Source organism: Podarcis melisellensis (genome assembly GCF_964234715.1).
Source record: "Podarcis melisellensis genome assembly, chromosome: 3".
In the NCBI taxonomy this organism is placed as follows: domain Eukaryota; kingdom Metazoa; phylum Chordata; class Lepidosauria; order Squamata; family Lacertidae; genus Podarcis; species Podarcis melisellensis.
Window position 1 is genome coordinate 76,224,952 of NC_138530.1, and position 245,944 is coordinate 76,470,895.

At 42.1% G+C, this 245,944-nt stretch overlaps 5 protein-coding genes and 1 long non-coding RNA gene across 12 annotated transcripts in view; 2 read left to right on the plus strand and 4 right to left on the minus strand.

The window, feature by feature from the left end:
- Positions 1-36,631, minus strand: part of KLHL32 (kelch like family member 32) — a 66,144-nt gene extending 29,513 nt beyond the window's left edge. For both annotated transcript variants that reach the window (XM_081905085.1, XM_081905084.1), the window contains exons 1-5: positions 36,292-36,631; positions 26,957-27,047; positions 22,147-22,327; positions 16,366-16,473; positions 10,781-10,879 (exon numbers count right to left, since the gene is read on the minus strand). In XM_081905085.1, coding sequence (XP_081761211.1) covers positions 10,781-10,879; positions 16,366-16,473; positions 22,147-22,327; positions 26,957-26,979 — 411 coding nt within the window. In that variant the 5' untranslated portion in view covers positions 26,980-27,047; positions 36,292-36,631. The remainder of the gene's footprint in view (positions 1-10,780; positions 10,880-16,365; positions 16,474-22,146; positions 22,328-26,956; positions 27,048-36,291) is intronic.
- Positions 36,632-49,828: 13,197 nt separating this feature from the next.
- NDUFAF4 (NADH:ubiquinone oxidoreductase complex assembly factor 4) lies at positions 49,829-54,645 on the plus strand. Of its 2 annotated transcripts, none has more exons than XM_081905267.1 (3): positions 49,829-49,990; positions 51,579-51,685; positions 53,595-54,645. In XM_081905267.1, exons 1-3 carry the CDS (start codon positions 49,873-49,875, stop codon positions 53,886-53,888), a joined length of 519 nt encoding a protein of 172 aa, XP_081761393.1. In that variant the 5' UTR covers positions 49,829-49,872; the 3' UTR covers positions 53,889-54,645. The 2 variants fall into 2 exon arrangements, with proteins under 2 accessions (XP_081761393.1, XP_081761394.1); XM_081905268.1 differs by having other exon boundaries at positions 51,588-51,685.
- A 15,928-nt stretch (positions 54,646-70,573) lies between these two features.
- GPR63 (G protein-coupled receptor 63) lies at positions 70,574-119,228 on the plus strand. 3 transcript variants are annotated; one of them, XM_081907008.1, is made up of 5 exons: positions 70,574-71,023; positions 87,147-87,546; positions 105,873-105,935; positions 106,855-106,940; positions 119,053-119,228. In XM_081907008.1, exons 2-4 carry the CDS (start codon positions 87,304-87,306, stop codon positions 106,933-106,935), a joined length of 387 nt encoding a protein of 128 aa, XP_081763134.1. In that variant the 5' UTR covers positions 70,574-71,023; positions 87,147-87,303; the 3' UTR covers positions 106,936-106,940; positions 119,053-119,228. The 3 variants fall into 3 exon arrangements, with proteins under 3 accessions (XP_081763134.1, XP_081763132.1, XP_081763133.1); XM_081907006.1 differs by lacking the exons at positions 105,873-105,935; positions 106,855-106,940; positions 119,053-119,228 and having other exon boundaries at positions 87,147-93,764; XM_081907007.1 differs by lacking the exons at positions 70,574-71,023; positions 105,873-105,935; positions 106,855-106,940; positions 119,053-119,228 and adding an exon at positions 82,231-82,282 and having other exon boundaries at positions 87,147-93,764.
- A 3,139-nt stretch (positions 119,229-122,367) lies between these two features.
- On the minus strand, positions 122,368-149,412 carry FHL5 (four and a half LIM domains 5). Of its 2 annotated transcripts, none has more exons than XM_081907012.1 (6): positions 149,154-149,412; positions 136,324-136,503; positions 131,849-132,023; positions 127,922-128,091; positions 126,529-126,715; positions 122,368-122,752 (listed from the first exon to the last, which is right to left on the minus strand). In XM_081907012.1, the coding sequence occupies exons 2-6, from the start codon at positions 136,480-136,482 to the stop codon at positions 122,601-122,603; spliced, it is 843 nt and encodes a 280-aa protein (XP_081763138.1). In that variant the 5' UTR covers positions 136,483-136,503; positions 149,154-149,412; the 3' UTR covers positions 122,368-122,600. The 2 variants fall into 2 exon arrangements, with proteins under 2 accessions (XP_081763138.1, XP_081763137.1); XM_081907011.1 differs by lacking the exon at positions 149,154-149,412 and adding an exon at positions 139,611-139,651.
- Positions 149,413-160,355: 10,943 nt separating this feature from the next.
- Positions 160,356-185,054, minus strand: UFL1 (UFM1 specific ligase 1). Its single transcript, XM_081907002.1, has 19 exons — positions 184,861-185,054; positions 181,756-181,901; positions 179,970-179,998; positions 178,916-179,013; positions 177,844-177,958; positions 175,664-175,794; positions 174,835-174,893; positions 173,763-173,909; positions 172,657-172,832; positions 170,561-170,740; positions 169,542-169,662; positions 167,714-167,836; positions 166,681-166,801; positions 165,768-165,934; positions 164,728-164,858; positions 163,607-163,687; positions 163,154-163,239; positions 161,362-161,542; positions 160,356-160,604 (listed from the first exon to the last, which is right to left on the minus strand). The coding sequence occupies exons 1-19, from the start codon at positions 184,935-184,937 to the stop codon at positions 160,389-160,391; spliced, it is 2,385 nt and encodes a 794-aa protein (XP_081763128.1). The 5' UTR covers positions 184,938-185,054; the 3' UTR covers positions 160,356-160,388.
- Positions 185,055-197,826: 12,772 nt separating this feature from the next.
- On the minus strand, positions 197,827-212,554 carry LOC309366585. 2 transcript variants are annotated; one of them, XR_014166803.1, is made up of 4 exons: positions 212,453-212,554; positions 201,236-201,338; positions 198,144-198,180; positions 197,827-197,985 (listed from the first exon to the last, which is right to left on the minus strand). It is a non-coding gene; the product is annotated as an uncharacterized lncRNA (long non-coding RNA). The 2 variants fall into 2 exon arrangements; XR_014166804.1 differs by lacking the exons at positions 197,827-197,985; positions 198,144-198,180 and adding an exon at positions 198,299-198,496.
- Positions 212,555-245,944: the final 33,390 nt, after the last annotated feature.

Here is a 245,944-nt window from a genome sequence, read left to right on the forward strand (position 1 = left end):
CAAATCCTGGCCAGTGTGAAAAGAAAAATTATTGATATTAGCTATCACAAGCACTCCCCATATTTTCTATACTGGCATTATATACTGTTATCACATTTTATTCTTGCAGTAACCCTGTAAGAAAATCAGGCCACAGTACAGTGACAGGCTGTGTAGACATCTGAACCCATGCCTCCCAAGTTCACTGTTCCACACTCACTTCTCTATAACCTATGCTTTCACTCAGTGTTTCTCAAACTTGGGCCCCCGGGTGTTGTTGGACTACAACTCCCACCATCCCTAGCTAGCAAGGGATGATGGGAGTTGTAGTCCTGCCTTTTAACCACTGTTTTAACCACTGGGCTGCAGCTATCAGCTACCTCTCTTATACATATGGTCAGTCTGATAAACAACTTGAATATGGAGCTTTTAAGGATCTCAAACTTTGTCCCACATTATTATTTTAAACAGCACTGAGTCCTTGCCCACTCAGGATACAAGAACTTTAGTTCTGAATTCCACAGCCAAGGAAGCTAAGTATATCAGCCTCCTCCAACAAAATTCACTCCATTGTAATACCAATCACTTCTTCAGCTTAAAATTATACACTGTGATACACTGCTACCCAGCTGATGAAGCTCCCTGCCAAAAAATGTCATGCTGAGATTGTGAGATGTATATTACTGATCAGATAACCTACCTTCCAATCAGCGATAGGGCTTTGGAAGCATAATGACATGACAAAAGTACAGGAATTGTCTACAGGAGTTGAACTTTTTATCTTCTTTTGGTACCCACCCCCCTAAAAATATATTAAGGCAGTTATCTGAAACATAGCAATCTAAAATGCTGCCTTGGAATGCATTTCAAAACAAAAATGTTATAGGAACAGTAGTATTTTTTAAGACATCTACTAAAAAGTAATTCAGTTCAGAAATGCAGTTATAGTTGTTAGGAGCAATCCAGAACTGACCACAGCTTGTGATAGCAATTTCACTTTCAAATGCTTTACCATTTTATGATTATATATGTTGCATTAAAGTCCAATGAATGTCAACATACACATGTGAAAGTCTGGACCATCAAACTATTTATTTATTGTTCTATATAATGTATACCATCAGCATAGCTCTATTCAACTTTTGTGCTTGCCTGAAAATTCAGAGGTACACACTAATGAATAATGTTGACAATCACTGGTTGGCTTCCCCATCCCTGTTTCCTGTTTTGTTACTCCCATAATCTCATATAGGTTTGTGATACTACAGAGAACTCAGGTGAGAGCAGTTTCCTTCAACTTGTCCTCAAGTGTTGCACTAGCCTACCAGACACCCAGATCTCTCTCGTGGGTCAGGCAGATAATTTATAGGCCCACTGCCAATCATCAATTCTAAGTCACCAATGGTAGCCAGGTTTCCTGCAGGCTGCTATTGGGTACCTTTGCTATTGGGTACCTTTGTAAGAAAATGGGGCACATTAAACTAAGGAGGAGAATGCCAATACTAAATGTTGCTCTACTGATGCACGTTCAAATGGCACAACCCAGCCAAAGCATGCTTAACCCTACTCATTTCAAACTGGAAAGTGTATGCCTATACCATATAAAAATAAGTGAAGGTTACAATATTTATCAATTGGATTATGCCCTGTTTCTTAATTTAGTGACTGGATCCAGACTTTGGTCCTGCCAGGAAGAGCATCCTCTGAGTGCAATTCTGCTCAGAATATAGAGCAATATGGAAGGTGATACTTGAGGTTGCAGGGGAAGGGAGGAAATCAAAGTTCCCCACTACCAGCACTGGTTCAAAATACTTACATGATCAGAAGGAGCTTTTCCCACATGCTTTTTATTACTATTTATTCATGCAGTGATTAGCCTGCTTGGTTAAAATGTGACCGAGCGTACATAATTTAATAACATTTTAAACTGGCTGCCATTTTTAACTACTCCTCTTTATTTTATTGTGATATTGGTTGCTTGTTTATGAATTAATTCGGAGAGGAGTTGTTCTGAATTTCACTGATAATTGCCTTAGGCATTTTTTTTAATGGAAAGGTGGAGTATAAATGTAAAGAAGCGAAGCAAAATACTTTGGTGTTTTGCTTCATGAAAATGCTCTCATAGCTTGTGAATGCGTGTCAATTCTTTTCAAACTTTGTTTTAAAATTAATTCAATCATCTGTATTCTAGAAGCCTTACTGAAAATATCATAGGAACTTCTGCACACGGCTCTGAACCCTCTGAACACTTACACTGGGAACATATCTTAAAGTTGGAAGATACTTCATCTAGTCCAACCTACAAGCCAATAAAAAAATGCAACTAAATTCAGGGGGGTTTACTTTAAAAAGTAAATGTAAAAAGGACTGGGTTGCAGAAAGGTTTAAACCGTGAGTGTGCACTTAAAAAATCTTATTGCATCAGATTAGCAGAACTTCTACAAGAGAGCTTGCAGGATATTTTTCAAAGTGCCCACACCCCTAATAAATGATATATATGAGTCCCGTGAATTTGTATGGCTCACAGCGCTGCAAATTATACTGTACCTATGGCTCTCAACATATACACATTACGTATGCCGAAAGAGACACCAACTACAGTGTATAGGAAAATACTCGTCAACATTCTATTTTAATATTATTTCATATCACTTGTTTTTCTTTATACGTTTAAGAAAAGCACTGCATGTGCCACCAAAAGGATGTGTGTAAGTAAGAGGCTGATAAATGAGAGTTAATCACAACCAAGTACACAGCAGAGTACAATATACCTCTGTTCCTGTGTGCTGTGCTATAAAAAGAAAAGAAAAACACAAGGAGAACTAAGGGGAGAGACTGCATTTCTTTATGACCTTATTTGAAAGATAAACTCCTTAGGGAAATACAATTTATTCAGATTATCAAGACCCTGCTGTGCAAATCTACAATCTGGGAGCACACTACAGAGATCAAAAAATATTTACTTTATTCTGTTGGGTATAAAAGCTTCTAATGAATGCATAATTAAGACAGGAAAAAGTGTATACAGCTTTAGAAATTCCATCGCTCAGCCAAGCCATTAATATCCAAGGCATCATACCCAGTTGTTACTCCACCTGCTTTGTTTTTGGATTACTGAATAATTATAAATCAAGGTATTACGTGATTTTCCATCCATATACCAGCAGCCCTTCCTATACGCAAACATGATGTACTGAAGGTGATTTTGCCCCTCCCTTCATCAGTTCCAAGATGAAACGATAATTCAATTTAAAATATCAAAAAGTGTATATACTGCAAACTACCAGCTAGAGGTACAGAGTTTGTATACGTATCTGAACAGCAATAAAGAGATAGTTTTATCTTTAACTGGTTGCATTTTATGACAATAGATACTGACTAATAATAGGTAATATACTAAAATTATGTGGAAACCATATATAAAATCCTATCTACAGAGATTAACCTCCTCCCCCAAATATACACAAACACATGCTGAGAGAAAGACCGAGCGCACTTGGCAAACCAACGTTCATCCTATATTAAATGCCAGATTTTTATTTGACTATATAATCAAACACTATCTACACCTTAGATTTGGCAGATCAACATATATATAAGAAAACCAGTCCCTTTCAAAATCACTACAATTTCCAGCATTTTATATCATTTGCCACACCATAGCTGTATTAACCCTGCAGAGGCTTAATTGCAAACTCACATCTATTGCAGCATAATATCCACACAGGTAGGCATACTTTCTGCGGCAAAAAGAGACCATGAAGCTCCTCTACAAACTTCATTGACATAATTAGGATTTGTGCAAATATCTCAAGTGTTCTTGGGTATCTTCCATTCATTTCAACTGGTATTTAGGCAGATAAATTCCTAGGAGATCTATCATGTCATTGATAAATAATACAACAATAATGTATGCATCACCTATTAACCAAATCTTCTAGGAAGCACACAGCTTGGATCAAATTATAAAACGAAACATCCAATGAGATAAAGAAACATTAGCCCAATTCAACATAGGATTAAAAATATTAAAATACGTTAAAAGGCCTGGGTAGACAGAAAGACCATGGCCCAATGCTGACAAGATGTCATTATAGACATCGAGTGGGCCACTCTAGGGAAAGGGGGGCACCACTGAAAAGCTGCCCACCCCTAGGGTTGCCATAGGTCCAGACATATCCAAAATACTGCAGTCGGCAGCAGTGTCTGGGCAAAAATGGAGAAAAAATTCTGGGGAAATCTGCCCGTGTTGCAGTGCTGTTTTTGCCACCCCCCACAAAAAAAAAATAGTTCAAACACAGGGTTGTGTTGTTGTTGTTGTTTGCAATTTTGCCCAAAAAGCTAAGCAAACAACTTTTCTGTCCAGATTTTCACTGTTTTAAATAGGGCAACCTCCCCACCCCAGATTAGAAGCACCATTTGGGTTCCCAAACTGCCTTTCCCTATTTCTTTCCTACTAAAAATGCCCCCCTCTCTTCTAATCCTAGTCAAGTCATGTGCTTTAATACTAACCCATGGTTATCTTTAACTTGGCTTTGCACAATCCCATCATTATCATTAACATTGTTTCAGATGTTATGCTAATCACAGTTAACTGAAAAAGAGATGAGGAAGGTGGGGTACAGGAGATAGAAAAGAGGAAGTCTGCATGTCCACAGGAGACCTTTGCTCTCTTAGCTGTGGTTCAGAGATTGAGAGAACCAGTCCTGTCAAAACCATTACTGTTCCCAATATTTCACACCCTGTGCCACATCTTCCCTGCTAAGTTTCCTTTCCAGATTTGGCACTCTTTGTATGCTCAGGGCTGCAACCAGCAAGGGCTCTTCACATGTGGCAATCTGTTTCCACCCACAGATCCTGCTTTTTTCTTTGAGGCAGGGGTTTTCAGGATATTTCAAAACCTTCTTGACTGCAATGGCACAATAGAGCTTTGATGGCCTGCAGATACATTTTAGAACCTACTTCTTCAGCCTGATTACCCAACTTTAAGATACACTTTCTCTGCTCCCTACCGAGATTCCTGCATTGCAGGGGGTTGGACTAGATGACTAGATGACCCTTGGGTCCCTTCCAACTATATGATTCTATCAACCCAGACCTTGCCAACAAGAGCAGATTATTCGAATTTCATATGTACTTTTCATTAATTCATTCCAAGCAGTGGCGTAACGTGGGGGGTGCAGGGGGGGCCGGCCGCACCGGGCGCAACATCTGGGGGGTTGGGTTAGGGGGCGCAAATCCACGGGTTAGGGGGCGCAAATTACTTGCCTTGCCCCGGGTGCTGACAACTCACGCTATGCCACTGATTCCAAGTACTGAACATGTGTTCTTATTTTTGTGGTGCAGGTTTCATATTTGATTGGGGCTTTACTTTATGTAAGCATGAGAGAGAGAGAGAGAGAGAGAGAGAGAGAGAGAGAGAGAGAGAGAGAGAGAGAGAGAGAGAGAACAGAAGTCCTAGGGCCCACCTAATAAGTTTCCCACTTTGCTAAAAGCAAAGCAGATTATCACTTCTATTTTAGGCTGCCGAAAAGAATAATCACTCAAAACCCGGCAAGCATCTGACAGACATCTGAAGATGAACTTATTCTTTTCCCATCTTAACCTTTCTCAGTAGCTTTTGGATGAGAAACAAGATTTAAAATATGAAGGCTACTCATTCTTCAGAGATGTCTATTAACATGGATAAAAACCAATTTAAAAATTTTGTGCATGTGGGTGGATAGGACTGGGGAAGCTGAAATAAAATATTCCTCCATTTCTTTCCAAGAGCTAAAAGGGCTACATGCATCTGGTACTCATATTTCCTATTCTCTCACATTAGAGAAGCAAGTCTCCTCTTTCAGGTCACGTATCCCACATAAAAGTGCTAAACTAATGCCGTTTAATGACAAATTAATGTCCATGAATAAAAAATACACCTCTAATAGCATAGAGTAATTTGCCATTACAATATCATCATTGGACATGCCCCTGGTTTAATACGATGTATTTAATTCATAACTTAATGAGTGATATATAAAAAGAGAGAGATGAACCCTGCAATTACATTTATGTGAGTCTGTCACCTTATTTGTAAAACCTTAGAGTCATTTACATTCAAATTAGAACAAATGAGTGATTTCACAAAGTGCAATGATAAATGACCACTGCTGCACAAGACAGGGCTGTATTTCCTGTGAAACCGTTAACAGTTCCCCATTATTTGTTAAAAATTACAATGCATATTGCCCAGTGTTGTGTGAATAATGACTTTTTTACTGATTAGGTCACAAGACTAATATGGAGCAAAATAAATAATTTCTTTTCATTTTTGTTCTTTCTGACGCTTTAATTTATTCAAACAAGTGGGCTTACACTGCCACCTACTGCTTAGTGGTGAGTATTGTGGGGATTCCAGAGTCTTTCAAGACAAAACAAAATACACCCCAATCATCTATAATACCAGTTTTGTTGTTTTAAAACCTGAAACCTTCCCACCCATCCCAAGTCCAGTGAGACTCCCCTCTGCTCAAATGCTGGCTGGTAAATTACAGGACATGTAATATTTGCACGTACCAACCAGTTCCACTTGACAAATGAAACACAAATTAAGTGATAAGATGGATCAAAATATATATATAGTACACGTCATTATCATTCAGCAAATATCTGAATGAATGAAATCAAGATGCAGTTCCTAGATGGATGTCCAAATGCATGCTTATTGCTTCATGCGTCACACCACCAGCACAGATCAAACATCACAGGCAGTGTGTCTTGTGATTCCCTTCTCCCCTGCCTTTTCAAAATGACAGACAAGCAGGAAAATTGTGTGCTCCATGAAATCTGCCACTTTAAGCAACTGCCACAGGGCAAGACCTACATCACAGTTGCTACCCCTGAACCTAGCACCTTTCAGTCAGCAGATGTTCACAGGTTCAAAAACCAAGTTATGGGGGGAAACAACCTGCCTTTAAAACATTATTTGCCGTGTTGTAAGGACTGCATGAATGCAGACGCTTAACAAAAGCTCCTGCCAGCCCATGTGGATTGTAGCACAGCACCTTTTGTAAGATTAATTCCCTGCACATGTTAAACTATGAATTAGCCTAACTATATAGACTTTAGTTGTATCATAAACTAAGCCCCAGTGTCTAATCAAGTCTTTCTATCAAGGTAATAAAAGCTCCCGGGAAGAAAAACCACAACACTTTCCAGCACTTCTCCTTGCCTGCCAGTAATAATTCAGATAACAGAATGTAAAAATAGAACATATTGCTGTGATTGTTACTGCTTCTTAATAAAGACAACAGCACTGTATCGAAGAGTCACTCTACTGGACTTCTCTACAGCTGTTGCCACCATAAATTCCTGTCCACATTCTAAGAGGGGCATGGGGCGAAAAGAAATCCTGCAAATCTTTCTAGTCCTTCAATTCAGAAATTCAAGATTAAAACCAAACCCTCGGGTATCCAGCAAACTTCAACACAGTTCAGTGTTGCTTAATTAAAACACTCAGCAACTAATGAGTCGGCAAAAGTTCTAAGGAATTCATGACATTATATACCTTCCAGTTCCTAATTCTCTGGCCAGCTAGTTGTCTACATTAGCTGTATCCTTGAGACCAACCTTCATACCACATAGAAGACAATGCAGTAATCTAATACATGAACACCTATGGTTAAATTATACCAATCCAAGAATGGTGGTAGTTGTCTTATTAGCTGCAGCTGGTTAAAGGCACCAAGGAACACCTGGGGTTCCAATAACTGGGTCTACAACAACCTGCTCCTTTAGAAAGAGTGCAGCCCCATCCAGGCCAGTTCCCTGGACCTGTGAATAGTTCACCCAGTTCAGATGTCACAGAGAAATAGAGTTGGACATCATAAGCATATTGATCTTAAAGGGAAAGGGACCCCTGACCATTAGGTCCAGTCGTGACCGACTCTGGGGTTGCGGCGCTCTTCTCGCTTTACTGGCCAAGGGAGCCGGCGTACAGCTTCTGGGTCATGTGGCCAGCATGACTAACCCGCTTCTGGCAAAACCAGAGCAGCGCACAGAAACACTGTTTACCTTCCCGCCGGAGCGGTACCTATTTATCTACTTGCACTTTGATGTGCTTTCAAACTCCTAGGTTGGCAGGAGCTGGGACCGAGCAATGGGAGCTCACCCCATCGCGGGGATTCGTACCACCAACCTTCTGATCGGCATTCCTAGGCTCTGTGGTTTAACCCACAGCACCACCCGCACCCCTATATTGATCATACCTCACTCCAAATCTCCTAATGACTAATTCCAAATATGATTTGATGTTAAACAGCACTGGAGATAATATGGTGTCCTTCAGCACCTGTAGCTCCAGAGCCAGGGGGGCTGAGAAACACTTGTACAACATTATCTTCAGGATTGGCCACACTAGTGTCTCCTTCAAGGTGGAAGGCACCACTCCACAACCACTTAAAAACACCTAGCTCCCCACCCCCAATCTAGCTTCAATCAGCCATGAAGGACAAGGATCAAGAGGACACATGGTTGGGTGCATACTTGCAAGCACTTGGCACATGTTGTTGGGCTGCAAGAACTGAAATTGATCTCACATTGAAAGGCTTGATGGAGCATTGGAAACCTTACTAGAAGTTGTGTCAACCACGGCATCAAGCTCACTACCAAGGCAGGTGACTGCCCTCAAAGCACACAGCAAGGAAATCACAAAGGGTCTCTGAGGTGTCCTGGGTGGGTTCCATCTACCAATATAAGTCTCAAGAGCCCACAGACCACCCTGAAGATCTCCACTGGGCAATTACTCAATGATCCAATGGAGTAGGCCTGCTTCATTGTTTTCATCACCACTAAGTAGGCACCATTATGTGCTCTAACTCATGCTTGGTCAACTTTGCCATGGTACTTTCACCATCTGCTCTAGCAGTCATGCAGCCTATTTAATAGCACATAGCTCCGCAGTATACCAGTATACAGGATTTACCCCACAGTGTCAGAGAGGACACTATCTCTGATTTCCATACCACCAATGGTATGCATGCTGCAGTCTCTCATGACAACAGTTCCCAACACCACACTACAGTGAGCCAACTCAGCTGGGAAAGCTGCTGGGCAGTAGGCTAGGTGGTAACCCATCAAGGCCAGTTGCCAGAAGGAGAAGTCAACTCCTATCCCAGATCCTCTAGTCTATGTTGATGCTGCACAAAGTACCAGACAAGCAAAGCTGGGCAAAATCCACTCCCCCCAGCTCACCCACCCAGGTCTTGAGAGATAAACGCCAGATTGGCTCCTTCATCCACTATCAAAACTAGCAGCCACAGAATGGAAAGGCATCTGAATCTTATCTCTATACATAAAATGCAATACAGAAGCATCAACGTTTAGAATGAGAAAACTGGAGTGACTTGATGAAGGTTTAAAAGATCCCAAATGGACAATGTTTTTATTGAGACCAAGCACAAAATGGTGGCAAGCTTCCAAGCTTTTCAATAGTTTTCATCAGGCAATATGTCCATAAGAGTAATGCAACAACAACAATAAAAAGCGTTAGGGTTGGTTAATGTTCTTCTAGATTCGCTGTACACTATACAAACCCTATAGCAAATACAGTGGCTGGGGGGAATCGCCACAAGGGGGAACAGTTATCTCGCCACTTCAAACTGCGGCAATAGATCAGACAAGATGAGTGCTATTGTTTCTACTTCTCTTGCCATCAACCCAGTAATCTGCAGGCAAAAAATAGAGGGGAAAGAGCACCCTAAAGCCATAAAAATGATGGGCTGAGACAGCCATTTGCTCACTTTTTGGCAGCCCTGTAAGTAACTTCTATTTTGAAAGAGGGGAGACCATTATATTGCAGAGGGGGTAGCTAATCATTTGTGAAGTTGCAGACACCCACCAGCGAGTGCTCCAGATGCTCTGTGAACCACCTTTCTCAAAGCATTCACTTTTGTGACAAATGCACTGAGAAAAGAACTATTACAATTCAGTGATTCTTTTTTAAAATTTTATGTTTTGCAGAAAAGGAACAGTTTCCCGGTCCCAAAAATGCTGTTTTAAAATGACATTGCATTCTAAGCACCAAAATGTCTGTATCTGAAAAGGTTTGGGTAGATCCCTGTTGTTGAAACAATGCTCTGTGGGAACCCTGCAATATAGCTGTTTACTTGTACAGAAAGTACATAGGCAATATTGACCCTCTTTAGCCTAAAGAATGGACAGGAAGGTGCACAGATGGAGATAGGAGCAGGGTACTTAAAGCACCACCTAAGCCATGACGGTCTAAACATAGCACTATCAATTGGACCTCAAAACAGGCAGGAAACATGAGCATTTGGCATAGCACAGGTGAATCATTCTCACAATGTGTATAGATGTACTTGTGTTTATTGTAATTGTTTGAGTGTTTTGATTGTGTTTGTAAGTCACTTTGAGAAATTTATATGAGAAAACTGACAAAATAATAATAATAATGTCCAGTTCCAGTTAGTAATCTAAACAGCAATATCCTGCACTAATAGAAGTGTTTGAACAATCTTCAAAGGCAGCCACATGTCCCACACATTACAGTTGTCTTTTCTGGAGAACACAGGGGCATATACCTGATTTCCTGCCTCCCCATTCTCAAAAGAAATCCACCCTGTACAGATCAAAGGCTAAACAGAAGTCCAGTTCAAAGTCATAATCAAGGTATTGTGTAGTTCTCGCCTCCTGTCATACAGCTGAAGGTGCTCATCCCAACCTCACACATGTAACACAGACTTAAGAATTAAGCTAGGTGCAACCAAATAAAGGGGTGAATCAAGCCCCTTAGCCTTACCTGGATAAGATAGTGAGAACATAAACTAAGCATTTCCAGCAGCTGCAGATGGCTGCCTGCAGCAAGCACATCTTGAATCACACCTGGTTCCAAGAGTACCTGTATTGGGGAATAAAGAGAAAGAGAACTTGTAAGGAACTTGTCCTTGAAAGTGCTCTGCAAAATATTCAATGTGATGTTTGAAGCTGTCAATTCTTACAACACTCCAGGTGCACAATCTATAAAGTTTTGCATTTTGTTTGAAAACCCTTTCAAACAAACGGTTTAACTACAGTTAAAAAGCAGGCACTGTTGTTTCTCTTCACAACAGACAGGAAGGAGAGAGAAGCACTGCTACTTATTTCTGTAGCCAGCAAATATTATTAAATTACACCTATTAACAACATTTTCCTTACAGCAGATTCATACAACCAATATGCTGCATGATGCCCACTTATTGCTTTAGCCCATGTTTTCTCAGCAGCTCATAGTGAGGGCAGTCATTGGGCTAATTTGCCTTGCGCAGAAGCTGCCAGATTTGCATACTACTACAAACATATCAACACTGATCACACGATTACCAAACGAAGGCAAATATTGTCAACATGTCCACCTTGTGTGCATAGTCACTAGAATGTTCAACAGATAACTTATTTGTTTTGTTTCTAACTTTGCACAAATGTAGCTACTTTACACTACCACAGAGATATCCCCCAGGTTTTTGTCATCTACATGAAACTTTCCACATTAGCAGCTTTGAGATCTGCAATTGAGCTAGTAAGGACCATAAACAAACAAACAGAGGGGGGACGTGAACGTAACACATTCCAAGTAATTGTTGTGGGAAATTACAGTCAAACGTAACTGTGCATGAGTGCTAGTTAGTGCATGAAGGGGTTATGACCATAGAGCTCTATTCCTAGATTCAACTAGGTAATCCCCCTCTTTCCATGTGGAAAGGAAGCTGCTTCCCTTCCTGTTCCTCACTCCTCTCTTCCAGCCAAGTAATCCACCAGGACGGATGTATCTGAACTTCATCCAAGTTCAGACTGCATACTTGAAGTTGTATTGTGTATTTTGCACCCACGAGTAATCTACTTGTGTTCTCCTTGCTGCTGCATGGAACAATGTTTGAAACAGACCTTTGGATTTAGTAAGTAAAGCTGGGAAAACAAAACCTTCTTCACCTGACACTGTAATATCAGCATAGGTACCAGGTGAGCCTTTCTGGGGATAAATGCCACAGTTAATGAAATTTTAACACTGACCACAAATGGCCTACTGTAACTTAAGAGGGTAGATCCCAAGCCATTTAAAACCAGCTCTTGTGCTTAGAAAAAAACTAACAAGTGAAGCTGTTGCATTCCGCTGCCCATTCTGCCTTGGTACCAGCTAGCGGGGCAAATCTGTGGCCTATTAAGGCTGAAGGAGACAGCCTGTCTGACTCTCTTGTGTCAGTCACATGCTTGAGAGTGGGGTAGAGACAGGCTGTCATTTAAGTGCTGTGCTGCCACCTCTCTCCCTCTTCTTTTCCTGGCAGCAGCACCCACCACCCTCCCTCCCTGTCTCTCCGTGTGAATTTATGGCTGATCCACCTGTTTGTGGGGGTTTTGTTTTGTTTTTGTTTTGCCTATTCCATACTGAATAGCTGGGTGCTAGGCATCAGATGGTCTGCTGTACTGTTTATTTGGCTAATCTGATCTTCAGTTTGGTTGGTTTTGGCAGTTCAGGAAGGAAAGTAGTTGCATTTTAGGCTTTGGGCACCTTTCTGGGTGATGGGCTGCCCCCGAGGCTTACACTCTGGGCTCTGCATCTCTATGGTAGGATAGGGGCCTTGAGGCTAAACTGCTTCAGCTGACCAAAGCTATGGGGCCTTGAGTGGGTGAGGATGGAGCAGCACAGGCATTCCTACTCACCATCATGGGGTGACCTGGGAATGAGAGGCAGGCTTGACAGCCTTGCCTCCCCTTCCTGCAGGCAGGAGTTTTGGTCTCCCCAGTGACTGCTGTTGTTCAGGTTCAGGTTTGCTCCTGCAATAATGTTTTCCCTCGACAGGGTTTTTTATGGGTTTTACTCTTAACTGAAGTGCCCCTAGTTCAACCCAGCTTCTGTGTCTGTCTCTCTATTCGGCAATCAGGTCACAAAGTGCCAGGGAGGAACCAGACAGCTGTGTTCTGAACTAAAAGAAGTTTATGAGATGTCAAAGGAATCCCTGCATTGTGGTAACCTACCTGGAATTAACAGCCTATGGATCATTCTGATAAGCTATCTCTGTCCTGGAGAAGTTGTAGCTCAGGGGTAGTCAACATGGTACCTTTTCAGATGTTACTGGACTCTCATCAGCCCTGGCCATTGGCCATACCAGCTGGTGCTGATAGAAGTGGGAGACCAAAACCCTCTGGAAGGAACCATGTTGGCTACTTCTGTTGTAGCTGGTGCACTAGGCTTAGCTGGCAAAAGGCATGACATTCAACAGGGGCTTTCAGTATCAAGGTTGGCTCAGTCACTCCCGAACTGCAAGCCTGATCTTTTAAGGCTGATCTTTGGTCAAATGCAGCAGCCATTAACAGTACCTCATGAAAAGTACTAGATAAACAAACTTAGATCAAGTTAAGAAAACAACCAGTTAAATATAAAAGGACTGCATTAAATCTTATGCAGTGACTACTAAAAAGTTAAAGACAGGTTCAAAACATAACCTGACATCATAACTTAATACAGTGGTAGCTCTACTTATGAACTTAATTCGTTCTGGAGGTCCGTTCTTAACCTGAAACTGTTCTTAACTAGAAGCGCGCTTTCGCTAATGGGGCTTCTTGCTGCCGCTGCATTGCCAGCACACGATTTCCGTTCTCATCCTGGGGCAAAGTTCTCAACTCGAGGTAACTCTTCCAGGTTAGCAGAGTTTGTAACCTGAAGTGTTTGTGACCTGAGGCGTTTGTAACTCGAGGCACCACTGTATACACTTTAAAACATGATCTAATAGCTCTAGACAGTATCCTAAATATAATTGCTAAAAATTATTATATAATTCATAGGGAGATGTCTATTTTTGTATTGAGAGTTTCCCATAACCTAACAAGTATGTCTAACAATCATTTCTAATGAACACTGCTTCTGTTGAACAGGAATAATGAAGTATTTCCACACAGATTTCCTTTTCCTATTTTAATATCCAATCCTGCAACACCAGCTGTTTTCACTAGAGGTCTCAAGAAACCCACTTTATACAGAAAAGGAACATTCCACTTTCCTGCTGTTTAAAGAAATAAATGAAACTGAGAAATAACAGAACACATATTTTAAGGAGATTGAATGCATTACCTATATAATCAAAGTACTGCCTATCTGATAAATTGTTTCACATACAACACAATCCAACATGGTTTACTAACTCCTTGTAAGATGATGAACCAGAGGGCTGACTAAAAACAAATGAGCAAGTCTCCTATAGCATACCAAGTACTGCACTTGTGGGGCATTAACAGGGGTCATTTACATTATCCTATAGAGGTCTACTCAGCAGTATGTCCTGTAGATTTTTTTGGGACTTGCTATCCTTTGGCACTCCAAATGTTGCTGAACTGCAACTCCTATCATCTCTGGCCACTGGGCCATGCTTGCTGTGGCTGATGGGAGTTGTAGTTCAGCAACACTGGAAGGCCAAAGGTTCTCCACATCTGTTGTATAGGATTGTAGTCTTCTCTCTCTCATTCTTCCTGCATACCTCCCATGTCACCACTATTCCATCCTGGTAAGAAACCTGTCAGAGAAGTTAGGCTGAAAGAAAGTGACTGGCCCAAGGTCATCCAGTGAACTTTATAGCTGAGTATGGATTTGAATGTGTTTCCCAATGCTGAAACTGTCTTCATTTAGCTATCTGCAGAGGACCTGTAATATATAGCTCAGTTGGTTAGAGCATGGTGCTGATGATTCTGAAGTTGCAGGTTTGATTCCCATAAGGGACAGCTACATAGTCCTCTATTACAGAGCGATGAACTAGATGATCCTCAGGGTCCCTTCCAACTTGATGATTCTAAGTACCTATAAAGTTCACGTACATCGGGCCAGCCCTAGACTAAAGTGCACCCCAATTGAGTATTTATTAAGCTCTGGCTACACAGACCTTTAAAGCCCTAACCTGTGCCTAGAAATGTGGCACAAATGGAAGTCTGGATGAGCCCTAACTCTCAAAAAGCCAGCTGGCCAGACCACTGTCCATTTGCAAGTTACAATATGACAGCATTTTCAGGTGGCTTCCTCAGCATGTTTGGTATTTCAATCAATATGCATAAACTCACTCCTCTGCGTGTCCTGTTAAATTTAGAATGGCTTTACTTCCAGGTAAAGTTAATGAAGGCGGGGCTACAGAATGGCTTCATCATCATCAAAACAAAAACAAAAGATATATTGGAAAAGAAAAAGGATAATAAATGAGGCATCCCCTTTTCCCTTCCCCTGGTTGAGACAGAAGAGTAGGATATTGGACCGTACAAGGCTCAGGTTTGCTTTGAGCAAAGCATTATAATTTTTTCATCTCAGTGAGGGTTGTTGTGAAAAGAGCTTTCTATTTACTGGTGGGAGTGGTAGGCACTGGAAATTCTGTTTCAGAAAGAAAATATCCTATTCCCTTGGTAATACTGTACCGATGGACCAAAACCTATTGTGACTAAGACTTTTCAGAGCAGTGTGTAGGAGGCACATGCACAAATCCAATTATTTGCTAACAGCATTTCTGCCTTACACCCACGCAATACTTTGAAATCTTCACCATTAACACTTCAATGGTTTTGAGTCACCTCATGGGCACACAGGCTTCTCACTGCTCTGACAGCAGCTACTAGCATTTGAAAGAGCTGTCTCTCAGGGAAGGCATTCCAGCAAATGTAGAAAAACCTCCTGGGCTCTTGGCACACATGGTTACAATAATACAATACATATCCCTAACAAACAGTGTCTTTTAAAAGGCACAACTCCAGTTGATTACATGGGACTGCACATTTCACTTATGTTAAAATGTGCTCAAGGTGAGTATGATTATAACTGAATTTTTCAAAGGCCAGCCTATTTCACTTAGCCCTTAATCCCCAAATTTCTGAAAGACTGTATTTCACTACAGACCCTCCTGAATATTAAGATCAACAGCCAATGCCCTTTTAAGTGTGATGTGGGAGAGGGGATTATTGGGTTTTCTTTGGTCTTATTTTTATTGGGCACCCCACCATCCAGATACTGCTATCTCAGTTGCATCTGAAAATTACATCAGTTTCTAAAGTGCTTTGCAATGTGGCATGAAGGTCTGCTCTTTCAGAGTCCCCTGTAGACAGAAGTAGAAAGCTGTGCAGTTCTTTCAATCCTGGCCAATGTGTTTTTACATCCTCCCTGAAAGTGTGATGCTGATCTGGAATTGAAATGCAAACCTGTTGGAGAAACTGGACATGGAGGAAGGGTTTAATCTCCTTCATGAGCATAAATCACCCCATGCATGAGATAAGCCAACAGGTGCAAGGCCAGCCAAGCCAGTTGCCATGGTAACATCCCGGTGCCATCTATTCTAAGGTGACCCGGTCTGTTTTATATGCTTGTTAAGAATTTTAGTACTATACCTGTCCAGTGTATGCAAAGTCCAGAGCTTGCTTTAAACCTATGCTTGTGATGCCATGTAAATTCACCTCATCTGCGCCACTTTCAACCATACAAAGGCTGAACATCGCCTAAGAAAAGAAAAGAAAAAATTGTCTACATTACATTGATCAAACTTGGATTTCCTATTAAAGATAAGGGACTTTTGTTGCTGCTTTGCTGTTCCCTAATTAAGATAGCTAGTAATACTGCAGTCATTAATCAGTATGCAATTTATTCCAAAAGCAATTTATACTGGTTTCATTTCATAACCAGATATACATGACAAGCCTGTGATTTTTCAGAAAAACTACTGTGTTTGGACCCTTCCAACTGAAAAGCAGTATCCTGCCTCCCCCAACACCCTCCAAATCACTCAGTGGTCTTAGGCAAGTCTCCCTCCATCTCTCAACCTTAAACACCCTACCCCAACCATCAGTAAGAGGATAACAAAATCAGGATAACAAAACAATTTGCAGCGAGCATTTTTACTCCCATCCTTCAGTTAAACAGACTAAGACTTGTAAAAGGGCCATTGTGAGCATACAACCCACAGCTGCTGCACATACAGTCCCCATGTGAGATCCTTAGGATCCCTGCTGGATTGCAAACCTTCTAGCAGCTCCCTGCACTCCCACAGATAATCACATGGGACTAGGGAGGGCCCTGCACCTTTTAATAGTTCTGCAGAAGAGAACATTTCTGCAGATGTAGGTGAAATGCAAGCTACATCTACTGAAACCCCCTCTTCTGTTCAGCTATAAAAAGGTGCAGGAGCCCAGCCCTCACTTTTTTATTCAGCCACCCTAAATGGGCACTCCTGGCAACATGAATTAGTGACAGAAGCGTTTAAAAGTCTTAACAATTACAACTACACTATGTAACCAATTTACAACTGTACTGCAAATGGTAGTCACTAATTAAATTCCATGCCATTTAAGCCTGAATGGAAACACAGTGATTTTTATTTGCAGCATAAAATAGAAGATACGGGCTGTGCTTTTAATACATCAGAAAGTCAACTATTTATGATACATCCACTTTTTTAAACAAAGAAATGCGATAAAAACCATTATCTGCAAACACAATTTAATGACTTCTTAACCTCCAGTGATATCTATTCAGTGACCTCTTTTACTGATGTTATACCATCGTTAATTATAGCCTAACAGTTTTCTGAATTATATGAACACACAGAAATGTCCCTGATTAAATCTGTTTTCTAACTTGAAGATCAGTGAACTTTTCAACACTAGTATATTCTGTAGACAAAACAGACCACTTTTGCCAGGGGCGGGGGCAAGAGTGTGCATTTTTTTTAATATGTATTTTTCCATGTATAAGACGCCCCCATATGTATAAGATGACCTCTCTCTTTTTGATCCCCAAATTAAGAAATCAGTATTTTAAACATCAGACAGAACAACTTTTCATTAAGCATTTTATCCACTGGATTTTCTCATTCCCCATCCCAGTTGAATTTATTGAGCTTTGAGACAGAGATAAGGAATCTGTGTGTCTCTAGGTACTGGATAATAGCTCCCAACTGCTGGTTGGGGCTGATGGAAGTTGTGGTCCAAAACATATAGAAAAGGACCAGGAAGTTATTTAAAAGCAGGATATAATTTTTTAAAATTTAAAACCTAAAAATTCTCATGTTTGGGGAAAGGTAAGTTTTACTGCCCTTTCTGCTGACAGTGATGTGAGTTTTTATTTATTTGCTTAATTTTTTAGGTTTTCAATAACACAATATGACCCCCCATGCACTCAAAACCTTGACCCCTTTGAGAAGAAGTAAGAAAGAGGTTGGGCAAAAGTCATGTCCTATTCATTCTCGCCACAAGCCTGAGCAGTAAAGCTCAAGGTACACACTCATTGATAAGCAATTCCTCATGATTTTTTTCTCTGTGCAACGTGTGTGAACAAACCATGGAGGCAGGTCACTGACAGGGTTCCTTCCTATATACTAAGATTCTCCTTTGTACTTGCCAGGCAATATTTGCAAGAGGATGCCTTTATCCTCACCCACAAAGTTTGCTTATGCACACAGTTATCGAACAGATTGTGAAGAAGCCTCAGTGGAACTACTCCCACACCACTTCTTGTAAGTGAAAGATCAGCACGGAGGCATAAGCAGAGTTCAGGCAAACATTTAAAATGCCAACTGGCATGATGAAGGCAACATATGGTGATTCTGCCTGCCAGCCCCATGACTAGTCATTTGAGTGCTCCGAATTCTTGCCAAGATCACAGATCGCTGCCTCAACCCAAGATTCCTTATATTTTCCAGGACATTGTTGTTGTTGTTTAGTCATGTCCGACTCTTCATGACCCCATGGATCAGAGCACACCAGGCACTCCTGTCTTCCACTGCCTCCCGCAGTTTGGTCAAACTCATGTCAGTAGCTTCAAGAACACTGTCCAACCATCTTGTCCTCTGGTTTCCCCTTCTCCTTGTGCCCTCAATCTTTCCCAACATCAGGGTTTTCCCCAGGGAGTCTTCTGTTCTCATGAGGTGGCCAGAGTACTGGAGCCTCAGCTTCAGGATCTGTCCTTCCAGTGAGGACTCACGGCTGATTTCCTTAAGAATGGATAGGTTTGATCTTCTTGCAGTCCATGGGACTCTCAAGAGTCTCCTCCAGCTACTATTATTATTTTACTCTGCCTTTCTGTAAAAGTATTCAGCTGTTAAATCAACAACAACCACATCTTTAAAAGCAGCACTACACTAACCAGACTAGAACAACAAACTAAAACAACAGCAGCAGTTCTGAGAGCATCCACTTAAATAAAAATCTTCACCACCCACCTAAGAACAAGGAGTGGTAGAAACAGGTGTACCAATCTCGGGAACATCATTGCTGAAAAGGCCACATGACAAGTACCCACCTACTGATCACAGTAAGATCTGAAGAAGAGTCTTGTGGGTGGAGGCGAGTTCCTGGGCAGCCTCATATGAAGGAAGGAGTGAGGTTCTGTAAATATTCTGATCCCTGACTAAAGGTAAAGGTAAAGGTACCCCTGCCCGTACGGGCCAGTCTTGACAGACTCTGGGGTTGTGCGCCCATCTCACTTAAGAGGCCAGGGGCCAGCGCTGTCCAGAGACACTTCCGGGTCACATGGCCAGCGTGACATCGCTGCTCTGGCGAGCCAGAGCCGCACACGGAAACGCCGTTTACCTTCCCGCTGGTAAGCGGTCCCTATTTATCTACTTGCACCCGGAGGTGCTTTCGAACTGCTAGGTTGGCAGGCGCTGGGACCGAGCAGCGGGAGCGCACCCCGCTGCAGGGATTCGAACCGCCGACCTTTCGATCGGCAAGTCCTAGGCGCTGAGGCTTTAACCCACAGCGCCACCTGCGTCCCACATACTTAGTGCTTTAAAAGCACAAAAACAGCACCTTGAATTGAGCTCAGAAACACAGTGAAAAAGGTTCTCAAAAAGTTGTAATCAGATACCTTCCACCTATATTTTGAACCATATGAAACCAATTGTTCTTCAAGAACAGCCCAAAGCAGACCACATTACATTAGTCTAGTCTGAGGTGACAAAGTGCCTGAATGATTGAGACCAAGTCTAGTTTCTCCAGGAAAGGATTGGCATCTAAAGTGAAGTCAGCGGAACACATTCCTGCCCACCACAGCTACCTGGCAATCCCAGGAGAATATTTGTGATCTGGCACTACTTCTGGAGGAGTGCAAATCTACCTTGTCTCCAATATTATAGTAAAAAAACTGTAACCTTGTCAACAGCCTCTAACCACCTTTCCAAAAAAAAAAAAAAAGGTTATATTTTCGAATAAAACCTTCAAGCTGCTTTTACCTAGTGTACCACCTACAATTAATCTCAGCTTTGCTAATAGAGGACTACCATGTGTGTGATCTGTTTAGTGCTGGAGAAAGATCCATTACGTTTGCTTTTTATAAGCCAGGAATCACCCACAATTTGTTTATTTGTCCAAGCAGCTAACAGCACAACCTGAAATCTGTCAACCATCTAGCTGTGGCCAATTAAATTAAGTCTACAGAATGAATCCTAGAATCATATAATTGTGGAGTTGGAAGGAACCCTGAGGGGGTCATCTAGTTCAACCCCCCACAATGCAGCAATCTCAACTAAAGCATCCATGGCAGATGGCCAGCCAACCTCTGCTTAAAAACCTCCAAGGAAGGAGAATCCACCACCATCTGAGGAGGTCTGTTTCAGCTCTTACCATCATAAAGTTCTTCCTGATGTTTAGTCAGAATCCCTTGTGACTTGAAGCCATTGGTTCTGGTCCTACCCTCCAGAGCAGGAAAAAAAAAGCTTGTTCCATCTTCCAGGTGACAGCCCTTTAGATATTTGAAGATGGCTATCATATATCCTCTCAGTTTCCTCTTATCCAGGCTAAACATACCCAACTTCCTCAACCGTTCCTTATAATGCTTGGTTTCCAGACGCTTGCTTGTCTTGGTTGACCTCCTCTGAACACATTCTTCTTAAATTGTGGCACCCAAAACTGAACACAGGTGTGGTCTGACCAAAGCAGAATAAAGCGGTATTATTACATCTTGTGTCCCTTTCCTAACACTGTTATAACTGGGGAGTGTGTTGCTTTTTTGGGGAAATCTTTGTCTCTCCAGATGGTACTGAACTACAACCCCCACCGGCCTCAGCAAGCATGGCCAATGGTCTGGGACAATGGGAACTGTAGTTCAGCAACATCTGGAGGGCCAAAGGTTCCCCATATCTGCTTTAACATCACGCCAGCATTTCACATTGCCCAGTTCATCCAGCCTGATGACTAGCTCTGCAGCACTTGAAATTTGCTTGTGACATTTTGGTTAGTTCTAACAAACATGGCATCCCACTTTACATTTTGGGGTGTGTGTGTGTTTCCTAATGAGTCCAAAACTATGCTTTTTATGTGTTCAACTTAGAAATTTTACCGAAGGGAATAAGTGTCCTAAATAAAACTAGGGAAGACAACGGCATGTCTTCTTCCAGTCTTCCAGATCACTTGCCTTTTCAGGCCTTAAGGGAAGTTAAAAAAACAAAACAAAACTTAATGCTTTAAATTGGAAAACTACTATTGAACCAGAACTTCACAAAGCATATATTGTAAGTTAACTCAAAATGTGATCTCAAAGAGATACAAAGTAGTTAAAATAAAATAGACTGTGTTAAGTGTGGAACAGGGTGCCCTAGGCTCACACCCACTGCCAACAACTGTGTACACACCCTATTTAGTAAATACAGTGGTATCTCTACTCACGTGTCCCTCTTGTTATGTATTCTTCGGGATATGCATGCAGCAAACCCAGAAGTATATTTCTGGGTTTCACTGCATGCGCATACACAGTAGCACTCTATCGCGCCACGCACATGCGCAGAACAAGCACCTCCGGTTGCGGAAACCTCAGAATCTGACTGGAGCTCCGGAACGGATCCCATCCACAACCAGAGGTACCACTGTACAGGAGCACATACCTACAAACATGTAAATGTCTACCTTTAAATACCACATATATGTCAAATAAATTCCCCAGTTATGTTTCACAATCCTATATTCACATATCTAGTTTTAAGTCCCATTGAACCTAATGTGGCTTACTTTTCAGTAGACATAAAAAAAAAACTTGTCCTGTGAAGTATCTGGTCAGATCATGATCATTGTTTATACGGGCAAAAAAAATTGGAAAGATTTCAATACTACTAATTATCCAAATATCTATATTGTTCTAAAAACAGAGCTGATGGACATAAACATACTACTATATTAACTTACTCTGAAGTAGTCACTGCAAGCTGCTAGGACTGCCTTGTGGGCATGGAATTTCTGCTCTTCCGCTATAAGAGTTATATCACAGAGGATCCCATCACTTCTTTGCTGGTTCAGAGCAGCCAAGACAGCATCATTATGAGAACTAGACTGGCAAAGCCTCTGGCCAGTCAGCATATCTTGAAAACTGCAAAAGACGAAGAAATGATCACACTCGCAAGCATGAAAATACCAAGAGTGAAAGGCATGCATATGTTTTCTACTTTTTCATTTCTAATTACGTCAGTCAAGCATACAATCCTGCATATTTACTCAAGACAAAAAAAAAAAGTGCCACTGAATTGAATCAAACTCTGAAGTGAGAGTATGATTATAAATAGGATGATTTGGTAATACTGACACAGGTTGGAAATGGGTTTATTATTATTTCCCCACTCTCGTGCTGTAACCAAAGGTCTATAGCATCACAGTGTGGCAAGGCTATCATTATGGCCCTCAATATAAAGATGGACTTAAATCTTTATATACAACAGCATCACTCTGCAAGACATTCACAATGTGGCTGTTATCTCACAGCTTCAACTATCCTAGCTATAAAAATAGGCATATTATTGTTGTAAATTGAGGATTAATCCAATTTACTAGGATCCCTCCCAGCCCTCTCAGCCTAATGACTTTAACTGTAGAAGATCCACAATTGCTGGGTCCAAAAGTGTAAGAAGCCAGTTAGGCAAATTTAGCGTGACAGATTCACTTTCTTAAATGAGGATTGGCACTGAATGACTGCCTTTTGCAGAAATAATTAAATGGCCAGAGACTTTTGGAAGGCTCATATCTTCAGCAGTCCTCTGCTGGTTCAGACCAAAGGCCCAACTCATCCAGCATCCTGTTTTTCCCAGTGTCCAACCAGATCCCTACGAGAAGTTCTGCAAGCAGGGCATTAGTGCAACAGCAGCCTTTCAACACGTGCTTCCCAACAATTGGGAAGACATATTTAGAGCATGTTGCCTCTGACAGTAGAGGTAGAATATAGAATAGTGACTAGCAGCCACTGACACTGTTACCCTCCATGAATTTGTTGTATCTTCTTTTAAAGCCATCCAAGTTGGTGGCCGTCGCTGCCTCTTACGATACCAAATTCCATCGTTTTCACTGTGTGCTGAATGAAGATATCTGGCCCAAGTCTTCAAATATTTAGGTACAATGGATGACTAGTGTTATGAAAGAGGCAAGAAAAACTTCACCCTATGCACTTGCTCTTCACCATGCATAATTTTATACACCTCTATCATATCATCACTTACTTGCCTATGTTCTAAAGTGAAAGTGCCAAATGTTGTAACCTTTTCTCATAGGATTGTTGCTGTATCTCTCTGATTATTTTAGTTGTTCTTTTCTGAACCTTTCCCAGCTCTACAACATCCTTTTTGAGGTGAGATGACCAGGACTGTGCACAGTATTCTAAGTGTGGCTACACCATTTTGGCTGCCCCTTTTTTGTACCTATGTGCAACCTGTCTATTTGTAAATAAACACAAATAATATGAGATGTCCAAATTCTTGAAGAACTGAGGCGCAAGTTCACATCATAGTTCATGTAGCATCATATATAAGGAGCAGGTGTGGCAGGGACAGGTAAGCAACAGAGGCTAAGGAAAATGGGAAGGTGTGATTGGGAGCAATGGGAGGGGAATAGGTGAGGCATGTTTCCAACTACCCCACCCTTTGCCCTTCGAAGCCTTATAACAGGCATGGCCAAACTTGCCCCTCCAGCTGTTTTGGGACTACAACTCCCATCATCCCTAGCTAACAGGACCAGTGGTCAGGGATGATGGGAATTGTAGTCCCAAAACAGCTGGAGGGCCAGGTTTGGCCACGCCTGCCTTATAAGAAGCTGCTGCAGGAGAGGGACTGTGAGCAACTAAAGAGAAACTGTGTTGCTCCCTTGTTATTTTTGCTACTGGTTGCTGCACGTTGTTTAACTCATAGTGTTCTATTTATAGTACAATTGTACCTTGGTTCTCAAACACCTTGGTACTCATATGTTTTGGCTCCCGAATGCCAAAAACCCGGAAGTAAGTGTTCCGGTTTTTAACGGTTTTGGGAAGCCAAACATCCAACGCAGCTTCCGCTTGAGTGCAGGAAGCTCCTGCAGTCAATCAGAAGCTGTGTCTTGGTTTTCAAACACTTTTGGGAGTTGAGCAGACTCCCGGAATGGATTAAGTTCGAGAACCAAGGTTCCACTGTATTGAAATGTAGCTTTTTGTATGTTGTTTTATTTTTGTTGTGCTATGTTTATGAAATTGTTACTGCTTTGCAATATTATTACAAAATTGTTTCTATTTTACTGTTTTTGCCTTGTTATTATGAACTTGTTACTACGTTATTGCTTTCCTATGTTACTATGGAATTGTTACTCTGTTATTGTTCTGTATGCTGTTATGAAATTTGGTAGTGTTTGTTTGAAATTCATCCCTGTTTCTTTGTCGCAAACCACTCTGAGCATGATTTTTCTGTAGGAAGTAAGGGTAAAGGGACCCCTGACCATTAGGTCCAGTCGTGACCGACTTTGGGGTTGCGGCGCTCATCTCGCTTTACTGGCCGAGGGAGCCGGTGCACAGCTTCCGGGTCATGTGGCCAGCATGGCTAAGCCACTTCTGGCAAACCAGAGCAGCGCACGGAAACGCTGTTTACCTTCCCGCTGGAGCGGTACCTATTTATCTACTTGCACTTTGACGTGCTTTTGAACTGCAAGCAGCATACAAATAAAATGAAGGAATGAATGACTTCAATTACAGATACTTTAGTGGTTTAGTTACACTAAAGGGAGGGAATCCAAATGCTTCTTGGGAATGGCGAGTTTTGAGTAGAAACGACAAGGAAATAGGGGAGTAGATCACATAGAGGCGTTCTTGGAGGCAGTTCCAGGCAAGAGGGTCAAGAAAGAGAAATGGGTGGAGCCACTTCAGACAGCAGGGAATCTTGCTGAGGGTGGTGGCGCTTGAATAGCAAAGGTCAAAGGAAGGGACCTGTCAGGGGATATAAGAGCAGAAAGACAAGGAGGGCCAAGGCCACAGAAGGTTTTGAAGACATAGGTAAGAAGTTAGCAGTAGTTTAATCCACACCAAGCACTTGTGCAAAGTTGAATAAATAAGCTAATGTTCCATCCTGAACTTTAAGTTAGGGAGACCTACACATGAACAAAACAAATATTCCCACTAGACAGGCAGAGGCACTATTGTCTAATCAGAAAATCAAACAATCCAAATGGCTGTAAAAACAGATATGAGAGTCACCAGTCCCCATTATGTAGCTAATCAATTATAGCGGGGGGGGGGGGGGAGTCTGAAAAGCTTAGTATGTCCTTTTCACAAAATTGTTACATGTATGTGGACTTATTGGGACACAAACACATGAGGTGTGCAAGGATTTAGTTCCTTTTCCTCCATTCACTTTATAGTTCTAATCATTTTCAACCACCCATGTCAAGATTCTCAAATAAAAGGGCCACTTGGAAGTGTTGAAATATTTGACTCCTTACCATAAAAAAAATTAATGTTCATGCATGATTTGGGAAAAAGATTTTACATAGTTTGGTAATCCTAAATCAGATATAACCTCCCAACACACAAAACTGTTAAAGTGTCCATACGCTAGAATATCTTTCTAAATATATTACTGTCTTCTTTTGATATAACTGACAATTTGTGGCAGCACTTTAAAAAAAGGAAGAAGAAGAAAGATGCAGAGCCTCCTATACAGTATTATGACAGCAAAAATACTATTTTGAAATTCTCTGCTCTGTCATTCAGATGAAAAGCCTACGTTGGAACATTATATTCAAATAAAATGGCTCTTCTGCTTTCTACTACATGCACACAAATGTTATTATACATATCCTACAGACAGATAAGTGTGCTAAGGTATCAAGTGAAAATGTGTTAGTTTGAATCTGAGCCTAATTTTGTGAACTGAATAGTTTGAGAGGTGTGACTTTATTTGATAAAGAACTTGAAAGGGCAGGGCGTGTTTCAGAGTTCATATTTCTTTCTCTTTTGGTTTTTAAGAAGCATGCATAGAATTACATGTGAAATATGTAAAGATATAGTTATCAGAGCAATTACTCTATAAAAATGACCTCCTGCTGTTTGATGCATAATCCCATCACAGTAACCATCACAACCAATTTAATTGCCTTAATCAAATCAATTTGGGGAGGGACACATGGAGAGAATCTCACTGTTCTTTCTCCTTGATTGTTCATCATCAATGACAATAAAAACAACCTGTCCCCAAAGTTTAAATGGCAATCTACTGGCTGAGCCCATGAGGATCAACACAATGCTACTCAGTTTTCTGCCTTTACCTGCTTCAGCACTGACAGGAAGGCAAATCCTTTTTGTGTTAGGATGCTCAACATGCAAATGAGCTGAGAAATCACAGAAGGAGCAAATATTTTACACCAGGCTTCCTCAACCTCGGCCCTCCAGATGTTTGGAGACTGCAATTCCCATCATCCCTGACCACTGGTCCTGCTAGCTAGGGATCATGGGAGTTGTAAGCCAAAAACATCTGGAGGGCAGAGGTTGAGGAAGCCTGTTTTACACCATGCATAAATATTTCTATGGGGGTAAGTTGCAGAGAAAAAACCACACAGAAGCCTAACACAAGAGCAAAAAGTAAATCCTTCTGGACATGTCTTGGCACAGTCATTTTGATGTAATATTTATGTATGGAATTTGCCATCCTCTAGGCTAGCATACAGTGAATGAACACACACTCGATGGAAACTGGCAGGACAGCTCCATGAACTATACCTGAGGCACACCTCAGACGGCATCCTTCAGCTTTGCCCTTCTGAACCTCTTGCTTCTTAAAAAAGTATAGGGAAAACAGTGCACATTCCAGCTGCAGAGAAAAGGAAGAAAACAAATAATAGTTAGAATTAAAAGCCCAAACTTTTGTTCACTGTACAGAAAACCCACCACTTCAAAAATAATCAATATATGTGGCAAAGGATATCGACATCTCTTATTAATGGAACAGACTGGCTGCAACAATTTGATGACATAATGGAGCCATACTAATAATAAAACCCTAGATACTTTTTTGTGGGTGCAAATTAAGATACAGGAAGTAGCTTTAGTAGAATACTCATTGCCTGATTGGTGCATAGCTTCCAATTTGTCAGTGTTAATTTTATGTGTATACTACTTTCCATGTGTGCTCAGATGCTTTACATGAAGCTGATATTGTGTTACAACATTAAAAAAGCCAACCCAGAAAAAATAGTCTGCAATAACTCAATAGTTACAGCACAACAGATACTTAATATGATGCATAACTAATACAAGTGTTAGATAAGATTCCACTAAACAATTCATCAAAAAATATTAGAGCACCATTCAAAAATGGTTTGCAAATACAAAAGAAAAACAAAAATATTCCAACAGGAAGAGAAATACCTAATTAATACAGGTTATAGCAAAATCAATAATCATTAAACAAATCCACAGGACAAAGTGCATAATTAGGAACCAACAAGACTACATTAAAATCCAATATTGACTTGTCCCTTTCACAAACTCGATTCATATGCTCCACCTGATTAAATATACCATCATATTATCATATTTTTCTTGCTTTCACCAGGGAAAAATACAACTAACTTTCCTTGGCCGCTCACAGGAGGTTTATTTCAGTACACTTCCAATCAGTCTTAACCTTCTGAAGTCTTAGTTGAGCAAAAGCATGAGCATTATAGCTTCAAACTTTTAAAATCTGATTTAAGGGCTGTTTATTTAAATCTCCCCCCAAAAAACAACAACAACCCTGCAGGAAATTTTGCAGAGGCATTTTAATCCAAGAACTGAAGGGTTATTGCAGAGATTCCATAGTCCCTATTGGGTTGCCATTAAACTCATATTCTGAGTGCTCTTCATTTTTTTACCAGTTCACCTCACAGCCCATATCTGTCTAGTAACCAAAAAGTCTAAGCCGCAGTTAGAGGAGGACTGGATACAACAAGGAGTGGCAACAAAAAGATAGAGCCAGAGAGTCAGATGATGCAAGTCCATCAGTAATTGTTCCCACATGAGCCTTACTAGGTGTGTCTGCAGATGTTTATTTTGAAGCTTCCCTTCAAGCAAAGGTGAAACAGTGTTTCCAGCCACCCTTGTTTTCCACGTTCCAGAACAGAAGTCTTTCAGCACCAGTATGTTTTGAAATGGGTTCACGCCTCAAGTGCAGAAAAATCAAGCAGTGAATATGCATATGTACGCATGCCGACCATAAGGCTTAACCTAACCATATGGCCAGAGGTTATAGATATCCAGTGATCTGCACAACTGATAAGTTTTACATTAAAAAATAATATTTATTCTCAGAAATACAACAGGAAGCTCTTCAATGTCATTCTCGTCCTCACATCTGAGAATGCTCCACATATGAAACACAGTGAAACGGCAGAATGCACTAAACCAGAGGTAGCCAATTTGGTATTTTCATATGTTGCTAGACTACAACTCCCATCATCCACTGTGCAAGCTGATGGGAGTTGTAGTCCATAACTATTGGAAGGTCTCCCGCATTGGCTACCGCTTGAATAAACCATTTCAGAGTATAGTAAAGGTGTCCCTGCAAACAGAAAGAAAGTACCGCAACAAAAGGACTGAGCTAGAATCTATATACTTAGTTTCCTTCATACAGAATTTTGTTTGTGTTTCATGTGGGGAAACATTCAAAAACTGTGCCCCTCACTGGGAGGTTTATACTTCAACCTATGTCCTCCAAAAATCTATCGCTTCATTTTATTTTATATGTAGACCAAGACTAACAAGAGCTAGCAAAGAGAAAAGCAGAGCTGACAACTTCAAGCATTGTGAATCCAAGTTATTTTTCACCTTTCAGAAGGGATTGTTGTCTGAGAGATGAGGTGGTCTCACTCTACGTATTTATCCCATAATTGTGCAGCCCCCACCATCCATCACACCATCACTTTCATCATTCTATTAGACATAATAATATGTTTATGCTGCGTAGCAGATGCAAATGGGTTCTGCCCCAAAATCAGCATTTTGCACTATGTGCCAGCAATTTTAAAACCGAGAAAGTTCACAGAGGCACTACCTTCAGGGTTGCACTCTATTGATAATGTCAGCACGACCAGCAATTACTGTTTTAATAAGCCCAAGCATTCCCATGTAGAATATTTGATTCCAGCTGCTTTGATCTACTACACAGCAGTAGCAAACACTGCCCTGGAAAGGGTGGGCTGACTTGAAAAGCACATTCTGCTCCAGGAAGGACGTTATGACCAGATTAAAGCTACAAACCCACAGGCACAGCACATCCCATGAAACAAAAACACTGAGCAATTTCAATCTTTCAAAACCACTAGGAGCTGTAGTGTAACTGATTTGTTAGAAAGCACAAATATTCCTTCCTTATTTGCTTTAGAGAGAGACAACAAACAAAATGCCCTTCTATTTTTTTAAAGCTTTGTTTTAATTATTTTATTGCTGGAAGTCATACAGGTGACAGGCATTGAATATTCTCAGCAACAGCACAGGAAAGATTTAAAAGCACAGTGGGGAGAAACAGAAAGCTAAAACTGTTTTTGTGCTATTTTTAAGCGCATAGTCAGTGCTGGAGGGTGTTAAGTATGTTAAGATCTATACTGTACACAACTGAAATAGAATTTAAACCTCGTGAATTTAAACATTTGCAACAGTTCCAGTTGGATTCACTTGCTCATTTTATTGCCAAGAGTTAGAAAAAGCCAGGAATCTGTCTACATTTATTCAGGATAAAGCACACAGTGATGGGAAATGTTTTAGACGTAATAAGGACACCAACCTGCCCACTAATGTTATGAATTCTTTTTATATAATGTCCATCAAGTTAACTGTTGTTTGACTATAAGTTTCAAAATTGTATTACTGCACGCAAGAACTAGGAATCACCAAACTGTCTTCAAAAATGGAAATAAGAGTGGCTAAAGCAAACATCATTTTTGTGCTTTTGTGAATTTGCTGCCAAACAGGATCTCAGGTGTAGGAAGACAGCTGAAGGTCAATTCCATCTTCCCAACTTCAAAGCCAATGAAATTTATGGTCAAACATAGTACTGACAATTGCTTTTTTTGGTAGGTGGGGGTGGTATTTAGATAGAATGTCCTGTTCATCGCCTATGAAAAGTGAAGGGAAATCTCATACATAGTATCCTTTATTATTAAGTGCCAAGACAGTTTACAAAATATATTTAAACAGCATATATTCAAAGCAACAGTAACTCAAAACATCAATGCAACAAAGTAAAACTAATCAAATAATCTTTAGAATTTCCTTAAATTACAAAGATGCATTCTCCACTCACATACAGAGGACTGCTACTTTCTCCCCGCTTTTTAAAACAACAACAAATCTTGCTCCTGTGCATTTAATGGTCCCTGAACACATATGCTTAGCAGGCGATGCCTTTTTCCTAGCCCCTTATCTTCATGGTAAGAAAAGCATTGTGTGCTACATTTCTGCATGTCTAGGTACTGTTAAAAGGATCCAGAGGAAGACCATTTAAAAATATGGCAGGCCAAGTAATGTTAGCAATCCTGTATGGAAGACAGTGCACTACTATGGGAGCTGCCTGTCTGCAGATGGAAGCAGGGCACAGAGAAGGAAAAAAAGGAGGCAAAGGACACAGAACAGAGTAAGGGGGGCGGGATGTCAACAGCACTTACATGGCTGCTCTAATTCATCTTATTGTCAAAAATAGAGAGGTTGCTTAATATCTCCACCTCAAAATGTAGCAGGTAATAGGAAAGACCTCTGTCTGAGATCCTGAAGAGCCAGTGTCAGTCAAAGTAAATAAATACTAGGGTACATGAAAAATTAGGAAGTGATCTTCCTGTCTTGGAACAGGAGTATGACTTCCCCCTATTCATGTGCTACTTATTCAGAGTTATCAAATCACAGCAAGAACCACCACAACCACAACTCCAAGGTGCCACTGCTCAACAAAGAGAACACAGCAGTTGCCTGGAAAGTGGTTGGGAAATGTACTTCTGTGTACAGTGTTTTGAACTATACAGAACTAAGGAAATAACACCTGAGAAGAAGCAAGTATCGCCTGACTTCATTTACAGGAATCTGCCTTATTCCATGTCAGAAAATTTGGCTACCTCGGCCACTATTTATTGTCCGTTCTGTCTGGCAGTAGCTCCCCTGGATCTCTGGCAGAGGGAAATCTTCTCTGTCACTAGCTACCTGATTCTTTTAACTCTGGAGTCATCAACGTGTTGCCAATGGATGCCTCACGGCAATGTTAGGGTGATTGCCAGGCTCCCCTGGATTGGTGTGAGAGAACAGAAGAGGTGAGGGGTTCAGAGCAAGCTGAGCATTGGAGAGCTAGCAATTGTGACCCCTCTCCAAGTTCTCTTTCGGCCAGTCAAGTTAATGTCTGGTATTGGGAATTCTGCCAAAAGGGGGGCACTGGAAAGGTCTATAGGGGAGTGGGCTGTGGGTGGGAAAGGGTTTGGCACTGTGTTCCTCTTTCCCTATTAAAAATCAGACATGCATCCTACTTTCTCCCTTTATGTGATTTGAAGCATATCCATGTTTATGTAACAGAACATGTACTTTATTTTGAACTGGGTGGGGTGGGGGGAGATATTATTGATGGCTAGAGGAGCCTTCAGTGACAGGTCAGAGACAGGTTATAATGAGAGCATGTAGCAGTGTCTCAACTCAAGGTATATCTGGATGCAACCAATTTGGCCTGGTTTGGAGACCGAAACTCTGGTGGTGACCCATGCTGGAACATGAACAAGGGGAGTATTGCAGGTGGAGCCTCATCAGCTTTAGATACCAAACACCTTCTGGGTTGCCTAGCCATGGTTGGACTGGAATGCAGGTTGGCAGCAACTACAGTTCTTCCTGGTGCAGTGCGGTTGCTTTTTTTTTGAAAAAAATAGTGCCGGTACTCACCATGAAGTTGTTACCGTAAGTGCCACACTTTAAACATTTGGAGAGGGAAAGGTGTCAGTATTGCGTACCCTTGAGCAGCCCTAGAAAAAGGCACTGTCCTGATGAGTCATTCCCTGAAGGCGCTGAACTAGAAACTTCTGTTCCACCTTGTGCCTTTTGATTTACTGAGTGCTAAACAGATTCAAATTGGATCCTGTTCCCTACACAGAGCAAAGGCATCCTGCTTATGGCAGGGATCCTCCTCCAATGAGAAATCTTTGTAATTGATAAATTTAAAATATTCCTAGAAAAGGGTAAAACATGTCCTAAACAGGCAACTTTCAGGAGAGAACTACAGAGGCACGTTGTTGATTTTCTCTCCACACCCCAGAGAGAAACTTAGGGCCCATTTAGATGGCCTATTTATTGAGAATTCATTCTAATTTGCTTACATAAAGCTTACGCGGAGGTTAGTTTATATCCAGTATATACTGGGCAATAATTGTTATACGGGACCATGGGAAAGCAAAGCATCCGCTAAAAGAATGACATTCTTAACACCTTAATTCTTAATTAAAGGTAAAGGTAAAGGTACCCCTGCCCGTACGGGCCAGTCTTGACAGACTCTGGGGTTGTGCGCCCATCTCACTTAAGAGGCCAGGGGCCAGCGCTGTCCAGAGACACTTCCGGGTCACATGGCCAGCGTGACATCGCTGCTCTGGCGAGCCAGAGCTGCACACGGAAACGCCGTTTACCTTCCCGCTGGTAAGCGGTCCCTATTTATCTACTTGCACCCGGAGGTGCTTTCGAACTGCTAGGTTGGCAGGCGCTGGGACCGAGCAGCGGGAGCGCACCCCGCAGCAGGGATTCGAACCGCCGACCTTTCGATCGGCAAGTCCTAGGCGCTGAGGCTTTAACCCACAGCGCCACCTGTGTCCCCAATTCTTAATTAGGGTTGCCATATTGTGAAGATCAAAAAAGAGGACGCATTTGTCAACTTCTACTTATAACTATGGATTGCTATGATGACTCTAGCCATGAAAAAAAGGATGTGTCCTGGAAAAAGAGGACATATGGCAACCATATTCTTAATGTCTTCCCCAGGAATTGTCACAGGCGGAACAAAGCAAGTTGACAGTTGGCGGGGGGGGGGGGAACAGGGTACTTACTTATCAATACTTAATTCTAATTCAATAATTACCTTGGGCATCTGTAAAATTAAAGTGTCAAGTTTTAGTAGCCATGCAACTAACCACGGCCGATATGAGGCTCAGCTTTCAATTCAGTCATACCTCAGGTTGAAGTAGCTTCGGGGTGAATATTTTCTGGTTGTGCTCCACGGCAACCCGGAAGTAATGGAGCATGTTACTTCCAGGTTTTGCCGCTCACACATGGGGGGGGCGCTCGCACTCGCAGCTCTCTCACTCACGGGTTAGGGGGCGCAAATTACTTGCCTTGTCCCGGGTGCTGACAACCCATGCTATGCCACTGCAGACGCTCAATGCGTTCGCATCCAGAGGTACCACTGTATAGTACTCCTTCACACAGCACAGTTAACCTATGGAATTTACTCCTACAAGAAGCAGTGATAGCCAACAACATGGTTGGCTTAAAAAGAGAATTAGACAAATTTGTGGAGAATAAGGCTATCAGCAACTACTAGCCCGGGTGGCCATGATCTGCCTTCACTGTCAGAGGCAATACGCCTCTGAACACCAGTCGCTGGCAACCGCGGGAGGTGAGAGGGCTGTTGTGCTCAGGTCCTCCTTGTGTGCTACCCACAGGCATCTGGTTGGCCACTGTGTGAGGAGGATGCTGGACTAGATGGCCCACTGGTCTGATTCAGCAGGGTGTTCTTATGTTCCCAAACTGGCTAATTTAATACTTGTTTCTCTCTCTCTCTCTCTCTCTCTCTCTCTCTCTCTCTCTCTGTGTGTGTGTGTGTGTGTGTGTTTACTATCTTAACTACCTAGCCCAAGCCTGGGTGTTGATTTACACCACCATTTTGACCTGACAGAAGAATCAGAATTGAAACGGAACATTTTAGGCAGGAGTCTATTCTGAAAGATTTACCTTTTGTCCAGACAGTTAGGCAGCTCATACTGAGTTGACCCATATTTCAAACACCCCTCAATTCAAAAAGTGGGTCAGCCGATTAAGGGCTGGCTGGTGATCTGTGCATGCAGTGAACTGCTCATGCATATATTTTTGCATGTGGGGGGAAAAAGTCACCTTAGGCTAACTTCATTGCAGGTTTCTCCCTCGTCAAAATGTATGCACTATGTTTTCCACACTTAATTCCCTTGAACAATAATAAAATTAATTTACATTTTTTTAATCGGTGTTATCTTCAAATATATATAATATTTGTCAGAATTCCCATAATTAACTGCTGGTACTTTGGGTCATTAGGGACCCCTATGACAACAAGGAGATGTAAGTCGTCACTGCTACCTGATTTCACTGAAAGACAACAAAATCAGCTTTATGGAGATTGGGTAGCAGCAGAAGGCTAAACAATTAGCACAGCACACTCTCATAGCAACTTTTTCCCTTGGGATCTTAAATGCTACCTACTTAAAAACCTAAGGCTGCTATTCTAAACACCCTTACTAACATATAACTTCTAGTGAACACAATGGGACTTATTACCAAATAAATAGGCATATAATTGTACTGCAAGGATTAAGATTATATATTTCAATGCCAGTAACATTGGGTATTATTTGCACTGAAATATATAATCTTAAAAAGATTAAATGAGATCTTTTACACCCCAAGTAATCTTTTTAAAAACCTCCTCGGTAACAATTTAAACTTTGCTCAGACGGTAAAATAATAGCAAGGTAACAGCCTAGTTTCAAATGACGTATAACTATAGAAAACATTACATTCAGTCCTGTACAGTTTTTAAGTAATCACAAAAAGAAACTCAAGTCAAAGATCAGTTCATATAGGGTTGGCACATTTGCCAGCAGGTCTGCCGTGTCCTTTAATGGCTCTATGAAAGACAAATTCATTTTTAAAAATAAATAAATATTTTTTATTTAATAGAAATTCATAAAAGTAAGCTTTGTCCACCACACAACGATGAACAGCTTCACCTGACCATTTATGCACTGAAAGGCATTGAAACCCACAGGTGCATAAATCACCTAACAATTTTGTCCATTTTCCTGTTAAGCAACCTGAGGGTTGGAAAGTACAGAGCACACACTCCCGGAAAGAAGAATAATTTGAAACAGGGATAGGGGAACCAGTCCAGATGTTCTTCACTGGGACTCCCATCACCCTCAGGCAGCACAGCCAAGGGCCACTGATGATGGGAGTTGTAGTCAGTCGGCACCCCCATCCCTCATCTAAAGGGTTGCAGAGACAGGAAAGTACAGTGGTAAACCACTTGTGGATTGAACCCCTCCCCTGCTCCCCGCTATTATGCAGCCTTGTATTCTTACAGGCAGGGAGCAAACGCTAAGAGGCGGCCTTTGTGCCTTCAATAGTCGTGCAGAATGGAAAACGGCGGCATTTCCTCACCTCCCGCTCAACAGGACAAGCAGCACCTGCCAAACCTTTTTGCATGGCACAGAAACAACAAGAAAAGCAACGCTGCCATCCCAAGCACATTTGCTCCAGCGTAACTCTCCCCGCCCCCGCCCCCGGCCCGTTTCCTCCGTGGCGCTGTCCTCCCCCCCCCCCCGAGCCCGCGCTCCCCAACGGGCTCCGCAGAAACCGAGCCGCCTGCGAGTCAACTTGAAACCGCACGCGAGGGCTGCAGCAGCGGCGCCGGCCTCTCTAAGGCGCTGTTTGAGGTTGCCCTGGCAACCGGGCAGCGCAGACGGGGCGGGGGGGGGGAGAGAAGAACCCCCTTCGTTATTGGCTGAGGGGCAGCCCAGAAAGCTCCGCTTCACGAGCCGCAGAACTCAAGTGGACTTTTTTTTTTTTGCCTGCGGCACTGGGGCAATTAGCCCGGCTGAGGCGCTGCAGCTGCTGCCGCCTCTTGCTAAGCAGGGCCCGCCGTCCCCTCCGCCCCGTGCCCTTCCGACCAACGTCGCCAGCAGAACATTATGCATATATTTGTAAGGGGACCCCTCACCCCCCCCCCTGAAGGTCCATGAGCCGGTGGTTCAGCTGCCCGAGCGAGCGAGCGAGCTCCGCGTCCTAATCCCGCCGGGCTTCCCGCGCGCGCTCACCTCTCAAGGAGACGCCGCGTCCCGCTTTGTCCCCGGGCTGCTCTGAGGAGGAGCCGCGGCGGCGCCCGAGGGAGAGAGGCGCCCAGCGAAGGCGCACTTCTTCTGGCAGCGGGACGACCTCGACTGCGCTCCACTCGCTGGTACGCGGCGGCGGCGGCGGCAGGAGGAGCAGCAGCAGCAGGAGGAGGCGCCACTCTTTCTCCCACGCTCTCCTTGCCTTGCCTTCCCCGCCTCCCCTTCTCCTTCCAGCCGGGTCTCCTCCTTGCCAGTGCGCAGAAGCGGCGGCGGCGGCGGCCACGCATTGTGAGCGGGCGGCGAAGCTGGAGGACGCCGAGCAACACACCTGCCGGAGGAGGAGGCGGAGCCTGAGGCGCCTGGGGCGGAAAAGGAGGCGGCCAGGGGAGGGAGTCCCGCCCGCCCGTGTCCAGCGCCGTCGTTTCAGCGTAGCTGCAGGCGCTTTGGAGGGGGATCAGGGCAGCCTGGAGCCCCACACAGCTCACGGGCCTTTCCAACGGATCCGACCCTAGGAACCCATACCTAAGAGCCGAGGGGTCTTCGGGCCACCCAAAATAGTTGATGGGCATTGCCATTCACGTGGGGTGCGCGCGCCGCATCATGGCTCCTCCCCAATGTTTTATTGAGGTTGGCACCCCTGAGTCCAACGCAGACTTTCATACCCCTCTGTGGGCTGAAGATGTTTTGTCCCAAGGGAAGAGGGCTCCCCCTTCAAACCCGTGTGCTGGAGTTATAGCTTCCAAGTGACCCTCACTGTCACCATTTGGCAGCAAGTGACTTTTCAAATTGCTTTCTCTTATGCTGCCCGTTAGAACCCATTAGTTGTTGCAAAGTGAGTAGATTTAAGTATGCAACTCACGTGTGTGTGTGTGTGTTGCTTTGATCCAATTTGCTCTGGAATAGCACTGATTGAGTAGGTGGAAAACCGTCACTGCCCCCAAAAGTGATAGGGTGCAATGTAGAACTAAAGATCAAGCGCCACAATTTTCCTCTGTAAAGTTGCCATATCAGGCACTGCATGCAGTGTTGCCAACTGAAGAGGACAAAACAGTACCGTTTTGATCCTGTACTTTATCTCCAGTATTAATGGAATCCTATCAATTTTGAGATGTGCTTGGGGATGACTTAATTATAACCTAGGCAAAGTTCACCGGGTGGTGCTGTGGGTTAAACCACAGAGCCTAGGACTTGCCGATCAGAAGGTCCGCGGTTTGAATCCCCGTGTCGGGGTGAGCTCCCGTTGCTCGGTCCTTGCTCCTGCCAACCTATCAGTTCGAAAGCACATCAAAAGTGCAAGTAGATAAATAGGTACCGCTCCGGCGGGAAGGTAAACAGCGTTTCCGTGCGCTGCTCTGGTTCGCCAGAAGTGGCTTAGTCATGCTGACCACATGACCCAGAAGCTGTCTGCGGACAAACGCCGGCTCCCTCAGCCAATAAAGCGAGATGAGCGCCGCAACCCCAGAGTCAGTCACGACTGGACCTAATGGTCAGGGGTCCCTTTACCTTTACCTTTTAAAGTTCACCTGCTCTCATAACTCATGCTGCTCACAAAGAATAAAGTTAAGGTGCTGAATATTATCAGATTCATCTCTTGACAAAGCTGACCAGTAAGGGATTCAGAATGAGTTTAGCTAGAATAATGAGCCCAAGAGAACACTGGAAATGTTCACGAGAAGAAGAGAAATGAAGCAAAAGATTTAATTGCCTTAGACCATGTACAAAGTCACTGGGCAGTACTGCAAAAGGAGAACGTAAAGGGAAGAGGATTTATTTGCATTTTCTGTTTATGATTATGTCACCCTTTGAACTTCAAGGTAGCTTGTAGCCTACTTTAATATTCACGTTGGGCACATGGCAATCCAGTGACCTTGTGTTGATTGATAAAACATCTCCCATCTTCATCTGCACACTGCAGAGGAAATTTAGTAGCAGTGAGAAAAATGTATTCCAAGTGAGTTGCCTCACATTACCAATCTTTTTTTAAAATTTTTGTTTTGTTTTGTTTTGTTTTTTTGTGGTACCCCTGCTATCTAGTAAGCAATGTGAGGTGCTGCCTCTCCCATGTCAATCTTACTGTTAATTGGCAGGGCATGGAGAATAAAAAGGGTTTGACAGAGCTCAAACTTAAATGGATTGGTGGGGGGCAGACATCCTAAAAGGAATCTCTTCTTCAGGAATAGAAAAATGTTTGATTAACAGGTGTGCATTTAAAGCTTCAGTTGGTTAATCCCATCAGTTAATATCTGTAGCTGTAGCAATGAGTAATTATCAGCTGTCTGGCTAGCATTTTACCTCTGGAAGAATACAGTAAGATGCATGGTGATAGGACGCAATCAAATTGTCAGTACTTCTTCCTGGGATAAGAAAAGGTGGACAAACCTTCAGTAGCAGTTTCAAAAGCCACCTGCAATCACCTACACTAGTTGTGAACATCATGCCAAATGATGATGATCTGTTAACCAGCATGGGAGAGATAGAAAATAGCTGTCATGTGGCAAGCATCTGCTTCAAGGTCTGACACAACTGACACTGCTATAAAAGGAAAACATATTGCAAATCAATAAATGTGTTTGCTATCACCTCTTAAATAAGTAAAGATTGTAAACTCAGAGCTAAAAAGACAGATGGCACTTTGTTGGGCTCACAGTTAAATTCTCTCTGTCCTTTATTAATTACTTCCTACTCACACCTCTGAAGAACAATATTAATGGTGCAGTGCACCATCTGGAAAAGTTAGAATGTAGCATGCCTCCCCTATCCAAAACTGAAATGGCCTTAAGCCAGTGTAAATTACTTACCCCAGCATACATCTCTGCTTACTCTGGGGTGACAAAAAGCCCTGCTAGTGTGAGTTACGGTACATCAAGTATAAAGGGAAAAGAGAGGATGAGGAGTGAGTGTATTGGAGCAGGAAGAAGGATAAACAATTCTCCAACTTGGCTATACAATATTCTAACTATTTTCATTTACTGGTCAGAGTTCATTGGCCACAGAGTAACTTAAAAGGTAAAGGTACCCCTGCCCGTACGGGCCAGTCTTGACAGACTCTGGGGTTGTGCGCCCATCTCACTTAAGAGGCCAGGGGCCAGCGCTGTCCGGAGACACTTCCGGGTCACATGGCCAGTGTGACATCGCTGCTCTGGCGAGCCAGAGCTGCACACGGAAACGCCGTTTACCTTCCCGCTGGTAAGCGGTCCCTATTTATCTACTTGCACCCGGAGGTGCTTTCGAACTGCTAGGTTGGCAGGCGCTGGGACCGAGCAGCGGGAGCGCACCCCGCAGCAGGGATTCGAACCGCCGACCTTTCGATCGGCAAGTCCTAGGCACTGAGGCTTTAACCCACAGCGCCACCTGTGTCCCCACCCCAAATGCCTGTGTATTTATAATTCACTCTGTATGAGTCAATGGGAAGGCACAAAATGAAGGCTGATATTTTGTGCTCCTGCACACACATGAAACCACCTGGCCAGGAGCAGTTAGGACATAACTTAACATGCACAGGAGATACCCCAGCATATCTGCCTGAATAGCATTGCTCTTACCATTGTTCTCCATAAGAACACAGTTCAGTACACCAGAGGGTTAACTCGTGGTTCTCTGGAAGTTGCTAGACTCTAATGTCCATCAACTCCAGCCAATATGGCCAGAAGTCAGGAATGATGGGAGTTATAGCCCAGCAACATAGGTAAAGGTAAAGGGACCCCTGACCATTAGGTCCAGTCATGACCGACTCTGGGGTTGTGGCGCTCATATCGCTTTATTGGCCGAGGGAGCTAGTGTACAGCTTCCGGGTCATGTGGCCAGCATGACTAAGCCACTTCTGGCGAACCAGAGCAGCGCATGGAAACGCCGTTTACCTTCCCGCCAGAGCGGTACCTATTTATCTACTTGCACTTTAACGTGCTTTTGAACTGCTGGGTTGGCAGGAGCAGGGACGAACAACGGGAGCTCATCCCGTCGTGGGGATTCAAATTGCTGACCTTCTGATCGGCAAGTCCTAGGCTCTGTGATTTAACCCACAGCAACATATGGAGGGCCAAAGATTCCCCTTCCCCGCCCTAGGCTGTGTTCAGGATTGCAGTCCAAAATTTGCATTTTCATGAACTGTTTCACAGCCTGTCATCACTAGAATTCACAACTTTCAAACTGCTACTTCCTCTTTTAAGAGCTCTGGAAGTTGAGCGCTGTTTGTTTTTATACCAAGTGAACCAAAATAAGAGTGAGCATCTGGGGAAGACAATCACAATTATTTTTGATATGGGGGAGGAGGGCAATTCTGCTTCTTGTTTTTTGTAGTATTGATTGTGAAGAATCAAGAAACCAACAAATTAGCAGAAAAACAATAGAAGTCTTTTTAAGATAGATAAGAAATAACAAATACATAGCAACATCAGGGTGTGTGTGTGTGTGTGTGTGTGTGTGTAGGAGCTAGTTCATACAGTCATTTCTTTCTTTTGTGAAAAGTAACCACAAATTAATTTGGTTGTGAATAGAGACCATCATGGATGAACTAATACAGACAGAACTTCATACTGCACAAACACAAACTATGTTTATGAAGATGGATGGTACTTAATTTTAATTTATTAAGTGATAATATGTTGTATGTATCTTTTTTCTTTTTTATCTTTATCTTTTATTTTTTGTTTGTCTTTATTATTGTTAATCTTTTCTTTTTTTACTATGCTTATCTACTGAAAATAATACATATTATTTGAAAAAAAAACAAAACAAAAACACAGGAGCCTTCAGTGAGACATACTGGTTATGTGATAGCATGATTCCTTAATAATTTACAGCTTTTGCTGATCCTCCAGTTCTAAATATGTTTTATTTAATACGAAACTTGATACCACTTAAACCAATGAGTAGGAATCAGTGTTTCAAAAAATAGCAGCCAACCTCCTGAAGGGATTGCCTTTGCTTCTTTTGCTTCACATTGTTAGCCAGACATACACAAGACCCACCCAATATTATTGCACATTTTATGTCTCCCGCCACTAACCCTCCAAATCCTTGGCTTTCCTGTAATTTATTTTTTTTAAGTATTTTTTATTAAAGATTTATTGGTTTACAAAAGTATGTGCGATGTCTCTTTTTTCAAGTTACATTTTCTACAGTTCAGTTTCATTTGTTGCAACATTAGTGTTACATTAGGAAGAAAAGGGGGGAAGAGATGGAGGGAGCCATGGTGGGTGGGGTTGGGTGGCGATGTTTCTATTTTACTTAATGTATGTGTGGGGTTTTCTGTCAGTGTCATTTGTGTAGGTTCTCTTTGCTATTTGCTTGTGTTCCTTTGGTGGTGAGAGAATTTGGGGTTGGCCTAGGGTGAGGTTGCTTGTTTGTGATTAGCTGTGGTGAACTTTGTTTTCATGAGTGAGTGGGGTGGGTGGGTGGGTGCTTTGAATTAGGTTACTATATTGATTCATATGCTTTTGGCAAATTCTTGTCATTGTTGGGCTGTGTTTGTGATGAAGGGGAGCCATACCAGGGTGAAGGCATCCTCTTCTGTTTGTCCCCGTGTCAGTTTCAGTTTATTGGTTATGTTTCCCATACTATTACCACTGGTCCATGCTTACTCCTGACAGGTCTCACCACTGTCTGGTTATGATGTTTCCGGTTGCTGAAAGTAGGTGGGTTATGAGTTCTTTGTGATGTAAGTGGGCATTATCGTCTTGGAAGATGTTTAGTAGAGCCAATTCTGGGGCGATTTCTAATACAGTGGTACCTCGGGTTAAGAGCTTAATTCATTCCGGAGGTCTGTTCTTAACCTGAAACTGTTCTTAACCTGAAGCACCACTTTAGCTAATGGGGCCTCCCACAGCTGCTGCGCCGCCGCCATGTGATTTCTGTTCTCATCCTGAAGCAAAGTTCTTAATCCGAGGTACTATTTCTGGGTTAGGGGAGCCTGTAACCTGAAGCGTCTGTAACCCGAGGTACCACTGTACTTCCTTAGTTATTTTACATATTTCTTGTATGGCTGTTGTCCAGAATAGTTGGATTTTGGGGCATTCCCACTGTTGAGCAGAGAAGGTCTGCAGGGAGCTTCTCCTGTTTGCTTGAACACCAGTAGAACACTTTGTTCAATTGGAGGTCATGCTTTATCTGTGTCTCCAATCACACCAAGGGTTCTGTCTGCATTCAGATGAACATGAGGAGATGTCCTCTACAGATATTTTCCATGGCCAGGGACTGAGTGCACAGAGCAACATAGGAGTGGATATTGCATGCACACCCTTGCCCATGGATACAAAATGTGTGTGTCCAGACAGACACCTTATGGCAGATCCTGCCCTGCGTGAGGAGTCTCTAGAATGTACCCTTGTATTTAGAAAGCCATAAGCAGGCATAGGCAAATTTGGCACTCCAGATGTTTTAGGACTACAACTCCCATCATCCCTGACCACTGGTCCTGTTAGCTAGGGATGATGGGAGTTGTAGTCCCAAAACATCTGGAGGGCCGAGTTTGCCTATGCCTGGCCATAACCTTCTGGTAATAATGGATAGTAGGCTCCCCTGTATAGCTGTCTCCCAGCTAAGGAGTTTTTGCAGGTGAGAATTAGACACACAGAAATATTTATGTACCAGGAACGACCTGCTGAGACAAAATCAAGTTCAATTACATCACTTCACTAGCAAGGTATGAATCCTGTTACAGAACAAAAACTTAAGGTGAGTAGAATAGCTGTTTATACTCTGTGACCTTGAACAAGGAACACTTGGGATACATTTTAAAATAGCAAACCTGGGCTTCCTGATGAAAGAATGGCTAGAATCAGAGATACAAACCTAACATCTGCTATAAGCAAGGTCAACAAGCTGTAGAGCAAATAAACTAAAATATTTGGCTTACTGCCGCGCCAAATACATCACACAAACAAATACATTAGTTATCACTTACAATATGGGAATATAAAATTGTTGCAATTTTCAGAATGCTGTATTTTGTTTCAAAATCTGCCTTTCAAAATGGTAACTCTTTGTATAATGTTTGAAACAATTATTTTTGCTTTGAAGTAATTTTGATTGTTAGCTCTTTTATTGTATTAATCGGTAACTAATTTAGGGAATGAAACAAATCAATTATGTAATGTTTTGACTATATATCTAAAAAGCTAAAAGGCATGTCGCTAGTATTAGTTTGAGGGTTGTTTGAAAACCCTCTGCTTGTGTGAAATAAATCTGGTAAGCCACAATTATTATGAGCCTTGTGTTATCCCATGCTATGATTTTTTTATATTCGCTGTGCAACATTGTACCCTGGGTTTTGTTAGGTGTAGGAAATTCTCTTATTTATGTAAACCACATAGAGGTTGTTGCCTTCTATTCAGTTGTTTATAAATTTTGTTAGAATAAATTTCAGTTGATTTCCACATTGAATTTGAGGCAATCAATAATTGTGCAGCCTAGATGTGCAAGAGAATTTGTGACTAAGATACTATTTGTGACTAAGAATTAAGACTAATACACAATAATCCATTTAACTCCTCCTTTCCTCTGCTCTTCACTAACAGTACCCATTCCATCTGGTTACAATAGAGGGACAGATTGAAACAGAGCCTGCTCCATGTACCATTTAAAATACTACTCTCAGGGCTTTTTTCAGGGGGAACTCACTGGAACTCAGTTCCATCACCTCTCAGGTGGGCGCCATTGCCTTTCTAAGAGAACAAAGGAGGTGCTCGTGGTGAGTTTCAGCACCTGTTTATCTGGAAAGTAACATTCCCTACTTCATTTGGTTCCTCCTCTTCCTGAACTGTTCCCACTCAGGAAGGTCATTGCTAGAACTCTGTGACTTTAATAAATGGTGACTGACAGCACAATCCTAGCCATGCCTACACACCAGAAGTAAATCCTTTTGAATTCAATGAGGCTTATGCCCAGGTATGTAGGATAGGATTGCAACCTGAGTTTGCTTGTTACAACCTCATCCCTTTCTCCTATTCTGTCAAGTCTTTTATATTTAAAAACCTGCTGGCAGGTGCTGTCAATAGGGATCTTATAGAAGCTACCCTGGCCATGTTTCAATTAACAGTAATTTGGAAATATTTGGGGAAAGTAGCATACTAAATAGCTTTTAAAAGTAAACATGTATGGGGTCTATGAGAATTTGGAAGAGCCAAAAGATAAGACAGTGTTGACATTTATTTCATTTAAGAGCTCTCGGCTTCAGATAGCTATGGTTCTTTCCATAAGGATAAGAGCCAAAGCAGTTTCACCCTCAAGCTGTGGATACAAACAGAAAGGAGTTTCTTTCAGATTGAATCTAGTTCAGGAGGTGGGAAATTGTACATCAACATGACCCCTCTACTGCAATTCAGTAGTCCCAGAGGGTTTTTGTTGTTGTTGTTGCTAGCACCATTGTCTATTTTGTGCTTAAAATGGCACTTAATGAATTACATCACCTAGTCAGTTAAAGCTTGCAGCTCTAGAAACAGCAAATGAATAATACAAAATGTGAAGTTCATTTTGGTTTTCAGAAACAGCTGTATTTGTGTATTTTTCATTACAGAGTTGGTGTGCTCCTTTCTGTACCATTGGTTATATTAGAATAAGCAATTAAAAGCAGATCTGAGTGGGAAAATGTGATTGATAATAATAACAATATCTGTCTGGATGTATGATATGCAGATTTTATTTCCTAAATGAATTAATAATACATTATTTAGAGATGGATCAGAACTATTAAAAATGCATCTGAGGCAAATGAATAGATAGATACCAGGTAGTGAGCACTATTAAAATAATTGCTTTAAGAGCCATGCATAAAAGTAACATTGGGGCTGATAGGTTTTATGCCACAATTGCTTTATACCAGTGCTAGCATGCCCAAAAATGCAAGTAGATAAATAGGTACCGCTCCAGCCAGAAGGTAAACGGTGTTTCTGTGCATTGCTCTGGTTTCGGTGTTCTGTTGCACCAGAAACGGCTTAGCCATGTTGGCCACATGACCCGGAAAAACTGTCTGCAGACAAATGCCAGCTCCTTCGGCCTGTAAAGTGAAATGAGCACCGCAACCCCAGAGTCGTCTGCGACTAGACATAACTGTCAGGGGTCCTTTACCTTTACCTTAGCAGCTGTAGTAATGGGACAGCATGAGTTGCTATTGTGAAAGCTGATAATATTCTATACGTTTACATGTTCATTTCAGTAAATGAAACCACAGCCAGACTGTGGCTGCTTTTTGCCTTAATGGGGAAACCTTCGACCATTGGTGGACTCTGTGCCAGTAGCGGGTGGCATGGTGGCAGCACTTAGCTGGTCTCCAGTCAATCACAGTGCTGCTGCTTACCAAGATGTAGAAGAGGAGGGGCAAGGCAGTGGTGAGGGCAGCAGCGTGCAAATGCACTGGCAGAGCCAAACCAGTACATTTGCACTGCGCTAATCTTTCAACCGCCTTGCCCCTCCCTCTCTGCCTTCTGGTAAACAAGAGTGGTGCAACCATATGGAGGTCAAGGGAGCACTGTCCTCTGCTGCTCTGCGCATGTGTTTAGACTCAAAGCTGATTCTCCTGCACATCTACAAAGTGTGCTGTTTTATTTGCCCTGAATCATTGATGTGCTACTACATAAATGCATTTGAAGTCTTCTGATACAAAAATATTCATTCCTGAAATTTCTACTCCGTCAGCGACAGGCTGAGTTCCATGCTGAGATGAACAGCACACCATTAAAGTCCTATCAGCTGTGAAGTCAACAGAGAGTTAGTTGTGAGCTTGGATTGCACATCAGTTTCAGCAGATCTGATCTACCTGTGAAATGAAGTCCTCAGGGAATCATTCTGTGAATTTCCTGTATCTTTTGAGAAATCAGTGTCTGTTCAGCAATGAAACCATTTGCCTGAGTAGACTTTTTTCCTGCAACAATATACTGTTCTGTTTTACTCACTTAGGCAGCAGTTCTGTGCACACTTATGTGGAAGTGAACTCATGGGACTTACCTCTGGAAGATCACATTCTTTTAACTGGAGATACTTGATACTGAATTTGGTGCTACTTGCATACAGAACATGTGTTCTGCCATTGAGTTATAGCCCCTATCCTTTTGGGATTCCCCCCGTCTTTCTCTGTTAAAGGTAAAGGGACCCTTGATTGTTAGGTCCAGTCACGAATGACTCTGGGGTTGCAGCGCTCATCTCGCTTTATTGGCCAAGGGAGCCAGCGTACAGCTTCCGGGTCTGTGGCCAGCATGACTAAGCCGCTTCTGGTGAACCAGAACAGCGCACGGAAATGCCATTTACCTTCCTGCCAGAGTGGTACCTATTTATCTCCTTGTACTTTGATGTGCTTTCAAACTGCTAGTTAGTCTTATGTAGTCTCTTGAAGTATAGCTCTAATTGTGAACACACACACATATATATTCATATGATACGGCTGCCTATATAATGCCAAGCCATTCATCTCTCTATCCTGATTGGCAGACGTTTTTGAGGTTCCCAGGCAAAAATGTTTCTCTGTATAACTAGGCCTTTAGCTGATTAACATTCTATGGCTTTTTAATATTTGTGGGAAGAGGGTTATTGGTTTATTTTCATTCTTGTTTTATTATGTACTGCATGTTCTCATTTTGATTTTTGTGAACCGCCCTGTAATCTTTGGATAAAGGGCAGTATACAAATTAAATCAATCAATCAATCAATCAATCATAATAATAATAATAATAATAATAATCTTTTGCACCCCTGCTAACGAGCCCTTTTAACTGGCTTAAACTTGGACTTGTACCTAGGGTTTTTTGTATGCAAAGCATGAACTCTACAATTAAGCTATAGCTTCTTTCATTGCGACCCAGCTGGTTCATCTGCACAAGGAATGATCTGAAAGTCCCTGTGGCATGTAAGCATACTTGGAATGATGGATTAATCATTCTGGTCTCATCAGAGAACATTCCACTGATTACCATGGATCCTGAATGCAGTTGCAGATCAATGATTTCCTAACACAAGAATGAAATGATGGGGGGGGGGGAATGAAATAAAAGTATGTGTTGAGGAGTCTGAGAGCTAAGAGTATATATAGCACATCTTCCTAAAGACCACACTCCTGATATGGGATCTACAATGCAGGAACCGGCAACAAACATCCCTGACAGATGGCAGCCCAGTCTCTCCTTAAATAATAATAAGCAGTTGATTAGGATCCTCTCTAAGATATGTGACACTTGGTACTTGAAATCTCCACAATGGGGCATAATATAACTAGCCTTTAAAGTAAAAGAGGAATAAAACTACAGCATTTGAATGTATTCTTATGAAGCTATGGTGGTAAATGCCAGAATATAGCTGGCTTGTTGCCTGTAAAACATAAGCAGAAAGCTGGTCATTTTTGATAAGTTGTTGTGTCAGTCTATTCACATGGGACAGATGGCCTCCGGCAGATTCCAAGGTCAAGTTATATAACCGTGCATCTATAAAGAAAGTAACTGTTCTCTTTGAGGAATGGTCCACGTGGGAAACCTCCAGCGGCAAGAGGGAAGTTGGCTGGAGAATAAGAAATGAGTGTGTAGCACTCAGCTGCCTCAATGGCAGTTAGATGCTCAAGGCTATATGTTAGTACAACAGCAGCCTATTGCATATGAAGTGATATCGGAAGTCATCGTGTTTTCTGGGAATTCAGTTAAGCGCAGCAACCTTGGAAATAATGTCTCTGGCCACAGCCCAACTACTCATAATGAAATTCTCTGCATATATAAACCACCGGTATATAGCAAGGGTTTAGCTGCCTATTCAGATCACTGATCAGGGATGCTGTGCTTTGCAGACTGAATGAGTGTGGGGCTTACTTCTGAGCAAACATGCATAGGATCATGGCTCTGTACAAAATGGCTATAACTGTTTGAATGGGCAGAATGATGTCGTCTCAGGTAGCAGGTGCTGGGGTGCTATTCACCTTGAGGCCCCCCCCCAAACCATTCCTTCCCATCGATGGACAAAGCAGTGTGTGTCCCATGGCCTTACCTGCAGCCCTAAACTAGCCTGCTGCCATCAGGTACAGGGGAGGACACTCCTTTCACTAGGGCTGAAGAAAGAATCAGCTGTCAATCCAGTCAACTTCTCTACAGGAAACCGCCTTTGGCAGCTGAAAGTCTTAGACTGCCAGCCCTGTGTACAATCTGTGTTAGGAGAACCCAATCTGTATTAGGGGTGGGCATGCTGCTGGACTCTCCACTTTAGTGAGTCTATTGCTTTAATGATAGAAAACAGCATAGAAAGAATCCTATTCATATTAATTGCAGTTGAGGGGGAATGGTCCTTCAGATCAGGACCATGGTGCTGTTGGGGGAAAAGGCTCACTTACACAATATGGTACTATACATACATACATACATACATACATACGTTTGTTTGTTTGTTTGCAACTCGCCTTGTGGGCATTTGCGTATGTTTTCATCCTATATATGCCTCCTCAAAAATAAGTCTCATTGAGCAGGTGTGGACTAGGACCTGACTCAACCATGAAGCTTATTGGGCAACCTGTCAGTCTCAGCCTAAACTGTGGTGGTGCAGTGGTTAGAGTTCTAGACTAGGAACTGGGAGACCAGGGTTCACATCCCCACTGGGACATGAAGTCTGCTGGGTGACCTTGGGCCAATTACTCTCCCTCAGCCAAACCTACCTCACAGGCAGTGTTTGAAACTCCTATCATTCTAGATGCATTTTGCGATAGGGAATTTCATTAGCGCAAGCAGTTTCTGAGCTCTGGGTGCAGTACTGTGCCTAAACTTTCAGATTAGAACTGCAGAGTTGAAGGAAAGGAGGGCTTTGTTCTGCCTGCCCACTTCCAGCCACTTTCTGAAGACTGGAGAAGAGATCCTCTTAAGAATATTAGGGGGGGTGGGCAGGGGATGCATGGCTTTGTTTTTTGCAGTCTTGAGATGAGGACTAGACCATGTGAAAAATGGACTTAAGATTTTAGCTGCAGGTCATTCATTTTCAGCTTTGTATTCTTGTTATTAAAAAAGCATGCCTAGATGTTCCACTGTTAATAATAATAATAATGTTTATTAATACCCCGCCCTCCCCAGCCAAGGCCGGGCTCAGAGCGGCTTACAAGCAATAATAAAAACAAATTGAATGATTACAACTTAAAAACAAAATTAAAATACAACATTAAAATATTGAAACGTTAAAATATTAAAATGTAGCCTCCAAAATGTTGCGCCCATAACCTAGGTTTAAGGTGCCGTTTAGCTCCTAGCTTTCATATCTGAGTTTCTAACACTGCTGCTATAGTTATATCTTGTTTTTCTATATAGTTTTGTTGGGGAGGGGGAGAACCTCATTTAGCTATGTATTTTAATTGGTTTTTTTATTGATTAAGGGGGGACAGCTGCCTCTCCCTTGGGTAAGTCTATGTCCACACGTCCTTCCACTGAGTGCAAAACAAACTGCAACCGCATCGCCCCACCGATGCGTCCGGCTGCCGGTCTACCCAGAGCTCCCGGCGGCGCCAGCCCGGCCTCCCGCCCGCCATGGGGCGCCCTGTTTCTCCCTGCTACTCGGCGCGCATGCCCGAATAGGACGCGTCTCCGCCTCGCTTTCGGAAGTGGGAGGCGGCAGTGCGCCGGGATGATGGGCGCCAGGGTGACCCGCGTGTTCAGCAAGTTCAACCTGGAGAGCCGAGCCCACCGGGAAATCGCCAAAGCCAAGCCCGCGCCAGCCCCGCGGCACCCGCAGCCTGCAGACCGTGAGTTAGCCAAGGCGCGGCGCGCACAGCCGCTCCGCTTAAGCAAGGGGGCTGGGTGCCTGAGCCGCCCTGTGGCGCCTTTGCTCGGCTGCTCGGACCATTTGCAGCAAAAGGGAATCCTTTTCTGTGCTGGGGGCCTTTCTTGCAAGGGGCGCAGACGCAGCGCCCAAGGAAGGGCCCTGATGACATTGGGAGCGCCGTCTCTCGCGCTCTGGACGTTTGGAAGTGGCTTGCGCGCGCGGTCCTTTGCCCTCCCAGCTGTATTCCCGCGGCCTACCGGCCTGATTTGCAAGCTGGGAGCTGTAGTTTCCCTGGACTGGTGGAGGAAACCAGCAGGATGTTTTTTAAAATGTTTGCCAGCCTACAATTCCCATCAGCCCCAGCCGCCACGGCCAGCCGCGTGTTCCCTGCCCAGGCAGTAAGCAAGGCAACTGGGAACGCCAATGCAGACATCTGTCAAGTGTTTTGCTGGGTTTCTTAGGTAAAGGTAAAGGTACCCCTGCCCGTACGGGCCAGTCTTGACAGACTCTGGGGTTGTGCGCCCATCTCACTTAAGAGGCCAGGGGCCAGCGCTGTCCGAAGACACTTCCGGGTCACGTGGCCAGCGTGACATCGCTGCTCTGGCGAGCCAGAGCCGCACACGGAAACGCCGTTTACCTTCCCGCTGGTAAGCGGTCCCTATTTATCTACTTGCACCCAGAGGTGCTTTCGAACTGCTAGGTTGGCAGACGCTGGGACCGAGCAGCGGGAGCGCACCCCGCCGCAGGGATTCGAACCACCGACCTTTCGATCGGCAAGTCCTAGGCGCTGAGGCTTTAACCCACAGCGCCACCTGCGCCTGTTATTCGAAGCTTTGCCCACTCCCTCCTGATTTCTGTTCATCATGAACTTAAATTAAAACAACTGGGGTGCAGATCAAATATTTGCCGGTTTTGCGATGAAACCTGTTAAGATAGGGAAGGAAGGAATTTCTGGTCCGCTATCAGTAATTTATTTTATTCCATTTTAACACAGCGAACTCTTAGTGTCTATGAGAGTATCTGGGTACTAGCTTACTTAGCCAGGATGCATGCCCTCTTCCTGAGAGCCCCTTAAAACAGTAAATTGTGATTGCAGAGGATGCCTCCCTATTTGCCAGTGTGGGATAGTGGATAGAGTGTCAGACTGATGAAATCCAGGTTCATATCCCCACCTAGCATGAATATATGGTTCTTCAGATGCTGTTGGCCTATTCAGTGTGGCCAAGGTCCAGGGATTATTGGAGTTGTAGTCTTGACAATCACATGTTCCTCACCCTTACTGTAAACAATAGAACACTGGCCTGGATGAACTGTTAATAATCTTGCGCATTAGTGACAAAACGGGGGAGAGAGAAATGGTAGCATCAAAGCTAGTGCCAAAGCATTTTTCCTGAAGTGTACAGGAATATATACATGTGTGTGTTGTGAAAGTAGGTGTGTATTAACTCAGGCGTATCCTTACATGCATTATGAACTACTCTCCTGAGGGTTGTAATATTTTGCTTAAGCTGGGGTGGAGGGGAATTGAAATATATAACTTTCGAATGTGTTCTGTAATCTCTCCTTAGACTCCTTAGACACCGACAGATTCCAAGAAGAGATTAAGAGAAAAGATGACCACCTTCACACATTATTAAAGGAAGTCTATGTTGAGTCCAAAGATCCACTTATGCATGTGAGTCAGGTTATCTTGGAATTTGCAGGTGCCAGTTAAGCACTTTAACACACCAGTGACAAGCATAGTCATAGTTTTTGTCCATGTAAAGTTAGGTCTCATTTTGCTCTCTTGGATTGTGTGTGTACATATTTTAATCTCATTATCAATGCAGACAAATTATAATTATTATATAAATGCAGGAATCACATTTGCATCTGTCTAGATCAGGGGTCAGCAAGGCTTATCTTGCCTGGGCCGGATCACGCGCCCGCCCGTGATTTTCAGTGTCTGCGCATGCACACAAATGGGCAGCTCGGTTTGGGGGTAGCTCGTGCGCCGGTCGAATGACCTCCGCAGGTGGCTTCCGGTCCATGGGCCCTAGGTTGCTGACCTCTGATCTATATATATTCCACGGGCCTCCCGAATAGCTCCCTATTTTACTTAATTTGCTATTGCTTGTGTTTTACAGTTCCCTTCGCCATTCATTTTGGTGTTCCTTAAAAAAAAAAAAAATTATATGCTAAGCCCAGGTATAAACCAGATATTATTTAATATTCTCCAGTGTATTTTAGGATAGAAAGATAGAGCAGAATCCAGTGCTATTTCCATTGGAAAAAGGTACTCTGGTTCTGGATTTTCTGGTTTGCAATGATACACTTAATGATACAATACCAATTGAGTTTAATGGGCCTTATTTTTGATTTAATATGCATAAGATGGCACTGTCAATATGCCATAGTTCCTAGATGAATCTATCTGAGATTTCTCAGGCTGCAATCCCAAACATACTTAATAGGAAGGACTTAATTGCAAGTGAGCATGTTTAGGTAATGGGTGAGTATCACAATCCTGTACACGTTTATTCAGTGGCAAGTCATTCTGTGTTCAGTAGGGTTTACTGACCCAAGTGTGTATTGGTTGGAAGGCTGGGGCTTGCATGTGAAATGAGAAATTGCGTGGAGAAAGGAATCCCATGCTTTTAGGCTTATTTTAATACTGTAGTGTGCTTAGTGGGAATAATATTTTTTCAGGATCTGTAGTGAAGATAGGGAAAGAGTGACCTCCAAAGTTGGTGGGCTCCAGCTCCATAAATCCAAGCCAGCATGGGCAATGGTCAGGGATTATGATAACGGTGGTCCCTCCAGATGTTATTGGGCCACAGGTTGGTTAGCCACCCCTGGTTGAGACTGACAGGCAACCACTCTGCAGGGTTTCAGGCAGAACTCATTCGCAGTCTCTGCCATTCTACCTGGGATAATCAGTAAAAACCATATCCTCTGTCACAGCATTTTTTTCATAACAGTGTAGTGGGTTAGGAGAGCTGAAAATAATGCAAATATATTTCACATCTGGCAACCAATGCACCCCTTGGGTTTCAGATAGTACATGGATAGACGAGTCTAAAAAGCCCAGGACACAAATTTTCATGGCCCTCATTTACCAGGAGTAATGTTATTTAGCATTAACTCTGGAAGTGTATCCTCGATTCTGACCAAACTAAGCCTCCTAGAGCAAAACGTCTCCTATGAGCTAACAGAATCCTGAGCAGCCATTGAAAGCTATTAAAATCTGAAGAAAACTCCTTTCTGCCTGGCCCATGAAGGTCATCAAATAAGGCACCAGGCAAGCCAAATAGAGAAGGTTAATTCCTCAATTAAGTCCCGCTTTCAGAAAAGAAATGGGTTTAGAATGTTTTAGTTACATTCTGTTGAAAGGGGGAGTGTTAAAAGGCAGGGGTAGGTCACGTGGGGCCTTCCAGACATGGACTGCAGCTCTCATTAGCCCCAGCCAGCATTGCCAGTGGCCAGGGATGATGGGAGTTGTAGTCCAAAGTTCCCATGTTGCCTACCCCTACCTTAACGGATGGAGCACTTGTAGCTTGTACACTAAAACCTAACTATTTTTTATATAATTTTCCCCACTCTAGGTGAAAAACAAAGGAGAAAGCCTTCCTTCTAAGCGAGAGGAACGCAGACTTACAAAAGTAGGCAATCTTGGTCCCCTGGATGTTCAGTCTGTTCCTAGAGGCAAAGTCGCCATAGTTGAAGTCTTGACCCTTCTCCATAATCATCTCCACTCTCCGGAAACCTGGACTGCAGAGAAAATAGCAAAGGAATACTCATTAGAATTGAAGGATGTGACTGATCTCTTAGAATTCTTCATCCCATTTGCGGTGGAGATCTTTCCTCCTCAAGACAAAAAGCAGCTAAAGCCTAGATAAGAATGTCTGCCAAATCTTGACTGACCAAGCTGGTGTCTTCTTAATACTTCACATCTGATTCCCTCTCCACACATACACGCACACAACAACTATAAACTGTGTCTTATTTAAACGGTAACTGCCTTCTCTCTCACTGTTGCATTCATGAACCATCCACGGCATGCCGTTGTGAAGTAGGAGGCAAAATATCAACAAAATCTGCAAATACACCCTAAGAATTCAAAAATCGGAAAATGTTGGCTGCGTGGGAGGTCATCTTTTCTGAAGCAGTTGTCTGTTATGCAGACCCCAGACAACAAAAATGCATTTTATCTGGATCTGATCTTCTTTGGTCTGAGCTCTGCAGAATGTCTTGCCCTCATCGCATTCTGTAAATAGTTATAATTAAAGCAAAGCAGAGTTACAATGTGTTTATCTTCTGAGAAATGAGTGTGTGTCTAGTTCCTGTGTCTGGTCAAAAGGGGAGGGGCAAAAGAGCAAATGGGGGAAATTGAGTTAGGGTAGGCATTCTTTTAATTTTGGCTTAATTACGGAAGTTAGAAACAAATGGTTTTGGAACCAAAAACAATTTTGCGATGTCTTACTGGCTTACTGGCTGTACTTCTTTGTATGGAAGCCCTTGATAGCTGCTGCTGCCTTTTTGTCTTTGAATTCATGCCTTTTTATTATTGGCCACACACCCATGAAGAGCTGTATTGTCTGAACTTCTGTATTTTGTTCTAAGCTGTACTGGAAATCTATATTGATTCAGATGGAATTGCATTAGTTCCTGTTTTGTTGCCTGGCTCTGTTTCCTTTGTTTGGCTATGCGTTACTAAGTATATTTAATATGCACCAGAAAATTGACCCAAAAATGACCAGCAGCCTTCCCTATGCATAATTTTCCTTTAGATGCTAAAAAAATAACATGCCCCCTGGACCTTTTCACAATTGCTTTATAAAAAAAGTAAAAGGAATACGCACAGCTGCATCTTGGGAAGGCCCCTCTTCTGCAAAAGTATTAAAGGTAGAGGAAGCCTATGTTCTATATGGCATTTACTTGTAAGTAAACATGGTTCCCAGCCTGGGCATTTTCATTGGTTTTACCTCTCCTTTATGAATGTGTCTCAACGATGCAGTGGTACCTTGGGTTAAGTACTTAATTCATTCCGGAGGTCCGTTCTTAACCTGAAACTGTTCTTAACCTGAAGCACCACTTTAGCTAATGGGGACTCCCGCTGCCGCCGTGCAATTTCTGTTCTCCTCCTGAAGCAAAGTTCTTAACCCGAGGTACTATTTCTGGGTTAGTGGAGTCTGTAACCTGAAGCATATGTAACCTGAAGCGTATGTAACCTGAAGCGTATGTAACCCAAGGTACCACTGTACCACTCATATTGAGAATTTCCAGGCTGTTGAAGAGGAAAGGAGATTTATGCTTCAGAGGAGACAGGAGTAAAGGCAACTATAAAATGGGACGGGGAAAGGAATGGGTGTTAGAGTGGAACAGCAGCTGTTGCAATATGGTAAGAACTGAAGAGGTAGGTTAAAAGACAGTGAAATAGGCAAGGGGAGAAAGAAGCCCAGAATCCTACTGGCCAACGGCAGGGTATTTTGAAATGTGACCGTTAGCCTATAAGAAGAGTGGGGAACCCATTGTTCTTTAGAAGAAGCTGGCCCAGCTAATGGTAAGGTATGATGGAAGTTGTGGTCCAGTAACATCTGGAAGCGCTACCAAGTTTGGGCTCCCTGGAGTTTGGGCTGAGGGAGTTTCTCAAGAAGGTGGGCTTGCACGGGTAATGTTAAAGCCCTCAAATTATGTGGGAGAGTCACAACACAGCTCCTTCACACAGTTTGGTTACACTGTGGGCTTCTCCCACATGACTTTTGTGACATGGGCAAGAAGCAAAGGCTACAGCAACTTGAAGCGTCACAAAGTTTAGAAGAAGCCCTAAGATGGCTGCCTTCAGGCAGCAGATATTGGCTGACAAAATTCACAAGGCTGGAATTATTTATTTTCTATTGGGAGATGGGGGGTATTGCTTCTTGGATTTTCTGACTCATAGCAAAACGTCTACAACCGTCACTATACGGAGCAGGCTGTTTTTCACTGCCAAAATAGTTTTTTGCCTCTCTTTGGAAATGAAAAATGTTCAGCACCTTATAGATCCAGCTCTAAAATTAGCGTCTCCAAAGAGACTGTTGGCTTTGAGGTGAGATCTGAAATTTGCAGAGCTAAACAATGTGAGAAAGAAAGCAGTCCTGTTTTTTCTCCCCTTGGTAGAGAGGAAAAGAGACTCCAGAAGCTGCAGTGAGCTGCAAATTGTGTTGGCGATAGCTGGACACCTTCCCTGTGAACTGCTTCTATAATTGGCATTGTGAGAAAGAAAGCGGTAGCAGCTGGAATCTGCTCACACATAATGCAGGCCACACTCCAGAGAAGATAAAGAGCTGCTTTTTAAAAAAACAAAGGTTTGATGCCAGGGCTCTGATCCAATACATGTTTACCTGGCAGTAAAACCCATGGAATATAATGCTGTGTTGTTTCTGAGCGTGCCATAGGTGTCTGAACTGAAATAATAAAGCCAAGGCTGCGAAACGGAATTAATATTACTCAAACCATACATAGCTCTTCCTAAAAAATAAGGTGATTGCACAGGAAGCTGTCTTATATGGAGTCATACTTTAGTCCATTTAGCACAATATTGTCTATAGTGATGGGCAGCAGTTCTCCAGGGTTTCAGGAAAATGTCTCTCCCAGCTGTACCTGGAGATACCAGGAACTGAGCCTGGGATTTTCTGCATGGAAACCAGGTTCTATCCCACTGAGCCAAGCCACCATCCCTTAATATCAAATTAATCACACAAAGAATTGTGTTACAGGAGAGAGGACTAATTTGCCCTTCAGCACAGGCCTAGCAAGATTGTGCAGTTTGTTTGTTTGTTTAAGAAGGTTGGGTAGCAATTGAACACCTCTTAATTCCCAAGCCCCATGAAGTCTATAGATAGAATAACCACAGTATTGCTGAAATGATATCTGTGGTTGTATTTACATACAGTGTTTGCTGCCTATGAGGTCTGAAACTGAATACACTTTTCTCAGGATGAATGTTAACACCATGTTTCAGACTTGGGTTATGTAGATAATTCATTCTGCTAATGCATTCAAGGACAGCTGCATTTTCTGAAAGTCAAGAAAGTGAAGATCTATGATGATGGAAGGCAAAAGCTACAGTCCCTTTTGTCTCCATGCTAATCTCCTTTCGTAGCTGAATGGGCCAAATGTTTTTTGGGGGTCCACATGCAAGCTGTCCTTACATTTATCTGAGGAAGCAATAATGTGTGAGCAATCAAGTCCTGCTACAAAATATATCTTGACTGATGTAGCTTTGACACCATTCTCCTTGCCTCTGACTGGAGGGGGGACGAAAGGAGAACAGTCTATTCTGACAGGGATCCATCTGGACTTCATTTATTTATTAAATTTACACCCAATCCTTCCCAAAGGAGCCCAAAGCATCTGCAGTACTTTCCATTTCCAGATTTTGGATAAATGAGCACAATATTCAAGTATCTTAAAAATTGGTGTGAGCTACTTGTTATGGGTCAGGCATAGGCAAACTCGGCCCTCCAAATGTTTTGGGACTACAACTCCCATCATCCCTAGCTAACAGGACCAGTGCTCAGGGATGATGGGAGTTGTAGTCCCAAAACATCTGGAGGGCCGAGTTTGCCTATGGCTGTTATAGGTCAAAGGGGGAAAACTATAAGCAAAATGAAAATAGATGCTAGCGCTGTTCCACAAGAGTTCACTGAGTAAGTTATATCAGTCCCTATGCTTCGTATTTAAGCAAAAGAACATAATTGGCTTGGTTTCCTTTTTTCTTGTTCAGTGCTCTAGCACAAAGTGGAAAAACTGCAGTCCTCAGATTAATACCATGCAGTTAAGAGGCAGCTGGAGGGGGGGAGTTGGGAAACTGGGGAAAGCTCTGATCTTCCACGAGACCTGACTGGCCCCTTTTCTCTGGCATGGGAAGCCATGTGGGTGTTGTGAGCGCTGGAGAGAGCGTTCAGGTGCGTTAAGAAAGGAGGATCATTCTGTGATTTCCAAAAGCCCTTTCACATTTAATACTTAATATTTTTTTTTCTGAAATGACACCTAACCAAATCCAAACTTGTGCTTGCATCAGAGATTTTTGAAATGGCTTTCAATTGCCTAACTTTAATGCTGTTTTTAAACATACAGATACAATATCAATGGCAAGTTTGCATGCTAGTATGGTGATGATTTTGCTGTTAATCAAGCAACGCAGACAGGACAATTACTATTACTACTACCCAGCCACTCATAGACTACAGAAGCATGATGTCCACGCCATCCTACCATGTGGCTGATTGCTAGGAAGCATGTGCTGGGGGTCTGGGTTTTGGCTTGAAAGCAATGGTGCTGACCTGGAAGATGCAGCCTTCTGAACATGCTGGGGATAGTTTGCATTTGGGAGCATGGGGAACACAAGACTATAGGATATTACCAATGGATCTGTCTGTCCTTGAAGTACTGAAAAGTAGCAGAGAGAGGGGGGCTATCCAAAAACTATCTGAGGTAGGATAGGGATGAAATCCTGTGGATTGTTGCCATCCATCAGATTTCATAACCCACAGTATTACATAGAGAAGCTTTCCCAAATCAAAGCTCTTCTCAGCAGGTTGCTTTTGGAAGCATGTGTTCTTGTTAAAAGCAATTCAGTGTCACATTTTGTGGGGCGAGGAAGAGCTGCACAAAGGAAAACAGCACACATAGGTGTATTTTGTTGCATCATGACACCAGCAGTTAAGTTCAAATCTGCCTAGATGCTGCATTTTTTTCAAATAAAATACAACAGCTGAAATGAAATCACAGCTATAGGAAACTCAGAGGTCACAACTATCAGAAACACTGCTCAGTCCTCCTTCGGGCTTCTGAAGCTTTGCCCACATACATTTGAACCTAGTTTACATCTTTAAGGGCTAGAAAATTGCTCTATTTTAAATAGACACTGAAGATGCTAAATTCTGGAACCAACAGCACCTGAATACTGCTCTGGCAATGTGTTAAGAAGTAGTGGAAAAATATATGAGAAATAGGATGTACTGCTCCATTCTGCAAGTATTTATGTGACATTAGAGTGACTAATTGATGTAGGACTTTCCTTAACTGAAGAAAATGACACTTAAATAAACCAGTGCAGCTGAGTTCTCTGTTCACCACCACTATCCATGCAGGGATCTATGCTAGTGTGCTGGCTGAAGCTGGTTTGCAATCTATTTCTGTTTATGTGCAGTTTGCACTATAGATCAGCCCTAACAACGGGGGGGGGAGGGGGGATCACCCTGTGCTATCAAAGCAGAAAGGAAAAGAAAGCAGTTTTACAACAAATAGATACATCACTCTTTGTCAGAAATATGTTGGTAGCTTTTATATGCAGTGTTGTACAATACATACACTATAGTAGATAACCAAACATTTGCTAGTTGCATTTAAAAAGCAAGTATTAACTCCCTGTTTTTGAGAATCGGAGATAATGCATTTCCTCTTTTGAAATGTTACTTATCATATCATTATTATAAGCCATTATTTCCATGGAGACAATAAGTCCCCAACAGTCTACCATGCTCCAAAACAAACAGAATGGTATTTATCTAGCTTTGCAGTTGTACAAGTGTGTGCCATCTGCCAGCTTTTTAAATACTATTTTATAGACGTTTTATGGGTTGCGAACAAAGGTAGGAAGGTTGATTTATTGTGCAGCTCAAGTTTGGATGAAAATAATGTACAGTACGTGAGTAGGAAGTTCATTGAAAGGTAATAAATAAGAACAAAGCACATGACAGTGCCTTAAGAGAGTGGATAATGGTTCTTGCTTCAAAGGGATTGTTGTATGTTTATTCTGCTCATTTTTACAATGAAAATTAAGGAATCGGCATGCAAACCTTTCCTCTTCTACCTTCTCTTTTGCTGCACATGTTATCTAACTAATTGGTGCACACATGCTACTAGCTCAGAAACTGGTTCAAATCACCCACCAGTGAAGATCAGAAGCATCTTGAAGCTCCTCCTGTTCAAACTGCATCAGGGCAATATGTGCTTGGATCAGCAGTTCAGCCAAAGTGAAAAGAGGAAGGCAAGGAAGTGATTTTAGAATATCACCCTATCTTGAGATCAGCAGTGGCTGTTGGTAGGGTGGAGGGCACAGAGACCATTTTGATGCTGTCAAAATGAAGGTCTGCTTATTGGAAGTAAAAGGTAAAGGTACTCCTGCCCGTATGGGCCAGTCTTGATAGACTATAGGGTTGTGCGCTCACCTCACTCTAGAGGCCATGAGACAGCGCTGTCCGCAGACACTTCCGGGTCACGTGGCCAGCGTGACGAAGCTGCTCTGGCGAACTGGCACCAAAGCAGCACACGGAAACGCCATTTACCTTCCCGCTATAAAGCGGTACCTATTTATCTACTTGCACTTAAGGATGCTTTTGAACTGCTAGGTGGGCAGGAGCTGGGACCGAATGACAGAGCTCTCCCCACCACGGGGATTCGAACCGCCGACCATGCGATCAGCAAGTCCTAGGCGCTGAGGTTTTACCCATAGCGCCACCCTGTTTATTGGAAGTACATGGGGGTAAAAACTTTAATTACACAATTTCTGATATTGCACTAGTGACAGGATTTATATCATCTTTCAAGATGATCTAAATTGCGGGCTCCACATAAATACTTCTTTAACCTTCAAAACCCTAAATTTCTGGAATACAATTGCGATGAGAGGCAAAGTATAAATTTATACCTCTGTAACAGGTAGTCACTGAATGAAGAAAACCAGACAAAACATTTGTGTCAATTCCTGAAAATTCTGTGTTCTTAAGGATTGGTTCACAAATACATGTTCATCACTTGATGACCAGCAGTGACTTGCATGCATAAACAAGCCCTTATGGAAGAAACGCCCAAAAATACGTTTTTCATTTCATTTCACACGACCTTCAACACAATATATTTCAACCAAGTGTGTTTACATACATAAAAATAGATTTCCTGAAGGTGTGAACTGGGTGGCGTTTTTATGAAGGGCAAGATAAAAATCCCCAAATAAAGGAATAAAATAAATAAATAAAAAGTTATTTATTTATGTAACCAAGTGGCTACAATGGAACGTTTTTCTTTGCTTTTGACACAAGATTCCAATGATATCTAAAAGCCCACCTAGCTAGAAGACTGCAATCTGATCATTCATTCATTCATTTTGTGCCATTAGCTGGCTCAGTGCTCAACTAAGCACCGTTCAATGTGTTCTTGGTAGGACTGCCTACATTTGGAGTTCATGCTTTTTGGCAAATGTTTCTGCATTCTTTTTCAATGGATGGCACAGACTTGCATACATTTCCATCTTAATAGTTTAAACAGAGGAGTCTGCCTTTGAGGCACTATTGTGATAATTAATTCACAATGCAACTAAGGATGCTGAGTTGCTCTGCCTATAAATACATATGCTTATTTAATGGATTCAGTCACTGCTGCCAGGTAATCTAGTCCTCCTTTCTACATTCCCAGGGTTGAATGCAGCTAAGTGTTTTGACGGTTGGAATGGATTTTAATGCATGTGATATCTTCTCCATGACCTTAGTGTTAATGCAAGCTATTTTAGCACATTATTATAAACATGCTACTATTTATAGTTAAAGTAAAACACATATTCTTGTAGAATCTCTCATTTAATCAAAATGGTATAAATGATTCACTCTCACAGTTAGTCATCCCTTTGACAAAGCTAAGAAAAACTGAAGGAGGATAGCATTCACTAAAATCTTAAGTAAATTTGCCAAAATCTACACTTCCCACCTTTGTTGCCATCCATCCTGATTTTCCTGGACATAGAGTGGTTTCCGCCCAGGCGCTATTTCCGACGGCCGAATCCTGGCTATGTCCATGAAATTCTGGACGTATAGCAACCCTAGTGGTGACAAGATATTACGGTAAGTTATATTCACTACTTACAAATTAAAAATGAGCAAATAGGTTGGTTCAGTTGGTATCCACCAAAGAGGTCAAATAAGGATTTGCCTCCATGCTTCTAAGATATCAGAGCTTCACTAATATAAGAGGTGGAAAGTGGAGGTCCTTGAAAAGTTGGGTCTCATGCCTAGGAGCACATCCTGCTCCTTTTCAACATGCCACAGAATTATGGGATATACACACGCCCAGCCTGTTCCAATCTGAATCAAAGTGAACATCCAGCATGCTTTGTGGGAATGCATCATAAAGTTCCAAATCTCTCTTGTGGGGTGGGGTGGGGGTTGAGATCAAAGATTTATATTATAGCAAGCTCTGTACAAAATTATCATTTCGAATCCCTGTCTGTTTAGAAGGTTCTTTATGAAAGATGCTGCTTCTCTTAAATAAGAAGCATACTTTTGTGGCATGGGACAAGAAAGGCAGCTGCCTTGGGTGCATAGAATGCTGTCTTTGAACTCTAACTGGCAAGGCTTTGTTGTTCAGAGCTGTGCCTACTCTACATTCACTGTTATCACTCAGGAAATAGGTACCAGCATATGCTGTCCCAGTTACCATGGTTTCCATGCAGACACAGTGCTGCTCAGAAAGGAAACAATTAAGCTTAATTTTATATTCACTACTTAAAACACTTTAGGCTTCACAATCTCCCCCATCTCTCCCCCCACCCTGCAACCATCCATCCACACAGGATTGCAGTCTCTGTTACATATAGAAACATTGCCATGACTTGCTTGAATTTTCTACTTTTTCAAACAACAACAACACAAACTTAATTCCCTCCCTTCTTCTCCCGCAATCCTGAATGCAAAAAAATAAATGCTGTCACAAAGATTCCTTTATGAAGGATGGCTGAGTATTAGGAGCTGAAGCTTTAGAAAATTACAGGTTTTGACTCCCTCTGAAAGCTGATGGGATGCATATTTCAGAGTGAGAGCTCAACAATATCTCCTAATCAGCAAAGGGCTGCAATTGGCTCACAGGCGAGACAAAATTGCACGAAACTTCCATTAGCTCCAGGTCAAAACTGTAGCAAATTTACATTTAAAAGGCCGGTTTCCATTTCAGTTAGTAACAAAGCTATCCAGTATTCACACTAGCTGGTGCAGTGCAGTGTTTGCACCCTTCACAACAATTGTTGTCAGTGCTGAGATAATGCTGGTGCTTAGGACCAAGATAACCGGTAACAGGTTACACCTCTTCTAAGCATATTTCAGGTGCTTAGAATGATTCCCAAAGTAGTAAATTGTAAAGCATTATGGTTGCAATCCAAAGAATCAATATGCAGGCATGGGGTATGGCTGACACAGCACCTAGAAATATCAGGTAGCTTGGACTGTTTCACAAAGCCCCATATCATACAAAACCATTTTCACACTGCTTCCCCCCCACTCCCACCCAATTTGGTAGATTGTGGACTGTGGAAATAATGCACACAGCTTTTCCATTGAAAGAATCCAATACAAATTTGCAAGGGAAACATCCCTATATTTTGGTCCTTGCCCTAAAAGCAGTGAGGAAACCCTTGAATACAAGAGAACTGCATGCACACACGTGAAATCATGAAAAACCACAATGTGAAGAAATGCACAATAAAAAGCAGTGCAAACACGGTTAAGATTTTAAAAATGGGCAACAAGCACCTTTAAAGCTAGGCATCATTCTAAGAATTTTGGCTATATCTAGGGCATCGTCCTTTTCATTATGACTGGAGGCACTGGCAGAATATTGCTACACAGTAGTTTAAGAGATGTGTTTTTCTCTCTGGGAGAGAGGGAAATAAATATTATCTTGGCCATAGCAAAGGCATTTTCTTCTCACCTTGGTTGCCCGTAGGTTACTTCTAGAGGCGCACCAAACAACAGTGTGAAAGAATTATCTCACCTTCGATGCCCACTGTAGTTTATTTTGAAAGGGCTAGCATTTAGATCTTTCCCAAGGCTTCTAGTTCTCTCTATTAGGCAAAGCTTCTTCAAAAGGTACAAACAGGTGCCCAGGGGACCAGTGGCTTTTCTCTATGATTTTCACACAGGAGTAGGCAAGGCAAAGCACACTTGGTTGGCATCCTGCAGGGACAACCCTACAGACAATGAGGTACCAAATGGAAATGGTAGGATTTTGAACTGTGCAACTTCAGACTGCCAGGGGGAAGATTCCAAGTGCTAAAAAGTTCTACATATGTAATGGAACTAGGCATCCGAAGCGGGTGGGTTTGATAAAATACTTTCCCTCTGATATGCTAGCATTACTCCCTCAGCCTGAAAACATTATAAAGAAAAGAGCACCCCGCTTATGGCTTGCAGCAGTTCTCAACCTGTGGGTCCCCAGATGTTGTTGGAGTACAACTCCCATCATCCCTGAGCTCTGGCCTTGCTAGCTAGGGGTGATGGGAGTTGTAGTTCAACAACATCTGGGGACCCACAGGTTGAGAAAGGCTGGAAAGCAATAGTCCTCTGCAATACACAGGAACAGCTTCGTCCAAACTGAATGGCCTGAAGATGCTGCTGGACTACAACCAGCCCAATCAGCATGAGGTCATGGGAGTTAGTCTGTCAGCACCTGGAGGGCACCAGGATTGGGAAAATCTGATGTAGAATCTCTCAGAGGTTACCAGGTAGACATTCACTGGTTCAAGCAGTGGCATGTGGTCATTGGACTAGGCTAGCCCCCTAAAAGTTCCCCTGGAGCACGCTTCCCAAGGCCCGGGAAGCTTCTGCCTGGCTTAGTGAGGGAGATGTGATGCTTGGGCAGATCCAAGAGCCCACCTTCACAAAGCCTGCCAGTGGGATCATGGGAGTTATAGTTCCATGATCCCATGCCCAGCTTTGGGAAGGAGGCTAGAGGGCTCCAGCATTCTGTCAGAGCCCTGAACCCTCCTTCCTAAAGCCTGTGAAACTTCTGCCCAACTTAGGGAGGTGTGATGCTCTAGCACGCAACATCAGAATGCCAAGATGTCACACATGTGACTCCCCCTCCCCCAATCGTCCTCGCAAGCTGGCATCTCTGGGCCTAACTTCCCCAACAAATAATTTCACTGCACACCACTGACCTCAGGCATGGAAAGGGAGATGCCACCTTTGGCCACAGTTGCTGTCTATTTTGGAAGTGGAGCTTCCTGAATTCAGAACCCTCACCAGGAAAGTGGGAGAAGAAAACCAGGCTAACCTTATAACATTAACTTCAACATGCCCTCTGCACAGTACAGTGCTGAAGCATGTCTATTCACATCTCAAAGCATCAAAGCGGATTTGGTGGTGGATGGCCCCCGCAGGATACTGTGGAAGGGATTTGTGTGCTTTTGTGCTCCTCCTTGGCCTGCTGTTCTCTTTCTTGCTACCTATATTTGCATCGACATACTGTACACTTGGCCTGGTTTCTGCTGTTGCTATGGTGCCTAACTTTTTAAGGGCAGAAACCAACAAAACTTCCTTGGGAAAAAGAGGCCGAGTTGTCAGAAGTTGATTAATAGGTCTTTTTCTGTGAGGACACTGCAAAGTGTTTGTACTCAGGCTTCCTGGCCGTAATGAAAGCAAGTGCCTAATTCCCAGGGTACCATGTTTGATTCTAGCACGGCAATTCCATTTAATTCATACAGCCTTGCTAAATTAATCTAATTTGAGGATTTGTTCCAATGTACACTGCTCTTCCATCTACATTTCTGCCCAGTGTTGGTAAGGAGCATTCTGCTCTGCAGTTTAAATTTTCTGATTCACAGAGCAGTCAGTTGAACTCTTCCTGACAGCAAACTACTTGCTTGATTTACTGGAATGCATTCAAACTATTATAAGAAAGCAGTTGCACAAATTTTTATCATCTCAAGAATCTTCCTGTTGCTATCTGAGAATTGTCACTACATCTGCAATATATTTTGGGATGTGTGAATGTGCTGTGGGACAGTGGCAAAGCATCTGCAGAAGGTTTCAAGCTCAATCCCTGGCATATCCAGATAACTCAAGTGTACCATATTTTTCGCCCTATAGGACTCACTTTTTCCCCTCCAAAAATGAAGGGGAAATGTGTGTGCGTCCTATGGGGCAAATGCAGGCCTTCGCTGAAGCCTGGAGAGCGAGAGGCGTCGGTGCGCATCGACCCCACCGCACAGTGCCCGGTCCCAAGGCTTGCAGCCTGCAGCCTGCAGCCTGCAGCCCAAAGCACGGGGCATGCTCCGGAGCCCGCCTCGTGCTTCGGGCAGATGTCCGCAAGCCTTGCACGCCCGGTGGGAGGTCCCGCCAGGCTCGCAAGGCTTGCGGGCAGCAGTCTGTTCTGGGGGCTGGGGGGGGGGATAATTTTTTTAAAAAAAATCCCCCCCCCCAAGCTAGGTGCGTCCTATGGGCCAGTGCGCCCTATAGGGCGAAAAATACGGTAACTCATAAGAAGCAAGGTGAACAACTGGTACAGTGCATTGTGAGCCAGCTGCCTTATGGGAAAAGCCTTATAGGAAAAGTTGACACCTGCAATAAAATCCGTATCTTCTAGCATGAATGTTACTGTTCAAGATTCATGTAGCCAACAATGTCATCCTCTAGGATAGTATAAGCTGTAAGCAGCTTGAGTAAGTCATTCCCCTCCACCTCAGTTTTTCATCTCCACTCAAAAGACACTCAACAAGATAGCTCAGTTGGTAGAGCATGAGACTTAGGGTTACAGGTTTGAGCTCCATGTTGGGCAAAATGATTTCTCAAAATGCTTGGCTGATCCTAGACCATTGTAACTTTTCTAAGTGTACATGCATTAATTAAACATGCTAATGGTCAATGATGTCTTATCTGCAAGTCTAGAGCAAATCAGACCTGCCTACCATAATTTTATGAATAAAAATAAAATGAAAATAAGGCAGATAAAGATATCTCAGATAGTTGAAGGTGGTATGATAGAAGGATCACTTCTCTATGCTGTACTAACTGTCATCAATCACAGTTCACATATTTTGTTCTGGACTTAGTTGCTAGTCATCATTTGTGATAACATTTGCTTCCCTCTGTCTTAAGTACTCTCTGGAGTTGGGAGAGGTCAGTCACTTACTTCATGCTCACCTTTGGCAACGTTTGGCGGCATCCATAAACACTTCTGCTAATTTCTAAGATTGTCCCAAACCTGGAGTGAAATAACACCACGGTCTCCCTTCCCTTTAATTTTCTATGCATGCCAGAGACAATGGTCCCTTTAATTTTCTATGCATGCCAGAGACAATGGCTATCTCTCACTTTCTCAAGCAGCACTGTGGGTCTTTGCAGACATCCTTTTTAGTGCACATTCATGATGATTTGCACTCTTACTGCTATCAGGGTATCTTCAATACTATTGGTATCTGCAAGTGTTTTGGGGAGGTTGAACCACTTCATTTCCAATACAGTAGTGTATATCCTGTAATTTACTTACACAGAAAAAGATGTTGGTTCAACTACCGGTACATGTCTTTATGCAATGTTTCAAGTGAAAGCTTAAGGGGTGCTTCTGAGTGGATTTCCTTTATCACAAGGTTGGCTTTTGTTTTCTTTGTTTTCTAATCTCTGATTAGATGCCATCTAGACAAAGCAAATGCAGGGCAAGGCAACACATTATAAAATGCACAACCATTATTATTTTATAATGTCTTTTGCACACTCCAGCATACAAAGTGCTGTGTAATTCTTCTTTCATTCAAGGCCATGTTTTTAGATATTTGTTTCTCATTGGATTCTTCAGTAGTGAGAGGATCACAGCTGATTTTCCTGAAACGTTAACTATGAAATGCTTTAGAATAAACAGGGCAGTATTTAACTACTCTTTTTAGACTTGCAAGTACCCTTCATGCTTTTAGAGTACTTTGGGAATAACAACAGATTCGCTGCTGTGTGTGCATCATAAAAACGTACATTGTGGGGAATTTCCTCTTATCTGCTTCTTACTATTTATCTGCTTCTTACTATTTAACAACAACTTGAGAAAATGCCCTTCCTACAGTATTTGTGAAAGGCTCTGTTTAGAAAGGCTTTCTAGTATTATACTAGTATTCTAGTATTATAAATTGAAAGCAGGCAAGGTCTTGAGTAGATTTCAGTGATAATAGGTTGGCCCAACAGGAGCCTTGCTCATATAACTGCTAGAAGCTAATCAACAGGTTGATGATGAATCATCACTTTGTCATGGTGAGTGCGCTTGCACATTCCTATGATCCTTGTGAGCAAAGCCATCAAGAGTCTCATACTCTCAGCAGGGTCACCCATGATCCTACACTTTGTCAAAGGGGAACTCACCACCAGAGTAGATATTATATACTGAACAGATGGAAAGCACTTTCACCTGGGTAGGTTGAAAGCAAAGAGTAAGGTTACCATAACTTCTGTCACAGAGCTTCAGTATGTTGATGACAACGTAGTGTGTGAACACTGAGAGGATGACCTCCAAACCATCCTAAGTATCTTCGCAGAAGTTTACAAAAGGCTTGGCCTATCACACAACACCCAAAAAAACAAGCATAAAACAACCCCTCTGAAGCCACAAATCCAACTCAATAGTGTGCCGTTGGAAAGTGTCAATCACTTCTCCTACCTGGGCAGTTATCTTTCCACAAGGGCTGACATTGATGTCGAAATCCAGCATCACCTGAGCTCTGCGAGTGCAGCTTTCTCCTGACTGAAGTGCAGAGTGTTTCAGGACCAGGACATTCACAGGGGATCCAAAATGCTTGTTTACAAAGCTATTGTACTACCCACCTTACTGCATGCTTGTGAAACATGGACAACTTATAAAAGCCATCTCCAACTCCTTGAAGGATTCCATCAACAATGTCTCCGAAATTTTTTACACATCACTTGGGAAGACAGGCGAACTAATGCCAGTGTAATGGAAGAAGCAAAGATTACCATTGTCGAAGCAATGATTCTTCAACATCAACTTTGTTGGACTGGTCATGTTGTTCAGATGCCTGATTATCGTCTTCCAAAGCAACTAATCTATTCCAAACTTAAAAATTGAAAGCGTAATGCTGGTGGTCAACAAAAGGCAACCTGCAAATCTAAAAAAAAATGTAGTATAAACATTGACTACTGGGAAACACTGGCCTGCGAGTGCTCCAATTGGAGAACAGTCTTTAGCAAAGGTGTCATGGACTCTGAAGACACTCAAACTCAGGACAAAAGGGAGAAACGTGCTAAGAGGAAAGCACGTTTGGCAAACCCTCACTGTGATCAACCTATGTCCCCACTGTGGAAAGACGTGTGGATTCAGAATTGGCCACACAGTTACTTATGGACTCACTAAGACCATGTTCATGGAAGACAACCTTATTTGGCTACGAGTGATCACCAAAGAAGAGAAGAAGCTAAACATGTGTTGGACCACCCTGTCTGCTGCCAAGCTCTTCCTAATACTGTTGTAGGATGCAACAATATCATTATGCAGTTGTTTTATGGCATAATAAGTGCAACTTGTATTAATACATTATGTTCAGGGAGCAGGGAAAACTAAAAATGAATGGCCCTGATCTATAAATGTCCATGTGCAACAAAGCATAGTTGTTTTGAAGAGAAGTGGCTGGAGAAGTGGAATTAAATCTATATTGCACATCAAGTAGAGAGTAGGGCTACTGAGCAGAACACACTGCATTAGAATATGAAAGGCTATCTGAAAGCCATCAGAGTAGCACAGTTGGTAGAGCATGAGACTCTTAATCTAATGGGTCATGGGTTTGAGCCCTATGTTGGGCAAAATATTCCTGCATTGCAGCCAGTTGGATTTGATGACCCCCTTCCAACCAAAGGAGCCAACTTCTAGGGGCCAATGTCCCTTCGCCTCCCAATAAAATATTTGAGGGAGCCAGCCCCCCACCCCAAATTGATAAGCACTGCCATTCAAATGGGTGGGTGCAGCATCTTGTGATCAATATTTTATTCAAGTTGGCACCCCTGATTCCAACTTTCCAATTCTATGCTTCTGTGATTCTGCGGCCCTGTCTGGGTTGTGTGTCCCTTTACTACCATGCATAGATGCCAACTCCCTAGGAGCACCCACAAAATTCCCCATAAAGGGGCCGGACATCCACAAATGTTGGTGCCTGGGCCATGCACGCTGCATGGCACCCATGGCCCTGAGCACCTGCGGTCAAAGGGCCAAGTTGGCACTCCTGCTACCACGCCCTATTTTTACCTCACAACTGAGATACTGAGATCGCTTTCGGCCACATCGCTATTGGGTTAGTGGGCAAAGCTATGACCATATGGCCTGTTCTTCTGAGCGTGAAAATTGCAATTAACAACTAAAAAAAGTTTATGTACTTCCCAAAACACTGGCTGATTTTTTTGTTTTGTTTTGTTCGCTAAGCCACCGCAACGCCTGGGGTTTCTCTGGCTGGCGACAGGCAAGAGACCCGTCGTCCTTCCTTCCTTGGACTCTTCTCTTGGGCACCTTCCCCCTCCCCTCCATGGCAGAAAAAGCCAGCGAGGCTCCGGCTCCGCTTCTCACGACACCGAGCCGGCCGCTCTTCTGCGCCAAAGGCAGCGTTTACAGCAGCGGCAAGAAGAGGCCCGCGCGCCTCGGAAGGAGCCTCGCGCCGTCCAGGGAAGACGGAGAGAGAGGTAGAGAGCGCGCCGGCTCGCTTGCGCGCGACGCTCGGGCGCCCCGCCAGCCTCCGCCCACCCGGGCCCTTGGCTCCGCCCCGGGAGCTGGCGACGCCGGCGACTCGTTCATCTCGCCCAGGAGCGAGGCTGGGGCGGGAGGGGGAGCGGGCAGGTTCCTTCTGCCTTCCGCGAGCAGCTGTCTCGCCCGGATAGGCTCGCGGAGCGAATGGGGCGGCTGCGCTGAGGAGGGGTCGGCGGCTGCGTGGGTGGATGGGAGTGGGGGGAAAGGCGGGCTGGGCTGAGGGGTGAACCCAGCCAGAGAGAGAGAGAGAGAGACCCCGCTCCAGCTCGCAGGCGATGCTCCTCACTTGCTGCCTTGGCCGTCTCCTCCTCCCCCCGGCTTGGAAGCTTTTGTTCTTCTCTCCACTTTGGGGCAGAGGCGAAGTGCTGCAGCCGCCGCCGCCGCCGAAGCCTCGGCTTCCCGGGTCTCTTGTCCGCCAGGAAAGTTCCCGGAGGCAGCAGCCCTCGACTCGCGCGTCCGCCTGCCCAGGACCGGGGCTTGTTATTGTTGTTTCGAGGTGAGGTTAAATCTCAGGGGGAAGAGGAGGCGGTTGGATGGGCAGGAGCAGATGGAGCCGCGTGTGGCTCCCTGGAGCGGGGCTGCGAACGGAGCGAGGGCGAGGGGCTCGAGCGAAACCTCGCCGCGATTCGGAGATGCTGGACTTGGGATCCTGTCCTCCTCCCCCTCCTCGCTCCCGACTTCATATCTTAGAGCACATGCTGCTAGGGGGGAGGGGAGGGGAGGTTGGATGCGATCTAGATACTCCTTCATCACCTTAAAGGGTAGATCTCTCCCCGCAGCTCTTTCAATGCATTCTTGGGGGGGGGGGGAGTAGAGATGGGGATGCACGTTGGTGATGGTGAGTGTGAAATGAAGGGAGCGTTGGATTTACCAGTGTGCGCGCACATATATTTATACATATACATCCACACAGACACAGACAGGGTGCCAACTTGAACAAAATATTGGGGGGGGGGAGGTAAGCCCTGCCCTGCATAATCAATCACAAGACCCGTTTGAATGGCAGTGCCCTTCAATTTGGGGTGGTGGTGGCCCCCTCTAATATTTTATTTGGGGGGGGCAAAGACCTGTCAGCTCTTAGGAGTTGGCTCCTATGTATTCTGACTACAGAACCAAGGGATGGTATTTATATATATATATATATGTATGGTGGTGCTATATGGATGGATGTGTGTTGTTTTGCAAGGTGCCAGAGTACTTTTTGAAAACCCAAATTAGGACCAGATGGATTCCATTGCCTTAATTTCTAAAATCAGAGGTCTGCAGTAAGTCCTAGATGTATTGAGGACTGACGCCTCAGACTTCAGCTTTGGCCTTTAATTAATTCCTGCTAAACCCTCCCTGTCTCAAATTAAACTTTGTCTAAAACACCAAGGGCAACTGCAGCATCCTTGGCAGTGGTTAAAGAATTGGTGTGTTTAAGTCATTCGGGCACATTAGCTATTCCTTAATACACTTTCACTATCCTCTGTTGCTACAGAGTTATTAGAACCAGAGTGGTAGGGAATTGCATGATTCAGATTTAAACCACATTCCCCCCCCCCCGCCCCCGTGTGTCCTCCATGTTGGTATTCTGACTACAGAACCAAGGGATGGTATTTAGAAGTGAAATGATATTACTGTATGTACAAACTTACTGTTATGTGGTGGGTTAATAAGGGCTTTCAAACTTCACATACTTATGCTGGCTTTCCTGAAGTGGTGAAATATTGAATCCTGGTTAAAAGGAGAGGAAGTCCTTCACTTCTGAATAGTTGAGGTCCCTTAACCACATTTTTAAAAGCTGTTAAAAAGAGCTATAACAGAACAGTTTTATATTATATATATATAAATAAAATACACACACACACAAAACATCTGTATGTTGCTCCATAACATAGCAGTTTTTTTCACTGGACAGTGTTCAGTGGGACTTACTCCAGTGTAAGTGTGTAACCTGGGAGTAAGTCTCACTGAGCTTATGCATGTATGGACATGTAATGTAAAGCACTAATTTATTTCCTTAGTATGTGTTAAGTTTATCTTGTTTTTCTCCCTTTCAGTTTCTGACAGGTAAATCTGGGTTGACTTTATAGCCATGCATTCTGATTATTGAAAGGGGACTGTTTTTGTAGTCATTTGTCGGTAAATGTGGGGGGGGGGGTTTGGCAACTGCTTATAGGGTGAAATATGTATATTTTAGGAGGGCTGTAATTCAGGTAGGTGGTGAAGGCTCCCTGCCATCTTGTAAGGGAAAGTAAATTCACAGCTAAAATGTAACTTCAGAACCAGGGTACTTCAGCTGAATTCAACAGGACATGCAATTTGATGTGCTTCAAACTAACCCTGTGAATGGTTATTTGGGAGCCCTATTTAGACGCATGGGATCTATGTTTCCTGCAAGTATGTCTTGCAGTGTTACTCTAGCCGGTGTGCATGCTACTGTATGTAATATCAGAACATTTGAATTGTTCTATATTTCCTTATTGCAAAGCTTTTTTCTGGTGGCAGCGTGGTTTGTGATGCCAGAATGAATACAGTTCAAGTGTACACTACTTGCATATCACCACCTGTAAGTTAGTTATTTCTTAGAGCGTGTTGCTGCCTGAATTCATCCTTAGAGAGTTGAAATTCTACTGCAGCTTGCTAATGCTGTAAATGACTAAGGTTACGTATAACAGGTAGGCTCTTTGATTAGGCAAACTAGTGAGCATATGCTTCTGTATAGTATACTTTTTCTGCTGTAATATTTTGGTATGGGTAATAACTTTTAGGAAAAGAGTTTACTCGCATTCTTTGTACTGAGATACTTCATGGAGATAAATAAAAGGCAATTTGTGAAAGCAACAATATTACTTTTTGCAGAACTGTATTTTAATTTAAAACATCCCTCCAGAGTTTCTAACTCACCACATCAGGTGCAGCTTACCAGCCATGTGACCTCAGGGAGGCAACAAAACTTGGTGGGTTTTATCAAGCATGTGGCAGGATGCCTATGTGGCTGCTAGGCTGCATTAGGCCTTGTGGGTTGCAAGTGGTACAGGCATGTCAGAACAGCTCACTCCTGCTTTGTCATGAAGACTGCAGTGTGCATTCCCAAGAGGAATGTGGAAAAGTTATTCTCTTTAACTCTTTTTATATATTACGTTTTATTAAGTTTCCAGGCTGCAGAGTTCATGACAAACTGGAGAATAAGGCACTGATATAGTGTAGATTACTGCATTAAAACCACTTTTGAAGTGTTCTCTGGATGAGATTACTTCCAAACAAGTAACTACGGAATTACAGCCTTTCCCCCCATAGATTGGATAGGCTGTGTCTGGATCTCTCTTTAATAAGTGAGATAGATATTTCCAATGTTAATTTGAAAAGCCAACCAGTGTGCCTACAGTATGTAACTTTCCCTGTTGCACATATTCCAAATAATGCTTATTTCTTTGAGAGATGCAGGGGCGTACTAAGTGTGGGGCGGAGGGGGTGGGTTGCCCCAGGTGCCACTCTGGGTGTGTGTGTGACAAGATGGCCCCTGCTTCCCCCCAGCTGTAGAGATGCCGAGGGTGTGCGTAGTCAGTATGGGCGCTGCTTGTGCGGTGTCTGTATGGGCTGCTCTCACCGTGCAAGCGGGAGTCCATATGGAGTGTGCATGTGCAGCATCCCATACGGACTGCGCACGTGTGGCATTCTGAATGGAGTGCGCATGCATGGCAGTCCGTACAGACGTCTCACATGCGTCACCGGGCGGTTCCTCCACCACTGGAGAGATGGGCAAGTTACTAAAGTGTATGACAGCATTTCATCCTATGTATAAGTGCCAGTAGAACATTTGGAAATTTTACTTCTTTAAATCATTCAGTAGCATTTTTGATACTTTTATATAATCGTGGTTATTTTAGCAATGCGAGCAAGAGTTCAAAATCTTAAGTGGGACCTTACTCCCATGTGAGGTGTTTAGGATTGGGATATGAAGATCTAGTTCACCTGAATGCTTGTCTCAGTTGTCATGACTTCATTGTAGGTTGTTCAGTGAGTTGTTTCTGACTTGATGATGTAGTATTAAAACGGTTAATTTTAACTGGTGGAAGGACAGGGCTAGCTAGCATGATCCCAGTCTGTGTTCCTGTGCTATTAGAGTAGCCTTAGGTAAAGATCCCATGAACTAGCAATCTTAAACTAAAAACTGTGGCTAAGATTTCAATCCATATACCTTTACTGCAGTAAATGATTTGTCATTACTGTATATAACATGGATATAAATATCCCAGGTTTTCCATCGTTTATTGTCCTGTTCAGAGAAGTAGAAGAACTGTTGTTGCTTAAGTCTTGTCTTTGTTAATGCTCCCCTTTAGCCTCTCTGCTCATCAAAAGAATGCAGTTGGGGTTCAAATGAGCTGCACTATATCAATGTTGTGATGTATGGGTATGACCAAATCAGTGGCTTTTCAGAAATCAGCCATTCTCCACATCAATCTGTAGTCTGTCCAGAGTTAGCATTCAAAGAATGGCCTGGGGACTTATGGCACTGTCACAAAATTAAACTTAAGCACATCTGTGCTGGTCAGTGGTTTGGGTGGAAGTCAGCGCAGAACACGAAAGAGATATATATCTATAATAAATGAGTTCTGTAATTTTCTAGGGATCTCTTTTCCATGAGAGTTTATACTTCAGTAAAGAAGTGCAAACATTCCTACAATAAGTCTGGCTCCAAGTCTCAAAGTATGCTCCTTGCTAGTGTTTAACAAGCTATTTGCTTTTTATCACTATGTAGTCATAATGTTGCCCCCACTTTGGGGCTGTGTCGCTGCAATAAAATAATAATAAACTCTTGGGTTCCCAATACCAAAAAAGAGGAAGCTTACACACACAGGAAATGCACAAAAACTTTTCAGGCAATATTTAAACCAGAAATGGGAACCTGTGGCCTCCTGGCATTCTTGGACTCTAACTTGCATCACCCTGACTTTTTGCCAAGTGGGCTGGCATTGTTGGAGTTGGAGTCCAACAGCCTTAGGCGCTAACATCTAAAAGCAATATGCTGAGTATTCAACTCAGCAGTTTTCTGGTTGGACGGTAATATGCAGATTTTTTCAGAACTACCAAATTTTCACCCACAACCTTTTATCTTGGAAACATCCCCGCTGCTTGTCTTAGTAGCTTCTGTGTATGGGCCAAACATTCACTTTCATCCTCAAAAAGGAGACCCTTGCACAACACTCATTTCTTTTGAGTTTATTTAGCTTGTGCAGGAGAACTTCCTGGATGACTGCACTCTTTGCCAGTACTTTGGCTGTTAACAAGCGCATATTCAGAGATTCAAGTGTTGAGTACCATGAGTATTCAAACTTGTGTCCATTAACCTGCTTATTTTGCACAGTAGCCAAACTTTAGCATTCATCAATGGATAAATGTTTTTTTAAACAGGCTAGTTGTCTTTTAGTCTATGGCATTAAAGTGAAACTCTTAATGGCTTAAGAGGCCCTCAGGTCTTTTAAGTTAATAAAGTTTATAACCTTTCCAGACTTCCTGTTATGGACTGCATAGCTGGCAACTTGATTTGTGAAATGCAGAGTAATCAACCATCCAGAAGTCTTAAAGACAAAGCACACTTGGGCTGCAAGTCTGAATCTCATTATATGTATATTAGATTATACTGGAATCAGCAGGGTTTACACATAACAGCATACAGTAGTAACTCAGGTTAAGAACTTAATTTGTTTTGCAGGTCTGTTCTTAACCTGAAACTGTTCTTAACCTGAGGTACCATTTTAGCTAATGGGGCCTCCCGCTGCCGCCGTGCCACCGGAGCATGATTTCTGTTCTCATCCTGAAGCAAAGTTCTTAACCCGAGGTACTATTTCTGGGTTAGCGGAGTCTGTAACCTGAAGCGTCTGTAACCTGAAGCGTCTGTAACCCAAGGTACCACTGTATAGGACTCCAGTCATAAATTGTGGGCCAGCAAATTAAAATGCCTTCTCCTTGACATTTTAGATTTGGAAGTGTGGGCGCTTTTTATTTTTTTAAAAATAGGTTATTTATAGCACTTGTATTCTGATGTTACATAGTACAGCAGAGGACTGTGCCATATGCTTATGTGAATCATTGATTCACCTCTAAGACCTTATTAATGCAACCTTTTTGGTTTAATGCTTAATTCATCTCTGCTCCAGTTGTGTTCCAGAAGTTTGTGCTGCCTAAGAATCTGTGTGGTTTTTTGATGCATCGGTTCAAGTATGGGATGGCTGAACCTGGAAAGAAGGAATAGACTTTGTTCCTGTGCTGGGTTTGAGAACTATACAGCTGCAGGAATAATTTTTTTTCTGGTGGGGCAGGAGGGATGAGAGTTGCTTCTGAAGGAGTAGGAAATCTAATACTGACTCAGTAGGAAAAGACTTCATTGATTCCTTTTGGCTTTTGAAATGGATACCATGCTGTGAAGATACAATATTACTAGTGCTTTTAGTATGGAGCTTAGTAATTCAGCCACAAAAGTGCTATGTGTAGAACTAGATTCCAGATCCTCCATTTTTGCCTCTTAGAGCAAGATTGTTTTCTCCTGCACTGGAGGGTAAGGACCTGAACCAATGGCTTCAAGTTACAAGGAAGGAGATTCTGACAAAACATCAGGAATGACTTTATGATTCTAAGAGCTTGTTTGACAGTGGAACAGATGCCTTCAGAAGGTGGTGGACTCTCCTTCCTTGGAGGTTTCGAAGCAGAGGTTGGATGATCATTTGCAATTGATGCTTAAGTTGAGATTCTTGCATTGCAGGAGGTTAGACTAGATCACCCTTGTGGTCACTCCCAGCTCTACAATTCTATGATTCCATGATAATAACTTTAGTAAAATAACCATTCTAGTGTGCATAGGACATTTATTTTTATGTTTTTGATGAGGTTCTAATCATACAGCCACCATCTGCAGCCTCCAATGGTACAGTATAGGAGCAGTTTTACTATGCAATGAGCTTTTTTGTCTAGAGAGTGTCTCAGTAACTTATAATTGAAATAAATTGTAAATTATCCTAAATGGTACTAAATCCCTAATGTAGCTGAATAGTTTAAAATACTTCTGCAAGAACAAATAAGTTCTAAGCTACTCTTCCATGAAATTATCTTTAGCCAATTTTAGGTTTTGTGTGTTTTACAAAAATGGCACAATAGCAATCAAGAGTAGGTTAGCTCCAGCTTTTTGTGGAACAAAGGCTTATCACTAGCTCTACCCAAATCCTATTTTAGCATCCGTATGCAGAATATTCTGGTTAGCTTTGCTAACATGTTTTATGCTATAAGAATTACTGCCCCAAAATGCACTCTGAGTAGCTTCAGGCAGTCAAAAGAAGTGTTAGAAAGGAGCACAGGTGAGTTGTACCTTCTCTCATTCTTGCTTAAAACATCTGAAGCTGAGACTATGCACCTGCATCCATAGGATGATGTTCAGATCACACAAACACACACTTATCTCATCATGAAAGATGGTGTGGGCTCACTTACAGATGTCCTAAACAAGAGCCAGTATGGATTTTCCAATCACTGCTGTTAGTTTGGAACACTGACTGGCATGTTTAGTTATAATTTTCTGCAGCTGACTCACAGTATGTGCTATAGAGCAAGCTCCCACACCACCCTGAATCTGTGGTGATGGTGTAGGACTTTCTTCCCCCCTGCCCAGAGGCTCGGAATAGTCCTAGCCAATGACGACTCCTTACATTGCCAAATAGTTTTCTAAATTTGCTTCCATATTTTTTTAAGCACCATCTCCCAGTTTATTGTTCTCCTTCCTGCCTCCATATATATATTGTACAGAGCTTTCTATATTTTATTTAAAATTGCATTAAGATTACAGTGGTACCTCTCAGGTTAAGTACTTAATTCGTTCCGGAGGTCCGTACTTAACCTGAAACTGTTCTTAACCTGAAGCACCAGTTTAGCTAATGGGGCCTCCCGCTGCTGCCACGCCGCTGGAGCACGATTTCTGTTCTCATCCTGAAGCAAAGTTCTTAACCCGAGGTAATATTTCTGGGTTAGCGGAGTCTGTAACCTGAAGCGTATGTAACCTGAAGCATGTGTAACCTGAGGTACCACTGTATGCAGAATTATGGTGTGATTTCTAAGTGTTAGGTGAAATCTAGGATTTTCCCCTTCCTGAATGGAGGTAGCTTCTTTCCACTGAATGAGGGTTAGGTTTACAAACAGGGTGCTTCTGTGAGTAGAAGCACTTTCATGAAGCAAAAATGTTGGATATCATCTAAAATGCTGAATGTGTACTTACACTGGTTTTTCTTGTCTTAAGATAAGAATTGGGAATAGGCTGCAATGACGAATGCAGATTAAGTAAGGACACTCAGATGCAAACGTATTTGCGTCCTGCTACCAACTAAATTGCTTTCAGCATGAGTGTTTGAAAATGTGTTTCAATGTCCATATCCACATTCTGCTTCTACGGCTTGTGCAACCGTAACTAGTACTGGATGTGGAATGACAATTTTCCAGTGACAGAAATGTCACTAAAAGAAAAGGAGAAAGAAATCCACACTGAAATGTAAAGGCAAAGTCTAGCGCTTGGAATGCTGTAAAGTGCAGGTGAGGGATTTATTTGCATTGTATTTTCAATCACAACCATTGAAAAATAAAAGCTTGATAGTCAGACCTTCTGACACCTACACCAGCCAGGACATATGATGTCAGTCAAAGCTCTACCCACATGAACACAATAAAAATGGGATACCATAGGGAAAATTTACTGTGCCAGATTATCACAGAATTTAGAAGGTAGTGGAGGTGGAAAGCGTAAGATCTATTAATACCATGATAACCACCACAAATGAGCATAGGAGTGATGGATTTCAATACCTAGTCTGGTCTGGAATGAAGCAGGTGAAACGGAAGTGCATTTGGTTATATGAACTTAAAGGAAGTAGACAATAGATGTAATTAAAAAGTGAAGGTGTTCTAGGGAGAGCCAGGGAGCTCTTTCCTGTCAAGGGCTGGATTTGCTAGGGGGAAATCATTATTCAGGGGTTGCATGCCACCAAAGGGAAGGATTCTTTAACCCTCTCTGCCAACCCCTTTTTACTTTCCCTCTTAGTTTCATTGGGAACAGATTATTGTTGCCAGAAATCTGAACTGATCACTTGTGTTGACTCTCCGCCTCCCTGCACCCCTCCATCTGATTTTGCTCGATTGTCCTCCTGGTTTTCCCATCCTTCCCTCTGGGTGCTCTTCCCACCCAAGTCTGCATGAAAGCCAAGGATCACATGTTCCCTGTCTCTGGGCCAGGGCAAGGAAAGTGACAGAAGATAGCATAGAAAAGGAGAAGAGCCTGCAAATGCAAGTGGATTCAGAGATGGGTATAATGGCCGGGTTGGGCATTTTGTGTGTGTGGCTGATAGCAGTATCAGTCTTGACTGTGCCAAGCACAGCTACAGATGGCATAAATGAGGAATGGTGGAGAGGGATGAAGGAGCTGAAAGCAGATAAACACACATGGAAAGTGGGAAGGTGTGTGGGAGAGCTGTACAGATCCAAATCTGAAATAACAGTGAAACTAAGACTCTGAGACCAAGAGATTTGAGACTACTTTTACTTTACGTGGCGGCCTCCGTACTACATGGCCAACTGCTTTTGAAACAGGGAGTTTCAAAAGCTGGTTATGACATGTCTGTTCAAAGAAAACAGACCCTTGTGTAAGCCTAATTAGTCCATTTTATCCCAAGTATGATCTGGAGAGCATTTGTTCTGTGTAATGCACTTATTCCTCATTTGCCAAGCAACTTGTCCAATCGTAGCCCATTGAAACAAGTGGGAAAGAGCTTCAAAAGTTTTGCTTTGTTAAATTACATTATTGTAACCTTCATTCTACATCAAACTGAGGGCAGAAACCTCAAAATCTTTTGCTGTTTACTGTGTCTGGTGCCTAGTGTGCGTGTCTGGCAGAGACCGGTGTTCAAAATACTTTGAGCAAACCTAAACTGGTAGCCATTTGATGTTTCAGTTGTGGGCTGATCATAATAAGCATTTTATATATAATAATCCAGGCTCTCTCCCCAATTATTTACAGCTAGCCACACTATTTGTTTTATTAGCGTGATTAATTATGTTAGTGATTTTGCATGAGTGGTAGTATAAATTCCTTTGTAGTCTATTTCTGGTGTAGATAGGAACATGGTTGTAAAATTTAGAAGCCTGTAGCCAGATGGATTAAAGTGTTGCTAAGGAAACAGACTTGGAAATGAAGTGGCAGCAGACTGTCCACAGAACATCATGCTGTTTGGAACTGGTATTTTAGATTCATGCAGATAGATAAAACAGAAGTATGAAATATTAATTTCCTGACTTTTTGAAAATACCATGTTAATTTTTATTGCTCATTAATGTATACAAAGAACTCTACATGCTTTCCCTGTATCACAAAAAGTGAGAAGTCTACAGCAGTTTAAAGGGCACTCCAGTGGTTGGCCTCATCTAGGTACAGATGTGGTCCATCACCTGCTTAACTTAAGCAGTGATACGGGTCCCAGTTAATGTACATGTTTCTCAGGACTTGAGTGTTGGAAGAGCAGTGATAGTCGTAATGTTAACAGAATTTAATTCATCTTGAAAATACAAGTGACGTTTGGATCTGTTTAGCAATGTTGGAAGATGGTGACTTGCTCAAGGAAACTTTGTGTCTTGCCAGATGATGGGTAACAGTTAAATTATACATTTTTTAAAAATGAGGGATCAACCATTGCACATTTTTTTTGCTCCAGCAGTCTTAGATGCAATCTGAAACCTGTTTAGCACCTAAGAGAGCCTAATATGCATTTCTACTACTTTCTCCCAAATTCCATCTGTAGACTGACTAAATGCAGATTACGTGAGTTCAATGTCAACTGACATTTTTCTCCCTTGCTTGGTTTACCACCAAGCTTGATGAAATGTTCTGGAGCTCAAAAACTTGCACATTATTTTGTGTCATTTTGGGTTGGTTATCAGGCAACCCCCCCCCGCCAGACAGTGTGCAAGGGTTTGAGTTTGGGCCAATGTGGCTTATGGGAATCTTTCCTGTAAGCCAACATGTCTACCTTTGCTATTCAAAAGGTGTTCCTTCCTTCTCAGATGATTCCTTGTATATACAGGGGCAAAGCAAAACGACTCAGTGCCTCTTTGGGGAAATATAGTTGAAGAAGGCTTTCAAGCAGGGAAGTTGCACACCAGGAAGGGAGCCTGGCTTTTTGTTACAGTTTGATTTTTTTTATGTTAACTTCTATTCTGCTCAAGAGCTAACTTTATTTATTTATTTTAGAATCATTTGGGAAATGCTTTTGGTATTAACACGAGGTGGAATTCAGCCCCACGCTCTTCCAGTCATTCCATCTGCGTGAGGGTTGCTGCTTCCCTCTGCACTCTGTTCTGGGGTATTTCTGCCCCCCCCCCCGCTAAACCTATTGCAGGGTGCATGGGGGGAGGAGAGCGGGGAAAGCCCTGTCATGTAAGGTGGAAGTTCTTGCTAATGGGGTTGGCTAGGTGAATCACGCTCCCTGTATTTTCAACTGCACCAAAGCTGTTTTTTTCTTTGTTGGGTTTGGGGGCTTAGGTCTTCCCCTCCCCCCATTGCTTAGTATTGACACTGCTACCATTCCCCCCCCCCATTTTTGCTTATCTGGAATTTTCATAGACTGAAAATCATTATTCTGTGGAATTTACTACCAAGCATATGTTCTGAGGATTGTATTTTTATTCATGTCAAGCAGGTGTTTCCTGTGAACCTATTTGGCATGGATTTCTGAGGAGTTGATAGGTGAGCATAGGATTTAGCTCTATTGTGTGGAGCCCATTTTTTTTGTTTCCTCAATTTGGTGGGAGAATGTTGGCAGTAAAAAAGTACAGTAGTTCATGTAATGCAAACAAAAGTTATGAGGCCTTGATCTCAATGTGAAGTGAAAACCATTTTGGGTGTCCTATTATGCCTTTTCTGATTGCATTCTTAATAATAAATGGTTATCTACTTTGCCTACTCTCATGCAGGCTGCAGTGTGTGGGTGGAATTTCTGTGTTTCCAGACAGAGTTATTGTTGGATGCTGGGCTGAGTGCGGGCATAAAGCCCATTTGAATCTAGAGGGGCTGCTCTGGAGTAAATGGGCTGTGGATCATAGCCGCATTATGCTGATGCTGAATTGCCAGGTATGAATCCAGCAGTTTTGAGAATGCTCACCAAACTGCACTGTTCCATACTATAGATCTGTAAAATCTATACATTTTATATATTTATAGTCCCACTAGGACCTGGACTGTAAATTTCACAGATCTATAGGCCAAGACAGTGTAGCTACATATAATTGTTGCCACCATGGATAGGATATAGACAACCAGCATTCAGGTCTGGGCTTTTGGCTAATGCCTGATTTGGTTGACTGTTGGGGCCGGGCTTGCTTTGATTTGCTCTGCCTATAAAGTTTGAGAATCAACTAAGACTGCAGTCCTTTAATAGCTTACCTGACAGTAAGACCCATTTAACTTCTGATTCTTAACGCCTTGTGAAGATGTACATTGTATGTTAAACTGTGATGTTTAGAGACAAGTAGTGAATTACATACAGTGGTACCTTGGGTTACAGACGCTTCAGGTTACGGACTCTGCTAACCCAGAAATAGTACTTTGTGTTAAGAACTTTGCTTAAAGATGAGAACAAAAATTGTGTGGCAGCGGCGTGGTGGCAGCGGGAGGCCCCATTAACTAGAGTGGTACCTCAGATTAAGAACAGACCTCCAGAACGAATTAAGTTCTTAACCCGAGGTATCACTGTATTTCCAGTACTACTGATAGGAATAATTGTTTGAATCTAGTACAGAAACTATATGACATGCTGTCTTGACGTTTTATTAACTTTTAGCCTCTATGATTGCAGGCAATGCTTTAGAGCAGTGCATAAGCCCCTTTCACATGCTAGGGTCTTTTCACCAGCATAGTGATCAGTATCTTCCTTCATGATATTGTCCATAAGCATCTGGGTTGGAAGAACAGCCAGTGGGGATGGACTTTTTATGGTAACAGCTCTTACTAGAATAGATTGAAGCAACTTCTTCGGGAATTACTGAAGATGTTGGCTGTAGGGGAAGCTCTTCTAAGTTCTGGCAGTGCTGACTGCTTGCTAGCAGTCATGTTTCATACAACTGGCATATTGGACTAGTCTGTGAGATACTATTGCAATTTATTGCTGATATTTACTTACCTTTGTTCAGCAGAACAGCAATGATAAATCTTTATTAGTAATTACAGGATGTCATCTGTCCAACAATCTTTGACTTCATTTGAGCCACAAGCGTTAGTCTGTCAGTTATTGAATTAATGCTGAAACAAATGAAAGAGCTGTCTAGGCTGATAAGTTTTTGAAAGAGAAAATCAAATAGTGATTATTTCCTTGAGAATGCAGTTTTCCCCCCATTAAAATTTTATTGTTCTTTTATAATCTCTTCCTTCATAAATTGGATGTACGTAATAATGTCATTTACTTAGGTCACAGAACTGGGGGAGAAAACTTCTAAGATGGCTTCATGACCCCTTTGAGCTATTATTTCCCTTTGAAGGGAATAAGAGCCTTCCTAAGTACCCAATTTATTTTTGTTTTTATGGTTACATAAATAATAGCAGTGAAAGGCTTGGTATAGGGTGCAACTGACTGCTCTTACAATCCATCGACTCAATTTTTAAAAACCAGCACCAGATTAACATTTTTATCCCAGGTAAACAGTATCTTGTTCATGAAGTATAAAAGAACATACAAATTGTTTTAAGATGAGAGGTTGAAACAAGTTACTATCACTTCCTTCATTTTATATTTGGTATCTGAAGAAGTGTGCATGCACACGAAAGCTCATACCAAGAACTGACTTAGTTGGTCTTTAAGGTGCTACTGGAAGGAATTTTTTTTGTTTTGACTATGGCAGACCAACACGGCTACCTATCTGTAACTTCATTTTATCTGAATGTAATAATGAAGTTCAGCCATTACATAGGGGGAAATGTGTGGGAATGCATTAGATACTTGCAACTTGGTGGTCTTTGGACTGCCACTTAGACTGCAATCCTGACCCTGCTTACCTGGGAGTAAGTCCCACAGAATACAGTAGGACCTACTTCTGAGTAAACATGGTTAGGATTGTGCTGTAACTCAACTTCATCCTTACTGAAGATTTTGGTAAAGATTTTACTTTTATTTTTACTGCAGATTCATGTGTTATGGGACATTGTACCATTGCTGAAATAGGTCCTACATTTTTAAGGCTATGCTTGCACATTGTGGCTTTTACTGCAAAAGCGGTAGTTGTCACAAAAAGTCCCTCTTCCGTACTGCTGCACTTACAAACATGTGCGCACAAACATTTCCACTGCTCTATTGAGACATCACCACAGCAGATCTCAAGCAGGCACACAAAGATGGCTTAAGAAAGTCATTGGTTCCCAAACCATTTCCCCCATGAACCACTTGGAATTTGCTGAGTGTCTTGGAGGACCACTTAATAATTTTTCTGCCTCTTGTAGCAATTGTAATGAACTGTACTAGATGCTGTATATGGAACACAGTTTGGAAACCCCTGGCCTAACTGATTCTTCATTCTCCAGGAGGGAGGTGAATTTCTAGACCTTCTCCCTCTCCTGGTGCTATTACATTAATTCACATGAACTTTAGTTCAGTTGAGCTTACAGACCACCTATGCTTCAAAAATCAAACACTACCCAGAACTGGGACATCCTTGAGAATAATCTCAGCAATATATGCCAAGTCTCTAGTTTCTTCACTTAACCTGCTGGTTATTTTTACTGACTTGCCCAATATATGTTTCAAAGAACTGAAGCACATAAGCAGAAACGGCTTCCCCTGTTTTCTGTTATCTTTTATTCTTCACCTGAATTATTTGTTCCTGTCATGCTACCTTTTACATCACTCCCCTGTGGGCTACTGCTGTTAGTCTTTCCTTGCTTCTTGCTGTATTATTTGAGTCATAGGCCTTTATGGGCTTTGTTGCCAGAGATTTTTTATGCAACTCATCGCAACTAAAAATAGCCCAAATTTCATTTCTCTTGCTATTGTAGATTGCATATTTAAGCTTTTTTTTCGGGGGGGGTGGGGGGTGGGAGTGGAGAAAGAAAGGGATAGTCTTGGTTGAAATATACCTAAAATGGTTTGCTAAATCTCTCTAAAGTTTTGAAACGTCTTGCCATTGTCCTCGTGTTTACGCCCCAGTTAATTATTAGCATTAGGACATACTCCATCAGCATCGTTATGAAAGCTGGGTGAAATGGGAAAGAAAGGTGTGTATATGTGAAAGTGGTTAATTGCAGCTCATAGTCGTTTGTAACTGCTGCTTTGGAAATGGGTTTTACTTCAATCTAGCTGTAAAGCGGGTATGCAGGCACTGTTGGTGGTGCCTGCAAAGTTCTGGGCAAGGAAGCACTTTTGAAAGGGGCATCTAAAGACCCATGGGGGTTGACATCACTGTGACATCAAGCCAAGTCCCCAGTCCTGCCTTAGACCATTAAATTAGCTACCCTTCATGTGGTTGGTATGTTCCCATTAGACTACTACTAACATTTACATGACAACTAAATGAAAGTATGTCTGACAGTAGTATCGGTTTTCCCCACAATACACAAGAGCCTACCTTGTTTCTACTCTACAACACTACCTGCTTATCTAGGGAGGAGCAGGGGTGACAATCAAGTGGATTCCCTACAGTGGGGTGTACATTTGTTGTTCTTCTGTCAGTATATCTGCACATAGAGAATCTGTCAAAAACAAAACAAAACCCACACAAAAGTCTTCTTAATGGAAGCATGAACACATTTGTTACTCTTCTCTAGTACTCCAGTGAACATCTGCAAAGAGTATAGCCTGTTACTAGAGAAAGAGATGACTATTGGACTTAAATTGACTTGCCAAAATTTTGTTGACTTACTTACTTACTTACTTACTTACTTAATTTATAACATTTATATACCACTTGATTATTGGAAAAAACCCTCAAAGCAGTTTACAAGAAGGATAATAAAATTATCACTAAAAATTTACAACTGTAATTTAAAACTTACAAAGTTAAAATCACAATAGAATAGACTAAAATGAATTAATACTCACAGAGACTTCCTAAAGGTCTCCTACTCGCAGCAGAAACTTGTCTGAAGAAAGTTGTGCTGCAAAGGGGTTCCTGCTCCTAAATTATGTCTGAATATGCCTTTGCAAGGTTCTCAGAAACAGAATCTCACAGGATAATGCAATAGGAAAGAGAGGCTACTATGTACCGTATTTTTTGCACCACAACACTCATTTTTTTCCTCCTAAAAAGTAAGGGGAAATGTCTGTGCGTGTTATGGAGGGAATGACTATGGGTGGCATGCCTACGGATTTTCCTCCTCTAAAAACTACGTGCGTGTTATGGTCAGGTGTGTGTTATAGAGCAAAAAATACGGTACTTTTTTTTTGGTACTCTAGGGTTTACTTGTGCAGCTCTTCTGATCATAGCCATATGCAGCACTGCATCCTCCCTTGATTTCTGTAGTAGATGCTTCCCCACCCCCAACTTTGTCTTCAGTATGCGTTAACACTAAGCAAAAGCAACAACATTATACTCGCGTCTAACCTTCTAATTCCTGCTTGATTTTTCAGACCAAAGCACTGCCATGAAGGGTGCAGCTTTACTTTCCCCCTGCTGGATCTCTAACTACGATTTGGGGCATGGCCATGGATCATGACACCACCCTTATATGCTAAAATGCCTTGAAGCCTCTTTATCTCTCCCTTGCATTCTGCTCTGTGGGAAGTGATGTTTTTTTCTGCAATGCTGACGTCTGCTCATTCTGGGACATTCAATGCAACTTTTATTGTCTATGAAAATATGTACGCAAATATCACCACCCCCTCCTTCTTGGTTCGTAGTGGCACAACGCAGCCACTGAAATATCACTTGGGTGCCATGGTTATCACTGAGGTAACTACTCTGACAACCAACACTACAACTGCCCACCCGTTGCAATCGGGCTCCAAGAGCTTAAGCCTGCCGCTCCAGGTAATTCTTTCTGCTGCCATGATATTTATACTCCTCGTTTCTTTCCTTGGCAACCTTGTTGTCTGCCTAATGGTCTATCAGAAGACTGCAATGCGATCGGCTATTAACATTCTCCTAGCTAGCCTGGCTTTTGCAGATATGTTGCTTGCTGTGCTGAACATGCCTTTTGCTCTGATAACTGTCATCACAACCCGGTGGGTTTTTGGGAATATCTTCTGCAGAGTCTCGGCCATGTTTTTCTGGCTATTTGTCATCGAAGGGGTGGCCATTCTGCTTATTATTAGCATTGACAGGTTCCTTATAATAGTTCAGAGGCAGGATAAGCTGAATCCATACCGGGCAAAGTTCCTCATTGCTGTCTCATGGGCTGCAGCCTTCGTAGTTGCTTTCCCGCTTTCTTTGGGAAACCCCAACCTGCTACCTTCCAGAGCACCTCAGTGTGTGTTTGGCTACACAACAAGCCCTGGCTACCGTGCCTATGTGATACTGGTGGTACTGATTTCATTTTTCATCCCGTTCTTGGTAATGTTGTATTCTTTTATGGGCATCCTCAACACTGTACGGCACAACGCAGTTCGCATCCACAGCCACCCAGATAGCATATGCCTCAGCCAAGCTAGCAAACTTGGTCTCATGAGCCTTCAGAGACCCTTTCAGATGAACATTGATATGAGCTTTAAAACTCGTGCCTTCACCACCATATTGATTTTGTTCATTGTCTTCATAATCTGCTTGGCGCCCTTCACCACCTACAGCCTTATTGCCACATTCAACAGCCACTTCGATCAGAAGCACAACTTCTTTGAGATAAGCGCTTGGCTCCTTTGGCTCTGCTACCTCAAGTCTGCCCTAAACCCATTGATTTACTACTGGAGGATCAAGAAATTTCACGATGCATGCTTAGACTTGATGCCGAAGTACTTCAAGTTTTTGCCACAGCTACCTGGTCACACCAGAAGACGTATCCGGCCTAGCGCAGTATATGTGTGTGGGGAGCACCGGTCAGTTGTGTGAAACCTGCAGCAAAGGGACACTTGTTCTTTTTCTGATGTACGTAAATTTTGGTGGATTGAAATACAATGGCTTCTTTAGCTGCCATGTTTGTAGCTTTAGTACGTATTCCAGCTACCATGTGCAATTTCAAGAGAGAGATCATATTTGGACTTTGCTACTGGAGTATATGACTAAACAAAGATATTGGCTACAAACCCAAAAAGCTCCATGTGCACAAAGGAAGAATAATGCAGACAGAGATTTCTGTTTGCCACAGCAGCCTTCCACTGCTGCAGTTTAGGTTCCTCCTTCAGCAGATACAACTTCAAAGAAAACTCCTGCTATGTGCAGTTTCTCCCCTTGCACACGTGTAGCTTTCTGTGGATTGTGGCCACTACCTACAGCTTTCTGCAGTGGAGAGGAAGACTTATTTGAATTATTTCTCAAGTTTGATGCTCAATGACTGCAGGTCCACTTAATTGTAGATGTTTTTAATGCTGCTATTTTATGGTACATTGGGCTGAATACTTACTTTTTTAAAAAAATTAAAGATGTTACTGTTTTATGCCAACATAGGCCGCATATCCACTATGTATTTAGAGCAGTATCATACCACCTTAAACAGTCATGGCTTCCTCCAAATAATCCTGGGAACTGTAGTTTGTTAGGGGTGCTGAGAGTTGTTAAGAGATCCCTATTCCTTTCACAGAGTTACAATTCCCACAGCTCCCAGGGAAGAAGGATTGATTGTTAAACCACTCTGGGAATTGTATCTCTGTGAGGGATATAGGGATCTCCTAACAACTCACTGCACCCTTAACCAACTATAATCCCCAGGGTTCATTGAAGGAAGCTATGGCTCTTTAAAGTGGTTTGATACTGCTTTAAATGTATAGTGCAGATGGGACCATAGCAGAGCCAAAAGGTCTCTATTTAATTTAACATTTCCAAGAGTTGTAGTGATATTCAAAATAGATTCTACTTATCTTTGTGCACTTTAAAAAGAACTGTATAGGGGTGTTTTGTTTTTGTGTGTTTTGTTTCTTCCTGCAAGGGTTTAGTTTTTTATCCAACTTTTGTAGTGTTTCAGTAAACAATCTTTTAACAAACATTGTTTTCAGAAGGATAGATCTGCAAACACTGAGTTTATGTGAATCTCAGAAGCTCAGTGCATGTCGCTCTAACTGAAGCTATACATAAATACAGTCATTGTGGTCCAGCAGAAGTTAAACATGCTTAGGTCTCATTGAAACCATAACATTAAAATCTATGAATTTTAGTTGCTGAAGCACATGGGATTTTGTTTGGGGTCCTATTGATTTCAATGGGATATAAGCATCTTACATTTCTATGAATTTTACCTGTTCTGTGTCATAGGCTGAGCCCTGACCAAAAACAATTGATGCCATATTGCATTTTTTAAAGTACAGTGGACGCTTGGGTTGCGAACATGATCCGTGCAGGAGACACGTTCGCAACCCGCAGTGTTCGTGACTTATGTGTCTGCGATTCGGCACTTCTGCACATGCGTGAAGAGCAATTTAGCTCTTCTGCACATGTGCAAGTGCCGAAACCTAGAAGTAACCCGTTCTGGTACTTCTAGGTTCGGAGTGGTGTGCGAACCGAAGCGTCTGTAACCCGAGGTATGACTGTATACAAATTCCAGGATCCAAAGAGCTACTTTATGTATATACCCAATGGAAACTACCATTATTCCTTTGGAATGCCAAGCCTCTAAGTCCATGTCACAAACTGTTTCTGAAACTGCCCTTAGTTTCAAGAGAGACTTGTCACCTGGAATAGTGGTGCAGTCGCTTGAGAAACGTTAGAACAACTCTCCTTTGTGCCTGTGGAACTAATTGTATGGTCTTTTGGATCAAAAAGGAAACAGTACTAACTTTTATTCATAAAAGGACCAGATCTCCACAAGGTGCAAATAAAAACTGTTAATATATTGGAGCTATTATTAATGCACTGATTTCTTCTGTATGAGAGGTTTTTGGAGGAGGGAATTCTTTTAAAAAGCTTTAGAAAGTGAGAGTAAGCAGGGGTTTCATACTTCCACAGGCATTAATAAGTTATCTTACTTGCATTATCAACCAGATTTAATTCTTCTCCCTCTTTCTTTAGTCAAGTCATTTTGTAGGGTTGCATCAGTTACCAGCTTTACTTGTCTTGATGTTAGCCCTACAAACACCAGGTCCTATTTGAGAAAATATGAAAAAAGGATGGAAAATTATGTTAGGAATTACTTGAGAATACTTGCGTGCAATCTGTTAAATGAACTTAAAGATGCCAATATATTAAATCTATCATCAGTTCTACTGTAGTTTACAAGAGGGCTAGATATGTTTTTGCTGGGGTTCTTTTTAACCTAATTGATTTCTTCAGTGGCAGCAAATGACATAACTGAAAACCACTACTTGGTCAAATAGGAAGAAGCAATGCTGTTCCTCTGAAAATTAAGTATATATATTTTTTAAAGTTGTGTTATGGACGAACATTTCATAGACTGAGGTGTGTTTGCTGTTCATGCTACTTTACCTAACTTATTTTTACTGCAGGGAGAATTCATTGCCTCCCATTAAATCTATTACTAAATGTTATCACTCTCTAACAAAGGAACTTGTCAATGCTGTCAATAATCAGTGCCATTATTCTGTCTTCCAAAGGAAAGCAACATAACCCGCCTTTATGTGGTAACTGAAAGGGATCCTCACCTTAAAAGGGGCAGCAAGGATGTGCTACTGATCATGCTTCTTAATATCTATAAATTGACCTTGGATATCTGAGCTGGGCAAGCTCTACAACACGTAGACATCTGCGCCTAAAAGCTTCCATAGAAGCTGGAAACCTATTCACACAGAACTAAAAACACAGGCTTCCCTAGCTTGGACATCCATGCGTAGTGCAGAGAACCACATACTGTGGGAGTCCTGTAATCGGTTGGCCATCTTCATGTGATTAACATTTGAATGGGGGCTATAAATGCAATAAAATATAAAGCTCCAAAATAGAGAGGGGAGAGATATTGGAATTTGTAGGACATTTGTTTCTCATGTATTTCTGGAGAGCAAAATGTTCTTGAAGTTCTAGAAGCAAGTTATATGCGGGAAAACAATCTTCCTTCTAGTAGTGCATTTATTTATTTTTTTAGTTGTCTCAGAATATATACTCTTTACAGTGCCTGAGGGATCAGGTCTTGCACCTCCCTATGTAATGCAACCATGTGCATTGTATTACCTACAGAGACAAACACTGGCCTCGCTTTTCTGTCTTACTTTCCTTATGGGTGCAGGTTAGAGTTCAACACAGCCAGCATATCTTCATACATCGTGAGACAGTTTGGGCATCTCGTCCTTTGAAGTTGTGGGGTGGTTCTTACATTAAATGGCAGTGTAAGGTATACTCGGGTGTAAATTAGTACTTCTGTTCCCGTGACTGGAAAAGTAAAAGTAGAATGGATTTAAATTGGGCCAAATAACACATACCAAACTTCACTAATTGACTACAGTACACAAAAAAATGCTGAAAGGTTTAGACCTTGACATTTGCAGGAAATATTTCTCCTTAAAACTTTTGCATTCAGAAAATAGCTTTCCTACGATGATAAGGCTTTCCTTTGTATACAGGATGATTCTGTAAACAACAAGCATTCTTGAAGCATGAGCCTGTTGTGTTGGCTTGGAAGCAAGTCTCACAACATGCAATGGGTCTTGCTCCCAGGTTATGCGCCTAGGATTGCAGATGCTGTCTTCAGCCAGCATGTCTTGCTGCACCAGATGGAGAGGGTATGGCTATGCTTATGCTGTACAATTGTGAATTTGCTTTGCAACAGAATTTGGTATCTGATGCAGTATATGACAGCCTGACTTTTTTTAGTGGCTTGGAAGTGAAGAAAAAAAAATCCTGTTTCAACAAAAAGGTTGGAAGCAAGAGGTGACTAGACAAAATGTCTCTCCCTCATTCTCTCTCTCTCTCTCCCTCCCCTCTCACCTGCTCCTCTGGTCTTTGTTCTCTGGATTTTTAAATTGTGCTGCACTTGGAATAGGTAAATATTAAAAAGATCTTTGTATGCTAGGAAAGCTATTAACAGGATACTGTGTGTTAAAGGGAAACGTGAGCACGTGTGATTTTAAAAGGTGATATTGTGATATAGCACCATTGGCTCTGTTGCTTTTCACATGCTGTTTTAGAACAGTGCCTTGTTATTTTGGGATGAATTTCTATATCCTCTTACACTTGAGAAGCTTTCACTCCTACTGGTAATCAGCTGCACACATGCATACATTTACACTTCTCTAAAGTTTACACCCGTGTTTACAGAAGTCATTTTGTATGCATTTCAGAAGGCAACAGTGAAGCAGAGATTCCCCGCTCTCCAAAAAATAAATAAAAATGATGTAAATCATGCCATTAATAAATTTTGGTAAGGACTTTTACCCTTTGTTTATTTTTCAAATACATATTTGCTTGAAGTTCCTCCTTTTAATAATGGGGAAACAAAAAAGGGAGGAGATTGCAGTAGGAAGATCAAACTGAATGTGATTTTTAAATATATATATTTATAGCTATCTAAACTACTTGTCAAAACTGTCATGGTTGTACAAACCTGTTGCTAAAGGGGGTTTTCACTGCAAATTACTGAGGGACATTGTACATGCCTTGAGGGGATTTACTACTTTGTGTAACCTATTTTGTTTGTACAGAGAATAACAGTGGTGTTTCTTCTCCTCCCCTTCTGTTCGGTATTTTTATATATTTTTTAAAATGAATTTATGCCTAAGTAGCTACCCGAGTTTGATATTCTTTCATATATTTACCACCTACAGTTCATGAAACACTGTCCTCACAGAAAGATGTATTAGTTTATTTTTGCTATATGGCAACTAAGCCAATATTATGCACTTGTTGCAGGTGAAAAAGCTATGAATTTCTAAAATCTGTTACTTTATAGAATTGATATTGGTTGTCAATGAAATGAAATGGTTTGACTTTCCTTTCCTTTTTCTTCTTCACAAAGCCAGTATGGATAGGGACACCTCAGATGTAGAGTTCTAAACTAAAGGTGAAGCGTGTATGATGTACATATATTTTCCTTGGAAATAACAGGAAAACAAAGGGGGGAAATGAACTTTGTCTAGCAGTCCAGAAGGAGCCTGCTAATGTTAACCAATCATGTTTATTCTTGAAATGCTGACCTATTAAAAATGTTTTCATAACAATTCAGTTTTTGTGTTTTGTTAGAAAAATCAGAGGCATGGTTTTAGAGCCTTTTGAAGACTAGTGTCTAATATAAGCAATTCTGACCTTTCAAATTTCAAATATAGCAGTAAAATACTTCACAAAAGATTGCAATGTGTCAGGTGGGTGGAAAAGACAAGTGGCATTTTTTAAAAAAAGTTTCCAAATCCAGGCGCTCTTATTTTCATGTAGATTTCCTGTTCAAGTCCCCAAGAGAATCTTTTTGCCACACAGTGGAGTTGTCCTAGGTGCTGAAAAGAACTGGCAGTTCCAGGTGGTGTTGAGCTCAATGGGCTACTTCATACACTGGAATAATAATAATATTTTATTTATACCCCGCCCATCTGCCTGGGTTAAATAAACATAGGAAGTTTCCTTACATCACATCACACTATTGGTATGTCAAGCTCTAGTTGAGTTTTGCCTGTGGGCAGAAGTTCACCCGGATGTCAGGCAAAGGTTTTTCCCATTACCACCACCTTTTACCTGGAGATACTGGGGACTGAACCTGGGATCTTTACAGAGCATCTTGGCTGATGCCATAGGATAAAAGGAAATGATTAATAAACCAGGACAAACATTTTTATAAGTGGTCTCAGCAGTGCTGCTTATAACCATTGTAGAAAAGGGTGCAGGATTCCTCCTTAAAGCGGATAATTGTTTGTGCATCAACCAGAAGACTTAACAGGAATTTGTATCTTTCATCATGGTCACAGCGTTTCACTAACAATTCCAAGTGGCTCCATGTCCACAGTCTCTGGAAGATTTTAGAGCTTGCCATTCATCTAGCTGTAGCTGAGTAATTAAAAATTGTTCAAAGTAAACAGAATGTGTGCCAGAGGCATTTGTATCATGTTGTATGATTCATTTTCTACACAAAACAATGACCTTTATGACTCACTCAACTTTCTGTTTGTGCTACTTTCTTCTCCTGAATATCAGAAAAGATAAGAGCTGTTCTGTAATGGGAGGTAGCCAAAATTCCACGGGGATTAAACAACCATTTGTAAAATTTAAGAACAAAAGAAGAGTCAGATAGATAAGATAGATAAGATCTAGTCCAGCATCTGATTCTCAGTGATCAAACAGATACCTATGAGAAGCCTACTAGCAGGGCATAAGTACAGCTGCACTCTCCACTTGCGATTTCTAGCAACTAGCATTTGTAGACACACAATGTTTGGTACTGGAGGCAACATAGCCATTGATCGCCTTATCCTCCAGGGATGCATCTAAACCCCTTCCAAGTTTCTGGTTATCACTATATCTTATAGTGAATTCTATAGTTTAAATATATACACTGCATGAAGAATCACTTCCTTTTATTGTGAATCTCCCACTGTTTAGCTTTGTTGGATAACCTTAGGTTCTAGTATTATAAAAGAGACAAAGACTGAACCTCTCTTTATCCACTTTCCCCATAATTTCAGCATGTTTCCCTTTTCTTTCCTTTTTCCTAAGCTTAAAAGCCCCAAGTGTTGCAACTTTTCCTCATGAGAGAGTTGTTCTAGTACCCCTTGATCATTTTGGTTGCGCTTTTACAGCTTTACAAATATCCTTTGTGAGATACGGCAACCAGAATTGTACGCAATATTCAAAGTGTGGTCACACAAAACATTTGTGTAAGTTATTATATTCACAGTTTGAAAATGGACCCTTTCCTAATGATTCACATTATGGAATCACCTTTTTCACAGCTGCTGCACACTAGATTGACGTCTTCATTGAACTATCAGCAGTACTCAGTCACTGCCAATTCAGATGCCATTAATGAAAACCAGTGTATTAGGGATTTTTGTTCCAAAGTACATCACTTTGCATTTGCTTGCACTGAATCACATATTAAATGTCTTTAGCAAACTTGGTCATGTCACTGCTATATAAAATATGAACCTAGTAACCACCCCCCTTTTTAAGTAAGTGGGGTGTATCTTAATTTTTCCATGGATGTTAGTTCTGTCTCATTTCATGCTTAACTAATTTCTTCAATTACTGTTGCTCCACCTCTTTACCAGATTACTCTTTCTTTATAATAAATAATTTCAAAACCATGTGGTTAACTTCCGCAGTTTACTAATTGGTGCAGCTTATTTCTCACCGCATATTTTAGGTTTGCTTGGCACATTTTAGTGACATAACATTACAAACAGAGGAAGTTATAGTCAATTTCCTCCTAATGTGGAGCTGAAGACCTTTCTTGTTGCTGGTGCTCATGGCGGGTTGATTCTACACTGATCCTAATAAGCACTCTCTGAGGAATTCATTATTTTGAAACCCATGCCTAATAAGAGATGTTTTGTGCTTTTGAAATTCAAACTAATTTCCACGAAGGCCGCCATCGCTAAGCAACAGATTCTGTTTGGTGCCTCTTGAGGGCAAAGGCTACAGTGCCTATATGATGTGAATCATAGTTAAAGAGTCCATTAAGTGGCACTAGGGCTGCTCTAGTAAGGGAGGATAAATCATCCTACAGTGCTCTAAAACCACTGCAAATGATAAGCATACCAGTGAAAATGTCACTTAAAAAAATAAATAATCTTATTATTGTCTCGGAAATTGTCATTGGTTGAGTTAATGTGATGTCATGGGAATAGTCATGAATATTCTGCTAAATGGGGAAACTAGTCAACAAATTATTCCAATAGATTACTACTATCTATTGACTTTACAGCACATCTTTTCTCACCAATGAGCCCAAGGTGGTCATCAGATACACAATTTAAAAACAAGAACAAAGCAAAAACATTATAAAACAGTTAAAACATTATAAAAACAATTACAATTTAAAACATCTGAAAGTAGTTACAGTTAGAAAACCTTTCATCCAATGGCAGCGACATCAACAAGGCCTCACCTGCCTCTCATAGGGTCCAATATGGCTGGTGTTGGGGAAGGCATATACCTTCAGTATACCTGAAGGAGCATCTCCATCCCATCGTTCAGCCTGGACACTGAGGCCCAGCTCCAAGGGCCTTCTGGCAGTTCCCTCAATGTGAGAAGTGAGGTTACAGGGGACCAGGCAGGAGGCCTTCTCGGTAGTGGCACCCACCCTGTGGAATGCCCTCCCATCAGATGTCAAGGAGATACAGAACTATCTGACTTTTAGAAGACATCTGAAAGCAGCCCTGTTTAGGGAAGTTTTTAATGTTTGATGTTTATCGTGTTTTTAATATTCTGTTGGGAGCCGTCCAGAGTGGCTGGGGAAACGCAGCCAGATGGGTGGGGTAAAATTAATAAAATTAATAATAATAATAATAATAATAATAATAATAATAATAATAATAGGGTCCCAAGCCACTGCAGTGCTTTCAGGAACTGTGTCACATGGTCCCATCAGTTTGCCCCAATTGCCATCTAAGCAATCCCATTCTGCACTCGCTGCAGCCTCCAGACCACTTTCAAGGGCAGCCCCATGTAGAGTACAATCAGGAGATCACTAGAGCATGGACAGCTGAGGCCAGGCTATCACTGCCAGGAATGGCTATATCTGACTAACTAGTCTATGCTGGGCATAAGCATTCCTGGCCAGTGATAGGTTGGAATCCATAAGTTTACTACAATTAAAATTGCAACAACAACATGAAACCACACTATCAAACAAAACTCAATGCAATGCAAATTTCACAAAACGACAAGGAACAACTAACCTTTGGAATATAAGTAAGCCAAGCTGGAAGGTAGGTTGTACTTGAGCAGAAACTTCTAAATCAGAAGAACCTGGGGAGACAAGGAGGTCATGGAGCAACTGGCCCAGGTGAAAGGGAAAGCACTAATAAGCAGATAGCCGAGAAGGACTAACTTGATGGGAGGTGCAGTGGAAGCGACAAAGGGTTAGAGAGACTTCACATGGGATCAATGAATGAGTGTACTTGTTGAGAAGAACAGGAGAGGAGTCTAATTTCCAGAATGTAATTGGCAGATTGACATTGAAACATTGACATTGTTAATCTACAATGCACAGAACCCAACACTGTGTGAGTAGACTTCACTGGTGCAATGGGTCTTCTTGCTTTTCTCCCATCTAGTTCAGAATCGTGTTCTGGCCAGCCAGATGTCCGTGGGAAAGCAGATTTTGTGGGTACATAGGGCCTGCAGAGGGGAGGAAAGGAAGATGAATCAAAGTCATTTCTATCTGCACATGACAGCACAGGATACAACCCAATATCTTTATTTTTAAGATAATCTTGATTGGTAAGATGATCTTCAAGTAGATTATTAGGTCTTTTTCTGGCACAGGAAAGGTTCCCTTTCAACTCAGCAAACAACCATGGAGAAAAATGCTGCTAAAATCTGTTGACTGGATGAATGAACCTTCTGCAATCAGCCATTGCACATAAGGACTCTAAATATAGTCTATGCTAAAGAACACCCTGAGTTTGAAATATTTTGAAATCTGGAGCTATTTGTACCCAGCACTGTGCTAAATAAAGTGAAAGCACTGCTGACAAATCCCAGTGAAGTATTATTTATATCTAGCTGATTCCGACAAGAGTGCCAGAAAAGATGAATATCTAGGTGACCTTTTGGAAAATGTAACAAGCTGTCATCAAAACTGGCACTAATTGACAGTCTCAACAGGCGGATTTATTTGAGCTGAACACTCAGCAACTCAGCTGGCTCCGGAGCACAAGTTAAAACAAAGGTGCTGGAGTGGAGACTGCAAGGACTTTGACTGATTTTACATCTACTGCCTCCTCCAGGTGTTCTGTGCCAGTTTTGAAAGTAAGTCAAAACTTAACATTCCCACAGAATACCTGGTTGTCCTGCCAGAACTACAGGGGAAACACAATTAATTCTTCAGGAAAATGGGAACATGCCTAACTGAAAAATTGGCTAAGCTTAAACAACTCAGATTTTAATGGATGCGAAAGCTCAGTCCTAGAAGTCATCATTTTCTGTGCCAGGTCAAACAGTGGCATGCTCTACTCTAGCAAAGGCAAGAGCCCACACTAACAAATGTCATTTGAGAAGTCAATTACCAATTCTCTTAATGCAAGTGGGGAAATTTGCGTTTGATTTTCCTGAATATATGCTTACTGATAGTCAACAAGATACTAGAGCCATGTTCTTTAGATGCTGTCTGGCTCCAGCTCCCTTCATCCCTTACCATTGGCCCTGATGGCTGGGACTGATGGGAACTAGAATCCAACAGCATCAGAAAGACAGATGGTCTCAATTCCTAGTGTACAATGATCCAGGATGCTGTCAGACAGTCTTTGCTTGTGTCTGTAGCTTAGTGCTCTGATGAGTCACAATTAGTCCTATTTAACAGGCGAAAGGCTTTGTCCAGATTCATACCTCTTTTCCAGTGTTCACTGCAGAGCACTCACAACCTTCTCAACTTCCCTTACCTATGCCCATCTACTTCCTTCTTGCTAACAGTTCACAACACCAGGGTTACTTTCTCCTGGGGTTTATAGCTTTTCACTTCCAATGCTGCCAGATATGAGAATCAAAGTCCTTGATGGGAAGTAAAATACACCAAGCAAAACATACAAACTGGGGATTAGAGTCAGCACTTCCCAAGGCATGTCCTGTCTTCTTTCAGCCTTTTTGGAACAAAATGTGTGCTGGGCTCTCGCTACAGAAGCAGATGAAGGATATTTATCTTTCCTGGCAGCCCCTTGTGCCTATTTAATTAGGATCCCAATCAGTGCAAAGTGGGAAAAATTTGACAACCTGATTGCAGCATAATGATAGCTGACCACTTCTCCTTGCATCCAGCTGCAAGAAGCATAAGAAGCTGTACAACAGCATTGTGTCATCTATATTTCATTTTCTTTAATGTATTTTGTATATTATTTATTTGATTATAAATAAAACCTCTAAGCGGTCTACAAAAGATAGATAATGTGTATTAAAATAGTTGGTAAAGGCCAAGGCTAAAACAAGTTGGTTTTATATTAAAAAATCAAAATAGAAATAAAACCAACAGTTTAAAATATACATTAAAACATGTCAGCTTTACATGTCTGGGTAAACAAAAGCATATACCTTTACCTAAAAATAAACTAAATTCTGCTGCTTCCTTTTGCCTTATTGAAACAAAGCCTTCTAATATACATGTTCAGACATGGACATTTTTAAACAAGCATTTCAGTTAGGGTCGTATTACACATAATTGCTTTAGTTTAAAACAGCTGTACTGTCTTTCCTGATGACATTCAATATTTATGAAACTTGTATAATTTCCTATAGATTCACATCATGTAATGTAAATAATATGAGAAATACTGTAATGTAACTGAGCTTGTTGTTGTAGAAATCTTTGTGAAACTAGGTTTCTTCACAAAGATGTTTTTCACACACATAACCCAACCGCTTTATTTTAGGGTTGCTGTTTCCCCCCAATTTTCAAGACATGCAAACTCCATTTGAACCTTGGTGAGTATAGCTCACTTTTGAATGTGAATATCTGTAATATTTTAAACCTACTTTGGAGTTAGTTGTTCTGCCACCAGCAACCATTTTGCCTTGTTTGATGGAAGTTGGAAGGAGCCTTTGTAGGTTACCTAGCAACTCTGAGATGTGCTTGCCAACCTGGAAGTAGCTGGTCGACCACAGTATATTTTCCCTGTCTTGTTAACTGATGACTGGGGAAATGACCAGGGATGGAACAAGATGCTAGTAATGGCTCTACTGGGGACCTATCAGTAGTAGAATTACCTGACCATCTGTTTACATGGTATATTTCTCCCAACAATTGCACCTGTAGCGGCGTGCCATGTATTTACTGAGCGAGCCAGCAAAAATAAAAACCTGGGAAGGAAAAGGAAAAGGGGGGGGGGAGTAGATTGGATAGCTGACAATTGTGTAGGCAGAAAGATTTAAAACAGATGGTAAATTAAATATGTTAATTTCTGATTTCCTGCCCCATGGTAAATATTTGAAATCATAAAGCGATATTTTTTAAAAGTTCAAATGAAAAACAAATGTGTTTGTGTCTGGCAAAAATGGTGTAATGGTTGAACTCTCAGAATCTTATTCTGGCGTTATTGAAATCCACAATAAAATTCTGACTATGGTTGGGAGGGCAGAACGGTTTTTAGCTAAGAGATTATTTGGCACACATCTGCAGAATTTGCTTTTGTAATAGGAGAAGCAACTTTGAAATATATAAAAGGTTGATTGCTAAACTCAGTCAGCATCTTTTCCTTTCTGCTTTCCTGAGCTGGACTGCTGCCTTTTAGAATATAAAAGCCAAAAGTTGCATGGGCAGTGTGCCTTCTGATATGTGTATTAAGGGCATATCTAAATGTTCTGTGTAAACACTCCTGCTTGCTCTGCATCTAGTGCGTTCCCACTGCTGGTTTGGGAAGCGGTATACACATGACATTAGCCACAAGTCATACCTACCTTGTACCTACCCTGTTGTTTCTTATGAAAGACTGCATTTTGATGTGTTTTCCTCAGACAAGCTTCAATATGAATTGATAAAATGAACCCACATTTTAAGCTGGCAACATGCACACAGCCCTAGGCTTCTTGTATGGAAATAATATCAAATACACATCCATTTCCCCCACCCCAAACCCTGCCAAGTCTTTAGACTGGTTTGATTGTCCAGCTATCTGTGCTGCAGCTGGGTTTTAAAAAAATTTCTTTAGCAGTGCACAATGCTTGTTACCACACAGTTCTTCCTATGTAAGGCATGGGGGCAAAGAACCAGAGGATAATACATAAGAGCAGCAGGCAAAAGCCTTTGCTTACTAGGAATAATCAAGCATATTACAGAGTGCTCAGGACATCAGCAGCACATTCTGTGCAAGTCTGGCATGAAAGGTACAAGAAAACATTGCAGACAGACAGTTCATCCACAATCTGCTGTACATGTCCAGAAGGGGCTAAATTTGACAAAGATTTCATGTTTAATGATGACCCCACCACTCCCTGTTTATGAAGTCACTGGTAGGAGAGGTCATCAAGAGCTTTGAAAAATAGTGTTATCAATATGCACATGGAACACTATTTCTTCCTGAAACAGAAGAGGTTGTATGGGTGCTGGACCATTGCTTAGTTGGATGTCAGTCAATAAAGTGAAGATGAGTCCTGTAAGATGGAAAGGCTGTGCATTGGTGGTTCTTGAGCCTGGGAAATAGGTAGATGGCTTGTCTTGGATGGTGTTGCACCTCCCTTGAAATAGCAGGCTTGTAGTTTGGGAGAGCTCCTGGAGCCATCTTTGTCACTGGAAGTTCAAGTGGCTTCACTGGAAAGCACTGGCTATTACTGGCTATGACTGTTTTTGGAGGAAGAAAGCCTTGCCAAAGTGATCCATGCTAACATCCTGATTGGATAACTGTAACATGCTCTACGTGGGGTACTCTTGAAGACGTAGCTAGTCCATAACACTGGGGCCATATACCAGTGGGTGGATCAGTGAATCATACCTTTGTACAGTAAGAGAGTTTTTACATACATTCACACATATGTCTCTGAGAGGCACCACATCTGGCTGAGAGGCACCACGTTCAAGGACCACATTCCAAACAGGCAAACATACTCAAGGAGGCAGCAAAGCAGGTGTTGTTAGGGGTGTGGCCTGAAGAGAGAGGGTGTGGCTATAGAGGGGGTGTGGCCTAGGGATAGTCCCAAGGGTCAGACACAAAAGGCCTGAGTCCCAAGGGCCAGACACATGACCCCCCAGGCCTGAGATTCCACACCCCTGCTGCAAATGATGGGTATCTACTCTAACCCTGTGATCTGTATGATGAATAGCAGGTTTTTTAATTGAACCAACAACATAAATGAATGAAGCATTCTCTAAAGTGGTGGTTCTTATATTGTGGGCTGGGGTCCACGGGTGCTACAGTTCACCTTCTGGTCATACTTTCGTCAGCAGCAGTAGAGCCATGAATGTGCAGTGCATGAGCACCCATGAGAGTGGGAGGTGGTTAGAGAGAGAAAGAGACAAGAGTGGTGCTATAGTATACAAAGTTGGAGGGGAGGAAAGGAAAATGAGGATACTGAGGACATTTGGAGTGATCATCCAAGCACGAGAGAAGGAAGAAAAAGAATGGGAAGGAAGGAACTGAAAGGGACAAATGGACTGAAGGACATGTTGAGGGCTGCAAATCCAGCAATTTCCACTGTGGAATTAGATTTTTAAAGAAAATGGTGTCACTAATATGATATGTGATGTGCCAATTTCTGGCCCAGGGAACCAGTGGCTTACCCTTGGCTGTGTGTGCTTTCTCATAAAATAACCTGTGCTTTCTCATAGTATGACATTTCAGAGGGTCAGAAACTCCATCTTATTTTAGAGCTGAAGAACCAAACCCCACTGAGTCCAGCAAAAGACAACTCTCCCTCCTTGTCTCCTTTGTGATCTTTCCAGTCCACAGTGTACCCAAAACAGACAGCAGGTAAACGGGAGGCACTGAACAACTTAATAGGGCTAGATGACTCATGCAACTTTGCTACACCACTTGCTGCAGGAGGGAGAGGAAGCTATCAAAGAAAGAGCAGGTATTGTGCAAAATGTTTGTGGTAATTGATAGCATGTTGTAGCTTTGTAGGAGACTTTCTTTGAACCAAGGCCTTTTAAGGGATGTTTTGCATTGTACTTAAATTAACCAGTTCAACCAACCTGCGCATGGGACTTGCAGATCAAATCCAGCACTTCATACTGAAGAAACAAAAACAGCAACAGGCTAGGATTCCTGTTTGTAACTGAAAGTCCTGAACACATTTACTTATGAAGGAAGGCCCATTGATTTCAATACAGTGATGTGCTTAGGATCATGGCCCAAGAATGGCTAACCATTTCACCAGCCAAGCTTGCCAGTGACAAACACTACAGAATTGTTAGCTTTACATGAATATACAGCTTCCACCTGCTGAGGAGAAAATTGTTGCTAAGACTTTAATTACATACTTAGCTTTTATTTGTACAGTTCTCCCACTCAGTTTTCAGGCATGTAAGCATCATTTTCCTTATGACATTTGGAATCTCTTGATATCTACTTAGTGGCTATATGAATATCAGACTTTCAAGATCTTAACATTTGTTAAAGTCAATTTTAAACCAGTATGAGCTTTTTTAACAACAACAACAACACCATATTACCTGTATTTGTTCTTTGATATGCTTTTGAAATCTTTGGTACCTTCTCATTATTTTGTATTGATTTATATCCTACTTTTATTGCACTGTATTTCAATGCAATTTTTTTTAAAAGATAAAGTTGCTTAGAAGGCCTAATAAAACCAGGCTATACCATCTTGGACAGAGGACCTTCTTACTTATTAAACTATAATTATTAAAGTTTCATTTGCACTAAAAAAATATTTTGTTTGTAGAAATACGTTATTTGCAGAATTGACCTTGAAGACTTCATCAGACATACCACCATTGGCCAAGCCTTAAAATGACTGCTCTGGATTTCTACGTTAAAATATTTCATCCGTTGAATCCCTATGATGCATTCTGGCTCATACAGCTTGGTAACAAGTAACTCATTTTGTTGCTTAGCCATTTGATCATTCCCTCTACCCTACTCACGATTAGCCCATTCAGTGACCAATGGGAGCTGTCCTCTTGCTCTCATTGTCCAGTGCACTCCAGCCAAGCTTTGCCTGCTCCAGTCCAGCCAAGCTAGGGAACAAAGGCATTTGGTTCTGGCTCCTCAGGACCAATACACATTTCCCAGTCTCTTCCAGCTCTGGCTAGGTTATGGCATCTAGACATGATGAAGACTTAGTTATATATGACATCCATGCGGCTCTGCTTATGATTTTCCAGAAGACTTTCTCTGGTCTAGTCCCTCACACAGCTCAGCCTCTTTACAAAGATTTCCCAAGGCACAGTTATGAAACCATGATGAAAGTAGAACAGCCTGATTTGTACCACGCTTCTGGTTGCTGTAGCAATCTAGGTGCAGGTTAATGCCATGATGATTCACAGAGTGACGTGCCTGAAGAGAAGAAAGCTAAGTCTAGCATCCACTGCTTGCATAGTAGTCACCAGCAAAATTGCAAGGGGAAATAGACACAGGCCACATCTGTACCAACCCACAAATGCTAATTTATCATGCCCAGATATCAAGCCGGTTCATGGAGTGCCTTTGCAGCCGTTTCGGTCCCCCCTTTGCACATGTGACTGAGCAAACACTTAAGCACAGCTCCCCATTTGTGAACCCAGAAACTGCAACTAATGGCTTCCAAACATGCTAACTTTGGACCATGGAGCAATATCCTTGGTTTGTTTTGAAGCCATTAACCATAGTTTCCAGGGTTGCACATAATGGGAAACTATGGCTATGTGCTGGATTTCTAGTCCTGCTCTTTAGCCAATAAAGTTCCCAGAGCACCTTGCATGCAACTTGATATGGGTGACAGGGGCAGCTCTGTCTTAAAGTTCATGTAATATGTTGCCAGTTATAAAATGAAGCTAGGCAAAGGCTCACAGCTGTAGATTCTTATTTTCTGCATGCCTTAGGGATGTCATGAGCATTCAAAGCTGGTCAAATGCTTGCAAGGAGGATTGGTGTGACTACATCCCTGTGTGCTTGCTGAAATTCTGTGAGCCAACTCCATTGCCTCCCTCTGGCTCATAGCCAGCTGCAAGGCTCCTGAAAAAATGACCTTGATGCTCGCGCAAAGGATGGCAACAGAAAGATGAGTGAGGGAACCACAAATGCACACAAATATGTACTTTACTGAACCCAACACTTTTTGTGTTGGTGATTTTTCTTCAGGGGCACTGGTTAAACAAAAAAGTTTTCTGTACTATCTCAGAGTCAGGGAAGATGCTGCAAATGAAGAATGGGTGTGGTGTTTACAATGTAGATACAGATCTGCAAAAATGTAAGATGAATGAGCTCTTCGCCCCTGTGAGTTCACCATACTGAAATTGTTATGGTGAATTCAACTATCTCATGATCAAGCAAGTATAAAATGGTAAAGATTAAAGGATTAAAAATGCAGATAAAGTAAAATGCTAGCTATGCAATAGCACTGAGAAAGGCAGAATTGAAAAACTGGCCATTTCCAATTATTTAGCTTGACAACTGGTTCCTAAGCAATTTAAAAGTTGTTCTTTGAAAGGAGAAGTAAATAATGTTGCTTTGATTAATTTTTTCTTTTTGCAGCAGCTTTATTCATCTGGCTATTTCTGGCCTACACTGTGTGGTAGGTGTGAACAGTCCTCTGAGGTAAGCATTCTTTTACAAAATTACTTTTCTGCAGAACAATCAGCTGTCATTTTGTTCATTACGCTTTTCAAGATAGTGCTCAGGCTACATGAACAAAGCTTTTGTAGGAAACCAGAAAGCATTCTACTAGATGTTTGGAAATAAACTCAAGAGAAGAATATGTGTAAGGATGCAAGATGTACTTTGAAGCTGTTATGTGCCTACCATTCCAGTTTGTAAGGCGTCGTTAACAGAATTTTGGTTTGGAGCAGAGCTAGGCCTTTTTGGCCATGGGCCACAACCCAGGTGATGATATGGTTGTGCAGAGCCAAGGCAGAACCAAGGCAGTCCCATGTAACTCCTACATTATATGCATTATATGCATGTTGATAACTGCTGTGCATTCTCATATTTACATAAAATATTGGTATGTTTATGGATCCTTTGCCTCTCATATTAAATCTTTATCATGTTAGCTTTATACTTCATAAGATGATAACAAGCAAAGTGCTCCCCTGACTTTAGAAGCTCTGGGGAAGAAGAAATTAGAATATGTCCAACTTGTCATACACATGTATGACAAACTGCATCTTCTGAAATTCAGCCTGCTGTACAACAGTATGGCAGTCACTGCACCTGATCTTTGATCTACAGCTAGGAAGGGGAAATCTGTCAATTTGGATTTCCCTTTGTTTCTCATTTTTACAAACTTTCATTCAGTTTTCATTTCCACATCAGTCCCACCCTTTTTCACATGAAAGTCCTCATGAAAATTCATCAACATTTTTCTGAACATTTCTCAGAAATGCTTGTATACAATTTCCCTAATATATGCATTTCTCCTCCAATACAATGCATTTTGGAATGTTATTGTCACTAATAAATGCATTTCTATGCACACTTTAATTTAGTATATGCATTTTTGTGCATGTGGCTGCAGAACTACACTCCAGAACTTGAAGAAGTGGATAATGCAAAGGATGTCTCTGTTTTGACTCTTGTATTGCTTCAGAAAATGTGAATTAGGTAGGTTTGCTTTTAAATGCAAACAAAATCAAATTTCTCTCCCAGCTCTATCCACAAGCAACTTACAGTATTGAACACTGGGGCCAAACACAAGTCTGGGCTTCTGTCTACTAAAAAAAGAAAAACCTTTCCCCTTTAGCTGACATGATGATTTTCATCATTCAAATGAATAACTTCTGGAAAAAGAGAAAATAGGATGAATGGGAGTCATTCTAGATAGTAAACTTCAGAAGTAAACATTTAACCAAATATTTTATGGCAACTGTTTTTAAAGCAAAGGATAAAATTCTGTTTGATGCTTTTTTTCCTCCTTCAGGTGAACTACATTTTATTTTATGTTTGATTCTGTATGCATTTTGGAGAGGATTGTTTATGGATCTGTGGTCAAGTACCTGGAGTGTCTCAGAAAGTTGGGATCAAATAGGCTTTTATAAAATGACAAGAATTTCCATCAATTGCAGCATAATAATAACAAGAACAAACTGGACCCCCACCCCCCGTCAATAAAGACACTTCTTATGGGAACAAGGCTGTAAGCTGTCAGATGCAGCAAAGACTTTGTGCAAACTAATGTATATTTTAAATAAACAACAAAAAGTAACTTTTTAAATAAATTCCACCCGTCTGCCTGAACCTGTGTTAATCTGACAGCAAGTTGCTGTAACTAATTTACTTTAATTAGGCAGAATAAGGACCAGCATTTACTTTGCTTTTCCAGTTGGATCACATACCATCCTGTAGTGACGGTGTTTTAAGTACTCATCAGTTGTGGGGCTACGTTGTGTGTGTGAGTGGCAGAGAGAGGGTTTGGAAGGGGGGGTGCATTTCAGTTAAATACACATGGCCTCCCAAACATTGCTTGTCTCGTCAGTTCCCTAGGAAACTAGTCATATAGATGGAAGAGATTTCATCACCCCTCCCCCCAAAAGAGCTTTGCATTATTATAGTGCTGAATTGTCTCAGAGTCAAAGGAATGGAGACAACCTTCCCTTCCTCTGTTTGGGATCCATGTAAACATACAAAGACCCCCAAACTTTTACCTTGTTGAGTGGATGCTGTCTGTGAGGGAAGCTGGTGTCTTAAGAACAGTGGTAGCCCATACATTGTCCTCTGGAAGTTGTTGGACTACAACTCCCATCACTCCCCCTAACCTCAATCACTGGCTGTTCTGGCTGGGACAGAGGGACTGACGGGAATTTGGGCTCAAGAACACCTGGAGGGCAACATGTTGGTTATCCTAGTTCTCACTGATAAATGTAACATACATAGAAACAGAAGTGGGGCTACTGCAAGTTCCACCCCACCTGCCAAGCTGCTTCTTACCCCACCTTTTCTTTACCTAATCAAATGTCTTCCTACCAGTGATTAAAAACAAAGACACAGCGAAACTGAAAAGTGCCCAGTGCTGCCTGGGAATTCTAAGAAACCCAAAATATTGTGGGTTTTTTTATGGATAGTGTAATTTGTGAGTTTTGAGGCTGTGTTCTCCCATACACATGCATGCTGATGCTCAATGCATCCACCGGCATCCAAATGTAGGTAAAAATCACCTCCTCTACCTTGGGAACCCATATACCAAGTTGGTTGGCAATATCTCGAAAGGCATCCAAATTGGCGCAGTTGCAACCCATCATATCAATGTGGGTGAAGTCATGCCAAACAGGGCGATCATATCTTCACAGGTGTCCACATCAGCACACCTTTATGCAGTGCCAACAAGCATATCATTCCTCTCATAGTGAATTCGAGTGACTGAGCATCTTAACAGTTTAAAAGCAGAATAGACAAATTCATGGAGACTATTTATTCAGTTAATTTATTTCCTTCCTCAAGGTGGTGCAGATGGTTCAACTCCCCATCTTATCCTCACAATAACCCTGTAAAGTACCATATTTTTCGCTCTATAGGACGCACCGGACCACAAGATGCACCTAGTTTTTAGAGGGGGAAATCAAGAAAAAAAATATTATCCCCCCCCCCGAGCCCCAAAGAGCAAAGCTTCTCCCACAGCTTCTCAGGGCTGCGGGGGAAGCCCGGGTCCCCCCCCCAGCCCCCAAGAGCAAGGAAGCCAAGACAGCAAGCAGGATCCATCCCGCTGGCTGTCTTGGCTTCTGTCATAGCCGTGCAACCTCTCCAGCTGGGAGCTAAACCTCCCCAGTGCGGCGAAAGAAGCATGGCTAAAGAAGCGTGGGAGAGGCTGCGCAAGGCTAAAGAGGAAGCCAAGGCAGCGAGTGGGATGGATCACGCTTGCTGCCTTGGCTTCTTTAGTCTTGCGCAGTCTCTCCCGGCTGGAGGGCTGCGTGCGGCTATGGCAATTCCCCCACCTCCTGCAAAAGCCCACGAGGAGGGAGAAGGGACTGACTGGCTGCGTCAGTCTCTTCTCTCTCCTGAAGAAAATGATTCCACAGACATGGAAACATACATAACTCTATAACTACTTAGCAAAGTGAAGGAAGTCCTAGTGGTGTGCCCTAGAAGTGCTGCGACCCCCTTATACCCTCCTCCTGTGCCCTTCCCTCAAAACCCCTTAAGAGCACTGCTCTACTTTTAGGGCTGGAGGTATCCTACAATATATTCTTGGAGGTCCAGCTTGTTTATTCTGCTTAAACAAGAACGAAAAAGGTAAAACGTTATATACATTTCTTTCATGTACTTTAAAACTACTTGTAGTCCAGGTTTGGCTGCTAAAAGCAAGGTGGATTTAGCAATTGTGCTATCGCTCTGAATTAATTAGTTTACAGGTCACATCTCAACATCTGCAACGGTGAGAATATTCACACCCACAGTGGCAACAAATAGGCCTATTAAAATTCTTTGTAAATCCCTGTTCAGCAAAAACGGAAGGTGCGACGAAACTTTCTGTACCAAAGTTACTGGTGTGATTCTGGTAATGAGAATGTCATATTCAATTTAGGAAGCATCATAAAAGAACCAGAACAAAAGTAGATATTGAAGATAGACATTAGAATTTCCAGATAGAGATTGCATAGGGTTGACAGTGGCCTAAGGGGGGGGGGGGAAATGAACCTGGACCCTGTCATTCTCTTGGGCCTTTAAAAGCCACTTGAGCCGCAGGTGAAGCATCAAGGACCAGCATGGGGGAGCGTACTGTCAAGAGAATCCTGGCTCTCTTCCTCCCTTTCACAGTTGCAACCAGATTGGTCCTTTGCCTCTGGCTCTGGCCAAGAGAAGGTGACAAGCAAGGAACATTGGCAGTGAGGAGGAGGAAGAGCAGCTGCCGCTGACTGCTTACTGATTGGTTGTGTCCAGCAAGCAATCAGGTGGCAGCAATGATGAGGCAGAGGAGGAGGTGCAATGAGCGGTTTGCCCAAGGGACCCCAGAATCATAGTTTGAAGTGTTTCATAGCATGGAGATAAATATGATCACCAGCTAATTCTTTGTCATTTAAGCTACTCTTAAATGCACAAGAGCAGGGTTCTGTAAAAAGAATTGGCAGCTTAACCGGGGGAGGGGGGAATAAAGGAAGTTAACTCAAAATGGAAATGTCTTTTGCTTTGTTCTACCCTGAAAAAAGGGACGCGGGTGGCGCTGTGGGTAAAACCTCAGCGCCTAGGTCTTGCCGATCGCATGGTCGGCGGTTTGAATCCCTGCGGCGGGGTGAGCTGCCGTTGTTCGGTCCCAGCTCCTGCCCACCTAGCAGTTCGAAAGCACTTGTAAGTGCAAGTAGATAAATAGGTACCGCTTTATAGTGGGAAGGTAAACGGCGTTTCCGTGAGCTGCACTGGTGCTGGCTCGCCAGAGCAGCTTCATCACGCTGGCCACGTGACCCGGAAGTGTCTCCGGACAGCGCTGGCCCCCGGCCTCTTAAGTGAGATGGGCGCACAACCCTAGAGTCGGACACGACTGGCCCGTATGGGCAGGGGTACCTTTACCTTTTTACCCTGATTTTACAGTATTTGCAGTTTTCTTTCACTGATGTTTTCTGCTGCCTGGGTTTGACTCTTGTGTGCATCCCTCCATTTCGTTGACTGACATCAAGGTCTCCCCACGTAGTGAGTGGTGGCCATACTTACTACTGCTGCCCCCCTGGAAATGACCCCTGTCTTCACCTTACACAAGATGATAAAGATTTATGCTGAAATGTGTATGCAGTTCAAAGCTTGGACACTGTCTCACTGAGCCCTAAATCATGCAGTCAGTTGAAAGCTGATAGGGCTGATATGATAAGATTCTATGTCATTTCATCTCGATCCAGAGATTATGAGGCCCATGACATTTGAAATGTACCCAAGAAGGTAGACTTTTGAAAACATTATCATGACTTCCTATCAAGGACTGGGAATGGCAGTAGAGCACATTATTTTCATGTGGGGCTTGCAGTTTAGCAATGGCTGCATTTGTACCATCAAGCAGTACTCTACTCTCTTGCCCTTAGATTTATTCTCATTTGAATGTTGATGTATGCTAAATGAATGCTAAATGAATGGTTAATTGTTGATTTCTTTTAGTGTTGAGTTTTAGTGACAGTATGCTTTTTCATTCTGTGCTGTTATTGTACCAATATTAAAGACTTTTTTTAATGTGAATTGCGTTGAGCACAGGTGCCTTTGTGGAAAATGTGGCATATAAATAAATTGACCAGGACTATGATTATGACTAACAGCTGCATAAAATGTAGAAATTTAACAGGTGCAACTCCATGTTACCTGTCATTCGGCTGTCAGCAGTAAGAACGCAGAGAGACCAAGAAAAATGGCATTGTTTGAAATAAAGCAGTGCTGTAGCTCCAGAGTGCTTCTCTATTACAGTCTGGCAACCTTGCCTTTCACAACATTAAATCTAATTTTTGACCACAGGTGTTTCATGGTGGGAGCTTGTCACAGTAGTTGTTGCTGTACAATCAATATTAACACAGTTTATTGTGCCTCGCAAAGTGGAATATAGACATTATTTTGCATTTAAAAGCAGTTCTCTGTCTGCCTCTCAGCATTCTAGACAGTAGATAAAAATCCATTTTGCTAATGTTTTACTCCTGGAGACAATCTATAATGTCACATAGGCAGTGTGTTGAGATGTAACATTAAGCCATAGCTTAGGGCTACAAGAAAGACCCTTGGGCTCATGAGCTTCCCTTCCCTTCTCTTGTGAGGACATCAGAAACATTTATTTCCCTTTTCAACTAACTGCAGTTTGCTGTTTTTCCCAGAGTGGGAGAATTTAGTTTGTCTAAATAAGCTAAGATCAAATTATGATTTCTGATTTTGGCTTTGTTCAGATAAGTCATAGTTAAAACTAACCACAGTTCCTGGTTTGGATGATATGATAAACTGTGGTTAGTTGGAAAAGGAAACATGCTCCCACTCACTTGAACAGGATGAGAAGGAAAGGAGGAGTAGGCTTGTGCACATAATGCTACATTCAGGGGTAGCCCATTTGCCCTCCAGGTGTTGCTGAACTCCCATTTCCATCAGCCCTAGCCCACCATCATGGCCAACCATCGATGATGATGAAAACTGTAATTCAGAAGGGCACTCTGTTGACTACCCCTACTTTAAAATATGGTTTAGGGCAGAAGACACCTCATGATGTACTGGTACGTCTCTGGATGATTTGCAAGAGTTTCTAGCTCACAACTGTTTAACAACAATAACATTAAGATGACGCTTTATTCTTAAATTAAGCTGCTGAAATACAGAAAGATAATCAGGAGTGGACTCTTTGTGCGAAATGACTTTGAGCTCAGTTTTGTTCTGGTGCTGAAAACAAATTCCTAGGTCATATTCTCAATTTGGGCTCATTTTCAGGAATGAGGTTCCACCTAACTTAAACCTAATGAAATGAGAACTGAATGTTTCTCACTTTGCTGTAAACTTGGTTTGTCCATATGCATCCTCTGAAGCAAGGCATACGGCGAGGCAGAGCGAAAACAGAATGTTGTTACTAGTGAGGTCTTTGGTCTGACCCAGCAGGGCTCCTCTTCTTATATTGTTATGTTCTTAACACTGAAAATGACTGGGGAGGAAATGTGATTTTGCTATAGTCAGGCACAGATGCAGATTAAATGCAGTGTGAAGATAGAAATAGATTCCAGTTTCCTCTCACTTCAGTGCTGCGGTGTGTGAAATGCACTGTGCTCTTGTAATCTGGACCACTGACACCTTTAAAAGTGTTATTTTTAACTGAAATGTCCTCACAGTCATTAAATACGATGGTTGTGTGTACTTAGAGCTCTAGGTGCCCACACCCCTTTGCTGCAGCCTTTTGAACATCCTGAATGGCTCTTTTCGAAGAACCCTCCAGAGCAGCAATCAATACCATTCAAGGAGATGTGTTTAAAAGGAAAAAAATGGATGGCATAGCCCCCTGTGAACATGGAAGCTCTCCTGTTGTGCCACTTTTGGATCCTGGGCTAGTCAGTGAGGTGCCGTGGTCATCTCTGTAGAAGATAAAAATATCTCCAAACAACCCTTCAGATAGCCCACAGATGAGCCTTGCTTTCTTTCCCTTCAAACAAGAGAGCTTAAATATCTCATTCAGCCATCCAATGTCATTAAATCATTTTACAGACGGCTAAATCAGATGGTTACATTCACTGCTTCCTACAGGGAATACAAAAATGGCAAACTGCTTGGAAAACTAAATCTTCTGAGACCTTTAGATTGTATTGTAGAAAAGGATATAAATGGAGGAAGAATCATTGAATAATACTGTATAAGGAAAGGAAGGAAGGAAGGAAGGAAGGAAGGAAGGAAGGAAGGAAGGAAGGAAGGAAGGAAGGAAGGAAGAAAGAAAGAAAATCCATCACCGATGGGTACATTCTTTAACTCTTTTCTCACTGATTCTGTTGTACATGAGAAGAAATATGGGGTTGTGTCCAACTAAATCTTATGCAGAAATAAGTTACTCATGTCTATTAATTTCAATGGATCTACTCTGAATAGGGGATACGGGTGGTGCTGTGGGTTAAACCACAGAGCCTAGGACTTGCCAATCAGAAGGTCCGCAGTTCGAATCCCCGTGACAGGGTGAGCTCCTGTTGCTTGGTCCCAGCTCCTGCCAACCTAGCAGTTTGAAAGGACATCAAAGTGCAAGTAGATAAATAGGTACCACTCCAGTGGGAAGGTTAACGACGTTTCCGTGCACTGCTCTGGTTCACCAGAAGCGGCTTAGTCATGCTGGCCACATGACCCGGAAGCTGTATGCCAGCTCCCTCGGCCAATAAAGCGAGATGAGCGCCGCAACCCCAGAGTCGGTCACGACTGGACCTAATGGCCAGGAGTCCTTTACCTTACTCCGAATAGGGCTTATATTGAATACTATCCTAAATATATGTTTCCAGAGGTTTAAGTCCTGTAGTTTCTTCCAATTCTGCGCTGAATAAATTATCCCAACCACGAAGGAGTTCCTTAGATTATAAAATTGCCGTATGATAACCCCACAGGTTGAAAGAGCAAGTTGTAAGGACACTTGGATGGGCCATTTGCATTCTTTGATGCTAAAATTTTGATGCCAGAGGGCATTAACACTTTTCCATGGCAGCTAGAAATCTTCTTTGAAAATTAGCTAAAAGTTATTTTAACTTCCTTTTTAACTAAATGTAAAAATAGTATTTCTATCTGTGGTGGCAGCATAGGCACACTCCCATTGCGCTTCAACCAGACTGTGTCACTCTTTTATCGTATTAAACAACAAAAAGAGAAAATACACAAAAGGAGAAAAACAACCACAAAATAATATATGTTCAGCAATAAGGAGCTCTTGACAAGGTAAAAGTAAAATGAAAAAGTCAGGTAAATGAAATGAAATGAATACAATTTTTTAAAAAATTAAAAATATATAAATAGGTATAAAAAACACACTTTGTGCAATGAAGGAAACAGGAAAAAGATGCCATGAAATCATATTTTGAAGGGATCGCGTCACTCTGAACACCCACTTCCTCAGAGTGAGGCTTGGGGAAACACCTGGTGAGTGATCTCTCTGGTAAGGCAAATGAGCAGGGGCATTAATCCACATAAGGCAATTTTCTTCTATTTGTCCTAGGGAAGCATTAGCCCTGATATGCTTGTCTTGTATATATCTTAGGAGTTCTGTGTTGACAACAGGCTATTATTTTAAGACAGACTCTCGGTTCCTTCTTATGCCACATTCCTGTGCAAATGGACGGCAGGACCACCTTTTGACTTCACCAATACAAAGCAAAAGCTAGTCCTTTTGCACCACATCCCATCCAGTTCAAGCATATGAACAGGTTGCTTGGTTGCCCTCAACAGAACAGGAAGAAGTGATGCATCAGTAAATTATTGTGAGGCTGAGTAAGCCTTCTTTGACTCATAGAATGATGTAACAGTCTAAATCAGCAGTAATTGTTTCAAAAGCTACCTGCCAATCTTAATTCACCATCTATTAAAAGAAGGTGAGAATTAGCAGCCAACCTTGGAAGGAGCAATGGAGTATAGAGAGAAAGTACTGTAGTAATAATGTGGTAGCCTCACTTGAGGCACAAATGGAGCAGAAAGAAATACAAGGAAACAACTAGGGATGAACAGATTGCCCATTTCAGTATTTCTTCTTTTCTTGTTTTTTCAGTTTTAAGGTCAGTTCTCCAAATTTCCACATCAGTCCTCATGAAAATTCACCAGCATTTTAGTGCAAATTTCTCTTGATATAAAGAACTCTTAACTTCTGGGGCCGCCTAAACACAAATCCCCCCAGTTTACTATCCATAATACTTCAAGACTCCCATAAAAGTGTCTGGCTTAAAACAATCTATAAAAAACTTCACTCTTGTGGCCTATCCCCACAACATCTACTCAATATGGGCCCCACTAAAGCAAACAGTCTAACTGGTCAACATCTAAAAGATATTGAGCATCAGAACAAACTGGCCACCATAGGGAAATTCTGCCTTTGGTATGTTTAGTTTCCACCTCTCCATTTTGATTCTCTGGCCCCATATCTGCACAAACTTGTTATCCCAAAATACAGACATGCTTTTATACTTACAAGACTGGATGTTTTGCCATGTGCGGTACTTGAGGGTCGATTCCAAAAGATCCCACCTGAAAAATGTCTTCGTCCCTGTGGAGATGGTAGCACCAAAACAGCAGCACACATCCTCCTGTCCTGTACTCTCTACAAAGACCTGAGGAACAAGATCACCACCCCACTCGTACTAACCATCCCAGGGCACTCAACCACTGCCACAATGTCCTTTCTTCTATCAGATCAAAATGAGCAGATAGCAGCAAAGGTTGCTAGGTTCATAGCAGGGGCAATCAGAATAAGGGCCACTAACTGACTGCTGATTCAGGACTTTAAATTGTGCTTTTATATCAAATTTTCTTTTCTGCGTGTACTGTAATGTTTTACTGTTGCTATGGCCATTGGCTAATGCAAATAAAGTCTCTCTCTCTCTCCATATTTTTATATATGTTTTTCCCCAATATGCACATTTTTGCAAGCAATTTCTCATGATATAATGTATTTTTGAATGCTATTTTCACCAATGCATGCATTTTAGTGCACATTTTTATAAGGTTTTGTTGCATATTATTGGATGGGTGAACTGCAACACAAAATTCAGAGAAAAACAACACTATTCAAAGGACAGCTGTCTTTCGGTTTGTGTATTGTTTCAGGAAGTGAGAATTAGGGAGTTACATACTAAATGCAAACCAACCTCCCCCCCCCCCCAATTCCTAGCAACAAACTCCTCCTCATCATCATCTTGAATCCCTTTGCCCTTTATCCAAAGCCAAGTTCTGCCTAGTTATCCCAAAATTAGGTAACAGTCGCATGCAGCTTTGTTGACGGGACCAATATGTAAATATTTTCAATAAGATAAGTAGGTGCTTGAATGCGGTTCTGGAAGAAAACACATGCCTGATTAACTTTGTGAGGGGAAAGAAAAACATGCCACAAAATTGAAAAGGAAAGGAAAGGAAAGGAGGGGGGAAGGGGAGAGATATCTGTCGAAGAGGGAATTTTTCTTGACAAAATCAAAAACAAATATTTAATGGGAGAGATAGAGATGGGAGTAATAGGAGCATTTTACCCTCCTGACATCATCACTCTGAATCAAAGTATTTTAATGTGATGATTATCCACTTTTTAAAAGAGCTCTTTCTGACAAAATGTCTAACATCTTACATATTTTTGTAACATCTTACAAAATGTGTAACAACGTACATACTTCTCTGGAAGTGCAAAAAACTGTTGTTTTTATTTCTTTTGTTATAGAAATTGAACATACAATAAAGCTGTTTAGATTTTATATCACCTTTTTCTGTCATAATATGAACATATTTATTAATACTAGAGCCTAGTGATGCTGAAATGCTGACATCCCTATGGTGCATAATCATACTTCTGTTACAAAGCATAGCAGGTAAGGGAGATCAAATTAGGCCAAGGACATTGGGAGTGACTGTGTTTTAAGATGTGGGGAGGAAACTATTGACAGGATTCCTTTAAACACAAACACACACACACACACACACACACACAACCCCAGGGGAAAACATAGTTATCCTTCAGGATTCTCAAAGTGAAGAAATAAACATCTAGTTCTGACAATTGCTCAAAGTTTTTAAATTGAAGAAATATGAACCCATATATTCACTTACTGCATAACCTCCATGAAAAGGCCTTTTTGAGGACTCTGAAGGATAGAGATTGTTTCTGAAGTTTAAGATGCTTGTGATTGCAAAATGAAAGCTTCGTTTTCTAGGACGGCCTTAAACATTTTCTTCCTCAACTAATTAGGGCATGTAAATAGTACATCTACCATATACAAATGCTTAAGAATAAACAAGTTCAAGGCCCGTGAGTGCTGTGGGAAACCCACATTGCAAAAATTTGTTGATATTGATTTCATCTAGCTTCTGTTAACTGTGGTTCTTCTTGTGTGCTGTCAAACTATCAAATATATTTGTTGTTCAAAGGAATTGCATTGCTGTTTTCCAGTTTTTGAATTGGTTTAGGGAATTGTTGGTCCCTAAATTCAAGCCTCATCAGAAGCAGCCAGCCACAACTGGAAACAGGTTGTTATTCCTGGTGGACCATTGGTCTGAACCAGGAAAGCATTTGTTTTGCTCCCACTTAGTTCTAACTTTGCATTGGCAGTTCTATCTTATGGTACATGGAATGCATGGGGGAAGGGTTGTGGTAGGAGGGTCATTTGGAAGCACGACAGCAGGAATCATTCAGTTAGGTAACTTAAGGGTTAATTCTGTTGACATCCAACAAGAAGATGATGGTGTTGCTGCCTGGCAACCAGTCAGATTGGCATGATCCTTGCTGAGGCAATGAGTTCTGGCTGGCTGTTTAGTTCTGAGGGTGTTTTTCCTAGTTTGCTTAGTTGCTGAATGTCTTCTTGCAATTAAGACGGCCTGAAGGAAAGACAGAAGCCCTCTGCTTATACATTGTCATATTATGTGATTTTTTTGTTAACTTTAACTAGTGAATTATCAGTTTCTTTTCTTTTTGGATTTCATCTGTTTTATTTAAATGATATTGCGTGTGACCTCTGCACATTCACACCAAGATTTGCAAGAGACTCTGCAAATACAACTTGACCAAGTGTAGGATCTTTCTAAATCACCCTGATCATGAATACAAAGCTTATATTTGTCAATCCTGTACAGATTTTTTAGTTGAATGCATGGAGACCCTTGGAGGAAGGTGGGTCTGCCACTGAGCTGCCAATCATCCCTTCTCTGCTTGTTGGGTGCTCCCTGTTTGTTGTGTGAATAAGGCTCCCCAGATCACACCAATACTTTCCACCTGAATGTCTCCTGCCATGGGTGCAGAAAACAGAAAAGGGCTGTGCATCCATTTTAAACACCTGCCGAGATGACAGTATGAACCCTGATAGAATCAGATACACTTTCAAGAGTTTTGTGTATCAGTTTCCATAGTACCCAGTCACGCTGTATTAGCAGCAGATGAATTATGAGCGATGCTCTTCAATCCATGTGATAAATTGCATAATATTGAAACACGCTGGTTGGATTTTTTTTCAAATAACGTCATCAGGCCAGTCGCACAGCTGGCATAAATCAATATTAGCAGTACTGAAGTCAACACTGTGCCTGTTTATTCCTCTATGAAGTTAATTTTCTTTTTTTGTTTCCTTTCTCCTATCAGCTTTCTTCTGATACAACACTGATGAAATCAGATATTAAGGACTCTCCAGGCCTGGACAGCAGCGATGTTGCGCCACCTAGTGGCTGAAAGGCAGAATCTGAAGAGTGCACTTCTGTGTCCAGTTATGTATACCGCAGACCATTTGTTGCAATGGCATTAAAACGCATTAAAGAACAGATTTATTAAGGGCCTGTTCTCTCTGCCCCTTCTGCTTGTTCCTGGGCTCTCACAGGGCTTCTGCTATCCCTACTCCAGGGGAAAGCCACTGGAGAAAAAGACAGATAGACAGACAGACAGACACACACACACACACACACACAGAGAGAGAGAGAGAGAGAGAGAGAGAGAGAGAGAGAGAGAGAACACTCCAGCTTGGGCATTGGTGAGCCAAATGGCACAAGACATAGGAAAAAGAAAAGGGAGAAGCACTACCCAAATCAACCTTTTTTCTCCCCGCTCCCAGCCCAACCTGGATATGTCAGGGATTGTACTTGAGACCTTATGCATGCAAAACAGATGCCCTACCATTCAGCAATGGGCCTCGCCGTTGCTTGATCCTATATGCTGACCAGAGAACTATTGTTGTAGGGTCAGTGCTGCAGTCGGGCAATTTTGAATTCTGGGTGTCACGTCCTTAGGACTCCCCTCCCCAGTTTAAAAGATAACGTGCATTCACTTGACTTCCTTCAACATTAGGGAATGTGGCCTGCCACATTTGGAAGCCCACCTGCTCCTTCTGCTGAGTAGGGCCCTGGGCGCCTGCCTCAAAGTCCTGCCCTGATGACACCCACTGTGTAAGGTGGCTTATAAATCATTGAAAAATAAGCCAGGTTTCCAAAAAGAGATTGATAATGCCACCTATTATTTACATTTTATGGAACTCAACAGATGAAATAATAGGAAAAGAAGAGGCTAGTCCCATATGCTCCAACTTTTTCTATCCAGGACACTCACCCCCATCATGCCACCGCTGCCACCACCACACCACCCACCTTGAAATTGTGCCCGTGGGCAGGATTACAGATGCACACCAGAATCAGTTCAATTATACATAAATATATCTACTAGCACCTGTTAAAATTGAAACCTCTGATCCAGAGTGCGCAAGCTTATGCCTTCCCTCTATATTTTGTCACCTAGAACAGAGATGCATGGCTTTGGTACTTAACTGGAACCTCCTTAAGAATCTGAGGAAAAAATTGGCTTCCCTTTCATAGATGTTCTACAAGTCTGCTTTCACCCTCCCAGAAGTTTAGGTGAGAAGTGATACAAAACAAGCACTTCAGATTAGCTCTAATTTTTATTTTAAGATCGTTCAAACCACCTGGCATTTAATGGAGCATTCATTTCTGAAAAATCCTTGCACATATGCGCCTCTATTCGGGATTTTTATTTTTAGGCCTGGCAACCTAGTTCTATTTTTGACAACTTTAGCCTTCTAAAGAGGAAGGTGCGGAATGTAAGAGAAATGAAAAGTAGGCAGGAGAAGTCAAGTGGGGGAGAATGCAGAGATGAGTGGCTTTGGAAGCGACAAAGGGGAAGAGCCAGCACTGTTGATGGAGCTGGAATTCTGCTACATACAGCTAAGAAAAATAATGCTGGTCATATGAGTGGGCTGAGCAACCCTGACCTTTTCATGGCAGCACATCTTGCTCTCAGTTAGGAACACAGGAACATTGAAAGCAGTGTTATACTGAGTCATATTATTGGTTTATCCAGCTCAGTGTTGTCAATACTGGTTGACAGTGACTGGCATGAGGCCTGTGGAGATGTCATAGAAGGGATGGTTGGATCCTGAGGAGCAATGGGAGGAGCTGAAGGAGATGGATGATCCTGAGGAAGGTCCTATCAGGATGGGGAAGGTGAAATTGGGACCCCAAGAAATGTCCAAGCCCAGGACTAGAGAGCTAGATTCAGGGGTGGGGCAAATTGGGTTGGCAGTGGAGTCTGCCGCCCCAGTGATATCCAGCACCCCTAGTCACCCCAACACCTGGTGCTGGGGAGCTGCCTCTTCCTGCCAGGGAGGAGCCTCTTCCTTTGGGGGAGGCAACTGAGAGTAAATTGGAAGCTGAACTAGAACTGGCATCACCTCCACCTCCAGGGACACCAGGATGCCAATGCTGGCACAAACAAACCTTGCAGGCACAGCCCGCTTGAAGGAGTTCTGCAAGTAAAGCTTTGGATAATATCTCATGGGTCTGGACAATGTTTTATTCCAAAAGGAATCAGTTTTTATGCATCCAGTTGCTTCATGCTGCACAGTATCAATATCTACAATACTAACTGCAGCAAAAGACCTAGGGTGCTTCCACATGGCTTCCACCTGTTGTAGAAAGGGCATACAACCCAGCCCTTCGGCATGCTGAGAGTAGGCTGTGAATCGGGCTCTGCATAGGAAGGTACAGTACTATAATGCTTTCTCCAACTCCCTTCCCTTCAAACCCACATGTCAAATGTGTTGCCATTTATGGAAAGCAGAGACCTTTCCTGTGCTTCACACTGAGAAACATGTAGAGAGACCTGCTTCTACTTCAACTGCCAGGGCCGGCCCTACTCTTAGGCAAGGGTACATGGGAGCAGCTTTGACATCCACTTGCTTGTCCTTCCTGGACTGCTATTCTTCTCAGGACACAGGACAGAGCTGTGTATGTTCTGGTTCCCCTAAACTAGGCTGATGCTGGTGGTCATTATCATGTCAGCAGTGTTGAAGTAAGATTTATGAGCTAGACCAATTAGGTGATTTCTGCACATGGAATGGGAAGAGAGGTACCATCTTGTTCTTTGCCTCTGACAGCAAAATTCCTGTACTCCATATGGGTACCTACAAGATCTGTGTTAAGGAAACAGCGTGGGGAGAATGGTTAAATCTCCATATATTTCTCATCCAAATCAAGGCAGCCAATGTGACTTTTTGCGCACAAATTCAAAAACACCAGGAGCTCCAATGTCATGTTTAGTGCGGCATTTTTGTAATATAAGATGGAAAAGCACCTCTAGGAGCAGCAAAATAAAACAGAACATCCCCATTACTTCCCTCACACAACTTTGTTACTGTTTGACAGCACCCTTCGTTGCTGACCTACATATGCATAGAAAGGGTCGCAGACAGTGATAAACACTGTGCTGTCGGAAAAATCTCCTTTTGGTGTTTCTTAAACAGAGCTGTCATGTATGTTCTTTTTATTAGAATTTGAGCACAGTATTGGTTTGTGTTGCAAGCTTGCACACTCTTGCACTCCCAACAGTAGAGTGCACTCTACTACAAGGAACCATCCATCCAACCAACCAACCAATCAGTTAAACAACCAAACATGCTTTCAGGTTAATATATCTTTATAACTGTTTCCTAGCAGAAACCCTGTTATTTAAAGTGGTTATACAGGATGAAAGGGACGTCTGCCAGCTGTGTCAGAAAGTCTGCGAGGAAGCAATTTGCACAACTGAACAATAATTATACTTGTTAGACAGATTTTTGACCACTGAGCAATTATGCATGTGATACTTAAAGCGCACGGAAATTAACAAGGTTTGCTTTCAGGTCTTGTGAGCTATGCGGTGCTCCCGCACTTGCAGCAGAGGATCTCATCCTGCTGGGTTAGGAATCCTTTTCCCACCAGTGAGCTGGAACATTTCCCACACTTAAAGCAGTCACTGTGCCACTGGCGATCCTCAAATGAGATAAATTTGGCTTCGCCGAGAGCTATGAAGAGAAAACATGGAGATGAAAAGTGGGGCTGTGAGTGCCTTTTAGCAGATCACAAAGGCAGTAACTTATGCTCTAATAAGCAAAGTCCCTTCCTTCTTCCTTTAATAAATGTCAAAACCTGAGCTAAATGAAGTGAAGCTGCCATACACTGAGGCAAATTAGTTCCATCTAAAAATCTAAATAGGACTCTCTCACCACTTATTATGTCATGTCCACTGAGGGCTCCCAGATTAAATAAAACTCTCATTTATCCTAATATATGGAAACTGAAGAAAAGTTGGATCAATGAGCACATGTGATTCATTCAGGGCCAGCCCTACCATTAGGTAGAGTGAGGTGAAATGCTGTGATGAAAACACAACAAAACATCAGAGACGTAATATTCTTGTTGTATTCTTTACTACCAGGTATGGAGACAATGCTTTTGGGAGTCTCTGTCTCATGGCGCCAAAATAATTTGATGGGTCTTTGGAACTATGCACCTTGGCCTGGTTGTGGGAACACCATTTGCAATTCCACCTCAGGCAGCAAAGTGTCTAGGGCCATCCTCAATTCACTGAAGGGTCCATGTTTTGACATGCACTACAACAATAGATGCTGACATAGCTGCCGTATTGGCCCAAATATGAGCTGCTCCCTTAAAATTCTGCAGGCACTCATACCCATTCCATTTCACCACTGTTTCAGCAGTGATATCATAATAGCCAATTTTTGTAAGGCCACAAATTTAAGCCATGCTTTAACTTTTCATGGTCGGAATTCGGGGGAAAAAGTGAGGCTTATATTCGGGCCAATATGGTATATATTTCTGAGATTCAGAAATGGCCACTATGGGACCAACAATGTGCACATTTAAGCCAGCTTCCCTGAGCTGTCTTGTCCATTTTAATTCAGGATGCACATCCACAGGTACACACTGCTTTGTATACGTAAGAAGATAAGAAGAGTCCTACTGGATCAGACCTAAGGCCCACCTAGTTCAATACTCATAGCTTTATCCTACTATGGATTTAACTGTTCACCATATTTGTTGGATACTGTGAATTATAAATCTAACACATAAAAGTAAAAGCACATTTTTATGGAGCTGTGGAAAGGTGGTGCTTAATTGCTTGCAATTAATTATGCCTGTAGAAGAAATTCCAGGGTCTGCTGTGTGTGAACTCACATACGCAATGGAGAGAAAGGTTATGGCTGATTGAATTTCCCATCAGTTTTGTTTCTTTCTTTGAATGACGGGATCAGTAATTAATTGGCAGTGTTACCCCTCAGAACTGGGACAAGAGGTCATTCAATTTGTTTTTAAAAGGATCCAGCTAATGGTCTTAGAGTACTTTTAAATAGCCTCTGTGTGTTTGCCAAACATTTAATTATAAGCTATTTAAGCACAAATCTTGAAAGCAGTGTTCTATTTCTGGCAAGATCTGTTCTTCAATTCTGGGAATATGAAGGTGAGGCTAAATGATTCAAGCATGACACACAGAAAATGCCTTCTACGTCTTTCACTGCAGAGAGAATAACAGACACACCTGCCAGCCAGAGTTTCATAGGATGCTTGGCAATGCTAGGATTCCCCAGATCACATGCTCAGGAAGAGGGCGAACTCTTACCATGGCACCCTTAAAAACAATTCCAGCAGCTGCTTAATGTGTTTGTGTGTACTAGAAATTGGAAAGGGGAAGACGACTCATTGAGATTTTGCTTTGCTTGAAACAGTTGTGTATTTTGTTGGTTATTTTGATTTTCAGAGGCTGGGAATAGATGCCTTTCCTCTTGCACTCATACTCTTTGACCCAAAATGTGGATGTAAACAAGGCCATGTTCGCAGTCGCCACTTACTTACCATGGTAACTGCATTGGTGTTGCTATTCTCACAGGAAAGTGGGAACTCAGGGAGCTGCCTTACACTGAATCAGGCCATTGGTCCATCTGGTTCAATATTGTCTACAGTGATTGGCTTGCCAGAGTTTTAGGCAAGGTGTCCTTCCAAGCCCTGTCTGGAGATGCTTGGGATTGAACCTTGGACCTTCTGCATATAATACAGAACCCTGACCACTGAACTTGGGCCCTTCTCCTAAAGAATTCATCTTGAATCTGACCTTTCCCCAAGATGTTCAGAGTAACATAGGCAGTTTCCTCTTCATTTTTATCCTCCATAACCATCTTGTGAGTTTAATTTTAGTTTGTTTATTCATTTGATTTTTATACTACTCCTTCTCCCAACTGGGAGCCCAGAGCAGCATGAAATATAATTAAAATCATCTCATCATCACTAAATGCTTCACAGTGCCATAAAAAAATCTAAAACCATCAACTAGTGTACTAAAATTACAATCTAATATTTACAATTGGTGGGTCCCTGGCCATTCAGTTCCCAAAGGCCCGGGGTGAATTAATCGTTTTTTCACTAGTATCTGTCTATCTATCATCTATCTATCTATCATCTATCTATCTATCTATCTATCTATCTATCTATCTATCTATCTATCATCTATCTATCTATCTATCTATCTATCTATCTATCTATCATCTATCTATCTATCATCTATATCTATCATCTATCTATCATCTATCTATCTATCTATCTATCTATCTATCATCTATCATCTATCTCTATCATCTATCTATCTATCTATCTATCATCTATCTATCTATCTATCATCTATCTATCTATCTATCTATCTATCTATCTATCTATCATCTATCTATCTATCTATCTATCTATCTATCTATCTATCTATCATCTATCTATCTATCTATCTATCTATCTATCTATCTATATCTATCTATCTATCTATCATCATCTATCTATTTGCAAGTTAAAGTGAATACAATCAGAACAAAACTAAAAGGGCAAAAGTCCTGGGACAAGGTTCTCAACTCGAGATAATTCCTCCAGGTTAGTGGAGTTTGTAACCTGAAGCATTTGTAATTCGAGGTACCACTGTAGTTCATACAACATGCAGACACCCATTGCTGACAGCAGCAACATAGCTGTCAACTTTCCCCCTTTTTAAGGGAAATTCCCTTATTCCGAATAGGATTCCTCGCAAGAAAAGGGAAAAGTTGACAGCTATGAGCAGCAACTGTATAGCTTCTCCCCCCTCCCCCTCCCTAAAATGTAGTCCAATGTATCCATGTTGCAAAATCCTGTATTTTCCCATTCCAGCTGCCAATTGTTGACTACCACTGGTAGAGTCACCAATAGAATAGTGTATTCAGCACTGCTTGCGTGGAGTTATGCTTGTGTAATGGGACTTCTGCTCCTTCTCTTCTAAGCACCTTCAAAATCTGCTCCAGAGGGTCCTCTAATCTCATGGGACAGATTTTGGGAGTATTCAGGGCGCTGCAGGGGAAAGGGCAGAAGGGGGAAAATTCTGCTACATGCACCAGAGAACAGCAGCATTGGATATGAACCAGGGTGCTGTGATAGCAAATAAATTATGCAAGATCTTACGGAGACGAAAGAGGGAACTAGGCATGTGGCCAATATTTTGTTATGTACCGTAACATTTAGTTTGAGCCTGAATCTCATTACAGCTCAAGAATTGTGGCAACAGGGCCACTTTCTCATGATCATATAAATGTCCTGCGGTAATAGTACTGCTCTCCAATTCACCATAAATAATTTTAGCACCCTGTGCTCATCCGTCAGCAATGCTGAAATAAGGAGCACAAATGCTGCCAATGATTATATAGGAGGCTTGCTTCTGCCATAATGACCATCAAAATATGGACTGTATTTTGTCAGTTGGATAGTCAACAGTTACCTGTAATAGGCTTGGTGCAGGCCACACACTTCTTTGCGTAGCGCCTGCTGAAGCACTCAAGGCAGTAGGGATGTTCATCTTTGGAAATGAACCGCTGCCCTGCCAGCTGCTTCTCACATCCAGTACACAAAAAGCATTCTTTGTGCCAAGGCTGGTCATGATAGGTCACACCGCCAGCAGTTATCACCTGTTGGATGATAAAGGAGCATTTGTAGTCAGATGCTGAACTTGGGCATTAAGTACAAAACCAAAGGTTAATAAGCACCACACTTCCTTGGTTAATTTATAAAAAGAGAGGGATGCTGAATATCCAGCGTACTTGGGAGTCACCCCACGATCAAGGAAAATGTCACTCCGGGTCTCTGTAGCAAGGGGAAAGGGCATTCTACACATGCTCAGAAGAATTATTTTCTTTTTTATTACTAATGTCCAACAGGGTTGGCTCTGAGACTATTCCTACAGAAACAGCTGCTGGTTGTAAAGGAGAAATGGGTTAGGCTGCTGGACTGCCAACAGGAAATGCAGCATTGAGATTTTTAGAGTATACTTAAACAGAAGGGCTCTGGCTTGGTGTTATATTGTGGAATTGCGTGGGTAGATGGACAGCTGAAGCATACTTTCAAGACAATCCAATGTATGCCAATCAGAAGTCCCACTGTGCCCAATGGACCACTTCCTAATAAGTGGTCTTAGGACTGAAGCCTTCATATGATTATCTCTCTAACAGTACAATCTCATATATGTCCATTCAGAAGTCTAATTGTGTCAAATGGGACTTATTCCCAATAATGACACACCTGTGCCTCCTAGATTAGGCTTTCCCAACCATGTGTCCTCCAATGTTGTTGACTACAACTTCCAACATCAATCACCACTGGGTCTGATGGCTGGGACCCAAAGTTGGGAAATGCTGCACTAAATGATGACTTGGGGAGGGCACCCATCTTGTATCCCATAAGGTGCTCCTGAAATGTAAAATGCACCATTGAATGCATTGTTGGTGCTGTTAGCATTCACCTTCTGCGCACCTGTTCACCACGTGTAATTTTGACAATGGAAACAGATTCAGAGTATCTGCTTCCTCCCATCTCTTGGCAGTGAATTCTATCAAACCTGAGGATGTTTGCATCAGGGTCATTGTAAGAAAGAATATTTTTTTGTTTGTTAACAAACATTATACTGCTTAATATGAAGAGGGGTTTAAAGGTAATTATGCTCTCATGAATTATCTGAAGGAGCGCATTGCAGAGGGTGGCTGCTGTCACCAAGAGTATCTGCTTCTCCTTTGTGGACAAATGACAACCCCCCTGTTTGTGGAATGGACAATGAAGTTCATTGTGATCACCTATCTCTCCACCCCCACTGCCCCAGTATTTTTCATTTGCTTCATTACCTTTTTGCAGGAGTAACAACACTGAGCAAATTGCTTCTCAAAACAAGGTACACAATAATTGTCGTTGTCCTTGGTAATCAAAGGCTTTGTCCCTAGCGGCTGCCGACAGTGTTGGCAAACAAAGCAAGCTTCGTGCCAACAACTTCCTTTAAACTCCATTTTGCGAGAACCTGCAAAACCAATCATGAAACCTGACAGATTATTGGCCGGCTGGGAATGCTGTATTAAAAACTGTGCTAAAACAGTATGGTTAGGACATTATTTCTTCATTATCAATTATAGCACAACAGCCCCAGTTCAGCCAAGCACAGAAACTCATGGTTAAATTCAAGTTTTAATGTCAAAGTGAAATGGCCTTCTCAAAACTAATCAAAGGACATAAAAATAAGATATAGGGAGGTAAGGTATTAATATGTCCGATAGGGAAAGACATAATAATACATGTGGAGGTCTCTGCAGTTTGCCATGTTTGTTTCAACAAATTTTCTTCTAAGTCTATGTGCGCATTACTGCTTTATTCTGGCTGAAGCATACACCCACCACAGGTGTTTGAAGCTGAGGAAACTTGACGTCAGTCACAGTCCATAGGTACCTTGCAGCATCTTGAAAAATACTCTGGTGTGATGTGCTTTCCTTCAAATCAATTTCCGCAGAAGCCCTGGTTAAACTGAGGTGTGTACATTTGAGACAGCCATTGCACATGTGCGAACGATGATGCGTGTGTAGATGAGAGCAGACACACAGATAACAGCTTCAGTGAATTGGAGTTCGTTGCAGGGAAGCAAATCAAGAAATGGACATTGGGTGTAGACATCCCTGCCCCCCTTCTGGTCTGTACAGCAATGTTTTAGGTAAAAATCAGGAGCTGAAGTAAATCAGCAACATTTTGCAGCTAGTTTTTCTAATCCTGAGCTGTTTTCTAAGTTTAGCATAAATGGAATACTATAACACTTAATGGAAAATATTTTCAATTGACTATTGAAAATAAATGCAAAGACATTAGTTAACCAAGACTTTCCAACACCTTCTCTTCAAGGACTTGAAACAGCATGGTTTGAAATTGCAGCACAGGGGAAGCTTTACACAGAGAGGAGGAAGGCAGTTCAGGAAAATAGCTGTTTTGTACAAGTGGTAATTGAATATAGGGTAAGTATAATGAAAACAATGAGGTTCTAATCAGCTCCAAGTCCTGGGAAGCATAAAACTCCTATAGCCAGTGCTTGTGCGAATTGAGCACCTTTTCAAGAGTCTCGTATCTTATGCTGTCAACGCTGCATTATTCCATTTTAGCTTCATGTTGGGTCTACAAATTATTTCATTACTGTACTTTACCTGTACCAGTAAACAATTTTTAGCAAGCCTATTATCCTCCTTTTCTTTTTTTTTAGTTGATTATAAGTAGTAGAGGAAAATCGCCATATATATGCGATAATCTGAAATAAAACTCTGCTGTGAAACAAGCCATCACATCTCTGTATCAGAACCAAGCAACAAAGAATGCAAGTGACCAAACCTCCCTGCATTTCTTTAGTAGTTGTGGGGGTTCTCTGGGGTTTACTGGAGAAGTGGCACAGGGTATATGAAGGGTCTTAGTCCTTTGTGCCTGCACTACTCCCGCAATCTAAATGTCCCCCTGAGGCTGGTACTGGGCTCACGGTGGGGATGTATGGGTATCTCAATAAAATTTTGAAAAGTTGTGAAATCCAGGGATGGTTCTATGCCAGACTTTATGGTATCACATGTTGTTTGGCTCTCACATCTCTGCACTGCCCACTGTCTCTGTGACCCTTCTGATTGCATATGACTAGGCTGCTTGAATTAAAAGAAACTAGCTACCTATCACTACCAGTGCTTCATACCTTTAACCATAGTTTTCTAAATTCAGCTGCCAAATCTTATTCCTAAATCAACTCACAGGACTCAGCTATACAGCTGCAAATATAACGTCTTAGGTGTGTTTTACGTGCATTATACAAATGTGACATTAGATGGTGATGGTGAGCTTATGGCAAATTCAATATAGTTTTCAAAACACTTTATAAAAGTGTTTTTCACAGTGTTTTTCACTTTATAAAAGTGTTTTTCACAACATTTTCACAGTGTTTTTTTAAATATGTGCATAGATTCCACCACAGTCACATTGGTCTTCCAATTTATTCAGAAGGGACCATAAGTACAGCTTAGACAGATTTAACATTAAGGAGACTAATTTAATTGTGTGACTACTAGTAGTGTTCATCGTATTAAAATTTAAAATACTGGATCTGTCACACTTGTTTCCCATGCTGAGGAAATCTTGCCAAATGTGTTAACATTTATTTATTAATTTTGGTAAGGTGGATTGATTTCCGAATCGGATTTCCGAATTGTTCTATAGATAATCAATATATTGAACATATAACTTGGCATGTTATTAGACAAAATAATCAGAAATTAGGGCCAGTTGTTTGGATAATATCTTATATGTAGCAGAATGTTTCAGTGTCCATCTGCTAGAAAACATTCACTCTCTCCAGATGCAACCTTGTAGCACCACCACGAAATAGTTATGTAACACAGAAATGGCTATTTTGGGACATGATACAAATAATTATCATAGCATGCTCTACTACTGTGGGGCAGCCAAGTCAATGGTATTCTCCAGATGTTTTTGGACTACAAATCCCATCAGCCCCAGCAACATGGCAAATGCTCTTTGATGACAGGAGTTGTTCACAATATCTATTGTTTTGCTGTTGTTAATTAAATTTGTTAATTGCTTTATCTTGCCCAAGGCAACCCAAAGTGACTTATAAGCAACCAACTATTCTAGAGGGCCCTACCTTGGCTACCCCTGCACTAGGGCATCTGTCTAATATTTTTTGTATAGGCAAAATTTGATGCTAATCTGGCAATTTACTACATAATTAAAATTTCCATTTTGGACACCTGGCCAGCACCCTGGCTTTGAATGGGTCTGAATTATTCAGTGACAACATTTCAGTCTCAGATGCAAGCCTGAATTTGTACTCCCACTCTGCATAGCAGGAGTTGCTGATTGCTGCCTATACTCTGGCTGAATAAAGAACTGTGGCAGAGCACCTGTTACTCACAATTGTCAGAGCTGGAGGATAGGATCCAGAGCCCCCACAACTTTTCTTCCGGAGGAAGTGCAATGGGGAATGCATCAGTCTTAAAATAGAGCGACAAGCCATGCGTGAGATGGGTGGCTCAACTGACCTCCGTGCGGTAATTGAAAATGCTGCTCAAAAAAAGAAAAGTTGAGAAAGAATCCACCTGCCAGTGGCTCCCTGGGACTCCATTTTGTGACTGAAAGGCATGCCCAGAATTTAAGGTAAAAAAAAATGGAGGCACAACGAAGGCTTTGCGATTCCGAAAAAGGAAACCTTGCCACAGGAAACAGCCAGGCTATGGGATCCCAATGTCGATTTGTGTCACAAGTGGAATAGTACAACACCCAAAAGCATTTTTGGAGAAAAAAAAGGTTGATTTCCTTTATAAATTTAAGGATATTTAGGATCCCACTGGAGTGGTAGAGTGGGGAGTGCTCAGCTCCTGGGAAAGTAGCTTTCATTTTGAAGCAAAAGACATACAAAATGATGTGGATCTGCATAAGTAGCTCTCCGTAAAACTCACCTAATCACATTCCTAAAAGCTAAAAGAAGAAAGTTGAGGTAAAATGGCAAAAGGTGAAATGGCAACAGGTGGGTGAATTGGACAGTAAATAGCAAACTGGCCTCTGCATAAGGAATGTGCAACACCTGTAAAAATGAAGCATGCATCTGAAAAGGCCCTTGGATTAAAGAAGAGAGTTTCACCTTAATCGTACTTCTGTCTATTGAGCTCCACTAGACCAGTGTTCAAAATTAATTAAAACCGCCATGCGACCCTATTTATTTCGTTAGCAAAAGCTCCGTGTTATCTTACCAGGCATAATGGTCCTCTTGCAGTGGAAGCACTTTGATGAATACTCATTAGAATAACACTCTGTACACAGCAGGAGCTCATCTTTGGCAGCGAAAGGCTTTTCTACCAAAGACTGATGGCACTTGGCACACTTGAAGCACGCTTCATGCCAGTGGCAGCCTTTGTAAGCAAGATCCTTTGAGAGACAATGAATGCATGTTAATAAAAAGCAGGTGCTTCCTTTAAACACTGCCCCCCCAAAAAAACCCCCCACCAGTTGGATACAATCAAATCAGAAGGCGCTATGAGCCATTGGTTTCGGAATAATTGTCAAAAATGACCTGCAGGGCGACAGAATATTCTGTAGTTTAACCACATCGGAGGAAGTTTTCTGACCTTTTCTCCCTTGTCTACCCTCAAGCTGAATACTTTATCTGAGCTAGCACAGGATGAAAGGAACTGTTTGGAAAAGCCTGCAATCTGAACCATGTCTCTGCAAAATTGAATTCAGTGGGACTCACTCTCAGGTCAATGGAGTAAGAAAGGCAAAACTGCCTCTTCTATTTGTGCTAGGGAAATGGGGTGTAATTTTGTGTATTGTCTTGTAGAACCACAAAGCATATCTCCCCACCAGTGTGGCTATGTTGTATGTGGTTTTGTACCATAGGTGCCTCCAAATTTTTGTGTCTAATTCTGTACATATCTTCTAAAATCCTGATTCGTATAGAACGGAGTGTCATACCCATGTACATATGTATATAAGTATATAAACCACACCAATACAGCAGACCAGATGTAAGAAAGGTTATGTTGCAATTATACGAGTCATTTACAGCATGTCATGTATCATTTAGCAATGTACTTAGACTGACTTGATGATGGGTGACAGGATTTTACCTGGATATTTTGTTGTTGGAGTCCTCCTCATAAGCAGTTTTTCAACTACAAGATTTAACACAGAGAATCTACACTCTGGACTTCAGTGCAATATAGTTGAACTTTAGGATGCGGAGACATTGAATAGTACCGTAATTTGTAGGATTATATATATCATATATCACTTAAAGATTGACCAGAGACTGTGTGTGTGTGTGTAGAGAGAGATCTCATACCAATCAGAGTATTAGTACATGTTATATTGTGATATTTTGTGTACAATAAATTTAATATACTCATTTTTCCTATACAGAGTTGTGCTTTATGAGGAATTAAAGGAGGAACAAATCTCTATACACACATCCCGCTGTGGTGTGCATAGTTTTCATGAAAAGTTCTGCCTGAGTTCTGAGAGAAAAGATGAAGCCCAAAGACGTGAAGTTTTGTTTCCTTTTGATCATCCCCATTTGCCACTAAGATGCTATTTCTGTGATGAGTGAGGAGGCATTAGGAGATAAACAACAAAATGAAGTTGTCATTTGGCGAATAAAATATTTTAATCCAAACACATCTTTTCTTGAGATATCTTGCTTGCGGAGACAGTGTTATTACATAAAAATGATGAATGCCATTTATTTCCCTGCGAATCTTAGCAGTTACAGGGGAGGCTGTCTGTAATACAGACCAAGGGGAAGTCATTTTTCACTGGTTATTTGTCAGTGGAATTTATTTTAAGGTTTCCCTCGATCTTATCAGTTGAATTAAGCCCAGGCTAGAAAAGGAAATCTCTCTGGAATGAATTGTTAAAATAATACAACTTACTGGGTCCCCCCCCACTTTTTAAACCCAGATATTAAAGAAGCGAAGACATTATTCTGAGGGTTAATGCAGTTTAAAATCTCTATATTAAGCTGCTGAATTCAGATGATGGATGAAACCCATCCCATTGGGTCTGTAGGGAGCCTGCAAACTATTAAAAACCTGCATTTATCTGCAGAAGTTTAATGTCACAGGTTATATTGTTGCGTACCACCCCAATCTCTGAGCAGTGCAAAATCCCAGGGGTTCCAGTCGCTTACCCAGGGTTCGTGTTGGAATGAGGGACAGTGGAGACTGTGGTGTTATTTTATGATATGTGCTTTATTTATACATATATACCACCTGAGCAGAAAGTGAGGAGGAATTAAAGAACCTTTTATTGAGGGTGAAAGAGGAGAGTGCAAAATATGGTCTGAAGCTCAACATCAAAAAAACAAAGATCATGGCCACTGGTCCCATCACCTCCTGGCAAATAGAAGGGGAAGAAATGGAGGCAGTAAGAGATTTTACTTTCTTGGGCTCCATGATCACTGCAGATGGTGACAGCAGTCACGAAATTAAAAGACGCCTGCTCCTTGGGAGAAAGGCGATGGCAAACCTAGACAACATCTTAAAAAGCAGAGACATCACCTTGCCAACAAAGGTCCGTATAGTAAAAGCTATGGTTTTCCCAGTAGTGATGTATGGAAGTGAGAGCTGGACCATAAAGAAGGCTGATTGCCGAAGAATTGATGCTTTTGAATTATGGTGCTGGAGGAGACTCTTGAGAGTCCCATGGACTGCAAGAAGATCAAACTTATCCATTCTTAAGGAAATCATCCCTGAGCGCTCACTGGAAGGACAGATCATGAAGCTGAGGCTCCAATACTTTGGCCACCTCATGAGAAGAGAAGACTCCCTGGAAAAGACCCTGATGTTGGGAAAGATGGAGGGCACAAGGAGAAGGGGACGACAGAGGATGAGATGGTTGGATGGTGTTCTTGAAGCTACAAACATGAGTTTGATCAAACTGCGGGAGGCAGTGGAGGACAGAAGTGCCTGGTGTGCTCTGGTCCACACGACTAAACGACTAAACAACAACAACCTGAGCCTACACAGCGGGGTTCACAGCATTAAAACCCCAAGGGGGTCTTGCTTCTCCCATAGCCCCATAGCCACAGCCTTGGATTCCAGCAGAAATCAGGCATGGTTCTGTCTCCCAGCTGCCCAGTCTGCAGCCTTGCTTCTAGCTTCTAGCTCACAAAAATCAACTCTCACCTCTGGCCTTTGTCTTTTTACATACCAGCGAGTTGAGAGAGCCCCCCCCCCCATTTGCCACTCTGTTGTCTAAACCACAGAGCCTAGGGCTTGCCAATCAGAAGGTTGGTGGTTCGAATCCCCGTGACGGGGTGAGCTCCCGTTGCTCGGTCCTGGCTCCTGCCAACCTAGCTGTTTGAAAGCATGTCAAAGTGCAAGTAGATAAATAGGTATTGCTCTGGCAGGAAGGTAAACAGCATTTCCGTGCGCTTCTCTGGTTCGCCAGAAGTGGCTTAGTCATGCTAGCCACATGACCCGGAAGCTGTATGCCGGCTCCCTTGGCCAATAAAGCGAGATGAGCACTGCAACCCCAGAGTCGTCTGCAACTGGACCTAACGGTCAGGGGTCCCTTTACCTTTACTTGTTAGCTTATGGCCCATAATTAGTGGGGCAGTACTTTATCAGGAAGCTAGCCTGGTTATGCCAGGAATTGAATCAGGGCTGGGTCCAGAAATTAGAAGGAGGCTCAGACATACAACCTACCCCTCCACCCAACTAATAATAATAATATACTCTTTTATTTTTTTTGTTCCTTCCTGTCTATATCTATGGATGCATTATACCGTTCTATGGATTTGGGTGTGTGTGTTTCTGTGCAGGTAATCTGGTGTACATATCAATGCTTCAGCCTTATTCTGTAGACAAGCACTTCAGTCAGTTCACCATTCAAACCTCATCTCCGATCTAACAAGAATGAATATTAGTGCTATATCTTGGGCTGCGGTGAGTCACAAGCAACACAGGAGCAGTCAGAACCCTTCCAAACAAAGTCTCTACTTCATCTGCTGCCCCACACTTATGTCAGAAAAGGAGCATAGTTTCATGGCTCACAATCATTAGTTGTTGATCATAGTAGATTCATGTCTGAGTTGAATGCTCAGTTAAAGCCTGTGGGTGGTTTTCAATAAATGAGGAGCCCCTTTCCTTCTTTCCTGTCACTTCCAACATGGCAGGCATGAGCTAATGAAGCTTGCTAGGAGGAAGAATCCTGAAGTTTTCTAGGTAGCAGGCCTGAGGCCAGACCCCTGGACCCGACTGCTTCCTAGTAACTACATAGTAGTAGTAAATACTCCTAGTAGTAAATAAATAAAATAAAATATTTTTTAAAAACTGCTTCTATAGTTAACTGCTGATTTTGAGCATTCAGCAAACACCCAGAACTCTGCTTCATGTGGAAAGTGTAGCTCTATTTACGGTAGGTATTTGAAGGCTCCAACTGGGCCAGAGGTGCCTGGCTGTGGGAAGATCTGTACAGGGTTCTTTCAGTATTCAGCTGAACATGCCTATGATCCCACCCTCACGATCACTGCAGGCTTCCCAATTGCAGGAAAGTTTCTAAGAACATTCAGCTGATTGCTTTTAGAAATATCTTTCAGGCTTTCCTGCACTGGGACGGGGAGCACCGACTGGGACACATGTGCCCCTATGATCTCTATATGTACTATTTCCACAAAGCTTGGAATAGCACTGGAACAGTGTTGCTTCTGGAACAAATCAACACTTACCTTGAAGTCACATTCAATGGGCTTCTTGCATTCTTCACAGATGTTAGCAAACAGGCTGTCGTAGCACTTCACACAGTAAGCATTGTCTTCTTTCATGGCATATCTCTTTCCACAAAGGGAGGCCATGCAGTGATAGCAAGCAGACTGATCACTTGCCATTTTCAATTCTTCTTGACGTTTCTAGGGAGAAATTTGTCTATAATGAGTCTTTGGAATTGTAGCACACATGACTCTCCAGAATTTCCACATCCTTGCATTAAAAGGTCTTTGTGAATAATCTCCTATGAGCTAAGAGTAAAAGTCAGTCAATACAGCACCTAATAATATGCATATTATCTTTTTTTAAAGTGCTATTAAAATCTACACCAACAGAGTATGTCAAATCATGGGGTGGAGCTGTCTTGGGCCCCCCAATATCTTTTGGGAGGGGGCAGAGGTAGTTGAGTGCAGAGCTGAGTGTGGCATGGCTTCAGTAGCCAGCTCCTCCTCCTCCTATCATGGAAGGGGGCCAAACATGAGAGAGGAGCCACCAGCCATTGCAGGATAGCTCTGCATCGTGGGTAACACCATGTGACATGGACTGAAAAGCCAGGGGTAGGAGTGCTCTAGCAAACACCAGTAATGCGTACACAGCCAAAGAGTATGTCTTTTGTACCTGGCTCCAGTTGGTGAATCCTAGGAGTCTAGGGGAAAAAACAAAGCAAATCCCACAAGCCTGAAACCTGATTCTGCTTATCCCTCTGTGCTTGGAAACCTCATTTGAATAAATACTCAAAGTTCAGGATACAGCAGAAAAATCTTCTCAGGTTTGTAGGCAAGCTATTTTGGTTTGTTATATGCCCATTGGACCCAGAAGGACTTTACTAAAATTAGGACACGGTTCCTGAGAATCAGGGAGATCAGAAGCCAAAGAGTTCCCAGTGAAGTTGTCCATTAAACATCTGCTGGATTCATTGAATTCTCTCTCTATTCATGTTATTGTGCAGCTCATGTCAAGAGTGCATGGTTTATTATGGACTCGGAGAAGAACTATGGAGGGGTGGGGGAATCCCTCCAGCCATTTTTGAAAAGAAAATTATATATCATTAGTACGACAGTAACACTTTCCTAGCATATATGTCTCAGCATTTAGTAACTAAATGAGAAAGATAACCCAGAGTATTAAAAGTATTGGTTAATTTTTTAATGCTATGCACAGCTCCCAATTCCTAAATTCAGCTCCATATGCTGAATCACAGGCCATAATGTGGCGTATGATTTTGTCTCAATGTACATGGCTGCCTTATAGTGTGAATCAGATGACTGGTCCATCTAGTTCCAGTCCGGCTCTGACTAACAGTGTTCTTCAAGCTTAGAAAAAGGAGATCTCTGCCCATTTAAGATCCTTAAAGTGAAGATACGGTGGATTGAACTCTGGACCTTAAGCATGCAGGTCATGTGCTCTCCCACTGAGCTATGACCTCTTCCCTACAAGGTTTGGTGTCTTTTTCCTCATGGCCATGGACTGGTCTGGGAATTTGGTCAGCTTCTTTCTTGCCCAAAGTGAAAAATCCTGCCCCAAGGTAAATAAGTCTGGTTTCTCTTTGCATGCAGATATAGATATAGATAAAGACATATAAACAAGCTTCATTGGTTGAGACAATGTCTGTGTTACAGAAGTAGAACTACACAGCACTGATTTTTCAGCTGGAAGAGCCACTGTGTGGTGATTTCCCTCAAAATATCTGTGTGGCAAAGTAAGTATTGTGAAGTAGTGTCCGCTTCTCAACACAGAAACATAAGAAGCTGCCTTATACCAAGTCAGACCACTGGTCCAGGTTTCTCAGTACTGTCAACAATGACTGGCAGTTTCTCTCCAGGGTTTCAGACAGGAGTCTCTCTCAGCCCTACTCAAGCCCTACATGTCAGGGATTAAACCTGGAACCTCCTGAATGTACTCCATATGCAAGCTATGCCTATTCGCCAAATGGTTAGCTCCCAGATCTGAAGAAAAGGAGAAGCAGTGTGGTGTTGTGGTTAGAGCGTTGCATCTGGATGCAGGAAAACCAGGTCTTCATCCAAAAAGCTCATTTGCTTACCTTGGAGCAGTCAATCACTCTCAGAATATTTCCTCACAGAGTTGTGGTAAGGGATACCCCACCATGCCCCCCTCCCCCAAGTTAACTCCATTAACAACTACCTAACCTACTGATAGCTGGGATAAGCTACTTCTATAGTTTAAAGAAATGGGGTAGAATATAATGTCAAACAAAGTGATTTTCATTATGCAGTAGCTTACACTGTTAACATGTGGAGACACTTTTATCATTTTAGCCTATGTGTCATGAAGGGGAAAATGACCAATAACAACTTAATTTTTTGTCACATAGTTTGCAGGTGTCCTGATGTTCATGTAAAGATGGCAAGTAAATAGTGGTTAATTATCAGAGATTAAACCCCTGGCCCATTTATAAGCAACATAATTGACCACTGTTTGGAAGGAGGGAATTCAAAAATAACTCAAGTTCTGTTGACCAAAGCAATCCCATGCCCAGTTTTGCTTCGAGATGTCATTCTGGCCAAAGCAATGAGTCAATATGTCATGAATAACACTAAGCGACTAGCACTTATGTAGGAGAAAAATACCAGCCTTGAGTGCTTTTGACATCTGCTACTGTTTATTTAGCTGCAAGTAATGGGTTTGGTGCCAAGAATCATAGGAGGCGGCATAATCAGAAACTGAGGGTGGGTTTGGATGAGTTCAGACAACCAACCCACCACCAGGTTGGCCAAGTAAATGTCAGGAAACCTTACTTGAGATCAAAGGCTTTCTCAAGTAGACTAGAATCTGCAGCAAGAAATAAAATATCACCAGGTTTCCATCAACTCAGACTGAACAATTCCATGGTAGAAAGCCTGACCACTTGGCCAGTTGGTTTTCTGTAATGGTCTGACCTTTAAATAGTTCAACCCAACCATTTCAGTCTTGTTTATAAAGAGCATGAGCGTGTATGTGCTGCTGTGTGTAAAAATATAAAGGGCATTAGTTCAGGGCTGATTCACTCAGGCACTGGCACTACTTGACATCTCATTACTGGCTCACGCAAACCTTTGTGTCCCTCAGCTGAACCGGTTAACTGCCTCAGTGGGAGGTGGCCACAACATTGTGTGCAAGGGATGTCAGGTAAAAGAAAGCAGTGCTCTGTGGGGGCTGATTTCTTTCACATATGCAAGTCCTCACCTAATGGCACATTCACCAGATAATGGGTGTTCAAGTGTAAAAATATTGATGAAACATACCCAACAACTAGAAATACTGCAGAGAAATCCTCTGTGGGTTTCAACATTTTTTACCACCCGAAAAACATTTTATTACCGGTAAGTGTCAGGATAAAATAGATCTACTTTACATACAAAGAAGGTATCTGTCGGATTAATTCAGCCTCTTTTCCCATATGTGTATATCTCTCTCATTGATTTTGTCTTAAAAATAAAGGAATACTAAAAGCAACTAAAAACAACAACAATCCAGGTAAACCCTACAATTCCCAAATCCAGTATCTTACATAAAATCTAATTTTACCAACTTGCCATTATTTGAAATTAGACAAAATAGAATGAAAAGCTTTTCATGTGAAAGAAAGAAAGAAAGAAAGAAAGAAAGAAAGAAAGAAAGAAAGAAAGAAAGAAAATACACTATTCAAACTTAGCTTTTAAATCTGATAATACAATTCATCCATTTACTCCAGTGAATCCAGGTGAATTATTTTTGAAGTGTTACATTCCATTATCATTCCTTTTGCCTGCAATTTAAATACTTCATTTCCATTCAACAAGGAAAATGCCAGCAAGATTTAATTAGCAAGATGCTAATTTATTTCCGGTTCGGAGAAAGTATCCACAAGTGCAGCACAATCCTCTCAGGTATGGACTGTAGTGCTATTGTCCCACCTGTGGTGAGGATGCAGTATTTGACATGGTTGATGACAGTGTACAACCTGAACTTTCTGCTTTACCTGACTGTTGCCCTTTCACAGCAGAGCTATATTTCTGCCAATTACCTTCTGCAGTGCCTTTCATGATGGTCAAGTTCATTTTTCAGTGCCTTGTTAACATTTTGTTTGTTTTTTTTTTAAAAAAACACAGCATAATGAAAGAACTTAAGAAGACCCCTGCTGGATCAAGCTGAAGACCAACCTAGTCCAGCCAGATGACCATGGAAAGTCTGAAAGCAGATCTTAGTGCAACAGTAGTCTCTCCACATGATTCCCACCAACTCCTTTTAGAGGCTTCCTGCTTCATGAGATTTCCTTCCCCAAATGGTGGAAAGAGACTTCACAATCAGAGCTCTCCAATTCCTCAGATCTGGTCCTGAGCCACAATGGTGGCTCCAAAGCAACATGCATAGATTTTTATTTTTAAATCTTTTGGTTGAAAAGAAGGAAAGGGAACTGAATTCAGCTCCCTATTCCTAAATGAGTGCTTGGCAGAATTTTAATCACATTGATGGGAATTCAACTCAGTTTTACCCAGAGTAGTACCACTGGAATGAATCAATGAATATGACTAAGTTAATTTCAGTGGCTCTACTCTGAGCTGAATACCACACTTTGAAAGGACTCTATGCATGCTGCCCCAGTTGTGAGACTGGTTGAAGACTAAGAAAACATAGGGGTGAACAGAGTTAGGAGAAAATGTGTGTAGCTTGTATACTTAAAAAATGACCCCCTTTGTGGGGTACTAGAAAACAAGAAATTAGTGCTGAGCAGTATAGAACAAAATGAAAAGGAAGAGGGCCAATCCAAGATAATTTGCTTCCTCAGATGGAACCTCAAATCACATCTCCCCAACAGGACTGACTCTACAGTTAGGCAGAGGCAGATGACTAATTTTCGGTATCATGAAGGGCAGCACTGTGTCCATGACTTAGCTTTTAGTTACAGTATGTTTTACTTCCAAAGAGGAGGAGTGAGCGCCTTGGGAATCATGTACTTTGACTGGAGAGGTGGACATCATTTTCTGTTCTACCTCAGGCAGCAAAATGTCTTGGGCCACCTCTGGTCCTCTACAAATCAATGTGCCCAGGTTCATTCAAGCGATGCTGGCACCCATAGGCCTGTCCCTGGAAGTAAAAATGCAACAACAAATTAAAACCTAATGATTTGCTGCCTGTTCATGACACCCCCAAGTCACCTGCTTGAGGTGACTGCCTCACTCTGCCCTAGATATGGCACTAGTGTACTATCTTGACACCATGTGGATGCATCCCTTGTTCCAAGCACAACCATGTAGCTAGAGAAGAAGAAAAGGAGTTTGGATTTGATATCCCGCTTTCTCACTGCCCGAAGGAGTCTCGAAGTGGCTAACATTCTCCTTTCCCTTCCTCCCCCACAACAAACACTCTGTAAGGTGAGTGGGGCTGAGAGACTTCAAAGAAGTGTGACTAGCCCAAGGTCACCCAGCAGCTGCAGGTGGAGGAGCGGAGACGCGAACCTGGTTCACCAGATTGCGAGACTACCGCTCTTAACCACTACACCACACTGGCTCCCACTTAGCTACAGCTGCTATGATTCACATACCCTCACACATAGCATCAGTCTGGGGACATGGTGCTATACATTAGCAACACCCTGGATGCAGCAGACATGGTGACCATTTGCTAAGGGAACCCCTCCTTCAAGGATGTCTGGCTCCCAGAAACTGCTGTTTTTGTTTTTTAATCCTGCACACAACCCTTTCCAGTCCACTGAGCAAATAAATCAGAGTAATTCATGAGAAGAAAACCTTGAAGGATCAAAATGAGCAGAGCCGTAGCCAAGATAAATCTGACCCACCTCACACAATCCACTAGGATTCCTCCCCCCACATACCTTATTTTAGCCTTCACGGACTTGATGCCTTCTGGATGTTTTGGACTCCATTTCCCAACAGCTGTGCCTGATGGGAGTTGGGAGTCCAAAACATCCAGAAGGCACAAGCTGGGCGAAGGCTGCCTCATTGGAGATCCCACTCATTTCAGTAGGGCATATGCAAAAGAGCCTTTTGGTGGGCGGTGGAAGTTGGAATGCTTTGGGCGAAATCAATATGTACCAGCATGAGTTTGTAAATGATTTTTAATGCTGAGAAAAACTTCTGAATTATATAATGCTTGGATTATTCCACCTACCTTTCCTGTGTTGAGCTGGTTTGGGAATAGAATGGTTTATGAAATACTAACTATTATCCAGCCCTCAGTTCACACACACAGATATGAGAACATGTAACTAATATATTAGACTCTGCTGCTAAAAATGACTGGATGGCTGAGAACTCTTGAGTTTTTAATTGTATTCCCTCAAGGTTTGTGGAATGTCAGAGAGGAGGAGTAGAAGAGGAGGAGGAAGATGGAATGCTGATCTCAGACCAAAAATAGTGACTACTTTATTTGGCACAAGCAGTGGAAAATTCCTTGTCTCTGCATACTACAAAACTTCGTGTCAAAGTGATTTGCTGTGTCTACAACTGTGTCAAATGGCCTGCTATCTAAAATGACTGACAATACAATCCATCAAAGCAATCCCAAAAATAAGCGAGCATCTTATGCTCAAAACTATTGCCTATTTGCTTTTAAGTCATACAAAAGAGGGTAGATAGATGTTTGAACGGGGAACACAAACTAGCACTCAAGTTTGTTGAGGGACCAAAGTGGTGGAATATTAAACTATTGCCCCTGAGGAAGATCATCTTAAGAGTTTACACTGTTAGGTACTGTGTGCATAAGATCTTTGGTCCAATCCCCAGCATTTGCAGCAAGGGCTTGGAAAAACTGCTAACTGAGTCCCTTGTCAATCAGCATAGACAATACCAAGTGAGGAGAACTAATGGTTCTGGTTTTAAAAAAGAAAAGGGAAGAAAGTAGGTCATATAAAATTGATGGAGCATACTGGCTAAGAGGCTGTTATGAACCAGGAGCTCCTCAGTTCCAATTTTGTCTCTTCCATGGACTCACTGGTTAGCTAGGAAAGCCACTTCCTTTCAACCCCAGTCCTCCTCTCTGGAAGACTCCACTTACAAATTTGTTGTAAGGTTTACAACTAGGAGCATACCACCAAGTATACTTAGGTGGGGTCATGGTGAATTCTCCCCTGATTCCTCCCTAGTTTTTGTTTGTTTTGATACAAACCTAAAGGCTCTCTCTTAGGTCTGATGAATACCTCCCCGCACCCTTGAGTGTGTGAGGCTCTTTTGACTACATAAGCAATGGGAAACACAGAATGCTGCTTGTGTCTGCCCTGTATGGAGTGCCCTGCTGCAGCTCTGTCCACTCTCTTACTGTAATCTAAAATGGCACCCCTGCGGAGTGGTCCAATCTTGTACGTTTCCCTGAACCTTTGTGAGACTCAAGAGAAAACAGGGAGTAGTGAGTGACTCATTAAAGGTCTATTCAAGGCTCTATGGTATAGGACTTGAAGGACTCATCAACACTTCTGCTTTTCCCATGCTTTCTAGACACAGTGTGAGCTTTTGTTTGTTTTTCCTGCAGCTTTTCCTGAGAAAACCCTCTGCTTTCTGCCTGTCGCAAGTATGAGTTTTCGGATTGACGTCTGTTCCGATTTAGCGGTAAACAGTGGGTTTCCTTGGGGAAAGTGGTGGGGCAAATGAAAAACCTCTCAGACCTGTGCCTAAAAAGCATGGAACAAGTGGAAGAAAAAACGAAACAAGTGGAAGTGTGGACAATCTCTAAGACAACACATCAAAATGATTAACAGATGTCTCCCTACACTTGCTGTCTTCTGACCCCCAACCCCCAGTTTATAGATAAGGGAGTGAACATCATGCTGTTGAAATAGAATCTTTTCCACTGCTTTGATCTTAATCTCTAGAGAAACATGTTAACTTTAATTTTGCTGGAAGCTATATTTTGTGTTTGAGTAAATCAGATAAAGAAAGACTCCAAAGACCTGGCGCTACGCACATTACTGGACTACAAAGGTTGTCTGGTTCTTTCATTGTCTGCCTTATTTCCAAACACAGCGAACGTACAGTGAGTCACTGAATTGTTGCTTACACATGTGTAGAACCAGGGGCTATAAATATTATTCTGGGTCAGTGGCCCATCTGATCAATTGTTCTCAGCCTTTCTAACATTTTATACCAAATCTAGAATTGCCATCTTATCAAAGCAACCTACTAGAATGCAGCCCGCTCCTAGCATCTGCTGCCGTGATTTAGATATTCCAAATCCAAAGGATGCTGCAGCATTAAGGTGGCTACATCAAGCATCCTTGATCCTTCCTGCTCTGTGACAATTCTAATCCATTTCCAAGTGTCTGTTCTCTTTCATGCCTTTGATCTTTAAATCCTAATAACCCCATTTTAACAAAACTTACAAATTGTTAAAAGGGATATGGGTGGCGCTCCAGTCTAAAGCACAGAGCCTAGGGCTTGCCGATCAGAAGCTTGGCAGTTCAAATTCCTGCGACGGGGTGAGCTCCCGTTCAGTCCCTGCTCCTGCCAACCTAGCAGTTTGAAAGCACGTCAAAGCCATCTTATCAAAGCAAATGTTAAGAAAGTTAACATGGAAGAAAGGTGGGGGAAGTACGGAGAAATGGTCATTAATGAAGGAGGGAAGTGGAAAGTTAAACCATATGACCAGGTTAAAATGTTTACACAGGGCTGGTTGCACTACTTCCAGATAAATGAGATGTTTAAAGCAGAGGTAAAGGAAAGGGGTTACGAGGAAAAAGAATCAATATTCCAAAAGGAGATTATAAACAGTGAATATAAAAACCTCTCCAAAATGTACAAAATATTACTAGAGTGGCACACGAAGGATAAGGAGGTGAAGTCAGTGATGGTACAATGGGCTAGGGATATCGGGTATAACATCCAGATGGAAGACTGGGAAAAGCTTTGGAGAGTGAATATAAAATTTACGGCCTGTATGCTACTTAAGGAAAATGTGATGAAGATGCAGTACAGGTGGTATATGACTCCCGTAAAATTGGCCAAGATGTACAAGATAGACAACAAATGCTGGAAGTGTAAACAAAAGGAAGGGACATTTTACCATCTATGGTGGGAGTGCAAAAAAGTTAAAAGTTTCTGGGAGGAAATCTACAACGAATTGAAAAAGATGTTGGGTTATACCTTTGTTAAAAAACCGGAAGCTTTCCTACTATGTATTATGGGAAAGGATATTAGGAGAAAGGATTACAAACTCCTCCAGTATGCGGTCACGGCAGCCAGACTTGTGGTAGCTCAGAGGTGGAAGCAGGAAGAAATTCGAACGGTGGCAGATTGGAGAGCAAAATTGATAGAATACGCAGAGTTGGACAAATTAACAGGGAAAATAAGATATTTAAAAGATCAAAAGTTTATAGAGGACTGGGGGAAATTTGTGGGTTATCTGGAGAATAAATGTTCTGTAAACACAACGCTAGTGGGATTCAAAGAGGCTCTGTAAAGAACTAACAGGTATTGTTTAATCGAAATAACTTACAAAAAATAGTACGAATGGCAATATGTAAGGATGGAATGTGACTCTAAGACTCGAATACGAATGAATGTCAACGACGTTGAAGGAAGTCCAAAATGTATGAGAAATGTTGAAATTTGGATAAAATGTATATATAATGAAATTAATAAAATTTTAAAATGCAAAAAAAAGAAAAAGAAAGCACGTCAAAGCGCAAGTAAATAAATAGGTACCACTCCGGTGGGAAGGTAAACGGAGTTTCCGTCCGCTGCTCTGGTTCGCCAGAAGTGGCTTAGTCATGCTGGCCACATGACCCGGAAGCTGTACATTGGTTCCCTCGGCCAGTAAAGCAAGATGAGCGCCGCAACCCCAGAGTCGTCTGCGACTGGACCTAATGGTTAGGGGTCCCTTTACCTTTACCTTACAAATTGTTAAAAATAGACTGCTGGTTTTTAATTTTTTTTTTTTTTGAGATGAACCAATCATTTTGGGTGACCTAATTAAACCTTACAGAAATAGATGATAATATACCAAATAATGTAAAGCCTTTAAAAGGTTGCTTGGTGGTATTCGTTACCACTCTGTTTCTCATGAACCTAATAGAGGTCTTTGAGACCTAGTTTTGTAAAGAAAAACAGAACCTTAGATTTTTGAAAGTCCAGTTACACTACATCAATCAGATCACCAATATCTATATGCTTGCCATCACTCTTAAAGACCTCTAATAGGTTCATGAGAAAGAATTACCTTTGAAGAAACCATGCTGGCTATGCTTCAGCAAGGCTTGTTCTTCTATATATTTTATATATGTTTTACTGTGGTTTTATAATGGTTGGAAGCCATCCAGAATAGCTGGGGTAACTCAGTCAGATGGGTGGCATCTAAATAAATAAATACTTATACGCTTGCATATTTTATTTTTAATATTATATTCCATCAGCCTGTAATTTCCAGGAACCCCCTTGGATCCTTTTTTAAAAATTGGTGTTACATTGGTTACTTTTCAGTCCTCAGAGATGGAGAATGACCTGAGGAGCATTACATATTTTTGCTAGAAGACCAGTAATTTCACATTTGAGTTCTTTGAGAATTCGCAGGTAGACGCTGTTCTTTTCATCTGGCAGGCTTCTTGCCTCTAATAGCTGATAGCTGACTGCTAACTACGCTGGCATCTTTGCTTTTTCATGTTGTTGTCTCCCCCCCATGAGTTTAGTCTTGATAGAAGAACCTTGAAGAATCATACAATAAAAGTCTGCATATCACAGGAATATTGTATACAAGCATAGATGCTCTGAAGCCTATAGAGCAACCAGGCCAGGATTTCCCCAGTCACTTCAGTGTGAGAGGCAGAGTCTCTTGCTGGCAAAAGGATGCATTCATAGAACTGTCCCTTCCCAGTTAAGTGAATGGAAATGCTTGGGTGCTCAAGAGTTCTGTGCACACACACAAAACACACAGAGCAGTTGGGACCCTCAAATTGGGAGACTGAGTATTGCATAGGTCACTGACGATCAGAGCCATCTTCAAACAAGCTTGCTTTTTCCTAAGGTCAATGTCACAAAGCAAACATTTTCTTTAGATTTCTACAGATTACGCAGCCTCAATCCTAGTGACCTGCATGGCAGCAAAATGAAATTCTTAGCCATGTGGTAACAGATTTATGGATAGATTTGTTCCAGCCAGCTCGGGGGGGGGGGGGATATGTTAAGAAATGTCAAGCAATCGTATGGTATGAAGAAAAATACGAGAACAAACATCAGATGGGAACAGACCAGATGTGAGAAAATGGTCTTCTTTTCAGTGAAAGTATGTGAACAACTGGGAAAAAAATATGTTGTTAAAACAAGGAAGACTGAAGAAAAAATATTGCGGGGCATCAGTTCCAATGCTTCACCATCCTAATTGATAGTTTTAGACAGATTCCTAATGCAAAATGAGTATGGGATATTAAATAGTACAGTATAAAATGACCTTCAGTTATAGGAAAGTTTCCTTTATATGTTTACTGATACAAGATGGGCATAGCAATTGTCTGTGTGTGTGTGTGTGTGTGTGACACACACACACACACACACATATACCCACATACATGAGAGGGGCAATGAGAATGAGAACACATACATGGTGAAGAAATTGCCAAATTGAAAGCCCTGCTGACTCATTGCAACCAGGTTGGAATGAACCATTTCCCCCTTTCCTATTGACTCTAATGTGAGGGAATTTGCTGATTCGGGGTGGCGTTATGTTGGGGAAATAAGGGTATTAGGAATAGTGATGGTGGCTGAGCTTGCCACTGTATGGGGTGGAGGCGAGACTCCTGTGTCAGACCTCTCTCACCACTAGCACATCCACAGTCATAAGCACAAACTGATCAAAAGGATCAAAATACTATGGGTGGCCAGCACTGATTTAAAGGCTCATGCGGCCAGAAAAAGTAAGGGTGGAAAGTACAATAGAAAAGAGCTGAGTAACAAGGAATGAAACATGCCTTATAAATCTGATTAAACACATTGATGTACCATTCCATTTGAATGGAAGTTTCTTCCAGATAGTGTATTTAGGACTGTAGCTTTATTATGCGTTTTCACTGACAATAGCCTAGGAGGCTACATTCTTTTGCACATTTATGTGGGACTAAGCCCCATGGAGCTCATGGAGGACTTGAATCTGAGAAAAACGTCATAATATTTCTTTGCATAACAGATATGTTGAATGGAAGGGTAGGCTGGAGAAAATGGCAGGTGAACTGTAAATATAATTACTTTAACTTACTTTACTTTAATTACTCTAAGAATTATACCATTTAGCAGACACACCACCCCTCCAAAGAACTGTTTCAGTTTTTTTCTTTTTTGGTACAAGTAACTGAGTTTCCTTGAATTTGCTTCGTTAATTTTGCTGTCATATTGGCAGCACAAAATAGTATATGGAGACTTTTTTGAAAAATTACACACACACACACAGAGGCAACATAGAACATTTAATAATAGGAATAAGTATGATTCATAATTTTCAGGTAACCCAAATTTCACAACATTGACAATGTATGACCTGATAGCCAGTAGGCAAACTGCAACTTCTGTTAGAACTACTACCACCCACATAATCTCTCAGCAAATCTTAATACCAGTTAGTTCTCCCAACTCTAAAATGTGCATCCATTCTTTATTCCCCATGTGAGTTCCTTTGTTTGGTCATATAGCGAAATCTTAACTTTCATACATACGGTACATACAGAACTATATGGAGGAGAGGAACCTGAAATTCTCCATTATGTTCTCTCATTATGACAGCTGTGAGTGAGAATATCTTTGATATTGCTGTGAACAACTTTTTAAATAATCAAGTTTCATATATTAGAGAGCTAGAGAATGTAAGTTACTCAGATACTCACATTTTTCTACCAGTTGCCTCTTCTGATGCTTGGACAGGATGGGGAAAGATTGTAGATTTTCAGAGAAAGGGATCCAAGAGAAACAAGCCGAGCCTGCCAGATCTGTTTTGTCTCCTATGGGATTCCTTGGTTCTGCAGTAGGCAGCCAAGAAGATTACTCTGTTTCCTTTAGACCTCAAACAGCTGGGTCTCTTGCTGTTTTGTCATATACTGTCTGTGTTGGGAGTTAAACACAGAGCATGTAGGAGGACCATGAAGGGCTCTTATATTTCAGAAAGGAGGAGGAGATGTTTCAAAATCTGAAAATATTAGCAGTCACAAATGGCACACAAGAACAGCCCCACCCCTAACTGCGCTTGCCATGTTATGACAGCTGCACATCAGCAGAGTACCATCCTTTGTAGCTTAAACTTGGAAGCTGACAAGGCTGATTTAATCTTCTAGAAGCATTAATCCAGGATGCTTTAATGCGGGCTTAAAAACAACAATCAAACATTGTTTTGTGAAGAAATAAAAGTAGCCTTTACTTACATAATCCAGGTCTTGAAGCCGCAATTATGGTAGCAAAATGAAGGCAGATTTATAACTACTAAGGTAAAGGAAAAGGTACCTCTGACCGTTAGGTCCAGTCGCAGACAACTCTGGGGTTGCGAGCTCATCTTGCTCTATAGGCCGAGGGAGCTGGCGTTTGTCCGCAGACAGCTTCCGGGTCATGTGGCCAGCATGACTAAGCTGCTTCTGGCGAACCAGAGCAGTGCACGGAAACGCCGTTTACTTTCCTGCCAGAGCGGTACCTATTTATCTACTTGCACTCTGACGTGCTTTTGAACTGCTAGGTTGGCAGGAACAGGGACCGAACAATGGGAGCTCATCCCGTTGCGGGGATTTGAACTGCCGAGCTTCTGATCAGCAAGTCCTAGGCTCTGTGGTTTAGACCACAGCATCACCTGCGCCCCTAACTACTAAGTTACGAAAGTACAAAATGTACATTCAAAAATGGTGTCTGAGCTGCAGAGCTGACATGCCTGGTGAAGTCAGCTTGGAAGCATGAAGAAGAAATGCCTAGGCAGAAAGTATGGAAGCAGGAAGCTGCTAATACAAAGGAAGTGATCTCACAGTTATCTGTAGTAAATTTTTACAGCTCTGTGAGCCTCAGGCCCTTCACATGCCTATCTGGCAAAACATGGATTGTTCATTTGACTGCAATAATGTCCCACACTCCATAAAGCGTCCTTGGGACTCGTCTCTAAAGCAACATCCATCAAGAGGAAACATTCTAAGCAGATATACGATAGGTTCCACAGCCTTGAGATTAAATTATAGCTGGGTAAATTGGGATAGTAGTGGGAAAGTATAGGTAATATTTGCTTCTGTTGCACCTGAAGTAGTGCAGGTCCACATATTGGGGGGGGGGCATAGGCCCCTTTTCAGCTCCTGCAGGCCACACACCAGCCAAGTTGGGGGGGGGGGAGGCTAAAGTGAAAGGATGCTAAAGATACCTTTGCACAACAAGCTTCTTTCTACATGCTCTCTTGATCCTCCATTCAGGCAAGCAAAAAGAGCAATGAGAGTTAAGGATAAATTCAAACTAGGCAAAGTAACCTTCAAGGAGGTTGCAGTGTAGAGAGAGCCAGTGTGGTGTAGTGGTGAAGAAGAAGAAGAAGAAGAAGAAGAAGAAGAAGAAGAAGAAGAAGAAGAAGAAGAAGAAGAAGAAGAAGAAGAAGAAGAGGAGTAGGAGTTTGGATTTGATATCCCGCCTTTCACTCCCTTTAAGGAGTCTCAAAGCGGCTAACATTCTCCTTTCCCCTCCTCCACAACAAACACTCTGTGAGGTGAGTGGGGCTGAGAGACTTCACAGAAGTGTGACTGGCCCAAGGTCACCCAGCAGCTGCATGTGGAGGAGCGGAGACGCGAACCCGGTTCCCCAGATTAGAGACTACCGCTCTTAACCACTACACCACACTGGTAGACTTGTAATCTGGTGAACCGGGTTCGCTTCCCTGCTCCTCCACATGCAGCTGCTGGGTGACCTTGGGCTAGTCACACTTCTCTGAAGTCTCTCAGCCCCACTCACCTCACAGAGTGTTTGTTGTGGGGGAGGAAGGGAAAGGAGATTGTTAGCTGCTTTGAGACTCCTTAGGGTAGTGATAAAGCGGGATATCAAATCCAAACTCTTCTTCTTGTTCTCTTCTTCTAGGGCTCCTGACCTAAGATTTTGAAACCCAGGTAGAGTCCTCAAGGGCCACATTTGGCCTCAGGGACTGAAGTTGCCCACCCCTGGTGTATCATGTTGGCTCGCCAAATGGTGAAAGCCTCACTAGGCTCATACCTGGGTAAGTGTGATGGCCTGGGATTCCGAGTCTGACAGCGATCCGGAGGAATCCCAGCCGGCACAGGAGTCCCCGCCTCCAGGGCCGGTTGAACTGGGGCAAGGCCTAGTTGCTGAGGAAACTCAAGAGCAGGCACCAGGTGAAAGCATTCAGGCCCCAGAGGTGCTGGAAGACTCAGTGGCTACAGGTGAGCCTCCCCCGGGGCCCAGTAACCCTTCGGCCTCTCCTGATCTGCAGAGGCTTAGGGCAGAGAGGCGAAGGGAACTGGTGTCTCCCAGGAGGAGTGCTCGCCTTAAGGCCAAGAGAGGCGGGGCTTCTGGGGGCCGGGACCGCCCCCGGCCTTAGAAGAAGATAAAGGCCAGGCAGCCCGGTCCCAGGTTGCGGGAGCAACGTCGTTGTGAAGTAACTGCTTTACCCAGTCCTTGTTTGGCACTCCCAGTGTGCCTATTCCTCGCCTGGATTCCTGCTTCTGCCTTACCAGTGTTCCTGCTTCCTCGCCTGGATTCCTGCTTCTGCCTTACCAGTGTTCCTGCTTCCCCGCCTGGATTCCTGCTTCTGCCTTACCAGTGTTCCTGCTTCCCCGCCTGGATTCCTGCTTCTGCCTTACCAGTGTTCCTGCTTCCCCACCTGGACTCCTGCTTCTGCCCTACCTCCGTTCCTGCTGACCTGCCCGGCTCCCTGTTGATCTTGGCCTACGGTAATAATACCTCATCCCCCCTGGGACCAGCACAGTTTGCTCCCGCCGCACCCGCACCCCCCCCTTCGTAGGGGTGCGTTCGGGAAGAGCCAGAGGCCATGGCTGACCAGGCGGCTGCACTGGTGGATTTGGCCCAGAGGAACCAGACCTTGACTCACACCGTGCAGCAGCTCAGTGACGCGGTTGTGGCACTTCAGCAACGCTTGGAAGCCCTGCCGGCTCCTGGGGCCGACGCCCCGGCTCCTGGCAAGTACCCAGTGGCTTTGCCTGAGAAATTTGATGGAGCCCCGGCCAGCTTTCCCATGTTCCTGGCCCAGGCCAAGCTGTATATTCAGGGGCGAGCCCGGAACTTTCCTGACGACCGCACCAAGGTGCACTTTTTGATTAGTTTGTTAAAGGACCAGGCGGCCAAGTGGGCGTTGCCGCTACTCAGACAAGACTCCCCCTTGCTGGCAGACTATATGGGGTTTTGCAATCGTTTAGAGGCCGCGTTCGGCAATCCCCAGAAAGGGAGTCAAGCCAACCGGGCGATTCGGCGTTTGAAACAGGGCAAGTCCACGGTGGCCGCATATACCACGGAGTTTCGGCTGTTGGCACAGGACTTGACCTGGAATGATTCGGCACTGCGGGACCAGTATCTTGAAGGGCTTTCAGACGAGGTACTGGACCAGTTGGCCACAATGGAACGCCCCACCACGCTAGATACTCTCATTCAACGGTGTCTACAAATAGACGATCGGTTGGAGGATCGTCGTCAGGCCCGGGGTCGCCGACACTTCCAGTTCACGGCTCCAGCTTTTTCCGGCAGCCCCACGGTCACAACTGATGTAACGGAGGAGCCTATGCAGCTCGGGGCAGTGCGGCCACGCCTTTCCCCCGCAGAGAAGGCGCGGCGTCGGGAGGGAAATCTCTGTCTTTACTGTGGCGGAAGTGGACACTTCGCTCGGTCTTGTCCCGAGAAACGCCAGCCGCAGGGAAACCGCCAACCCCAGTAGCTGAAGGCCCTGGCTACCTGGGGTCCCAAACAGCACAGAATGGGGCCGCGCCAATTGAATTACAACACCTTATGGTTCCGGTACGTCTATACCCTCCAGGAGGGCCATGGATTCTTACCCATGCTCTGGTGGATTCAGGGGCAACCCGCTCTTATATGGACGCTGCTTTTGCTGCCCAGCATCGGGTGCCACTTCGGAACAAGCCAGAACCGGTACAGGTGGAGGCAATCGACGGGCGGCCACTGCGTTCGGGCGCCGTCACTCAAGAGACCCAGCCCCTGGTCCTGTGCCTCCAGCAGCACCGTGAGATGCGAACTCTGGATATTGCCTCCATGCCCCGGTTCCCTCTGGTGCTTGGGATGGACTGGCTGGAGGCTCACAATGTGCAGATTGACTGGGTCAATCGGACTGTACACTTCCCAGACCCCAATTCTCCTGCTGAGACTGAGATGCTAGCAGCTGCGCCCACTGAGGAGGCTGCTGCGGCGCTCCCCGCTGAGTACCGAGACTATCACGACGTGTTCGAGGAACGGGGGGCAGACCAGCTGCCGCCGCACCGGTCCTTCGACTGCGGCATAGACCTCCAGCCCGGAGCGCCTCTACCGGTGAGTCGCTTATACTCGTTAACAGAGCCAGAGCGCGAGGCTTTGCAGGACTTCTTGCGCAAGAACCTGGAGCGTGGGTTCATTAGACCTTCTACCTCGCCCACTGCTGCGCCAGTGCTCTTTGTTAAAAAGAAATGTGGGGAGCTCCGCCTTTGCCATGATTACCGGGCCCTGAACAAAATTACCATCCCGGACCGGTACCCCTTGCCCCTTATTTCGGAGTTACTGGAGCGGGTGCAAGGGGCGCAGGTGTTCACCAAGCTAGACCTCCGGGGAGCCTACAATTTGATTCGGATCCGCGCCGGGGATGAGTGGAAGACAGCATTCGGGACCCGGTATGGACAGTTCGAATACCTGGTTATGCCCTTTGGTTTGTGCAACGCGCCTGCTGTGTTCCAACGGTACATCAACCACGTGTTCCAGGACTTGCTAGACAAGTACGTGGTGGTGTACCTGGATGACATTCTGGTTTACTCTCGTGACCCGGCGTGCCACGAGGGCCATGTCCGGACCGTGCTGCAGCGCTTGCGCGAGCATCGTCTGTATGCAAAGCTCAGCAAGTGCGAGTTCCATCAGCAGTCAGTGGACTTCCTGGGTCATCGACTCTCACCAGGTGGGGTGCAAATGGATCCTGGGAAGGTGGCAGCGGTTCGAGAATGGGCGGCACCTCGGAACCGCAAGGACCTACAGCGTTTCCTGGGGTTCGCCAACTATTACCGGACCTTCATTGCGGATTATGCTCACCGCACCACCCCGTTGACCCGGCTTCTGCGCCCCAAGACGCCGTTTTCCTGGGACAAGGAGGCGGAGGAGGCATTTCAAGGGTTGAAGGCCTGTTTCCAGAGAGCGCCAATCTTGCAACATCCGGATCCTTCTCGACCCTTTGTGGTAGAGACTGACGCCTCCAGTACGGCTCTCGGTGCCGTCCTGTCTCAGCAGCACGAACCGGAAGCGCCACTCTTACCCTGCGCCTTCTATTCCCGCCAGCTCCTTCCAGCGGAGCGTAACTATACCGTGTGGGAGCGGGAACTGCTGGCCATCAAGGTGGCCTTTGAGGTTTGGCGCCACCACCTTGAAGGAGCGAGACACCCGGTGGAGGTGAGAACCGACCACCGGAACCTGGAATACCTCCAGACCACCCGCAAGCTGAACCAAAGGCAGATCCGGTGGGCGTTGTTCTTTTCCCGGTTCCAGTTCCGGATCCGCTACATCCCTAGCTCCCAAAACCAGAAGGCGGATGCCCTGTCCCGGAAACCTGAAGACAACGCAGACACAGTTCAGCAAGCAGCACCCACCACGATCCTACCACCAGCTGCGTTCCTGGCCACCCAGGAGGTCGGGCCACTGCAGGCTCGGGTGCGGGAACAGCAGCGGGTCGACGCTTGGGCCCAGGAACGACTCCGGGAACTGGCCGAAGGATCATGCCCTCAGTATCCAGGGCTGGTCTCGCATCAGGGTCTTCTGCTGCACCACGGGCGCCTGTACATCCCACCAGGGCCGCTGCGGGCTGAGGTTCTCCGGATGACCCATGACGCTCCAGCGGCGGGGCACTTTGGGCGGTATCGGACCACCCATCTGGTAAGCCGTGAGTTTTGGTGGCCCCGTTTGAAGGCTGACGTGGCTCGCTACGTCGCTGGTTGTGACGTCTGCAGGCGGGCCAAGGGGCCTACCGGGCGACCCCCCGGCCTCCTTCAGCCGTTGCCGGTACCACCACGTCCTTGGCACACAGTTTCTCTAGACTTTGTAGTGGAGTTACCCCCGTCGCGTGGCTGCACCTGCCTTCTAGTTTTCTCCGACCACTTCACGAAGATGGTGCACTGTGCCCCCTGCCCATCCATACCCTCAGCTAAGGAAACCGCGCAGCTGTACCTTCAGCATGTCTTCCGCCTGCATGGCCTACCTGAGCGTGTAGTATCCGACCGCGGCGTTCAGTTCACGTCCCGGTTTTGGCGTGCTTTGCACCAGGCCCTTGGAACAGAGGTCTGTCTCTCATCTGCTTACCACCCACAGACTGATGGCCAGACGGAACGGGCGAACGCGGTACTGGAACAGTACCTCCGGTGTTACTGCAGCTACCAGCAGGACGACTGGGTCGACCACCTAGCATTGGCGGAGTTCGCTTATAACAACGCGGTGAATGCGTCCACCCAGCAGACCCCGTTCCAAGCCAGTTATGGCCTTCATCCACGGTTGTTTCCGGATGTGCTGCCGGCATCTGCGGTCCCTGCGGTGACAGAGTGGCTTCAGGAGCTCCAGTCCCAGCAACAGCTGTTGATGGAGCAGCTGCGCCAGGCCAAGGAGGCGTACAAGGTCCAGGCCGACCGCCACCGCCAGGTGGGGCCGGAACTTCACGTCGGTGATTTGGTATGGCTTTCCACTCGTCACCTCCACCCTTCTCGACCTTCGCGGAAACTGGACGCCCGGTTCACCGGCCCGTTCCCTATCGTGGACCAGGTCTCGCCGGTGGCATTCCGTCTCCGGTTGCCAGCAAACCTGAAGGTTCACCCGGTATTCCACAGGTCCCTTTTGAGTCCGGTGGCCCCACCCGACGAGTTCCACCCGGACCGTCCCCGACCGCAGCCAGTTTTGGTGCAGGGAGAGCCTGAGTACGAGGTGGAACGCATTCTGGACTCCCGATACCGCAGGGGAAGGCTGCAGTATCTCATTGACTGGAAGGGGTATGGGCCAGAGGACCGTTCCTGGGAACCAGCGGTCAACGTCCACGCACCTGCCTGCATCCGGGAGTTTCATGCAGCGTACCCCAGCAAGCCGGGTCCGGGCCCTCAAGTGAGGGGGGGCCTGGGAGGGGGGATGGTGTGATGGCCTGGGATTCCGAGTCTGAGAGCGATCCGGAGGAATCCCAGCCGGCACAGGAGTCCCCGCCTCCAGGGCCGGTTGAACTGGGGCAAGGCCTAGTTGCTGAGGAAACTCAAGAGCAGGCACCAGGTGAAAGCATTCAGGCCCCAGAGGTGCTGGAAGACTCAGTGGCTACAGGTGAGCCTCCCCCGGGGCCCAGTAACCCTTCGGCCTCTCCTGATCTGCAGAGGCTTAGGGCAGAGAGGCGAAGGGAACTGGTGTCTCCCAGGAGGAGTGCTCGCCTTAAGGCCAAGAGAGGCGGGGCTTCTGGGGGCCGGGACCGCCCCCGGCCTTAGAAGAAGATAAAGGCCAGGCAGCCCGGTCCCAGGTTGCGGGAGCAACGTCGTTGTGAAGTAACTGCTTTACCCAGTCCTTGTTTGGCACTCCCAGTGTGCCTATTCCTCGCCTGGATTCCTGCTTCTGCCTTACCAGTGTTCCTGCTTCCTCGCCTGGATTCCTGCTTCTGCCTTACCAGTGTTCCTGCTTCCCCGCCTGGATTCCTGCTTCTGCCTTACCAGTGTTCCTGCTTCCCCGCCTGGATTCCTGCTTCTGCCTTACCAGTGTTCCTGCTTCCCCACCTGGACTCCTGCTTCTGCCCTACCTCCGTTCCTGCTGACCTGCCCGGCTCCCTGTTGATCTTGGCCTACGGTAATAATACCTCATCCCCCCTGGGACCAGCACAGTAAATTTGCAATATGTTCTAATGCAGAGGTAAACACACAGGATTATGCTGACATTGTCTCTGATCTCTTGCCTTGCCTTATCAATTTACAATGGATTCATTTCTAGACTTGAACCTCCGGATCAAGTATATCTGCTTCTCCTCTCTGCCAAGTACTCCCTGTTCTCCCTACCCACTCTGGCAGGCATGCAACTTTTTAAGGCTGTGGCCATAGTCCAAAAGTTAACAAAAACCTGCCTTCATCGTTTGCTTTATCCGCTGAACCAAAGCTGGAAATGGAGGCTCAGTGAGGGACAGCAGTGGGAAATCTGTTGTTGGACTCCCAACTCTAGCCACTATCATTCTCACTATTATCATTACTATTAAATTTATCATCTGCCATTGACTGCAGGGCAGGCTACAATTTAAAATTCAATATGTGTCCTGAAAACACCAATCTCAGGTGCCAAATGCCAGGATAAAGAGGCGAATCCTTAGCATACATTAGCAACTCGGGATGTGGTAGATTTGGAAAGCCACTGTGGGTCACTGGTTAACCTGCTGCCACTCCCAGTTTAGAATTCCATATAGGCTGAATATTGTAGGTCATGGTGGTGACACAGGGCATACTGGAGACTTCAGACACCTGCTTCTTAGCTTGCTTGTAGCTTCCATGTGGTTCTAAAACTACTGATTTGTGATTCTCAGTCATCTATTGCTCTCCAGTTTCTGATGTAGGAAGTCTGCTTCAGAATGGATCGTGATTTGTACAATTACATGGTGTAAAGTAAAAGGAAGTCCTGTAGGTTAATATAGTCATTTAATGAGTTCATGTAACAACAGCTACAGTAAAAAAAAAACACACCACACCGCACAACTTATTTCAGATGGACTACAGGTACCTGTACACATTTGGTTGAAGTATGGTCCCCTTTGGTTGCAGACATCATTGTGGAGATATTTTTTTATCATTCCAACTTAATTGGGCACCCTGATGAAGGGGCTTGAATTTTTGTGTGCATCAAAAATTCACGTGAGAGAAAAACACTGTGATTCTTTTGAGAGGAGTAACATAATCTTCAATCTTACTGCCCCCATATTCCCATTGCAAACGTTCAAAATCATTTTCCATTTTACAATAACAGTAGTAACAGAAGAGAAGCACGAAAGGTAGAAGGGTTTCATGGAAAAAAGCAGAAGCACTGAGCAAGGGGAGCTTATGCTAGAGAACTTGAAGGAAAGAAAAAAAAAATGAACAGGAGGAGCTGGGAGTAATACAAGGTGAACAATGAATAAATATTAAGAATGGGAACCAGCATGGAAAATTCTGTGGGGATGCAAATGACAAAGGGAATGAGGGAAAGACTAAAACTTGTTCTAGTGGGGCAGATATTCCTGCCATGATTTCAAACCAATCACATTTTAAAGGGATCCAAGTTTGCTTCCACTTCAAACCCAGCTGCCTTGCCATAGCTCCCTTTCTCTTGTCTGGCTTGGAGCCAATCTGCACAAGTTAAATCATGAATGCAGAGAAAGCTGGCTTAAGGGCAGGCAGAACCTGGCATCAAAACTTGTTCGCAGTCAAGCATCCACCAAAGAAACCCAAAGTTGCTGCAAAGTAACTTAATACAATGGAAAACAGCAATGCTATTTTGTTGTTGTTAAACCAAATGTTCCATATATAATGGAAATTATGATTTCACTTATACTCCTAAGAGGTATAAATGCATCTAAATTACAGCAAACAGCAGGAACAGCAATGAAAAGAGTTACGCTGGGACAAACAATAACAAAAATCTCAATGAATGGCTGTTCGGGAGAATAATTTGCTCAATAAAACCAAGACATGTACAAAGACCTGACATAGGAACTAATGATAACCTTTTCCTAGCTTTTTCTTCTTTAAATGGATTAAATATTGTGTCTCATAATAAATGTATTACAAAGTTATAAACACCAGAGAGTGAAATACTATTAAACATCACATGTATCTAGCAATGGGACACCACAGAGTGTGTTTAAGAGATCACTTTAATGGGCATTTGTCAACATTTGTCCTCTAGCAATGATCTTAAACTGTGTCTCTGACACTGCCCCCCCCCTCCATTTGAACAAACTGGAAACTGTTATATATGCTAATATTAGGACTAAAATAATTTGGGGGATGCTAACTTTTTTAGCCACAACAATTTCTCTCCATAATGTTAAAATGACACAGAGCACTGTGTATTCCTGATACACAAACACACAATTAATTTGTGTGCAAAAAAAGCTCTAGTGACATTTCATTTTTAAGTGGTTGGTAATTTGGAAAGGAAAAATACAGAATACAGAGATATATGGTTGACTCCTGAGTAGTAGAACTCTTACAGGTGAAAATTTAGCCAATTGTTTCTTCTCTCTGAAGCCCCCTATACCTCATAGAAATCAACTCTGGAGAGTTGGCAGGGTCTCTGTAGCAAAGGACGGAGAAATGCAAGGGCTGCTCGGGGGAGGGGGTTGTTTTCTCCCCTTCTATCTGTGAGAATGTCCAGTTAACAGAAATGTAAGGACACCTTCCATTTGCATATAAGCAACAACCTTTTGAATAAATGACATCTCTTTATGTAAGGAAAACACAAGCATTGTGCGAGAACATATTTGGTGAATATGTAGGCTTTGAGATTTCAAAGAACTCGTCAGATCAGACAGAATTCTATGAAACGCAAAAGCTTGCATAGTCCTACACCAAGTTCCAATCCAACAGTTTAAAAAAATATGCTCAACGTCTTCCATCCTTTGAGACCAACACTGTTTCTGTGGCCTACAAAACTGAGAATTCTTAACTCTATGAAAGCTAAACAAATGCTTTGCTGAGTTGCCAGATATTACAAAAATATTTTAAGAGACAAATTCTCCCTTTGGTTATGCTGCCTTGCATTTTCAATAAGCATTTCAGTTCTTTTCGCCAACCACATGGTTGCTGTGTTTAGGACTGTAGTATAATTATTACAGCTTCTAAAAGCCAAGGCTATTTCAAGCATTATCAGAGTTTTCCTCAAAGAAAACATCCCGACTCTTTGAACATCCTGAATGAGTTTTATTAAGATTATCATTCCTCTGTTACAGAAGATTTTCTGGGCCTGAGAACAAGGTCTTTGACAGAGCCAGCCAGCTCCTGGAGTTCTTTCCGGATTGCCTCTATGCTTTCTTCTGCATTCAGGTTGTTATCCACTGAGTCGTCGTCTCCTTGCCCAATCTTCTTATTTTGACTTATCAGCTGTTTCACTACTAACCCCTGATATTTGACAAGAAGAGAATGCTGATCCTGCAAAATGAAACAAAATGTGGCTACTAGGAAGGCAATATGAGCAACTTATAATCAAATGGTGGTTTTGTTAGTTCATAAAGAACCCGCAGTGAGAAAAGCAACTTCCTTCAAGCATAATTATGATCCCATCTCAAAGAATCAAATCAAATCAAATGAGATCTGTTTTAACATAATTTACATACTGCTTAGTCATCAAAACCTCTAATCTGTTCACATAAAATATATACCAAGATTAAAATCACGTTCAAAAAAGATAACCTTAACATTTCTTCAAAATACAAATGAGTGATTTTATTTTTGTCTAATATTAATGGGCAGATCATAAAAAAAAATCTATTTTAAATATTGCATCCCGTATTTACAGCTTTCCCTGGAAGACCATTGCACTATAATATTGCACAGTAGTTGCTTCCCTTAAATTCAGTAGACCACATACCTAATTTTATCCCTTGTTATATATAGTTGACACTCATAGTTCCCTATATGTGCTTAATGAGAATTCTATGTTGTGGAAATTAATTACTGAACCAGTCACAGAAATGTCCACTTTCACCCTCTGCATGCACATATATAATCCTATACATATTTACTTTTACTGATTTCCATACAATTTACTCCTAGAACGTGTGTACAGGATTTCAAAATAGATAGATAGATAGATAGATAGGTAGGTTGGTTTCTGTGAATGCCAGCATTTTCTCAACTTTTGAAAAGAGCAAATTACAACACTACTTGGTTTTTCCAGTGTAAGTACCTCTGGGATCTTTGTACTTAAGAAAGTAATGATCTGTGGCACGCATCTTCCGGGTGAATGAAGCATGCAGTGTGTTGAGAACTGGAACAGCAAGACTGATGTCAGGTGAAGAACGAGAGCTGGATCTTCTGTGACTTTCAGCTGTTCAATCAGAGCTTGTCTGTGTTGGAACAGGATTTGCCTGAGAAAGGAAACAGGATGTATGATGAGAAAAGGCTTTTACCTATTTAATTACTTGCAGATTTGGATAACGGTGAGTTAATCTATAAGACAATGTTCCTTGAAAACAAAAGTTTTGGACTTGGACCACAGTTCAAAACTATAGTTCCACTCTCCTCTTCTGGGAGGCCTTAATTAGAAACTCTCACCTTCCCATTTGTATGGTCTAAGGCCTTTTAGAATGGGTAGCATGTTTTTAATGTTTTCTCTCTCCCCATTCCCGCTTTTAATAGATGTACTACTATTGTTTTGAGCTACCTGTGGCAAAAAGGAAACGAATAAACTTAGTAATAATAATACTAGTACAAGGATAATGACGGCAACTTCACAAATACTTAAAAAGCTGAATACTATTCTACCCATTAACAGGAATAAAAAAGAGCAATTTACTGGTGCATAATATTACCAAGAGGTATAGATGCCACCAAACCCACTCATTATACCTTTCTTCTATCATGGAAATCATGGCGGCATTTGTGGGTACCAGGCAGTCTCCTACCCAGGTTCTGACCAGGCTTGGCTTAGATTCCGCAAGAGTCCTGTGAACTTCAGGTCATGCATTACTACCATCCCATATATTTCTCCAAATGCTGTTGGAAGTGCCATGAGGTTAAATGACTCTATTGGACAGATTTAGGAAACCAAGACTACAGTACAAGAACATTAATTGCTACTGCTTGCAGAATGATAAAGGGCTTCTATGATGACAATAAATTATGAATACTGTTGTTTCTAGCTAGTTAGTTATGACTCCACCAACTCGTCAATGTGTCTTTTCTCTTAAGTGGCCATAATGTTAAAGCACCTCCCCACTGGTAGCCACGTGGTAGTAAAACCAACTACCTTTAATGAGGACAAGTATTTGTAAACACACTGTTGAAGTATCTTTCTGTATTTTTTAAAGGATGCTGATTCCAATTCCAGTTTAATAAAGTTGAAAGCATTCAATGTTAAATTTAGGACTCATAAGCTGGAAGTTTTTACATATGCAATATATATACAAGTCTATTTAGAAATAGAACCCATTGTGTTCAATGAGATGGATTACCAGGTAAGTAGGCAGTGTTTCCCCCTAAAAAAATGTTTAGGGGTACTCTCATTTTCTTACTCCTATTTGAATACTGCCCATCAATGAGGCCAAACTCAGATTCACAAAATGTTTAGGGGTATCAGTATTCCTGCATCCCTCCCAGAAAAAAGCACTGTCAGTAGGTATATGTATTCTTAATATAAAAGGATTTTAAACAGCCACAGAATGAAGATGTGTAACTCGTCAGGAGACTTGAATTTAACTTTTGTCCTCCATAAGCAGTTCCTAGGTGTGAAGGATCTTAAATGAGCATTTTTTTTGGGGGGGGGGAGGCATGGCTAGATACCACCAAGAAAGTTTAGGTCATAAGCAAAAAGCTGGAAAGTATTATTTCTGGAAAATTAACTTACATTAAAACATTTTTATCTCCCTACTCCTTGGAGTAGCAAGACTAGTTTGCCAGCAATGAAGCACCTATCATTCTGAAAAAGTGATCACCTGTAGAAGCCTACAGAGGGAAACTATGTATTGCAAAAATATTACCTTTCTTTCTTCTTATCACCCTTTTTCACCATAATATCGCAAGCTTCTGCAGCAGCATCAAGACAGGAAACAAACTCTTCTAAACTCTTCAAAAAAAAGCAGAACAAAAAGAATAGCAAAGCTATTAGCTCCTTTAAATTCAGTGTGAGGTTTTCCACAGGTTGGGAGAAGCTCATCTAATGTGGAGTGTCATGACTTCCTTCTACACACAGAGGTATCTGATATTTTGCCTATATTGTGTCCTCCGCTGTTTCCCCCATCCCTCTTGCTTTTTTTCACACCTATGAATAAAATGCTTGCTCTCAGTTTATTTCGCTTACAGTTTGCCTATTTCGAAATTGACTATTAAGGGAAAAGCGAAGAACAAAATCCTTTACTAAAGTAATAATGACAAACCAAATAAAACTACACTTCTTTAGGAGAGTGGGCGCAGATTGGATGCCTGAAACTTACCTTGCCATTCAGAGAAATGTGGAGTTTTGTTAAAGGACCTCTTGTCTCTTCAGATAAAGTACTCAAAATCTTTTTCCTCATCTATTTGAAGAAGTGTGCAAATCAATGAAGGTAATTTTAGATTCCAATGAACAACATGTTTTGGTCAATAAACTCAAAAGAAAGTAGTCTTAGAAACACTAATCTCGTATTGCAGGGGTCAGCCTTATTGGGCCTTGTGACATATTTGCAAACCAGAGGAATGGTCATGGGCACCTTGCACACTGGACAAACCACATTTAAGCTTGAAAAAAGTGATTTTGTTGCACTGCCCCCAGATAATGGGGTGTTTGTCACCTTCAGACAAGAGCCAATTTTCTCCCCACAGCTAAAGTGTCCTGGAAGATCACCCCCATAACAATTAGGCTCGAGAAAAGCCTTCTGTTGCAGTTAGGCGGGGAGCAATTTTGAGGGGGGTGCATAAGAGAAAGGAAAAGAGTAATCCTTTCCTCCCCAGCTGCAACCCCCCACTAACTCAGAATCCCCCTTTCTTCATGTCAATAAGGCTTTAAAGAAGCCTTGTATTGTTGCAAATAGAAGGGCTCTGTGAAATTTAATTGTGTGTGTACGGTGAGGTCAGTAGGGAGGGTCACAACCGTGGGCCGAGTTTATTGTACTGCCATGCCCCCCAAAATGCAATTTGCTTTGAAATAAATCAGCTACAATTGAAGTTTTCTTCTAAGCCTAATTTCAGCAGGGGGAGGCATGTGGAGGCAGGACTCTGTGGTCAGCAGAGAAGGTTTCTGCAGGCACTGTGCTGGAGACCTACAGACAAGGAGAAGCATTGGAAAAATGTCTGTAGGGGTTGTGGAGATCTAAGCTATCTTATAAGCACAGGAACCCATGCCCTACAACAGGGTCTAGGAAGCAATAGACAACCAAATGTTGTTGGACTACAACTCCCATCATCCCTGACCACTGGCCATGCTGGCTGGGGCTGATAGGAATTGGAGTTCATCAATAACACCTGAAGAAGCACAGGTCCCACCTCCCCCTTGTCCAGCTCTACAATGAGGGTGGGGGGGATATGAACTAATTGCTTTAAAAATCTGTGAAGATAATAGGAAATAGTATCAAAGTACCTCGGTGGTAATGGCAGTGTAGTCTTCTGCTGCCATCATTTGATCAGCAGCTAGGCAGTTGAAGATGAGGTTAGTGATGTCAGTGCAAAACGTCTTCAGCATGTGCTTGGCAATGTTACTTTGCGTCTCATCTGCAAAACAGAATTTCTGTGATTAAAAAGACAATTTGTAAATATTTGCATATTACATTAGCCAATCTAGAGGCCTCGGCCTTTTATCCAGCCACAAAGCATCTTACGCTCTGCTTCCAGCTGCTTTTACAGGTGTTAAAATGTCCGTGGCATCACAATGCATGAAAGACCTGCAAATGTTATTGGAAAGGTCAGACAAGATGTTTCAAACTAGGCCATCTTTTGCTTCAAGCAGAGAAAGCAAATATTAAACTGACTCCTACAGGCAGTTCTGTGCAGATCACAAACGGCAGAATTCAATGAACATCCACACAAAAATATCTGTGGTAGACAGGGGGAGAAGAATAGAAACCAAAGAGGTGAAAAAAGAAAAAGCCTAAGTAAATGGATGGGCAGTATCATCACAGACTCTAGTCTTTTAGAGTTCTTTTTGAAATCAGAAACTGCCCAGCAACAGTGTGTTAAACCATAAATTCATTCTGAAGATAAGTGTGTGGCACCCATTACTGCAAGGATATATATACAGTACTGAGCAATGAAACTTCCCTTTCCTCCCTCCATGTGTGCCCGGTGTGCTCCACAAATCTGCTCTAGAGCACTGGTGCTTCAATGGGTGGGCTGTGACCCACTGGTGGATCGCAGCCTGCTCTAAGGCGGGTTGTAAAAGGAGCACTACCACCATGGGAATATATGGTAAAAGATTGAGAAGCAGATCCCCAAATGCATGTTTAAATGGGAAGGTTGGGTTTAAAAAGCTTGAAGATATTTGCTCTAGTGGGTTGAAGAAACACTCAGAACAGATTTAAGGTGTGCATGGGGAGAGGGTAGGAAGTTCTGTTGCTCAAGCAGAAATCTAGTGCTACTGGAACTAGTTATCTAGCACTACCTTAGATACAATCCAAGCTGTACCTGTAAAATGCTTTGCTCCTTTTTCAAATAATCGGATATTATTATACAGGGTGGACACCTCTTCCTGCAAGTCCTTGATGGTCTTTTTCCTGCTAGCTCCAGAGTAAGTAGAAGTGGAGGACATAAATACTGAACGCACAACTTCCTGATAACTCTTGGTCAAGGGCCTAAGGAACGGGGGGTGGGGGTAGGGAGGGAATACATTAGCAAGAGACTAGTATTTCTCCAAATACTACAGAACCTCAAAACAACAAAACAACATGCTTTCCTATCAGAAGTTGAAAATTTAAAGCCAAGGGCATTTTAAGAACTTCAGATGCAACTGTTTTTTGTACACAACACAGTAACTAGAATAGAACTACACAGGCAGCTCACATAGCCTGCAGCTGCAGTAGTTAACAATGGCAGTTGACAACAAAGGAGAAGGAGTCTGGCCTGTGTGACTGCTTTAAAAATGATTTCTTTTGCTGGCTTGGAGCTGCTTTTTGTGAGATCAACAACTTTCTGCTGCAGACACATCAGAGAAGGGAGGGTCAGCAGGCTATTTCTCAAGGGCCCAACAAGGCCTGTCTTTCGAACTTTGAGCTGTCTGCTTTCATCACACTTGGTTAATATGGGAACCTGGTAACATAAGTTTGCTTGATTTCATCTTCCCTTCCATTTTTTATGGGGTGTAAATTTTTTAGATTGTAGTCGTTGATAGTTACTGCATTTCTTTTATTGACACGTAAGTGACTCGGGGAGCCCTTCTGGCTGAAGAGTGGGATATAAATGCTGTGAATGAATGAATGAATGAATGAATGAATGAATGAAAGACTTGCAAGATGGAACACCGGAATTCTGATTTTTCATTGAGCTATAGGATGTGTTAGGCCCTGTTTAAGTCAAAACTGAGATAAATAATTGAAATTACCTTATTAGATGGTCAGCGAGTTCTGTTATAAGCTCTTCAGGACAGTCCCTTACATGTTTTCTTAAAACATCCTCAATCTCTTCTGGTGACAGAAAAGGGATCTCGAGGTGCTTGCTCTTATCTGCAATGACCATGAGAAACATAATTAATATCTTCAGTTTTCTTGAAATCTCCCGTGTAAGAACACAAAATACATTCCTCTTAGTATCAGGACTCCCACAGGTCACAAAAAAATAAGCATGTGCCGACTACTGCTATTCACGTTATTCAAAATTGCTACTGTATGTTTATCACAGAGCCCTAGTTTTTTCCCCTCCCCTTGTTTGCTTTTGTGATTAGATTAATTCAGGAGTCATTTGGAAATATCATGGTAAAATGGGATTCCCCCCCCCAAAAAAAACTGCTGTTAAAATTATATGGATACACCATTGCCCTTTGCAGTAAGTAATGTTACCAGACACATATCAGAAATGATGCTCTAATGTGAAAAGGTTATACAATTTAAAGCATTAAGGTAAAGAAAAAGTTTATCCTGGGCTACATTCAACACTGTGCGAGTGTAAGGCAGATAATGCAACTGATCTTCCTTTCCCTTTCTGTAGCTCCCCGTACATCCCTGAAGAACTTCTCCAGAGGGCTGGGGGAAGCTGCCAAACATTGCCAGCTATGACGTGCTGGGCTACAGTGCAAGGAAATCACCTGAAACCAGGTAACGGAACTTTGCACTACCAGAGTGCTAGCACGTTCCTCCTCACACCTGCAGCCCCATATTAAAACAGCTCACTAAATTCTCTTCATCATATTTTTTTTTTTAGTTCCGTGCTTAACCTTGATTTTTGCTTGAAGTAGCATTTCTGTGTTACCATTAAAAGGCTTCGTGTCACAATTCAAATAATTATCTTAGAAAAAAAGATAACCATACTAATATATTTGGATATCTTATAGGAGAGTATTTCATTACAAACTCAGGGCAACAGTACTGCATTTACAAAACTACAAGGATTAGGTTACTATAGTAGAGTAAACTACAAACTTGAGCTGCTTGTTTGTGATTCCTCATCACTGTCAGCGTCTTTTCTTCCCTTCTTCTTGGCTTTCTTGATCTTAAATTCTCTGGCGTTTCCTCCACCGCTACTTTTCACACTTCCAGTGCCCTCTGGTGGAAAAACTACTTGATTAGCATGTGAAGTATTACTAAGTCAAGTGATGCTTTGACAAATATAATGAAATGAAACCAAAATCCTTATAAAAACAGAGAAAATAATAACCCTGACTATATTATGAAAGGAAACAGGAGTTACTATACCTGGGTGCATAATAAAAGAACAACAGAGCTAAGAGTATAGTATTTCAATATTTGTTCTAATTTCTACTTCATCAGTAAAGCAAACTGATCCTTATGAAAATGTGACTCAGACTTAAATCAAATAAAAGATAACGGTAAAATGAAAGAAAGCAATGTCCACAGCAAGTTCCAAATCAAGATGAAAGGAAATGCATTTAAGCTGACTGACAATGAAATTAACACAGTTCAAGCAATGCTGAACAGGAAATATTCATGATTACTGTTTGCCTTTTGAACAGAACTGTCATCTGCACATTTTATTTCAAATGACCCTAAACCAAACCATTGTAACACTTGGGCTACAACCCTATGCTCACTTTGCTGGGAGTAAGCCCCAATGAAATCAACGGGTCTCATTTCTGAGTAGAAGACAATTCTATAATTGCAATTTGTGAGTGTCCCAATCCCATATGTTAAAACAATAATGTAAAATTCAAGTGTAGTTTTTATTTTGGCATACAATGGGTACTCTGTTTTGGAAGAAAAGCATTATATCAAACTTTGATAAAGTTTGTTAAGAGCCACTCAGCATAAATGCCACTATACAATCACAACTCTGGTTGATCACATTCAGGCTATTCTAAAAATTCAGTGTAAATCGTTTCAAAACTCTAGCAAATCCTTTTCATCCTCTCATTTGTAAAATGAAATTACTCAATTGAATGAATATTCCTTACTTTAGACTGCAATCCTAGGCACAGCTTCCTCTGAGCCCCACTGAATAGAGATGAGCTTACTTCTGAGTAAACATGCATCATATTGTGCTATCAGAACACAATCGTTAACATCCTGACCAAAGCCTTGTGGTTTGATAAGCAGACTAAGCAATGGTAACATTATGTATATAAACATGTGACTTGACATTTGCATTAATTACACGTTCGGGGGTGGGGAATGCTAATAAAGAAGAGAAATGGCTATAAAGACAACACTGGTATAAATTCCTTCCGTCTAATTACAGCTTTAGAGTCTGCCTTATATAGTGCTGTCTAGAGAGCTTCTATAGCCACCATGCCCTAGAAAACTCTGTTCTCTTGGGAGCTTTCTCCATCAATATGGATTTCTTGCAAACTCAATACTGAGTTCTTCCTGTACATGTTAATGTTCTTCCCCACAAACACAAACAACTAACATGTTAATGTTCTTCCCCACAAACAACTAACCAATGTTTCTCATTGTGTCTTACGGTGGGCCAAGACTACATAAATAAGTTGTGAGTGGTGATGATGATGATGAGAGAGAAGAGCTGTTCTGCTTCCCATGTCCAGCTACAGAGTGAAATGGCAGAGTTACCCTGCTCCCTGCAGCACTCTTTTTCTTTGCATTTCCTTGAGCAGTGAAAACTTGGCAGTAGTCAGCAAAGAAGAGAAGCAGTACTCTTTCTTCCCAAAACCTGTGTCTCTATTGTCAATGCTGTAATGTGGGAGAAGTCCTTGTCATGCCAACAGGACAGCTGCCAAACTAACAAGAAACCATGGAATCAGTAACCAAGTAACTTATGCCTCCATTTTCTTACCTGCTGCTTTCTTTCTTCTTTCATCTTTCTTGTCTTTTTTACTTGAAGAAGCATTTTCTACAAATGCAGACTGCTTCAGGTCCTCTTCTGTGATTAAGTGCACAGGGTTATTTTTCATCTCCTAAAATGAAGATCATACGTGCACCTGTTCATGTGAGATGCACTGGAACGTACTGCAAATCCTTAAGGTTTCTGATACTATCTCCCCTCCTGTTTAGCATGGACATAATGTCCCAGACACTCATAAGAGAGTGCAACACATGACAGACACATACTCAGCTAATATCTGCATGAGGTATCCCATTTGTCAGGTCCTAGCAGAACACTATTACCTTAAACTTAGCCACCATCCACTGAGCTGTGCTGGTTTTGATAGGAAGAAGATATGCAAGAAATATAAACAGAATAATCCCATTTTTGGCTATTTTACTTTGAAATGCAGCAACATATCTCCGTTTTCTTTGTTGTACTCTCACCTAGAAATAATCACTAGACAACCTTTCCTTGCCACCTGCTGTTTTGTTCTTGATTATCACAGTAGGAAAGCCAAGAATCTGACAGTGTCTGGCTTGAGATATGGAAAATGGATGTACATATTCAAGGAATATGAGCCAAATGTGATGGCATCCCAATATTCTCCCAAAATGTGTTGCACAAAGCTTACAAAACAAAGGTGTCATTTTTAACTAGAAGCAAAATTAAATGTAAAACACAATGATGGACAATGCTGATTCCATGGGTTGGTAGTTCAGCTCAAAGACATAAAAACATCATTAATATGTGCTAAAGACAGGCTTGCACAACATGTGACTTACCAAGCTGAATGCAGCCCACCAGCCAGAGATAAGTCTATCAAGGGCTCAATGAATATATTGATTTTGCTTGAATCAAACTGCAAAGAGAGCTGGGGAAGGAGAGAGCACCTGACGGGCCACACTGCATTACTGGTGAGTGGCATTGAGTTTGGTTGGCTGTAACTCATGCAGTCCTTTTCTAAAACAATGTGCCCAGAAACAAACCTTTTCAGCTTTCTGGTGCATCAGATCACTAAACAAATCAGCACAGCTGTTGATAAATTTCTCACTGACAACATTCGTGTCGCCAAAGACCAGAGTTGAAGGTTGTTTACTGAAGGATCTCATCACTTGCTGGAGCAACATGCTGGCATCTTCTACAGAGAATGAACTTGGAAGAAGAGGCTAGGAGCAAAAGAAGCAAAGCCAAACGAAAACCATCTCATTGTTATTTATTGTTCAACCAACTGGCTACAATATATACAAATTTGTTTGTATAACTACCATGCATGATACTCATATCCTGGCACAGAATTTAGCAGTCCCGAGATTTATTTATTTTTTAAATATTGCTAGTTTTTACAACTGCAAGAAAAAAATTGAAAGGTGTCTGAATGATGCCAGGTGAAATCTCAAAAGTATGAGGTGAGGTGGGGATTGACTACCCTGAATAACTTTCCGTAGCAGAAAATAAAATTATGCACATTGACTCAATCTGCAGAGTTGATACTCACTGCAGAAATCAGCTTTAATAAGGTGCAGAATTTAGGTTACCTTGATGCAAAATCCTGCCTGTCTACTCATTTAATCTTTGTTAGAGAGATGAATAGGTGAATAGGTGGATGAATGTACTTTAATAAACAGGATTTTTCTAAACCAGAAAAACTGAAAATATAAAGATGACGTTGAGAGAAGGGAGGTTGGGAAATCAAAAGCTTTTTGACAAAATAAATCTTTACAGCTTTTTGTAAAGTGTCAAAGCTGTTTCAAGCTACTTGCCATGTTTGCATTAAAATAATGTACAAATTAAAAACTCCAGGTAGGATATAAAGCCAATTCAAAAGGCATTTTATAACCTGCAGTATTTGATAACAGGAGTCTGTGCCCTCTGCCTGAATGATGACAGATAAACATGTAATTCCCTGTTTCTAGGGAGCTTGTTGGGAAAATTATTACTGCCACTTTGTACAAAACTGGTTTCTAACTATCTGGACAAAAATGCTGCAGTCATCTATTGCAGTGAAGCAATTGTGAGCTAAATATGTCTACAAATCTACAGGCAAGTGATGTGAAGAATTTTAAGCTGGAATTACAGAATGTTGTAAAACACACAAGTGTATTAGAGTTAACCTGTGAATTCAGTTAGTGACTTTATCACTTTCAGAGCTGTCTGGGCCATAATTTATTTCCACTTCCAACTTTTCACACTACCTTTGGTAAATTAAAAATGCATGTGGCACCTATTCGGAGGAGTAAGTATGCTTTTAGTCTTCAAAGCTCTATAGCTCCCCCCGCCACACCGGATAAGGAACAGTTTCTATCACAAAGGTAAAAGCTGCTTTTGGATAAATGGAATACAGGAATATGTACTGTCTATTGAGACATAAAGCTTGATAGCAAATCTTTTTTGTTTAAGAACTGAAGTCCCATCTACAAAAATAGCATCTCAGGCAGTATTAGAGTCTGCCACATCAACCCTAAGCTCTTGCTCAATATTGATTTGGCAGAAATTATGCTTTGAAATTAGGGCTTAATGCTTCTCAAGCTGGAACAAGCGAGACTAGCAAGTGATGACCTTTCAACTGCCATGTCCTTGCAAATTGCAGTAATCACTGCTTTAAATCTGTGGTGTATAATTTTCCTCTGTGTAACTGCATAAAATAGTCTCTGTTGCCACATAGGAACACAGGGAGCTTCCTTATATAGACAGATAATTGGTCCATTTGGTTCTGTGCTGCTGGCAGTGACTGGCAGTGGTTCTGCAGGATCTCTAACAGGGTATCTATCCCCCATGAGCCCACCAGGAAATGCCAAGGATTGGACCTGGGTCCTTCTGGAGGCAAACTGTTGTAGACAATGTAGCACTGTGGTGAATCTTTGGCAGCGCAAGGATTTCCCTTGCGTGATGGAACATTCTCAAGTCTCTTACCCCCAAACAACCTTGAAGTTTGCTCAGCTCTCAGGAGATTTGGGGATGACGCATAGTGTGCATGACGGGGGAAATCTCCTTGCGCTAGTGCAAGAAGTTCAGTCATGACCTGTGCTGTGACCCCTTTTGAAAAATAAAGCCAGTGGAAAGAAATGAAAAGCAAAGAGCATACCGCTATATCCACCCACGTTCCAGAGCTGATGGCTTCATCCACGGAGGCCTCCACTTGATCCACAATTTCCTGACCAACACAAGATGATTTCAGAAACAAGAGCTGCAAGGACTTGTACCTTTTCTTTATGTAGTTCACAGGGTCTGGGATGCCAAGTCTGGACAATGCATCAAATTCTACAAAATTACAGAAAGTCCTTGACTTTGAAGCAAACTAAACCGAAACAAAACAAAACTGGGGACAATGGGCTAGACATCTCTCAGTGGACACTGACCACCCTCTTCGCAGCCTCTCTGTGGCTTTTGTTTCTTGCTCACTCTGAAGCAGTAGGGAACCCAGGAGCTGGTGTTTGTATGTTAACTTGGTAAACTTGTCAGGTGGGCAAGGGAGGAAGTCTTCCACAAGTCTGCTCACTATATCACTCCCCAACAGGAGAAGCTGGCTAGCCTCCGTTTTCCCCAACACAACAGCAATAGCTTCACTGAACAGAATAATGAAGAGTTGGGATGGTCTTGTCCATTCCCTGCTGTCCTGTCATGTGTGGATTGCCATGTGTGGATTAAAGAGTGGGACTAGGTCTGCTCTTCCAAACATGCCCTCTATTACCAAACTTACAGCTTCATCCAGGCCCAAAGGAGGAGCTCAGGAATTTGTCCTTCTTCCAACCCAGGAACTATACTAGGGAGCAGGGGATGGCGATGTTCTGCACTGCATTATCTCCTACACTGGTGATCAGCAGCGGAGGCTGGTTATTAAGGGGAGGAGGGTGCTGCCCCATAAAACTCAGTTAGCCCCCAGCTACTTACTTCCAGCCAGCCAACAGAGGCTGGCACTGACTGCCAGCTTTCTCCTCCTTAGTTTTAGTGTTGCCCTTGTAGAACTCAGGAGGAAGGAGGATGGGGACAAAACAAGAATTGGCTCTGTCTGTTAGTGGTTCTGCCTACTGTTAACCTTCCTGCCCTACCAGTCTCAATAGGCATTAACCATAACTGATGAGGAAAAATGGGATATATGAGGGTCGGAGGGAGGGGGAGATCTCTAAGAAATATGCTTCTCTTGACCAGTAACTTTCAGAAAGAAAAGTTTGTTCATAAGGGGTAAGTTACCTAAATAACCATTTTGCTTGAAAAACGAATCCACCCAGTTGCTCTGTGTTCTGGAGTAGATGTCAGGGATAAACACAGCCTTATCTTGCCTTCCACCAACCACTGTGCCTTTCAAACGCCCAGTACTAACAAGTTCTTCCAGCATAGCTGGGAAAAGAAACAAAGCAGACACAGCATTAGAAATACTTAGGAATATGTGATTAAAAATACAGGGATTACAACCACAACTCAGAGGGATGTATGCAGGCCTATATTTTTTTCTGGACAAGTTAAATAATTTGAACACACAGACACACCTAGATAGATAGATAGATGTTAAACTGTTCTCCTCTCACCTGCTTCCTGTAGTACAGTATATTATATATTAACAAGTGGGAAAAAGTCACAGGAAAACAGCTGTTTCTTCAGCACAGTCTCAGCAGACATTTGCAGTCAGCAACTGTGTGTGCTATGGATTCTTTTTATAATTATTTACATTTTTGTGGGTGGTATGTCTTATTAAAACATTTTTAAAAAAATACATCAGCTTTGTTTGCCTGATTCGTGCATGGGGTGTTATACACTAGTGTTGAAGAAATAATAATAATTTGAATGCATGTATTTAATATGAGCTTCATTTAGTTATTGTCTGATTTTCACTTTAGGTTGCAATGAATTAATTTAATTAAGATATTCTTATTTAGAACAAGGAAAATCTATATGTTGAAGGTGTGGGCAGCCAGAAAATGGTTGGCCAAAATAAATGCAAACTACATTAAATGATATTGGTCAGGAGGAACGAACAAGAATGATATGTAGTAAACAAGAGCTGGAATAGTTTTAGGTAGCGAAAGCTCAGGACTGCAGAAGTCTTTTGGTAATGAGGCAGGGTTATTCCTCTAAGGCCACACCTCCTTTGCTGGTCCCCCAAAACAAGACAAACATGAAAGATGCATTTTAATGGGTCAGTTTCAGTTTGCTTTCGAAAGGAGAAAAAAGTACGCAAGCTTCAAACCTTATCTTAATTGCCTCTTACTTAACACTTTCTGATATAACAAAAAATCAGCATTAAATAAGTCTGAACAAAACTCACAGTAAAGCAGATGCTCCTGAAATCCATGCCGAGTTATTAGGTTAATTATTGGCGTAGGTCTAAAGAGAGAAGTGATATATAAGAAACCAGGACACTCATACATAAACACTTAGGGCAGGATTCGGCATCTGTGAAAATCACCTCGGTTGTCCCGATCAATTTGCCCATCAACAAAAGCCCTGTGGAAGGACATCCATGTGTGCAATGGGACTTCCCCTCCTTCTTTCCCTCTGCACAACCAAAATTGGTTTTTGGTGGGGGCTGGGAGATCCCCCATAAAAGCACATGGGGGATCCTTCCACATGGCAAGCCAAAATGTTTGTCCTCATGGAACCATCGCCTTAGCACAACAGTGAATCCTTCTTTAAATATCTTTATTTATTCCACATTGAGGACCAAGTTTGTGAATACTGGAATAAAATAAATTGCTATTTTCTACTTCATAAACAGAATACTGTTAGAATATGTTATGCAACCACTACTGTCTTTTGTTTCCAGTTTTTTCACTGCTAAAGACAAGAAATTAGTGAAGATTTTGCAGGGAGGAAACATTTAAGGATGGGACGTCAGTAGCTGCGTAAAGATTTGGAATTTTTTTATCGGAAAAGTAGGAGCATGTTCAACTTTTGTCTATTTATGGGAGCAGATTCTTTGATGAAAAGCCAGAGCCAAAGTGATGCAGTTGCCATTGCTATTGTAATTAAAAACAGTTATGTTTGCTCTGGAAAATTTAATCTTGCTTTTATGCAGGAAGTGTCTGCATATTTCACACAAGGAGCAGATAATCAGAGCTGTTTATCCCAAAACAGAAATGTGTCTTTCAATTTACCTGGTAATGGCAGTGAACAGACCACGGATCCGGGCCCGATGCCGTGTGACAAATGCATCTGTGAAAATCACTCCTCGGTTGTCCTGATCAATTTTCCCATGGATAATTTTGCCCAGGCGGATGGAAAATGCCTGATAACATAAACACAGCAATTAACCGGAGAAGCCATTTGACGTTGCACTGTTTTTACATTTTGACTTTATGTTGCTTTTAGCAGGCTTTTAATAAGTGCATGTGGATTCAGTCTTGAGACAGGATTTGATGTTAGACTACAACCAACCATTAATTCACCACTGCTTCTAGGTACAGATAAGAGACCCCTCTTCAGAACTTGAATGCTCAGGAAGACAATTAAGCCAATGTAGAGAGCCTTACATTCCTGCTTACTATCATGGGACTTGACAGTAAGGAAGCTCTGAAGTATGGCACACATTATAGCACTAGGATTAAGTTTTTGCAGCTGATGAATGCCTCGACCTTCTGTAGTCCTACTGGTACATTCTGAAAAATACTCAATGGATTCAAGCGCGATAAGTGTTTCAAAAATTTGTGTAACTTGGAATTATCCTTCTGCTTGAAACTTTGGCTGTGCTCTGTGTCCCATCTGTCAATGGCAGCAGATTTCTAAAACCTTTGGTCTGCATTCTTTTATTTGGATTTCATCTTATTTATTCTAAAACATTTCTGTGCTTAAAAATGAAGGTCTTTCTAGCAAAACGCCATTTAAGAGGTAGAAAGGTGGGCTTTCCAAGCTTGGGCATAGTTCCAGGGCCCTAATCAAATACATTTCTGAGATTATTGGAGACAGTCAAGATGACTCAGTTAAAGATCTTAATAAGCCTTGTATGCAACCCTGAAATCTAACATAAAAGGTGGCATGTTTTAAAACAAATGTTATAAATGAATGCTACCCCCAAGCCAAACGCTCTAATGTTATTTCAGAGTCACCTCCTCATATCAGTCTTGCAGGAGTAAATGTTGAATGAATGGAAGATTGGGGGCCAAACAGGGAGAAAACCTTGAATTGCTGCTGCCTTATCGATGAAGCTGTGAAGTGGAATCCTGCTGTGTATTGCTGTTTTAAAGCAAACAACAACAACAACAACATGATGTCCAGAAGGCAGGAATTGACACCTATCATTCTTACATAGAAATCCATGTTAGCACTGAGAAAAAACATGTGATGTGGCGGATCTCTGACCAATTTTGAAGTATAATTAAAGTTCTTGCATCAAGATTCTAAGAACTCTTGTGCAAAACAATATGCACTTCAGTGACAGAATACCTGAAGTTGTACCAGTATTAGATCACACGCAATTACATTACTTGGAACTTTGCATGTATTATTGACGTAAACAGGTTCTCATGTGTAAATAAGACATAATGTAGCCCATTAAGTTGAGGCCCTATCCAATGTTCCCATTCTGCTAATGCAAGAGACTTGGGTTTGCAGAACAGAACTTTCTCCATTCCTCTTGTCTGCAGTCCCCTGCATGCCCTTAAAATAAACTCTGGAGTTGGGGGACCCCAGAAAAAAAATTGGGATGAACACAAGGGGAGGGAAGAAATGCAAGTGCTATGCAGTGTTGTAGCTATAGGGGGGTGTAGCTGGTTTTTTGCCCTGTGTGAAGCCTCCAGAGGGGCACCATTAAGCCTGTGTGTGTGTGCCAATGCCTGAGTTGGTGTGCCCAACTAGGTCTTTAACCTAGGTGAAATAAAGCCTAGTTTTGCTCCTGGTGCTATGGATACCATCCTTATTTTCCTGGTATGTTAGGAAAATGCATTTTTGCTCATCTGGCTGCAAACCACCACATTGGGGAATCAACAAACGCTTCCAATTTCTACAGCCCAATGGTCTGTGCTAACCAATGACTACGGATCTTAAGAAATATTTTTGCCTTTTCAGAGAATCTTACTGAAGTAGTAGATCAGGACTGCTTCACTCCCCTATTATTAGACACAGTGGCTGCCAGGAAATTAGATTCAATACTGCAGTCACAGTATTTAGAAGCAATAAGCAAATTAAAACCATGTTAGACTTTAAGTACCATAAGAAAAGACGTTGTCAAACTTAGATCACAAACTAGTACATTTGATACTGGAACTTATTATCATAATAGTAATGACAGGTGAAGTATCACATGCTTTAGTGAAAAGTTGGTCATTTTCATATTGATTACCTGCTTCAAGAAATCTCCAGGAAGGTCATATGCCTTGCACAAATCAGATATTTTCACTTGCCCAGATTCCTGTAACTTGTCATTTGTTTCTTCTGCTATCTGATCTAGGTAATTCCTAATATGGAAAAAAAGTAGTATAAAATTCCAAATTTGCCTTGCGTGCTTATTTGCTTTTAGTAATCCTATATACCGTTAGTACTATATGAAAACATTTAGTGTATGTTGCGTCCACTACAAACTTTGTAAAAGATGTGATCATTCTCCCTCAAACAGAAGTTACCATTAGTTTTCATGTTTTACAAAACTGATAAAGCAAATGTAATTCTTCATAGTGTTCTGTTGCTTGATATATCTCGTCTGAAGCTCATTTCTAAAACATAAAGATTGTAGGCTGATATTGGAGTTTAAACTGAACGGCACCCATATCTGATATCACAGCAAACATATGGTCCATGTCAGCAATAGAACACTGCATATATACTAGATATAAGTTGCAATTTAATCAGGTTGTCATTATATATAGGTAATTTGCCCAAGGCCCATTTAGTCCAGCATCCTAATTCTCACAGCTGGCAACCAGATCCATATGGGAAGCCTGCAAGCGGACCTGTGTACTCCCCATTTGTCCTTTCCAGCACCCGATTCTTAAAGGTGATACACATTACACTAAGTAGTAAGAGTTCCTTGCACACTGTGTCTCTCTTTCAAACCACCCAAGAGGGCAAACTACTTGCTGCTGATGCTAAGGAGTCTCATCCATCTCCTCTACACACACTGGGCATAAAAGGGACACAAAGCCCCCCTCCTTTTAATTTCCATTGCTTTTTCTGTCTTTGTCTCAACAGTAATGAGGAAAGTTTAAATGCCTTCCTTTGCATTAGCGAGCATAAAACAATAAAGTGGTTCTCAAATGTTTGTATGACTTCAACTGCTCAGCTTGTACAAAAGCAGTGGAGTACATTCTCAGACACAATGCATAATTATTGGCTTCCATTTCCTCATTCTGGATTAATCACATCTAAAAGCCCATTACACATTTATACTGTATTTAATCACTCTTGAAAGAACTCACTCATCTATAAGCTGCCCCAAGACTAGTTGAACTGTTCGGTCTGATTTGACAAGGTCATTAGCTCGGTTTTCAATATGGAGCAGATCTACATTTACTACCTGCAGGGGGGAGAAACAGGTTAGCATCTAGAATTCAAATCCATCATCTACTGTTAAAATGATACACTTTCACATTCACAAACCATTACACTCTAGCTACTTTTCAATAATTCAGATACAGGTGTATCTTAACTGAAAAGGAAAATGTGATATTGGAAAAGAAAATAGCAATCAAGACAAGTTAACACACAATGTAATAAAATCTCTAATTATTATGAAAAGCTTCAATTTAGCTGAAGCTTTCAGATGGAAAAAGGTTGGCAGAAATGAAATATTAATTCCCTGACTGTTTTAGCGATCAGTCATTGTTATTTGTGCATACTGTGACATTTAAAAAGCCCAACCTCCTTGATAGGCTAAAACAGGCTTCAAAAATTAAAACAAGTGTGATGGGGTGCTTATGTTGATGAACAGTGTGATTAAGTTGCTCCCATTCTCTGTAATTTTATAATAATATATAAAATTACAGAGAATGGGAGCAACATAATGGAACCTACAGAAACACCAGTTAGTAAAAATGAAATATAGGTTAGCAGCTAAGTGTTTATACTCTAAACCAGAGGTGGGGAATCTCCAGGACATGGGACAATTTGGCCTTCTAGGTCTTTCCCCCCAAACCATGCCCACCCAGCTGACATTACTGGTGGGTGGGTGGACAGGGTTTAATGCTGGACTGGCTGTGCGATCCTGTTCCCAGCAGGTAACAGGACTGTGTAACCTAGAGGCAGGATTTAATCTCCACCCGTCAGCTAATTGCAAGATTGGGAAGGGGGGATCCACCCATACACTATTCAGTAAGTATTTAGGTTTCCATACGCTACCCACTTACCTAGGAGTAAGCCTCACTGAACACAATGAGACTTATTTCTGGGTACAAAACCATTAAAAACAAATGTGTATTTCAAATTGGCCCAATTAAGCGCAGATAAAAAGTATTTATGCTTAAAGCAAGTTACCTGTTGCAAATCAACAATGTTTACACGACCTGTAATAGAAGAAAGAATATATTAACAAATAGATTTTAATGCATAATATAGAAAGTCATAGACAAAGGAAGTACATTTTAATGAACTGTTTTATTACTCTTTACATTCTGATTTGAAACTTCCAGCATGGTTTTATGCATGTTGTCTGGGAACTAACCCTGCTTGCTAAATGGAATTTACTACTATGAAGTGTGAATAGGATTTCCTTTATACATAATTTTTCCAGCATAGCTGCAACTGCCTCTAAGTTTCTTGCATATTTGTCCAATTACATGTAAAGGCATCTACACATCCACATGGAAGAAAGTCATGCCACTTGTGTAGAAATCTTTAAACATACCTGGACCAGCATGATGTGAACTATAAAGGTGGTGGCAGCAGCAACATTTGGAATAGCAAAGAGTATTTTGCAGGCATGCTAGATCTTCCATGCCAGCTAGTACCGCCACTTACATCAGTGGAGGGGAAACTTTCAAAAAAGATCTATACATGAAAGTGCCCCCACTTTGAAATGAAATTGGAAGAGCTTGTGAAAAGAGTTGTGTGCTCATTAACATGCACAAGAGTTTGTATCATTTGCACTATGGTAAACTCCACTGAAATAAGTCTGTTAATCTGCATAAAGAAAAAGATTTAGGTTGATGAAGCCTGCTGGTAGCTAATGCTTTGTTCTTAAACTAAACAAACAATGGCATGAAAAACCAAAAGGCCTTTGCCTTTATTCCTGTACTCAGCATGAAAGGGATGCTACAACTTCAGATATCAACTGATACTTGCCAGGAAGAAAGCTCCCTCAATTATTCTTTTCCTCATACACTAGGAGTTTAATTGTTACCAGCAGTGGCACAGCTACTGTTCAAACCCAATCTTGAGTGAGGCAACTAGCAACTTCCAAAATGGGGAAAGAGTTCATTTTTAAAAAAAGAAAACTGTGCCGGGCTGGGGGGTAAGAAACCCTTCTTCTGATTCAAACCCATGCTTCTCATGGGTGCTTTTTATGAAAAATGCAAGGGATGGAATAGCTAATGACAGTTTGGCTCTTACTCACCTTTCAGATAAGACTAGACAGCTTTGTAAATACAACTGAATTCTCTGTTACAATCCTGTCTCCAGTTTCACTTAACTGTTTACACTGTTTTTTACAACCTTCCCATTCAGTGTAGACAATGTATGTAATATACCAGAATAGTGCTAAACTGTGCTTGCAATTCTACATAAAAATATCCTACATACTTCTTTGCAGTTCCTTTTAAATGATAAATGTACACCAAGTATTCCAAATTCAGCAGCAGCTTGAGAGGTAAGTGGAATGACATAGAGGCTGCAGTCCTATACCTACATATCTGGGAGTGAAGCCTATTGAACTCAATGGAATATAGTTCTGAGTAGACATGTATGGGACTGCAATGTAAAGTTACCTAACATTACCATTATTAGATTAGCCCTGGGTCCCTTCCAAGCTAGGATTCTGCCACTAGCAGTTTGGATAATCAGAATTGCTGCTTTTGTTTTTCACACCACCCCTAGCTGATCTTGAAGATTTGTCAACAGGAGTATCTTTCTAATGGTTATTTTACTTTGGTGAGTCCATTCGCACTATGAAATAGTGTTAGAATCATGACCCTTAAATGTCTCGATGGCAAGGATACATGTTTCTATGTATTTTTATTTTCCCAAAGCAAATTACCTTTAAAGTTTCTTTCTCTGTAGTTGAGCTTGTAAACATATTTAGAAATAATATTTTTTACACACTTACCACCATGAACATGAAGTTCATCACGGATCTCTCTGCTAATCTGCGCAGGAGTAATATACTCTTTTCCATCAAGAGTATGCACCACTTCCAGCTGTTTTTCAGCAATCAACTTAGAAACAATCTCTATGCAATTACGTTCCGACAGTCTGCATACATAAAAGAACAGCAAAACATCTTGCATGAGATCCTGACAACTTGATTTTAAACAAGTGCTACTTCATTTCTAAGACAATCTGGAGAAGCTTTAGCAATCTATTTATGCCACAGAAATTTTCAGTTAAAACAAGTGTTTCTGACAGATTGACAATACAATCAAATTATCCCTTAACGCTCTGTCTTACTGCAAACAGAAAGCAGAAAGGTGAGTTTCACAACAACCACACCATGCTTACAGATTAAGCAGGGATTCTTATCAATATTAATAAAAGTGGGAACGTTACTAGGGGTCTGTACTCCAGATTAACTGGTGCAAAACAGGCAAGAAAGTTGTTTATTGGGGCTGATCAAACTTTGTGGAGCTTCATATATACTGATTTCAAACAGCTTTCTCCCCACACCTAAGATTCCAAGGCATTTCCCAAATACCAGAATAGCAACTAGTGAGGAGGAATTAAAGAACCTTTTAATGAGGGTGAAAGAGGAGAGCGCAAAATATGGGCTGAAGCTCAACATCAAAAAAACGAAGATCACGGCCACTGGGCCCATCACCTCCTGGCAAATAGAAGGGGAAGAAATGGAGGCAGTGAGAGATTTTACTTTCTTGGGCTCCATGATCACTGCAGATGGTGACAGCAGTCACGAAATTAAAAGACACCTGCTCCTTGGAAGAAAGGCGATGGCAAACCTAGACAGCATCTTAAAAAGCAGAGACATCACCTTGCCAACAAAGGTCCGTATAATTAAAGCCATGGTTTTCCCAGTAGTGATGTATGGAAGTGAGAGCTGGACCATAAAGAAGGCTGATCGCCGAAGAATTGATGCTTTTGAATTATGGTGCTGGAGGAGACTCTTGAGAGTCCCATGGACTGCAAGAAGATCAAACGCATCCATTCTGAAGGAAATCAGCCCTGAGTGCTCACTGGAAGGACAGATCGTGAAGCTGAGGCTCCAATACTTTGGCCACCTCATGAGAAGAGAAGACTCCCTGGAAAAGACCCTGATGTTGGGAAAGACTGAGGGCACAAGAAGAAGGGGACGACAGAGGACGAGATGGTTGGCAGTGTTCTCGAAGCTACAAACATGAGTCTGACCAAACTGCGGGAGGCAGTGGAAGACAGGAGCACCTGGCGTGCTCTGGTCCATGGGGCCACGAAGAGTTGGACACGACTAAACGACTAAACAAGGTACATTTGACACTGGATGTCTAATGCAGTTTTCACAGAATTACTGCAGATTTTTTATCTTCAGGAGATTATATCAGAACTTGAAATGTAACATCGTATTGTGTTTTTGGATAATATTGGTTACCATTCTAAATGCACTGACACTAATTATGAGTAATGGACATCAATGGATCTTTTTTGCAGCTAAATGGAACAGAAGTTTGTATTGTGTTATATGGCCATTCCACAAACGAAAGCAATTGCCAGCCTTATCACAAGCTCACAAAAACACTGTCTGCTAAATATTAGACCTTGTGGACTGCCATGGGCTTTTCAGTTTTATAGTATTATATTAAAAAATAATAAAAAACAGCATGCAGTAATAGATATCCTGAAAATGTCCAAACATGTATGTCGAGTCATACTTTCTTAGTTCTGTTCTCATATATTACACACACATTCATATTCAACCGTCATCACAGTAATCAAAGATCCAGTACAATTCTTTCAACGGCAAAGCCTGCTAAAATAAGCACTTTGACGAAACTGCCAGAAATGATTTTCAGGTGGCCCAAGAGTTACCCTTTTTGTGCTTTCACAGAAACATTGCAGCTGGTGCAGCCCTTTAGCTTTACAGTACATGAATCTTAAAAGACCCACAAACGTATTACAATACTGGGATGCAACTTCCAAGGACTAAAGAGTGCACTTCATGAGGAGCAGGCCGAAAGCTTATTCCCCAAACAGATATGTCAGGAGCTACAAGACCCTTTCAAGTGCTTCTGCTGCAAAGCAGGCCGACACAGGAGAACAATATACCAGGAAATAATAATAATTATAATAATTTATTATTTATACCCCGCCCATCTGGCTGGGTCCCCCCAACCACTCTGGGCAGCTTCCAACAAAACACTAAAATACAATAACCTATTAAACATTAAAAGCTTCCCTAAACAGGGCTGCCTTTAGATGTCTTCTAAATGTCAGGTAGTTGTTTATCTCTTTGACATCTGACAGGAGGGTGTTCCACAGGGCGGGCACCACTATTGAGAAGGCCCTCTGCCTGGTTCCCTGTAGCTTTGCTTCTCGCAATGAGGGAACCGCCAGAAGGCCCTCGGAGCTGGACCTCAGTGTCCAGGCAGAACGATGGAGGAGGAGACGCTCCTTCAGGTATACTGGACTGAGGCCGTTTAGGGCTTTAAAGGTCAGCACCAACACTTTGAATTGTGCTCGGAAACGTACTGGCCTCGGGCGCTTGTTCAAATGTTAAATGAACGGGGGACGTGTTGACACGTTTGCAGGATGCGTGGGAAAGGGCAGCAGCGAGCAAAGCACGGGTTCCCAGGGCGGACAGGATCGCTGCTGCTTCTTCACTGGTTCCTATGCCTTTGGCAGCAGCACCTTTAGCAAATGGGTATTATCCGGGTGACATTTTTCTCTAGGCCAGGAAAAGCTCTAGCCCCGATATACTGCATTTCTGTATGCCAAGGTTGTCAAAAGCAGAGCACGTGGAGCGGGGATGAAAACAACAACAACAGGCAACCCTACTTAAGTGCATTACGGCACTAAGGTGAGCAGAGACCCCTTCCCTGCTGAAGGGCTGCGCTGCTTCTAGGGGCATTACGGGTCGTGGCCCAGAGGGACGCCGTTGAAGCGGCTGCTGCTGAGCACGGAATGAAGGAGCCTCGGGCTCGTCGCGCGAGATACCGTGGAAGGAGCGAGATTCGTCCGCGCGAGGGGGGCTCGCGGGTGGCTCCTCCCCTTCCCCCTCCCCCCCCCTCACCTCTGCGTCGCCTGGGCGAACTGGGCGGATTGGAACTGCTGGGACAACTTCAGGATCTCTTCCCAGGTAGCCGCCATGGTTGCCCCGCGTCCGAGGAGGGGGCGGGGAAAGGGGGGGAGGAGGAGGAGGAGGCGGTGGCGGCGGAGTGGGAACGGCGAGGCCTCTGGCACTCACACGTCAGCTCAAGAACGTTCCGCGGACGGAGCGCGGCGGCGGACATTCCTCTGCCGTTTCGGGCAGAACGCGATCTGGCTGCCGCGGCAGCGCCACCTGCAGGAAGACAGCTGCCACTCAGGGGAATGAGGAAGACACATCCTCCGCCCTCTCACCGTCTGCAGGGCGATCCGTGTGCAGTCAAAAGACGTTTTAGGAAATCATTAAATTGCAACGTGCACTGACGCCCCCCTCTCCTGGCTCTTGGCGTTTCCGGAAACATCAAATCCCGCCTCTAGTGTCTCTTCCCCAACGGAACGCTTCCTAAAATAAATCAACAGGACCGCAACCGTTGTGTACTAGCAGGACAAATGCGTGATCTAAAATGATCTAAATGTGCTTGAAACATTGTAGAAAACAAAGCATAATGAGGTAATTAATTGCTGTGGGTTTGTGAGCGCCGGTCACGTTGGAAGGAGCCCACGAGGGCTTGCCTGGCACACGTGGATCAGGTTCTTCTATCCTGCGCAGAACATGGTACCCGATCTTCCGAGGGAGGCGCAGCCTTCTCCGTAGGTTCGTTCCACGGGAAAATATCACCTTACCAAGTTGGGGTATTTAATATGCGCTGTCAGGATCCGCCCATTCCAGTAGTTCCCACACACCACCCAACAAATAGATGGGGCAGCCTAAAAACTTGCGTTTTCTAATGCCTTCCTGGCATGCGGGACTCTTGCAATTCCCTGCGGCTGCCACTGCACACTTAAGGCACATTGAAGCTGCAGACATGCGGGGAGGTGGACTGGCACCACGGGGGTCAAGCCACCAGAGGGGAGAAGGTCCTGCAGCCGCAGTCTGCACACTTGGGATACCCGGAGTCTTGGAATTAAAACTGGGCTGGTGCCAATGGGCAGCATCTTCTTTCACACACTTTTTCTGAGAACAACTCAATAGGTAGAGGAGACATGGTGGAGGAAGGCCCTTCAAATATGACAAACTACAACAAGCAATGCAAACCAATTGTTTATCGTGTTCCTCTTACATTTTCAAGTGACTTTTTCAGCTTTGCTGGCAAGAAAAGATCACAAAAACTATTTTGTCTCTTTGTACAGATTCATTTGAGGGTGAACAAAGGCAGACACTGGATTGATTTTTTTTAAATTGCTGTGCCAATATTTTAACACTGATTGATGGCCATTTGCAAAAAAATTACAATGAATTCAGGTTTAACATACATTTTACATTTCACCAACTGTATCATATTGATTCACTCTGGGAAAAGCCATTTGCCTACCCTAATTAGAAACAATAAAGGAAAATGCCAAGGTATTAATGTTGTCAAAATGAATCAATGCTGTAAGTGTGACAAACTATGTTACAAAATATTAATATACCCATAGGTGTTTGCCATCACTGATCATTCACATAGGAACAAACCACATTGATTAACCACGTGTGAGTTAATGGAATATTATGCCAGTCCTATAACTTCTGTTCAGAGTTACTGAGGGCTTCTCTGAGATTCTTGAGAATGAGGACTGTATACAGCAGCACATAAATATTTCATAGTTTTAAGAATAGTTTAGACTTCTGTTTTGCCCACATTTTTATTTGGTTTCTTTTGCATGGACAGGGCACTAAAAAGAAAAGTGGTGCCCTACTGTGTCAGACTCAAGACACCTTTGAAGGTGGCATGGCCAGTAGCATGGAAGGACAAACTCCACTCCCTGATAGGAATGGTGAGAAATAAATGTACTTTCCATTTGAATGCAAACCCACCTAATTTGCACTTCCTGCACCCACATGTGAACCAAAACATTTCACCAACTACACCTGGCAGTATGCCTCATTGATCTCAGTGGGACTTACTTCTGAGTAGATGTGTACAGGTTTGCCCTGTAAATTCTGATTTCTTTATTCGGGTGGGAACGAAAGCCAACTGTACTAAACAATTTCACCCTAATACATTTCCACACTCTAACGTTGTGCCAAATTGCCTTTGATCTTGTTTCAGGAAAGTGTTGAAATGAAACACAAGGGTTTATTGAGACTATTTATTTTACCTCGTCTGTTGAATACCAGGCAACATCTTTTCAGTGGAGGACAGATACAATTTTAATGCTCTCAGGCTTTTGCACAGCTTGAAATCAAATTTATTGTCGTATTAGTAGGATAGGTTGAAAAATATTAAAGCTGGATTAGCCACCTGCTTGTCATCGTGCAGCTAAATACTTGAATGAAGAAGCTTGAGAAGCCTGCCATTTGTGGAACAACTGGTCATTATGGAAGGATGCAGTTATACAGAGGATCACATTTTTATGCAAGCAAAAACAACACCGCAGTTAGCATAGCATCATAATTTTTGTATGCCCCTTTTCCATGGTAAGCCATGCTCAAAGCGGTTCACATTGAAGAGTTTACACAAGATAATTCACTAACTATTCCAAGGTTCAACAAAATGTAAATCATATAAACAACGAAGTAATGGAAATATCTCATATTGATAAAAAAATCAAACGATTCACTGATAACTTATAATAAATAACATCTAATAATAAAACGACAAAACAATCCACATAATAGCAAAAACAACGCATCTCCAAAAACAAATTTTGATCTTCACCAACAACCACTAAACAATCTCCTACCATGATGGTTTTCAGGCTCCTTGAGCGGCAGAAGCATCCTTTATAGCTGGCCTTGGTGATGGCTTTGCCCTCTCAGCCCAGATGAAAGTGGGCCAGACAGAGAACAGGGACTATGCCCTGCAGGACTCAGAGTGAGATGGGACCAGCTTTCTTTAGGCACCCAGTTTGAACACAGGAAGGGGGAGTGGGAATGTGTGGGGCAACCAATCCATCATCATTAGAAGGTGGGGAGGAGCAGCCTTATGTGTAAGTTCTAACACGAGTTCTAGTACCCTACCCCCACACAATTACAAGAACTGGAGCAGTCTGTACTTGTGTCTGTGTCTTCCTTTAACATCCTCAGTATATCCACCTATGCCCAAGCAGGAACCAAGACCATTGTATGGCACCTTTGCCAGCTGAGGAGTGTGTGTGTGTGTGTGTGTGTGTGTGTGTGTGTGTATTTATTATATATGCATGCTGCTTATTTAAATAGCAAGAAGATTAAAAAAGAAAATCCTAAAACCAGTGATTGGATACTTCAGATTTTCAGTAAGTCGGCCAAGTGTCTCCGGGAAATTTTTTCTTCCCTGAGACCTCATTATTTGTTAGAAAAGTTAAATCTGCCACAGTTTTGCTATTAGCCTTGGGTTACCTAACTACTTTTGCCAGTACTGAATTGTGTCTCAATGTTAACTTCCAAGGAAGGATTTTATAGAGCTGCATGTACCCACAATGGCTTCTTCCTAGTAGGATGATGACTAACAAATGGACCTCAGAAGTTTATTTCAGCTACAGCAGAGAGCAGGGCGAGTCAGCAAAAGGATCAGTGGCCAGTTGATAAGAATAGGGAGCTGTGTTAATACTACAGTTGGTTCAGTGCTTGAAACCAAAAATGAAGGGAACAAAGTCCAGACACGAAGTAGGTCACAGGTGCTCCTCTGTAAGAGTTAGGATATCTCACCCATTGCTGTCAGGAAAGAAACCCTTGACCGTGAGACACGGCATAAAACTCACACTGCTGAAGAAGACTAAATGAGCTTTCAAACATTTTTATTGAACCTGAGGGGGAAAGATACTAATTTATACTTAGAATCATAGAATCATAGAACTGTAGCTTTTAAATTGGCCTCTGAATACTCTCAGTTTGTGCATCAATTGTGTGTTCAAAAGTCACTTTGAGAGGGCGATTTATAAATGCTAAACATCAAATAGGACCTCTGGTAATAAGGATTCTGTCTGAGCAGCATTTATGCCCTGCTGTGATCTTGAAGATTGGCCAATAGTGTGTAAGTGAGCAACATGCATGTGATTCCCAAGAGATCTCAGACCCAGACCTGCTTAATTCAGCAAAGTGCTGGCATTGTTGCACCTTCAAAGCATACTTTCTGATGGTAATGATGCCACCTCTTATTTACTTATATGATGTTAGCGGCTCTGAGCCCAGCTCTGGCAGGGGAGGGCGGGGTACAAATAAATTATTATTATTATTATTATTATTATTATTATTATTACCCCATTCTGGTTCCTAGTCAGCATCCTCATTAGCCGTGACTGCTGCAATGGGCACACAACTCACTCCTGTGCATGTTGTTTTCTGGACCAAAGGAAATCTGCCCCCCCAATAAGATCTTGTGGAAGGAGAAGAAACAATAACGTTTTCCACTGAAAATCATGTAATCTGAACTGTAGACAATTTGATCTTCCTTTTATTCTTGGCTTTCATTATGCAGTGTTGCATGTTTCATGGTGAGACCGGTGTTAAGATTATTAACTTTTCTTTTTAATGCTGTATTGGACTAATTTAAAAGCTGGGGAGAAGCTGCTGCTGGAGTTTGATATGAGGATTAGGGAAACAAAATAAGAATTAACTTGAGAATTTATGTTTCCAGCCTCCTCCTTTCTAGAACGAATCATGCTGTGAGTTAGGGGATTTGGGGTGTCAGTTTTTGGGATTTATATTCATTTTAATTCCTTATTAAATTGAACATGTTTTTCACATTTGTAATTTTACTCTGGAAAGATGGGTATTGCCTTACATACTAGTTTAAAAATAGAAAAAGGCAAGCAGAGACACACAGTACTTTGAGGTGGCAAGAAGCAAGTGGAAGGAGGCGCCTTGTAGCCACCCTCTCCCTCTTTCTAGCACTTCCAATTCAACAATAATACATTTTGCAACTAACAGTTTGGTGCACTTTTATAGTGCCCTACATCAAATGCCTGAAGCAACCACCTCACGCCGTCTAATGGCAGGGCCAGCCATGTTAAGTGCGGAGATTAATGGTGGAAGAGCACAACTACCTGAAACTTTCAGCTCATGACATGGAAGCTCTTAATGTGGAACAGGAATAGAAACAGAAAGTGTGCTCTGCATGTGCTCAGAGACACTCTGTTATCTTTTTATTAGTTCACCTCCAGAAGTGGGAGCTTGAAATTAACTCTGGGTTCCAGGTCTTCTGAGGCCAAAGCCCGGTAAAATTCTAATTAAGGCTTTGGAACCTGTTAGATTAGTGGCTTCCAGATCTGTTAGGGAGCCAGTTTTCTACTGTAGGCTTTCATAATTACTCAGAACTCTGAGGGAGGAAGTTGGCCAGTAATGTGGTGGGACAGACAATATTTCTGTTCCTTCCTATTTATTTCTTTATTATTTACATACATACAGATGTTCAGGAGCCTAGAGCCCTCTAGAGACAGCTGAACTTTCAACTTCCACCTGTCCCAGCCAGCATGGTCACAGAAATAGCATTTCCCTATTATACGTATATATACTGACAACTGCTTTACCATGTGTATTTACATCTCTTTTTGCATACACTTAAAAAAGAAAAAAGTGCCACGAGGAACAGCTAAAGAGCCGTTATTGCTCTTGCCATTTTGGATCTTCATCAGGTTGGCAGTGTGAACACTGACATATGGGACACAATGTCTCATAAGACCTCGGGCAAAGCAGGCACCAGATGCTAATATCGCCACTTCTTCTTTCTCTCCTTCTTCCTTTCCTTAAATATCTAATGTTGAAGTGTAGAGCAAGTCCAGCCTGGCTAATATGATTAATAGAATCATAGAACTGTAGAGTTGGAAGGGACCCCAAGGGTCATCTAGTCCAACCCTCTGCAATGCAGGAATCTCGACTAAAGCATCCATGACAGATGGCCACCCAACCTCTGTGTAAAAACCTCCAAAGCAGATCCTTTTCCAGTATTGGATCCATATAGTCCACTAGTAGTACATTGCTCGATGCTTGGCAATCCCTTCTTTAGATAAATATGACTGTGACCTGCTCTGAATTAAGGACTGTGGTACTTTCATGTTGGGGGTTTAGAGAGTCGCATAACCGTCATGAGTTTCTCTTCTTTCAGGAAAGATAATCACCATCTTTATATATGGTGCTAATGCTCTTGCTCTCCTGTTTTGTTAATGCAGGGAGAGGGCATTGACTTTATGTTTTATGTTTGTTATCTATGCAATTGAAAATCCAATAAAAAATCTTTTTAAAACAACAACAACAAGACATCACCATCATAACATTGTGCTTTCTGAAAGCGCTCCTGCTCATACAACCCTGTAACACAGACTATATTATCATAACCATATTGCAAATTAAGCAACAATGCTAAGTAATATTTAATGTTGGGGTTTAATTGTTGTAACACCCCCATCCAGGACCTTGGGGGTAAAGGATGCATAATAAATTGTAATAATCATGACCATATAAGCATAATGCATGGGTCAGCATTCAGGATCACTGTAATCCATGGGTTCAGTGTTGAAGAGTTACTTATCTTTTGTGTTCGATTCTGGCTCAAGCCCCGATCCAGGAAAAAACTGAAGCTCCAGTTTGGAAGACTTGAGTTTGAAAATCTGCCCTCCCCTGCTTCTTCAATATTTGCTCCACAAAGGAAGAGCACATTTTCCAGTCTTGGTCTCCCCTTTCTAGGAGTTTCTGAGCTGTTTTTAATTGAACTCGCCAAAATCTACACTTCCGACATGGGCTGTCATACGTCTGGATTTTCCTGACAACCAAATCCCGGCTATGTCTGGGAAATTCCAGATGTAAGGCAACCCCTACCCCTTTCTGATTGAAGCTGCACCCTCTATGCCTTGTGCTCAGGGTGAAGCAGGCTCTTACTTTTGAAATTTATGGAGGGTGGCTGAAGAATAGGAGGCACTAATACCCAAGAGCTTCCCTGGTCTACCTATTTATTGAGCATTCATCCTGATTTGCTTCCACAAAGCTTAAGTGGACATTAGACTATGCCATCCCACACTTTCCAATGAATTTCTCCATCACTTTCTTAACTGCAAAACAACAACAACATTTTAAAGTAGATTTGTTGCACTGATGCAACAGAGCACTTTTTAATTGTGCAAGTCTAAATTTGCATTAGGAGGGACGTGGGTGGCACTGTGGGTTAAACCACAGAGCTTAGGGCTTGCCGATCAGAAAGTCGGTGGTTTGAATCCCCACGACGGGGTGAGCTCCTGTTGCTCGGTCCCTGCTCCTGCCAACCTAGCAGTTCGAAAGCATGTCAAGTGCAAGTAGATAAATAGGTACCGCTCCTGCGGGAAGGTAAACGGCGTTTCCGTGTGCTGCTCTGGTTCGCCAGAAGCGGCTTAGTCATGCTGGCAACATGACCCAGAAGCTGTATGCCGGCTCTCTCAGCCAGTAAAGCGAGATGAGTGCCGCAACCCCAGAGTCGTCCGCGACTGGACCTAATGGTCAGGGGTCCATTTACCTTTAAATTTAAATTTGCATTAGATTGTGACAGTCTGGAGGTACCCTCAAGCACTTTTTCTTGAGTAACCTTTTGCAACAGTTACAGGTAAGCATATGTTGTAGCTCCACCCTACATGCAAATTATACTCCCTAACAGTGATGCATCTTTGATTTATTGCAATAAGAGCGCACCAGCAGTGCCTACCACTAGGTGGCTTCTTTCCCCCCACTCCCAGCCATTACAGCTTTACATAAGAGTGGCTTCCATAAAGCCATCCAGCCATGACCGAGGCAAGACTTGAATCGGATTCATTGGCTCAGAGCAACTCTTAGCCACTATGTGCACCAGCTCTGTTTATACATAATATTCACTTCTTAGCATGCCAAGACTGTTGTTTTACCCAGAGCAATGCCCAATGGCAATGTTCCACAACTGCAGACAGTTAACAAACATCTTTTTGTCCAGGCTCATAACAAGCTGTTTAGATCTAGTCTATATGAAAGGGCCCAAATAAAATTGTTAGTAGAAAATGGGGGGAGAATAGAGCCCAAGGGAGGATAATTGCCATACAAGTTAACTTCAAAGGTGTATACCTCAGGTTAAGTACTTAATTCGTTCCGGAGGTCCGTTCTTAACCTGAAACTGTTCTTAACCTGAAGCACCACTTTAGCTAATGGGGCCTCCCGCGCCGCCAGAGCACAATTTCTGTTCACATCCTGAAGCAAAGTTCTTAACCTGAGGTACTATTTCTGGGTTAGCGGAGTCTAACCTGAAGCATATGTAACCTGAAGTGTATGTAACCCGAGGTACCACTGTACAGGACTTTCTACATTCCCATCAGTTCCTTCTGTTTGGAGACTTTATTTGTAAATAGCAAAAAGCTGATGTGAAGTTTGAGAGCAGGAATGTAAAGAACTTGACATTTATTTTAAACATGTTATAACAAAATACCAAGAGTTTTCTATGTCTTGCCCTTTTTTTGTACCATCCTTTCATAGTGAATCTCTTGTTTTACCTCTAATCTTGGTTTCACTCTCTGCCCTCATCTCCTCACACAAATGCCAATTGATGCTCTCTTTTCTTTCCATTATGGCCAGGCCAATTATGGCATATATTGCAAATACAATTGCTCAGGGAAAGGCCTGCTAATTAATAGGATTAATTTGATGGTGTCACAGATTCTCACGGGTTTACAGTCTGGAGACAATGGCAGTTTGTTGCTGTTGGCACCAAACTCATTCTCTATAATAAGGCTTTGATGGAACCTGGAATGTTTTATTTGATCTTTTATTCATTTCTCAAAGCAATTGCTGGCTCCAAGATGTTGCGAAAACTTAGGCAAGATGAATTTCATTACTCAAAAGTAGTGCTGGCTCTGAGGACCCCTCTCCCTTAACCTATAAGAGGTGGTGGTGTTCCAACTAAGAATTATCCCATTGCACCTCTGACATCCTTGAGTGATTCATGCAAAGGGAAAATGGTAGAGCCGTTGGAATGGACGATGAAACCTTTCCCAACATTGGGGTCCTGGCAAATGCCTAATCTCACCAGCCACTGGAGCCAGGCTTGCTCAAAAAGCATTTATCCCATACCACTTCCTTTAAGGATGTTCTTTCTAGCAGTCTCTTATCACAAGAAGGTGACCTGCTTCACCTAAAACACTCAAATGCAGTATAGCACTTTGTGAAAAAGCAAGAAGGAACCAGGGGAAGGTATTGGGCTCACATGCCACCCCTTCACCCTCCTTTTACTGTACAGCTGGGGAAGGAAGTTGGCAGCATGTAGTTTCACTTTCAGAGAATCCTGGCTTGTTGTTACAGAAAAGGAAGGTTGTTAACCCTAGAAAAGGCACGTGGCTATTGGCTAAGTCACTGGTGGGGTAGTGCCAATTGGAAGAAGCCTCTTATTCTTGCCAGGATTTAGGGTCTTCATTGGCAGCTGGCAAAGGGTCAGGTACATGATTAGGTATTAGCGTATACCTGAAGTTCTCACACTTCACTGACACATGTGTACAAGCAATCTTTTCTACAAGGGCAGCCAGTCAATGCAAAGGTTTGCTTCCTTGCAACAAGTACACACAAACCGCACATTCTGCTATCAAGTGAAGCTAAGGGAATTTCATCATTTTGGGAAGTTGCAGAGTGCCAGATGATACTTGGTAACATATTTTCTGTCTCAAGAGCCAAAAGGTTGTGGCCTATCCATGAGGCCTAACCGAGTAATTGCATGTATCATTTTGTAACACAATCCCTAAACTGCTTACCCTGTTTGATGCAAGCTTAATGTATCAAATTGCACTGGATTATTAAGAATCCCAAGTGTTTTATTTCCCTTTCTCACCTTCTATGTATATATCTACCCAATTTGATGCAGTAGAATGAAGCTCTTTGAAGCCTTGGGTTGAAAACTGAAGGTGAGGTGAGTTATTTGCAAAAATTTTAGTCAGATGTGTGCAGGTTAAGGCATTTGGAAAGTGTTTTGATTGTGCTTTTTGTGGTATTTCAATTAAGTATTTGTATTTTATTATACACTGTTACTATGCACTGCACTGGCATATATATTGTAGGAAGCATGGTCTTGTAAAGAAATACCTAACATCTCTTTTCAAACTTCTGATCCCAGAAACTTAACTTTAAAAAGTGAAATTAGGAAAAATGAAGAGGAAGCACTGATAAACAAAGGGAGGGATAACAAAGAAGGGAGTCAAGAGGTGTGGGGACACACATTTTTGCCAACATGTTAACATTTCTTGCCCTTGACCCAGACTTCTGAAACAAGCATTAGAAAGTGTTGCCTTGCTATGGTTGTTGCCTGCCCCTAATTGAAATCTATAATTCCATTACAGATGCATCCAGACACATTTAATCAAACCATATCCTGTTGTGCAAATTGAGAGTTCACAGCTCATCCCTAAACAAATTACACTCGGCATGAGAGCCCAAGCTCTGAATAGAGGGTTTGTAATGAATGCTGCCATCTCCTTCGGGTCAGCTGGGAAATTGGGTTGCCACTGTTAGCAATTTCTATAGAGTGGCAGGGTAGCTCATTTTCCAAGCTGCCTTTTGGATATCTAAGTAGGTTACCACATGTGGTTCCTTATTCTTTTGCATTTGTAGTGTTTTGCTGTGAAGGAAATGCTTAAGCATAATTTCCTCAAGATTTTGCTGGGAGCTAGCCAACATCCCTCCTTCCAAAAATAAGGGCAGCTATCAGTAGCTACCCGTGGATTACTGTTATTCTGGAAACCTATCAACTGAATAACACAGAGCATATTTTGGCAATCTCTTTATCATCAAACAGTAATTTTAAAACCCCTGACACATTTCTGTTTTCCTCCACTAGATCCCATGGCTAAGTTTATTGTCTTGCATTTAGAATTCATCTGAAATATGGAGATTTATATCTTCAGCTCAGCTCAGTGCAAAAATTATTTTATTCTTCTGATTTCATTCCTTTGTTTACGTTGTGATAATGGACTCTAGATGGCAGCGTGGATGAGTGAATATTGAGTGTTATAAGAAAAGCTTTTCCCCTCGATGTAAATACGTTCAGGCATTTAGTGACAGAATTTTCTCCCTATTTCACTCACATTTCTCTTTTCATTATTCTACTGCTTTTGCTTATCCATTAAACATACAGTAAGGATTCAGAAAAAAGGATTTACCATCTAAATTTAAAATTGTATGCCTGTGAGTTTTGATGGTGGTTTGGAGTACGCTCTGACCTTTTGTAATAGGAAATGCTGAGGGGGAAAAGCTCTGTGTTGCAGGCATGTCAAGGGGTTGGTGAACCTTAGGCAGCAGAGTTCAGAGCAGCCAGCAGAAGGGAGAAATTGTGTTCTTTTGGAGCAACTACTTTTCCAAATGACCAGTGGGAGCTGCATTACGGGCTCAGGTACCAGCAGATTTTATGTGAAGACAAAGCATCAGAGATAACAGACTTCTGGAGGCCATATACAGTACATCATTTCCTTGTAGTACTTAAAAATATCTATTGTTCTGTAACTGTATGAAACATATAAGAAAAAGAGGAAGGGGCTCCACAAATCTAATACAGATACGGGCAAGACATTCTGGGACCAAGAGGATCTCTACCTCCTTTTATACACAGTTTCTCATTGCAGGCTATGGAGACAGGACTTTGTGAGTGCACAGCCATTTCTTGTGCACAATAAGAGGTCATTCAGGTATGCATGGGACTTCCTTCAGGGGAATATGTCATTGGTGGGATGGGAAATGACTCCCTTTCTGCAAATTTTAAAATATTCCCTTGGACAGAAACCCCCTGCATCAATAATTGTGAAATCTTGCATGTTACTAACCCAGGGACACCTCTGTATATGCCATTTTCATACAGATGCCTCCCCAAAGTGTGTGTGCAAACATGCTTGCATGCATATTTCTGTGAAAACACGTGTATCTAATTTTGTATGTGCAGAAGTGAAATGCATTTGTAACTGTAATTAAAAATTCTGGCCAATGCTGATTTTATAGTTACATCACAAAATGACTGAGGAAAGGGTGGCTTTAAACTGAGACATAAGGAACTGGATACAGAAAGTGTGTTCTTGGTGTTGGGAGATTTGAGGTTAGCCTTTTAGATGACTCTTCTGCCTGTTTATTCACTATGAGAGTACAGTATTAGCAATTGGACCTTTGGCTAGAAATATGCTTCCTCACGGGACATCTATAGGCACCACAACCAACCAAAGAATCTGGCACACATTATGTTCCATTAATAACAAGTCAACTGACAACTTAGGCTGTAGGTGTATGAATACATATTCATTTCTTTGAGGCAGCAAGATTTGGAGGTATGACTATATTATATTTTACATTGCTATTTCAAGCACAGATTGCAAGGAATATTCTCACAAAAAAACTCTTCCAACATCTATATCAAAGCAAGGAGAGAAACAGGGAATTTCTGTCGCAGGCAGAAATCTTCTGCAAGTGTGACTACCCATATTCACCAGCAAAAAGGATTATGTTGACAAAACATCCAGATGGTTTTATATTCTTGTTATGACTAAGTCCAAGATCTAGATAATATGCAGTATGTATCAGACTCCACTTTCATAAATGTAAGCTAAAAACAAAAATACTGATTCCACCACAATTGGTCATCCTTCGTTAAAAAACTCCCTACATTAAAAACTGCCAAAATTATTGCAGAATTCCATGATAGTTAGAGTGGACAGCTGGCTCATCTTGATGTCTTCCAGTTCCTCAAACTATCCTTTCTTATTCCTTAGTGACACTTGGTGCCAAGGGCCAGAACCTTTTGATCTGAAAAGATGGACTAGCCAGTATTTCATTATCAACTCTTAAAACACAAAATAGATTATACAAACCAGAGCAAAATCTCTTCTTTTTTAGAAAACGAAGTAAGATTTAGTTCTGGATTTTATTTAATTTATTTATAAACAGGTCATCCAGAAATTTATGAAAGATTTATGAAATGTGCCTATTCTCAATAAGGAATCCACCTGACTTCTTTAGGTTCTTTATGGTGGATATGCAGAAGGTAGATTGGGATCTATTGTTGATGTCTGGGTGATTTGCAGTGGACCTGCAAGTGTTTCTGATAGCAGTGACACGACTTCCAATTCTCCCTAAATTAGGCCGCTGAAATGAAGAAATATAATCAGGAAAGGATTTCTGAAAGGAACTAAACTCAGTTTGGTTCCTGGCACTGAAAACAAATTTCTAGGCTCAGAATGTTCCCAGAGCTACCCTTTTTTAAAAAAAAATATTAAGTAAAATTAAATTAATTAATTGTATACCTTTTGCACCTGGCTCTGGATGACATATCTTGAGATTCTAGGAGAAAACAAAGTAGATCTGAAAGTCTGAAGTCTGCCCACTCCTGCCCTATGATGATCAGAAACAGCCTTCACCAATCCCAACATGGTCAAAGGATTATTACTGCCCACCTGTGGTCGCACAACCAGTTAAGCAAGGAATATTTATTTTGATAACCAGACATATTTAATCAGCAGACAAGCAAAATACTCCAGACAGAGTTTTGGATGCTTCTTATAGTAAGGAGGGCTTGTAGGATCCTTATTGTAGGAAGGAATCCCAGAAGTCTTTTGTGTCCTACTTGAATAAACGAAGCAGCTGAAAAATGCTGGATCTATAAATGTGTAAGAGATAATTATCTCAGCTATAGTCTATCTCAGCTATAGACTATCTCAGCTATAGTCAACCATACACTACTTTGTTCCTGCTCCATACCTTCCTCCACCATTATATCTTCACGTTTAAACACTGGCTCCCAAAACAGCAAAAGACCGAAGTAAAGTTTGTGGCAGGACTAGGGCAGCCAAAATTTTGCAGATTAAACATTACAGTGGACCTTGCAAAGGCAGTTTGTCATGCTGGATTAGGCCTGCATATATAGCCGATGAGGCACCTGAATCAGACTCTCCTTTTCCCGTTTTGTTTATCCATCTATTTTGGTGCTGAGCACTAGGATATTTTTATACACAGCATCCTCCTGCACACGGTGACTTCTATATCAAAGCTAAAGAATTATGCTTTCTGTTTTAAACCGATCTCTAGAAACATTTGGGTAGCAAGCCTTTGAGAAGCTGTTTTGTGTTAATGGGCCATTGCTTTCAGCAACCCTCCCACCCCTTCCACACAACCCAATTTCATTAAGTTTCATAATTTTGAAAAATAAATTAAATTCTATTAATAAATGCTACTTCTCAGTGAACAATAATTGCTTATCAAAACAGCTTAAATTTTTATTCTGTGGCCATTCAAGTAATGCATATTGAAAAACCTTGGTATCAAGTGAATAAATGTGCCAGAGTGATATAGAATATTAATAAAAACACTGAAGCTTGTCTCACAAGATGAGACAAAAAAATAATAATACAATCTTAGCTTACCTCATTGAATGATGAGTCAATATTTATCGAGTTTCCTTTGGGGTAATATGTGACAGCAGCCACAGATAAAAATTTAAATCTATTTTTGTCGTAAAACTAAAACTCATATCCTAGGCCTGAAGGAGGAACGGTGGGCTTAAGCATCTGTTTGTTTTCCCCTCAAGATATTTCATGCTAAAATTAGAGCCTCAGAGCCACTTTTATTTGTGTTATAGCTGAAATTATCTCGTGAAATTGCTGCGTGAAATAACTGTCACATATCTGCTGACATCAATGCGCACATAAACGTATCAAGAGCACAGATGTTTGTTTTGTGGAAAGTTGACTCTGGCTATCCTTAAAACAAGAGACAGAAGATGAAAGCCACTTTTACTGCTGTCTGAGAGGGCAACGGGCTGTGTAATTATTGGCACAAAATTACAAGTCCTTTGAGAAGAGACAGAATGTATTTTTGGTCAGCATTAAGTAGCAAGGAGTTCTCTTCAGTACATCTGGAAGTTGAAAGTAGCACATCAGATAACTGAAATGTACCATTTTATCTGGCAGTTCGAGTTCTCTATACAGCTTTTGCGTACCATTATAGTCAGGCTTTTCCTAGTGCATTAAGGTGTATTGAATTTTTCAGCTTTCCAGTTCCAACAATAAGGGATGCTAAAAAGTTGTCACGTGACTTGAGAATTCAAAAGATATTTTGGTTCAATTAATATAATTTTGTTTTCCTTGGTAAGTAAAATGTGTGTAAAACTGCACAGAAGTAATTTGAAATGATTGCCAAGGAGTTGCAGTTTTGTTGTTGTTCAGCATTACTTGACATTTTCAGAAGGTTAAAATTAAAATTCTTTGTCTTTGTGCTTCTTTGTCAAATGTAGACTTACCAAGCTAAATGTTGTGCAATCACAAAAATAATAGCAGATTTGAATTCTTCATACCCAAAAACATATTTTTAAGGCCCCTCACTGAAGAAATTTACAAAAATTAATTACAGCCCCTAAAACGACATGCCCTACTAATGCATTGATTTCCTTTGAACTCCTGTTGACACCTGTCTGTCTCAAGAGACAATGGAGTGTGCCTCTGGGGGTGAAGTCAAACCACTGTGTTAGCAGCAGTGAAGTGACCTCTCTGGGGTGCAAGGACCATGGAGGTCCTGGGCTGCCCAGATGACAAGAGCTTATCAGCCTTGCTGGTGTGGGTCACAGGGAAGCAGAACAATTTGTTTGGAATCAGCTGTGCTGCAGGAGCTGCCAGAAGGAGGCATACTAGATGCCATTCAACCTTCTTAGGCACTCAAATTTGTGTAGGGTTTACTCTTTGCACTCAAATTTGTGTAGGGTTTACTCTTTGCACTCAAATTTGTGTAGGGTTTACTCTTTGCACTCAAATTTGTGTAGGGTTTACTCTTTAGCCTTTTCTTCTTCTGAAGATATCCTGCATGGCAGCAGAAGTTTAGGATCTGATGAGCTACCTTCCCAGGTTGATGAGCCCCATCTTCCCCTCACTTTCCTCTACAGCACATGCAGTTACTGCCTTCTTGACATTTGGACCAACTGTTGGTCTCATCTATTGAATCCATCGGAGCCTGTCTTTGCATGCAGGGGAAGTCCTTAACTCACAGAGGTTTGAGATTCACTGGCTATCCTCATCTGGTTTACCAGCTGACTGAAGCCATCTCAGGGTGTGGCAGCTGTTGCATGCTGACAGCTTCTAGGAGCCACAGGTGAGAGCTGAGTGCAGGGTGGGACCAAAGGTGGACAAACTACCCCAGAAGGAGCATGATGTGTCCCCCACCAGAGGTAATATCCATCCCCATACACCCTATGCACACCTCCTTTGAACTATTCATATTCTCATGGATAATAATCACTGTAGTTAATGGTGGTTGCATAATAGTGCAGGAACAACTGAAAGAGGCAGTGATGCTGCAGTGCTCATTTCTCATAAAATGCAGAATTCAAGCACCACTGCTCCATCCTTACCTAATAGCTGTCCACTGGTTTGAGTGCTGATCGCCTGTGAGATCTCCTGCTGCATGGCTGGTTCCTTGAGATTTGTGGCAAGGTCAGCTCAAGCATGTAAAATCTAGTCAAGGAAAGTCAAATATAGAAGTCAAGGACAGATCCAGGATAGAAGAAGAAGAGGAAGAGGAAGAGGAAGAGGAAGAGGAAGAGGAAGAAGAAGAAGAAGAAGAAGAAGAAGAAGAAGAAGAAGAAGAAGAAGAAGAAGAAAAACAACAACTACACTCTGGACAGCTCCAAGTAAGCCCTGTTGGTTTAAATTCTTATTAAAGTAGCTTTAGGACAGCAGAATCTCTGACTCATGGACCTAATAGGCACAGCAGTGGTCCTAATTTGGCCCATGAGGCTGTTTCACACCAGTCATGCCCACATGTGATGTCAGGTGCATGGTAGGTAAACAGATGTTTGCAAAAGAACAATTGGCAGCTTAAAATGTTCCTTAGCAAGCAGAGTTCACTAAAAAAAGCTCCACTGGGCTTGGCTTCACTAGGGAGTCCCCTAGTGCAGCTGATGGTGCTCACTGGATGGTGATGAGAATAAGCCTCTTTGATACTGTCAGTGCCAATCAGCTGATGAGAGTGTGCCTTCAAAAGGGCTCATTGTTACTGCCAATCAGCTGATTGGCAATGGCAGCAAGTCCCATTGAAGTTTTCCATTTCCAGGCATGGCTTGGATTCCATGGACATTTTTCCTCTGCCAGTCTTGAACGGTTAAATCTTGTCCCATTGTCTTTACTCTTCCTGTGTCTGGCATTGATTGTAGCAATGGGAGCCTTTCTATGAGGTTTCCAGATCTCCTCGGCAGTGCTGAAGACCCTGCATGTAAAGTAACCCAGCACCGTAGCACAAGAAATCCATTTTTTAAGAACATGGCCTTTTTGTGATTAGGAGAATGACAAGGAAATGCACTGAAAAGTGTGGAATGAACGGATGTAAAAGAAAATGTACAAACACTACAAAAGGAAATCAGAATGAATGCATAGCTGTCACCGTTTCCCTTTTTTAAAGGGAAATTCCCTTATTCCGAATAGGATTCCTCGCAAGAAAAGGGAAAAGTTGACAGCTATGAATGAATGCTCAATAAAGACTGGGCATGTAAACTTTGTGCAAGCAAATCTGGATAAATGCTCAATAAACAGGTCATTTGGAGGAGTCCTGACTGGTAGCAGCTCTTCAGGGTTTCATGCAGGTAACATTCCCAACCCTATCTGAGGATGATGGGGATTGAATACCTGAGATCTTTTGCATGCAAGCAGCAGCTCAGCTCCTGAGCAACGACCCTTCCCTCCTTAGGCTGAAGCAAGTAGTTTAATGTATGTACAACATTATTTCTAAATAATTAAAACGTGAGATGGAAGACTATTCAGTCTGCACAATCATAACATGATGGCCAATCGTAGGTGCTTTGATTCACTCTGCTTCGATGGAATACAAATCATGTTTCATTAACATCATAATTAAAAACGGTTTGAATGTGAATGGTCATTCAGTTGGGACAGCCACAACTGACTCTATTTGAAATCCTTGGAAACGACACTAGCTTAAATTATTTTCACCATAAACCTGATTGTAACTAGTTATCCTATTCATTTAAAGTGAAACTTTTTTTTTTAAAAAAAAAGGGTGATGAAAATCAGCAGAAATTTCAATATATACAAAGACTGATTTGCCTGCAGAGTCAGGTTTTTTTTATTATTTTCTGTCTAGCATGCCAACCATTCCACCATAGCCTTGCAGGCACTCACAGCCATTTATTCTATTCATAAGCCATATGGGCTATTATTCGTCAGTATGTGATCCAAATCAGTGACAGAGCAGTCAGCACTGGCATACATCGTTATTCCTGTTTTGGAAAGAAAATGACATGCTGTTTTCCATTGTGCTATATAATGATGCACTAATTGTCCCTGATGCCATAAACATTTTCATAATTTCTTTTTTTCCTCATTAGGGACATGGTTTAAGTCCTAGCCTACTGTATGATTATGTAGCGCCCTGTTGCCATGCAGGCTGTGATGAAGGCAGAGAAGGGCAGCAATTACACTGAATTAGGCAGCCCAATTTCACTTGTCATTATTATCTGCATGGAAAGTATTTTCACAAACTGTCCATGGGAAAACCCTCAGATGACTGAAATAAGCATCTTCTATTTGTTGAGATAGCTTGGGCCAGCAAGTGGCTGTCAGAAGAGGATGTTGCTGAATATAAATATATTTTAGAGAAAACACATCGTATTGATTTTTCCCCCTTTTAGAAGCCAGGGAAGCTTTCTTACCATGTATATCATGATCTATGGCCTATAATAAAGAACTGGTGTTAGATTAGACTGGGAAACCTGTGGTCTTGTTGAACTACAGATGCTTCCAGATGGAGGTTTTATATCACAAATAGGTTCTTCAGTTCCAGTTTTTATTACTGCAAAATAGACATGTTAGCTTTGACATTCTGTATTTTCACTTATACTTATTTGCTGTCTGTACCAGTGGATGGAAAATGACAGAATGTATTCATGCTGTGTTTTTTGTCCTTCCACTTAATCACTTTCTCCCTGCCGTCCACTACCCTTCCTCATATTTCTGTACCTGTGCATGTGTACCTTTAAAACAAAACTAATAATAATCACTAGACGTGTGCAAGAGCACATGATGCCAGTCATAACCATTAACAGGGTATTTACATATCGCTCCCTACTCACACAGCATCAATAAAATATTGACATTCCAATAAAGAAGCCTTGCACAAGACTTCTGCATTTCTATTATTTTTAAGTCCCAATATATTACGGCCTTTGAGGTCATCCCCAGTAGGACCTATATGCCATTGCGTGATAGTTATTCTTGATTGAATCCATTCCATAAAACATGTCAAAGTGTAGTTGCCAGACGGAGTTCACTATCAAAATTAGTGTTTTCAGAGCTGAAAACTGAATAATTGTGCAGTAATTTTTCTTGCAATTTAGATAAGATACCAATTATTACCAATTAGTATAGGATATCTGCCTTATCCTTTTAAGGAAAAAAATGCTTATGGAGCTAATGTTTTATTTAGGTGGGGGATGCTGCCACTTTCCTGCTTAGATTAGAGCAAGGGTAGAAGGTCTCAAATTCTAGAAGCCTCAAGTTCTTCATTCCTGGAGTAGATGTTTAGGTTTAGGACTGACCTTGTGGGTTGTCTGTTTTTATAGTTCTGCAGAAGGTAAGTAGAATCTGGATTGCTCTTTGCTTGTCTTCCTAATTTAGGGAGGAAATTGTGCAAACATTGCATTTTACAGCTTGAGACAACAGGGCTAGATGAACAAATAGTCTGACCTAGTATAAGGAAGCTTATTATGTTCCTTAAATTTGTTAGTTTCAGTTGGACCATTAGCCCAACAGTGGACATTTCAGCATTCCCCATATCAGCTTCTCTAAATCTGACAATTTCATCTGTCAACATATCTCATTTTCCCTGCCATATATTGGTTCCACTACATTGCATTTTTGTAGCTTTAGCCTCCAGCATTGGTTTTCTAATATGTTACTTTTAAAAACTACCACATGCTGTATTCACCATACTATTCAATATTATAGAAAATGTGGCCTGCAGTTCTATGCAGGTTCTTACTATTGATCTCAGTGAGACATCTGAGTAAATGGGCATAGTACCAGGATATGTGTTAGTGAAGACATGTCTGTCTATGAAACCAGGTAATATATGTGTGCTGAGCCAAGGCAACAGGAGCCCTATATAACTCCAGGCGCCACATGAATTTGGTCCAATAACTAGAAATATGTATCCAGGCCCATTGTTTTTCATACTGTAGCCAGCAACAATCTGCAGTTGCTTTCATTCTGTTCTGAAAAGTTGGTGGAGGAACTTTGCCATCTTATTTGACTGAACAGCTGCACATCAGGGGTTATCCAGGATTTAACACTAATGGTTTCTTAAGGCTTCTGCAACTGTTAACTAATTAAAGTTGCAAACATTAAAGTCAGAAAGTGAGGTGATTTCAAACATTAATGGTCTAATAAAGCAATAATTGACAACACCACAGAAATCTGCTGTAATAATTTCTTTCTCCAGCTGTCTTATACTAAACTTGCAGTGTAGTAAGTCATTCACCCCCACAACTTTATGGTTCACTCCTTCAACAAAAGTAATGTCACTGTTCTAGGTCTCTTGGGCAACACAGAAACTTTCTTCTATCTCCTAGTTTCAGTTGAAATGCTTAATTGCACCCCATGTGGTGCTTTCTAATTTTGCTGATATATTTATTTTGTTTCTTTTCAATCTAGGGCTTTTCCTGCATTATAGTATGCACTGCTGTAACATAAAATTTAGCCAGTTTAAGAAATTAGTGTTTGTGTGTATTTGTTCACTTACTGCACAGTCCCAAAGCTCATTTGTCTATTTAAGTGTTTTTATTCTATTGGTGATTCGGCTTGAAATTTATTATTTTTATTTAGCACTGAAAGGAACACATTTCTCAAATTAGTACAGACTTTCCAAATCTCCTATGCACTTTCCTCCAATGAGCTCAAGCTGCTGTTCATAGTTTTCCTCCTCCTCCCTATTTTATTCTCACAACAATGCTGAGGTTAGGAAAGTTAGGCTGAAGGTGAGTCCCAAGGCAGAAGTGGAAGGCTACAAGACAACAGTGTAGACCTCTGAGCACAGGTATGAGGAACTTGTGGCTGGCCAGATACTGCTGAACTACCACTCCTATTACTCCTGGCCATTGGCCATGATGGCTGGGGCTGATGGGAGTTGTGGTTCATCAACATTTTGAGAGCCAAAGGTTCCCCACATCTGTAAAAAACAGCTTAATAATATTGTTCACAATATTATTATTATTTAAACATTATATAACTTAATTTCCATTTAATATTTCCTTTTTATCCAACTCTGATCTGGTAAAAATGTTTTACTTCCTTTAGGTCAGCCAGTACACATCCAAGTTTAATCTTTCCTACATTAAACTTGGTAGCATGGGCATATTGCAAAGATGTTGAAGTTAACACAATATTATGTGTGCTAGTAGTCAACTAAGTTTTACTCAGAGTAGACCCACTAAACTTAATGAACCTAATTTAGTCTATTTTGAGTAAAATCACTGTTTCTGAGACACAGATTATTGACAATGCCCAGATTTCCTCATCAGTAGAAATGTATTTCTTTGCTAAATGTGATCTGTGTCAACTATTAAACTTCTCTTATATAACAATGAACTAAGGAGAATCTTATTTTACAATGTATACTAATTGATTTCTGCTTTAGTGAACACCCTGAAGTTGCCTCAAGATGCGTGTCTCAGTTATGCAATCTCATCTGTCTGAATTGCTTACAGGATCTAAATCACAGAGGCTCAGGAACACGACAAACTTTTATAGGCAATTGGACCTCAGGGCAGTTTTACTGAGCTAATAAATCAGCTTCTGTAATGTAGAACTTAAGTTATTCCCCCCACCCCAGTCTGTTAGATAGGTGTAGTTAATAAGGAAAGAAATATCAACAACCTCAGATATGCAGATGACACAACCTTGATGGCAGAAAGTGAGGAGGAATTAAAGAACCTTTTATTGAGGGCAAAAGAGGAGAGCGCTAAATGTGGTCTGAAGCTCAACATCAAAAAAACGAAGATCATGGTCACTGGTCCCATCACCTCCTGGCAAATAGAAGGAGAAGAAATGGAGGCAGTGAGAGATTTTACTTTCTTGGGCTCCATGATCACTGCAGATGGTGACAGCAGCCGCGAAATTAAGAGATGCCTGCTTCTTGGGAGGTAAGCAATCACAAACCTAGACAGCATCTTAATAAGTAGAGACATCACCTTGCCAACAAAGGTCCGTATAGTAAAAGCTATGGTTTTCCCAGTAGTGATGTATGGAAGTGAGAGCTGGACCATAAAGAAGGCTGATCGCCGAAGAATTGATGCTTTTGAATTATGGTGCTGGAGGAGACTCATGAGAGTCCCATGGACTGCAAGAAGATCAAATCTATCCATTCTGAAGGAAATCAGCCCTGAGTGCTCACTGGAAGGACAGATCGTGAAGCTGAGGCTCCAATATTTTGGCCACCTCATGAGAAGAGAAGACTCCCTGGAGAAGACCCTGATGTTGGAAAGATGAAGGGCACAAGGAGAAGGGGGCGACAGAGGATGAGATGGTTGCATAGTGTCTTCGAAGCTACCAGCATGAGTCTGACCAAACTGCGGGAGGCAGTGGAAGACAGAAGTGCCTGGCGTGCTCTGGTCCATGGGGTCACAAAGAGTCGGACACGACTAAACGACTAAACAACAAGAAGTTAATAAGGAATACCAATTTCTGTGGCCCATACATTTCTGTGGCCTACTTGTGACATAGCAGTGTAGCTGGCACCACATCATCTACTAATGTTGTGGAGGTAGAACCATTTGTCCAGGAATGGTATGTTTAGAAACAGTCATCTAGTGTGAGACTAGCTGCTACTTAAAACTGACATCTTTTCAAGAACACAACCAAGTGTCATAGGTAACTGTCCAAGCGAAAACACTGGAGGGGAAGCATGGCACAGAGAAAAAGCAGAGATGTCTCAAACTGGGTATTCAAAAATAACATCCCTTCCACATGTACCTTTCTTGACATGCTTCAAGAAAAAAAAGATATCCGGGACAAAGAATCTTAGGATGACTAGGAAAGCAGCCATACCAGTTTTACCAAGGATAACTTCTCAAGCGAAATATTTGCCTAATATACATGAAACTAAGGAAACACAGATCAAATAATGTTTGGTGTCGTTCCATGCCAATGGGTAACTGTGTGATGAAAAGGGTTAAATATTGTCAACAAATAATATTTAAAAACCTGTTTGCTAGGATTAAGTAAGACTCAGCTCCAGGTTAAGTTAATGACATCACATAGTAAAACCAAACCTATGCATCTTTATCGGAATTAAGTCTTATTGAGTTCAATAAAGCTTATCCCCAAAGAACCGCACCTCAGGATTCAGACATGCAGTGTTGCCTAAGGGTAATATCCAAGTAAATCATAGAGCAGTTCCATTGAAAGGGATGGTTTTAAGTCACTTAATTTCATTAATTTACAAACCAGCAAAAAGGCAGGCTATACAATTTTTGTAAGTAATGAAAAATGTATTTGAAATACACTTACACATTATTATTATGTCCAGCATCATTGGAAAACCTTACTTTTTTGCTGTTCTAAAAAAATCCTGAGACAGAGAACTGAAAGCACTTACCAGCCTTTATATTTTGTTGAAGATAAGAATGAAGTTGGGGATTAGAAAGAACAGTTTCTGCACTCCATGATATTTCCCCAATTTATAAAAGTTTCTAAGGTCTGGTTTTTAAAGATTGTGATCAGATTTGGTACCTTTGGCTCCTTTCAGTGTAAGTTTCCTACTTTAATTTTACTTTAAAGAAGCAGGTGAAAGGCCATTTGGCACCAGCCAATTTGTTTTACTTCAGCTCCCTGAAAGGATCACAGTTGCTTAGCAACCAAAGAAACGTAAGAGTTTTCATGTCTTGGGCTAGTAGCATCAACATAAAAGTAAAAAATCTTCCAGACTTTTCATCTTGGAGTTCTGATCTTATCTCCTGTTTTATGTTTGAGGCAAAGAAATTAAAAGATTTAGAAATCAGCAATGAGCTTTTATGTAATGGATTGCGAATGTAGATTGTGCAGATTCTCACCTGTGTTGCATACTCCACCTCCAAATGCCCATCATTAGTTGAACATGCTCACTGTTATGTACTGAAGTTCTCACCCTGGGCCAGCAGGAGGATACTGTAGATAGTTATGCAAATGAAGGATCAAAAGTGACGTTCAGTGATTGGATAGTTTTAGAAAGTTGCTACAGTTACATTGTTCTGGAGCTCTATATAAGCAGGCTGACTGAGCTCTTCAGTTCAGTTGTGTTCTGGCTTCTGAATAAACAAATGCTGTTTGAAGAATCGCTGTGTCGTCTGATATGTTCGCCCACAACTTAACATTTACAATAAAACTACCACTGCAAAAGAAAAGGGAGAAATGGTTCCCTCTTCTTTGAAATTAAGGTGAATTAAAAGGTTGTGTTTAAAATAAATAGTGTACCACAAAGAGAGAAAATGTTTGCAAATATTTAGTAATATACATGAGTAGACTAAACCAAAGCGTTCACCCTTTTCTGTGTCATAATTATAGCTGTTCTTTGATCCTTCTGTCCATACTCAGCCAGGAAATTAGATGTGGGTGGAGGCTTAAATCTGTTATATAAGTTTTTCATTGGTGTGTGGAGTTAGTAATAGAGCAGGCTTGTAGAATTCATCATTCAGAAAGCTCACAAGACATATTTTATCATCTGCCCCCATTTCTTTGTAAATAACTTGGTAGCTTTTATCAAACTCCATGTTGGCCATAAAAATTGGCAGTGTGCTTCATTTGGCTTGATGGGTCAGAAGGCAGGCCTGCTCTAGAGTTTGTTGGGTATATTTGCAGAGACCTTTTGGGGTTGCTTTGAAGGATAATGGGGAGAGAGAGAGAGAGAGAGAGAGAGAGAGAGAGAGAGAGAGAGAGAGAGAGAGAGATGAATATTCAAGGTTACATTCCCACCTGCTCTCATGTTCACTGCTCATATTTGCTTTTTCTGAGTTAAATACTGTAATGTGTAATGTGTTCACACACACACACACACACACACACACACACACACACACACACCCGGTAACATTTTAACATTCTGAGTAAATATGTATGCTCAACCAGCTTACATATTTACTCATAATTAAGCCTGATTTACTTCAATGCCTTACTCCCAAGTAAGTGTATTTGGCTGCTACCTTAATTTAACTGAAGAAGAAAAGTCTGTTTCACTCTTTGCTCTTTTCTGGTCTTTCAGTTATAATGCAAATGATAGATAAAAGAAACAACTATTATTTCTGTCATCTTTACTTTCATCTTTGGGAAATATTTCAGTCTGAAATACGACCAGTTATTTGAGGGAAAGAGTTTTGTTTTTTGCATGAGTACTGGAGAGAGAAAAGCTGAAATTCTGCAGATGTGAGGGCACCTTTGTACAGTGTGGGATGCCTTGTTTATATTAATTCTTATTCACCAGCATTATGATATTAGGTGTGAAATGTTTGTGAGATTCTAGATGGCCCATGTTAAGTATGCTGTATTAACTTGGATATTGTTCCGTTTCATGTAGAAGAAGCTGGTGTCATCAATCATGTTAAGTGCTACATCGCTTTGGGCTAGTTCCATTGAAATTAATGTTATTTAAGTAGCAAAATACCACCAAGTGAGAATAAGAGAGATAAAATCTGACATTTTCTTTTTTCAGATCCCTCCTTTATACAAATCAATGTATTCCCCTGTCCTTGCATTTCTGCATTGTTGAATATAGAAAAACAAAACTGACTGGCACCAGCAGGGTCCAGTGCTGCCTTGTCCAATGCAGCCCAGTACAGTACACCATTTGATACAATATCCCTAAAGACCTCTCAACCCACAAGGACCCTTCAGCTTCTATATTAAGTTTGCTTCACATGACCTATAAACCAGCTGTTCTACCTGCTTTGAGCTTTGTAAGTTAAAACATTACTCATTCTATAGAGTCATTTGGATTCTGTGAAGCAAGTTTCTTGATGTGGCCCACCTTCTTGCTGTCTATCTGTGATGGAGAGCTGTCAGGATTTATCTGCAAAGAACTGATGTGCAGCAGGGTTCTACTTTGGGGACAAAAAGTTCAGCCTGACAGCTTTCTAGTCTACTCCAGTTTTATAGCTCTATGACTGACGGCACAGTCATAATGTTTACTTGGAAGTAAGGCAATCTAGCTTCAGTGGGACTTACTCCAGCTAAGTAATTCTTGTAATAACATGACCATGGTGAATCGTTAATGGAAAGGAAAGAGGTGCAAACCAAACACCTCAGGAACAGAACAAGATGCTTTCAGGCTGCTGCTGAAAATAAAAAGGTAAAGGGACCCCTGCTGAAAATAGCAGACCTAAATATCCTTTTCCCATTAGAGATGATATAATCATGCCATCATGCTCCATCTTCTGCTTCTACTCCACTTCACTGATTGACCCTTGCAGGGTGTGTGTGTGTGTGTGGAGGGGGGGGGCTCAGAATGCAATCACACCACACCCAGTGTTTTGTTTTACTTATGTCAGCTTCAAGATTGCTGACATAACTAGTTCCATAATGGACAATCCTGGTCAGTTTGTTCAAGGGAACATATCAAGCCAGGATTCTTTTAAACTTTGCAAAATCTCTCTTATCTGATAATCAGAAACAACATTTGGACAAAGCTTTTGAATAAGGTGCCTTTCATTTTATTTTTCTCATAAACGGCTGATACCACAGACTACTCTTAAAGTCTGCACCCATTCCCTTAACATTAAGAAAAAGGCTTGCCTCTTACAGGAAAACACATTACAAATTTATTTCCTTAATTAAAGGAAAGTTAATCCCTTTGACTGTGTCAGATAAAAATGATAATTATATTTTTCTTTGTAAGATTGCCATGGAAATTAACAGGAAGCAGATTCCTTTAAAAAGAACCAGTCTCAGTCACTTTTATGGCTTGATGTACATATCTCCTATGTGTGTGTTCTTATTCTGTGTGCTTGAGGTGTGTGTGTGCATGCATGGGTGCATCTCAAATCCATTCTGTCACAGTATGCCTCTAAGGGCTGACAGGGCAAAATGATGATTAACAGCAACAGGAACATGCTGCTCTGTTCTCTTTAAGGAAGAAATAAATGTTAGATGTACTGTATCATCATCATCATCATCATCTTTATAATCCCCATCATCTGAGGATCACAGGGCGGTTTACAAAATAAATACACAGAAAGACATATTGTAGTAAAAAACCGAAAACAATAATCCACACATTGTTTAAAAGGTCTTTCTGACATTCCTTAAACTAGTAATTTGTAATAACAGTAGACAAGATTTAAGGAATGCATTGAATATGGCTGCCCCCCATGCTTTAAAAAAAAATATGATATGCTGGCAAAAAAAGCAAAAAAGTCAGGTTATATCAAACTGTAGGATCTGATAATGAACAATAAATATGCTATTGTTGGGTGGGTTGGGGGACTATTAATAAGACAACATTATGTACTTACTCAAAGAGGCAAAACATTGGTCTGAGTGACAGGATGTATTATTTTCTCCATTATAATAATAGAACATACACCTCTACTTACATATTTTTGGTGCGGGGTGGCTTAGCTTATGAACAACACCCAACTGCCACTCCAGGCAGCTGGCACCCTAAGGCTTCAGGCATTGTAGCCAGCTGCTATGCACACAGCTTGCTGGCAGGGCCCACAAGGACAGTCTGTGACATCACAGAACCTAGCAACTCCTGTCTGGTTGCCTCAGAAGTGAGCTTCAAAGAGGAATAAGCCAGCAAGTGCTCTGCTTGATGATGGCTCAGTTCTTGCCCAATGCCATGCTCAATTCTGATATACTGGAATCAACAAAGTTGTGGCCATGTTTAACCACAAATCTGTCTCCTGGTGTTCCTTTCCTCCCAGCTATCGCATGTGGTGTTCTACACACATTATTCACTGTTACCCATATATAGAGATACATCGGGGCTGAGGAGTCTCCCCCCCTAAAATATTTGAGCCCCGCCCCCAAGCTGATGGGCATTGCCATTCAAATGGTGTGCGTGCACTGCATCATGTGATCAATTATGCTAGGCAGGGCTTACATCCCTCCCCCAAATATTTTATTCAAGTTGGTACCCTTGTAAAGATGATAGATGATAGATAGATGATAGATAGATGATAGATAGATGATAGATAGATAGATAGATAGATGATAGATGATAGATGATAGATGATAGATGATAGATGATAGATAGATAGATATGATTTTACACTTTTCAAATGATCTTGTGTCTCAAACAGATGATTTTGACCCACAAATTTTGGTTCAAATCCTATTGTAACTATGAGGTGGCTGGAATACCTTGGGAAAACAAATAGCTCTAAGCCGAACATCCATCTGTAAAATGGGGGAAAATATTGACCATTTTTCATGGGATTGTTTTTAATATGGGCACTGTGAAGCAATTTATTGCACACGTAACTGTTTGAAGCTAAGATTTCTGCATCAGGCTATGCACATTTAGGGCATGCTAACAGCAAGTTCACTGCAATATTGAGTAGACATTTTCCATTGTGTTCTAGGAACACTGAGGTTAATGAAAAGCATATCAGCAGTTCCTCACAAGGAAAAGATCAGTAATGGAGGACAAAATGTCTTTGAAAGACAGTATAGTCTATTACTAATCTCATGGTGGTAGCAGAGTGCTTGAGGTAGTTTAGATTAGAACACAGTAGTTTTCCTGCTGCTATTGCAAGGCTCCACATGCCTGACTGCCTGAAGTGAGGCTACATCCATGATTGCATCATCTCCAATACTAAAAAAAACTCCTGGTAAACAAACAGAGGTCGCTTGACAGACAACTCTATGTGGAATAGATTCTCTGATAGTAGCAACTTTGAAAACACCTGATCTAGCACGTGATATATGCTGATCTTGCCATAAGATGATTGATACTTTGCAGGAAATTCGACCAATGCAGGTGCTTTAGTTATGGTTACCAGGGCCTGTCATCAGTGATCAAAGACAATGAGAAAACATCTTGTTATCATCCGTCTGTCTCGGGTAACAATGGAAAAGTGCACCTTTGGGGGTGAAGTCAAACTGCTGAAGAGTTACAATACCCACTGTGGTTGGAGAGATTGATATGGGAGCGGCATGTTTTGTTACAGCTGGGGCATAACAGCAATATTTCATCTTCTGCACTGCTTCACTCCAGTCCAAGTCCCACCCACTCACTGCAGTCAGATTGGCTCAGGATTTGGATGCTCAGGGGGCAGGAATGTCTGCCAATTATAGTGGCTGACCAAGGGATTCCCCATCTGCTTGCTGCCTAGCCCCAGCATTGCTCCTGGGAGATCTGAGTCCGCTGTGATGAGCCACAACAACCTCCTATCCCAAACTGGGTAAGCAGCCATTTGCAGCAATATCTCATCTTTTGCATAGTGTTTGGAAGAGGCAGTTCACAAGACCTTTGAAGTCAGTGGAAGAGTTCCAGTTGGAGAGCTTCCTGATGGTAATGTATTGTGTGCTGCTAAGGCATGCAAGTTTTCCACAAGCATTAACTTGCATTTCTCCTTGCTGCAAGAAATCCATTGAGTAGAAGTATTGTGTGCTGGAGCCACATCTGAATAACAGTATGCATTTAAACCTTTGTGCAAGACCACTCGGGGTAGAGCTTTTGCCTCAGCCCAGTTATATGCTATAAAAAACGGTTGTTCACAATAAAATGAGGTTGTTTCTGAAGGCCCGGCTAAGTAGTGCTCTCCCTCTGAAACCCAACACAATAACAGTACATCTTGGGATTTTTGCTGCACATGTACATATGCCCCAAAAGAAAACGGGAGTGGAAGGAGGTAAGGAACGGTTGAAGGGAGGAAGAAGAAACACACACAACATTTGAACATGACAAATATGTACACAAGGGATGGGAAACAGAACAACTGTAACAGAACAGCATGCTTAATATAAATAGGTCTGAACCAACATCCAAATAATTTTGCAACATCTAGTTATTATAATCCCAAGGAATCTTTGGATTTATGTTCTCATTGCCAAAATTTCATTGCAAACTACTTTAGAAACTAAGTAGTGTTCTAGCAGGAGAAACCTACTGTTCAAATAGATACCCAACCCCAAGTGGGTGTCCAAAAGTATCTCTTTGGGTTTCTACCTACTAGCACAGGTGCTGAACTTTGGGTGGAGAGTTCCCTCCAAGTGCTTTTGTCTATAGCTGGCAATGCTTTTGAAGTCATATATGCAGAAAACAGTGAATGTTCATTGTTTGAGGATAAAACCAGCTCTACTTTTGCCATTTATTTTTTGCAATGATGTATGGCTCACGTTGCTGCAATCATGGTCACAGACAAGTTATGATGATTTGCTGTGAAGTTGATTTATGATCCAGACACTGGTGAAAATCATTTTCTCTTTCACATCTTGCTGAAATCATGTCCCCGGGCTGAAAGTTTTATTAGAAAAGATGCTGGGATAGATTATTATTTTCCATTGAGAATTTTGATATCTAAACTTATTTTCTAATCTGTTTTTATGTTGATATGGGCTAAAGAAAAGCATAAGCTATTTTATAGACTGCACATACTTTTTAACCAATATTATATTTGTCAGAATTGTTATGCATATAGCAAAGTTTGATTCCCTTTGGAAGGAGGTAATGGGAGACTTATTCGCATTTTGGAATATTTGAGTTTATTTATGTATATACTGGTTAAGCACAGGTAGACAATTTAACTTAAAGACCTAAGATGAGCCCTCTTGGATTGGACTAAAAACCTATCTAGTCCAGCATTTGGTTCTAACAGTGGCCAAGCAGATAGTCCAAAGTTTGCTGCTCAAATATCAGATTTCTAGGGAGAAAGCCAATATCTTAACATGCTTGCAGAACACAACTCAACTCTCCAGGCTCGCCCACACTTCCACTTGTGGAAAGCTTGTGTCTGAGTGGTTTTCTGCTTGACCCACACTTTCTAGGCATGCATCTGAACCGTTTCTCCGTTGCCCTTCTGATTTCCCAGGCAAAAACCACTCTTTAGTGCAAAATCACCAAATCACTTACCTAACAGAAGGATACATCTGACCAGACTAGCAAGTGTTGGCATAATGGTTAAAGTGTTGGACTTGGACCTGAGAGACTAGGGTTTGAATCCCCACTTGACCTTGGGCCAGTCACCACCTGTCAGCCTAGCCTACCTCACAGGGTTGTTGTGAGGGTGAAATGGGGAGGAGAACCATGTACGCCACCTTGAGATCCTAGGAAGATAAAGGTTGTACAGTGGTACCTCGGGTTAAGTACTTAATTCGTTCCGCACTTAACCTGAAACTGTTCTTAACCTGAAGCACCACTTTAGCTAATGGGGCCTCCTCCTGCTGCCGCGCCGCCAGAGCCCGAATTCTGTTCTCATCCTGAAGCAAAGTTCTTAACCTGAAGCTCTATTTCTGGGTTAGCAGAGTCTGTAACCTGAAGCGTAGGTAACCTGAAGTGAATGTAACCCGAGGTACCACTGCATATGAATCTAATAAATAAATAATATAATATAATAAGTTGGGGAAGGCCTATAACTCAGTAGCAGGACATCTGCTTTGCATGCAGAAGGCCCTAGATTCTATTCACAGCATCTCCAGTTAGGATAGGTAATGTCTCCTGTCTGGAACCCTGGAGGGCCACTGCTAGTCAGCATCAAAAGTACCAAGCTAGATAGTCTAAGTTGTTACTAGGCAGTATTATGCAGCTTTCAGGAATCTTCGTAGCCTGCTAACCTTCTTTTGTTCTACCCACAATTTCACAATAATATAAAATAACATGAACAATGTGCACTTACAACACTGCAAGAGCAGGGTAGTTTCGAAATGCACAAGGGAGAAAACAAGCAATTCATCAAAACCATGCAAACAACAGTTGTAGTAAACTGAAACAATTCTCTTTTCTGATTGCCAGTTAAATTACCTCTATTCATACAAAGCATAAAAGGCAGCCAACTTCTAACTGGAAGCTCTTCTTCCTTTGTAAAAGCAGAGGCTTTTTAAACAGACCTTAAATATATTGACTATTGCTGGAACATGCCCCAGGGATATATTAGGCCTGCCAAGATGGATGCAATTTAGCTCCATTGATTAAATAGCTTTTACTAATGGAGGCATTGAAATTGTATCGGAACATAAACAATTCTGGCACTACTTAGAAACCCATCGAAGTATGGTAGGTTTTTATGCAATCATAAAAGTGCAAGGATATTCATTTTCTTACATTTCTTACTCCTCTCTCTTTTAAGTGGAATTTATGCTAAGAAACACACCCAAAATGGCCATGCTGTTGCAAGAACTCTTCTTTGCTATCTGCATCATCCGTCCTGTGTCTTTATGCCATTACATTGGGCTTTTTCTGTAAATAATGCAGCAAATAATGTGTAGCAGGATAGGGAAACAGAAGCTTAGATCCACTGTAAGGCTCCACTGGCAGGAGTGCTGCATGAGCAGAATCCCGCTAACGTGATGCTCTCAACAGCAGAAGGGAAACAGCATTTTTTGCAGCAAAGCGAAGGGAAGATCCTTGAAAATTGGCTCTGTGCTCCAGTAGGAGATTCCACTGGATCCTAACTCCCTCAGGGAATGGAAGGAGTCATTTGTAAGGATCGTAGTCGATGTGCAGAATCTGATGCCAGGATATGAGAGTAAGTTGTGCCATAGCATTTGAAGGGAGAGGGAGGTTAACTCAGCCTGTGATATTTGAGCTTCTCATAGAACGTTATGCTCCTAGACTTTTTAATAATCCCCCTCAGTCCCAATTGCATAGCAAGCCATGCAAACCATGGAAAGAAATAATTGCATGCCACTCCAGAATAAAGGGGTACTATTGTGCTTTCCATTTCTATTCCCATCTGAAGGGAGCCTGCCTATCTAATTTATCTAACTAAAGGTCAATATTAAATTCCAGGTGTCATAGCCCCTCTTCCTCCAGAGTCATAATACTTGGATACAAAACCCATAGTTAGCTCCTGTTCACTTTGTTGAATTAGGAGTCAGAAAGCCAGCAGAAGGAAGTTTTACAGTACAGATAAAACCCCCAGAAAATAGCATTATTTGTTTTCTCTCCCCTCCCCTATTCATTTTATACAATGGACATTCTAATTATCGGAAATGTGCTGATATATGAAAGCCTGCAGCACTTTTGGTTTAAGTATTAAACACTAATGGCAAGCCGTATATAAGCCTTTTGCTGTTTAATTATGCTAATCAGGTTGAAAAGTAATTTTGCAAATAACCTTCGGTATTTCTTTAAAGGTATCCAAAAATAATATATTCCTCCCATAGTCATCAATTTAATGACTGGCAAATAATGACCATGTTATTATGTGATCATCACTTACCATCTTGCTGAAAAATACCTGGCCTATTTTAATGTGAAGTGTTAGTATAATTTAAAATTACTGGCACTCCAGTCCTAAACACATTCACTCAAATATAAATCCCATTGATTTCATAAGAATTTACATTTAAAAGGGAAGACACTTAAGACAAAGGCTCAAATGTTTCTCAACATATTCCACCCCCTCTTCTAACAGCAGTAGAAGCAGCTCTAGTAATACTGTCAAGAACCAAAGGGAAGCATTGAATGCTCTAGTTAATATAATAGAATCCCTGACATTAATTTCAGATAAAGATGCCTAAAGTTTAAGGGATATGGCAAAAGATCTTTGATCCTTGTGAACAGCTTGGCTTACCTGTGCTGATGCTTGCATGACATCTCTCAGAGAAAATAATAATAATAATAATAATAATAATAATAATAATTTATTATTTGTACCCCGCCCATCTGGCTGGGTTTCCCCAGCCACTCTGGGCGGCTTCCAACAGAAATGAAAAATACACTAAAATGTCACATATTAAAAACTTCCCTGAACAGGGCTGCCTTCAGATGTCTTCTGAATGTCAGGTAGTTGTCCATCGCCTTGACATCCGGTGGGAGGGCATTCCACAGGGCGGGCGCCACCACCGAGAAGGCCCTCTGCTTGGTTCCCTGCAACTTGGCCTCTCGCAGGGAGGGAACCGCCAGAAGGCCCTCGGAGCTGGACCTCAGTGTCCGGGCAGAACGATGGGGGAGGAGACGCTCCTTCAGATATACTGGACCGAGGCCGTTTAGGGCTTTAAAGGTCAGCACCAACACTTTGAATTGTGCTCGGAAACGTACTGGGAGCCAATGTAGGTCTTTCAAGACCGGTGTTATATGGTCTCGGCGGCCGCTCCCAGTCACCAGAAAACAGAAGAGAAAAACAATTAGCTAGCTATGCAGCCAAGAAAAGGCCATTTCATCAGGCAAGCAGATGATCTGTGTAAGGGCTCATCCACACTTCCGCTTATCCCTCCACTTTTCCTCAGTGAAACCTGTTTTTTATGAATTGACTTTTGCTCTGATTCAAGAGTAAACATTGCGTTTTATCAGGGAAAGCGGCAGGACAAATGAAAAACTACCTCTGACTCATGTTTTCTAGGCATAGTTTGTGGTTATGAATCTAACACTTCAGTGCTAAAGTTTTCTGCCATTTTGTTAGTCTCTGACCCCAGCATTATGTCATATTTTCTGACGCTGAGCTAGTATAGAGATTGGAATGTGTTAAGTACATGTGAGCACATTCAGCAAGTTTTAGCTCTTATTCCTTGTCTGTAAAGCAGGGGTTGCAACACCTGCCTGGTCTTGTGTAATCTGGGACAATATGCAAAATTATACATGCCTTCAAACTCCATATAATAATCTATTTTTAATCCATTTGTATTGTGAGTTCTACATTGAAACTGTGTAACTACTCTGCTGTGTGCCTCCTCAGATTCTCCCCATCTTATTTCTTGGAAACATTTTGCCTAGTGTTGTGACACTCTCTCTCTCTCTCTCTCTCTCTCTCTCTCTCTCTCTCTCTCTCTCTCTCTCTCTCTCTCACACACACACACACACACACACACACACACACACAAATGTCATTGTTCATTGTCCCCTTTTAAACAGTGCATGAAGAATTCTATTCAAGCACATAGGCAAGGCCTTCGTTTTTGTGCTGAAGCCATGAAAGGAGTTACAGTCCTAAGCCAAACTTGTGTAAATACCCATTGCTTGCCGGGAGAAAATGAAGTTCTCGGAATCTGATTTCTGATGAATACAGAATCACTGGTGGTGATTCACCAACAGTCCGATCAAAACCCAAAATCTACCCAGATGAGAAAGTTTGGGTTCAGCAGGTGTTGGGATTTCCCAGCTGAGGCTAAGTCAGCCTAAGTCCCTCACCCTGACTCAACCAGGGATCTGCTGGCTCAGCCATGGCTCAGCAGACATAATTTAAGCTGGTGCAATATATGCTGTCATAAGTCCCCAAAATGAGGAAATACTTGCATGTATTCCAAACCCTGTGCAGCTTGGTCATGTGGCCTAGGACCCAAACCTCAAACCTCAGCCCACATTCACCTGTTGGCTCAGTGAGCAGTAACATTCCCAGAGCCTCCTGAACAGAGTTTAGAAGAGGGGTGACTTATGCTGGCCCAAATTACTCTGGCTTCCTATAGTTAGGATTGCTCTTTCAGTGTTAGATATACATACCTAGGGGTCAGTCTAGCACTTATGATACAACCACTCTGCATCTGTTCTTTGCTGGATATTCCAGATTGGGGAGGGGGGGGGGAGGACTGCATGGTGAGTGCGAACATTATCTTAATCTTGTGATCCTCAGTGCTGATGACCATCAGAAACTTTGTGCTGATCATCAAGGTGGATCTCTAAGTGGGGTGATGCTGGCAATGAACAGGGATGACCATGAAGTCCCCTCTTGAAGGTTTCATGTAGAATTTCTATTTGTGTTTCATAATATACAGTATGAACCATACCTGGAAAGGTAGCCTATTCACAGAAATCTGCTTCAACATGTGCACCACCCTTGTTGGACTGGAACAATTAGCGCTAGTTCTTCCATATGATTCAATAGTTCAGTGGCAGACTCATTCTATACTGACATTTCAGATAATGTGGGAAGGAGTTTTCTTGGGAACAATGAGACTAATGGCTATTGGTAGTTCAGTGTTTTTATTTTATTGTTATTTTATTACCCACCCCCTGCACCCTGAGGTTTAATTTAGAATGCACTTTAAAAAAGTTAAAAAGCTTGCAATTAAAAATTGCACACCCTTCTGTTCTCCTTCCTATCTTCCCTCCTCTGGAATCGTCATTAGTGGCCCCATTGTGCATCTTCCATTTTTTCCCCAGATTGCAAATCTTCTGTTTTAAAATGAGAAAAGAAGATGACGCTGCTGCCATTGGTATCGCAAACAGGTCATTAAAATGAACTGTAAAACATGAAAAATAAACAGGTATGCTACTCATTCATCTTAAGTGCCAGTATGCTAACGGTGTTCAGCACCACTGAGATTAATCAGCAGATCAGCTGGCTGAGACTTCAGCATTAAGAAAATGATTTGTTTCTTCATCTGCAATAAAATGACTAAATATGGAGGCTGGCTAAACATCAGTGAGTTGGGAAAGTTGCTAAGTTGAAAGTAAGGGTGATGCAAGAGCCATGATCTTTCTCTGCAGTTACCAAAGGTTTGCTGTTGTTGTTGATGCCATTGTATGAGTGCCATGATGTTTTGGAGTTTCATAAGGACCAATGGATGGATAGACAGACATAAACTGACTATTTTGTTCATCTCAGAAAATAAAACACACACGCTATTAGCATGCCTTTATTAGGAAATCCTTTCTGTCTGCTGTTACTACTTGTTTTCCCTTCTAGGAAATTTGTGGCTGAAAGCTAGAATGGCACTGGCTAGCTAAGAACCGCTGTGTGGAGACATCTGCACATTTGCTGCTGGGTGGCTGTGACCAGGGAGACCTGGATTCAGTCTCCTTTCCACCCAGACCTGTGTAACTCTGTGACTGGCTCTGTCAAAGCTGGCAACAATGGAGTGGGTAAAGGGAATGGGAGACTTGCACATTCCTGCTGTGTGAGGTAAATGCATGCAGGTAAACTTGCAGGTGGTATTCTGCATCTGCTTGCAGGTTACCAGGGCCAGCAGACCTTACAAGACCAACAACATCAGTGTTATGTTGCTGCAGTGGCTCTCATCTACATACCATTTTTAAAATACATTTTTGAATATCTATAAATATCTACTTATAAATGCTTCTTGGGAGGAAAGCAGTGACAAACCTAGGCAGCATCTTAAAAAGCAGAGACGTCACCTTGCCAACAAAGGTCCGTATAGTTAAAGCTATGCTTTTCCCAGTAGTGATGTATGGAAGTGAGAGCTGGACCACAAAGAAGGCTGATCGCTGAAGAATTGATGCTTTTGAATTATGGTGCTGGAGGAGACTCTTGAGAGTCCCATGGACTGCAAGAAGATCAAACGTATCCATTCTTAAGGAAATCAGCCCTGAGTGCTCACTGGAAGGACAGATAGTGAAGCTGAGGCTCCAATACTTTGACCACCTCATGAGAAGAGAAGACTCCCTGGAAAAGCCCCTGATGTTGGGAAAGATGGAGGGCACAAGGAGAAGGGGACGATAGAGGATGAGATGGTTGAATAGGGTCTTCGAAGCTACAAACATGAGTCTGACCAAACTGCGGGAGGCAGTGGAAGACAGGAGTGCCTGGCGTGCTCTGGTCCATGGGGTCATGAAGAGTCGGACATGACTAAATGACTAAACAACAACAATAAATATCTACACAGAGAGAGACTCTGTCCTGCTGCTGTCTTTGATGATGTGGTTAATCCAAACACATAAAAACACACAGTGAATCCAAATTGAGAAACATCTCTCATTTAGGGATGGTGCACATACCAAACAGTTTGTAATGAAAATCTTAACAATTTCAACTCAAACCTCATTTTCCAAAGAAGGTAGCTGCTTTCTCCTTCCTATTTCCCCAATGCCTTTGGGTCCTTCTGAATGATGATTGACAAGAGCTGTGCACCTCTGTTCTCGTTAGCATTTTTAATTTTATACTCCCTAAATGAATTTCATGGGATCATCAGTTTCTGAAAGGCTTTGAGAAACATCAATATGTTGCATCCTCAATGTTAATGATATAAGCAACACTGATTTTGTATTCAGAAGTTAAATGGAGGGATTCTTAATGGCTTATGAGCTTTGACATTCTCATTGTCTACAGAGACACTTATGAAATACCTGCCTCCCTTTGTGGAATTCAGCTGAATCTCTCACTGTATTAAAATCTGATATTGTTTGAAGACTTCTCGAAGGATCCCATGGGGGGGAAATCCTGCTTGGTAGAATGTGCATGTTGCTTTACATCTTCAGCATACAACTGCAGCTTGGACAACGCCCAAAGAAACACACAACTACATAATTCCTCATAACCAAGGAAGTATTGGAACAGGTTTTTTGAACACATGTCACATGGAACATCACCTTGGAATTATGGGGAGTTGGAACACTCATTCTCTGGGTATTTGAATGTTATATTCATATCCCGTCTTTTCTCCAAGGAGCTCAAGGTAGTGTGTATGGATCTCACCCTCCCAATTTTTCCTTACAACATCTGGGAGGCTGAGAGGCCCAAGATCACCCAGTGAGGGGTGAGCTGAGTGGGGACTTGAACCCTGGTCTCCCAGATCCTGCCCTAGCCGCTACACCATACAGCATTTGTGATAAGGGTATGGTGGTCTGCTGTTCAATGGAGTGAGGAGGGAGAAAGAGAGACAAAAATCAAATTTGAACATGCTTAAAATATCTCTTTGAACCCCAGCCTTTCTTCATGGTTTACTATCAAAGGGTGAACGTCCAGAGTGGTAGCCATTTTAATCTCTTGAAGCAAAAACTACAAGGAGTCTTGTGGTACCAAAGATGAACAGATTTATTCTGGCATAAACTCCCATTGATTAGAGCTTATGTGAAAGCTTATGCCACAATAAATCTGTCAGTCTTTAAGGTAACCGCAAGACTCTGTATTATCAAAGGGAGAATTATGCAGATACCCGACTTTTCCCCATTGAAATAAGTTGGACCCAAACGTGTGTTTTTCAAAGAAGTCAAATTCTAAAAGTAAGCAGTGAAAGAATAATGAACAAATCTTCTGCTTTATTTTTAGGGAAATAAACTTAGGATGTCCATAGTTTTGCTCAAATGATCCCCCCTCCTCCCGCTAGTGAGCATGAAATAAAGTATTCTAAAGAGGTCTCGTTTGTAGCAGCTGCTAAATGTTTAATACCACATGGATATTTTCACCAGACAATCCCCAAAGATAAAGGAATGTTTCAAGTGCGTGTGAAGTCTAAATTGTAAGCAATTCATTTTAGACATAATAATTTATTGAACAGTCCATGCTTTGAGAAGGAGTGCAGTGTTCATTAGGAAAATACAGATGGTCTTCAGATGGCTAACAGGATTTCACACTCATTTCACTGCGACTTGCTGTGATATTGTAAGAGAAAGGAATACTGACTGTGAGCTGTCTGTGACGGGGGTGTGAGCAAGCGTTTATGATAAAACAGCTCTTTTTGGAAATCACTGTTATGATGAAATTGTCATCGCTTTACCTATGACAGCTGTTCTTTTTAGGGTGCAGATCCACAGCCCACCCTTTTGCCGAACTCATTCTAAGACAGCCCCCACATACCATTAGCTAATTGCAACTGGAACTGTGACTGCACTGCTCCAATTCAGGCTGCAGGTGAGGAAATTGTGTGCCTGGCTGTGCCTTGCATAAAACAAAATCCTCCTGGCACACAGAAAGTATTTGTGGCTGGAGCTGATGGGAGCTGTTTCTCCAAACATCTGGAGGGCACCAGGTTGGGAAAGGCTAGTCTAGAGAGTCTCAGAAGAATATCATGATTTGACATACAAAGGAAAAAGCATAGCTAGATATACCGTATATTGCACACTGGATACGGTGTCACACCAACATATCACATTGTAATCTGCTCTTACATAACTACACCTCCCAGCATCCTTGACAAACTATAGTCCCCAATGTTTTTTGTAGGGAGAATGTGCTTTAAATATATGGTGTGGATGCAAGTATAGCTACACACACAGCACAAAGTGTCGTTTGACCCTTAGATCCTTGCACATTTGGAGCTAGCCAATGCACAAATGACCTCTGAAGTGGGCCTAGCTTTGATATAAAATGTACAGTGGTACCTTGGGTTACGTACGTTTCAGGTTACATACGCTTCAGGTTACAGACTCCGCTAACCCAGAAAAAGTACCTCGGGTTAAGAACTTTGCTTCAGGATGAGAACAGAAATCGTGCTCCGGCGGCGCGGCAGCAGCAGGAGGCCCATTAGCTAAAGTGGTGCTTCAGATTAAGAACAGTTTCAGGTTAAGTATGGACCTCCAGAATGAATTAAGTACTTAACTTTAGGTACCACTATATTCAGATAATCCCCCCCACCAAAGAGGTTAAAATCTTAATACCTGTACTAGTAAGACCAAAGGAGAGCTTAATGGTTGTTGGCATGCATCTGTCTTGGGAGCCAATGGGGCAGTGTGCTTTTGGGGTGAAGTCAAACTGTTGAAATGTTACAGTACCTGCTGTGGCTGTAGAGACCAATATAGGAGAGACATGTTTTGTTGCAGCTGGGGCAGATGAAGGCATCTGGTTGTGCTGCTGCAGATGCACCATGGCGTTTCTTCTCTCTGCACTCCTCCTAGCAATCATTTCTCCTCTGGTCACTGGTCACTGAGAGCCAGTGTGGTGTAGTGGTTAAGAGTGGTAGTCTCTAATCTGGGGAACCGGGTTCGCGTCTCCGCTCCTCCACATGCAGCTGCTGGGTGACCTTGGGCCAGTCACACTTCTGTGAAGTCTCTCAGCCCCACTCACCTCACAGAGTGTTTGTTGTGGGGGAGGAAGGAAAAGGAGAAGGTTAGCCGCTTTGAGACTCCTTAAAGGGAGTGAAAGGCGGGATATCAAATCCAAACTCTTCTTCTTCTGCTGCTATGGATACACAACCTGATTGTCTGTCTTCAGGCACTAAAGTCATCTGCAAGGGATTCCCACATGGCAGAGTGTTGCCAACCTTCATGTCATGTTTGCAGACATCTTTGCAACACAGTTAGTCTGCCAATGGGCCTGGTGCCTGAAGCCAGTTCCCCAGAGCACATCCTTGGGGATCCTGGCATCTTCCTTGAACATGACCAAGCCAATGTAAATGTTACTGAGACAGAAGTGGAAACATGTTGGGAATGTGGGTTTGGGAGAGCACATCTTTGTTTGAAACTCTGTCCTGCCATGTGATACCCTAAATCCTCCTTACACAGTGCATGTGGAAGGCATTGAGATGCTACTACTGACAGTTGTAAGTTGCCCCCAACTCACTTCCATAGAGCAGCATGCTCAACACCTAAGCCTTGTAGACCTTCATCTTTGTATTGGACATTGCCATCACATTCTCCCGTACCCTTTTGGAGAGGCAAGCCATTGCTGTCGCTGCCATGCTAATACACTTGTCCAGCTCAGCATCAATGGAGAGATTGCTGGTTATGGTGGAACCCTGGTAGACAAACTAGTCCACCACATTAAGTATCTGATCACCAGTGTTGATTTGTGGAGTGTTGGCGATGTCCTAATCCAGGATGTTGGTCTTTGTGAGGCTGATGGTAAGGCCAAACTCCCTGCAAGCTTTGGCAAAATGGTTGATTAGTCTCTGTAGAGCTTACTTGGGATGTTTGGTCAAGGCTGTGTCATCTTCAAACAACATCTGTCAGAGAAGGACATGCCACACTTTTGTCTTGTGTGGAGATGTGCCAAGTTGAACACCCCCCTCCCCCTGTTGCTCCTTGAATGGATGTACGCACCATCTTCAGTCGAGATGAAGGCACATGAGAGCAACATAAAAGAATACACCAAATAGAGTTTGGGTGAGAGTCTAATATCTTAACACTAATAATACAAAATGACATATTCTCTTCTACCACGATCCAGGCAGAACAGATCATGCGAGTACGGCACACCACAATATGATCTTTCCTAGCTTTCGGGATGGGGAGATAGTGGAGGAAGTGCAGAAGTGCGGGTTGTCCTCCCTTTATATAGAGTCCATGACGTATAGCCACGCAAAGGCGGTGATCGCCCAAAGATTAAGGGATATTGCCAGACAGGAGGACATAGCCCGTGTGAAACCTGGGTTGTTTCTGGGGGAGCAGTTGTATCGGGCTGCTCCAGCTCGCTACCTGGTGGATATCCACTACGTGGAATACCGCAGACTATTTACTGCGGCTAGGCTGAATGTTCTTGACTCGGCGGTTCTGAAGGGAAGATATGGAGGAGTCCCATATGACCAGAGACTATGCCACTGTGCATTGGGTGAGGTAGATTCCACAGAGCACATTTTACTGAGCTGTCCCTTCTACAACGATTTAAGACAGTATCTTATAACTCCATACTTACCCCAGCTCAGTTCCCGACAAAGAGGAGAGCAGACAGCATATCTGCTAAATGAGTCTTCTGGGAAAACAACTTTGTCAGTGGCTAAATTCCTTTTCCTGGCACTCAAGTGTCGGAAACGTATAACTGAATGCTTTGATGTGGGTTATCTGTGAGAGGTCTAGTACTGTGGCCCTACTTTATTTATGTACCCCTATGATGTTTTAGTTTATAATTCTGTATTGTGTAATGTTTTATTTCTGACTATCGGTCGAATAAAGGAAATTGTTGTTGTTGCTTTCGGGATGAGGAGGAAAGATAACATTTAGATCTAGGGAAATTGGTTATTTTCAATAAATTCCAATCCATATCTAGAGCTCTCAAGAACCAGAATTATCTGTTGATTATGTATTAAAGCATTTAGATTGTGCTTTCTGTTGGGGCTGGTGTAACAGCAGCAGCAACACATACATTTACAATTCTCTTAAAAGTCCTAAAATCTTTCTCCCCTCTACCCCAACAAAAGTGTGAACTACAATACCAATGTTTTATTAATGCCAATTCTCCAAGGAGAAACTGAATCACAGGCGTGTGGGTTTGGCACTCATGAGTAATTCTGCCTACTGAAACCTCTGCCCAATAAAACATTAATACCACTTTGCACTGTATTCCCTGTAATATGTTTAAATCTAGGCACAGAAATAAACTTGTGAAAAAAGCCTTGTGAAACATCTCATAGTTTGTGAGTATATCACACCTCTGGTGTGATGAAAACATTTTGCTTTTCCTGTTAAGCTGTGCGTGCATTGTGTTCTTTCTTTTGTTTTTGAAAGGGAAGTGGGTCCCTGGGAGAAGACTGCACTGCCATAGGACATCTGGCGATTTAAAAGTGAGCCTGTCATGAATTCTAAATGGGACTCCAGTGGAATCCTTTCCTTGCTCATGAAGAGTTCAACTCAACCAGCAGGAGTGCTTAACCGTAGTCAACAGGGCTTAAATGTTTTTTCAGTCATTCAGTGGATGATTTGGGGTCAGCTTATTATAGCCAGAAGCATGCTACTGAAACGAATTAACAAGCATTTTACTGAGAAACAATAACAAATGGAAGAATTCAATGTAGAGCTGAAGAGACCGTTCCAACAGGGCAATCATTTTAGCCTGCAAGACTAAACTATCTCCTCTCTCCTTCCCCCTCCTTCCCCAACCCCTCAGATTCAATTAGAGGAAGTGTGGGAGCACACCAAGGAGGAGAAGGGGTGTGTGTGAAAAGCCCCATTATGCTACCAGGATGTATTAGCTGAATCTGGCCCAGGGTCCTTCTACATTGTGGAATTCTAACCCTCTAACCAGCACTGTTGGACATGGTTAGGATTCAATTGAGGTAGCTCCCTACTCGGCTGCGCTGCTGGGGACATCTCTGCTGTGCCCCTCCCCCATCAAATTTAAAGGGACACATGCTGAAAGATAGGGCAAGTATTACTGAAATGTGGTTGTGTCCTGTTTTAAAGCTGCCTTGATGATTTGGGGTTGCCTTTACTTTTTCCAACATGGTGGGATTACTATCTGTGTAATCAAATACTATGTGAGGCACTCGTGTTTGACATATTTGCTCCCTTTGTAAAGCAAATGTTGATTTCTTGCCTGTCCAACATGCTATCGACATGGATGTTCAGAGTACAAGAAACATAAAGCCCAATCATTTGTCTTTTGCACAACTTTTGTCTAATGAAATTTATCACACAGGCGGTGGAGAAAACTGTTGAGATAATGGATGTTGCTTAGTTACTTTGAACAACTGTGAAAGATTGGTTTGATTTCATGAAGTACTAAACATGATATTTGGAGCAGCTGAATTTGACTGAAATCAATGGGACTAAATTGGCTGGAATCCTAGCACTTTATCTCCCTTGCGTTGAGATCTGGGCTTTAAAACTGACAGTCAGATATTTGTCTGCATAATTATAGCAGCTCCAGTTAATTAATTCTGAAATATATGCATGTGGGGAAAACTGGAGTTAACTGAACTATCGTTTTGTAGATTAAGGGCATCCCTGCTGAATTAACCAATTCAATATCTAGCATCTATTAGGTAGAATTTACACAGGAGAATGATAATACGATATGGTTGAAGAGCTCATGTTTGCAAATCCAGGCCACTGGCGGTTGCATTACTAAACCTTTGTCAAAATAATGGAGGTATCTAGGCATTATGGCTGAATTGTAGCTTCATGCCTTCTCCTTTCCTTTTCTCCAGGAACATTCAGGGGTTCACCTTGTATTATGTGACACCATTATGCTGCCAGTTCACTGCTCCTGCAAAACTCAGCCAATTAAGTTAAGTGGAGAATCGTAAAATGTGTAGCATGGTGGCAACAATGCACATGTTTGTATTGCTGAATGTTATGGAGAGCAATTTCAGCATTGCCCATGTGCCAGTCCATGAAGTGTCATTCTAGTCTAACTGTTATTTCAGGTAGGTATCTTGACTACATACATACACCACAAAAATAGTTGTTCAGACCTGGAATAAATATGCTTGCCATCTCTTCTTCTTCTTCTGACCACGCCCCCTCTCTAGACCAGGATTGTGGTGCATTGGGAAGAACAGTGTCTTATTCTTCTCTTATACTATCCTGGCCCTGCCCATGTGTAATGGTACCTTCAGCAACAAATAGCTACTGCGGATGATATCTAGGAAGACAATGTAGCAAAGGGAAGAGTCAGAACCTCCCCTCTCTATGAACATGGCCCATGATCTATATCTTCCCTACCCAGACATCTCTATTGAATAATCTCTTGGCAAATGTGTTGCTTACTCCTTGTCCCATTTTTACTTTGGGTGATTTGAAATTGTGACTCCTCCAGTAAGATTGCTCCTTTTACAGATCTTTTCCTGTTTTCAGTTCCCAACTTGCCCATGGAGAACATCAACCAGAGGAAACCTAATGGGCATTTTTCTGAAATCTATGTATTTGCAGTAGTTTGGCAAGACTACCCTCTAACGGAAAATTATATATTTAATACTGCTAATGATGAAGCAGCTTGTGCCTGTGACTCAAAGGTCAGTGGCCTGCAGTTGTTGACACCATATGGATACCTGTGCAACTTGTCCTTTGTAATTAATGACTTGATGAGTCCTGTGAATCTGAAGCTGGCTAGGCAAGAGGACTTGGAGAGCTTGGTCCTGTTGAGCCAGGATAAGGAAAGACTCATCAAAATGCTCTGGTATAGGGTGAGACAAGGAGAGCCTGCTGGATCAGACCAATAGTCCAGCATCCTGTTTTCACAGTGGTCAAACAGATATGTGTGGGAAACCCACAAACAGGATCTGAGCACAAGAATACTCTCTCCTCCTGTGGTTTCTAGCCAGTGGTATTTATTGGTATTATTACAGAGCATAGCCATAATGGCTAGTACCTACTGACAGCCTTGTCTCAATGAAATTGTCTGATCCTCTTATAAACCCTTCCACTGCCTCCTGTGGAAGCAAGTGCCATACTTTATCTCTGTATTGAATGAAAAAGCACCTTATTTATTTTATCTACAGTATCTTGAATCTTTCAGCATTCAAGTTCACTGGATGTCCATGAATTCTAGTGTTATGGGGGGTGGGGGTGGGAATCTCCACCTGCTTTCTCCATGTTATGCTTAATGTTATAAGCTTCTGTCTGTTATGTCGCTTCTTATCCTTTCTCTGAACTAAAAAGTTCCAAATGCTGCAGCCTTTCCTCATTAGGGGAGTCATGCCACCCCCTTGATCATTAGGATTTTATCAAGTCCACATCTGTTGAGATGTGATTGACTCCCACCCCAATATAGTGACAGTCTGGAATTGCCCACAGTTACAGAGCCTTTGGCTTAATTGCAAGCAATGTGATGACATCATTTCCTTTAGGGAGTGGGGACCCGGAAAAAGGACAACATGCCTGTTTCCAGAAGAAATGTCCAACCATTAGCTCCTGTGGCAACAAATCACCTTTACTAAGCCTACTACTTTAACAATGAAGCCAGACTTGTTTGGCTGTTTTCACCACTCAAGCCGTCTCTTTTTATAACCAGAGGCACAGAGTATGGAGAGGGATCCTCGGTGGATCATTCAGATCAACTTCCAATTTATGGAGTGTAAGGTTATACAGTGTCTACTAACCCTGATGCTCATATTCTAGTTCCACAGTCAGAGTCAGGAGGCTTTCAAATACCAGTTGCTGGAAACAGCAGCAGAAGAAAGCGCTGCTGTGCTCAGATCCTGCTACTGGGCTTCCCTTGTCATGTGGTTGGCCACAGTGAGAACAGAGTGTTGGGTTAGATAGGTCACTGGTCTAATCCAGGAAAGTCCTTCTTACATTCTTACATTCACCTTTTGGTTAGCCTTTAAAAGCTAACTAGGATTAAGTTTGTGTCCCTAACAGAACTACTTTTTGGTGCTGTGATTCACATTTGGCATTTACAACTGCATTAGATATATTTAACAACTCTTGCCAACACCATGCAGTGTTAAAAACTGTGGTGACAACAAACACCATTTCATTCCACAGTCTTTTTTTTGTACCAGTTTCACCAAAGAGCTATTTTCCCCCAAATTCTTTTTATTTTGGTCAGTGGCTTCAAGCTTTCCCAGTGACCTTTTTTATTATAAATAACCTGATCTTTATGTCCTCCTATTGACTTTTTTTTCATTCTATTTAAAAATAAAAAAGACTGGCAAGGAAATAGAGACTGAATCCGTTTTTCTTCCACAAAAGGAGATTTTTGTGGAAGCCAAGGATTAAAGCAGAAATCATTTTAACATAAATGCAGCCAGTCAATTCAATTTAGGATTTACAGTAGATTGCTCTGACCATTCAGTGCCCCAGACAAGGGCATTTCCCCTTCATCCTCAGATATGTTTGCTGGGCTGCGAGATCCGTGCATAAATAATTGGCTTGTTGGTTTTTATAGGTCTTTAAATGCTACCATCTTGGTAACGCTCGGCTTCGATGCAAGCAATTTTTTGGTCCATTAATTATAAATGAATCAGTGGCCTGGTCAGTGCTTTCTCCTTAATCCTACAACGTAGAACATCAAGTCTCCTTTACAACCCATCGGGTAAATTGAAGTTGCCACTTTGGTAACTAGTTAAGGAAGACTGGATCTCAGCTTTGCCACAGCGAGGTCAAAACCAGCTGTCCTTTTCCTTCTCTTCCTCATAATATCAAGCACTGCAGAGGTAGGCAACCTGTGTCTCTCCCAAATCCCATCAGCCCCAGCCTGTAATGGTCAGAGCTGATGGGAGATATAACTGCTCACAAGGGGTGCCAACTTGAATAACATATTGAGCCCCCCCCCATACAATCAATTACAAGATGTGGCACACACACACCATTTGAATTGCAATGCCCATCAAGAGGTGGGGAGGCCCCCTCAAATATTTTATTGGGGGTTGAAGGGATCTTGGCCACTAGGAGTTGGCTCCTATGTTGCTCAGCCCTTGTCAGGCTTTAGGGAATCTGATCCCTCCCATGCTGGGCAGCCAAGAAGTAGATAACAAGAGGAGTTCTTACCGAGTTCTTTATTCAATATTCACAGAGTGAGGCTTTGAAAAGTGCCTCTCCATTGCAGTAATGGCGTTGCTCCAAGTCAAGTCCCCCCCCCCGTCTCTACTATTCTACTGAGTCGACTGACTTGTGCTTGCTGCCTCAGACCTTTCTGTTCTCCTACTTTCAATGCCCACTGAGTCCTGGGAGAGGGGGGTGGGTGGGTCAGGAATGCTTTCTAAAAAACTGAGTCTGTCAGCTGTCCCTCCCCTGGTGCTTCCTCCTCCTGCCCCTCTCCTAATATTTCCCAGCTTCTCCCCTCTGCAAACCACTGTTGTAAATCTATATTGTCCTCCTCTTCTTGAGAAGGTTCAGGAGCGCGGGGTGTGTGTGTGTGTGTGCTCTCCACCATTCCTCCTCAGTCCAGTCCCTGACACCCTTGTAAGTAGTTTAAAATTCATCATTTGTTTTTATTGCCCTTGAAACGCCCCATCCTCCACTTCATGGGCTACCACTTTTAAGGATAAACCCAAAGCAAGGGGAAAATATTTAGGGTTGCTATTTTCAGTAGTAAGCTTTTGCCTTTCATAGCCTTTAGTTCCAGTCATAGAAGGGGTGGGGGTGGGGCTTTGCTTCTTATGGACTGGCACCTACCTTTCTGAAGATTTACCAAGTAGTGGAGCACTGCTTGTAGACTGGCCACATGGTAGAAATGGTACACTGATTTATAGGGGTCTCACTAGTCAGTGTAATGCAAGGTCTTGCGTAATCTGATCAAAGACTAGCTTTGCCAGGCTACTGCTGTAAGAAACATGCCTTTCCAGAATGACAGTGAGGGTGAAGAGGAGGGGGAAGGGGGAGGAGAATTGCCTCCTTCCCATGTCCACGGAGGTGCAAGCCCAAGGGGCTCCCCTCCCCAAGGAGAAGAGTCTGTAAATAATCAGGACAGAGCAGTTCACGCTGACACAAGCCAGGCTCCAGAGAGTTTGCAGCCTCCAGCCATAGCACTGGGGACAGTGCCAGCTTTACGTATAAGCTAAACAAGCTATAGCTTAGGGCCCCACTCTCTTGGGCCCCCCAAAAAAATTTAAAGGGAAACAAACTGGGTGTACATTTCAAAAATATAAGATAAAAAACAAATAAAATAAAACTTACATACAGCAACAGTGTTTTGTTTTGTGTTGTGTAGGCTCCTATGATGTAAGTATTGGGCCCCGCCTCCTAGCCTGCTCCCTAAAATAATCACTGGTTTGCTCATTTCCATATATAGGGTGCCTTCAGTAGCTTAGGGCCTCATCAAACCTAAACCCAGCCCTGACTGGGGAGGAGGGAGAGTGTTTCAGAAGAAGACAGGGAATTAGGCTCCCAAAACACACCAAAGGGGCAGAGTCCAGGCTTGGCGTCAGGCCAACAAGAGGCGGGCCGAATGGTGCTAGATTTCCTGCTGGAGAAAAGTCCGCCCTTCATTCGTTTCAATGTCTTGCTCAGATGAGTAGGGCTTCATAAGAGTTCTCAATGTGACTAGTGTGTAAACTACAATTAAACCATCAGCTTGCTGCATTCTTGTCTGGAGCCTGACAACTGCTTACTTTGACAAGGCAGTCACATGCCCCAATGCCTGAACTGGCTTATACTATCTCACCCATGCTTCTTACCCATGCTCTTTCTATTGAAATGTGATTACAAATGAGTGTGTTGATAGTGGCATTTAGGTTGCTAGATGCAGCCCAGGAGCACCACCTGCCATATGGTGGTTCCAGGTATTGCTAACTCTTTCCGCACTGAGGAAGAATGATTCTTGCACAATGCACTGCAGGCTCAAGGAAGAAACTATCTTCTGCAATATGACTCTCCATAAAACGGCAAGGTGTGATGACCTGCTGATTTAAACCGCAGCTGAACCATGCTGATAATTAGCCGCTCTGATTCATTTAGCAACTAAATCTCTTCATGAAAACACAAAGCTGCAGAGAATAGATCCTTGTGACTAACAGCTCTTTAGTGAGCACCTGAAAGGTAAATAAATCCTAAAGTATGCTTAGAACCATTTGTTAGGCTAGAATGGGACTTATTAATTATGAAGAAATGAATTTAGTAAAGCTGGCAGAATGAAAAATTGTCATACGCTTTGCAAATCATTTGTAACCTCTGGAGACCACACAGGCATGCTCGCCCATAGGCAAAAGATTTATAATGAAAAACCTTGCTGAAAAATAGGAAGTTCAGTTCTTCTCCCACCTCTTAAATATATCAGAAATCCATTGCCTTCAACCAGGGTGTGGCTGCAGTCCCATGAGCAAGAACAATGCTCTAATTGTGGGGGGCAAGGTAGTGGGAAGCTTAAGGAAATCCACATGCCAAGGTGCTTTGAAGGAGGCCTGGCAATGGCCACACCAGGCAGAAGCAGAGCTGTGATTTGTGCCAAGTGAGTACAAGTTGCCTGCAGTTTTAAGACACTGTCAAAAATATCCTGTGGCACCATGCCTGGGTGTTGGGGAAGAGTAAGTGACTAGGGAGGGGCCACAACTTAAAGTGAATGGAGAGCCAGTGTGGTGTAGTGGTTAGAATGTTGGACTAGGACCTGGGAGACCAGAGTTCAAGTCCCCACTTGGACATGAAGCTCGTTGGGTAACCTTGGGCCAGCCACTCCCTTTCAGCCCAACCTTCCTCACAGATTTGTTCTGAGGATTAAATGGGGGGAGGGAGAACCCTTGAGCTTACTGGAGAAACAGGTGGATATAAATGCATTAAACAAATAAGTAAATAAATGGCCCACTTGCGCTGAGGAGTCCTGGGACAATAGTGGCACTTCTAGCATGGACACAGCATGGCTGGTGGGCTAAGGTTGTGCTGAAGTCCAATGCAGCCCTTCTTCATTCTGTTCCTAATGTATAAAGGAAGCAGAAATGTGCCCAAAGCCAGCAAGGTATTGATTCTCCCAGCATCATAATTCAACAATGCCATGTAGCTTTTTCTGCAGATGGTTCCTGTCACTCTTTCCTCTCCCTTCCTTTTCAAATTAAGAAAATCCTTGTTAGAGTTTCAGAATTAGCACTTCGAGATGCAAGGTGTTTGGCAGATGGTTATCAGAGGAAGAAGGTGTTACAGGGATTCTCAGGCATTTAAAAGCCTATGATCAAAATTAACTTCACAAGAGCAAATACAAATGATTCAGCAGTTTGGTTTTTTTTAGTGGGACATGGAAGAAGTATATGTATGGGTTCCTTTGAAAACAGTTGTATCACCTGTACAGGGCCAGCCCACCCATGAGACAAGGTGAGGCAACTACTTCAGGTGGCAAGATCCACCAGGGCAGCAGATTCCAATCTTTCTTCTCTCCCCCTGTCACTAATGTAGATCTCCCCTCACCCCTTCTTACCTGGCATAGGGATGCTATTTTGGGGACTACCCCTCAGGTGCCAAAATGTCACAGGGTAGCCCTGCACCTGTAAAATGCATCTCCCTTTTGATGGTTTTGGAGAGATTCTAGAAAGTGGGCAGAAATGTTTGTGGACACTGCATGCTAGTATATGGCAACGTTAATCATAATGCAGAGTCATTCATCAGATTGGAATCCTGTGTGTTATTGTTTGAAACCAGGGGACAGCATCTGCCAGGCTCTCCTGGTGGATCTCCTAAGAGGGAAAATGTAATGATTTGTTTATGAAACTGAAAATTAAGGAATTCACTTCCACTGAAAAGTAACACAAAAAATCCTGGAGCACGATGGAATTTGCAGTATCAAGAAAAGTATGCTGCTGCCAGCCATGTAATGCTGCATCTGGGAACATCATTGTGTCTGGACTAGAATTGGGGAGTGTGAGGGTACTTGGTGTTGTGCATGCACAAGACATGAGTGCAGGCTTTATAAGCTATTCCTTGCACCCAGTAGCCTATGTTCTAGTATATGTTCGCCAGTCACTTCATGGCTGAGTAGGAATTTTTTTTTTGCCTGTCTGCACATTGGGCAGGTTTTTTTTGTTTGTTTTTTTGCCTGAATTTAGGTGGTGTTGGTGTTTAATATCCAGTGCTGTTAAATAGGTTGATTTGTTTTCATGCTTAAGTTGATCACATTGTTGGCAGGGAGAGGCAGGAAAGGTTAAGGTTAGCTAAGGGAACAGGTTAGCATGCTTAGGGACCTTTGAAGGAGAAGAGTGTTTCCAGAGACCAGCTGCTTTAGGTCGTGAGGCCCAACCTTGGATATGGAACATCCTTGAAGCTCACCTGCCAAACCCTCCCAGAGTTGTGGGGCCCAGAAGGTGGTGAGTCAGGAAGACCTCCCTACCTGCCATAATGCATTGGGGCAATGCCTCATCATGCCCTTTGGAATGGGCAGGGTTTGAAGTTAAGCTAGGTTTCTGCTCGTCTCATTTCCCCTGCAGATATAGTTTAGATAAAATGCTGTCCTAGTTCAAGCCATCACTTGTGTCTCGCCTCTTCCTTCCTGGGTCTGGTCACAAATAACCTCTCAAGCAGGAGCTGTTGTTCACCATGTGAAGCAATTTCTTGCACAGGGAGTCCAGCTGGTCTTTTGATGAAATCTTTGAGGACTGTGAAAAGCAAACTTCTTGAAAATTCAACACAGACTATGAAACATGTTATCGCTGCAGTATAATTGTAACACTACAATCAACCATTCTCAATAATTGTAAAGAGACTGGGTAGTAATGAAGTGGGGAGCTGGGGCTGGATGAGGCCTGCAGAAATCTGATAACTGCTTAGTTTCTGCCTCTCTGCTCCACAATTGTCCCCTCTTCTAAGCCTCCTTTCCTCTTGTTCCTGAACTGAACAGGGGAGGGAAGCAGCACACAGCACAAAACCCAAGTGGTGGGATGGAGACAGTGTGCATGTATGCATGGGATTTGCAGATATGTGGCTCCTAAACACCTTTTCCTGAGGGAATACAGCCCCATGGTCAGGAGTTTCCCCATTTCTGCTGTAAAGGAACCTACACAGGACTTTAAAAGATACTGAATTGATCTTGTACTGGTAATGAAAGGTTTACAGATATTCACAGCTGGTGAACTCAGGTCACTTTGTGTGCCACATCCCCAGGTTCCTATTTCTCCACATCATGTTGCAAAAGATATGGAGAATGAAAAGAGGGGGTTGGCCTATCCCTAAACCTTTAAACCTTTGGTCTGGAGAAATGAGCTTTATTTCATTAGAGGAAGCCTGTATCAGGTTCAGTTGTTTGCAGTCTGCCCTTTGGAATGTGATCTGAATATCCCATTCCTTTTTAATTATATTGATTGAGACTGTCTTTTGTGAGCAGAACAAAAAAAAATCAATCCCTAAATAGACTTGTGGTGAAGATCAGGTGGCGATTCAATGATGTGTTCTTTTCAAGGTATTTCCTAGACTTCCTATATGTAAAAGATAAAATTTGCTCTCATATTGCTGGACTAAGGAGGAAGACTGTGATAACAAGGAATTCTGTTACAAGTTCTCAGAAAGTTAAAATGAAAGCATACAAAGTAATTATAATATGGGTTATGACTTCGTATAGGCTGAGTTTGGGGATGCCAGATCTAGAAACTTCAGAATGTGGATAGGCCTTCCGGAGGGGAGGTGTTGTGGGCAGGAGCCGATTCACGTGTTATGCAGGGGGCATTACGCCCCCTGCCCCATCCCCATGGCTGGCGCACCACGCCCCCAGTTGAGCACCCAATCGGGCGGCTTGGTGGGGGCTCAGCCCCATTTGCTCACCTTCTCGTCGTGAGTCACCCACCCACCACTCCCTTAGGGTTTAGGGCTTAGCTTTTTCTTGACCTTGCTATGGACCTTAGGTTGGTCACCCAGGTTGCCCAGGGGTCTGGTAGGAATTTTTCCAACTGGCATTAGGCCTCTTGGTTTTTTCACCTACCTCCTAGCAATCGTCACAACTTTCTTGGTATTTTGCGGTTAGGCACTGGAATGTGCTGCTGGTGTGTGGAAGGGCAAGGTGTGGTCATCACCTACCCCTTCAAATTTGGGTATTCCGTTGCCCATTAACCTTATATTCTGTGTCCACGTGTCTTTATTCCACCAAGCGGGGGTTGGGTCCTCGAACCACAAATGCTGTAACCAAAGTAATTTATGGTACTCGGTTTTCTGACCATATCTTGTTGCTTGTTTTATAAAAACCTCAAATGTCTTGGGACCATGATCTTTGAAGGATTGCCTCTTCATGCAAATGGGAAGAGATAGCATCTTTTCAGTCGCGCATCCAAATTGTGGGACTTCCTCTCAAAGAAGGTTAGATCGGTCCCTTTTCTGTTGCCCTTCAGCAGATGGTTAATAGATTTTATTTTTGTTCCACCAGGCTTTTAACATATTTCAGTTCAAGGTTTTATCTGTTTTTTGTGTGTAGTTTTTTGTTTGCTCCGAGTGCTGTTGCTTTAATTGCATCGGTATTTTATTATTGTAAACTGCTTGGGGGTTATTTGTAAAGCTGAAAGGCAGTGTATAAACCTTTTATAAGATTTTAAAAATAAATCAGCAATTGACAGCTCCCCTGAGAGATATTATCACAGTTTCAGTATAGAGTGACCATGGAACTTGTGGGTGATACAAAGTTAATGTATGGCAATCCGCCACTCTTTACCTCCTTCTGAAACAAGCTTTTGCCTGAAAATAGATGCTCATCATGTATAAATTGATATTTCTGTGTAGGACAGAGCGAGGCATCCGTCTCCTTCATTCATATTTGCCTGTACCATGATGATAACGTTACTTTTTTTAATGTCCCATCAATTTCAGTAAAACTTACTTCTGAATAAGTAAGGCTGCAATTCTAGACACACTCACCTCATATTTAATCCCACTGAACTCAAAAGGGTTTACTTCTGCGTAGACATATAGAGGAATACACTCATTTAAAGTTGTTAGCTTTATATTCTGATCCTAAGCATGTTTTGCAGCCTGTGTCTACAATCCTAACCACACTTATCTGGGAGTAAGTCCCACCTAAATCAATAGTACTTACTTCTGGGTAGACATTATTAGGATTGTGCTGTAAATTCCCCTTATTTCAATATACAGAATAAGTATGGCCTGGTCAAAGTAAAATTGCCCTTTAATTTGAGTTCAACATGCTTCTGCTTAAAGAAATCAGGAAAAACATATTTACTTGGATTGATCATATCTAAATGTAGGCCTGGAAATCCAAGCCCCACATATTTGCAAAATGGGGGATGGGCTATGAAATATTTTCTTTAATACTGGTGGAAAAAAGGTTTAGACAAAGTGTTCACATATTTACTCCCACAAAAGGATTTCTAAAACTGTGTAACAGAAAATAAACTTTTATGTAAGACTGTGTACAGTATCAGACCATTACCAATTCCTGTATTCTCAAAAGCAAGAACAAGGTTCATTTCTGCCTCTTGGAGGCCACTGCCACTGGCAAAGGAATAAAGCCTTCCTCTTATTGACACAGTTGGTGGATCTATTTCTGTCCTCTTGACTAGGACTCAAAGGATTGGGAGAAAATACAGAGCAACATAATTTTGTGGCTATCAAATTCATGTTGCTGTGAGTCTATTTGATCCAGGATTCAAAGGCGGATATTTAAGTGATGACAGCACAGCTTCTGCATTTGACTTGATTATAGGCGAAGGGGAGAGAAAAGGCAGAACAGGTGAATGCAGGCTCCTTATGAAGATGCAAAAAGGGGCAAGGGTTATTTTTCAGTCAGGATTCTTCCCTTCTGAGTACTGTGCAATCACTCTATATTAAAAAATGGAGCATTGTTTGCTTTCCAGGGACACAGTTTATATTCAAAGCACATCCTCCAGTGCTTTGAATACAAACTGATTTCTCTGCAGAAGGAAAAATGCTCTGGTCTGGGGAGCATTCTCCCCTCTACAGAGACTTCAGAGGGGCTTTCTGTAACCTTGAAGCCTCTTTGAAGGTGCACTCCCAGTGCCACTCAGCTAATTGGCAGTTGAGAGTGACCACCTTTTGAACTGGACAGGTGCGAATCACTTGCTCTCGTTGTGACATCAGGTGATTGGCAGGTGGGTGATAACATCCACCTGTCAAAGATGTCCTGCTGGGAGTGAGAGAGATAAGGATCAGACAGGTGTCTGGACCCAGTCCCACACCACTGCCCTATGTCCACTATTATCCCAGCTTGGGTTCCCATTTGTATGCAACTGCAGCATTGGTCCTACTAACCTGTGGCCCGTGTGTGACTACTTCAATAGCGACATCTTTCCCAGTTGGTTATTGCCCAGTGTGGAGTGAGTTTATGACTGGGTGACCCATATCATGGCGCCTGCCCATATAGTTTCAGTTACATACAGCAGTTACACAAGTACCACAGGGAAGCATCACTATTGGTATGTGTGAAGAGAAGGCACAGAATGAGCATAGCATGAAGTGGCTCCTTTGCAGAACAGGTGCAGCTGGCAGGAAAATGATGCCTATTATAAGGAGAGAAACAATGATGGATTCAACAATCAGAGGTTCAGTCGGGTGTAATTATAATGAGTTGGTTTTAATATACCATGAGAGAGGTATACAATATTTTATGGCTACGGTGGATTAGGTAGGGAGTTCTCTTTGGGAAACACATTAGAAAATAGGATGCACTCTCAGGCAACAGATCAATAAATATAATTAGCTGCACAAAAGATTAACACAAATTATTTAAAAAGTATTATTGAAATTCTGTTTGGGAACAGTGTAATGTGATGTATGTTAGCGAGCAATGCAATATAGGAACAATGTAATCAAGAATGCCTTTGTGCTGAAATCATTGTACGTCTTGGAGATTTTAATTACCGTGTTAATAAGATATGCTGAAGAAAGTGGTGTGATTTATTATTGCCTTATTTATTAATTTGCAAAAGTTCTCTGGGCGGTTTACAATAAAAGTTTGACAGTTACGTACAAAATTAAAGCCATAAAACCTAAATGCAACTTAAAACTAGCAGCGGAGGATGGAACAATGTAATAAAGCTCACAGCAGCACCGAAAGATTTCTGAGGTCTTAAAACACAAGGAACAATGAATTCAAAATTCAAAAAGATGAAAAATCCTGAGAAAATCAGAAAAATGATCTTCACTTAACATCAAAGATATCAGAGCATAAGCCTCCAGCGAGCCTGTCTGGGAAGAGCATTGCATAGCATGGCCACCATTCCTGAAAAGGCCTGCTGCCTTACACAAGGTTTTTCAACAGTGTCATGTTTCTTATGTGCTAACAAAGAAAGCCTTGATTCTTGGGGCTTACTTGTTCATGTCTTTCTACAGTTCTGATCTTCTCTCTTGTTTCTACAAAGGCCATTGGACGAAGCTTACAAACTAAGGGTTTTATTCAGTGTTGGCCATACTAAGAAATTATTTGAAATTAATGAACAAGGCTAATTTAGGTCCATTGATTTCAGTGGGCCTACTTTGAGCAAGGGATTATCCACACTTACCTTTCCTCTGTGCTTTCCAGCCACGCTTTAAAGATCCATGTCCAAGTACTCATCCCCCATGAAAACCTGCTCTTTAAAGCTGAATCAGAACTCAAGCCTACTTTATGAATCCAGTGCACAGCCCTAGCTTCTACAAATAACCACACACATCTCTCAATCCAGGTAAACAAGAGACATTATCACAATTCAAAGATGCATCCCAGTCAGTTGAAAGCACTTGAGGGGGGTGTAGAGCAGGGGTGATGGAGAAATTTGGTATGGGAAGGTATGGCCCATAGCTGTCAACTTTCAGATTTGAAAAGAAGGGATCAGCAGCCTCGAAAAGAAGGGATCAGCGGCCTCACCTGTCCCAGGGACAGTCTACGGGATACCTAACAATCCAGGATAGCAGCGGGAAGCAGTGGGCAACGGCTCTGGAATAAGGGAATTTCCTGCAAAAAAAGGGAAGGTTGACAGCTATGGTATGGCCTAGTGTTGTGTTGGGGTAACACATAAGGAGGAAAGCAGGCCTCTCAAACTCAACACTCCTTTGCTACTACAAAACAAGAATGGAAAGAAGAAGAAGAGTTTGGATTTGATATCCCGCCTTTCACTCCCTTTAAGGAGTCTCAAAGCGGCTAACATTCTCCTTTCCCTTCCTCCCCCACAACAAACACTCTGTGAGGTGAGTGGGGCTGAGAGACTTCAAAGAAGTGTGACTGGCCCAAGGTCACCCAGCAGCTGCATGTGGAGGAGCAGGGAATCAAACCCGGTTCCCCAGATTAGGAGACTACCGCTCTTAACCACTACACCACACTGGCTCTCAGAAACTAACTCCAGAGTTCTGCAGCATGCAAACCAGAGGCACTTAAGAGGTCCAAAAAGTATTACCTTGAAACTCAGTAACCCTGGCATACATAACACCTAGGGCATCCTTTGTCAGCTGGTGCCCTCCATCTGTTTGGGCTACAACTCCCATCAGCACACTGTGCTGGCTGTGGATGATGTGGATGATATGGATGATGCGGCAAAAGCTGGTCTGGGGAGTGTCCTGAGGGCTGGAATGCTGCATTTGTCCAGTGCTCCTGAGGTTTCCTAGCCTATTTGGACTTTAGGAATAACCCCCACTGGTTTTTCTGTGTCTAGATCACATGTTCTTATGAACGCTCTTTCCATCTTTATAGCCAGCAAAGCTGCAGTGGGAATAGAATATCTCCTCAAAGATTAAGGTTGTTTTTACCATTTTTCTAAGAGGCTCTGAGTAATAATGTTAAGTGATATTGCTTTCAAAGCACACGGGTAAGAGGATGCCTTTTTGTATCAAACAAATAGCAGATAAGAACATCTCCTTACATGCAGCGCAAAAGATAATTTGGCAGCGGAGGCTGACTTTTGATGATGGCCCAAATTTTTAGCTTACCGTCGTTTAGGAAGAAGAGGTTGAAAGAATGATGCACTCTGACCAAATTAATTTATGTTTGAGTTCCCACCTCATTCCAGATCTGGCTGGCATGACAGACTGGCCTCAGGTACTGACTCTCAAGACAAAGGCTTTTTGCCTCAGTAGAATTCAGGAGGGAATGGGAGAAGGAGAGCACAGCTTAAGTTCATACTCTCCAACACGCCCCAGAGGAAAATTGGGACTCTTGTCTTTTGGGGCCGTGATCCCACAGGAACTAGGTGACTCACATAAGAGCATAGTACCCAAAAAGGTATGTCTTTTGGGGCCATGATTTTGTGGGAGCCAGGTGTGAGAACATGACTTCCCAAAATGGGATGTATCACTTAAATTGGGACAGTTGAGGGGTATATAAGTTGCATTTGGGACTTGTCTATTGGGGAGAAAGTGAATTAGGCTGAAATAGAGAACCTGGGTAATTTGCTCTAAGCCTGTCTTCATCAGATACATATTTGTCCTATCCTATAAAATGACCCTAGGGTTTTGGATAGGGCTGGCCCAAAACAGCACAGAGGAATTCAAAAATGCTTCACCCACATTTCTGTTTTCTGTTTGAATCCTTCTTCTTTTAAGAGAGGCAAAATCACTTTGGTAGACTGGACAATCAGAGCTCTGACAGTATAAGCTGCCAACTTATTAAAAAGGTGAATTTTGGGGAATCAAAATGGCTGCTGCAATAAAAGAGATAAATTATAGCACTATTCAGGTCACATATAGAATGTTTCCACTGAAAATATTGGACACAAAAAGCAATCTTTATTTCAAATCAAGTGAGATTTGTGATGGGAAGTTTTGCTTCTGCACATGACTCTGGCAAACCATTCTAAGCTGAAGGGTTCCTTCCCCACCCTAGAATATTCAGTTCACATTGAGTTCATGAAAAACCGTACCCTGACCTGTTCTTAATGCATGGTTGACCACATCTACTTTTGTTATATCAATCACTAGTAACAGTTTAATAAGGAGGTTTTCACGCCTGTCCAATTCTGTGTTCCCTTTCCCAACCATTAATCTATTGATGATTAATGCTTATATGCAACCTTTGCATTGTATTTGTGTTAACCAATCAGCAACAAGAACATATGTGGCAATGCTGTAATATTCAATAAAAGGGACTCCCCGATACGTGCTCGCAAGATGCCTCCCATATGACACTCCTCACTCGTCTGTCGTCTATTTCAACCCAACAATTTGGATCAGAATCACAGGCAGAGATCTCTAAATCAAACACAAAGGAAAAAGTACTTTTAAATTGTGTCTTTTATTTTAAATATACCTATTACAACAACTTTATACACATATTGATAGCTATTTACATATCCAGTGTTTATCATCTTTTGGGGAGAATTTCTGTGCTAATCTTTTAAAAAATCAATGAAGTGCTTGAAAACTTGCGGAAAATAAAATTCCACACATCATTGAAGTCTTTATTACAGTTCCAGTTCCCTGGCATTCCACAAAAGGGAGTTTTGCAGACTGTCACATGTAATATGTTTTCATAAACAGAACCACAGATAATCAGACACACAGAAATTCACAACATAAAGGAGGAGGGGGAAATGCAACCACATATTTATACTTCCACATATTAAGGTGGCAAAATGGTAATCCAAGCAACAGGAAACCTGGCTTTATTTGAGGTTACACTTGGGAGCACAAAGAGGAAACCTTCAACTTGTAATTAATATAAAAGTATACACATATTTTTTACAAGGCCGTTTGTCCTTTCATGGCTTCTTAAAATGTATATTTTAGAAGTGAGCTATAATTTCCCACCGCAGTTTATATCGCTGTTGGATATTTCCCTATATTTATGTACAATAGATGATATGATAAACACAATGGTGCAAGTGTCTGGAATAATAAAGCAGTCCTGCTTTAATATTATTATGCAAGTAAATGAAAACTCGGCTTCTGAATTGCTGGGTGTGGGAGAAAATACAAAAAGGGAACAACCCCTTTCTGCAAGGCTAGAGTAGTTCACCCAACCATAAAACTGAACCATGCTTCTGAACTCCCTATGAATTTGGTTGTTAATACTGAAAGCACTTGCTTTACCTAAAATCCTATTTTACAAACTCATACCCATGTGATGTGGGAGCTGCTTCACTCTCTGTGGGTGAATAAGCCATACCCTCTTTCATTTCCCAGCAACCACATTGTCACAACTGGGTAAATTCTTCAGTTTGCACATGCTACAGCGGCCTTTTCCCTCTTGACAATACCATGTGGAGTTCAATCATTGCTTTTGATAGTATGCAATTTAAAGAGTTATGGTGCAGCAAACAAGACTGCTCACTATTGTTTTCAGCTCTGTTCCAGCTTCCACTGGATAATCAGT

Coding starts and splice junctions, on each gene's coding strand:
- NDUFAF4 (XM_081905267.1), top strand. CDS start 49,873: ATGATGGGCGCCAGGGTGACCCGCGTGTTCAGCAAGTTCAACCTGGAG. Junction 49,991..51,578: donor GCACCCGCAGCCTGCAGACC/GTGAGTTAGCCA, acceptor ATCTCTCCTTAG/ACTCCTTAGACACCGACAGA. Junction 51,686..53,594: donor CCAAAGATCCACTTATGCAT/GTGAGTCAGGTT, acceptor TCCCCACTCTAG/GTGAAAAACAAAGGAGAAAG.
- GPR63 (XM_081907006.1), top strand. CDS start 87,304: ATGTTTTTTTCTGCAATGCTGACGTCTGCTCATTCTGGGACATTCAAT.
- UFL1 (XM_081907002.1), bottom strand. CDS start 184,937: ATGGCGGCTACCTGGGAAGAGATCCTGAAGTTGTCCCAGCAGTTCCAA. Junction 177,959..178,915: donor TTGGGGCAGCTTATAGATGA/GTGAGTTCTTTC, acceptor TTTCCATATTAG/GAATTACCTAGATCAGATAG. Junction 167,837..169,541: donor AAGAAGAAAGAAAGCAGCAG/GTAAGAAAATGG, acceptor TTTTTCCACCAG/AGGGCACTGGAAGTGTGAAA.
- FHL5 (XM_081907011.1), bottom strand. CDS start 139,649: ATGTTGAAACCCACAGAGGATTTCTCTGCAGTATTTCTA. Junction 132,024..136,323: donor CCATTGAATGTGACTTCAAG/GTAAGTGTTGAT, acceptor TGTCTCTCAAAG/GATCTTGCTTACAAAGGCTG. Junction 126,716..127,921: donor GTTGTTACTCCTGCAAAAAG/GTAATGAAGCAA, acceptor ATCATCCAACAG/GTGATAACTGCTGGCGGTGT.